Source organism: Pleurodeles waltl, chromosome 6 (genome assembly GCF_031143425.1).
Source record: "Pleurodeles waltl isolate 20211129_DDA chromosome 6, aPleWal1.hap1.20221129, whole genome shotgun sequence".
NCBI classification, from domain to species: Eukaryota; Metazoa; Chordata; class Amphibia; order Caudata; family Salamandridae; genus Pleurodeles; species Pleurodeles waltl.
Genome location: NC_090445.1, coordinates 11,210,195 through 11,491,821, shown reverse-complemented (window position 1 = coordinate 11,491,821; position 281,627 = coordinate 11,210,195). Strand labels below are relative to the sequence as shown.

The following is a 281,627-nucleotide window of genomic DNA, read 5'->3' as shown; positions in this document are numbered from 1 at the left end:
TTCCTTGGCATCAGGGCCCTTGGTACTAGAAGTACCAGTTACAAGGGACTTATCTGAATGCCAGGGTGTGCCAATTGTGGATACAATGGTACATTTTAGGTGAAAGAACACTGGTGCTGGGGCCTGGTTAGCAGGGTCCCAGCACACTTCTCAGTCAAGTCAGCATCAGTATCAGGCAAAAAGTGGGGGGTAACTGCAACAGGGAGCCATTTCTTTACACAAGCCCCCCCCAGCCCACAGGCCAGGAGACTCAGCCAACGCTGGAAGAGTCTTCCTAGTCTGTCAGGCGAGGAAGAGTAGAGGAAATGGCTGGTTTGTTGCAGGGCCTACTCTGCCTTACATCCTCCTGTTCAGGTCATTCCCTCTGGGGAACTGGCCCACTTCCACAGTGATAGGACCTAGTCTGAACTGCCTCTTGTCTGTGCTTTTTATGTCTTCACCCATTCTCTCTATTTTGAGGTCAGAGGTATCCACCTCTGCTAATCTTATCTTAGCCAGGGTCACCCCTAGCTTACCCAAAGAGGTTACCCAGAGCTGGAGTAACCCCACCATGACCAACAGGGTCAGGGGGCCTAACTTGTTATTTGGCATGGGGTCAGACCACCAGGCCAAGGATAGTGCAGCCATAAAGGCTAACACCCAGCAGAGGCCACTGACAGCTGTCAGTGCCCAGAACCACACCTTTAGCTCTTCACCTACAAGGGAAGGGGCTAAGTTACAGGCTTCTTTGGGTTCAGGGTGCCTGTCTGCTGTATTAGAGTGGGGGGTCACCACATCTTGTAGTAAACACCCTTCTTCCACTCTTTCTTCTGTTAGCTGAGGAGCCACCCACTCAGGCTTAACAGTTGCCTGACTAGCCAGGACTTCTTGTGGGTCAGGTTGGACTTTATCAGAGCCATTTTTGGAGTTCTCCCCTACTGGAGCAGAATCTCCTTGGCTTGCTGGAACCTTGGCTAAAGGTTGTCCACCTTTCCTACTCTGTTTCCTTTTCTTTTTCTTCTGGGGCCTACTTGCATTTACTGCAGAGGCAGGACTTCCAGAATCCTTGGGAGAGGACTGGCACTGGACCAGTTCCTCTCTTGGGCTCTGACTAACCTCTGGGTAGTCATTTCCAAGGAGACAATCAAGGGGGAGGTCTGTACTGACTACTACCCTTCTCCAGCTAAGAGTGCCACCCACTTCTATGGGCACTAAAGCCACAGGCCTCTTAGTGACCCTGTCTAGGCTAACTCTTACCCTGGCAGTCTCACCTGGGATGTACTGGTTTGAGAGCACCAGCCTGTCATGCACAATAGTGTGACTGGCACAAGTGTCTCTCAGGGCAGTGGTTGGGATTCCATTCACCAGTAGGTGGTGGAAGTGTCTACTTCCCTCTGGAATCTCCAACTCACCTGTTGGGCCCTGTTTCCAGTTGAAGGCTATGAAGACCTCCTCATCTGAGGAGTCATCTCCCATGGCTACACTGGTTACCCCTGGAATCTTGTTCTGGGGTTTGTTTTTGGGACAAGAAGTGTCCTTGGTGTGGTGCCCAGACTGTTTACAGTTGTGGCACCATGCCTTAGTGGCATCCCAGTTCTTACCCTGGTACCCACCTTTGTTTTGGGTTGTGTCTTGGGGCCCACCCACCTGTTCTGGTTTTTGGGGGCCTACAGAGGACTCTTTTTCTTTGTTTCTAGTGTCACCCACTTTCTCCTGGGGAGTTGTTGTAACCCCTTTCTTTTGGTCACCCCCAGTGGAAGTTTTGGTTACCCTAGTCTTGACCCAGTGGTCTGCCTTCTTTCCCAATTCTTGGGGAGAAATTGGACCTAGGTCTACCAGATACTGATGCAACTTTTCATTGAAGCAGTTACTTAAAATGTGTTCTTTCATAAACAAATTATAAAGCCCAACATAGTCACACACTTCATTTCCAGTTAACCAACCATCTAGTGTTTTTACTGAGTAGTCTACAAAATCAACCCAGGTCTGGCTCGAGGATTTTTGAGCCCCCCTGAATCTAATTCTATACTCCTCAGTGGAGAATCCAAAGCCCTCAATCAGGGTACCCTTCATGAGGTCATAAGATTCTGCATCTTTTCCAGAGAGTGTGAGGAGTCTATCCCTACACTTTCCAGTGAACATTTCCCAAAGGAGAGCACCCCAGTGAGATCTGTTTACTTTTCTGGTTACACAAGCCCTCTCAAAAGCTGTGAACCATTTGGTGATGTCATCACCATCTTCATATTTTGTTACAATCCCTTTGGGGATTTTTAGGATGTCAGGAGAATCTCTGACCCTATTTAAGTTGCTGCCACCATTGATGGGACCTAGGCCCATCTCTTTTCTTTCCCTTTCTATGGCTAGGAGCTGCTTTTCCAAAGCCAATCTTTTGGCCATCCTGGCTAACTGGATGTCCTCTTCACTGGGGTTATCCTCAGTGATTTCAGAGGTGTTGGTCTCTCCTGTGAGGGAACCAGCATCTCTGACTATTATTTTTGGAGTCAGGGTTTGAGGGACCCTGTTCTCCCTAGATAGGACTGGTAGGGGGGAATTGTCCTCCAAGTCACTATCCTCTTCCTCTGAGTTGCCACCCTCAGAGGGGTTGGCCTTTTCAAACTCTGCCAAAAGCTCCTGGAGCTGTATTTTGGTAGGTTTGGGGCCCATTGTTATTTTCTTTAGTTTACAGAGTGACCTTAGCTCTCTCATCTGTAGATGGAGGTAAGGTGTGGTGTCGAGTTCCACCACATTCACATCTGTGCTAGACATTTTGCTTCTAAAAGTTGGAATACTTTTTAAGAATCTATAACTGGTTCTAGAATCTAATTCAAACTTTTACAAACTTTTAAACTCTAAAAGAAATGCTAAACAGGATCTAACACAAGGCCCTAGCAGGTCTTTTAAGAATTTAGAAAACTTTTCAAATTGCAAAAATCAATTTCTAATGACAATTTTGGAATTTGTCGTGTGATCAAGTATTGGCTGAGTAGTCCAGCAAATGCAAAGTCTTGTACCCCACCGCTGATCCACCAATGTAGGAAGTTGGCTCTGTATGTGCTATTTCAAAGTAAGGAATAGCATGCACAGAGTCCAAGGGTTCCCCTTAGAGGTAAAATAGTGGTAAAAATAGATAATACTAATGCTCTATTTTGTGGTAGTGTGGTCGAGCAGTAGGCTTATCCAAGGAGTAGTGTTAAGCATTTGTTGTACATACACATAGACAATAAATGAGGTACACACACTCAGAGACAAATCCAGCCAATAGGTTTTTATATAGAAAAATATCTTTTCTTGGTTTATTTTAAGAACCACAGGTTCAAATTTAACATGTAATATCTTGTTCGAAAGGTATTGCAGGTAAGTACTTTAGGAACTTCAAATCATCAAAATTGCATGTATACTTTTCAAGTTATTGACAAATAGCTGTTTCAAAAGTGGACACTTAGTGCAATTTTCACAGTTCCTGGGGGAGGTAAGTTTTTGTTAGTTTTACCAGGTAAGTAGGACACTTACAGGGTTCAGTTCTTGGTCCAAGGTAGCCCACCGTTGGGGGTTCAGAGCAACCCCAAAGTCACCACACCAGCAGCTCAGGGCCGGTCAGGTGCAGAGTTCAAAGTGGTGCCCAAAACACATAGGCTAGAATGGAGAGACGGGGGTGCCCCGGTTCCGATCTGCTTGCAGGTAAGTACCCGCGTCTTCGGAGGGCAGACCAGAGGGGTTTTGTAGGGCACCGGGGGGGGACACAAGTTGACACAGAAATTTCACCCTCAGCAGCGCGGGGGCGGCCGGGTGCAGTGTAGAAACAAGCGTCGGGTTTGTAATGGAAGTCAATGGGAGATCTAGGGATCTCTTCAGCGCTGCAGGCAGGCAAGGGGGGGATTCCTCGGGGAAACCTCCACTTGGGCGAGGGAGAGGGACTCCTGGGGGTCACTCCTCCAGTGAAAGTCCGGTCCTTCAGGTCCTGGGGGCTGCGGGTGCAGGGTCTCTCCCAGGCGTCGGGACTTTAGGTTCAAAGAGTCGCGGTCAGGGGAAGCCTCGGGATTCCCTCTGCAGGCGGCGCTGTGGGGGCTCAGGGGGGACAGGTTTTGGTACTCACAGTATCAGAGTAGTCCTGGGGTCCCTCCTGAGGTGTTGGATCGCCACCAGCCGAGTCAGGGTCGCCGGGTGCAGTGTTGCAAGTCTCACGCTTCTTGCGGGGAGCTTGCAGGGATCTTTAAAGTTGCTGGAAACAAAGTTGCAGCTTTTCTTGGAGCAGGTCCGCTGTCCTCGGGAGTTTCTTGTCTTTTCGAAGCAGGGGCAGTCCTCAGAGGATGTCGAGGTCGCTGGTCCCTTCGGAAGGCGTCGCTGGAGCAGGATCTTTGGAAGGCAGGAGACAGGCCGGTGAGTTTCTGGAGCCAAGGCAGTTGTCGTCTTCTGGTCTTCCGCTGCAGGGGTTTTCAGCTGGGCAGTCCTTCTTCTTGTTGCAGGAATCTAATTTTCTAGGGTTCAGGGTAGCCCTTAAATACTAAATTTAAGGGCGTGTTTTAGGTCTGGGGGGTTAGTAGCCAATGGCTACTAGCCCTGAGGGTGGGTACACCCTCTTTGTGCCTCCTCCCAAGGGGAGGGGGTCACAATCCTAACCCTATTGGGGGAATCCTCCATCTGCAAGATGGAGGATTTCTAAAAGTTAGAGTCACTTCAGCTCAGGACACCTTAGGGGCTGTCCTGACTGGTCAGTGACTCCTCCTTGTTTTTCTCATTATCTTCTCCGGCCTTGCCGCCAAAAGTGGGGCCTGGCCGGAGGGGGCGGGCAACTCCACTAGCTGGAGTGTCCTGCTGGGTTGGCACAAAGGAGGTGAGCCTTTGAGGCTCACCGCCAGGTGTGACAATTCCTGCCTGGGGGAGGTGTTAGCATCTCCACCCAGTGCAGGCTTTGTTACTGGCCTCAGAGTGACAAAGGCACTCTCCCCATGGGGCCAGCAACATGTCTCGGTTTGTGGCAGGCTGCTAAAACTAGTCAGCCTACACAGATAGTCGGTTAAGTTTCAGGGGGCACCTCTAAGGTGCCCTCTGTGGTGTATTCTACAATAAAATGTACACTGGCATCAGTGTGCATTTATTGTGCTGAGAAGTTTGATACCAAACTTCCCAGTTTTCAGTGTAGCCTTTATGGTGCTGTGGAGTTCGTGTTTGACAGACTCCCAGACCATATACTCTTATGGCTACCCTGCACTTACAATGTCTAAGGTTTTGCTTAGACACTGTAGGGGCACAGTGCTCATGCACTGGTACCCTCACCTATGGTATAGTGCACCCTGCCTTAGGGCTGTAAGGCCTGCTAGAGGGGTGTCTTACCTATACTGCATAGGCAGTGAGAGGCTGGCATGGCACCCTGAGGGGAGTGCCATGTCGACTTACTCATTTTGTTCTCACCAGCACACACAGGCTTGTAAGCAGTGTGTCTGTGCTGAGTGAGGGGTCTCTAGGGTGGCATAATACATGCTACAGCCCTTAGAGACCTTCCTTGGCATCAGGGCCCTTGGTACTAGAAGTACCAGTTACAAGGGACTTATCTGAATGCCAGGGTGTGCCAATTGTGGATACAATGGTACATTTTAGGTGAAAGAACACTGGTGCTGGGGCCTGGTTAGCAGGGTCCCAGCACACTTCTCAGTCAAGTCAGCATCAGTATCAGGCAAAAAGTGGGGGGTAACTGCAACAGGGAGCCATTTCTTTACAAGGCTTTATCTAGCCCCAGATTCCTTTCCTCAGAATGTTCCGCAGGCATCAGACTGGATCCTGAAATTTTTAACAAGCAGTACCCCTGTGCACCAGTAGGTAGTGTCATTCAGCTCCGCATGGTATTGTCCATGCCAGAAAAGACATGCGTTGTGCCTACATAGGTGCCACCCCAGCGCGCTGAAATCAGTTTCTTTTCACAACTTTCCAAGACAAAAGCACAGAGACACAAGGAACACTGATAACTGGTGTGCAAAACTAGGGCCCTGAAAAGGGTTAATCCTTTACGTTATCTGTTTGCAGAGCAGGGAGGATGGGAGGGTCGGTAAGGAATCTGCAGCTAGACAGTCTACCAGATAAGGCGTTACTGAACATAAGTAACTTGTTCATCTGAGACTTCTAGCTGCAGATTCCTTACCTTAGAAGAGATACCTAATGTAGGAAAGTGTCCCTTTTGGCATGGTTTAACACACACACACGCCTTTTGCCTGATGTTAATGCTGACTTGACAGAGTGTGCTGGGATCCTGCTAACCAGGCCCCGGTACCAATGTTCTTTCTCTAAACTGTACCATTGTCTCCACAATTGGCATACCCCTGACACACAGCTATGTCCCTTGTAAAAGGGCTCTGTGACCAGGGAGAGTCCCTAAAGGCTGCAGCATGTATTGTGCCACCCTAGGGGACCTCTCACCAAACACATGCACACTGCCATTGCAGATTGTGTGTGCTGGGGAGGGGGGGGTGTAGGAAAGTACCATCTTGCCTGGCATGTTACCCCCATTTTTCACTGTATATATGTTGTTTTAGTTGTATGTGTCACTGGGACCCTGCTAGTCAGGGCCCCAGTGCTCATAAGTGTGCCTGAATGTGTTACCTGTGTTATGACTAACTGTCTCACTGAGGCTCTGCTAATCAGAACCTCAGTGGTTATGCTCTCTCATTTCTTTCAAATTGTCACTAACAGGCTAGTGACCAATTTTACCAATTTACATTGGCTTACTGGAACACCCTTATAATTCCCTAGTATATGGTACTGAGATATCCAGGGTATTGGGGTTCCAGGAGATCCCTATGGGCTGCAGCATTTCTTTTGCCACCCATAGGGAGCTCTGACAATTCATACACAGGCCTGCCACTGCAGCCTGAGTGAAATAACGTCCACGTTATTTCACAGCCATTTTACACTGCACTTAAGTAACTTATAAGTCACCTATATGTCTAACCTTTACCTGGTAAAGGTTGGGTGCTAAGTTACTTAGTGTGAGGGCACCCTGGCACTAGCCAAGGTGCCCCCACATTGTTCAGGGCCAATTCCCCGGACTTTGTGAGTGCAGGGACACCATTACACGCGTGCACTACATATAGGTCACTACCTATATGTAGCTTCACAATGGTAACTCCGAAGATGGCCATGTAATATGTCTATGATCATGGAATTGCCCCCTCTATGCCATCCTGGCATAGTTGGCACAATCCCATGATCCCAATGGTATGTAGCACAGACCCTGGTACTGCCAAACTGCCTTTCCCGGGGTTTCACTGCAGCTGCTGCTGCTGCCAACCCCTCAGACAGGCTTCTGCCCTCCTGGGGTCCAGCCAGGCCTGGCCCAGGATGGCAGAACAAAGGACTTCCTCTGAGAGAGGGTGTTACACCCTCTCCCGTTGGAAAATGGTGTGAAGGCAGGGGAGGAGTAGCCTCCCCCAGCCTCTGGAAATGCTTTCATGGGCACACATGGTGCCCATTTCTGCATAAGCCAGTCTACACCGGTTCAGGGACCCCTTAGCCCTGCTCTGGCGCGAAACTGGACAAAGGAAAGGGGAGTGACCACTCCCCTGACCTGTACCTCACCTGGGAGGTGCCCAGAGCTCCTCCAGTGTGCTCCAGACCTCTGCCATCTTGGAAACAGATGTGCTGCTGGCACACTGGACTGCTCTGAGTGGCCAGTGCCAGCAGGTGACGTCAGAGACTCCTTCTGATAGGCTCCTTCAGGTGTTGCTAGCCTATCTTCTTTCCTAAGTAGCCAAACCCTCTTTTCTGGCTATTTAGGGTCTCTGTCTTTGGGGATTCTGTAGATAACGAATGCAAGAGCTCATCCGAGTTCCTCTGCATCTCTCTCTTCACCTTCTGCCAAGGAATCGACTGCTGACCGCGCTGGAAGCCTGCAAAACTGCAACATAGTAGCAAAGACGACTACTGCAACTCTGTAAAGCTGATCCTGCCGCCTTCTCGACTGCTTTCCTGGTGGTGCATGCTGTGGGGGTAGTCTGCCTCCTCTCTGCACTAGAAGCTCCGAAGAAATCTCCTGTGGGTCGACGGAATCGTCCCCCTGCAACCGCAGGCACCAAAGAACTGCATCACCGGTACCTCTGGTCTCCTCTCAGCACGACGAGCGAGGTCCCTTGAATCCAGCAACTCTGTCCAAGTGACTCCCACAGTCCAGTGACTCTTCAGTCCAAGTTTGGTGGAGGTAAGTCCTTGCCTCCCCACGCCAGACTGCATTGCTGGGAACCGCGACTTTTGCAGCTACTCCGGCCTCCGTGCACTTCCGGCGGAAATCCTTTGTGCACAGTCCAGCCTGGGTCCACGGCACTCTAACCTGCATTGCACGACCTCCTAAGTTGTTCTCCAGCGACAGGAGGTCCCTCAAAGGCAGTGGGCTGCTATCCTATGGCTATCATTTAGTGGAAAGGGTAGGGATAGGCTCCTTACTGTGAAAGAAAGTGATGCCAATAATTTTACAGTGCTTAAGAATGCACTCCTGGATGGTTATGGCTTAACCACTGAACAATACAGGATAAAGTTCAGAGAGACCAAAAAGGAGTCTTCACAAGACTGGGTTGATTTCATTGACCATTCAGTGAAGGCCTTGGAGGGGTGGTTACATGGCAGTAAAGTTACTGATTATGACAGCCTGTATAACTTGATCCTGAGAGAGCATATTCTTAATAATTGTGTGTCTGATTTGTTGCACCAGTACTTGGTGGACTCTGATCTGACCTCTCCCCAAGAATTGGGAAAGAAGGCAGACAAATGGGTCAGAACAAGGGTGAACAGAAAAGTTCATACAGGGGGTGACAAAGATGGCAACAAGAAGAAGGATGGTAAGTCTTCTGACAAGGGTGGGGACAAATCTAAAAATGAGTCTTCATCAGGCCCACAAAAACACTCTGGTGGGGGTGGTGGGCCCAAATCCTCTTCAAATCAAAACAAAGAAAAGAAACCATGGTGCTATTTATGTAAAATAAAAGGCCATTGGACAACAGATCCCAGTTGTCCAAAGAAAAGCACCAAGCCTCCTACCACTACAACCCCTACTGCTACACCTAGTGTCCCTACTAATAGCAGTGGTGGTGGGAGCAAACCTACTAATAGCCAATCCAAGGGAGTAGCTGGGCTCACTTTTGGTAACTTAGTTGGGGTTGGTCTGATTAGGGAGACCACAGAGGCTGTGTTAGTCTCTGAGGGGGCTATTGATTTAGCCACCTTGGTTGCTTGTCCCCTTAACATGGATAAGTACAAGCAACTACCCCTAATAAATGGTGTTGAGGTTCAGGCCTACAGGGACACTGGTGCCAGTGTGACTATGGTCATAGAGAAACTGGTTCACCCTGAACAACACCTACTTGGTCACCAGTACCAAGTAACTGATGCTCACAACAACACACTTAGCCACCCCATGGCTGTTGTAAATCTCAACTGGGGGGGGGGGGGTTACTGGTCCAAAGAAAGTTGTGGTAGCCTCAGATTTACCTGTAGACTGTCTATTAGGAAATGATTTGGAGACATCAGCTTGGTCAGATGTGGAGTTGGAGGCCCATGCAGCAATGCTGGGCATCCCAGAGCATATTTTTGCTTTAACCAGGGCTCAGGCCAAAAAGCAAAAAGGACAGGGTGACTAGGATCCTGGAACAATGGACCAAGTGCTCCCTAAAGCTAGGGCTAGTAGAAGTAAAGCACTTCCTACTATCCCTCCCTCTACAGTGGATTCTACTTCTGAGGAAGAAGAATTTCCACCCTGTGCAGAACCTACACCAGAGGAGCTGGACGCAGACACTGCTGAGCTTTTGGGTGAAGGGGGGCCTGCCAGGGAGGAGCTGAGTGTGGCACAGCATACCTGTCCCACACTAGAGGGTCTAAGACAGCAAGCTGTCAAACAAGCTAATGGGGATGTCAGTGACTCTCACAGAGTTTACTGGGAGGACAACCTCTTGTACACTGAAGCAAGGGATCCTAAACCTGGAACTGTCAGGAGGTTAGTGATTCCTCAGGAGTACAGAAAGTTCCTCCTAACTCTAGCCCACGACATTCCCCTAGCTGGACATCTGGGACAAATGAAAACTTGGGACAGGCTTGTTCCCTTGTTTCATTGGCCTAGAATGTCTGAGGACACAAAATAATTTTGTAAGTCCTGTGAAACCTGTCAAGCCAGTGGCAAGACAGGTGGCACCCCAAAGGCACCCCTTATTCCACTGCCTGTGGTTGGGGTTCCCTTTGAAAGGGTAGGGGTTGACATAGTTGGCCCCCTTGACCCTCCTACTGCTTCAGGCAATAGGTTTATCTTGGTGGTAGTGGACCATGCCACAAGATATCCTGAAGCAATTCCTTTAAGGACCACTACAGCACCTGCAGTGGCAAAGGCCCTCCTGGGAATATTTTCCAGGGTGGGCTTCCCAAAGGAAGTAGTATCAGACAGGGGAAGCAATTTCATGAATGCTTACTTAAAGGCCATGTGGAAGGAGTGTGGTGTGACTTACAAGTTCACTACACCCTATCATCCACAAACAAATGGACTGGTGGAGAGATTTAACAAAACTCTCAAAGGTATGTTTATGGGACTCCCTGAAAAACTCAGGAGGAGATGGGATATCCTTTTACCATGCCTCCTTTTTGCCTACAGGGAGGTACCCCAGAAAGGAGTGGGCTTCAGCCCCTTTGAACTCCTCTTTGGACACCCTGTTAGGGGTCCACTAACACTTGTCAAGGAGGGTTGGGAACAACCTTTAAAAGCTCCAAAGCAAGATATTGTGGATTATGTACTTGGCCTCAGATCAAGGATGGCTGAGTATATGAAAAAGGCCAGTAAAAACCTTCAGGCCAGCCAAGAGCTCCAGAAGCAATGGCATGACCAGAAGGCTGTTTTGGTTCAATACCAACCAGGGCAGAAAGTGTGGGTCTTGGAGCCTGTGGCCCCAAGAGCACTCCAAGATAAATGGAGTGGACCCCACATAATTGTTGAAAAGAAGGGTGAAGTCACCTACTTAGTTGACTTAGGCACTGCCAGGAGTCCCCTTAGGGTGCTCCATGTCAATCGCCTGAAACTCTACTATGACAGGGCTGATCTCACCCTGCTCATGGCAACTGATGAGGGACAGGAAGAAGACAGTGATCCTCTACCTGATCTCTTCTCTTCCACAGAACAAGATGCTCTAGTGGAAGGTGTAGTTTTGGCTGATTGTCTTACTGCTGAGCAGAAAGACCATTGCATAAATCTCCTGGGTCAGTTTTCTGAACTCTTCTCTACTGTGCCAGGTACTACTTCTTGGTGTGAGCACACTATAGAAACTGGAGACAGCTTGCCTCTCAAAAGTAAGATCTATAGGCAGCCTGACCATGTCAGGGACTGCATAAAGCAAGAGGTGCAGAAAATGTTAGAACTGGGAGTGGTTGAGCACTCTGAAAGTCCATGGGCTTCTCCTGTGGTACTTGTACCAAAACCTCATTCCAAAGATGGAAAGAAAGAAATGCGGTTTTGTGTAGACTACAGAGGTCTCAACCAGGTAACCAAAACTGATGCTCACCCTATACCCAGGGCAGATGAGCTCATAGATACACTGGCATCTGCCAAGTATCTAAGCACTTTTGATTTGACTGCAGGGTATTGGCAGATCAAATTATCAGAAGATGCTAAACCTAAAACTGCATTTTCAACCATTGGAGGCCATTACCAATTCACAGTAATGCCTTTTGGATTGAAAAATGCACCTGCCACTTTTCAGAGGTTGGTGAACACAGTCCTGCAAGGGCTGGAAGCTTTTAGTGCAGCATATCTGGACGATATAGCTGTCTTTAGCTCCAGTTGGGATGATCACCTGGTCCACCTATGGAAAGTTTTAGAGGCCCTGCAAAAGGCTGGCCTCACTATCAAGGCTTCAAAGTGCCAGATAGGGCAGGGTAAGGTGGTTTATCTGGGACACCTTGTTGGTGGGGAACAGATTGCACCACTTCAGGGGAAAATCCAAACTATTATAGATTGGGTTCCCCCTACTACTCAGACTCAGGTGAGAGCCTTCCTAGGCCTCACTGGGTATTACAGGAGGTTCATTAAGAACTATGGCTCCATTGCAGCCCCTCTTAATGACCTCACATACAAGAAAATGCCTAAAAAGGTATTATGGACAGCAAACTGTCAGAAAGCTTTTGAGGAGCTGAAGCAGGCCATGTGCTCTGCACCTGTCCTGAAAAGCCCTTGTTACTCTAAAAAATTCTATGTTCAAACTGATGCATCTGAATTAGGAGTAGGGGCAGTCCTATCACAACTTAATTCTGAGGGCCAGGATCAACCTGTTGCTTTTATTAGTAGGAGGTTGACCCCTAGAGAAAAGCGTTGGTCTGCCATTGAGAGGGAGGCCTTTGCTGTGGTCTGGGCACTGAAGAAGTTGAGGCCATACTTGTTTGGCACTCACTTCATTGTTCAGACAGACCATAAACCTCTACTTTGGCTAAAACAAATGAAAGGTGAAAATCCTAAATTATTGAGGTGGTCCATATCCCTACAGGGAATGGACTATACAGTGGAACATAGACCTGGGACTAGCCACTCAAATGCAGATGGACTCTCCAGATATTTCCACTTAGACAATGAAGACTCATCAGGTCATGGCTAGTCTTATTGTCCTTCGTTTGGGGGGGGGGGTTTGTGTAGGAAAGTACCATCTTGCCTGGCATGTTACCCCCATTTTTCACTGTATATATGTTGTTTTAGTTGTATGTGTCACTGGGACCCTGCTGGTCAGGGCCCCAGTGCTCATAAGTGTGCCTGAATGTGTTACCTGTGTTATGACTAACTGTCTCACTGAGGCTCCTCTAATCAGAACCTCAGTGGTTATGCTCTCTCATTTCTTTCAAATTGTCACTAACAGGCTAGTGACCAATTTTACCAATTTACATTGGCTTACTGGAACACCCTTATAATTCCCTAGTATATGGTACTGAGGTACCCAGGGTATTGGGGTTCCAGGAGATCCCTATGGGCTGCAGCATTTCTTTTGCCACCCATAGGGAGCTCTGACAATTCTTACACAGGCCTGCCACTGCAGCCTGAGTGAAATAACGTGGACGTTATTTCACAGCCATTTTACACTGCACTTAAGTAACTTATAAGTCACCTATATGTCTAACCTTTACCTGGTAAAGGTTGGGTGCTAAGTTACTTAGTGTGAGGGCACCCTGGCACTAGCCAAGGTGCCCCCACATTGTTCAGGGCCAATTCCCCGGACTTTGTGAGTGCGGGGACACCATTACACGCGTGCACTACATATAGGTCACTACCTATATGTAGCTTCACAATGGTAACTCCGAATATGGCCATGTAATATGTCTATGATCATGGAATTGCCCCCTCTATGCCATCCTGGCATAGTTGGCACAATCCCATGATCCCAGTGGTCTGTAGCACAGACCCTGGTACTGCCAAACTGCCTTTCCTGGGGTTTCACTGCAGCTGCTGCTGCCAACCCCTCAGACAGGCTTCTGCCTTCCTGGGGTCCAGCCAGGCCTGGCCCAGGATGGCAGAACAAAGGACTTCCTTTGAGAGAGGGTGTTACACCCTCTCCCTTTGGAAAATGATGTGAAGGCAGGGGAGGAGTAGCCTCCCCCAGCCTCTGGAAATGCTTTCATGGGCACACATGGTGCCCATTTCTGCATAAGCCAGTCTACACCGGTTCAGGGACCCCTTAGCCCTGCTCTGGCGCGAAACTGGACAAAGGAAAGGGGAGTGACCACTCCCCTGACCTGTACCTCCCCTGGGAGGTGCCCAGAGCTCCTCCAGTGTGCTCCAGACCTCTGCCATCTTGGAAACAGATGTGCTGCTGGCACACTGGACTGCTCTGAGTGGCCAGTGCCAGTAGGTGACGTCAGAGACTCCTTCTGATAGGCTCCTTCAGGTGTTGCTAGCCTATCTTCTCTCCTAAGTAGCCAAACCCTCTTTTCTGGCTATTTAGGGTCTCTGTCTTTGGGGATTCTGTAGATAACGAATGCAAGAGCTCATCCGAGTTCCTCTGCATCTCTCTCTTCACCTTCTGACAAGGAATCGACTGCTGACCGCGCTGGAAGCCTGCAAAACTGAAACATAGTAGCAAAGACGACTACTGCAACTCTGTAACGCTGATCCTGCCGCCTTCTCGACTGCTTTCCTGGTGGTGCATGCTGTGGGGGTAGTCTGCCTCCTCTCTGCACTAGAAGCTCCGAAGAAATCTCCTGTGGGTTGACGGAATCGTCCCCCTGCAACCGCAGGCACCAAAGTACTGCATCACCGGTACCTTGGGTCTCCTCTCAGCACAACGAGCGAGGTCCCTTGAATCCAGCAACTCTGTTCAAGTGACTCCCACAGTCCAGTGACTCTTCAGTCCAAGTTTGGTGGAGGTAAGTCCTTGCCTCCCCACGCCAGACTGCATTGCTGGGAACCGTGACTTTTGCAGCTACTCCGTCCTCCGTGCACTTCCGGCGGAAATCCTTTGTGCACAGTCCAGCCTGGGTCCACGGCACTCTAACCTGCATTGCACGACCTCCTAAGTTGTTCTCCGGCGACGTGGGACTCCTTTGTGCGACTTCGGGTGAGCACCGTTTCACGCATCCTCGTAGTGCCTGTTTCTGGCACTTCTGCGGGTGCTGCCTGCTGCTGAGAGGGCTCCTTGTCTTGCTCGATGCCCCCTCTGTCCCCTGACGCAATTGGCGACATCCTGGTCGCTCCTGGGCCACAGCAGCATCCAAAAACACTAACCGCACGATTTGCAGCTAGCAAGGCTTGTTGGCGGTCTTTCGGCGGGAAAACACTTATGCACGACTCTCCACGGTGTGAGGGATCCGTCCTCCAAAGGGGAAGTCTCTAGCCCTTGTCGTTCCTGCAGAAACCTAAGCTTCTACTGTCCAGTAGCAGCTTCTTTGCACCCACAGCTGGCATTTCCTGGGCATCTGCCCATCTCCGACTTGCTTGTGACTTTTGGACTTGGTCCCCTTGTTCCACAGGTCCCCTCGACTGGAAATCCATCGTTGTTGCATTGTTGGTTTGTGTCTTTCCTGCAGAATTCCCCTATCACGACTTCTATGTCCTTTGGGGAACTTTAGTGCAATTTGCACTCACTTTTCAGGGTCTTGGGGTGGGCTATTTTTCTAACCCTTACTATTTTCTAATAGTCCCAGCGACCCTCTACAAGGTCACATAGGTTTGGGGTCCATTTGTGGTTCGCATTCCACTTTTGGAGTATATGGTTTGTGTTGCCCCTATCCCTATGTGTCCCCATTGCATCCTATTGTAACTATACATTGTTTGCACTGTTTTCTAATACTATTACTGCATATTTTGGTATTGTGTACATATATCTTGTGTATATTTGCTATCCTCATACTGAGGGTACTCACTGAGATACTTTTGGCATATTGTCATAAAAATAAAGTACCTTTATTTTTAGTATACTGTGTATTGTGTTTTCTTATGATATTGTGCATATGCCACTAGTGGTACTGTAGGAGCTTCACTCGTCTCCTAGTTCAGCCTAAGCTGCTCTGCTAAGCTACCATTATCTATCAGCCTAAGCTGCTAGACACCCTATACACTAATAAGGGATAACTGGGCCTGGTGCAAGGTGTAAGTACCCCTTGGTACTCACTACAAGCCAGTCCGTCCTCCTACAGGGGGGATAAAAAAAGGTAAAGTCAACATTGCCATGCCCACCAAACACTGCTTGTGGCATAGGTAAGTCACCCCTCTAGGAGGCCTTACAGCCATAAGGCAGGGTGCACTATACCACAGGTGAGGGTATAGCTGCATGAGCAATGTGCCCCTACAGTGTCTTAGTCCATTCTTATACATTGTAAGTGCAGTGTGGCCGTATTAAGTACATCGGCTAGGAGTTTGTCATTACGAACTCCACAGATCCATGATGGCTTCACTGGAGACTGGAAAGTTTGGTATCAAACTACTCAGCACAATAAACCCACACTGATGCCAGTTGGATTTATTGTACAGTGCACCCAGAACCAACCCTTCACTGCAAGGCTGACCAGTCTGTGCCTGCTTGCCACTAAAAGACAGGTCTCTGACCTCATGGGGTGAGAGCCTTTGTGCTCTCTGAGGCCAGAAACAAAGCCTGCTCTGGGTGGAGGTGCTTCACACTTCCCGCTGCAGGAACAGTAACACTTGCTGGTGAGCCTTAAAGGCTCAAGCCTCAAATTACAGTGTCCCAGGGCACTCCTGCTAGTGGAGATGCCCTCCCCTGGGCACAGCCCCACTTTCTTTTGGCGGCAAGTCTGGCTGGAAAATTTGTTAAAACCAGGAGGAGTGAACATTCCAGCTAGGACCACCCCTAAGGTGTCCAGAGCTGAAGTGACCCACTCTCTGCAGAATCCTCCATCTTGGTTTGGAGGACAGGGACCAGTAGGGTTAGGGGTGTTCCACCCTTCCCAAAGGGGCTGGGCACAGGAAGGGTGTAGCCACCCTTAGGGACAGCAGCCATTGGCTACTGCCCTCTGACCCCTGAAAGGAGAAGCTCTCCAAAGCCTGTGGTGCCCGCCAAAGGGGAAAACAGATGAACGCTGTTGCCTTAGGAGGAAATACCATCTCAGATATGATGCCTACAATGTCCACATTATTTTATAATTGCCCTCCAGTCACAGAAGCAGACAACTGAGCTGCAAATAGCTGACTTGGGCAGTAGATACACATGATATGCTGAAGAGCTGGACCCACGTCCAGAGCAGCCTTTTAGTCTGTACCAACATATTACTGGGTAGGTAGGCGATGGCCCCTGAAACCAAGGTCATTGTGACAAACCTCGCGACAGGCCCCCGATCCCTGCAGCGTCTTCCTTCCACACCCATTAGCTTGTGGGCTCCCTCTGTTCAGCCATATTTATGCCTCCCAAAATAATACGAGTTTCCAATTACTTTACTCTTGCCTCTGACCACGCCCTGACTGCTCCCACACTCTCAGACGATGTCACGGCCTTGACCAAGGAGGATTTTTTGTCCTCACTCCGCACTTTTAAAATGGAACTGCGAGAAGAACTAAAAGCAGATATAGCGGCCTTCCTTGACGCTTTTAAATCAGAATTCAATTCCTGCTTGATCTCTCTCGTGTCCAAGATGTTACTTCCCCCAACGGCCTCACGAGAGACCCATCCCCTACAACAGAAATACGTAAAACTATAAAGGAATTTTTAATCTTGAATAAACACAAAGACACGTCCTATGCTACAAACTGGGATGCCTTTAAGGTGATCCGGAGGGGGAAATGTATAGCACTGTTAACCACACTGACACCTCATAAAACTAAAGATAAACTACTAGAAGCTGAACTTTCCACTTCTGAAAAAGCCCATAGAGACCTCCACTATTCCCCTCAAACAACAGGTGACAGCTCTTAGGGGCAAACTAAAAAAAACAAACAAAAAAAAACACCTATGAACACGGTAAAAAAGTGGGCGCCTTTCTAGCACATCAATTAAGAACTAAGCAGGAGAAAGATTATGGGGGTCATTACGACCACGGCGGTCGGTACTATAGTGGAGGTATTACCGCTAACAGGCTGGCGTTACCTACCTCCAACACACAGACTGCCACAGCGGTATCGACCGCCGGGCTGGAGACTTCAGTCTCCAGCCCGGCGGCCGTCATTAGGCCACCCATGGCATTTTGACCCCGCCCACCGCCATGGTTTCCGTGGTTTCTCTATCGCCATGGAAACCATGGCAAAAGGCACTATCAGTGCCAGGGAGTTCCTTTCCTGGCACTGATAGGGGGTCTCCCCGGCCCCCTCCCCAGAGTCCTCCCACTCCTGACCCCCCCCACATATACACACATACACGCACATACATACACACATTCACCCATGCATGCATACTTTCATACACACTCACAAACATACATCCAGGCACACACGCAAGCACACAACACAACATGCACATACACACACACACACCCACTGATGCACACACGCATTACACACCCATGCATACAGTCACACACTCACACAACACACCCCTTACCTGTCGGAGAACCCAACTTACCTGCTTGCAGGGGGTCCTCCAGCAGGAGACGGGACGCGGCACTGCTGCCAGCAGTAGTGTCCGCCAACAAAACACCGCCAGGCCGTATCATGGAACATATGGGACATATTGTGGAAATCTAAGAACGCCCACCCTACTAATGCATACCTTAGCACTCCGACTGCCACTCCATTGAAAGCATGAGTGTAGGAAAGTACCCACTTTTAACTGTTGTCAGTGTGTTTTGACTGTGTTCACTGGGATCCTGCTAACCAGGACCCCAGTGACTGTGCTCTCTCCCTTTAAACTTGGTTGCCTGGACCACAAAGACTCCACATTTGGCATACTGGTGCCCCCTTATAATTTCCTAGTATATGGAACCCAGGGCATTGGGGCACCAGGGGTCCCCCGTGGGCTGCAGCATGTATTACGCCACCCATGGGGAGTCCATGCAAAGTGTATCTGCAGACCTGCCATTGCAGCCTGCGTGAAAGGGTGCATGCACCCTTTTTCACTACAGGTCACTGCACCAGGTCACTGTAAGTTGCCCCTATGGTAGGCCGCCTTAGCCCAGAGGACAGGGTGCAGGTACCTGTGTGTGAGGGCACCCCTGCATGAGCAAAGGTACCCCCATGAACTCCAGCTCCATCTTCCTTGCGAGGACTCAATTTTATGCGTCTTCTGAACATAGGTCACTACCTATGTTCAGCTACATAATGGTAACTCTGAACCTGGGCATGTTTGGTATCAAACATGTCGGAATCATACCCCAATACTGTTGCCAGAATTGGTTGTAGGATTCCATGCACTATGGGGGCTCCCTGGAGGACCCCCAGCATTGCTCCTACCAGCCTTCTGAGGTTTTCCAGGCAGCCCACTCTGCTGCCACCCCTCAGACAGGTTTCTGCCCTCCTGCTGCTTGACCAGCTCAAGCCCAGGAATGCAGAACAATAGATTTGCTTTGGGAGAGGGGGGGTGGGTAACACCCTCTCCCTATGGAAATAGATGTTACATGGCTTGGGAGGGCTAGCCTGCCCAAGCCACTGGTATGCTTCAAAGGGCACATTTGGTGCCCTCCTTGCATAAACCAGTTTGCACCGGTTCAGGGACCACTATTTCCTGCTATGGGGTAAAACTGGACAATGGAAATGGGAGTTACCACTCCCCTGTCCATCACAACCCCAGGGGTGGTGCCCATAGCTCCTCCACTTGGACTCCTCTGCACCGTCTACTTCAGCTTCTGGCCACTGGAACCGCAACTGGACTCCACAGGAATCTGCAGCTACAGCGATGACTCTGCAACATTGTTTCTCCGGCTTCGTCCAGCAACTGCAACATTTCCCCACCTGTGCATTCTAGGAGGGCAGCAAGCCGTTAGTCTGCACAAGAAGGACTCTCCCTTGGAGTGAAGGAGTCACTTCCCTGCATTCACAGGCACCAACTGCAACGACGACTGGCTGCGTGGATCTTCTCTCAACCTGAGCTGCGTGGACCCTGCATCACGGGTGGTGGTGGTCTGGAGTGGTCCCCTTAGTCCTGTCTGCCAGCTGTCCAACTTTGGTGAAGGTAAGCCCTTGCCTTCCCATGCAGGACAGTACCCCAGTGCACTGCTGCTCTTGCAGCTACCAAGGCTTGCTATCACCTCCACCAAGTGATCTTCAAGGTTCCGTGTAGCCCCAGCCCTCTTCCCTCTGACGCACAACCCTCTGCTTGCTTCTCCTGCAACGTTGGACCTCTCCTCAGGTGTGCTGTGTGGGCCTCTCTGCAACTCCTGGGCTCCTTGCCAGTGGGTCTTCTGTGGGGGCTGCCTCTTCTTTGGACTCTCTGCACTGCTGAGAGTCTCCTGGGAGTCCCCCCGTGGGTTGAGTGGTCCCCTGTGGCCTACATTGAGACTTTTGCCACATATAGTGGGACTGTTCAACAATCAGAACATAATCAACTGAACTTTTAGCCAACATCAAAGAGTCACCTGGCCACCCTATACCACCGAATGTGTTTTTTTGGGACTACGAGACCTCTCCACCTACAAACCCAAGGTCGCTCCATTATGTGGCTTTGCCTTGGATCGGCCAAGATGGCATTAGCTGCAATGTAGAAAAACCCTGAGGCGCCATCTATCATACATTGGTATGCACGACTCTGGCACGTCTTGCCCATGGAACATACGTCTGACACTCTAACGAACACTAGATTTAATTTTGAATACATTTAGGGACCTTTGGTTCAGTTCTTATCTCGCGGCCTCCCTCTTTTCTCATGTCCCACACGCACTAGTGCGCTATACCTCTTCCAGATTTGAACCCTGCCAGCCAATGGCCACACACTGCCATCGCTATGGCCCCCTGTGCGGCAAGATAATACCCCGTCTCCCACCATCCAGCTAACGCTAAAGCCCACCTACTTTCACATTGCACCCGATCTCTATGTTGTTTATTTAATGTTCAAGTTATTATCTCCTAATACTCTAGCTCGTAGATGACCACAGTAGTGATGGTTGAACAAATGATTATGGAGACAACACTGTGTACCTATTTGGACTGTGTTTTCTTTTCTCTCTCCACTTTTACTTTCGCTTTGTCATTCCTTTTCCTTTTTCACTTTTCTGATTTACTGCAATGGCTTTCAGGCCAAACCTTATTATTGCTGATGCTGTACCTTTAACTTGCCTCCAGTATACATTTTGGCCTTGCCGATAATGTGTTAAAAGAGCTTTTGTAGTAACCTCTGTGTTTGAAACATTTTTAAAAAAATGATTTGACAAAAAAAAAGATACTAGAGACAGGAGGACCAGCTTTTCCAGGTAGACGGTGGTAACTCTCTTCAATGTAGGCCAGTCTATCACTTTGCCTACCTTTACGCTCTGCCGGATTGCAAAAAAGAATACAAGAGTCCGGAGGACCAGCTTGTCTTGATAGAAGGTAAGGTATGGAGGATTTGCCTGTAACTCGACCTGCCTGGGAGAAAGGCCGTCTTGATGGTGAAAAGTCAGAGTGGGGATTTGTGGGGCGGCTCAAAGGGAGCACACATCAGGAATGTAAGAACCAGATTTAGGTCTCAATAGGGCATAATAAAAGGCGCTGGTGGGAACATATGCTGGAGACCATTCCGGAACTTCTTTACAATAAGGGATTTGAAAATGGTTGGCTGGTCTGGCAACTGAAGAAATGCCAGAAAGATAACCTTTTCATATGCCCAAAGCAGAGCCCTGCTGGGCCAAGGAAAGAATAAATAAAAGAACCTGGGAAAGGGGTACAGATAGAGGCTCAACATGTTCATCTGTACACGTGCCAAGAACTTGCTCCAACGGCAGGCGTACACAGTGTTGGTAGAGGTACACCTTGCTGCCAAAATAACTTTGTAGACTTCAGGCAGGTCGAAAGCTGTCACTGTCGCGACTCAATCTCCAAGCACGAACGCAAACTGTTTTCAGGTTCCAGTGCAGAAAACCGCCTATTGCTGCTACAGAAGAGCCTCCTGAAAAGGCTGCCTAACCGGAGGACCGGTGCTTATGCTCAACAGCTCGGGATACCAAACTTTCTGTGCCCAATCTGGAGCCACAAGAATGACTTAGGCCCAGTCATTCCTGATCTTCTTGAGAACTCTGGATAGGAGTGGTATTAGTGGAAAGGCGTACAAGAGGCCTGTAGCTCCACTTGAGACGCAAAGAGTCTCCAAGTGAGAGCTACCTTGGAAACTCCAGCACTCAAAACTGCTGACATTATCCATTCTCGGTGGTGGCAAACAGATGTAACCAAGGCTCTCCCCACTCTTAAAAGAGGCCTTACGCCACACCTCAGGCTGGAGATGCCATCTGTGATGATCTATGTATCGACAGAGTTTGTCCGCTTTGATGTTCAGATAGCCTGCAAGATGTTGAACTACAAGGGGTATGTTCTGGTGTTCCAGCCATGTCCAGAAGCACAGCACCTCTTGATAAAGGGTCTATGACCCCCACCTCACCCTGTTTGTTACAGTACCACATAGTGGTGGTGTTTGTGAACACCTGTATCTGCCTTCCCTTGACTGAAGGAAGAAAGGCTTTCAATGCCAAACGGATCACCTAAAGCTCCCACAGCTTGATGTGGAGCCCCGATTATGCTAGAGACCAGAGTCCTCCGATCTCCACCTCTCCCAGATGGCCACCCCATCCCAGGAATGCAGTATCTCTCACTACGGACAGCTCTGGTCGGGGAGGAGAGAGGGGTCTGCCACTGACCCAATTACGGTTCTTTAGCCACCACTGCAGGTCTTTCGCAGTTTCCTCCAAGATCTGGCTCATGTCAGGGAGATTCCCCTGACGCTCTGCCTACTGGAACTTCAGATCCCACTGCAGAACCTGCATATGCCATCAAGCATGCGTCACAAGCACAATGCAGGAGCCTATGAGGCCCAGCAGCTTCAGAGTCCGTATCACTGAAATCGAGGACAGAGGCCGAAGCATCAGTATCCTAGCCTGAAGATCGCTGACTCGCCGCTCGGTAGGATAGGCCCGAAATTGCACTGTATCCAGAACAGCGCCAATGAAAGGGAGCGTTTGAGAGGAAGTCAGGTTTGACTTTGGCTCATTGATAGTGAACCCCAGCGAGTGCAGGAGGTTTGCTATAGTCTAGTGGGAGGCAAATGCATGTGGCAAGCCCACCTTTAACAGCCAATCGTTCAGGTTGGGGAACACTGGGAAACCACTGCTATCACCTTGGTGGCCTCCTGGGGAAGGGGGTGTGGGGGAGGTTAAGCCGAAGGGGATGACGGCAAACAAACTGCTATTGGCTCATTGTGAATTGCAGCTAACGCCTATAGACAGGACGGACGGGGATGTAAAAATATGCATCCTGCAAGTCCAGCGCTACCATCCTGGGCCCAGGGCAGGCAGAACTGGAGCGAGCTTTAGCATTTTGATTTTTTCCTTCTTGAGAAACAGATTGAGAAGGCACAGGTCTAATATAGGACGGTGCACTGGCCTTCACCAGATCCTCATACCAGTTTTCCCGAGGGACACCTAAGGGTCTTTAATTATAAAAGAGTCCTCAAACCCCTCCCATTCATCACCCAATCCAGGCCTGTCATAAGAATAAGGCACTGGTTCTGACATGGGGAGGGTGTTTTCACCCAGTTGGTACCAGAACCGGCAGCAGAAGACGCTCATCTGGCTTTGTGTCAGAGTCAGGAATGAACATAGGGGCGGCAGCACCTGTGGCACCAGGGAAGGTTGTGGTTGCTCGACTAGTCACTGAATCCCGTGGGCCCGACTGGTGCCAAGGGCTGGCCTACAAGCAGAAAACCAGTAGGGGCTCCACCCCAACCCGTGGGGCCTGAGTGTGCTCCTGAGGAGTGGGGCCACCCAAAGATGAGGTGCATGACCTCTTAGAATTAACTGGTTGGGGGTTGCTGCAGCTCCCAAAAACTCTTAGAGGCGTGGGACAGCCCATTCTGCACCACAGAGCTAGGCGTTGAGTGCCAGTGGCCCCACTTCTTGTCCAAAGACTTGTGCGGTTAAGTTAATGACTTCTTTACTAATTTTTCTTGCAGGACTTACTAGATTTTCCCAGATGACTTTGAATGGGATGACGATCACCAGGAGAGGCTCTGCAAATGATCCCAGGAACTTCCTCGCGACTGATATCTGGAACGTTCTGGAGTCCATTGGCGTTGAGCAGCGAGGAGCTTAAAGGACTGCTTCTCAATTTTTTTTTCGATAGTCTGTAAAAGGTCAGTCAAAAATTGAGTGTGGATAGTTTTCTCTGGATCTGTGTTGACTGGCGCAGACAGAAAATAACTAATGTCAGCACGATGGGGCGGCGCCTTTATAGGCACCTCATACATCATTTCTGGCATCGACAAAGCAATGCAGAGCCAAACTACGCCACCTACTGGCACACAGGGGTACTCCTAGTCAAAGTTTCCAGATCCAGTCTGACACCTGGGGAAGATTCCAAGGTAAATAATCTGTGGCTAGAAGTCTCTCCCAGATGCAGCTGTTCAAGTGTAGAAATCCTACAACATGACGAGCAGTGAGCACAAAAGTAGTGTAGGAAAGTACCATCTTGCCTGGCATGTTACCCCCATATTTCACTATATATGTTGTTTTAGTTGTATGTGTCAGTGGGACCCTGCCAGCCAGGGCCCCAGTGCTCATAAGTGTGCCCTTTATGTGTTCCCTGTGTGATGACTAACTGTCTCACTGAGGCTCTGCTATCCAGAACCTCAGTGGTTATGCTCTCTCTGCTTTCCAAATGTGTCACTAACAGGCTAGTGACTATTTTTACCAATTCACTTTGGCATACTGGTACACCCATATAATTCCCTAGTATATGGTACTGAGGTACCCAGGGTATTGGGGTCCCAGGAGATCCCTATGGGCTGCAGCATTTCTATTGCCATCCATGGGGAGATCTGACAATTCTTACACAGGCCTGCCACTGCAGCCTGAGTGAAATAACGTCTATGTTATTTCACAGCCATTTACCACTGCACTTAAGTAACTTATAAGTCACCTATATGTCTAACCTTTACCTGGTAAAGGTTGGGTGCTAAGTTACTTAGTGTGTGGGCACCCTGGCACTAGCCAAGGTGCCCCCCACATCGTTCAGGGCAAATTCCCCGGACTTTGTGAGTGCGGGGACACCATTACACGCGTGCACTGTACATACGTCTCTACCTATGTACAGCGTCACAATGGTAACTCCGAACATGGCCATGTAACATGTCTAAGATCATGGAGACAATTCCATGATCCCCCGGGTCTCTAGCACAGAACCCGGGTACTGCCAAACTGCCTTTTCAGGGTTTGCACTGCAGCTGCTGCTGCTGCTGCCAACCCCTCAGACAGGTTTCTGCCCCCCTGGGATCCAGGCAGCCCTGGCCCAGGAAGGCAGAGCAAAGGATTTCCTCTGAGAGAGGGTGTGACACCCTCTCCCTTTGGAAATAGGTGTGAAGGCTGGGGAGGAGTAGCCTCCCCCAGCCTCTGGAAATGCTTTGATGGGCACAGATGCTGCCCATCTCTGCATAAGCCAGTCTACACTGGTTCAGGGATCCCCCAGCCCTGCTCTGGCGCGAAACTGGACAAAGGAAAGGGGAGTGACCACTGCCCTGACCTGCACCTCCCAGGGGAGGTGCCCAGAGCTCCTCCAGTGTGCTCCAGACCTCTGCCATCTTGGAAACAGAGGTGCTGCTGGCACACTGGACTGCTCTGAGTGGCCAGTGCCAGCAGGTGACGTCAGAGACTCCTCCTGATAGGCTCTTAACTGTGTTGCTAGCCTATCCTCCTTCCTAGGTAGCCAAACCTTCTTTTCTGGCTATTTAGGGCCTCTGCATCTCCCTCTTCACCTTCTGCCAAAGGATCGACTGCTGACTGCTCAGGACGCCTGCAAAACCGCAACAAAGTAGCAAAGACGACTACTAGCAACCTTGTATCGCTTCATCCTGCCGGCTTTCTCGATTGTTTCCAGGTGGTGCATGCTCTGGGGGTAGCCTGCCTCCTCTCTGCACCAGGAGCTCTGAAGAAATCTCCTGTGGGTCGACGGAATCTTCCCCCTGCAACCGCAGGCAACAAAAGACTGCATCACCGGTCCTCTGGGTCCCCTCTCAGCACGACGAGCGTGGTCCCTGGAACTCAGCAACTCTGTCAAAGTGACTCCCACAGTCCAGTGACTCCTCAGTCCAAGTTTGGCGGAGGTAAGTCCTTGCCTCCCCACGCTAGACTGCATTGCTGGGTACCGCGTGATTTGCAGCTGCTCCGGCTCCTGTGCACTCTTCCAGGATTTCCTTCATGCACAGCCAAGCCTGGGTCCCCGACACTCTAACCTGCAGTGCACAACCTTCTGAGTTGTCCTCCGGCGTCGTGGAACTCCCTTTTGTGACTTCGCGTGGACTCCGGTTCACTCTTCTTCTAAGTGCCTGTTCAGGTACGTCTGCGGGTGCTGCCTGCTTCTGTGAGGGCTCCCTGACTTGCTGGGCGCCCCCTCTGTCTCCTCATCCAAGTGGCGACATCAGCAGCAGCAACATCCAAAAACCCTAACCGCGACCCTTGCAGCTAGCAAGGCTTGTTTGCGGTCTTTCTGCGTGGGAATACCTCTGCAAGCTTCTTCACGATGTGGGACATCCATCCTCCAAAGGGGAAGTTCCTAGTCCTCTTCGTTCTTGCAGAACACCAAGCTTCTTCCAACAGGTGGCAGCTTCCTTGCACCCTCAGCTGGCATTTCTTGGGCTCCTGCCCACTCTCAACACTGTTGCGACTCTTGGACTTGGTCCCCTTGTCTTACAGGTACTCAGGTCCGTAAATCCACTGTTGTTGCATTGCTGGTGTTTGTTCTTCCTGCAGAATCCCCCTATCAAGACTTCTGTGTTCTCTGGGGGTAGTAGGTGCACTTTACACTTACCTTTCAGGGTCTTGGGGTGGGCTATTTTACTAACCCTCACTGTTTTCTTACAGTCCCAGCGACCCTCTACAAGCTCACATAGGTTTGGGGTCCATTCGTGGTTCGCATTCCACTTTTGGAGTATATGGTTTTTGATGCCCCTATCCCTATGTGCTCCTATTGCAACCTATTGTAATTTTACACTGCTTGCATTACTTTTCTTGCTATTGCTTGCATAATTTTGGTTTGTGTACATATATCTTGTGTATATAACTTATCCTCATACTGAGGGTACTCACTGAGATACTTTTGGCATATTGTCATAGAAATAAAGTACCTTTATTTTTAGTACTTCTGTGTATTGTGTTTTCTTATGATATTGTGCATATCACACCAGTGGTATAGTAGGAGCTTTACATGTCTCCTAGTTCAGCCTAAGCTGCTTTGCCATAGCTACCTTCTATCAGCCTAAGCTGCTAGAAACACCTCTTCTACACTAATAAGGGATAACCGGACCTGGCACAAGGTGTAAGTACCTCTGGTACCCACTACAAGCCAGGCCAGCCTCCTACATTGGTTGTGCAGCGGTGGAATAAGTACTTGTAACTACTTACCACTTTGTCATTGTGTACTTTTCATAAGAGAATAATATACAAAACAAGTTCAGTGTATGTACACCTAACCAAAACGTTTTGCTTTCTACTAAGTGCTGAAAAGTACTCTAAAACTTTTAAAAGTTTCCAAAAAGTTAGAAAAAGTATTTTTCTCTGTTCTTTAAAAAGTTCTGAAACTTTTTCTTTCTTCTCACTGTCTCTAAACCTTCTTTTATCATGTCTGCTGTAGAGTCTGCTCTTAAAATGGTCAATACTACCTATGACAATTTAAATTTCAAGAGCCTAAGGAGTCTCTGCTTAGATAGAGGTTTAGTGATAAGAAAGAACCCTACAAGAGAATTTCTATATAACATGCTCATTGTGAATGATGAGTCCCAAGCAGAATGAGAAGTTAATAGATGGCTCCCATTCTGACTCAGGGGAACTCCTTGAGGGAGGTGGCGAGGGTTCTGTTCCAAATCTGCCCCTTAGCAGGACACCTAGCAATGCTGGTAGTAATAGGAGCTCCCATCATAGTAGGGATGTTTTTATACCTGGAGGCCAGGTTGTTAGAGTCCAGTCAGTTAGGGACAGATCTCCATCTGTTGTTTCCAATTTATCCTCTATGTCCAAGCATTCCCAACCCACCCACCCTGAAGACAACATGTTAGAAAGGGAACTCAAAAAGTTGAGAGTGGAAGAGACCAGACTGAAGCTTAAACACCAACAGCTGGCTCTAGACAGGGAATCCCTAGAGAAGGAGAGACAGAGATTGGGGTTAGGCCCCCATGGTGGCAGTAATAGCAGTATTCCTGATAGTAATCCTGTTAGAGAGCATGATTCCAGGAATCTGCACAAGATAGTCCCCCCTTACAAGGAGGGGGATGACATTAACAAGTGGTTTGCTGCACTTGAGTGGGCCTGTATGGTACAGGGGGTCCCTCAAAGGCAGTGGGCTGCTATATTGTGGCTATCTTTCACTGGAAAGGGTAGGGATAGGCTCCTTACTGTTAGAGAAAGTGATGCTAACAATTTAGCAGTTTTGAAGGATGCACTCTTGGATGGATTTGGCTTAACCACTGAACAATACAGGATTACGTTCAGAGACACCAGAAAAGAGTCATCACAAGACTGGATAGACTTTGTTGACTGTTCAGTGAAGGCCTCGGAGGGGTGGTTACATGGCAGTAAAGTTTCTAACTATGAAAGCCTGTATAATCTTATTCTGAGGGAGCATATTCTGAATAACTGTGTGTCTGACTTGTTACACCAATATCTAGTGGTGTTTGTTCTTCCTGCAGAATCCCCCTATCACGACTTCTGTGTTCTCTGGGGGTAGTAGGTGCACTTTACACCTACCTTTCAGGGTCTTGGGGTGGGCTATTTTACTAACCCTCACTGTTTTCTTACAGTCCCAGCGACCCTCTACAAGCCCACATAGGTTTGGGGTCCATTCGTGGTTCGCATTCCAGTTTTGGAGTATATGGTTTGTGTTGCCCCTATACCTATGTGCTCCTATTGCAACCTATTGTAATTTTACACTGGTTGCATTACTTTTCTTGCTATTACTTGCATAATTTTGGTTTGTGTACATATATTTTGTGTATATAACTTATCCTCATACTGAGGGTACTCACTGAGATACTTTTGGCATATTGTCATAAAAATAAAGTACCTTTATTTTTAGTACTTCTGTGTATTGTGTTTTCTTATGATATTGTGCATATGACACCAGTGGTATAGTAGGAGCTTTACATGTCTCCTAGTTCAGCCTAAGCACCTTTGCCATAGCTACCTTCTATCAGCCTAAGCTGCTAGAAACACCTCTTCTACACTAATAAGGGATAACTGGACCTGGCACAAGGTTTAAGTACCTCTGGTACCCACTACAAGCCAGGCCAGCCTCCTACAAGTAGATAAACAGAATGACTGGGGAAGGCGCACTTTTGTCCTCCAGTGGTTTGCCTGAGATCCCCTCCTCACCATCAGGCACTTATGAAAGCTGAGCCTCTCACAGTCAAGAAATACTTTAAGGTAGACATGTAGCTTCTAATCGCCGTCTGGTATTTGAGGGTCAGGCTGGGGAGCAGAGCTCTAATATAGGCAGTTCCTCTTACTCCAGCGGCAGTCCTCTGCAGCAATTCACAGCAGCCGAGTCAAGCAGTTCTTCAAGCAAAATAAAAGGTGTGACTGTAAATGCAGATTCTCTGTATACTAGCTAGTGTTGGGCCCCAATGTTTTCAGTTTGTTTTACTTCAAAGAAAGTTCGAGCCACAAGACCCATTGTGACTCCATCCTTGCACCAAGACTCAGACTGCACCTCAAATTGATTTCTTCCATTATTGGGCTCTGATGTTTGAGTACCAGCTCTGCAACTGACACATACATCACCGGATACTTTAGCACCAGTCAATGGCTCTTCAAACTCAGCAACTGTTTTCTCAACACACCCCTACAAATACCTTTTTGATGCATCGCAACCAGAGACCGCCACCAGCAACTGCCATTCATGAATTTTGACAAACTTCTGGTTGTATTCTGAAGAATGATTCTTTTGGAGGGGGTGGTGTAGGCCAGTACCATCTTTCTTGGCATGTTACCCCCATCTTTACCTGTATGTCAGTATGTTTTTGCCCGTCTCACTGGGATCCTGCTGCTCAGGGCCCCGGTGCTCATAGTTTATGGCCTAATGTGTTTGTCTGTGTCACCGAGGTTCTGCTAACCAGAACCTCTGTGCTTATGCTCTCTCTGCTTTTAAATTTGTCGCTATAGGCTAGTGACTTAATTTACCAATTTCTATTGGCACACTGGATACCCCCCTGTCCCCTTATAACTCCTTAGTATATGGTACCTAGGTACCCAGGGCATTGGGGTTCCAGGAGATCCTTAAGGGCTGCAGCATTTCTTTTGCCACCCAAAAGGAGCTCAGACAAACCTTTTCACAGGACTGCCACTGCAGCCTGCGTGAAATAGTGCACACATTATTTCACATCCATTTTCACTGCACTTAAGTAACTTATAAGTCATCTATATGTCTAACCTTCATTTACTGAAGGTTAGGTGCAAAGTTACTAAGTTTGAGGGCACCCTTGCACTAGCAAATGTGCCCCCGCATAGTTCAGGGCCAATTCCCGGAACTTTGTGGGTGTGGGGACGCCATTACACGTGTGCCCTACATGTGTGCCCTACATATAGGTCAATACCTATATGTAGCTTCACAATGGTAACCCCGAATATGGCCATGTAAGGTGTCAAAGATCATGGAATTGTCCCCCCCATTCCAAACCTGGTATGGGGGAACCAATTCCATGCATCCTGGGGGCTCCACCATGGACCCCCAGTACTGCCAAACCAGCTCTCTGAGGCTTGCAATGCAGCTACAGCTGCTGCCACCTCACAGACAGGGTTCTGCCCTCCTGGGGTCTGAGCAGCTCAGTCCCAGGAAGTCAGAACAAAGCATTTCCTTTGGGAGCAGAGTGTTACACCCTCCCTTTGGAAATAGGTGTTACAGGCTGGGGAGGGGTAGCCGCCCCCAGCCTCTGGAAATGCTTTGAAGGGCACAGATGGCGCCCTCCTTGCATAAGCCAGTCTACACCGGTTCAGGGACCCCCAGTCCCTTCTCTGGCATGAAACTGGACAAAGGAAAGGGGAGTGACCACTCCCCTGTCCATCACCACCCCAGGAGTGGTGCCCAGAGGTCCTCCAGTGTGTCCCAGACCTCCACCATCTTGTTTTCCAAGGTGTGGGGTCACTCTGGAGGCCTCTGAGTGGCCAGTGGCAGCAGGTGACGTCAGAGACCCCTCCTGATAGGTCCATACCTGATAAGGTAGCCAATGCCCCCCTCAGGACTATTTAGGGTCTCTCCAGTGGGTTTCTCTTCAGATTCTACTTGCAAGTTTCCAGCAGGAATCCCCTGCAACTACTACTTCATCCTCTGACCTTGGTTCAACCGCAACCTGCTCCAAGAACCACTGTAACAGCAACAAAGTATCCAGAAGAGCTACTTTTCCTCTACAACTTCAGCTCAAGCCAGCAACTGCAACAGTTTCCACGGTGTGCACGCTTTGGGGACTCCCTGTCTTCACCCTGCACCAGAAGGACCGAAGAAATCTCCTGTGGAGTGACGGAGTCACTTCCCTGCTCTTGCGATGACCGGTTCTCTTGGACTCCTCTTCTAACGATGAGCGTGCTCCTTGGAACACAGGTTGTGGACCCCTTTGACAGACTGTCCTAAGGTCCTGCTGTCCCAATTTGGAGGAGGTAAGAGCTTGCCTTCCCAAAGTACGACAGTACCCCTGCGCATCGCGTCTTTTTCACCTCCAGAGGCCTCTGTGCACTATTTGCAAAATTCCTTTGTACACAGCCTGGCCCAGATCCCCAGCACTGTATCCTGCGATGCTCAACTCGCTGAGTTGACCTCCTGTGGCGTGGGACCTTCGTTTGTAGTGCTGCACCAACCGCATTTTGCACCTCCTTTGTCCCCATGTCCTGGGACTCCCGTGGGTGCTGTCTGGTTGACTGAGGGCTCTCTGAAGTGCTGAGAGCCCCCTCTTCTTCCTCACGCAGAGTTGAGGCCCCTAGGTCTCTCCTGGGTCCAGACAGCACCACTTTGATGCAAAATGCGACTTTGCTGGAACCAAGGCTTGTTGGACGAATCCAGCGCCAAAAATCACCTGCATCCAACTTCTCTTCCTGGGACATCCATTGCATCATGCAGGAACCCACTGACATCTTCCTTGGGTGCATTTCTGCAGTCTTCGTCCAACTGGGTACTCTTCTTTTGCACCCTCTTCTGGGTTGGCAGAGGCTCCTGTCCTTCCTGGAATTTCTTCCGACTTCTGGACTTGGTCTCCTTCCTTTGCAGGTCTTCAGGGCCAGGAATCCACTATTTGTTGCTTGCAGTCTTGCTTGGTTCTTGCAATAACTCTTATCACGACTTGTAGTGTGCCCTAAGGAAACTTGCAGTACTTTACTCCTACTTTCCCGGGCTGTGGTGTATTTTACTTACCTTTGCTGTATTTTTACTCTCCCAGCGATTCTCCACACTACACTTGTCTAGGGGGGAAATTCGTGATTCGCATTCCACTTTCTTGTTGTATGGTTTGTGTTGCCCCTAGACCTATTTTCTCCCTTTGTATTCTATAGCATTTACTATGGTTTGCATTGTCCTATGACTAATTACTTGTCTAATTTTGGTGTCTAGTGTATATATTGTGAATAATACTTACCTCCAGAAGAAGTATTGTCTCTAAGATATGTTTGGTACTGTGTCACCCAAATAAATACCTTTATTTTTGGTAACACTGAGTATTGTCTTTACTTGTGTATAAGTACTGTGTAACTATAAGTGGTATTGCATGAGCTTTGCATTTCTCCTAGTTCAGCCTAAGCAGCTCTGCTATAGCTACCTCTATCAGCCTAAGCTGCTAGAACACTACTACTTCACTAATAAGGGATAACTGGACCTGGTGTAAGTACCCAAGGTACCCACTACAAACCAGGCCAGCCTCCTACAGGTGGCATTGGTGTTTGTTCCAGTTGTGGCTTAACGGCAACTCCAAGTACACATAAACCAACATGGCATTTGTCTCACCAGGCTTAAGGCCACTTGTGATGCCTGCCTAGCATTTCAATGCAAGATGACCCTCTGGCACAGAAGAAAGAGGCTTTGGAAACACCACAAAGTGTAGCACCAACGTTCTCCTGAGACCCCCAACTTCTTCAGGGAGAACTTTTTGGCTCTGAGTATGACGCAGGCCCATATGGCATTTCAGATACACAGTGGGGTGAGAGCACAGAGGGGCTGTCTGAGGCCTCCAACATTGAGAAGGAAGAATCCAAGCCTTCCTGCCCTCGACCACTCCAAAAGCCCTTGGGACCCATGACTGGGTCGCTGCCACTTTTCTGAAGCACAAGGCCAGAGGCAGGAACCAAAGTTCCAGCATCTATCCAAAGACAAGGTTCCCAGCACCATCAGCAGTCCTTTGAGAACATTCAGCCAACCAAGACCTTTACAGGAGGTGGTTATGCAGGTGCGGAAGTTCAAACCTGGGTACCTCAATCTCAAAGCAGTAACTCTCCTCACATTTCTCTGATCACACACCTGTCATGGAAAAAGTGAAATGCAACCTATCCCATTACCTGATAAATGGGTGGTACAGCAGGGGTACTGCCTTGAGTTCCACACCAGGTCTCCAAACATCCCACCTCACTGCCACATAGTCGCAACGATCTCCAGGTGCTCAAAGAAGAAGTACAGGGGCTCTTTGCCAAAGGTGTCCACAAGATGATGTCCCCCACACCAGCAGAGCAAAGGAGTGTCCTCATTCTGCTCCCTAATACCCAAAAAGGACCGGTTTGTCTGGTCAATCCTATATCTCAGGCCACTCAACTAACACATCCTCTCGGATCACTTCCACACGACCACCCAACAACAGGACATCATGGTCTTGCTGGACTTAAATGATGCCAACTTCTACATCTCGGTCCATCTAGCCCACCACCAGTACCTCCGCCTACTATGAGTTCAATTTACTGATGGTGGAAATGCTTCTGGGCAAGTTTTTCTACAACTAGAGAACTAGCTGATCAAGGGCAGCTACAGACAACAATGCCTTTTATGGACTCAACAGCTGGATCCTTAATTCACAGGTTAGGAGTCACCATTAAAGCCCCAACTCCAGCCCTTCTTATGGTCGATATTTAATGCCGTTACCAGAAAAACGTACTTTGTTCAAGAGTGGGTGATGGCATTCGAGAAGCCTCTGCCTCTCTTTCAGACAGGATGTCCTCTTGCTATAAGGATGGTGTTGAGATTGTTGGGGGTGGTTGCTAAATACAGTGTTGCAGTTACACCCACCTTAAGAGTGCCTTCAAGGCAATGGTTCAAAGCAGAGGTTCTAGGCCCAGATTTACCGAATAGTCACACAGCGCAGGGCAGCAGCAAAAAATGCTGCGCTGTGTGAGAAGGAGAGAGCAGGAGAGCGCCAGATTTACAAAAATATGTCTCTCTCCTCCCCTCTTCCTCACAGGGGCTGATTTTGTTTGCCAAGCGCCCCCACACACACACCTTAGCGCCATAGTGCTAGGGTGTGTGCACAAGTCTGGCATAGGTTTAGTACTTGAAGGGCATCTTTCCAGTACAAAATACTATGCCTAGACACACTTTAAAACTTTTCCTACGTTGTATGTGTGCTGCACGACTGGGGGGTGAATGTTTGATTTGCTCTGCATTCCGTCCATCATCTGTTGTTTTTGCATTTGTTACCCCAAGTGGGAAGGGTATGCCCAGACATAGGTCCTGTGCTTGCTATGCCACCAGATTCAAGCTAGCCTGGCTGATGAAGAGTGATACCTTGAGGAACAGGGTCAAGACTGATTTGCATATGGCTGGGTCTGAACTGCAATGGCACAGCAAGCAAAAAAAACAAAAACGTATGGATTAAACCCAGTTCTGTGACTGGGGGTGAATGTTTGATTTGTTCTGCATTCCGTCCCTCATCAGTTGTTTTTGTTGTTGTGTTTTCACACTTTTCAGTGGCATTAATTTTTGGCGCTAAATCATGTCTACTAATGTTAGTAGCTAGGGTTTAGCATCAAAAAGCATGGGTGGCTGTGTGGGAACACCCATGTACCATCCATGTACAGGCAACACCCCCTTGGCGCTAAGCAACGCAAACCAGTGCTTTGCAGTGCCTTGCATTACTTTTGGGGTACTTTCCAGCGCAAAACAAGATTTGAGCTGGAAATAAATAGGTAAAAAAAGAATTTGTGTTGATTTGCGTCACTTCTGTGATGCAAACATTGCATAAAATCTTAGTACATATACCCCCTAGTGTTGGCAACAGTCAAGATTGTGTGTAATTTCCTTTTGTTGGAAGTCATCCTGTTACTTGGCAGACCTTTCCCTGACACTCTCCCACTGCTAAGTATTACCACTGATGCCTCACATACTGGGGAGCTCACTTCAACCACATGACAATTCAAAGTACCTGAACCTCACAACACAAAGGGTGTCACATCAACCACCTGGAGCTCTTGGCCTCTGAATTTTCTGTTAGTAAGACAGATCTGATGACCATGTACTACATCCAGAATGCCAACCTGAAGGACACCAGGAAACAGCCATGCTCATATCTAAGAATCCAACAGGACAGGAAAACAGTTGACCTAATCCAGGAGAACACACCTTACTGTGCTATTTTTTCCTCTGATGGTAGCCGGTCTCATAGCTTCTGAGAAGTGGCATGCTGAGGAAGCTGCCAATATAGCTCTGCCCCGGCAATGTTTTCAGACAATGGTGATGGATCCCCAGCTTTAGTATTAGGCATCTGTACCCCAGTGTCACCATTCATTCTTAGCATCCTTGCAGGAGATCTACGGTCAGAGGAGAGATGACCGCTGCAACCATACAACCTGCCGAGTAACACAGAAGGGCCAGACCGTACCACTCCCTCCTTGCCTTTGTTAAGTGAAAGTATCAGAAGGTTCCTGGAAATCAGGATAAAAGACTTTAATGACATGGACAGAAGAATCATGTGCCACAAGGAATTGTCAATGCCACACCCTTAATATGTTTCAAGAGTTTGCTAACCGTATGGTACTCAACGTTAGTGTGAGCTTCATCTTACAGGTAACCATTGACTTGGACTGGGGGAGAATTGGCTAATCCGGGTGTCAGAACCCCTTTCGAGGGTCATGGGCCAAGCAGGGGTTACTGGGCCCAAACATGGTTGTTGAGGCCTTTTACTCCTGATATCCTGGGGCCTATCCCACCGTGGATCCTGAGCCGCTGTGCTAAGTACCCCTTCAACGCTTGACCGTTAGGAAAGCGCAGTCCAAGCAGTCTAATAATCCCTCAGGGTCTTTCAGATGTAGGTGTGGGTATAAGGGCGCGAACACAGGCTCAGAACTCAAAATGCCCCAGCAGCAACAATAAATTATTGCCCAGCTAAATACTCATTTTTATGGAAAGGAAAAAAAAAAAAGACGTATTTTATTTTCTTCCACTACCAACAGAAAGGAAAAATACGACATTCACAAACAACTACAGAGTCCTTCCTGAGGTCGGGCCCTCGTGCTTCTTTAGCAATTCCCTGTCCCACGCCCTCCACACTCTAACAATAGTGGTTATTCCCCATTCCCTATTTGTAGGAAAGTGCCTCTTTTGACAGGCCCCCTCTCACTGTTTTACCTGGCCTTTTGTGTAATTTTGACTGAAAGTGCACTGGGTCCCTGCTGAACAGGTCCCCAGTGGCAGATCATTTTCCCTAAAATTGCAGTTGTTTTTCCCAATTAGCAAACCTTTAGTTGCCACTGTAAGTCCCTGATAAATGGTAACCCTGGTACCTAGGGCATGGGGTACTAAAGGAAGGCCCGAGGGCTGCAGCACAGGTTGTGCCATCCTCAGGGACACTCTCACCTAAGTGCACCCAGTATTGGCTTTGCAGACTGTGTGTCTTGGTGCAGACTCAAAATGAAAACACAAGGCACACAGCCTGTGTGCCCTGTCCCCTTACACTGCATGCAATATATGTAAGTCACCCCTCTGGCAGGCCTTCCAGCCCTAAAGGCAGGCTGCATTATATTACACGAGAGGGCATGTCTGCACGAGCAGCTATGCCCCTGCTATGTCTTTGTCGATTCTCAGACATAGTAAGTGAACAGTGAAGTCATTTTAAGTACATGTGCTGACACGAGTCTCCCGTCTACAAGATGGTTTCACTGACAATAGGGAAGTTTGATATCAAACATCTCATATTAATAAACCCTCACTGAATTCAGTGATGGATTTATTAATACATGCACTCTGAGGATACCTTAGAGGTCCCCCCTCCAAAACCTACCAACTCCTAGCATGGCACTGACTGGTCAAAACCAGTACAGCCACATTCGACAGAGTTCTGGCCCATGAGGTGACAGACAATGCTCTCAAGGGCTCAGAACAAAGGCATGCTCTGGGCAGAGGTGTGACCTCCTCTCCCAGGCAGGATCGACATACTTGGGCAGGAAGCTTCAATGGCCTTGCCGCCTTTGAAATCCGATCCAGGCCTCTCCAAGGAGGAGGCCAACCCTCATTTCCAGAACCCACTTTTGGTGGCAGGACTGACGGGAAAATTAAGTAAATTAGTAGGAATGCCCACTTCATGCCAGCCCCACCCTTAAGGTGGACAAACTGAAGTGGACGCTACTATTTAAATTCCTCCATCTTGCATGGAAGGAATCAGGCCAACTATGCCACTTCCCAAAGAAAGTGACCCTAAAGGTGATTAGCCCATTGCCTGCCCCCTGGCACTCTTTCTAACACCCTTAAATTCAGTATTTAGGTGGCACCCCTGGACCCTAGAACCAGAAGAGAAGACTAAAGACACCCACTGATGTTGCCCAAGCCCTACTGGCCTGTCTGCAGTCTTCAAAGAAACCTACAGCCATAAGACGTCCGTCCTGCAGTCCAGTGACCTCCCAAGCCTTGGGAGGACTGCCTGCCTTTGAAAAAGACCATGAACTCCTGTGGACAGCAAACTTGTCCAGAAGAAACCATCTTAAAAGAAGAGGAAGACTGCCTGAGGAACTGTGAAACCAGACACCATAAGTGACCACTGCACCTAACGCCTCTGGCCCAAGTCCAAGTGGACCACCCATCCAGTGAAGTTTTCCCGGCGCTTCTGACCAAGAGTCCACTGTTGGCTGACCCATGCCAGACTCCCCAGTGATGCCTGCAGCTGAAATCTGAGGGATTCCCCAGACAGCGACCTGCCTGGTGAGCGGATTCTGATGTCTAAAGACAGCCCTGCACCCAGAGCCCCTAGGCCTTGAGGAGCTGAACCAATGGTGTCCCCACGACCCTTGGCATCTCAGCTTACTTGGGCAGCTGCCGGTTGACCCCTCCTGGCCAGAGCCTGCAGCCCGCTTCTGGAAGCCATCTCCTCCACTGAAATACATTGAGCGCCTGACGCTATGTTGGCACTCTGCACTCAGCCGCCGCTGAGGGTGAGAGTTTGGTGCTGCCTTGTGGACCCCCATGTACCTACCTCAATGCCAGGAGATCGACCTCTGACCCCACTTTACCTACCTGTGAGTAGTGCTGTAGCAGATACCCCCATCTCCATTGGAAAGCATTGGCCTCCCAACACCATGTTGTCTATTGACTAACATTGGGCACTGACCTCAATTTGAACCTCTGCACCCAGCCGCCGCTGTGGGTGCACCTTGGATACCAACCTGAACCTTGCCCGGTGCTAGTCTAAACCTCTGAAGACTAGGAGTGTAAGTCGTGTACTTACCTGTGAAACAGCATCTTTGTTTCCCTCCATAGGTTAACATTGAAGACTCTTAAAATTGCACTGTGTCAATTTTTGAAACAGCAAAGTATTTTTAATTAGAAAACTGCTCACCTTGTAATGAAGGTCTTTGGTTCAAAGCATATATAAAAGCAACTGTTATTTTTCTAAATTGTTCTCAGATTTATTCTTTGAGTGTGTGTCTCAATTATTGCCTCTGTGAGCACAACAGATGCTTAACACAACTCCTTGATAAGCCTAGCTGCTCTCCCACTGTACCACAAAAAGTGCTCTAGACCCATCTATTTCTGCCTCTGCACATCTATGGGGATCCACTGGACTCTCTGCACAGTGTACTTCATTTTAGTGCACTATACTGAGAGCCAGCGTCCTACACTATTGGTAACATACATGGTATGCACCACTAGCAATCTGAGCCTCGAGTCCACTTTAACTCTAATTTAAAATCAGTAGTGTTCCAGTGCTATCCCACAAACAAGCAGCATGTTCCCCCAGAGCTGACATGCCTGAAATCAAATGTGAAGTATCTAGAGTTGGGCCCCCATCTGCAGGAGCTCAAAGCAGCAGAAGTCACATCTGTTGCGCATGGCTGCACTCAGTCGGAGCTGAGTCCTTCACTCACGGTCGCGCACCAGAGGTTCTCTGTAGCTCCTCATACTGGGTAAGTGTCTGGTACTTCTACCGATGGGGGTGGTCGCAATGATCCTGGTGTGGGTCCCCCACCAGGGTGATGGTACACAGGTGCTCCCACAGTGTCCTCACTTCGCCAGTGGAGGGTTGCAGAATAGGTCAAAGTTCCACATGGGGTCACCATATCGCACAGTACATGGGCACCCGCCCGATCGGCACTGTAAAGTCTTTGGCAGCAGTCTCTCCTGACATACAGGGTGGCGGGCCACTACCGCAGAAGGCTATGGCACTTACCCCACTGCAGTCATTTTCACAGAAGCCCCTCCAGGCATATAGGGTCGTTGACTCAGTTCTATGCTCGGGTAAGTTAAATATCCAATTAAGGGTATACCAATTTCATCATATTGAAAGAGGGAGCACAGGCACTTTACTGCTGGTCAGTATGGGTAAAGTGCACACAGTTTGATGACCAGCAGAAATAGGGTTCTGCAAAAAAGGCTAAGAAAAAACATCTCGGTGACCCTGCAGAAAGGGCAAATTTCCAACAGAAAGCAAGAACTGTGATCAAGGTTTATCATGATTGGTAAGCCATACAACAAATAAATCACAAGAACAGGGTTGCTTGTTGTGCAGATAGTATATTTTAACAAGCCACAAAGTGTCCTATTTTCATGACGCAATGGCTACCAGAGTGGTGTGAGATCCACGGACTACTGGACGTTCATCTATGAAATGATCATTTGCCATGATCTTGGAGACACTGGAAGTGGATGAAGGTGGCTGTAGAATCTGGAAATATTGGTCGTAATAGCGAAATCAATTTATAGAGTGAACTTTTACTCACAAAGGGAGTCATGGCACTAACTAGGCGAAGGCATCAAGACGAAAGAGACTAGGAAGTGCTAAAAAGAAAAAGCAGTTTGAGGAAAGAAAGATTATTTGATTCCAAACAAAAAGAAGAGTTGGTGCTTCTGTAGTGAATCCTAGTTTGTTTTAATGGGATACAGGAGTTAGCTTAGCCTCTGACTTGTAGACTCGTGCCCCCGCTACCTAGTGACTTTTAACCTACTTAGCTTGCTCTGTCTTAGCCCATTTAATTATTTAATTAATCTAAGATGGCTGCCTCGTTTATAGTTAGGCCACTTGTTATGTTTTGCATTATCAGTGCCACCACGCTAAGGCGTCAAGATCAAGCAATAAAGACAAACAGTATGTGTTCACACTTAGGGATTTTCCCTCTGGATACTTTCGAGGGATTGTTTATATTAATTGCCGTCCCAAGCATGTCTGTTATCTATTGTTTGGGAACACACCTACGTCAGGGGTCCTGGTAGATCTGTATAAATACATCACACTTTAGACAGATAAGCAGAGGGATTCCGACCAGAGGGCATCGCCCCCATCGCTGATATCGATGCTGCACGTCGTCTTGACGCTGACTCAGTCTTCGTGTCTCTACGGAGTCTGAGATAGAGACCTCATTCCAAGGTAACGAGGGTTGGGGGCTCCACTCATGGACATGGCATTGGCAGATTAGGTTTAACAAACCCAGCTCTCCTTTAGGTAGGAGGTTAGGCCTATCACATTAGGGTATTAGGGCATATTACATCTCCTATGTCTTTCTTATGCATTGCAAGATGGTGGGGGTCTTTGTAATAATGACTCGTCTTTACAATTCTGTTTCTCGCATAATTCATTATACTAATCATTGCAGCCCATGCAACATATCGCAAACTGCAGTTGTGTTAAATAAAAACTATTGAACCTTTACTGCATCTTTGTCATTGCCTGTGTTTGTATGAGACATGATATATCCGTGAGAAAGGGGTAATCTCCGTTTAACCACGACACTCCCTGAGATGTCTTATTTCCGAGTCCATGCATAAAGGCTGCCACAAATCACCTTTTACTATTGTGTTTCTGGTGAGGTGCTGCTAGTGAGCCGGTAAGGTTGGGACAACAGTTGCGACTTGTTGTAGGATAGGCATAGTCGCCTACAAACAAGTACTGTCATCCTTTAACCAGCAGTCTTGCCTAGAGCAAGAGTCCAAACTACAACAGTTCCAACTCCTTGAAGCAAGGAAGAAGGACTGACCTCCCATATGGGGCTTACAGTGGCTTGAATCATCGTCTGAGGGAGAAAATGGATTATCTCATTGTTCATGCTAAGTTTAAAAACAGTTGATACAAAGTTTTGTAACTGAGTAGAAAAGGACAGTCAAAGTAGACTCCAAGGTTTTTAGCAGAGTGAGTGGGGGCAGGCAGTGGACCAAACTCAAATGCCCACAATACTGAAGATTTCCTTATTTAGGGTTGATTGAGCTTCTTCCAGCAGGCCACTTTGATTTGAGTATCAGCGTAAGCCATGATGAACACTCCATACAAAGTGATGAGCTTCGCCAGAGGAGCCACAAACATTCATAAACAGCGTGGGGCTTCCTGTGGGGCTTATGAGGGTAACTGTAGCAACACAAAAGGATGATTGACAGAGTGCTGAACTTTTCAACCACTCACAGATCTGGGTTTAATCCATCGTTCTTTTGCTCACCATGTCACCCCAGTTTGGACCCAGCCACATGCAAATCAGTCTTGACCCTGTTCCTCATGGGAACAGTCCAGCCCGAACTGCCAAGCCAGGTACTCCCTGGACCAGAAACAAGCATCCTACGACAGGTTTCAGGCTATCACCCTTCATCAGCCAGGCTAGCTTGAATCCAGTGGCACAGTGAGCAAGGGACCCACGTCTGGGCATACCCTTCCCACTTAGGGCAACTTTAGCAACACAAAAAGGCTTATGAGGGTCCCAGGGAGTACCACATGTGAGAGGATGGAAAGAAGACTGATAAGCAGGAAGGTGAACAGCCTAACAGGGATCCTCTAGGATTGTTTACAACAATCGAAGAGCTTTGCCTTAAATTCTGCAAACCCGCAAGACTGATTAGAGTTGAGCAATTGACAGTACTGAACGCTGCCCAGGGTGGAAGTCCTGCCCATGTCTGCCATTATCCTAAAATCATTGACTACGAACAGTAGCGCAGACACAGACCTGTGAAAAGGTCTAACACCAGAGTGCATAGGAGCAAGCAGGCCACTGTCATCCAAAGAAAGAGGAAAATGGACATGTCTTCCAGAAGCTTAGCAGGAAGCGGTAAATAGGAAATAGACCGGAAACTGAATAAAGTACAGGATCTGCAAAATATTTAGATGTAGAGGAACTAGCATACCCTTGCTCCAAGAAGTGGATACTGTGGCCCCGGATAGCTAAGGACAGGAAGAACTGACCTAATTCAATTAACCATTTGGTGCAATATGTGCGGAGTGAAGGAATCCCAATAGAAAACAAAAATTTAATGAATTAAGCAATTTAATAGTAATATTTATCACTGGGGGAATATCAACACAAAAAACAAAAGTGCTTCACCAACAGCAGTTGGTAAGGAGGAGTTAAGAAATACAGACTGGAAAAAATAATCAGATACATGTGTACATAGCTCCAAGGACAGCCATGCTCTGCTGTATAGTGAGGTGAAAACAGGCCTAGCAGTATTAAACATGACCCTTACAGCAGTGGTTCCCAACCTGTGGTCAGGGGACCCCTGGGGGTCTGCAAAGCCTCTTCAGGGTGTCCGCAACTGCTTAGAAAATTGAATATTAACAGATTAGGTCCCCAGCTTTCAGTAATGACTCAGTGGAGGGGTCCACTGATTCCAATAATGATTCAGGGAGGGTCCCCGGAATCCAATAATGATTCTGTGGGGGTCCCCGAATTCCAGTAATGATAAAGTAGGGGTCCACAGAAGTCAAAAGGTTGAGAACCACTGCCTTATAGAATTAGAATAAATGGAAGTGTAGTAACTTGTACAAGCCTGGCGGTCAGCTTTCTGTAGTGTTTAATAGAGGCAATTTAGTTTGCATTGAGGTTCGTAGCATAGTTCACTTGCTACTGTCTTTTACAAACTGTATGCATGTCTTAAGGCTTGTAGATACATAAAAAATCCCTTTTCACATAAGACCATCGAAACCAAAGTTTAAACATTTCACAGGCTTTTCCTTCTGTGAGATTACTAGTGTCAGAACCCCTTTGAGATGGCCGAGGGACAAGCAAGAGCTACTGAGACCGAGGGGCCATTGCCCGGAATATCTGACCTAGCTAGCACCCTCACCTGTGACCCTCAGATGCTAGGAAGGGACCACTAGGACCACTGAGGCCGTTACCCCCACAACCAGCGGAGGAACACAGCAACAAGTCCAAAAGCTGCACCTCTTCACCGACAGAAACCGCGAAGAATGAGCTGCTGCACACAGGTAGTCGCTGTCTTTGACCGCCTCAGGATGCCAACCCCACGGAGGATGCGATACGAGACGCTTGTTGTGGAATCTGCGGGAGAGAAGCACCCAAGCTCCCAAACTCTACTGAAGGCCACAGCTGGGGTACGGTGGGCGCATGGCCTCAGGAGAAGGGCACAAGACGACCCTCAGCAGGGAATACTGCCCTGATCAATGCTGCGCTTGAGAGACTATATGTGAATCACCTTATTGGGGTTCACTAGGGGTATTTTGAGTTATGGGCCCTTGCAAACCTTACACCTTCATCCCCCTGAAGAGCCTTGGACTGCTCAACCCATGCTACCACTGAGAGTCAAGTGTTGAAGGGTTAGTGCTTGGCCCAGGTACTCAAGCCCATGGTACGTTGAGCTCCGGGACATCTGGAGTAAAAGGCCACAACCTCCACAGTTGGGTCCAGTAGCTTCTATTTGGCCAGTATCCCTCTGAAAGGGTTCCTGAAAATTGGTAAAAAGAGGTGGGATACTTAACCTTTAGGAGTACGTGGGTCTAAGCACTGGGGAGGCCAGTTCCAATTTACTCCAGGGACGAAAAAAAGTCATTTTTTTATTTGGGTAGATTCTGCACACATGAATGCTGGATAACACAGGGACAATAGCATCATATCTGTATATCAGATGAAGGAGCTGAAAGAGAGAGAGCAAGGTAATGGATTGCTCATGAGAAGCTTAGGATGGCAGCACGTGCAGCTGCACATGGGAGAGGCGTCTCAATCAATCACTCAGTGTTTGTTAGGCACAGCTACTCACCCCTGAGCGTCTCAAGGTGCTGAGGTGTGGGGGGCGTGGAGCGTCCATCAGTGCGGTGGTTCTTCAAATATCTTCTTCAACAACCATGTCTTCAGGTTTTTCGTGAAATTGAGGAGGGGTGTAGTCTGTCTGAGGTGGGGCGGTAGGGGGTTCCAGGCTGTGGTGGTGAGGTAGCAAAAAGAGCATCCCCCTGTTCTTGTTTTTCTGATGCGGGGTACTTTGGCGAGAGAAAGCTGGGCTGAGCGTAGGGTCTTGTGAGGTACGTTGAAGTTGAGTCTCCTATTCAGGTAGGCTGGGCCGGTGTTGTGGAGGGCTTTGTATGTGCGGATAAGAATCTTGAAGGTGATTCTTTTCTCTATGGGCAGCCAGTTGAGTGCGCGCAGGTTTCTGGAGATATGACAGTGTTGGGGTAGGTCGAGGACCAGTCTGGCGGCGATGTTCTGTATATTCTGTAGTTTCCAGGTGAGTTTCTTGTTGATTCTGGCGTAGAGCGCATTGGCGTAGTCCAGTCTTCTGGTAAGAGGGCATGTGTGACGGTGTTTCAGTGTTCGAGGGGGACCCATTTGAATGTCTTGCGTAGGATGCGTAAGGTGCGGAAGCAGGTGGAGGCCACTGAGTTGACTTGGGGGTCTATGTTGACTTTGGAGTCCAGGATGATTCAGATGTTGTGGGCTTGGATCGTGGGGGTGGGTGGGCTTCCGAGGGTGGATGGCCACCAGGAGTCATTCCACGTGTCAGGATGAGGGCCCATGATGAGTACTTAAGTTTTGTCTGCGTTGAGTTGTAGGCAGCTGCTTTTCATCCAGTTGGCGACTGCTACCATGCCTTCATGGAAGTTGTGTCTGGCTGTGTTGGGTTTGTGGGATAGGGAGAGGATGAGTTGGGTGTCGTCGGTGTAGGAGATGATGTTGAATCCGTAGTTTCGGACGATGGCGGCTAGTGGGGCCATGTAGATGTTAAACATCGTGGGGCTGAGGGAGGATCCCTGGGGAACTCCGCAGGTGATGTGTGTGGGGTCAGAGAGGAAGAGGGGGGTGGGAGGCTTACTTGTTCAGTTCTGCCGGAAACGAAAGATCAAATCCAGTCGAGGGCCTTGTCTCTGATGCCGGCCTTGTGAAGTCTGCATATCAGGGTGTGGTGGGAGACTGTGTCGAAGGCCGCCGAAAGGACGAGCATGATGAGGGCCGCAGTCTCTCCCTTGTCCAGCAGGGAGCAGATGTCATCCATTGTGGCTAGAAGGGCTGTTTTGGTGCTGTGTTTTTTTTCTGAAGCCAGATCGGGAGGCATTGAGGATGCTGTGGTCTTTGATGAAAGTGGCGAGTTGGCTGTTGATGGCTTTCTCAATGACTTTTGCTGGAAAGGGAACAGGGAGATGGGTGTAGGAAAGTACCATTTTGCCTGGCATGTTACCCCCATATTTCACTGTATATATGTTGTTTTAGTTGTATGTGTCACTGGGACCCTGCCAGCCAGGGCCCCAGTGCTCATAAGTGTGCCCTGTATGTGTTCCCTGTGTGATGACTAACTGTCTCACTGAGGCTCTACTAACCAGAACCTCAGTGGTTATGTTCTCTCTGCTTTCCAAATTGTCACTAACAGGCTAGTGACCAATTTCACCAATTCACATTGGCATACTGGAATACCCTTATAATTCCCTAGTATATGGTACTGAGGTACCCAGGGTATTGGGGTTCCAGGAGATCCCTATGGACTGCAGCATTTCTTTTGCCACCCATAGGGAGATCTGACAATTCTTACACAGGCCTGCCACTGCAGCCTGAGTGAAATAACGTCCACGTTATTTCACAGCCATTTACCACTGCACTTAAGTAACTTATAAGTCACCTATATGTCTAACCTTCACCTGGTGAAGGTTGGGTGCAAAGTTACTTAGTGTGAGGGCACCCTGGCACTAGCCAAGGTGCCCCCACATCATTCAGGGCAAATTCCCCGGACTTTGTGAGTGCGGGGACACCATTACACGCGTGCACTATACATAGGTCACTACCTATGTATAGCGTCACAATGGTAACTCCGAACATGGCCATGTAAGATGTCTAAGATCATGGAATTGTCACCCCAATGCCGTTCTGGTATTGGGCGGACAATCCCATGCATCCCCGGGTCTCTAGCATAGACCCCAGGTACTGCCCGTGGGGTCTGTGCAGCCCAGTCCCAGAAAGGCAGAACAAAGGATTTCCTCTGAGAGAGGGTGTTACAACCTCTCCCTTTGGAAATAGGTGTGAAAGGCCTGAAAGGAGTAGCCTCTCCTGGCCTCTGAAAATGCTTTGAAGGGCACAGATGGTGCCCTCCTTGCATAAGCCAGTCTACACCGGCTCAGGGATTCCCCCCAGCCCTGCTCTGGCGTGAAACTGGACAAAGGAAAGGGGAGTGACCACTCCCCTGTCCAGCACCTCCCCAGGGGAGGTGCCCAGAGCTCCTCCAGTGTGTCCCAGACCTCTGCCATCTTGAATGCAGAGGTGTGAGGGCACAATGGAGACCTCTGAGTGGCCAGTACCAGCAGGTGACATCAGAGACCCCTCCTAATAGGTGCTTGCCTCTCTCTGTAGCCAATCCTTCTCGGAGGGCTATTTAGGGTCTCTCCTGTGGGTTTCTCTTCGGTTAACGAATGCAAGAGCTCACCAGAGTTCCTCTGCATCTCCCTCTTAGACTTCTGCCAAGGATCGACCACTGACTGCTCCAGCACACCTGCAAAACTGCAACAAAGTAGCCAGAAGACTACCAGTGACATTGTAGTGCCTACTCCTGCTGACTTTCTCGACTGTTTAACTGGTGGTGCATGCTCTGAGGGCCGTCTGCCTTCACTCTGCACTGGAAGCCAAGAAGAAATCTCCTGTGGGTTGACGCAGTCTTCCCCCTGCTACCACAGGCACCAATTTTTGCTTCACTGGTCCTCTGGGTCCCCTCTCACAGGAGCTGGATTCAAGTGACCCCCACAATCCAGTGGTCCTTCTGTCCAAATTTGGTGGAGGTAAGTCCTTGCCTCCCCACGCCAGACAGTAATCCTGTGTACTGCGTGAACTGCAGCTGCTAGAGCTTCTGTGCACTCTTGCAAGGATTCCTTCGTGCACAGCATAGCCCAGGTCCCCAGCACTCCGTCCTGCATTGCTCAACTCGCTGAGTTGACCTCCGGCTTCGTGGGACCCTCTTTTGTGTTGCTGAGTCGACCGCTGTGCTCAGATTTCTTGAACACCTGTTCAAATGCTTCTGCGGGTGCTGCCTGCTTCTGCATGGGCTCCCTGTGTTGCTGGGTGCCCCCTCTGTCTCCTCATCCAAGTGGTGCCCTCCTGGTCCTTCCTGGGCCCGAGCAGCACCCTTTATCTTCAACCGCGACGCTTGCAGCTAGCAAGGCTTGTTTGCGGTCTTTCTGCGTGGAAACAACTCTGCATCCTCCAGCGCGCCGTGGGACATCTTCTGACCAAAGGAGAAGTTCCTGGCACCCTCTGTTGTTGCAGAATTTTTTGTCTTCTTCCACCCAGAGGCAGCCCTTTTGCACCTTCATCTGGGGTTTAGTGGGCTCCTGCCCCCCCCCAGACACTTGCGTGACTCTTGGACTTGGCCCCCTTCCTTTGCAGGTCCTCAGGTCCAGGAATCCATCTTCAGTGCTTTGCAGTCAGTTGTTGTTTTTGCAGAATCTCCTATCTCGACTTTACTATCTTTCTGGGGTAGTAGGGTAACTTTACTCCTACTTTTCAGGGTCTTGGGGTGGAGAATCTTGGACACCCTTGGTGTTTTCTTACACTCCCAGTGACCCACTACACTATGGCTGGGGTCTCTTCGTGATTCGCATTCCACTTTCAGAATATATGGTTTGTGTTGCCCTACGGCCTATGGCATCCTATTGTGTTCTATAGTGTTTGCACTATTTTTCTGTTTGCTTACCTGATTTTGGTTTGTGTGTATATTTTCTGTATTTTACTTACCTCCTATTGGAGTATATCCTCTGAGATACTTTTGGCATATTGTCACTAAAATAAAGTACCTTTATTTTGAGTAACTCCGAGTTTTGTGTTTCTTGTGATATAGTGCGATATAAGTGGTATAGCTGGAGCTTTGCTTGTCTCCTAGTTCAGCCTAAGCTGCTCTGCTATAGCTACCTCTATCAGCCTAAGATGTTAGAACACTTCTAATCTACTAATAAGAGATAACTGGACCTGGCACAGGGTGTAAGTATCACTAGGTACCAACTATAAGCCAGGCAAGCCTCCTACATTAGGCAATACATGTCAGATCTGACAGGGAAGGATCCAGAGACACTTGCAGTATTGGCTTACAAGTGTTTAGCCAACAGGGTTCACAAGGAGCAAAAGCAGCATGGTTCTAATCCAGAAGAAAACCAGAACTCTTCACAGACTGGTTCCAAGCCAGACAGCAAAGGCTGGGGTAATTTTGGAGGAATTTCCTGTTGTCACCGTGAAGTGAGCTAGAAACAATGCGAGCAGAGCTTGGTGAGTTCCAATTTCAAATGTTTATTTGAATAAAATAAACATAAAACAAATATCATCACCCCAGCGCGCATCTGTCGGCCCCCTGATGTCGCAGCATCCAAACCCTGCGTCCGACCGTTGCCCTAGAATCTCCGGTGTTTCTCGTTGCGTAATTAGCGCGAGGAACACCGAGAAACCAAGACACGGCCGCGTGTCAGCGTCTCCGCTGCGCGTGCGGCACAACGATCAGCTGATAACAGCTGACCAGCCCACGCAGCGAGAACGCTGCTAATACATTGTGCTTTTTACAAGCACTACAATTAGTTTTCCCTTTTAACAACAAAAAAAATAAAACAACAAAAACAAAAAAAACCTTATAAATATACCCCTAAAGGAAACAAACAAACGTTTGATAGCTATACATGCCATGTACTGAAACATTTATCTAAAAATTCAACTTAAACAAATCCCCTTCAACAATACCTTATAGGTACCCTGTGCACTCTATCACTTTTCCTGATAGGCACAAGATCCATGCCTGGATCTCCCCTCTTTGAACGGAAGTCCTTTGTTCCTCCGGATTTTTGTTCATTTAAGCATTCGTTCTCTTTCGAAGAATGATCACCTTTATCTTGAGGAGGCAACAAAACCCCCTTTGATTCCACCTTTACAACTTTACCCATGTTCCACCAGTTACGTCCATCAACACGCACAGCATTACCACATTCTTTGTCAACCTTCAATGGTTCAGAAAACTTAGGCCCGTATTTATACTTTTTTTAGCGCCGCATTTGCGCCGCTTTTTGACGCAAAACGGCGCAAACCTACAAAATACAATGGAATTTTGCAAGTTTGCGCCGTTTTTGCGTCAAAAAACGACGCAAATGCGGCGCAAAAAGAGTATAAATACGGGCCTTAGAGTCACCTTTCTTAACAAATACCGGCAATTTAACCCGCACCCAATCACCAACGGTGAACTGGACATTCTTCACACACTTTTTCTTATCATAATACATTTTCTGTCTCTGTTGAGCATTTTCCACATTTGAACGAATTTTTGAGTGTGTGTGTTCCTTACATGTAGCATGTACGAAAAATGTAGACAACCAAGCTGGCCTAAATAGAGTGGCCGGCTTTCTCCCTTTAAGTGCCTCAAACGGAGATACCCCTGTGTTAGTGTGAGGTGTTGTTCGGTAAAATCAGAGCATACTCTTTACAGCGGCATCAACTACACACCCATTAGCTAGCGCCCACTGAATACATTCACCAATCACTCTATTAAATCGTTCAACCAAACCATTTGTTTGCGGTTGATAGAGAGAACTTTTCAAATGTTAGATGGCACACTCATTCAAAAAACTTTCGAATTCACTGGATACAAACTGAACCCCGTTGTCAGACACAAGTTCCTTAGGAAACCCTTCCTCCAAAAATACATTTTTTTAAAACGTTACAACTGATGTGGAATCTGCGTGACTCACAAACTTCACATGAGGCCACTTGGAAAAGTAATCAATAAGAACATAAGCATACCGTAATTTAGGAGGAAGAGAATTAAACGGTCCCAGCAAATCGATCCCTAACTTCTCCCAGGGACCTGCCGGACATTCTATTGGCGTTAGCGGAGGAGTTGACGTTTTGAGAGTCTTATCACAAGATGTACAAATATGACATGATTTGACTAATGTTTCAATGTCTCTGTCCATTTGCGGCCACCAGTAGTATTCTCTCACCCTTTTTTTTTGTAAAAGTAGCACCCAAATGACCTTCATGTGCTTTTTGCATAATCCTGGACCCTATAACATCAGGAGGAACAATCTTATCATTTCTCAACAATACACCATCTTCAATAGACAATTCTTCAGACACCTTTGAAAAAGGTTGCTCACTCTGATTAAATTTTTTTTCATGTGGCCAACCTTCCTCAATGTATGTCAAAATTCTAGAAAGTACAGGATCACTTGAAGCCGCTTCTTTCCACTGCGTTTCGGTGAACGACCCAGTACGTTCCAAATCGATGACCGCAATGAAACAGTTTTCATCTTGACAGTCCATTTCCTCTTCACAGTCTTCAGAAATTGGATTCCTGGAGAGATAATCAGCTCTCACGTTCTTTCCCCCAGAAATGTGTACCACAGAAAAATCAAATTGTAACAGCCTGGCTGCAAATCTTGCAATTCTTGGTGTGCTGCTTTTAACATTGGTACCATTTAGAATAGAAACTAATGGCTTATGGTCTGTCTGGAGAAAAAAATGTCTTCCCCATAAATATGACTTAAATTTCTCTATACCCCACCAACATGCCAAGAATTATTTTTCAATTACAGAATAATGTACTTCATTAGGTCTGAGTACTCTTGACGCAAACCCAATGGTATGCTCCTGTTTCTCATTCATTTGCGTCAAGACAGCACCCAGACCAAATTTACTGGCATCCACTGTCAAATAACATTTCAAGTTGTGATCATAAGCTTGTAAAACTTTAGCACTACACAACCTCCGCTTAATCGTGCCAAAAGCTTCCATACACTCAGCATCCCACACAAACTCAGCATTAGTTTTGAGCAGATTAGAAATGGGTCTGACTAGCGTTGCAAAATTTTCAATAAATCTAGAATAGAACTCGCAAAGTCCCAAAAACGATACGACCCCACCTTTGTCCTGAGGAGCTGGTGCACTTACAATTGCATCCACCAGACCTGGTCTGGGATACACACCTTCAGCTGTGATGACATGACCGAGATACTCTACAGACGTTTGCAAAAACTGACATTTGTCTCTTTTCAACACCACACCAGCACCATCAAACTTACTCAAGACCTGTTTCAAAATTGCATCATGTTCATCTCGGTCATACGCATGTATCAACACATCATCCTGAAAAATACACACCTTGTCTATGCCTTTGAGAAGTGTAGACATTATCCTCTGAAATACATACGCCGCTGACGCCAACCCAAATGGCATACGGCAATATTGATATGTTCCCCACGGGGAAACAAAGGCCGTGAAGTGCTGAGAATCCTGTGTCAATTCAACTTGGTGATAAGCGGTAGCCAAATCACGTTTAGAAAATAATTTCGCTCCATTAATACCGGAGAGCATCTCATCAATCTTAGGCAAAGGATGGGAGTCTACCCAGATCTCTTTGTTAAGTGCCCTCAAATTGACACATACTCTCAAATCCCCATTTTTATCTTTGCGACCACCAATGTAGATAACCATAAGGAAGAATCAACGGGTTCAATAATTCCCTTTCTTCGTAAACTTTCTAATTCTTTTTCCAACTCATCTCTGACACTGAATGGCACACCTCTCAGCGTATGTTTAATAGGAATGGCCTTGTCCTTCACCTTAATCTTGTGTGTAAAGCCTTTTATCTTTCCTAACTCACCTGAGAAAACCCTAGGAAACTCATTCAACAAATTCTCAATATCATAGGAGTCTCTAATAGCTCTCACCTGTTCACACGTACCTGGGCGCAAAACCATTCCAAACAACCCTTGGTGAAACCATCCTAAAATGTTCAGTCCTTTCACTGCTACATAGACCTTCCCAAAAATGCGTTGACCCTTGAAAACCATGATGTCTTCAAAGAAACCTACTAAATCAATCTTCCTACCTTCATAAGAAATCGGAGTCCTATCTGGTGGATTCAACTTTCGTGTGCCCCAGTTTTGTTCAAAAAGCTCCTGAGTGATCTGGCACCCGAGTCAGCCAGTAACTTTAAATTTTTGTCTCCAACTTGAACAAAAATGTATGGATCAATACAGTGCTCGGGATTACCAGTTATTATGTCCTGGTCTCCCACAGCCAGAATCATCTCTTGCATTTCAGTCATCAATTCAGCCATCCTGTCATCATTATCATAACTGACCGCATTAACCTTAGTGATACTATTTTTGTTACTTTGACAAACCCTTGTGAAATGACCTATTTTGCCACATGATCTGCATTGAACAGTCTTTGCTGGACATGTTTTTCCTCCTTTTACATGTAATGTGTAGCCACATCTAAAACAAATATTAGTCTGCTTGAAAAAGCTACTGGATTTGGTCGCCTCGACTTTGTTGTGAGAAAACCCAGTAGTCTTGCGTCTGTTGTCAGACCTCTGAACTACATTCACCTGTTCAGCTTGCGCACATTGCAATTCTTGCGCAGATTTAATAGCAGTCTCGATGCTTTTTAGCAATCGTGATGGATTCCGACAAAGAAGGATCTCCCAAGGACAATAACTTTTGCTTTATAGCTTTATCAGAACAGTGACAAATGAATTGGTCACGTATTAACTGATCCGTAAATGTGTCAAAACGACACTCTGATGCAAGTTTCCTCAATGCAGAAATGTAGGTATTAACATCTTCTCCACTTTTTTGCTCTCTCCTAAAAAACTTATGTCTTGAAATAACTAAACTCGGTGGAGCATCAAATCTGTTGGCCAATTTCTTAAGAGCTTCATCAAATTCGTCGTGGTCCTCACCTTCATCCGCCTGAACGTCTGGTAAATGTTTAAACACTGACCTCCCCTCGAAACCTAAAGAATGGAGTAACAAGCTTTTTTTCCTTTCCGGTCTAAACCTTGACGCTCCAATAGCACCCATATACGTTTCAAATGCATCATACCATTGCTTCCATGGTATAGCTAGCTCACCAGGTGTTTCCAAGAAAGGTGGCAGAGGGTTGACCGACTGCATGACTGGAGAAAGAGACAACACAGACACAGGGACTATATAAAACCTAAATAAAATTGGTTTATAGCAGAAATGGAAGCTCCAGTACAACTTCTGCTTGATAAAAACACTAAGAAGGTGGAAAATCACTGCCGTTCAAAGATGGCCGCCACTCTTTTCATCCAAAATGGGCCTCCCTGTACCACCACGTCCTGAATGAAGGTTCATAGGAGGAAAACAAAAAAAAACCTCACTGTTATATGAGCAGTCCAGGTCATCAATGAGAAGAGCAATAATACTAGCACGAGTGGGCTACGCAATGTCTGCCTCGGGTGATTCAGTTTCACAGCTCGTCGCCAATTGAAGTGAGCTAGAAACAATGCGAGCTTGGTGAGTTCCAATTTCAAATGTTTATTTGAATAAAATAAACATAAAACGAATATCATCACCCCAGCGCGCAGCAGTCGGCACCCTGATGTCGCAGCATCCAAACCCTGCGTCCGACCGTTGCCCTAGAATCTCTGGTGTTCCTCGTTGCATAATTAGCACGAGGAACACCGACGAACCAAGACACGGCCGCGTTTCAGCGTCTCCGCTGCGCGTGCGGCACAACGATCAGCTGATAACAGCTGACCGGCCCACGCAGTGAGAACGCTGCTAATACATTGTGCTTTTTACAACTACACACCGGTTCATGAATTGCCCTTGGGCATTAGAAAAACCGAGGATAGTTTGCCACCTCTGGTCTACTGGCCAGGCATGTGCAAATTACAGAGATGTTCTGTAGAGCCAGTCTTTGCCCAGTGAGTCTTAAGTCAGGATGAAGGTCAAAGGCACTATCAGTACCTCTATTGGTTGTAGGTGTTCCTTTTGGGTGGGTGGGTGGCATAGACAATGTAGGTCATTTGACCCTCCCTCACAGGCAACAAATGCTGAGGCGAATCATGCCACCAGGTACCCTGAGGCAGTGACTCTGAGGAGCATGACTGCACGGTTGGTAGCAAGAGCTCTTCTGGGGATCTCTTCTAGGGTCAGATTTCCCAGTACAGTAATTTATGACAGGGGAACCAACTTTATTTCTTCATACATGAGAGGTGGGAGCAAGCTGGTGAGACATACCACTTCTTGTTGATGTACCACCCACAAACAGATGGTCTTAAGGAGAAACAAGAGGGAGAAAGAAAAGATAAAACCATGTATTAGTACCATTCTGAATACATATATCCAAGATGTCACCTAAGCCCAAGTGCGTGGGTCACACCATGCTAAAAGTATGCAGTGAGTGATAGTTGAAACTAGAAAGAGGACAGTGCTGTGGGGCAAAAACCTGCGTCGATAATAGGACAACCATGGAGGTGGCACATACTGATTGAGACTACATACAAATTGCCAAGGAGCCACTCACCGAAGGTATATGCAAAACCACAAGGGCACATGCAGAAAAGGAGCCTACTAAGAGTTTCACGAACTTTAGGGCCCCAAGCAGGGCAATGAAAAATGTAGTCATGCAATATTGTGGGCAGTCCGACCCCAGAGACCACAAACCTCAATAAATCAGGTGGGGGAGGTCAAAGAGCCGCAATGGAACCATCCAACATAAAACACTACGAGGCCTAAAAGCAGAAAAAGTAGACAATAAGGCATAGGCCTGTGTACGGGCCTCAGCAAATAGCCAAAAGTACCCAAGCGGACCTGTGTGAATAACCAGGGCACCAGAACCTACCATACGGTCAACTGAAGAAATTCCAAATTCCAAATTCCTGTAAACGCGCAGAGCGCGGACCATAGCCCGAGATACATGTAACACAAGTGGTGTGTCGCGAAGGGGCGCCATCCACGAGGAGCACGCTGGCCAAGAGAAACCAAGCCAACGCACTGTGCCGGGCAAGTGATATGGTTGCAAGGGCTGGCAAGAGTGAGGTGCAATCGCCAGAACCATGGATCCCGGCCCATGGAACCGTGGAGGCCATCTTCATGTAGACATGGGTAGGACCGTAAAATTACAGGAATAACCAGGTAAACGGACACGGGGAGCCGTCCATGGGAAGCACATGGGCAAAAGAATGCAGCCATGCCAAGTGTGCCTGGCACCTAATGAGTATATACAGTTTACGGTGCGAAGGGAAATAGTGCACATGCATAGAAAACGTAGAAAGAGAAAAACAAGGCGTTCATCTTAAAATAGAGAGTTAGAGAGAAAACCAACCAGGTGTCTTACTAACAAAACCAAAATAGAAAAAAAAAGAACAATTCCAGAAATAAGTGAAGGGGGAAAAGCCACGATTGGCAGGCAAAAATGTAACTAAATTGCAACCATGTTGAATGTAACTTGCACCTGATGCTTATAAACAATGAACGAAGGGAAATTGTGCATGTGCATGTGCATAAAAAACGTGAAGAAACGTGGTGGCCACCTTAAAATAGATAGGGAGAAAAACGATCCATGAACCCAGCCGGCCAACCAGGTGTCTTACTAGCATAACCAGAATAGAACAAAAGTACAAGTGAAGCGAAGGGGAAGAGAGATGATTAGCAGGCAAGAACGTATCTAGGGGACATAGTAATCATGAATATAACCAACATGTGACTCAGCCACAGAAAACATGTGCCACAGAATTACACAGAGTGAAAATAAATTCTGAAAGTCCCGAACGTAAATTTGACTATATTACATGGTCCAGTCCTCAATCCTATTCAGGCCAGTGTTAAAGCTGTTTGTGTGTATTATCCACATCCGTTCTTCTTTATTGAGTAGGGCGTTAATGTTGGCCCCTCTTGGAGGGGGCTTGACAACAGTGATGACTTCCCAACAGAGATCATTTTCACTCTGCTGCTTCTCCATGAAGTGGTCCACCCATGGAGCATTCAACACTTTACACTGAAGGCGACTCCTGTGCTGGCAAATCCGTATGCGTACCCATGTGTGGTTTGATCAATGTAAATCATATTGCATGGACAGGTAATGGCATAAATAACATTTTCAGTATTACAGTTTGAAAACTAATTCAACATCATTTTAATATTGTTAAACACAAACTCTTTTGTCTCAGTGGTAAACTGGCAAACACTGCAATTTCCACACCTGGACTGACCAACAACAGGGGAGTAGTGTTAAGCATTTGTTGTACATACACAGACAATAAATGAGGTACACACACTCAGAGACAAATCCAGCCAATAGGTTTTGTTATAGAAAAATATCTTTTCTTAGTTTATTTTAAGAACCACAGGTTCAAATTTAACATGTAATATCTTGTTTGAAAGGTATTGCAGGTAAGTACATTAGGAACTTTGAATCATTTCAATTGCATGTATACTTTTCAAGTTATTCACAAATAGCTGTTTTAAAAGTGGACACAGTGCAATTTTCACAGTTCCTGGGGGAGGTAAGTTTTTGTTAGTTTTACCAGGTAAGTAAGACACTTACAGGGTTCAGTTCTTGGTCCAAGGTAGCCCACCGTTGGGGGTTCAGAGCAACCCCAAAGTTACCACACCAGCAGCTCAGGGCCGGTCAGGTGCAGAGTTCAAAGTGGTGCCCAAAACGCATAGGCTATAATGGAGAGAAGGGGGTGCCCCGGTTCCGGTCTGCTTGCAGGTAAGTACCCGCGTCTTCGGAGGGCAGACCAGGGGGGTTTTGTAGGGCACCGGGGGGGACACAAGCCCACACAGAAATGTCACCCTCAGCGGCGTGGGGGCGGCCGGGTGCAGTGTTAGAACAAGCGTCGGGTTCGCAATGTAAGTCAATGAGAGATCAAGGGATCTCTTCAGCGCTGCAGGCAGGCAAGGGGGGGCTTCCTCGGGGAAACCTCCACTTGGGCAAGGGAGAGGGACTCCTGGGGGTCACTTCTGCAGTGAAAGTCCGGTCCTTCAGGTCCTGGGGGCTGCGGGTGCAGGGTCTTTTCCAGGCGTCGGGACTTAGGTTTCAGAGAGTCGCGGTCAGGGGAAGCCTCGGGATTCCCTCTGCAGGCGGCGCTGTGAGGGCTCAGGGGGGACAGGTTTTGGTACTCACAGTCGTAGAGTAGTCCGGGGGTCCTCCCTGAGGTGTTGGTTCTCCACCAGCCGAGTCGGGGTCGCCGGGTGCAGTGTTGCAAGTCTCACGCTTCTTGCGGGGAGTTGCAGGGTTCTTTAAAGCTGCTTCTTGAAACCAAGTTGCAGTCTTTTTGGAGCAGGTCCGCTGTCCTCGGGAGTTTCTTGTCGTCGTTGAAGCAGGGCAGTCCTCAGAGGATGCAGAGGTCGCTGGTCCCTTTGGAAGGCGTCGCTGGAGCAGAGTTCTTTGGAAGGCAGGAGACAGGCCGGTGAGTTTCTGGAGCCAAGGCAGTTGTTGTCTTCTGGTCTTCCTCTGCAGGGGTTTTCAGCTGGGCAGTCCTTCTTCTTGTTGTTGCAGGAATCTAATTTTCTAGGGTTCAGGGTAGCCCTTAAATACTAAATTTAAGGGCGTGTTTAGGTCTGGGGGGTTAGTAGCCAATGGCTACTAGCCCTGAGGGTGGGTACACCCTCTTTGTGCCTCCTCCCAAGGGGAGGGGGTCACAATCCTAACCCTATTGGGGGAATCCTCCATCTGCAAGATGGAGGATTTCTAAAAGTTAGAGTCACCTCAGCTCAGGACACCTTAGGGGCTGTCCTGACTGGCCAGTGACTCCTTGTTATTCTAATTATTTTCTCCGGCCTTGCCGCCAAAAGTGGGGGCCGGGCCGGAGGGGGCGGGCAACTCCACTAGCTGGAGTGTCCTGCGGTGCTGTGACAAAGGGGTGAGCCTTTGAGGCTCACCGCCAGGTGTTACAGCTCCTGCCTGGGGGAGGTGTTAGCATCTCCACCCAGTGCAGGCTTTGTTACTGGCCTCAGAGTGACAAAGGTACTCTCTCCATGGGGCCAGCAACATGTCTCTAGTGTGGCAGGCTGCTGGAACTAGTCAGCCTACACAGATAGTCAGTTAAGTTTCAGGGGGCACCTCTAAGGTGCCCTCTGGGGTGTATTTTGCAATAAAATGTACACTGGCATCAGTGTGCATTTATTGTGCTGAGAAGTTTGATACCAAACTTCCCAGTTTTCAGTGTAGCCATTATGGTGCTGTGGAGTTCGTGTTTGACAAACTCCCAGACCATATACTCTTATGGCTACCCTGCACTTACAATGTCTAAGGTTTTGTTTAGACACTGTAGGGGTACCATGCTCATGCATTGGTACCCTCACCTATGGTATAGTGCACCCTGCCTTAGGGCTGTAAGGCCTGCTAGAGGGGTGACTGACCTATACTTGCATAGGCAGTGAGAGGCTGGCATGGCACCCTGAGGGGAGTGCCATGTCGACTTACTCGTTTTGTTCTCACTAGCACACACAAGCTGGCAAGCAGTGTGTCTGTGCTGAGTGAGAGGTCTCCAGGGTGGCATAAGACATGCTGCAGCCCTTAGAGACCTTCCTTGGCATCAGGGCCCTTGGTACTAGGAGTACCAGTTACAAGGGACTTATCTGGATGCCAGGGTCTGCCAATTGTGGATACAAAAGTACAGGTTAGGGAAAGAACACTGGTGCTGGGGCCTGGTTAGCAGGCCTCAGCACACTTTCAATTGTAAACATAGCATCAGCAAAGGCAAAAAGTCAGGGGGCAACCATGCCAAGGAGGCATTTCCTTACACAACCCCCCCCCCAAACGAAAGAGGATGAGACTAACCTTTCCCAAGAGAGTCTTCATTTTCTAAGTGGAAGAACCTGGAAAGGCCATCTGCATTGGCATGGGCAGTCCCAGGTCTGTGTTCCACTATAAAGTCCATTCCCTGTAGGGAGATGGACCACCTCAACAGTTTAGGATTTTCACCTTTCATTTGCATCAGCCATTTGAGAGGTCTGTGGTCAGTTTGAACTAGGAAGTGAGTCCCAAAGAGGTATGGTCTCAGCTTCTTCAGGGACCAAACCACAGCAAAGGCCTCCCTCTCAATGGCACTCCAACGCTGCTCCCTGGGGAGTAACCTCCTGCTAATGAAAGCAACAGGCTGGTCAAGGCCATCATCATTTGTTTGGGACAAAACTGCCCCTATCCCATGTTCAGAGGCATCTGTCTGCACAATGAACTGCTTAGAATAATCTGGAGCTTTTAGAACTGGTGCTGAGCACTGCTTGTTTCAGGGTGTCAAAGGCCTGTTGGCATTCCACAGTCCAGTTCACTTTCTTGGGCATTTTCTTGGAGGTGAGTTCAGTGAGGGCTGTCACAATGGATCCATATCCCTTCACAAACCTCCTGTAATACCCAGTCAAGCCAAGGAATGCCCTGACTTGAGTCTGGGTTTTTGGAGCTACCCAGTCCAGAATAGTCTGGATCTTGGGTTGGAGTGGCTGAACTTGGCCTCCACCTACAAGGTGGCCCAAGTAAACCACAGTTCCCTGCCCTATCTGGCATTTGGATGCCTTGATAGAGAGGCCTGCAGTTTGCAGAGCCTTCAAAACCTTCTTCAGGTGGACCAGGTGATCCTGCCAGGTGGAGCTAAAGACAGCAATATCATCAAGATAAGCTGTGCTAAAGGACTCCAAGCCAGCAAGGACTTGATTCACCAACCTTTGGAAGGTGGCAGGGGCATTCTTTAAACCAAAGGGCATAACAGTAAACTGGTAATGCCCATCAGGTGTGGAGAATGCTGTTTTCTCTTTTGCTCCAGGTGCCATTTTTATTTGCCAGTACCCTGCTGTCAAGTCAAAGGTACTAAAGAATTTGGCAGCACCTAATTTATCTATGAGCTCATCAGCTCTAGGGATTGGATGAGCATCTGTCTTGGTGACAGAATTGAGCCCTCTGTAGTCCACACAAAACCTCATCTCTTTCTTTCCATCTTTGGTGTGAGGTTTGGGGACTAAGACCACTGGGCTAGCCCGGGGGCTGTCAGAGCGCTCAATTACTCCCAATTCCAGCATCTTGTGGACTTCCACCTTGATGCTTTCCTTAACATGGTCAGACTGTCTAAAGATTTTGTTTTTGACAGGCATGCTGTCTCCTGTGTCCACATCATGGGTACACAGGTGTGTCTGACCAGGGGTTAAGGAGAATAGTTCAGGAAACTGTTGTAGGACTCTCCTACAATCAGCTTGCTGTTGGCCAGAGAGGGTGTCTGAGTAGATCACTCCATCTACTGAGCCATCTTTTGGGTCTGATGACAGAAGATCAGGGAGAGGTTCACTCTCTGCCTCCTGATCCTCATCTGTTACCATCAACAGATTTACATCAGCCCTGTCGTGGAAGAGCTTAAGGCGGTTCACATGGATCACCCTCGTGGGGCTCCTGCTTGTGCCCAGGTCCACCAGGTAGGTGACCTGACTCTTCCTTTCTAGCACTGGGTAAGGGCCACTCCATTTGTCCTGGAGTGCCCTGGGAGCCACAGGCTCCAGAACCCAGACTTTCTGACCTGGTTGGAACTCAACCAGTGCAGCCTTTTGGTCATACCAAAACTTCTGGAGCTGTTGGCTGGCCTCAAGGTTTTTGGTTGCCTTTTCCATGTACTCTGCCATTCTAGAGCGAAGGCCAAGTACATAGTCCACTATGTCTTGTTTAGGCTCATGAAGAGGTCTCTCCCAGCCTTCTTTAACAAGAGCAAGTGGTCCCCTTACAGGGTGACCAAACAGAAGTTCAAAGGGTGAGAATCCTACTCCCTTCTGTGGCACCTCTCTGTAAGCAAAAAGCAGACATGGCAAGAGGACATCCCATCTCCTTTTGAGTTTTTCTGGGAGCCCCATGATCATGCCTTTTAATGTCTTGTTGAATCTCTCAACTAAGCCATTAGTTTGTGGATGGTATGGTGTAGTGAATTTGTAAGTCACTCCACACTCATTCCACATGTGTTTTAGGTATGCTGACATGAAGTTGGTACCTCTGTCAGACACCACCTCCTTAGGGAAACCCACTCTGGTAAAGATACCAATGAGGGCCTTGGCTACTGCAGGGGCAGTAGTCGACCTAAGGGGAATAGCTTCAGGATACCTAGTAGCATGATCCACTACTACTAGGATGTACATATTTCCTGAGGCCGTGGGAGGTTCCAGTGGACCAACTATGTCCACACCCACTCTTTCAAAGGGGACCCCCACCACTGGAAGTGGAATGAGGGGGGCCTTTGGGTGCCCACCTGTCTTACCACTGGATTGACAGGTGGGGCAGGAGAGGCAAAACTCCTTAACCTTCTGGGACATATTGGGCCAGTAGAAGTGGTTGACTAACCTCTCCCACGTCTTGGTTTGTCCCAAATGCCCAGCAAGGGGAATATCATGGGCTAAGGTCAGAATAAACTCTCTGAACGACTGAGGCACTACCACTCTCCTAGTGGTACCAGGTTTGGGGTCTCTGGCCTCAGTGTACAGGAGTCCATCTTCCCAATAGACCCTATGTGTTCCATTTTTCTTGCCCTTGGACTCTTCAGCAGCTTGCTGCCTAAGGCCTTCAAGAGAGGGACAGGTTTCTTGTCCCTTACACAGCTCCTCACTTGAGGGTCCCCCTGGGCCTAAGAGCTCAACCTGATAAGGTTCAAGCTCCAAAGGCTCAGTTCCCTAAGAGGGCAGAACTTCTTCCTGAGAAGAGAGGTTCCCTTTTTCTGACTGTGTTGCAGTTGGTTTCCCAACTGACTTTCCTTTTCTCTTGGTAGGCTGGGCCATTTTTCCAGACTCCAGCTCTACTTTTTCACCCTGTGCCTTGCATTGTGCTCTTGTTTTTACACACACCAGTTCAGGGATACCCAGCATGGCTGCATGGGTTTTTAGTTCTACCTCAGCCCATGCTGAGGACTCCAGGTCATTTCCAAGCAGACAGTCTACTGGGATGTTTGAGGAGACCACCACCTGTTTCAGGCCATTGACCCCTCCCCATTCTAAAGTTACCATTGCCATGGGATGTGCTTTAGTTTGATTGTCAGCATTGGTGACTGTATAAGTTTTTCCAGTCAGGTATTGGCCAGGGGAAACCAGTTTCTCTGTCACCATGGTGACACTGGCACCTGTATCCCTCAGGCCCTCTACACTTGTCCCATTAATAAAGAGCTGCTGCCTGTATTTTTGCATGTTAGGCGGCCAGGCAGCTAGTGTGGCTAAATCCACCCCACCCTCAGAGACTAGAGTAGCTTCAGTGTGGACCCTGATTTGCTCTGGGCACACTGTTGATCCCACTTGGAGACTAGCCATTCCAGTGTTACCTGGATTGGAGTTTGGAGTGGAACTTTTCTTGGGACAGGCCTTGTCTCCAGTTTGGTGTCCAGACTGACTACAGTTTCGACACCAGGCCTTTTTGGGATCAAAGTTTTTACCCTTGTACCCAGGATTGTTTTGTGAAGAGGCTCTGGGCCCACCCTCCTGTGCAGGTTTTTGGGGGCCTGTAGAAGACTCTTTACTATTTTTAGTTTTGGCTGTCTCACCACCTTTCCCCTGGGGAGGTTTTGTGACCCCTTTCTTTTGGTCACCCCCTGTGGAAGTTTTGGACACCCTAGTCTTGACCCAATGGTCCGCCTTCTTTCCCAATTCTTGGGGAGAAATTGGTCCTAGGTCTACCAGATGCTGATGCAGTTTATCATTGAAACAATTACTTAACAGGTGTTCTTTCACAAATAAATTGTACAGCCCATCATAATTACTTACACCACTGCCTTGAATCCAACCATCTAGTGTTTTTACTGAGTAGTCTACAAAGTCAACCCAGGTCTGGCTCGAGGATTTTTGAGCCCCCCTGAATCTAATCCTATACTCCTCAGTGGAGAATCCAAAGCCCTCAATCAGGGTACCCTTCATGAGGTCATAAGATTCTGCATCTTTTCCAGAGAGTGTGAGGAGTCTATCCCTACACTTTCCTGTGAACATTTCCCAAAGGAGAGCACCCCAGTGAGATCTGTTCACTTTTCTGGTTACACAAGCCCTCTCAAAAGCTGTGAACCATTTGGTGATGTCATCACCATCTTCATATTTAGTTACAATCCCTTTAGGGATTTTCAACATGTCAGGAGAATCTCTGACCCTATTTATGTTGCTGCCACCATTGATGGGTCCTAGGCCCATCTCTTGTCTTTCCCTCTCTATGGCTAGGATCTGTCTTTCCAAAGCCAATCTTTTGGCCATCCTGGCTAACTGGATGTCCTCTTCACTGGGGTTATCCTCAGTGATTTCAGAGTTGTTGGTCCCTCCTGTGAGGGAACCAGCATCTCTGACTATTATTTGTGGAGTCAGGGCTTGAGAAGCCCTGCTCTCCCTAAGTAGGACTGGAGGGGGGGAATTTCCCTCCAAGTCACTATCTTCATCCTCTGAGTTGCCACCCTCAGAGGGGTTGGCCTTTTCAAACTCTGCCAAAAGCTCCTGGAGCTGTATTTTGGTAGGTTTGGGGCCCATTGTTATTTTCTTTAGTTTACAGAGTGACCTTAGCTCTCTCATCTGTAGATGGAGGTAAGGTGTGGTGTCGAGTTCCACCACAGTCACATCTGTGCTAGACATTTTGCTTCTAAAAGTTGGAATACTTTTTAAGAATCTAAAACTGGTTCTAGAATCTAATTCAAACTTTTACAAACTTTTAAACTCTAAAAGAAATGCTAAACAGGATCTAACACAAGGCCCTAGCAGGTCTTTTAAGAATTTAGAAAACTTTTCAAATTGCAAAAATCTATTTCTAAAGACAATTTTGGAATTTGTCGTGTGATCAGGTATTGGCTGAGTAGTCCAGCAAATGCAAAGTCTTGTACCCCACCGCTGATCCACCAATGTAGGAAGTTGGCTCTGTATGTGCTATTTCAAAGTAAGGAATAGCATGCACAGAGTCCAAGGGTTCCCCTTAGAGGTAAAATAGTGGTAAAAAGAGATAATACTAATGCTCTATTTTGTGGTAGTGTGGTCGAGCAGTAGGCTTATCCAAGGAGTAGTGTTAAGCATTTGTTGTACATACACATAGACAATAAATGAGGTACACACACTCAGAGACAAATCCAGCCAATAGGTTTTGTTATAGAAAAATATCTTTTCTTAGTTTATTTTAAGAACCACAGGTTCAAATTTAACATGTAATATCTTGTTTGAAAGGTATTGCAGGTAAGTACATTAGGAACTTTGAATCATTTCAATTGCATGTATACTTTTCAAGTTATTCACAAATAGCTGTTTTAAAAGTGGACAGTGCAATTTTCACAGTTCCTGGGGGAGGTAAGTTTTTGTTAGTTTTACCAGGTAAGTAAGACACTTACAGGGTTCAGTTCTTTATCCAAGGTAGCCCACCGTTAGGGGTTCAGAGCAACCCCAAAGTTACCACACCAGCAGCTCAGGGCCGGTCAGGTGCAGAGTTCAAAGTGGTGCCCAAAACGCATAGGCTATAATGGAGAGAAGGGGGTGCCCCGGTTCCGGTCTGCTTGCAGCTAAGTACCCGCGTCTTCGGAGGGCAGACCAGGGGGGTTTTGTAGGGCACCGGGGGGGACACAAGCCCACACAGAAATTTCACCCTCAGCGGCGCGGGGGCGGCCGGGTGCAGTGTTAGAACAAGCGTCGGGTTCGCAATGTAAGTCAATGAGAGATCAAGGGATCTCTTCAGCGCTGCAGGCAGGCAAGGGGGGGCTTCCTCTGGGAAACCTCCACTTGGGCAAGGGAGAGGGACTCCTGGGGGTCACTTCTGCAGTGAAAGTCCGGTCCTTCAGGTCCTGGGGGCTGCGGGTGCAGGGTCTTTTCCAGGCGTCGGGACTTAGGTTTCAGAGAGTCGCGGTCAGGGGAAGCCTCGGGATTCCCTCTGCAGGCGGCGCTGTGGGGGCTCAGGGGGGACAGGTTTTGGTACTCACAGTCGTAGAGTAGTCCGGGGGTCCTCCCTGAGGTGTTGGTTCTCCACCAGCCGAGTCGGGGTCGCCGGGTGCAGTGTTGCAAGTCTCACGCTTCTTGCGGGGAGTTGCAGGGTTCTTTAAAGCTGCTTCTTGAAACCAAGTTGCAGTCTTTTTGGAGCAGGTCCGCTGTCCTCTGGAGTTTCTTGTCGTCGTCGAAGCAGGGCAGTCCTCAGAGGATGCAGAGGTCGCTGGTCCCTTTGGAAGGCGTCGCTGGAGCAGAGTTCTTTGGAAGGCAGGAGACAGGCCGGTGAGTTTCTGGAGCCAAGGCAGTTGTTGTCTTCTGGTCTTCCTCTGCAGGGGTTTTCAGCTGGGCAGTCCTTCTTCTTGTTGTTGCAGGAATCTAATTTTCTAGGGTTCAGGGTAGCCCTTAAATACTAAATTTAAGGGCGTGTTTAGGTCTGGGGGGTTAGTAGCCAATGGCTACTAGCCCTGAGGGTGGGTACACCCTCTTTGTGCCTCCTCCCAAGGGGAGGGGGTCACAATCCTAACCCTATTGGGGGAATCCTCCATCTGCAAGATGGAGGATTTCTAAAAGTTAGAGTCACCTCAGCTCAGGACACCTTAGGGGCTGTCCTGACTGGCCAGTGACTCCTCCTTGTTATTCTCATTATTTTCTCCGGCCTTGCCGCCAAAAGTGGGGGCCGGGCCGGAGGGGGCGGGCAACTCCACTAGCTGGAGTGTCCTGCGGTGCTGTGACAAAGGGGTGAGCCTTTGAGGCTCACCGCCAGGTGTTACAGCTCCTGCCTGGGGGAGGTGTTAGCATCTCCACCCCAGTGCAGGCTTTGTTACTGGCCTCAGAGTGACAAAGGCACTCTCCCCATGGGGCCAGCAACATGTCTCTAGTGTGGCAGGCTGCTGGAACTAGTCAGCCTACACAGATAGTCGGTTAAGTTTCAGGGGGCACCTCTAAGGTGCCCTCTGGGGTGTATTTTGCAATAAAATGTACACTGGCATCAGTGTGCATTTATTGTGCTGAGAAGTTTGATACCAAACTTCCCAGTTTTCAGTGTAGCCATTATGGTGCTGTGGAGTTCGTGTTTGACAAACTCCCAGACCATATACTCTTATGGCTACCCTGCACTTACAATGTCTAAGGTTTTGTTTAGACACTGTAGGGGTACCATGCTCATGCATTGGTACCCTCACCTATGGTATAGTGCACCCTGCCTTAGGGCTGTAAGGCCTGCTAGAGGGGTGACTGACCTATACTTGCATAGGCAGTGAGAGGCTGGCATGGCACCCTGAGGGGAGTGCCATGTCGACTTACTCGTTTTGTTCTCACTAGCACACACAAGCTGGCAAGCAGTGTGTCTGTGCTGAGTGAGAGGTCTCCAGGGTGGCATAAGACATGCTGCAGCCCTTAGAGACCTTCCTTGGCATCAGGGCCCTTGGTACTAGGAGTACCAGTTACAAGGGACTTATCTGGATGCCAGGGTCTGCCAATTGTGGATACAAAAGTACAGGTTAGGGAAAGAACACTGGTGCTGGGGCCTGGTTAGCAGGCCTCAGCACACTTTCAATTGTAAACATAGCATCAGCAAAGGCAAAAAGTCAGGGGGCAACCATGCCAAGGAGGCATTTCCTTACACTTCGTATTAAGATATAGAAACTCATTCTTAGACGAGAACCATTCTTGCAACCCCTTTTCCGTTACTACCGCAATCAATGTCTGGATCTCACTTGTGGGATCATAGACAAGATGTAAGTAGTGGTCTGTGTCTCAAAATTTCCATTTTAAATGAATCAATATCTTGAATTACAATGCCACCACACTTGTCAGCAGGTTTAATAATGATAAAATGGTCTGACCTCAATTTTTCTAGTGTATGCTTTTCATTGACCGGCAAATTGCAGGAAATAAATTTGTTATGTTCCAGAATGGCCAATTCTTGGAGAATTTCTCAAAAGTGTGTATTTCTGGTGGTAGGCGACTGACCGGAAGTGAGAAAGTAGAAGGGGGATGCAAGCTTGTGTTTGAAATACATAGTGCCCTGGGCTTTTCTGCAAAAACCAAAAACCAAAAAAATAACCCAAAGTTGAATCTTCCTGAAGAACCACAGTCCTTCGGTGTGGAGGTCAAGAAAATTGGTGCTTACAGTGGGGACAAAAGAGAGACCCTTACTCAATAATGAGACCTCATCCGATGAAAGTGTGGTGGTGGCAGCATCTCCGAGTTTGTGTTCAGTAGAATCACTAATGTGAACAGGCCTTTCTACCTGTTGCTGGAGTGGGTCCCAGTGGCCCCCTCATGTAAAGTTCTGTGGCCGTGAGCTTCACTCACCTTTGGCCTGCATGAATCGCTTGTAGTGCTGGACAGAATGTGATACTTGCCTCTGTGTGCCTGGGGATGGCAAATAACATGGAGGCTTGTGGGTTACATTTTGGAAGTCCAGGGCTTGGAGAGGCTGCAGAGGTGAGGACTGCAGCCCCCAGGAAAGGGGATTTATATTTCTGACAATCCTGAGGGCTGGGATGGGACACATACTGAAGTGAGAGGCACAGAGCATCCTCTGTGCACATCACAGGGCTCTTTGATTTAGGAATAGCTACTGGTCAGTGGAGCCTGGGCTCACTGTCGGGATGGTGGGGGTGAGAAGACTGGCACTCCCAGGAAGTGTTAACAGAGAGGAACGCTTCGTCCTTTGAACCTTTTTGAGGTATATTTCATGGGAGGATGGAAGTTAGGTGTGATCCATGGTAACTCATTTGGCCTGTGTTGTGGGTCACTCAGAATTGGAGCCAGCCTGTCCCTCTGACAGAGGTCAGTGCAGAGGAGAGAGCACTTCAGAGGAGATCAGACCCCAGCACGAATTTCAAGGCAAGACGCTAAATCACATGTGAGCAAATGGAAGGAGCAGACAGCTCAACACAAATTTCAAAGGCCAGAGACTAAATCACACATGTAAGGTAGAAGCATGAATCCCATACCTTGTTGAACACCACCAGCTCATCAGGAGAGGGAAGGTCGCCAAGAAATCTTGCAGCTAGAACAGGGACTGGGGACTGAGGTCTGCCAGTCTCCCATCTGGGTGAGGGGCCATCACCCAGAAGCCCAGAACAGGGGAGGGGGGGGTGGAAGGAGAGAGCCTGAAGGAGCAGGGCCCAGTGATGCCAGGTCAGGACTGCTAATGCAAGAGCGGTTTGCTCTTTTGCGAAAGTCTGTAACCTCCGTTGGGGCTGCCGTGAAGTTGTAGGCCATCGCCCTGTGTCACTTATCTCAATGGGGCCGTTGCCTATGCGCATGACCTCCATATGCCAGGCGTGGGACACTGGGCCTGCTGGGGGCATTGCCCATTGAGACAAACTGTTGAAACCGTCACAATTGCAACTGAGAATGAGGGCGGTCACCCATGCCAGTGAACACAGGATGCCAGGAGGGGACCACTAGGAATGTTGGGGTCATCGCCCCTCTCAGAGGAGTCCCTGCAGCCAGTGAAGGAACTCTAGAACAAGTCCAGAAAGTGCCCCGGTGCTTCAATGACTTAGCGGCAGAAGAAGGAGGAGGACCCGCCGCACATGGAAGTCGCTGTGCCTGGGACCACTTTAGGTCACCAACCGCGGAGAGGAAGCAATGCGTTCTGCTTATGCTGGAGCCCGGGGAAGAGAAGCACTCCTCGCTCCTGCACTCTCCTGAAGGCTGCGGTTGAGGTAAGGTGGGAGAGAGTGGCATGCCCTTGGTGAAAATTGTTCTAGCATTGCAGTTTACCACCTTGAGAGGTAAAAACCTTGAAGGTGAAAGCCAGACTTTGATGTGCATCGCTATTGCAGACAGCACCTGAGATCACCTTTCAAAATCTGCCCAGAACGCAGAGTATACCATGGAGGAAGGAGGGGAGGGGGGATGAGAGGGATAAGACATTACTTTTGAGACGACTTGGGTGGATTAGGGTGCTGTGTTTAGTGTGTATGCATTTTCATAATAAAGATCAGTATTGGACTGGACAATCGTCTTATTGGATTGGCCATGAATGTGGGTCTGCACATTGTTGTCAGAGGTCCCAACAATGTGCCCCATGGCAGAATCACATTCACAAGCACCAGGTGCCGCGCCTCAGCCACGGCTCCCTGCATCTAGACCTCAGTTGCAGTATTCGTCCCGAGACCCTTACAAGAGGAATGACACAGGAGACAAGACAACTGTAGCGCATGCTCAGCAGGTGGACCCTCTTTCCTATGTGCCATCCTCCTCAACCAGAATACTTCCCTATCTTACAAGGCCCCTATTCTTGCCACATTTGATTCAAGGAAGGCCACAGGCTGACCTGATTTCGGTCAAGAGCTCGCACCCCCACGTCCGCAGCACCACCCTGCTGTGCCCGTGTCCCGAACCCCGCCCACGCTGCTGCTAGCATGTTCGAGGCCCGTCTAGTGGGCTTCTGGTAAACTTCGCTGTACTCGTGTGCTTTGTGCCGTTTTCTTACTGGATTTGTGACTGTATTCTGCGCCTTGCTTATTCTGCCTTTTCTGCCCGTATTTGTGACTGTATTTTGCCACTGTATTTGTGACTGTATTCTACGCCTTGCTTAGTCTGCCTTTTCTGCCCCATTTGCCGTTTTCACTGTATTTGTGACTTTTTCCGTTTGCCGTTTTCACTGTATTTGTGACTTTATTCTGTGCCTTACTTTTTTGTGCCTTTTGCTCCGTTTTCTCCATATGTGCCTCTCCTACTGTTGTAACTGCTTTTTTCGCCCCTTGTGCGCTCCCCCCTGCCACTTTCCCCTGCCGCTGCCTCCCTGCGGCCCCGCCCCACTCGCGCCCCCATTCGCCGCTCCCTCCTGCCTCCCAGCTGCCCCTCCCTCCCGCCTCCCTTCTTAATGGCTGGCGCTGCGCGTCCGCGCCGCTGGCGCAGCAGAAGCAAGCCCGTCTGCGCCTGGACCACGCCCAGCGCCACCCCCCCGGTCCGCACGCCCCCCGCACCACCAGACGCCGCTACTCAGCCAACGAACTCATCGCCCTCAACCCCGGCTCCTCCACTACATGCTTCCAGGCCACACGAAGAACACCAAAGGACCCTTCTCCTGCCGCGCCTGCAACTTTACCTGCAACAGAACAAGGAAACCTACAACAACCAGCGCAAACCACCTCCACTGCATACTCCTCAACACACGCTCCACACGAAAGCACAGCATCGAGCTCTGGGACCTGCTCGACACCACCGCCCCAGACGTAGCCTTCCTGACCGAAACCTGGTGGAATGACTCCTCAGCACCTGACATCGCCATAGCCATCCAGGACGGCTACAAGATCACCAGAAGAGATCGCCCCAATGGAATCGGAGGAGGAATAGCCATCACCCACAAATCCACCCTCAAAATCCACACCCACACGGACGACACCCTCAAGACCGCCGAACACCTGCACTTCCAGATCCACACTGACCCCAACACCACACTCAGGGGAACACTCATCTACCGACCCCCAGGACCACGAGCACCCTTTAGCGACTCCATCGCCAACATCACAAGCACTCACGCCCTCGCCTCTACGGACTACATCCTCCTGGGAGACCTCAATTTCCACTTGGAGAACAACAACAACGCCAACACCACATCCCTGATCGACAACCTCTCCAACCTCGGCCTCAGACAACTGGTCAACACACCCACCCACATCGCCGGCCACACGCTCGATCCGATCTTCTCCGCAAGCAACCACGTCACCTTCAGCCACACCACCGAACTCCACTGGACCGACCACTACTGCGTCCACTTCACGTTCAAAAAGCACATCGAACATAACCGAACCCAACTACCACCTCACCGCCGCTGGAGCAAAGTCACCGAAGACCAACTGACCAGCACCCTCGCCTAGAACCCGCCCACCGACCCAGACACCGCCACCCTCAACATACGACAGTGGATCAACGACTGCGCCAACGCCCTCGCACCTCTCAAAAGGCCCACCGACAACCAAGGAAAGAAAAAAGCCGCCTGGTTCACGGACGAACTCATCACCTCCAAACGCACCTGCCAGAAACGAAAGAAAAAATGGCTCCTCGAACACACACCAGACAGCCCACAAGGTAGCCACCCGCAAGCACCACCAGCTAATCCGTCTCGCCAAACGTTCCCACTTCACAGAACGCCTGAACAACAACGCACACGACAGCAAAGAACTCTTCTGCATCGTGAAAGAGCTATCCAACCCCAGCGCCAAAGACATCCCACCCTCCCAAGAACTCTGCGACGCCCTGTCCACCTTCTTCTATCAGAAGATCGCCAACATCCACGACAGCCTCAACACCACGCCTCCGCCAGACCCCACCTCCGACAGCTCCACCTACACCAACCGCCTGACCGCCTGGACCCACGTAAACGACACGGAAACTTGCAAAATCATGAACTCCGTCCACTCAGTATCCCCTTCAGACCCATGCCCGACCACGTCTACAACAAAGCAGACTACCATCGCCCCCCAACTTCGAACGATCATCAACTTATCCTTCGAAACCGCAACCTTCCCGGAAAACTGGAAGCACGCCGAAATCCACGCCCTCCTCAAGAAACCCAAGGCAGACCCCCACGACCTAAAAAACTTCCGCCCGATCTCCCTCCTCCCCTTCCCAGCGAAGGTCATCGAGAAGATCGTCAACGCTCAGCTCACCCACCATCTCGAGGACAACTCCATCCTGGACCCCTCCCAGTCCGGTTTCAGACGCCACCACAGCACCAAGACTGCTCTCCTCGCCGCTACAGATATCAGACAACAAATGGACAATGGCGAAACATCAGCCCTCATCCTCCTGGACCTTTCCGCAGCCTTCGACACGGTTTGCCACCACACCCTACTTACACGCCTCCACGAAGCCGGAATACAAGAAAAAGCCCTCAACTGGATCGCCTCTTTCCTCTCCGGCAGAACCCAGAGAGTCCGACTCCCTCCCTTCCGCTCTGAAGCCACCAACATCATCTGCGGCGTACCCCAAGGCTCCTGCCTAATCCAGACGCTGTTCAACGTCTACATGGCCCCCCTTGCACAATTGGCCCGTCAGCACAACCTCAACATCCTCTCCTATGCAGATGACACCCAGCTCATCCTCTCCCTCACCAAAGACCCTCACACCGCCAAAGCCAACCTCCACGAGGGAATGAAGTCCATCGCCGAGTGGATGAGAAACAGCCGCCTGAAGTTGAACTCTGACAAGACGGAGGTCCACATCCTCGGACGCACCCCATCCGCCTGGGATGACTCCTGGTGGCCCAGCGCCCTGGGACCCCCTCCAACACCAACCAACCACACACGCAACCTGGGCTTCGTCCTCGACTCCGCCCTCACCATGTCCAAGCAGGTCAACGCAGTCTCCTCCTCCTGCTACAACACCCTCCGCACGCTCCGTAGAATCTACAAATGGATCCCGACGGAAACCAGGAAAACGGGGACCCAGGCCCTCGTCAGCAGTAGACTAGACTACGGCAACGCACTCTACACAGGCATCCCAGCAAGAGACATCCGACGCCTCCAACGCATCCAAAACGCCTCCTGTAGGAGGCTGGACTGGCTTGTAGTGAGTACCAAGGGGTACTTGCACCTTGCACCAGGCCCAGTTATCCCTTATTAGTGTATAGGGTGTCTAGCAGCTTAGGCTGATAGATAATGGTAGCTTAGCAGAGCAGCTTAGGCTGAACTAGGAGACGTGTGAAGCTACTACAGTACCACTTAGTGTCATATGCACAATATCATAAGAAAACACAATACACAGTTATACTAAAAATAAAGGTACTTTATTTTTATGACAATATGCCAAAGTATCTTAGAGTGTACCCTCAGTGGGAGGATAGGAAATATACACAAGATATATATACACAATAGCAAAAATATGCAGTATAGTCTTAGAAAACAGTGCAAACAATGTATAGTTACAATAGGATGCAATGGGGAAACATAGGGATAGGGGCAACACAAACCATATACTCCAAAAGTGGAATGCGAACCACGAATGGACCCCAAACCTATGTGACCTTGTAGAGGGTCGCTGGGACTATTAGAAAATAGTGAGAGTTAGAAAAATAACCCTCCCCAAGACCCTGAAAAGTGAGTGCAAAGTGCACTAAAGTTCCCCTAAGGACAAAAGAGTCGTGTTAGAGGAATAATGCAGGAAAGACACAAACCAGCAATGCAACAACTGTGGATTTCCAATCTAGGGTACCTGTGGAACAAGGGGACCAAGTCCAAAAGTCACAAGCAAGTCGGAGATGGGCAGATGCCCAGGAAATGCCAGCTGCGGGTGCAAAGAAGCTTCGACTGGACAGAAGAAGCTGAGGTTTCTGCAGGAACGAAAAGGGCTAGAGACTTCCCCTTTGGTGGACGGATCCCTCTCGCCTTGGAGAGTCGTGCAGAAGTGTTTTCCCGCCGAAAGGACGCCAACAAGCCTTGCTAGCCGCAAATCGTGCGTTTGGCGTTTTTGGACGCTGCTGGGGCCCAGGAGGGACCAGGAGGTCGCAAATTGGACCTGAAGAGAGAGGGGATGTCGAGCAAGACAAAGAGCCCTCACTGAAGCAGATAGCACCCGGAGAAGTGCCAGAAACAGGCACTACGAGGATGCGTGAAACGGTGCTCGCCGAAGTTGCACAAAGGAGTCCCACGTCGCCGGAGACCAACTTAGAAAGTCGTGCAATGCAGGTTAGAGTGCCGTGGACCCAGGCTTGGCTGTGCACAAAGGATTTCCGCCGGAAGTGCACAGGGGCCGGAGTAGCTGCAAAGTCGCGGTTCCCAGCAATGCAGCCCAGCGAGGTGAGGCAAGGACTTACCTCCACCAAACTTGGGCTGAAGAGTCACTGGACTGTGGGGGTCACTTGGACAGAGTCGCTGGATTCGAGGGACCTCGCTCGTCGTGCTGAGAGGAGACCCAAGGGACCGGTAATGCAGCTTTTTGGTGCCTGCGGTTGCAGGGGGAAGATTCCGTCGACCCACGGGAGATTTCTTCGGAGCTTCTGGTGCAGAGAGGAGGCAGGCTACCCCCACAGCATGCACAAGCAGGAAAACGGTCGAGAAGGCGGCAGGATCAGCGTTACAGAGTTGCAGTAGTCGTCTTTGCTACTATGTTGCAGGTTTGCAGGCTTCCAGCGCGGTCAGCAGTCGTTTCCTTATCAGAAGGTGAAGAGAGAGATGCAGAGGAACTCGGATGAGCTCTTGCATTCGTTATCTAAAGTTTCCCCAGAGACAGAGACCCTAAATAGCCAGAAAAGAGGGTTTGGCTACCTAGGAGAGAGGAAAGGCTACTAACACCTGAAGGAGCCTATCAGCAGGAGTCTCTGACGTCACCTGGTGGCACTGGCCACTCAGAGCAGTCCAGTGTGCCTGCAGCACCTCTGTTTCCAAGATGGCAGAGGTCTGGAGCACACTGGAGGAGCTCTGGACACCTCCCAGGAGAGGTGCAGGTCAGGGGAGTGGTCACTCCCCTTTCCTTTGTCCAGTTTCGCGCCAGAGCAGGGGCTAAGGGGTCCCTGAACCGGTATAGACTGGCTTATGCAGAATTGGGCACATCTGTGCCCAACAAAGCATTTCCAGAGGCTGGGGGAGGCTACTCCTCCCCTGCCTTCACACCATTTTCCAAAGGGAGAGGGTGTCACACCCTCTCTCAGAGGAAGTTCTTTGTTCTGCCATCCTGGGCCAGGCCTGGCTGGACCCCAGGAGGGCAGCTGCCTGTCTGAGGGGTTGGCAGCAGCAGCAGCTGCAGTGAAACCCCAGGAAGGGCAGTTTGGCAGTACCAGGGTCTGTGCTACAGACCACTGGGATCATGGGATTGTGCCAACTATGCCAGGATGGCATAGAGGGGGCAATTCCATGATCATAGACATGTTACATGGCCATATTCGGAGTTACCATTGTGAAGCTACATATAGGTAGTGACCTATATGTAGTGCACGTGTGTAATGGTGTCCCCGCACTCACAAAGTTCAGGGAATTGGCTCTGAACAATGTGGGGGCACCTTGGCTAGTGCCAGGGTGCCCTCACACTAAGTAACTTTGCACCTAACCTTTACCAGGTAAAGGTTAGACATATAGGTGACTTATAAGTTACTTAAGTGCAGTGTAAAATGGCTGTGAAATAACGTGGACGTTATTTCACTCAGGCTGCAGTGGCAGGCCTGTGTAAGATTTGTCAGAGCTCCCTATGGGTGGCAAAAGAAATGCTGCAGCCCATAGGGATCTCCTGGAACCCCAATACCCTGGGTACCTCAGTACCATATACTAGGGAATTATAAGGGTGTTCCAGTAAGCCAATGTAAATTGGTAAAAATGGTCACTAGCCTGTTAGTGACAATTTAGAAAGAAATGAGAGAGCATAACCACTGAGGTTCTGATTAGCAGAGCCTCAGTGAGACAGTTAGTCACTACACAGGTAACACATTCAGGCACACTTATGAGCACTGGGGCCCTGGGTTACCAGGGTCCCAGTGACACATACAACTAAAACAACATATATACAGTGAAAAATGGGGGTAACATGCCAGGCAAGATGGTACTTTCCTACACAACCCCCCCCCCCCCAAACGAAGGACAATAAGACTAGCCATTACCTGATGAGTCTTCATTGTCTAAGTGGAAATATCTGGAGAGTCCATCTGCATTGGAGTGGCTACTCCCAGGTCTATGTTCCACTGTATAGTCCATTCCCTGTAGGGATATGGACCACCTCAACAATTTAGGATTTTCACCTTTCATTTGTTTTAGCCAAAGTAGAGGTTTGTGGTCTGTCTGAACAATGAAGTGAGTGCCAAACAGGTATGGCCTCAACTTCTTCAGAGCCCAGACCACAGCAAAGGCCTCCCTCTCAATGGCAGACCAACGCTTTTCTCTAGGGGTCAACCTCCTACTAATAAAAGCAACAGGTTGATCCTGGCCCTCAGAATTAAGTTGTGACAGGACTGCCCCTACTCCTAATTCAGATGCATCAGTCTGGACATAGAATTTTTTAGAGTAACAAGGGCTTTTCAGGACCGGTGCAGAGCACATGGCCTGCTTCAGCTCCTCAAAAGCTTTCTGACAGCTTGCTGTCCATAATACCTTTTTAGGCATTTTCTTGGATGTGAGGTCATTAAGAGGGGCTGCAATGGAGCCATAGTTCTTAATGAACCTCCTGTAGTACCCAGTGAGGCCTAGGAAGGCTCTCACCTGAGTGAGTGGTAGGGGGAACCCAATCAATAATAGTTTGGATTTTCCCCTGAAGTGGTGCAATCTGTTCCCCACCAACAAGGTGTCCCAGATAAACCACCTTACCCTGCCCTATCTGGCACTTTGAAGCCTTGATAGTGAGGCCTGCCTTTTGCAGCGCCTCCAAAACTTTCCATAGGTGGACCAGGTGATCATCCCAGCTGGAGCTAAAGACAGCTATATCGTCCAAATATGCTGCACTGAAAGCTTCCAGCCCTTGCAGGACTGTGTTCACCAACCTCTGAAAAGTGGCAGGTGCATTTTTCAACCCAAAAGGCATTACAGTAAACTGGTAATGTCCTCCAATGGTAGAAAATGCAGTCTTAGGTTTAGCATCTTCTGACAATTTGATCTGCCAATACCCTGCAGTCAAATCAAAAGTGCTTAGATACTTGGCAGATGCCAGTGTATCTATAAGCTCATCTGCCCTGGGTATAGGGTGAGCATCAGTTTTGGTTACCAAGTTGAGACCTCTATAGTCTACACAAAACCGCATTTCTTTCTTTCCATCTTTAGAATTGGGTTTTGGTACCAGTACCACAGGAGAAGCCCATGGACTGTCAGAGTGCTCAACCACTCCTAGTTCCAACATTTTCTGAACTTCTTGCTTTATGCAGTCCCTGACATGGTCAGGCTGCCTATAGATCTTACTTTTGACAGGTAAACTGTCTCCAGTATCTATAGTGTGCTCACACCAAGAAGTGGTGCCTGGCACAGTAGAGAAGAGTTCTGAAAATTGTCCTAGGAGATTTATGCAATTATCTTTCTGCTCAGCAGTAAGACAATCAGCCAAAACTACACCTTCCACAAGAGCATCTTGTTCTGTGGAAGAGAAGAGATCAGGTAGAGGATCACTGTCTTCTTGCTGTCCCTCATCTGTTGCCATGAGCAGGGTGAGATCAGCCCTGTCATAGTAGGGTTTCAGGCGGTTGACATGGAGCACCCTAAGGGGACTCCTGGCAGTGCCTAAGTCCACCAAGTAGGTGACTTCACCCTTCTTTTCAACAATTGTGTGGGGTCCACTCCATTTATCTTGGAGTGCTCTTGGGGCCACAGGCTCCAAGACCCACACTTTCTGCCCTGGTTGGTACTGAACCAAAACAGCCTTCTGATCATGCCATTGCTTCTGGAGCTCTTGGCTGGCCTGAAGGTTTTTACTGGCCTTTTTCATGTACTCAGCCATCCTTGATCTGAGGCCAAGTACATAGTCCACAATATCCTGTTTAGGAGCTTTTAAAGGTTGTTCCCAACCCTCCTTTACAAGTGTGAGTGGACCCCTAACAGGGTGTCCAAAAAGAAGTTCAAAGGGGCTGAAGCCCACTCCTTTCTGGGGTACCTCCCTGTAGGCAAAAAGGAGGCATGGTAGGAGGATATCCCATCTCCTGCGGAGTTTTTCAGGGAGTCCCATAATCATGCCTTTGAGAGTTTTATTAAATCTCTCCACCAGTCCATTTGTTTGTGGATGATAGGGTGTTGTGAACTTGTACGTTACACCACACTCCTTCCACATGGCCTTTAAGTATGCAGACATGAAATTGCTTCCTCTGTCTGATACTACTTCCTTTGGGAAGCCCACCCTGGAAAATATTCCCAGGAGGGCCTTTGCCACTGCAGGTGCTGTAGTGGTCCTTAAAGGAATAGCTTCAGGATATCTTGTGGCATGGTCCACTACCACTAAGATAAACCTATTGCCTGAAGCAGTAGGAGGGTCAAGGGGGCCAACTATGTCAACCCCTACCCTTTCAAAGGGAACCCCAACCACAGGCAGTGGGATAAGGGGTGCCTTTGGAGTGCCACCTGTCTTGCCACTGGCTTGACAGGTTTCACAGGACTTGCAAAATTCTTTTGTGTCCTCAGACATCCTAGGCCAATGAAACAGGGGAACAAGCCTGTCCCAAGTTTTCATTTGTCCTAGATGCCCAGCTAAGGGAATGTCATTTGCCAGTGTTAGGAGGAACTTTCTGTACTCCTGAGGAATCACTAATCTCCTGGCAGCTCCAGGTTTAGGATCCCTATGCTCAGTGTACAAGAGGTTGTCCTCCCAGTAAACTCTGTGAGAGTCACTGACATCCCCATTAGCCTGTTTGACAGCTTGCTGTCTGAGACCCTCTAATGTGGGACAGGTTTGCTGTGCCACACTCAGCTCCTCTCTGGCAGGCCCCCTTCACCCAAAAGCTCAGCAGTGTCTGCTTCCAGCTCCTCTGGTGTAGGTTCTGCACAGGGAGGGAATTCTTCTTCCTCAGAAGTAGAATCCACTGTAGAGGGAGGGATAGTAGGAAGTGGTTTGCTTCTACTAGCCCTAGCTTTAGGGAGCACTTGGTCCATTGTTCCAGGATCCAAGCTTCCCTGTCCTTTTTGCTTTTTGGCCTGAGCCCTTGTCAAAGCAAAAATATGCCCTGGGATGCCCAGCATTGCTGCATGGGCCTCCAATTCCACATCTGACCAAGCTGATGTCTCCAAATCATTCCCTAATAGACAGTCTACAGGTAAATCTGAAGCTACCACAACTTTCTTTGGACCAGTTACCCCCCCCCAGTTGAGATTTACAACAGCCATGGGGTGGCTTTGTGTTATGTTGTGAGCATCGGTTACTTGGTACTGGTGTCCGAGTATGTGTTTATTCAGGGTGCACCAGTTTCTCAATCACCATTGTGACACTGGCACCTGTGTCCCTGTAGGCCTGGACCTCAACACCATTTATTAGGGTTAGTTGCTTGTACTTCTCCAAGTTATGGGGGCAAGCAACCAAAGTGGCTAAATCAATAGCCCCTTCAGAGACTAAAGTAGCCTCTGTGGTCTCCCTAATCAGACCAACCCCAACTAAATTACCAAAAGTGAGCCCAGCTACTCCCTTGGATTGGCTATTAGTAGGTTTGCTCCCACCACCACTGCTATTAGTAGGGACACTAGGTGTAGCAGTAGGGGTTGTAGTGGTAGGAGCTGTGGTGCCTTTCTTTGGACAACTGGGATCTGTTGTCCAATGGCCTTTTATTTTACATAAATAGCACCATGGTTTCTTTTCCTTGTTCTGATTAAAGGAGGATTTGGGCCCACCACCCCCACCAGAGTGTTTTTGTGGGCCTGATGAAGACTCATTTTTAGATTTGTCCCCACCCTTGTCTGAAGACTTACCATCCTTCTTTTTGTTGCCATCTTTGTCACCCCCTGTATGAACTTTTCTGTTCACTCTTGTTCTGACCCATTTGTCTGCCTTCTTTCCCAATTCTTGGGGAGAGGTCAGATCAGAGTCCACCAAGTACTGGTGCAACAAATCAGACACACAATTATTAAGAATATGCTCTCTCAGGATTAAGTTATACAGGCTGTCATAATCAGTAACTTTACTGCCATGTAACCACCCCTCCAAGGCCTTCACTGAATGGTCAATGAAATCAACCCAGTCTTGTGAAGACTCCTTTTTGGTCTCTCTGAACTTTATCCTGTACTGTTCAGTGGTTAAGCCATAACCATCCAGGAGTGCATTCTTAAGAACTTGGAAATTATTGGCATCATTTTCTTTCACAGTAAGGAGCCTATCCCTACCTTTTCCACTAAATGATAGCCATAGGATAGCAGCCCACTGCCTTTGAGGGACATCCTGTACAACACAGGCCCTCTCAAGTGCAGCAAACCACTTGTTAATGTCATCCCCCTCCTTATAAGGGGGAACTATCTTGTGCAGATTCCTGGAATCATGCTCTTTTGCAGGATGACTATGGGGAATACTGCTGCTGCCACCATGGGTATCTAAACCCAACTTCTGTCTTTCCTTCTCTAATTCAAAAGACTGTCTATCCAAATCCAGCTGTTGCTTTTTAAGCTTCAGTCTGGTTTGTTCCACCCTCAACTTATTGAGTTCCCTCTCTAACATTCTGTCATCAGGGTTGGTGGGAGGGACATTTCTAGAAACAGAGCTATGATGGGAATGAACAGAAGGAGACCTGTCCCTTACAGAAGCCAACTTAACAGCTTGGTTTACAGAAACATTACTACCAGTATGGTGAGAATAAATGCTTTTGCTATGATGTGAGACAACACTATTTCCTTGGTGTGGCTCATCATCATTACCATCTATGCTAGATTGTCTAGTAATGGGCAGGCTAGGAAGTTTCTTTCCTGAATCTTTTCCTGGGGGAGTCCCTGAATCAGATTGGGAACTATTAGGTACTTTTTCAACAGATGGGCCACCTCTGGCCTTATCCTGTTCTCTAAGCATGTTAATTAACAGTTCCAAGGCAGGATTCTTCCCTACACTCAAACCTCTCTCTATACAGAGACTCCTTGCTCTTTTCCAGCTAAGGTTGTCATATGCAAGTTTGGACAGATCAACACCTTGGCCTGTGCCAGACATTTTTTAGAGAGAGTTAAAGTGATAGAGAAAGAGACAAAAGTTTTCAGAACTTTTGGAAAGACAGAAAAAAACTTTTAAGAACTTTTTGAAAGTTTAGGAGTACTTTTCAGCACTTAGAAAAGAGTGAAAAGAGGAAATGCAAAACTTTTTGGCTATGTGTATATACACTGACCTTGTTTTGTATATTTTTCTCTTATGAAAAGTACAATGACAAGAGTGGTAAGTAGTCTCAAGCACTTATCCCACCACTGCACAACCAATGTAGGAGGCTGGACTGGCTTGTAGTGAGTACCAAGGGGTACTTGCACCTTGCACCAGGCCCAGTTATCCCTTATTAGTGTATAGGGTGTCTAGCAGCTTAGGCTGATAGATAATGGTAGCTTAGCAGAGCAGCTTAGGCTGAACTAGGAGACGTGTGAAGCTACTACAGTACCACTTAGTGTCATATGCACAATATCATAAGAAAACACAATACACAGTTATACTAAAAATAAAGGTACTTTATTTTTATGACAATATGCCAAAGTATCTTAGAGTGTACCCTCAGTGGGAGGATAGGAAATATACACAAGATATATATACACAATAGCAAAAATATGCAGTATAGTCTTAGAAAACAGTGCAAACAATGTATAGTTACAATAGGATGCAATGGGGAAACATAGGGATAGGGGCAACACAAACCATATACTCCAAAAGTGGAATGCGAACCACGAATGGACCCCAAACCTATGTGACCTTGTAGAGGGTCGCTGGGACTATTAGAAAATAGTGAGAGTTAGAAAAATAACCCTCCCCAAGACCCTGAAAAGTGAGTGCAAAGTGCACTAAAGTTCCCCTAAGGACAAAAGAGTTGTGTTAGAGGAATAATGCAGGAAAGACACAAACCAGCAATGCAACAACTGTGGATTTCCAATCTAGGGTACCTGTGGAACAAGGGGACCAAGTCCAAAAGTCACAAGCAAGTCGGAGATGGGCAGATGCCCAGGAAATGCCAGCTGCGGGTGCAAAGAAGCTTCGACTGGACAGAAGAAGCTGAGGTTTCTGCAGGAACAAAAAGGGCTAGAGACTTCCCCTTTGGTGGACGGATCCCTCTCGCCAACAAGCCTTGCTAGCCGCAAATCGTGCGTTTGGCGTTTTTGGACGCTGCTGGGGCCCAGGAGGGACCAGGAGGTCGCAAATTGGACCTGAAGAGAGAGGGGATGTCGAGCAAGACAAAGAGCCCTCACTGAAGCAGATAGCACCCGGACAAGTGCCAGAAACAGGCACTACGAGGATGCGTGAAACGGTGCTCGCCGAAGTTGCACAAAGGAGTCCCACGTCGCCGGAGACCAACTTAGAAAGTCGTGCAATGCAGGTTAGAGTGCCGTGGACCCAGGCTTGGCTGTGCACAAAGGATTTCCGCCGGAAGTGCACAGGGGCCGGAGTAGCTGCAAAGTCGCGGTTCCCAGCAATGCAGCCCAGCGAGGTGAGGCAAGGACTTACCTCCACCAAACTTGGGCTGAAGAGTCACTGGACTGTGGGGGTCACTTGGACAGAGTCGCTGGATTCGAGGGACCTCGCTCGTCGTGCTGAGAGGAGACCCAAGGGACCGGTAATGCAGCTTTTTGGTGCCTGCGGTTGCAGGGGGAAGATTCCGTCGACCCACGGGAGATTTCTTCGGAGCTTCTGGTGCAGAGAGGATGCAGGCTACCCCCACAGCATGCACAAGCAGGAAAACGGTCGAGAAGGCGGCAGGATCAGCGTTACAGAGTTGCAGTAGTCGTCTTTGCTACTATGTTGCAGGTTTGCAGGCTTCCAGCGCGGTCAGCAGTCGTTTCCTTATCAGAAGGTGAAGAGAGAGATGCAGAGGAACTCGGATGAGCTCTTGCATTCGTTATCTAAAGTTTCCCCAGAGACAGAGACCCTAAATAGCCAGAAAAGAGGGTTTGGCTACCTAGGAGAGAGGAAAGGCTACTAACACCTGAAGGAGCCTATCAGCAGGAGTCTCTGACGTCACCTGGTGGCACTGGCCACTCAGAGCAGTCCAGTGTGCCTGCAGCACCTCTGTTTCCAAGATGGCAGAGGTCTGGAGCACACTGGAGGAGCTCTGGACACCTCACAGGGGAGGTGCAGGTCAGGGGAGTGGTCACTCCCCTTTCCTTTGTCCAGTTTCGTGCCAGAGCAGGGGCTAAGGGGTCCCTGAACCGGTGTAGACTGGCTTATGCAGAATTGGGCACATCTGTGCCCAACAAAGCATTTCCAGAGGCTGGGGGAGGCTACTCCTCCCCTGCCTTCACACCATTTTCCAAAGGGAGAGGGTGTCACACCCTCTCTCAGAGGAAGTTCTTTGTTCTGCCATCCTGGGCCAGGCCTGGCTGGACCCCAGGAGGGCAGCTGCCTGTCTGAGGGGTTGGCAGCAGCAGCAGCTGCAGTGAAACCCCAGGAAGGGCAGTTTGGCAGTACCAGGGTCTGTGCTACAGACCACTGGGATCATGGGATTGTGCCAACTATGCCAGGATGGCATAGAGGGGGCAATTCCATGATCATAGACATGTTACATGGCCATATTCGGAGTTACCATTGTGAAGCTACATATAGGTAGTGACCTATATGTAGTGCACGCGTGTAATGGTGTCCCCGCACTCACAAAGTTCAGGGAATTGGCTCTGAACAATGTGGGGGCACCTTGGCTAGTGCCAGGGTGCCCTCACACTAAGTAACTTTGCACCTAACCTTTACCAGGTAAAGGTTAGACATATAGGTGACTTATAAGTTACTTAAGTGCAGTGTAAAATGGCTGTGAAATAACGTGGACGTTATTTCACTCAGGCTGCAGTGGCAGGCCTGTGTAAGATTTGTCAGAGCTCCCTATGGGTGGCAAAAGAAATGCTGCAGCCCATAGGGATCTCCTGGAACCCCAATACCCTGGGTACCTCAGTACCATATACTAGGGAATTATAAGGGTGTTCCAGTAAGCCAATGTAAATTGGTAAAAATGGTCACTAGCCTGTTAGTGACAATTTGGAAAGAAATGAGAGAGCATAACCACTGAGGTTCTGATTAGCAGAGCCTCAGTGAGACAGTTAGTCACTACACAGGTAACACATTCAGGCACACTTATGAGCACTGGGGCCCTGGGTTACCAGGGTCCCAGTGACACATACAACTAAAACAACATATATACAGTGAAAAATTGGGGTAACATGCCAGGCAAGATGGTACTTTCCTACACCTCTGCCCGACTTGTCCTCGACGTTCCCCGCCGATGCCACATCTCCCACCACCTGAAAGACCTCCACTGGCTCCCCGTGGACAAGAGCATCACCTTCAAGCTCCTCACCCACGCTCACAAGGCACTCCACAACGCCGGACCAGTCTACCTGAACAACAGACTCAACTTCTACGTCCCCTCCCGCCAACTCCGCTCCGCCAACCTCGCCCTTGCCATCGTCCCCCGCTTCCAACGCAAGACCTCTGGCGGCAGATCCTTCGCCTATCTCGCCGCCAAGACCTGGAACGCACTCCGACCCCCCTGATACAGACCCAGGACCTTCTCACCTTCAGGAGACTCCTCAGAATCCTGTTGATGAGTGTAGGAAACTCGGTTTTGGTTTCAGTAGTCCCCCCACTTTTTGATGCACCTTTGACTGAGGTGCATTGGCTTCCTGCTATCAAGGTCCACAGGCCAGTGTTCCTGCCCCAAATAATAAGACACCTGGTCACTTGATCCCCAAATAGCCAGGCCTTTAGCACCTCTGTAAGTCCTTAGTAAGTAGTACCTCTGGTACCCAGTGCATAGGTACTAAAGAGGGTCCCTAATAGCTGCAGCATAACTTGTGCTATTCTAAGGGACCCAGCACCAAATTCATGCAAACTGCCACTGCAGGCTGAGTGACAAGGTGATCTAAAAAGTGAAAACATGACATGACACTTGTGTGCCATGTCCCCTAACACTGCACATAATAGTTGTAAGTCACCCCAACAGCAGGCCTTACAGCCCTAGGGCAGGGTGCATTATATTACGTGCTATGTCTGTCGATTCTTAGACATAGTAAGTGATCAGGAAAGCCATTCTCAGTATATGTGCTGGGCACTGGTCAATACGAGCTGTCCAGCTACATGAAGGCTTCAATGAAACTAGGGATGTTTGGTATCAAATATCTCGTATATATCTCATATGAATATACCCTCACTGATTCCAGAGCTGGATTTATTAATACATGCATCCACAGAGCACCTTAGAGGTTCCCCCTGAAAACCAACTATTAGTGTGGTGACTTACTGGCTTCCAGTAGTCTGCCACCAACAGACACATTTCTGACTTCCAAGGGTGAGAGCCTCTGCTCTTGTGTGGTCAGGAACAAAGCCTGCTCTGGCAGAGGTGTTACAGACCCCCTCCCAAAAGGATGACCTGAAAATCTGCATTCAAAGCAGGGGGCTTCAAAGATCTGCGATGTGGCTGCCCTCAGAGGTGAGGTGTCAATCCCCCTGACCCAGGGCCTAGGTGGGAAAATGATCTTTGAGGGTGGCATGGTGCACTGCCAGGCTGGACACACCTCTAGGATGACCAGCCCAAATGAACACAAAATTAGGGATTCCACTATCTTGTGTGTGTAGAATTGGGAATTCTGGAACAGGGTGATATCCACTCCCAAAGTAAGTGGTCATTTAGAGGGCATGGTAACCCAGGGGTAGGTAGCCCATTGGCTACTACCTCTCTACCCCCAACACCTCTAAATTGAATATTTAGGGGACCCCCTGATACCAGAACTTCAGATTTTGATAGACACAAAAGGAGGAGTGGACAAAGAAGACTGCTGACCCGAGAAACCACAACTGACTTGGCGCCAACCCCGACAGCTTGCATGCTGCACCAAACTCTCGTGGAGCAACTGACTTGTCCTGCCGTTGTGCTATATCCAAGAAACCTGGAGAGCTTCACCAATCGCCAGAGGAATCTCTCTTGGAGCAGAGGAGCTGCTTCCCGGCATCTGCAGGCACTGCTTGTGAATTCCGGTATGCTGCCCAATTGGCCAACAAAGAAAGGACTGTTAGGAGCCTAGGAGGTCCGTCCCACCACTTCACCAAAGACCCGAGATGCTGACCCCACCTGGAGGCTTCCTACACCTATACATGGACTACTGGACCCCTTGCAGCAATCAAGGCTTGCTCGTTGTCCAACCCAGACCCTAACAGCACCAAAGCAGACCTACCATCAAGGGACATCAGGACCCAAAGGGCCATTCAGGAGAATTGCCCCACTGCCCTGTTTCCCCTCTGCATCAGGTCAACACAACCAGAGCCAGTCTCTGACCACTGCAACCGAACGCCTCAAAGCACCACTGCACCCGAGCCCCACAGCCCGAGTCCGAGGGAGTCAATGGTGCCCATGGAGTCCTGAGACCTTCTGGAGCTGAGCCCACTCTTGGGTTTGGTAAGACTGGACTCCCAGTCACTGCCTTCAGCTTCTTTCTGCAGGCCTCGTCTACCACTGGTGCCACCAGTGATAAACTTGACGCTTCAGGACACTTCGGCACTGGGTCGCCACAGCCCAGGGAGAGGTGGACCAAAGCTATCCCCATGTCCCTGGGCATCTAAAAAACTCTGCCCTCCCACCAGCACCCTCTCTCCTGCACCGCAGCAAACCTCTCCCCCCGGGGTTTGCCTGGACTGGCCCTGCAGTCCCTGCTTGCAGCATCTTTGTAACCGGACCGTTCCCCATTGAAGTGAATGGGACACCCGACGCTGTAACACACCTCTGCACCCGCACGCCCTACAGCCTCCCGAGGTGAACTGTTGGTGTGGCCTTGGACCCTGCCCCATTCTCACTAAGTCCTGCAGAACAGTTCCATAAGTCGATGTGAAGTGTCCGAATGCAGTACACATTTCTCACATAGGATAACATTACAGCATCCAAAAATTGTACGGTCAACTTTTGAAAACTGTGGAAAGTCATAAAACGAAAAGTACTCACCTGATTCCGATCTTGGTATCACAGTTTATATAAAAGTAAGTGTTATTTTTATAAACTGGTGTTTGATTTCTTTATTGAATGTCTTGCATGGTGGCTTTGTGTGTGCAATACATGCTTAGCACTGCCATCTAATATGCCGAACTGCTCGTCCACACTGCCACAAAAGAGAGCTTTTGGGGGGTCATTTATGCCTCGGTGATTCCTCTGGACTCTGTCTGGACTCCTTCCACAGTGTACCTCATTTTAGTCCACTATATAAAGAGGCAGCTTCCTACAATGAGCATCTACAAACATCGCCTGTCTCACACGGTTTAAGAAATGATGGGCAGTGATCATGAGTGGTTTTGAAAGTCAGTGCGTTTATTGTTTACAAAGAGATTTATTTACAAATGGACGACAAATCACATATAAAGCATTTAAATATAGTTTAACAATGACAGACAAAGTAGACTTAAAACAGACATTACAAAACCCTCACCTAAAGCTTTCTAGACCCCTTTCTGGAGCCTACACACGTGTTACATGTCCCTTGAGACTGGTAACATTTGTGTTTGTATGGCTTTCTCTGGAAAAAACACCTGAGGACAGAGTCTTTACTTTAGTTGCAATATAAAGAATACTTCATGTTCCGGATTCGGTGAGAGCCATCAGCGACTGAGGGCAGCGCCTGTACCCTAGATTAATATAAAACATTGTTCATGTTCTGAATTCGGTGAGAGCCATAAGTGTATGAACCCCACAGATGTATCAGAGCAGTGAGTGTCTCAACCAGAGACACATTAAGTGCTAGGAAAGGGGCTGTGGAATGTACAGCAAGGAGCCGGTGAAAACGCCACTCTCCAGAATCTGGGACTAAACTTCTCCTGGGCAGATGCCTTAAAGACATGACTGGTGTCCTATGAGCTCCCAAGTAATGACCGCCAATAGTAGATACGTTTTAGCTAGGAGCACTGTCTCGCCTCTTCCTCAATGATCTTCTGAGGCTTGACTAAGCTGGTCTCCTAAACCACTTGGTCACCAACCAATGCCCTGGCACCAGAGCAGATGGAAAAAGACGTGTGGTTCTGGCATTCTGAAGTTACCCCTGTAAACTATGCTATTTCCAACAGCAGCAAGAGCGGACATTCAAAATGGGTGTGAAGTTGGGCATTTCATACCAAGTACCTGGCACCGAATGCCAATGCACATCAAACTCCTGGTTGAACAAACAGCCTTCCCCACTCATAATAAACACAGCTGATCAGACACAAAGTCAAAGTCCTTGAACAGGTTCTGCTCCTCCGAGGTGAGGGGGCACAGATCGTTGGGAGGCGTGAGGATCGGCTTCTGCGCAGTGAACTCTTCATCGAAGTGACTGATGTCTGTGGCATGCTTCAGATGTGGCACAAGTGGAGGCTTCACTCTTCGGGCAAGCAAGGCGAGCCAGTCAATCTCCTACTCCAGGTGAAGAGCGGCACGCACCACATGGAAGAAAAAGCAGAAGTTACTCAAAGCAACCTGAACGCTCCTAGCCTACTATACACAGGTACGTTGAAAGAACCAGGCACTGCTCCATAGCTCTGCTAAGAGGACCAGGTCAGGGGACAAGGCGTGCGTTCCTCTCCTACGTCTGGCACCACAGGTGAGGAACACGGACCTGAGGCACGAAGCGGCTCCTGCGAGGAGGGACCTCACACTAGCATGAGCAGGGTGGGAAGCCATCTGTAACAGACAGCCAGGTTTGTGTGGAGAGGCACAGGGAAGGATATCTGCTTGGAGTAACAGATCCTAGGTATTCAGTGAGCAGTTCAGTGTAATGATAGCCATCACGCTCAGGGACCAAGTGATAAGGAAGGAGGTAGGAACCCTCACGTCGCCAGGGGACTGCACAAACGATGCGCAATGACTGGAAATGAAGTCTCCATCAGTGATAGAAAGTCATATCTGAGTAGAGATCCTCCCAAAGAGGAAGTATCTAGGAGAAAGCCAGAGAACGGGCTGGGCCTTCTGGGGTGGGTGACTGGAGGGGTGGTGAAAAGCAGGGGTGCCATGTTCATTGTCTGGTGATGATCTTACAATAAGCATTTGCAGTGATAGCGTCGATTGCCTTATCATATGAGTGGGGTGCACGCTATGATAGGGCAACGATTACATCCAGTGGCCATCGGATCGAGGGTGGTTAGGAGGCCCGGGACTCAGGCGCTGGGGGAAGAAACCAGGCTGGATTTGGGCACTAAATGATCCCTCTCTGCAGCAGCAACTTCTTGGTGTGGCAGCAACAGTACTTGGGGTCCAAAACACCAATCTATGCAACCAGCGTTAGGAGTAAATTGTCCTCTTCTAGGGAGCCCAAGGGCACCTGGGATAACCCCCTAGAGAAGCCAAGGATCCCCTTGCATCGATAACCAGCTGATCAGGGTACCCAGTAAGAGGTCAAAGTGCCCAGAGATCCGAGGATGAGCATGTACTCTAGGTGGAAGCATGGTACCCCCTGGATATCTCCAGCGGGACCTGGCTGGGTCCAGGCTATCTTGTTCCTAGGCTGCTCGCTTGTCTTGTACATTCTTTGTTATATTCTTCCGATGTGCCTGAGGAGCTCCACACGACCTACCATCACCTGTGTGGCATTGATGATTCAATATCAAGGTTGTTTGAAGCGGGGAGATTATGTCAAAATACAAAGTTTCTATCACCAACATACCGGATAAGTAACACTAAATCACTGAATGATAAAAGGTGCAATTAGCCACTACACCCCAAAGACTTACCAGGTACATGTATTATTGGGTGTAGTAGATGGGTGCCAGGAGTGAATTTAGGAAGGAACGGCACATTCCATTAACAGTGAGAAGTACACCAGTACAGCATCAAAACATTGCTTGTGCACTCAAGAAGCAGAATGGCACATTTTAAAGAGATGAACCTATGTATATGACATTTCTATAGCGTGAACGCAGTCAACAAGTGACAAAGCATTGAACAGGGTCAAGGACAAGCAGGTAATGTGGTGTCCTTGATTTCCTACGGATATTCTCCACCGTGTAAGAAACAAATGATCTCCACTTGAAGTGTTGACGTTTTAGAAGGCTGTGACCCGTTGACAACAGGGGGCTGAAGCAGATCTGGGCAGGAGCTAAGGGAATACACAGGGCCTTTACCTAGACAGGTTGACTTTCAGGAATGGACTAAACTCTGCATGTGACTTCATTGCAACAGCCGGGTACACACATGGTTGGGTGGGGTCGTGAGCTGCAGTTGTGTGTGTATTTGACCAGCAGCACTGTCTGAGGCCGATGGCAGACACCTCACAAGAAGGTTGGCTCTATTATGGAATGAAATGAGTGAAGTGTATGATTTATGCACTGTGCTTTAATGGTAGTTTGCGTTTATTGTGGCAGAATGTATGATTGCAATGGAAATGTGTATGTTGATTTGTATAGCGCACTTCTTGCTCGTGAGGGTATCCAGGCACTTTGGCAGGTGTGAGGTAATCGAAGAGCCAGGTCTTCAGCTTCTTGCAGAATTCAGGAAGTGAGGGGGGACGCTCTGATGCGTTACAGAAGGTTGTTCCATGTTTTGGGTGTGACATAGGAGAAACAGTGGCCTCTGCTATGCTTTTGCAACCGCGGAGTGTGTGCAAGTAAGACTGAGCGAAGGTGGTCGGTGAAAGTGTGTGCAGCTGTTCAGGTATTTTAGTCCTGTGTTGTGCAAGGCTTTGTATGTGTGCGTAAAAACTTTGAATTGGCTGCGCTTGTGAATAGGGAGCCAGTGAAGCTTTTTGAGTTGGGGTTTGATGTGGGTGCGGTGTGGTAGGTTGAGTATCCGTCGTGCTGCAGACTTCAGGATGATAGTAGGTTTGCTATGAGTACTCTGGGGTCGGGTTCATGTGTGGAGTTGTTGTAGATGTTAGCGATTTTGCTGTGAAAAAAGTTGGACAGATTGTCACAGAGCTGTTGGGAGGTAGTGATGCTGTTGATTGTGGCAGTGGGTGAGGTGAAATCCTTGACGATAGAGAAAATCTTCTTGCAGTTGTTGGAGATTCCTTCATTGCAGTCTACATGTGTTTTGTTTTCTTAGAGTCTCCTATTTGCTGGTGCGAATGTCTGACTGCAGCTTTGTAGGTGGTTCTGTCGGCAGGGTCACAATGGGGTCACGGCTGGCTCTCCATTTTCTTTCTAGTTGTTTTTTTTGTAGTGTTGTTTAGTGTCTCGGACGTTTTCGGTATACAAACTGGCCTGCTTGTGTGATCTACTATTCCTGTTGGGTTTGATGGGTGCAAGTGATCCAGTTGATGGAGCTGTTGATGTCCTTGTCGAGCTCGTCTGTGGGATTAGACTGATTCGTGCTGAAGATGCTGAGCCAGTCTGCTTCTCTGATTTTGTCCCAGCTGTGGCATGGAATTCTCATACTGCTTGTGGTGTTGACTTGAGGTGAGTTGATTTGAAAGTGGATAATGGAGTGGTTAGTTCGTGTGAGCAGTGTGGTGGAGTTAAATTTGTAGCTGGTGGTAAAAATGGGGTCCAGTGTGTGCCTTGCAGTTTGCATTGGTTCTAAGAAACTGTGTGAGTCCGATGTTGCTCAGACTTTTGAGGAGTGCTGTGGAGCAAGGGTCATTTCTGCCTTCTAGGTGGAAGTAGAGATCACCAAGAGGTAGGTAAGCTCTGGCGTCAGTGGTGACCGCGACGACGAAGTTGGTGATGAGGTCGGTGAAGATGCCTCATAGCCTGGGCGGTTGGTATGCAAGGGTTCGATTCAGGATGACATTTTCGGAGAATTGCAACTTGAAGTGCAGGTGTTCCATGATCGGTGTGTCTCCCTCTGTTGAGGTAGGGCATCTGATGGATTATTTAAAGATGATGGAGAGTCCTCCTTCTGGCGTGTGAGTTTGGTCCAGTTGAGGGATCTTGTAGCCTGCTGGGACGGCTGCAGAGATCTTGGTAGCTGATGTGAGGTTGAACCAGGTCTCTGTGATAAGGAGGATGCCTGGTGCATCACTGTTTAACAGGTCCCATATTTCGGTTGCATATTTGCTGAGTGCATATTGAGAAGCATCCACGCAAGTAGGTGTTGGCGAATGGGTTTGGTGTGGAGCATGGTAATGAGTAGGGGTGGTAGAGGCATTGTTGGTGTTTGCCTGGGATGTGTGAGTGGGTGGCAGCAAGAGAACCAGCAGTGGGTGCAGGTGAAGGCTTCTACAGTGGTGTGAAGTGCGGCAGCAGATGGTGGAACGTCGCCTGGTGTTGAGCGACCAAAGGAGGACTGCAAAGTAGCGCTTGGCGGTGAACAGACCAGGGGTTCTGGTCCTGGATGCGGTCCAGGCATACACATGCATGTTGCACCAACTGCGCGGTCGCACCAGTAGGCCCGGGGGGGGGGGGGGGGGTTGAAATGGGAGTGGCAGGTGATGTACAGGGGAAAGTGGGAAATACATTTTGGTGGGGGGGGGGGGGGGTTCCTGCAGGAAGTGCAAACAAGGCCTGGACAGGAAGTTAAGGGGGGTACAGGGGTGGGGCTGCTGGGCCTAGGCGCCTGCTCAACGGGGTTACACAGTGTTTGCCATTAAGTAGGTCTGGGTGGTGGGGTGGGAGAGGATCAGTCGGCGGGTTGGTCTTTGCAGGAATAAAAGGCGACAGGAGCAGGTAAGAAGCCTGGGAGGAGAGAGGCAGGAAATGTGTTGTAGGGGGGAGGGGAGAGGCTGCAGGGTGTGCAGCAGCGTCCTGAGTGGAGAAAGGGCGCACAAGCTGAACAAGAGCAGTGGCTCTGAAAAAAGTAGTGGATGCAAGGTAAAGGCTGAAGAGAGGCTCAGAAGCGAGATGGTAAAATCGGTGAAAAAAAGGCACAAAAGCAAGGCACAAAAAGTGAAGACAAGACGCTCAAAAGCAAGGCATAAAAATAAGTGAAAAGAGCAGAGGCTCAGAGCATAAGAAAGAGATGAGGCAGTCAGTAGCAGAAGAAATGCCAAAAAGCAAGAGCGAAAGGTATGTACCTTGTATCTGTCCAAATAGCGTTACACGAATGAAGAGCACTATTTTTTATTCAGTGCAACAAGCGGGCGGGGCCATACAATCAATCAGTTTTGATAACGCACAACTACTCACCCGTGAGGGTCCCAAGGCGCTGATACAAAGAACACTTATCACAAAGCAAAAGGCTTGTGAGAGGGACGGAATATAGTTGTCCAATCAACAAGAGATCACAGCTTGGTCCATAGTCACAATTCAGGCCTGGGAAAACAACTGGGAGGATCATATGATATTGAGACTCATGTGAACATCTCACCTTTAAAGTGGAGAGTGAAAGGTGATCCCTTGCTTTGTTACTGTGGAAGAACCCACCTGGTACTAAAGCAGGAACATGAGTTTCTAGAACATTTGTCACCAAGGCTATGGTTCCTGAGAAGGGTTTGTTCTCGATCAACGAACTCAAGATGGGATCGCAACAAAACCTTTAATGACAACAAAACCTGAATTAATTGTGTTCTTCTGTGCAGTCTCCACAAGACTAGAGGTTCAGATATTGTACAGTAAATTTAAAAATCACCTCAATTCCAAGTTCATCAGCAGAGTGCAGGGAAGGGGTGGCCTTTGCGCTGGTGTGGGGAAAAAAAGACTTCTGCTGTAGGATGCAAATCCAGTCGCCTTACAAGGAAAATGATATGTCAGTACCAGGCTCAGAAGGTTCAGCTAAAAGTCTGCAGTAATCAAGTAGTTTCTCTGCTGAGGTGTTGATAGTAGAACGGAGAGTAAAGGTGCAGATCAACATCTGCAATCAGTCGAGAAGTGGGGCTTTCTTTGTCAAGGTATGTCCAAACCCCTGCCCAACCCGATCCACACAACAAACATGTTAACATTTGTTTTTTTGTGACAAAGAGGATATTTTGAGCTGGACCAATTAATTGAAAGATAACGTGTGGACATTTCCCATGGATGACAGGTGGCTACTGTAAAAAAAATGCAGCTGGTTCTCATGATGGTTCGGACGCCGGTGGAGCTAATGAACTTCCATCGGGATAGAGGCAATGCGATCATATTTCTTCAGGCCCTGGATGAGACATGCTGCAGCATGTAGGTTACTTCTAAGTGGTGCCAGTGTGGAGCCTCGGAGGCCGTGGAGAAGGGCATTACCACCATCCGGACGTGAGAGTATGACGCTTTGAAAAGCAGTCTTGAACACGCTTTTGGGAGGGAACCGTTTTACTTTCTCTGGAAGAGAGAGTTTGTTCCAGGCTGTTTTTTGTTTTTTGATAATATGTTCCTTGAGAGTAGGGTGAATCCAAAGCTATCACAGAGCCAGGTTTGTACTGTTTCTTGTTTGTTGTTCTTGGCAAATAAAAATTCTACCCTTGTTGGTTAAGTTTCAGGAAGGCACTGGAGTTCCAGGTCTGGAGGATGACCAGACGTTGTTTGAGGTGTTGGATTTCTGAAGCAGAGCACACTTCCGAGTCTGGTGATCCGATCCAACAGAATTGGTGCCAGTTTCCTCGCTTCCCTGAAGTGACTAATTCCCACGCAAGGAGTAATATGCTGATCAGAAGTGGTCGACCCGGGGAAAACGGAGTGGGCTCGGAGAGACACAGGTCAGCTCCTTTGTGTCCGGTCTTGCACCTGGATTCAGCGTGCTCTGTGTATAGAATATGTGAAATGACTACGTTTTTTGCATCTCACATTTCAGTTCGCCAACAATATCCTTACATAGAATATACTTTGCAGCAAGCTCTGTATTTCGGACTCCCTGTGGGAAGTGGAAGCGCTCTAGCTTCCTAGAACTGAAACAAATTGTTAATTCTATTATTATAAATATAAGGGAATACTTGAACAAAATCACTTGTTTCTATAACTATCTTCAGAGTTTTGAAAATTTAAATATTTCCTCTAAATTAATCTTAATGTAAGAAGTTTATCAGCTGTAAGACAAAGAATATATATTAGTATTGAACCTTCTGGCCCTAGACCTCTGAATACAAATACTTCTCTGAATATTAAAGTCGTTGACATATCTAGGCGCTTCGTTTGTGTACGGATTTTGGCAACAGAACTTAGCCACAGTCGCTAAGGGCCTTATTTAGAGTCTGGCAGATGAAACAGTCTGTCAAAAAGTGACAGATAGTCCGTCTGAGGATTCCAGGTAACACAGACGATAATACACTTAAAATATTGGTGGGGGGGGGGGGTTGGTATGAGACTTGCTGCATCTTGTAGAATGCCCACAAACACTACCAGTGTGGAGTCTGGGAGACCATCGAGCGTGGCATCACCACCATCCAGAGGCCGGAGTACGAGGGTTTGAACAGCAGTTCGAAAGTTGCTTTCTGGAAGAAATACTTTTAGTTCTGATTTGCATATGGCTGGGTCTGAACTGGGGTGGCATGGTGAGCAAAAGAACGATGGATTAAACCCAGATCTGTGACTGGGGGTGAATGTTTGCATTGTCAGCACTCCGTCCATCATCCTTTTGTGTTACTAATGTTGCCCTAAGTGGGAAGGGTATGCCCAGGCGTGGGTCCCTTGCTCACTGTGGAACTGGAATCAAGCTACCCTGGCTGAAGAAGGGTGATACCCTGAAACCAGTCCCAGGATGCTTGTTTCCGGTCCCGTGAGGACCTGGCCTGGCAGTTCGGGCTGGACTGTTCCCATGAGGAACAGGGTCAAGACTGATTTGCATATGGCTGGGTCTGAACTGGGGTGGCATGGTGAGCAAAAGAACGATAGATTAAAACCAGATCTGTGACTGGGGGTGAGTGTTTGCATTGTCAGCACTCCGTCCGTGTTCCTGGGAGGTGAAGTTGGTGTCCAGAGTGAATCCAAGTGACTTGGCATCCAGAGAACATTTAGGGTTTGAAGCCGCCAAGGTCCATGCCGTTGAGCCATGATTGTACTGTATCTTGTGTGTTGTTCTTAACTACTATTTTATTGTTGAACGTACATGCGTTGGGATTTACTTAGTGCCCACCTGGCTGGGGGTTCCTGGAGAGCTATGCTTAAAGGAGGGGCTCGGGGTGCAATGATTCTAAATCATGTATGTTTGTAAGAAACAGGATGAGGGATTTCCTACCACCAGGCCAGTGACCAGGGGACTAGGAGGTTCCCAATGCTCGGTGAACACTGAACCCCTATCACACTTGGGGTGCTTCAGATTTCAATATAATCAGCCTCGGATAACAGAGGACACCCACTTTCCTTGCTCCTGAAGTGGCTGCCAATATTCACCTGGGACAACTCCTCACCTGTGCTCTAACCTTGGAGTGCATGTGAGCAGCTGGTTTTACATCTGACTCCAGGTCAGTCTGGGATGAGGACCGTGCAGCTAAGAAGAGCAGAAAGTTGCATTTCCTACCTTAAAGAAGGCGTGTCCTTTGATCTCCTCGGCATCTCCTTCCCCAGCCCCAAGCCTCCGCTTTGGGTCCTTCTGCAGGAGCTGGAAGACAGCAGAGAGGTAGAGGCCATAAGATGGGCCTTGTCGAAAGGCGAAGGCAAAACAGGTAAAACAGAAAAAGGACAACAGCAGAACAAGGAAGAGGGGCAACAATAATCCCTCAGGACTGATATATAAAAAGCAATGGCAAAATTACAGGCAGATTTAAGGACCTTATGGGAGAACCTCATGCAAGAAGCCAGAATGGTCTCACATTCCACACTATCCGCATGGAAAACAAATCACTGAAATTTATAGGAGAGCCCCCACATCACACCAGACCACTCTGCAGGTGCAAAGCACAGTAGTAACCCTAAAGGGACCCAAAACAAGTGACTGATTTAAAGCAGTCACACCAAGCCATGTAAAACTAAATGAGGACTCAAAAGAGTTAAGAGCCTCCTGAAAGGCCATTCATGAAAACTTTCCAGATGAGAAAGATTTGTACACAGTCAGACCTCCCAACGAACTGTGAAAATAACCAAATACTGCACTTTTACAGTCCAGAAACAAATTGTTGAAATACCCAGGTGCAAACAATTGTGAATAAACTCCCATAAATACACACTACACAGAATACGCAATAGACAGAACACTTTTGCATTTCACAGGAACTTTTGTCCCTGTGGGGAGCTCCATCCATGCCACCCGAATTCAAAAACCTCATCAGAAAAAATCCAAACCAATGTATATTTCATAATAGCACCTCTTTATGGCTTGGACCACACTAGGGCATCCAAACAGTCTTTTATAAGCTATAATTAAACACAACCTTACCAAACACCTCACACACTGGCAATTAAACATGAAAATTTTTAAAATAATGGAAAATCAAAAGGTCAGAGCTCTTAGTTTCTATTCTTGCAACACAAGTCAGAACCAAACCAATACAATTCCTCATTTTCTGAAAAGAGGAGACTGCAGCTTGTGTGTGTCTTCAACAGAACAGATATTTGATTTGCTTTGAAGAAATCTCAATAAAGACACATAAGCTGGAGCCCCAAGAAAAAATGGCCTCATAAGGCTGATGGCAGTGAGGAAAAAGCAGAGAGGAAGGGGTGGGGCAGTATGTAGTGTGTGAGTATGTGTCTGTGGTCCGAGGCACTGTGTAAAGCGTGAGTATGTGTCTGTGGTGTGGGCTAGTGTGTGAATATGTGTCTGTGGTGTGAGGCACCGTGTAAAGTGTGAATATGTGTCTGTGGTGTGAGGCACTGTGTAAAGTGTGAGTATGCGTCTGTGGTGTGGGCCTGTGTGTAGTGTGTGCGAGTATGCGTCTGTGGTGTGGGCCTGTGTGTAGTGTGTGCGAGTATGCGTCGGTGGTGTGGGCCAGTGTGTAGTGTGTGTGAGTATGCGTCTGTGGTGTGGGCTAGTGTGTGAATATGTGTCTGTGGTGTGAGGCACTGTGTAAAGTGTGAGTATGCGTCTGTGGTGTGGGCCTGTGTGTAGTGTGTGAATATGTGTCTGTGGTGTGAGGCACTGTGTAAAGTGTGAGTATGCGTCTGTGGTGTGGGCCTGTGTTTAGTGTGTGAATATGTGTCTGTGGTGTGAGGCACTGTGTAAAGTGTGAGTATGCGTCTGTGGTGTGGGCCTGTGTGTAGTGTGTGCGAGTATGCGTCTGTGGTGTGGGCCTGTGTGTAGTGTGTGAATATGTGTCTGTGGTGTGAGGCACTGTGTAAAGTGTGAGTATGCGTCTGTGGTGTGGGCCTGTGTGTAGTGTGTGCGAGTATGCGTCGGTGGTGTGGGCCTGTGTGTAGTGTGTGAATATGTGTCTGTGGTCCGAGGCACCGTGTAAAGTGTGAGTATGCGTCTGTGGTGTGGGCCTGTGTGTAGTGTGTGCGAGTATGCGTCTGTGGTGTGGGCCTGTGTGTAGTGTGTGAATATGTGTCTGTGGTGTGAGGCACTGTGTAAAGTGTGAGTATGCGTCTGTGGTGTGGGCCTGTGTGTAGTGTGTGAGTATGTGTCTGTGGTGTGAGGCACTGTGTAAAGTGTGAGTATGCGTCTGTGGTGTGGGCCTGTGTGTAGTGTGTGCGAGTATGCGTCGGTGGTGTGGGCCAGTGTGTAGTGTGCCAGTATGTGTCTCTGTTGTGAGGCACTGTGTAAAGTGTGTGTGTCTGTGGTGTGCGCACCACACCTCAAACTCTCACTCCATTAAAAGCACCCAACAATAGTCAACTCAGTACTTCTCGGACATCCTCAATCAACATGACTGACATCTAGCTCCCCAAAGACTGGGCTGTCCTCATCTCTCGTCCCATCCTTCAGCCATCATCCCGCCTCAGCTACAGCATCCTCCACGAGAGACAAACCCCAGAATTCCCACCATTCAAACATCTGTTTACGGATTTTGATACCTCATGGAGTGCTTCAGTGTTACTTCACAGCAATGTCAGGTCTCCTGCCCGAGAGGTGGACGATGAAGAGATTTGGTAGAGTACTGGAGAATTCTCCAACTTACATGGACCGGTTCCTTGGAAAACACAGGCTGAGGGGGGTGCGGAAGAGGTTGCGATCAGTCTTATTGGCTAGCGGCTGATTTCGAATCCTCCAGCCTCCATTGTGGAAACTGTACTGGAGTCCACATCTAACAGATCCCCCCACACAAGGGATCCCAGAGCCCTGTACAAGGGATTACATATTTTTTGGAAAAAGACATTTAATTGAAAATACATTTTGTAAACCTATCTGGCGGCTATGTTGACTGAATTTCACTTAATCCTGTTACTGGAAAAATAGCAAATCTGACCTTAAAAAGTAAGTTGCCCAAACATAGATGGCTCTGGTTAGCTTTTCTGAACAAAGGGAAAAAATAAAAGGAAAGAAATGAAGAAAACAGTCTGATAGGTTGCAGTTCGCTGAAGCTAAAATCTGATAGCGCCTTTAAGGCATCCACAGCTCCTGTATGCCATCATGCCTTGCACCAGCAGGTGCTTAAAGTCCTTTTTCTGGCTCTCGTGGAAGGATCATTCTGACTGGACATTCAGCATTGAACCTTTTCACCATCAGCAGGCATCTTTCACTGGCAGGAGTGTCATTTTCTAACTGAAAAACTGTCTTTTAAGGCGCTTCATGACAATATTTCATAACTATAAGTGTTGGAGGAAGAAGGCCACCCAGATGTAGTCCATTTTCTCTCATCACAAATGATTGAAGAATCTGAGATTTCTTAAAACTTGCCCAGAAGAACTTTCAAGGAACAGACTGGAAAGCAGAAAGACCTTAAGGAATCCAAAATGCAGAGGGCAGAGCAAGCAGGTAAGTTGTTGAAATAAAGGATCTTTGTTTTGAGAAGAGCTTTCTTCATTCAGCCTTCATCAACGCTCGCCCTCTACAGAAAACACTCAAAAGAAAGTACCTGTCACCTGAACTGATAAGACTCCTCATTCTATGGCTTGTGCTGTCAGGTAAGAGCAAGGAGAGGGCGAAGAGGAGAACAGAAGGAAAAACCGAAGGGGACAAGGCTAATAATTCTATATAATCACTTACAAAATACGGAAGATCAGATTACAAATTCAGGTATTAGCCACACTGCAGACCTGTAAGTACTAGGCAGCAGGACATGCAAACAACAATGTCCTGGAAAGAAACAGCACTAACTTAAGAACACAAAGTATTCTTGAAAGAGCTAGAAACTCTGTATAAAGTCAGAAGATGATGATGGAGGACAAAAAGGCGTTTAATGCATCTGTGTCTCACAAGTTTAACTACAAGAGCCTTGGGCAGAAAGTAAGCGTGAAGGAGCAGCTACGAGGGCCTTAGCCCGCTTGTCATAAGTGGCACAGGAACCAGCCAAAAGGAAGTTAAACGGGGTGAGGGTGCTGAACTGTGAACCGAGACAATACTGACATAAATGTACAAGTTACTTACCTTCGGTAATGATATATCTGGTAGAGACGAACGAGTTACTTACCTTTGGTAACGACTTTTCTGGTGGATACATTAGCTACCTGTGGATTCCTCACCTAATGAATACTCCCATGGCGCCAGCATTCGACGGAAATCTTCTTCCTAGCTTCTGCACGTCGATGAGGACGTCACTCTAGCCCGCGCGACGCCGTCTGACATCATACAGGCAATAAGAGGTGCTCGCCGACGTCAGTACCAACATTTTTTACGTGCATGAGAATAATAACCCAATGCAATGAAAGAGCAAGGCAACATCCCATAACATTGTAAATCACACAACATTGCAATAAAATGGCTGTAGATTTAATATAACTCTCCTTTTTTCTTTTCAAAATCAAACAAACAAATATATGCAAATCATGTATATACAAAAAGATATATACACATATATATATATATATATATATATATATACATATACACACACAAGTATCTGTAGGAAAGTACCATCTTGCCTGGCATGTTACCCCCATTTTTCACTGTATATATGTTGTTTTAGTTGTATGCGTCACTGGGACCCTGCCAGCCAGGGCCCCAGTGCTCATAAGTGTGACTGAATGTGTTACCTGTGTTATGACTAACTGTCTTCACTGAGGCTCTGCTAATCAGAACCTCAGTGGTTATGCTCTCTCATTTCTTTCAAATTGTCACTAACAGGCTAGTGACCAATTTTACCAATTTACATTGGCTTACTGGAACACCCTTATAATTCCCTAGTATATGGTACTGAGGTACCCAGGGTATTGGGGTTCCAGGAGATCCCTATGGGCTGCAGCATTTCTTTTGCCACCCATAGGGAGCTCTGACAATTCTTACACAGGCCTGCCACTGCAGCCTGAGTGAAATAACGTCCACGTTATTTCACAGCCATTTTACACTGCACTTAAGTAACTTATAAGTCACCTATATGTCTAACCTTTACCTGGTAAAGGTTGGGTGCTAAGTTACTTAGTGTGTGGGCACCCTGGCACTAGCCAAGGTGCCCCCACATTGTTCAGGGCCAATTCCCCGGACTTTGTGAGTGTGGGAACACCATTACACGCGTGCACTACATATAGGTCACTACCTATATGTGGCTTCACAATGGTAACTCCGAATATGGCCATGTAACATATCTATGATCATGGAATTGCCCCCTCTATACCATCCTGGCATAGTTGGCACAATCCCATGATCCCAGTGGTCTGTAGCACAGACCCTGGTACTGCCAAACTGCCTTTCCCGGGGTTTCACTGCAGCTGCTGCTGCTGCCAACCCCTCAGACAGGCTTCTGCCCTCCTGGGGTCCAGCCAGGCCTGGCCCAGGATGGCAGAACAAAGGACTTCCTCTGAGAGAGGGTGTTACACCCTCTCCCTTTGGAAAATGGTGTGAAGGCAGGGGAGGAGTAGCCTCCCCCAGCCTCTGGAAATGCTTTCATGGGCACACATGGTGCCCATTTCTGCATAAGCCAGTCTACACCGGTTCAGGGACCCCTTAGCCCTGCTCTGGCGTGAAACTGGACAAAGGAAAGGGGAGTGACCACTCCCCTGACCTGTACCTCCCCTGGGAGGTGCCCAGAGCTCCTCCAGTGTGCTCCAGACCTCTGCCATCTTGGAAACAGAGGTGCTGCTGGCACACTGGACTGCTCTGAGTGGCCAGTGCCATCAGGTGACGTCAGAGACTCCTCCTGATAGGCTCCTTCAGGTGTTGCTAGCCTATCCTCTCTCCTAGGTAGCCAAACCCTCTTTTCTGGCTATTTAGGGTCTCTGTCTCTTGGGATTCCTTAGATAACGGATGCAAGAGCTCATCCGAGTTCCTCTGCATCTCTCTCTTCACCTTCTGCCAAGGAATCGACTGCTGACCGCGCTGGAAGCCTGCAAAACTGCAACAAAGTAGCAAAGACGACTACTGCAACTCTGTAACGCTGATCCTGCCGCCTTCTCGACTGTTTTCCTGGTGGTGCGCGCTGTGGGGGTAGTCTACCTCCTCTCTGCACTAGAAGCTCCAAAGAAATCTCCTGTGGGTCGACGGAATCATCCCCCTGCAACCGCAGGCACGAAAGAACTGCATCACCGGTACCCTGGGTCTCCTCTCAGCATGACGAGCGAGGTCCCTTGAATCCAGCAACTCTGTCCAAGTGACTCCCACAGTCCAGTGACTCTTCAGTCCAAGTTTGGTGGAGGTAAGTCCTTGCCTCCCCAGGCCAGACTGCATTGCTGGGAACCGCTACTTTTGCAGCTACTCCGGCCTCCGTGCACTTCCGGCGGAAATCCTTTGTGCACAGTCCAGCCTGGGTCCACGGCACTCTAACCTGCATTGCACGACTTTCTAAGTTGTCCTCCGGCGACGTGGGACTCCTTTGTGCGACTTCGGGTGAGCACCGTTTCACGCATCCTCGTAGTGCCTGTTTCTGGCACTTCTGCGGGTGCTGCCTGCTTCTGAGAGGGCTCCTTGTCTTGCTCGACGCCCCCTCTGTCCCCAGACGCAATTGGTGACATCCTGGTCCCTCCTGGGCCACAGCAGCATCCAAAAACCCTAACCGCACGATTTGCAGCTAGCAAGGCTTGTTGGCGGTCTTTCTTCAGGAAAACACTTCTGCACGACTCTCCACGGCGTGGGGGATCCGTCCTCCAAAGGGGAAGTTCCTAGCCCTTGTCGTTCCTGCAGAATCTCCAGCTTCTACTGTCCAGTAGCAGCTTCTTTGCACCCACAGCTGGCATTTCCTGGGCATCTGCCCACCTCCGACTTGCTTGTGACTTTTGGACTTGGTCCCCTTGTTCCACAGGTACCCTCGACTGGAAAACCATCATTCTTGCATTGCTGATTTGTGTCTTTCCTGCAGAATTCCCCTATCACGACTTCTATGTCCTTTGGGGAACTTTAGTGCACTTTGCACTCACTTTTCAGGGTCTTGGGGTGGGCTATTTTTCTAACCCTTACTATTTTCTAATAGTCCCAGCGACCCTCTACAAGGTCACATAGGTTTGGGGTCCATTCGTGGTTCGCATTCCACTTTTGGAGTATATGGTTTGTGTTGCCCCTATCCCTATGTGTCTCCATTGCATCCTATTGTAACTATACATTGTTTGCACTGTTTTCTAATACTATTACTGCATATTTTGGTATTGTGTACATATATCTTGTGTATATTTGCTATCCTCATACTGAGGGTACTCACTGAGATACTTTGGCATATTGTCATAAAAATAAAGTACCTTTATTTTTAGTATATCTGTATATTGTGCATATGACACTAGCGGTACTGTAGGAGCTTCACTCGTCTCCTAGTTCAGCCTAAGCTGCTCTGCTAAGCTACCATTTTCTATCAGCCTATGCTGCTAGACACCCTATACACTAATAAGGGATAACTGGGCCTGGTGCAAGGTGCAAGTACCCCTTGGTACTCACTACAAGCCAGTCCAGCCTCCTACAGTATCCATATATACAAAATCTATTGCAGCCTTGAAGACCAAGAGGAGCGCACTCAAGGATTACTTGGTAAGACCAGAAAGGCAACGGGGAGGCGGTTGGGACCGTGAGGAATCCATAGGTAGCTAATGTATCCACCAGAAAAGTCGTTACCGAAGGTAAGTAACTCGTTCTTCTGATGGATATTCATTAGGTGAGGAATCCACAGGTAGTTGTAGAGTCCCAAAGCAGTACCACGCCCAGTGGTGAGTGCCGAAATGGTCAAACCAAGAAATGCTGCAGCACTGACCGTGCAAAATGGCCGTCCCTTCTGACCTCAGAGTCCAAACAGTAATGTTTCGCAAAAGTGTGAAGGGACGACCAAGTTGCGGCCTTGCAGATGTCGACCACAGGAACACCCCTAGCCAAGGCCGAAGTGGCCGACTTAGCTCTGGTGGAATGAGCTCTAATACCATCAGGAGGATCCTTCTTTGCCAAAGAGTAACAGATTTTAATGCAAAGAACAACCCACCTGGAGAGTGTTCTCTTGTGGACTGCCCTTCCTCTCCTCTTTCCCACGTATCCGATGAACAGCTGATCCTCCAGCCTGAAATCCTTCGTTCTATCAATGTAGGAGCTTAACGCCCTCTTTGGGTCCAAGCGATGTAGTCTCTCTTCCTCCTTAGAAGGATGAGGCGGAGGATAGAACGTGGACAAAGTGATTGTCTGGGCCAATTGAAAGGGTGAAACAACCTTCGGAAGGAAAGCAGCCTTGGTCCTCAACACCACCTTATCCCCATAAAAAGTTGTATAAGGGGGTTTTACCGATAAGGCCTGCAACTCACTCACTCTCCTTGCAGATGTTATGGCCACCAGGAAGACTATCTTAATAACTAAGTACCTTAAGGGGCAAGAATGCATAGGCTCAAAAGGGGACCCCATAAGGAAAGTCAGGACCAAGGACAAATCCCATTGAGGCATAACGAATGGTTTTGGAGGATATTTATTTAGAAGACCTTTCAAGAATCTGAGAACAATAGGGCATTTAAATAACGATGGTTGGTCTGGAAGACAAATGAAGGCTGTCAAAGCCGACAAATAACCCTTAATAGTAGCCACTGCACAACCTTTCTGCGCTAGAGGCAGAGCAAAAGACAAAACGTCCGACAGATGAGCATGTAAGGGATCAATCTGTCTCTCTCCACACCACATAACAAATTTAGACCACCTATTAGTGTAGATAGATTTAGTGGAGTGTCGCCTGGCCGCTAATATAACATCCACTACATCAGGCGGGAGAGAGAAGGAACTCAGGTTGCCCCGTTCAATCTCCAGGCATGTAGGTGTAGACTCTGGAGGTTGGGGTGTAAAACCTGCCCCTGCGACTGCGAGAGGAGGTCTGCCCTGAGAGGGAGAAGGAGCTGAGGGCACAGCGAGAGTTGGAGAAGGTCGGAGTACCACACCCTCCTTGGCCAATCCGGAGCTATTAAGATGACTTGGGCCCGGTCTTGGTGAATCTTCCTCAACACTCGAGGAATCAAGGGTATGGGGGGAAACGCGTAAAGCAACTGGTCGCACCAGGTTATCAGAAACGCGTCCCCCAATGCTCCCTGCACCGGATACTGGAGGCTGCAGAATAACGGACAATGCGCGTTCTCCAGAGTGGCAAACAGATCTATCAGAGGAAACCCCCACATCTGGAAGATTAAACAGACTTGATCTGGATGGAGACGCCACTCGTGGTCGGACGAGAATTGGCGACTGAGACTGTCCGCACGTACATTCAAGACCCCGGCCAGATGATTTGCTACCAAGCAAATCTGATGGTCCTTTGCCCAGGACCATAGTCGAAGAGCTTCTCTGCAGAGAAGGTACGACCCTACTCCTCCCTGTTTGTTTATGTACCATATCGTGGTAGTATTGTCCGTCAGGACCTGTACCGACTGACCACAAAGGGAAGGGAGGAAGGCCTTGAGAGCCAGACGTACAGCCCATAACTCTAACAGATTGATATGAAACATCTGTTCCTCTGGAGACCAAAGTCCTTTGATCTCCAGATCCCCCAGATGAGCTCCCCACCCTAGAGTGGAAGCATCCGCTATGACCGTGGCCACTGGTGGCGACTGCGCGAACGGCTTTCCTTGTGAAAGATTGTTGCTCGCAATCCACCACTTCAAGTCCACAGCAGCATCTCTGGAGATCTTGACCACACCTTCTAGCTCTCCCTTGTGTTGAGACCACTGCCTTCGGAGGCACCACTGAAGAGCCCTCATGTGCCAGCGAGCATGCGTGACCAACAGTATGCAGGAGGCAAACAGACCGAGCAGACGAAAGACCTTGAGGACTGGAACTACCGCTCCATTTCGAAACATTGGAACCAATTCCTGAATATCTTGAATCCGCTGAGGCGAAGGAAAGGCTCGATTCAATGTTGTATCCAGTACTGCCCCTATGAACAGGAGGCGCTGAGAGGGCTCCAGGTGAGATTTGGGCACGTTCACCGAAAAGCCCAGGTCGAACAACAACTGAGTTGTTGACTGCAGATGATGCGACACAAGCTCCGGAGACTTGGCTTTGATCAACCAGTCGTCCAAGTAAGGGAATACTGCTATCCCCTTCCTTCTGAGCTCTGCCGCAACCACCGACATCACCTTCGTGAAAACTCGAGGTGCTGAAGTAAGACCAAATGGGAGGACCGCAAACTGATAGTGCTGCGAACCCTACCACAAACCGGAGATACTTCCTGTGCGACTTGAGTATCGGGATATGAAAATAAGCGTCCTGCAAGTCGACAGACACCATCCAATCTTCTTTGTTCAACGCCAAAAGCACCTGTGCTAGGGTCAGCATCTTGAACTTTTCCTGTTTGAGGAACCAATTCAAGATCCTCAGATCCAGGATCGGTCTCAACCGACCATCCTTCTTGGGAATCAGGAAGTACCTTGAGTAACAACCTCGACCCCTTTCCTGCTCCGGGACCAACTCCACCGCGCCCTTTGAAAGGAGGACTTGAACCTCCTGTTCTAGCAACAGGAGATGTTCTTCTGAACAATAAGATGGGTGGGGCGGGCGACATGGGGGGCGGAAACTCCCGAAAGGGAAGGGTGTATCCTTTTCCCACAATACTGATAACCCAAGTGTCCGTTGTAATAGTCTCCCACTTGTGGAGAAAATGCCGTAACCTTCCCCCTACAGGAGAGGAGTGAGTGGGAAATGGTGGAAGCCTAAGGCTGCTTTCCCTGCTGCACCCCTCCAGAGGACGAGGAAGAGGCAGAGTGCTGTTGAGAGGCTCCTCTGGTGCGGGCCCTACCTCTCCCTCTAAATGATCTATAGGGGTGGGAAGAGGCGGGTTGCTGGAATCTCCCCCGAAAGGAAGAGAAGGAAGAGCCACGCCCAAATCCACGAAACCTCCTGAAAAACCTGGAAGAGGCAGAGGAAGAAGGAGCTTGCAGCCCTAACGATTTGGCTGTGGCCCTGCTCTCTTTAAATCGCTCCAAGGCCGAATCTGCCTTGGCTCCAAACAGTTTGTCCCCATCAAACGGGAGGTCCAATAGGGTCGACTGCACGTCCGCAGAAAACCCTGAATTACGGAGCCAGGCCTGTCTCCTTGCCACCACAGCCGTGCCCATCGCCCTAGCCACCGAGTCGGTCGTATCCAGCCCAGACTGGATAATCTGGGTTGCGGCAGCCTGGGCGTCCGAGACAACATCCAAGAGTCCCTGGGGAAGCTCCGTAAATGAAGATGAAATATCATCCATAAGAGCATGGATGTATCTCCCCAGAATGCAAGTTGCGTTGGTGGCTTTCAACGCCAAACTGCAAGATGAAATTATTTTCTTGGATTGTGCATCCAGCTTTTTGGAGTCCCTGTCTTCAGGTGCTCTCCGGCGTAGGGCGTCTAGAAAGAAAGCCAGGGTCAGATGGTGCAGCTCGATATCTCCTGGCCACAGCCCTATGAACCGCCGAGGAAGATACTGGCTTCTTCCACACCTCTAACACCGGATCAAGCAAAGCCTCATTAAACGGCAAGAGAGGCTCCGCTGCAGCAGAGGCCGGATGCAATACCTCCGTCAAATTCTGCTTCGCCTCTGCCACCGGCAAAGGCAGGTCCAGAAAGTTAGCTGCCTTCCTTATCACAGCGTGAAAGGTAGCAGCCTTCTCCGTATACTCCCCTGGAGATGAAAGGTCCCACTCAGGGGAAGTATCCAGCCCACTGGCCGTATCCAGACCATGCAATCCATCACCAGAATCCTCAGCCTCTCCTTCCACCAGGACTCGTTGGTACTCCTGCTCTTCCAAAAGACGGAGAGCACGCCTCCTCGAATGTAGTCTCTGCTCGATACGCGGAGTCGACATGGCCTCCGCCGAAGTCGAAGATCGGTGCCGATCTCCAGAAGTATCCGACGCCGCGTCCGGCGCCACAGGCAGCTTCGGTGCCGTTGAAGGAGCAGGACGAAGAGATCTTGGAGCCGATGGACCCACTGGAGTCACAGGAGGAAATCCTGACGTCGACGGGATGGAAATCTCCGGGGCCAATCCCTCTGAAGCCACCGGAGCGGCCACCGGCTCCGGCACCGAGCCCACATTTCCAAAAGGGAGAAAGGGCATAAAGGGTGCCGGCTGTAGAGGCGCAGGATCACCCAATGAAAAGGCCAAAGGCCACGAAGGACCAGCCGGAGCACCCCCTGGAGCCATCTGTTGAAAGATGGTAAACATCGCATTCAGGAATGCGGTACTATCGGCTCCAGGGGTGGGAAAAGCCGGATACTGGGGTGCCTGGATCGAAGGCGACCCCGACGCCGGCCTCGACGTCTGCGACGCCGGAGACAACACCAGAGGCTGCATCACCTCAATCACAGACGCCTGTCCAGGTGAAGTCGGTGACGCCGGAGAGGGCAACGGCGTCGATGGATGCGGCGTGACCGTGGGACTGACCTCCCAAGTTCTCCGACGCCGAGCCGAAGGCCACCTCGAACGAGTCTCCTTGCTGGAATGACGCTGTGAATCTCTACGGCGCCGGGAGTCTCGATGACGCCGATGAGACCTTGGCGAAGAAGGCTTTTATGATGTTTTTCCTTTCTCTTCGACTTCGCCATGAATAGTTTAGCCTCACGTTCTTTGAGGGCCTTCGGATTCATGTGCTGACATGAATCGCAAGTCGCGACGTCATGGTCGGAGCTCAAACACCATAGACAGTCGGAGTGAGGATCTGTAACGGACATCTTGCCCCCACACTCTCAACAGGGCTTGAAACCCGACTTCCTCTGAGACATTATTACCGCAGAGAAGAACTACGCAGCAGAAAATACACTGTAACTACGAAAGTAATAGTAGCTCCCTCGAAGATAACCGTTTCGAATGCACGGAAAAAAGGGAACTGACGTCGGCGAGGACCTCTTATTGCCTGTATGACATCAGACGGCGTCGCGCGGGCTAGAGTGACGTCCTCGTCGACGTGCAGAAGCTAGGAAGAAGATTTCCGTCGAATGCTGGCGCCATGGGAGTATTCATTAGGTGAGGAATCCACAGGTAGTTGTATCCATCAGAAATATTCTAGTTGCAGATTCCTTACCTTAGAATTTCCCCAAGGTGTCAGACTGTATCCAGAGATTTTTTCTGCGAGCAATAGTCAGTAGGTGGCGTTGGTTGACTCTGTGGGCGTTGTTGGCATCGTAGTTGCTGTGATGACATTGTGAGTAGTACATAGACGCCGCCTCAGCGCAGTGACGTCAGTTTCTTTTCACAACTTTCCACGCCAAAGCACAGAGCCGCGAAGAACACTGAGATTGGTACACCAGAGCTAAGGCCCTGAAAGGGGAATCCCTGACCCTAGAAATAAGTTCACAAGCGTGGAGGATGGGTGGGCCAGTAAGGAATCTGCAACTAGAATATGACTTCTAGTTGCAGATTCCTTACCTTAGAATAGATACCCAAGCAATGCCATCCTCAGAGGTAGGCTACTAACCAAGTGCGTGCTAACGCAGTGGAAGCAACAGTTGCTCTGGTGGAATGAGCACGCAAGCCCTCACGGGGTTGCTTCTTGGCCAAAGCGTAGCACATCTTGATGCAAAGAAATACCTATCGAGAGATGGTACGTTTTTGCACCACCTTCCCTTTCTTCGCACCCACATATTCAACAAAGAGTTGATTGTCCACCCGGAAATCTTTAGTACGCTCTTTTTGGGTCCAGACGGTGGAGTCTCTCCTCCTCATGAGAAGGATGTGGGTGTGTGTAAAAAGTAGGCAAGGTGATGGACTGGCCTACATGAAAAGTCGTAACGACCTTGGGAAGGAAGAAGCCTTAGTGCGCAACACCACTTTGTCAGGGTGCACAGACAAGTATGGGGGCTTTCAAGAAAGGGCCTGAAGCTTACTCACCCTGCGAGCAGAAGTGATGGCAACAAGAAAAACAGTCCTGAAAGTAAGGAGCCATAATGGACAATTGTGCATCGGCTCGAATGGAATACACATTAAGAAAGTAAGGACAAGATTGAGGTCCCACTGAGGCATGATAAATGGAGTGAGAGGAAACAAATGTGTGAGACCTTTAAGGAATCAATTGACAATAGGAGACTTAAAGAGTGAAGGCGGATCAGGTAACCTAAGAAAGGCCGAAATAGCCGATAAATATCCTTTAAGGGTGCCCAAAGCAGAGCACTGCTGGGCTACAGAAAGAATGAACAAAAGAACCTCAGAAAGTGGAGCAGAGAGGGGGGGTCAACAGATTTGTTGGTACACTATGCCACAAATGTATGACAAAGACAGGCGTATACCGTTTTGGTGGAGGGACGCCTGGCTGCCAAGATAACGTCACAGACTTCAGGTGGAAGGTCAAAAGCAGTAAACTGCCACCGCTCAAGCTCCATGCATGAAGGCGGAGATTAGACAGGTTCGGGTGGAGAACCGTCCCCTGCTGCAGTGACAGAAGAGCCTCCCGAAGAGGCAGTCTGAGTGAAGGATCCGTGGACATGCTCAATAGCTCAGGATACCATACTCTCTGTGCCCAGTCCGGAGCCACCAAGATAACTTGGGCCCGGTCGTTCCTGATCTTCTTGAGTCTCTGGGCAGAAGTGGTATAGGTGGAAAGGAATAAAGGAGGCCAGAGTTCTACTCAAGACAAAAAGCGTCTCCGAGCGAGTGCCACCTTGGAAACTCCAATGCGCAAAACAGCCGACATTGTGCATTCTCTGCAGAGGCGAACAGATCTAACCAAGGCTCTCCCCACTGCTGAAAGAGACCTTGCACCACCTACGATGGAGACGCCATTTGTGTTCGGCTATGCATCGATGGCTGAGTTTGTCTGCTCTGAGAGCCCGCCAGGTGTTGAACCACCAGGGTAATGTCCTGATGTTCCAGCCATGTCCAGAGGCGTAGTTGTTCCTGGCAAAGGGTCCAGGACCCTACTCTGCCCTGTTTGTTGCAGTACCACATAGCGGAACTGTTGCCAATGAACACTTACACTACTTTCCCTTTGAGCGAGGGAAGAAATGCTTTCAACGCAAGCCTGATCGCCTGGAGCTCCAAAAGATTGATATGGAGCCCAGACTCTGCCGGAGACCAGAGGCCTCTGATCTCCGCCTCTCCCATGTGGCCGTCCCATCTCAGAAGTGACGCATCTGTCACTATGGATTGATCTGGCTGGGGAAGGGAGAGGGATCTGCCGTGGACCCAATGCAGATTCGACAACCACCACTACAGGTCTTTCGCAGTCCCTTCTGATCTGGACCATGTCGGATAGATTTCCCTGATGCTGCACCCACTGGAACTTCAAGTCCCACTGCAGAGCCTGCATATGCCACCTGGCATGTGTCACTAGCAGGATGCATGAGGCCCAGCAGTCTCAGAGTCTGTCTCACCGAAACCCAAGAAAGAGGCTGAAAAATCGGAATCATAGCCTGAATATCTTGGACTCGCTTTTTGGGAGGATAGGCCCAAAATTGCACTGCGTCCAGAACAGCTCCTATGAAAGGGAGCGTCTGCGAGGTAGTCAGGTGTGACTTCGGCCCGTTTATAGTGAAACTCAGCAAGTGCAGGAGGTTTGCCATAGTCTGAAGGTGGGAGACGACTTTCTAGGTGAGCCTGCCTTCAACAGCCAGTCGTCGAGGTAGGGGGAAGACAAACCCCCAACTTGCGCAGATGAGCTGCGACCATCACCAACACTTTCATGAACACCCGAGAGGCGCTGGTAAGGCCAAAGGGGAGCACAGTAAATTGAAAGTGCTAGTGACCTACCATGAATCGTAGGTAACGTCTGTGGGCAGACAGGATGGGAATGTGGAAATAAGCATCCTGCAAGTCCAATGCTACCATCCAGACTCCTGGGTCCAAGGCAGACAGGACCTGAGTCAGGGTGAGCATTTTGAATTTCTCCTTCTTGAGGAAGAGATTGAGGTCCTGAAGTTCTAGGATAGGACGTAAGCCCTTGTCTTTTTTGGGCACCACAAAGTGGCGGGTATAACAACCACAACCTACTTCTGGCACAGGAACCTTCTCTACAGCAACCTTGGCCAAGAGAGTTGCAACTTCCTGGCAGAGAAGTGCCCAATGATCCTCTAGAATATGGCAGACTGATGTAGGCATGACTGGTGGGGCAGATTCGAAGGGGAGGGAGTAGCCCATTCGAGCGATCTGCAAAACCCACCAGTCCGTAATAATGTATTCCCAGTGGGGCAGGTGATGGCGAATCCTGCCGCCAACTGGACCGGAGTGAGGGGACGGACTAGGAGGGTTTGGAGGCTGCAGCGGGGGCAGGCATGGACTGGGCAGACCTCTGGATCCCTGTCCCACGTGGGATTAAGCGTCCCCGGCCATGCAGCGGCTGAACAGCATGTGTGGCATGGTGGCTGGGATAGGGACGCGACAGGTAGCCCTTTCCATAGCCAAAAAAAGGGGGGAAAGGAGGACTATGGGGGTAAGGGGCAGTGGAAAGGCCAAGGGACCGAGCCGTGGCCCGGGAGTCCTTGAACCTCTCCAAAGCTGAGTCCGCCTCGTCTCCAAAGAGATGGGAGCCATCAAAGGGCATGTCCATAAGAGTCTGTGATATCCCCCGCAAAACCAGATATATGCAACCAGGTGCGTTGCCTCAAGGCCACCGTCGTCGTAACCGATCTACCTAGAGAGTCGGTTGTGTCCAGCCCACATTTGATAGTGAACTTTGCTGCATCTCTCCCATCAGTGACAGCTTCGGAGACAATAGCACGGGCCTTTCTTTGGTATCTGTGGCAGAACCTGCACAACTGCATCCCACAGAAGGTGGGTATAGTGGCCCAAAAGGCATGCGGTGTTCGCGGACCGCAGCATGAGACTGGAGGAAGAAAACTTCTTCCCAAATTGTTCCAGCCTTTTTGATTCCCTATCTGGGAGTGCCGAAGGGAAGGCGCCCGAGGATGAGGATGCGTGGATGACAAGGCTCTCGGGCATGGGGTATTGGCCCAGGAATTTAGGGTCGTTCGGGGTGGGCCGATAGGGGCGTGCGATAGTCCTATTCACAGGACCCCCTGTGTTGGGTGTGGACCAAGTACCCAATACTACGTCGGTGAGGGCTTCATTGAATGGCAGAAGAGGCTCAGATGTAGAAGCCCCTGGCAGAAGCACCTCTGTCAGGAGATTTGACCTGACCTGAACAGTAGGCAGCTCAAGGTCGAGGACCTCAGCCGCCCTACTGTCCACCATAAAATAAATCGCTCCCTCCACCAAAGCCCCGGTAGGAGGAGACAGCATGCCAGTGTCTGGAGAAGTGTCCAGGCCACTGGCCTCACCCAACTCCTGTGCCCAGTCTAAATTCGGGTCATCCTGGTATTCATAAGGGTCCAGGGACCCCTCCAATCCTTCCTGAATTCGTACCCATAAGAAAAAGGGCCAGAATACGAACTGAGGTCAAAAGGACAGATCGAAGACGAGTCGTCAGGGAGGAGGATCGGGTCGACGTCGATGGTGGGCACCACAGACGTCGGAAGCGTCGACAATCAAACCAGCGCCGGGGAAGGTCTCAATGGTACGACCGGTGCCGTGCGGATCCAAGAGCGGATCCGGAGGGGACCTCGGTAGCCGGAGCCACGGAACCCAAAGGCCCCCTGAACTAACCCCTTGGGCCCGAAGGCACCGTTTTGAGGTCGGCCTGCCCAAAAATGAAGCACGTGGCCTCACAGAATTCTCTTAATTGGGCAAGGGTCGCTCCGGCTCCCAGAAACTCAGGGAGGCGCAGAGCAGACCCAGAAGCAGGCTCCAAAGACGGGGGCCTCGAGCGATAACGCTCCTCCCCCGTCGCATCAGCCAAGCGACAGGGTGAAGTCGAAGGGTGACAGGATCTCTTCGACTTCTTCTACTTACCATGTCCCGAAGACTTTGAAGAGGAAGAATGGTGGTGGCTCAGCGAGAGGTCTTGAAACCTTCCCCTCAAGCAAGACCGGGACCTACGCGTAGTTGAGTGCCGGGCCACCATAAGCTTGAGGGATGGCTCCCTGAAGGCCTTCGGGTGCATGGCACGGCACTCAGAGCACGACTTCGGGTCGTGTCACGCTCCAGGCACCACAAACAGACCCGATGTGGATCCGTCACTGACATCATGCGGTGACAGTCCTTGCATGGTTTGAAACCGGTCTTCGGGGACGGCCCTCAACGCACCAAAAAACTCAGCAAAAACTTGACAAGAGTTGAATTTGGTCAAAAAAACTACCAGGGTAGTTCTCCACATCAGCACGTGGCACGGAAAGAAAAGAACTGACGTCGCTGCGCTGAGGCGGCACCTATGTACTACTGCCGATATCATCACGGAGACTACGACGCCTGTGGAATCGACTGACGCCACCTACCAACGCGCAAGGGTATTGCTAGAAGAAATTTGTTTCCGGATCCAGTCTGACGCCTGGGGGAAAATTCTAAGGGAAGGAATCTGCAACTAGAAGTCTCTATCAGATGAAGAATGTAAGAGAAGTTGGACCCTAAGATGATAAAGAGCTGGGATGAAGCAGACTCCTCTCTCTCCGGACTTGAACAGCGAGGCTAGAGTTCATCATCATCACAGGCCACTCAATGGCTAACAATAGCGTAGACTAAGCCATGACGTTGGATGTCCCTGGAGATCAGTCAGCTGTCACATAAGACGCAGATAAATCCTTTGAGGCAATCTCTAAGACATGAATCCCCTGGCGCGGTACCGAAGGAGGAACTAGATGATAGTGGAATCATGATGCATGGCAGACAGTTGTTACGGGACAGTATTTCCTCAGGGCACAAACTGTTTTCCCCGGCCACCAGTGCTACAACACTCATTGCACAGCCACTCCCACTGGGCATTTAACTCTCAAGGAAGTGCACATTTTAGCAGTCAAATGCTGTATTGTCATATAGTATGACAACTGCAAGTAAATATAGCAGTTACAAAACTTTTTACACAGAAATCCAGAAAGTGCTAGCACCTTCTGGTACAGAGACAACTCCAAATGTTTTATAGGTTTTGACCACTAGGCACTCAACTTTTAAATGACACCAAGCCCGAAGGCCAATTTTATCCTGTAGTGGCGTGTCTGTGAACAATCTGCTACTTTACGGACTCTTGATATTCACTCTAGTGTTTGTGAGTGATCTCGATACAAAGTATCAGGATTACCAGTGCTGTTTGATTTCTGGTTTTATATGTTCAATGTCTCTGAATACAAACTTGACACCTTACTAGGTTGCAGCCAGAGTTACCAAAATTCCAGTTAAAAATGGTAAATCTTTCAGCCTAAAAAGCCAAAAAGCAGATAGTATGTGTTTAATCCAAATCCAAATGAATTGTGGTGTTTTTAAGGTATCAAGAATCTTAATATATAGGTTTAGGCGGATACCAGGGAATTGATAATGTGTAGTTGGGTCACAGTTCATTTGCAACCAGTTGCTTACCCAAATGCTTTCAGGAACTATTTCATAAAAAGGTGGACAAATGAGCACATTTCAAATCTCCACGACAGGGAAGACCGAACGCAGTAAAAAATATACTTCTACAAAACTCATGTTTAGCCATTGTACTAGGTCGTCTTCCATAGAGTTCGTTCACGAATGGGCCAAAAAGGCGCTGTGAGTTAAGAGTCCTGGAGACTAGATTGATGACTAAAGGTAGACTTGCAAAGTAGGACCTGCCTAAGTCCTCATTGTGGTGTGAATGCAGTAGGTGGCAGGCTGTCTCATTTAAAAGCAAGCCCAAATACTAGTATAGAAAGGGTACAGTTGTGATGTACTGATGTTCCCCAGCTCACTGAATATGGAAATATAGGAAATATTACCACACAGGTGGTCCACTGACCACCAAATAAAAAATATTAACATACTGGTATTCACCATCTTTCTAAATCACAGAACATTAATACTGCAGCATTCTCCGGATCTCTAAATTAGAGATTAGACAATGGAGTAGACTTGGGCTTATAATGGCCGGTATAAACCTTCTGCTCTAACATATCAATGCTTGTCTTCATTTTTCTCCCTTTATTTAGAACATTTTATCCGTAGAATGTCACAGGACATTTAGAGGACCTTTTCTTCCAGGCCTGGAACCTCACCGTATCAACCTCGCTGATGCGGGTCCACGCCTGAGGGCACTAGGAAACCTCAAAGCTTCTGTGCCCTGCAGGGAGACCAAAGAAGAGTCTGCACTGGCTGCTGAGGAAAAGAGCAAAGGCGTAGTGGAGACTGAGGTCTGATGGGACCAACTGCAGGAGCTACGGGGACCTTCAGCCCAGGCCCAAAGAAAAATACCCGAGCCCCACCACGTGCTCACCTGCAGTGTTCCTACCCCAACTCATCATCCTTCTCAGGGACTGGATAAAAGCCACATTGACTGACCATTGATCTTCGCTGAGTGCACTTACTCAACACTCTGCCAGGGCTCAAACTTACACCACCTCCTAGAGAAACACTTCATTGCTTGTTGACTCAACCACAGGAGAGTAAAGTATGCAAAGACTCCAAAAGCAGCACATGGGAGCAGTGAGAGTAAACTACGTAGCTACCCTGCTAGGAATCCTTCTCTTGAACCAAACTCACAGAACAGGCCTGTCAAGGCAACGTGTCATTCCCCTATAGACAGTGTAGAGGGGGGGCTACAGGACCCAACACCCATCGCCCCACTGGGCAGTCATTCAATCCTTTCTGGCCCCCCATTCCTGGTACCCAAAACATTTAAGAGGAGGGGCCTAAGATCTCTAGACTGTTCCAAGCAATATCATCAAATTATTTAACCTCTTGAAAATGTGTAACAGAAGGAAACGTGGGACTAGCAGAACTTAGTTTTTTTCCTTGGACACGGTCAGACTGAAGAGCTGTGACTGAGGAATGGCGGACCCGAGCAAGTCACTTCGTCTTTCGTTACCTAGTTGAGGGGCTTCCTGGCTGGGGGCATGTCACTTCATCCTTGGTTACCTAGTGTGAGAAAGTAGCCTCTTTCTAGCATGGTTACCCCCACTTTTGGCCTGTTTGTGAGTGTATGTAAGTGTGTTTTTACTGTGTCACTGGGATCCTGCTAGCCAGGACCCCAGTGCTCATAGTTTGTGGCCTAATGTATGTGTTGTCAGTAGTGCTGAGGCTCTGCTAACCAGAACCTCCGTGCTTATGCTCTCTCTGCTTTTAAATTTGTCACTATAGGCTAGTGACTTCATTTACCAATTCCAATCGGCACACTGGACCCCCCTTATAAGTCCCTAGTATATGGTACCTAGGTACCCAGGGCATTGGGGTTCCAGGCAATCCTTATGGGCTGCAGCAATTCTTTTGCCACCCATAAGAAGCTCAGACAAACCCTTCCACAGGTCTGCCATTGCAGCCTGCATGAAATAGTGCACACAATTTTTCACAGCCATTTTCACTGCACTTAAGTAACTTATAAGTCACCTATATGTCTAACCTTCATTTACTGAAGGTTAGGTGCAAAGTTACTAAGTGTGTGGGCACCCTTGCACTAGCAAAGGTGCCCCCACATAATTCAGGGGGACTTTGTGAGTGCGGAGATGGTATTAAAACACGTGCACAACATATAGGTCAATACCTATATGTAGCTTCACAATGGTAACTCCGAATATGGCCATGTAAGGTATCTAAGATCATGGAATTGTCCCCCCATTCCAGATCTGGTATTGGGGAGCCAATTGCATGCATCCTGGGGGCTCCACCATGGACCCTCAGTACTGCCGAACCAGCTCCCTGAGGCTTGCACTGCAGCTACAGCTGCTGCCACCTCACAGACAGGGTTCTAGTTGAGGGGCTTCCTGGCTGGCGGCAAGTCACTTCATCCTTGGTTACCTAGTTGAAGGGCTTCTTGGCTGGGGGCATGTCACTTCATCCTTGGTTACCTGGTTGAGGGGATTCTTGGCTGGGGCCATGTCACATCATCTTTGGTCACCCACATCGGGAGGTTTCTAGCTTTACCTTGCGGATGACTCCAATTGCCTCCAGAGATAGGCAGCGAGGGTATCGCACTTCCTCGTTGACGATGCTGTCAAACATTTCCTCTTCATCATCACCAGGGAAAGGAGACTGAAACAAGAAATAGTCTCATCAGCAAAACAACACAGACACCATGCAAGAATAGACGTGTCAACCCCAATAACAGGCGTCAACCTGCTTCAGGGTCTGTAGATCTTAATGGAAAAGAACTAGAGGAATATTATTGTTTTTGGGTTGTCACTCTGCCCCATGACACATTGCATTTAATAAATAAGAACTATTATAAATCCCTGTATACTCTGAGCAATATAATTCTGGATAGAGACTGGGTTAGAGCATCATTCCATACAGAAGCTAGGATAGAATGTCATTCTGTACAGACACTAAGTTGGAATATCAGTCTATCCCAGTTTTTCTACAGAATATCACTCTGTAGAAATTCTGGGATATAAATATCAATCTGTACAAACACTGGGATAAAGTATTCTGTGCAGACACTAAGACAGAATATCATTCAGTACAGGCAATGGAATAGAATTTAATTTCGGACAGACACTGAGATAGAATGTCCCTCTGTAGTGACACTGGAATAGAAAAGTATTCCACACAAGACCCCTGGATAGAACATCATCCTGTACAGACACTAGGGTGGAATATCATCCTATACAGACACCGGAATAAAATATTCTGTACAGACTCCATGTTAGAATATCACTCTGTAAAGGCACAGGATAGTACATCATTCTTTACATACTCCAGGATAGAATATCTATTCTGTACAGACACTGGAATAAAGCATCATTCTGTAAGATTCTGGGATAGAATATTCTGCTAAGACACAGAATAGCAAGTCATTCTTTACAGAATGATATTCTATCCAGGAGTCTGTAAAGAGACAAGGATAGCAAGTCATTCTTTACAGACTCCAGGATAGGATATCTATTCTATACAGACACTGAAATAAAATATCATTCAGTACAGACTCTGGGATAGAATATCTATTCTGTACAGATAGTGGAATAAAGTATCATTCTGTACAGACTCTGGGATAGGATATCATTCTGTAAAGACACAGGATAGCATATCATTCTTTACAGACTCCAGGACAGAATATCTATTCTGTACAGATAGTGGAATAAAGTATCATTCTGTACAGACTCTGGGATAGGATATCATTCTGTAAAGACATAGGATAGCATATCATTCTTTACAGACTCCAGGACAAAATATCTATTCTGCCCAGACACTGGAATAAAATATTCTGTACAGACTCCGGGATAGGATACCATTCTGTAAAGACACCGGAATAAAATATTCTTCACAAACTCCGGAACAGCATATAATTCTGTACAGACACTTGAATAGAATATCATTCTGTAGAGACACAGGGTGGAATATCATTCTGTACAGACACAGGGTGGAATATCATTCTGTACAGGCTCTGGGATAACATATCATTCTGTTGGCCTCCGAGATATAATATTTTGTACAGGCACTGGGATAGAATTTGATTCAAATTATTATTCTGTACAGACACCGGAATAAAATATCATTCTGTTGAGGCTCTGGGGTAGAATATCATTCTGTACAGTCTCTGGATAAAAAATCATTTGGTACAGGCACCAGGATAGAATACTGTTTATTTCAGATACTGGGTTGGAATATCATACTCTGGAAGAGAATATTCAGAGACTGGGCTGGAATAATATTCTATAGGATGAGAAACCCTCAAACCCAGATTCAGTAATATCAGTTTACAAGGATTTGATGAATTAGGAACATGACCTCCAGGAGTACGGTAACTCCTTGTGGTAACTACAGTAACCCCCCTCCAGGAGCTCCTACAGTCATAACCATGGGATGTCCAAGATCACCGGTGCAAACAGGGGGCGGGTGCACTGTCACTTTATGAAACCCATGCTCCCTCATACACACGAGTATTTATTCTCAGTCTATAAGTTGTCAGTCGGATCCAATGGGGCTAAAATGGCATCACTTGGAGCTCCAGTAGAATTCTAGAGCCACCTTCAGCAAAACAATCTCTACAGCAAATGCTCCTTAAGCTGAGGAAGAGGAGGACTTACAGGATATGTGGGTCCTCCTCACCCAAAGAAACAAACCTTCTGGAAGAAGGAATCACCAGCACTGAGACACCACAGACTCCCCACCAGCAAAGAGAACAGAACCCGCTGATCCACTGGTCTCTACGCTGAGCCTCCTACCAGCTGAGTTGCTGATTGATTTTATTATCAATCGCTTGAGAGCATAACCGCATTGGGCCTCCTTGTCAATCGCGCACCCCCTGGACATTCTTCTTGTAGATGGGGGTGACTGAAGGGATTAGGGCCTGAAATGCCACCTGTGGTGCACGAGGTGGAAGCAAAGGCAGCAGCATGCTGGACACCATGGGCTGTGCATCTCCAGGGGGCAGATGTGGCGCCCACTCGTGTGCCAAGCTATCCCTGGTCATTGCTGGCAAAGGCGACTGGGCACAGAAGGACAGGCACCCACGAGGGCTGTCTCAGAACATCAAGCACAGAGGCTCCTTCAGACAAGATGCTCAATCAGAATCCCAAGTCACAGGGGGATCTCCTTCGTTAGCCCAGTGGAAGACTGACAGCATCTGGACTGGACTGGACTGGACCTGGGTGCAAAAGCCATCAGTTACAGAACTCAGACACCACCACACTAAGGCGATGTGGATACTGAAAATCAGCCACTGGGGCCCTCAAATCTTCCCGTAAAGTCCTAAACTGCAAGGACGAAGCCCATCTTACAAGAGAGGACTAGGAATGAGAGACACAAATGGAAAAAAATGACCAAGAATCGCGCCAGGAATATGGGATTTGTGTGGGGAAGGGCAGGGAATGGGAGAGTGGCTGAAGCACAGATAAACCTGTCAACTAAGGAAAGGGAGATCTGCATTTACTTTTCTTCTCAAGTGCAGCTTGATGAACTAGGAGTGCGACTAGTGAGGAACTGCTGCCTCAACCCGCTCTAGGATTGTACGCACCCCTGCAGTCCACGCCTCCCAAATACACAACCTCGAGAAGATCCAGGGCACGACTCCATCACGAAGAAGAGATGTGAGGGCGCGCAGGATGCTGACTGAGGGCGCGCAGGATGCTGACTGAGGGCGCGCAGGATGCTGACTGAGGGCGCGCAGGATGCTGACTGAGGGCGCGCAGGATGCTGACTGAGGGCGCGCAGGAGTATGGGTGTGTGTGTGTGTGTGTGAACATGGAGGCAGTGACTACAGACTTTTTTATTAAGGAGCCAGTGCACTGGCTTCTGCATCAAGCAATGCTATTGGACATGCTGTGTGTAGCACTGAGGGGGCTGAGAGGTAAAGTTATCAGAACCCTCAATGCCAGGAGCCCTGAGATGTGTAAAACCTTCCTATGTGTAGAGAAGTGGAGTAGGGAACCCATCCTCAAGGCTGGATATCACATCCGGGCCCATGACTGTGGGGCTAACACTGAGCAAAATGACTCACTGCCACGGTATCATACAACAGATCATTCCACTCAAATGTCTTTCAGAAACAGCAAACCAAAACCAATAATGGATGTTTGCATTTAGCCAAATACACCAACAGCCTGCCCCAGACACAGCCTAAGGGTCCGCCACCCTGTTCCCAAGACATCCTAACAGCATCCTTACCCTTTCCACAGACACAGTTAAAAGGCATCCTCAGCTTGTCTCAGACACAGCATAAGGGTACCCCCAGGCCTCTCCCAGATAAAGTTTAATGGCACCGTCTATCTGTACCTGGCATAGCCTAAAGACAGACACTCTCAGCCCAGACACAGCCTAAGGGTACCACCAGGCCTCTCCCAGATAAAGTTTAATGGCACCGTCTACCTTTCCTGGCACAGCCTGAAGACAGACACACCCTCAGCCCAGACACAGTCTCAATGTTAGCTGATGGGCCCAGACAGACCCATATCAGTCAAAGGCAGTGGTCTTCAAACTTTTTAATGTCGGCCCCCCCCAGTGAAAAAAAAGAATCATCAGGCCCAACTCAGAATTATTTTTACAATTATTCTATTAAGTTGGCAATGTGTAAATATTTCTGGAATTATTTAAACATTGCAGTTAAGTTCTCTTACCTTTTAAAAAATGCATATACATGATTGCCAAAATGTAAAATTCTAGTCAGGCAGGCCTTACTAACATGTAAAAATATCCATAGTGTGATTATTGTAAGTGGGGGAGGGGGTTAGGCTTTGAAAAATATTTGGAGTTCTTTACCTTTTGGCACACACTCCCAGCCAGGATGACAAAACAGGTTACTGATGGGCCATTACAGAGCAGTTTACAGACGCTTATTTTTTCCCATGTAAAACCAAAACTGTTACCAGTATAATGCTTCTTTTGACCAGAGCCTGGCACCCCCCTGGGATCACTACGGGCCCCTTAGGGCGGCGCCCCCCAGTTTGAAGACCCATGGTCTAAGAGCACTGTCAGCCTGTTCTAGGCACAGCCTGAAGGTAGCGCCAAGCCTGTCTCACCTAAACAAAGGCACTGCCAGCCTGTCTCAGATGAGGCCTAAAGATTCACTAATCTGTCCTTGACACAGTTTGAAAGCAGCCATGTGGCACCAAACGTCTATCCGAGGTACAGCCTAAAGGCACGGCCAGCCTGTCCTACCTTCTCCCCAAAGTATCACAACCTGTTCGCGATACAGTCTGAATAGAGCCTACAGTCACTGCCAGCCTTATCAAATGTAGAGACCCAACCAGTCTGTCCCAGATGCAGCCCGAAGGCACTCCTAGTCTCTCCTGGAAAAGTCCCACTGCAGTTTAAATGCACAGACTGCCCATCCGGACACCGGTTTTAAACACAGCCAGTCTGTCTCAGATCCAGTCAAAAGGCACCACCAGCCTGGCCCAGATTCAAGCCTCAGTGCCACCTTAAAGGCCTCAGATTTGGAAAACGTGCAGTCTGAAGGACTTGGCGGATCCTCACCTCACCGACCATCATCTCGTAGATCAGCACACCCAGGCCCCACCAGTCCACAGCACGAGTGTAAGAGGTGTCCGTCAAGACTTCTGGAGCCAGGAATTCTGGGGTACCACAGAACGTGCTTGTATGATCCCCAAAACCCATTCCTGATGGAGAGAATTGCAGAATTAAAGACCTGAAGAATGGGGTGGAGGTCTCCCATGTCTTCCCCATGCATATGCAACCTTTACAGAGCCCATAACATCACCCAGCACTGTTCGTCCCACCCAACACGCATAGACAATTCATCCTTACAACACCCATCGCTGCCAGGCACGCTGGGTTCATCCCACAGGCTAAGGCCATCCATGCAAAGTCCGTAACAACCCCATTCTGCATGCAAAGACCACCCTTACACTGAACCCCAATTACCCACTCACCTCACCAAGACATCACCCTGAGCCTATCCGTCGCACGTACCTCACCGAGGCATCACCCTGAGGCTATCCGTCATGCGTACCTCACCGAGGCATCACCCTGAGCCTATCCGTTGCGCGTACCTCACAGAGGCATCACCCTGAGCCTATCCGTCGCGCGTACCTCACAGAGGCATCACCCTGAGCCTATCCGTTGCGCGTACCTCACAGAGGCATCAACCTGAGCCTATCCGTCGCGCGTACCTCACAGAGGCATCACCCTGAGCCTATCCATCCCACCCACCTCACCGAGGCATCACCCTGAGCCTATCCATCCCACCCACCCACCTCACCATCACCCTGAGCCTATCCATCCCACCCACTTCACTGAGGCATCACCCTGAGCATATCCATCCCACTCACCTCACCACCACCCTGAGCGTATCCATACTAACATCACCCTGAGCGTATCCATACTAACATCACCCTGAGCGTGTCCGTCCCACCCACCTCACCATCACCCTGAGCCTATTCGTCGTGCGTACCTCACCGAGGCATCACCCTGAGCCTATTCGTCGCGCGTACCTCACCGAGGCATCACCCTGAGCCGATTCGTCACCCGTACCTCACCGAGGCATCTCCCTGAGCCGATTCGTCGCCCGTACCTCACCGAGGCATCACCCTGAGCCGATTCGCCGCCGGTACCTCACCGAGGCATCACCCTGAGCCGATCTGTCGCACGTACCTCACCGAGGCATCACCCTGAGCGTATCCATTCCACCCACCTCACCGAGGTATCACCCTGAGCGTATCCATCCCACCTACCTCACCGAGGCATCAACCTGAGTGTAGCAATCCCACCCACCGCACCGAGGTATCACCCTGAGTGTAGCAATCCCACCCACCGCACCGAGGTATCACCCTGAGCGTATCCATCCCACCCACCTCACTGAGGCATCACCCTGAGCCTATCCATCCCACCCACTTCACTGAGGCACCACCCCGAGCGTATCCATCCCACCCACCTCACTGAGGCATCACCTTGATTGTATCCATCCCACCCACCTCACCGGGGCATCACCAGAGCATATCCATCCCACCCACCACACCGAGGTATCACCCTGAGTGTATCCATCCCACCCACCACACCGAGGTATCACCCTGAGTGTATCCATGCCACCCACCTCACCGAGGCATCACCCTGAGCGTATCCGTCCCACCCACCTCACCATCACCCTGAGCATATCCATACTCACATCACCCTGAGCGTATCCATCCCACCCACTTCACCGAAGCATCACCCCAAGCGTATCCGTCCCACCCACCTCACCATCCCCCTGAGTGTATCCATACTAACATCACCCTGAGCGTATCCATACTAACATCACCCTGAGCGTAGCCATACTAACATCACCCTGAGCGTAGCCATACTAACATCACCCTGAGCGTAGCCATACTAACATCACCCTGAGCGTATCCGTCGCGCCCACCTCACCGAGGCATCACCCTGAGCGTATCCATGCCACCCACCTCACCCTCAACCTGAGCGTATCCATACTAACATCACCCTGAGCGTATCCATACTAAAATCACCCTGAGCGTATCCATACTAAAATCACCCTGAGCGTATCCATACTAAAATCACCCTGAGCGTATCCATACTAAAATCACCCTGAGCGTATCCATACTAAAATCACCCTGAGCGTATCCATACTAAAATCACCCTGAGCGTATCCATACTAAAATCACCCTGAGCGTATCCATACTAACATCACCCTGAGCGTATCCATACTAACATCACCCTGAGCGTATCCATACTAACATCACCCTGAGCGTATCCATACTAACATCACCCTGAGCGTATCCATACTAACATCACCCTGAGCGTATCCATACTAACATCACCCTGAGCGTATCCATACTAACATCACCCTGAGCGTATCCATACTAACATCACCCTGAGCGTATCCATACTATAGTGTATCCATACTAACATCACCCTGAGCGTATCCATACTAACATCACCCTGAGCGTATCCATACTAACATCACCCTGAGCGTATCCGTACTAACATCACCCTGAGCGTATCCATACTAACATCACCCTGAGCGTATCCATACTAACATCACCCTGAGCGTATCCATACTAACATCACCCTGAGCGTATCCATACTAACATCACCCTGAGCGTATCCATACTAACATCACCCTGAGCGTATCCGTCCCACCCACCTCACTGAGGCATCACCCTGAGCCTATTCGTCGCGCGTACCTCACCGAGGCATCACCCTGAGCCGATCTGTTGCACGTACCTCACCGATGCATCACCCTGAGCGTATCCATTCCACCCACCTCACCATCACCCTGAGCGTATCCATCCCACCCACCTCACTGAGGCATCACCTTGAGTGTATCCATCCCACCCACCTCACCGGGGCATCATCTGAGTGTATCCATCCCACCCACCTCACCGGGGCATCCCACCTCACCGGGGCATCACCTGAGTGTATCCATCCCACCCACCTCACCGAGGTATCACCCTGAGCGTATCCATCCCACCCACCTCACTGAGGAATCACCTTGAGCGTATCCATCCCACCCACCTCACGAGGCATCACCCCGAGCATATCCATCCCACCCACCTCACCACCACCACCCTGAGCCTATCCATCCCACCCTCCTCACCGAAGCATCACCCTGAGCGTATCCGTCCCACCCACCTCTCCATCACCCTGAGTGTATCCATCCCACACACTGCACTGAGGCATCACCCTGAGTGTATCCATCTCACCCACCTCACCAAGGCATCACCCTGAGCGTATCCATCCCACCCACCTCACAGAGGCATCAACCTAAGCCTATCCATCTCACCCACCTCACCGAGGCATCACCCTGAGCCTATCCATCCCGCCCACCTCACTGAGGCATGACCCTGAGCCTATCCGTCGCGCCCACCTCACCAAGGCATCACCCTGAGTGTATCCATGCCACCCACCTCACCGAGGCATCACCCTGAGCGTATCCGTCCCACCCACCTCACCATCACCCTGAGCATATCCATACTCACATCACCCTGAGCGTATCCATCCCACCCACCTCACCGAGGCATCACGCTGAGGGTATCCATCCCACCCACCTCACCATCACCCTGAGCGTATCCATACTAACATCACCCTGAGCGTATCTGTCCCACCCACCTCACCGAGGCATCATCGTGAGTGTGTCCATCCCACCCACCTCACGGAGGCATCACCCTGAGCGTATCCATCCCACCCACGCACCGAGGCATCACCCTGAGCGTATCCATCCCACCCACCTCACAGAGGCATCACCCTGAGCCTATCTGTCCCACCCACCTCACCGAGGCATCATCGTGAGTGTGTCCATCCCACCCACCTCACGGAGGCATCACCCTGAGCGTATCCATCCCACCCACGCACCGAGGCATCACCCTGAGCGTATCCATCCCACCCACCTCACAGAGGCATCACCCTGAGCCTATCTGTCACACGCACCTCACCGAGGCATCACCCTGAGTGTATCTATCCCGCCCACCTCACCGAGGCATCACCCTGAGCGTATCCATCCCACCCACCGCACCGAGGCATCACCCAGCGGGTATCCATCCCACCCACCTCACCGAGGCATCACCCTGAGCGTATCAATCCCACCCACCGCACTGAGGCATCACCCTGAGCCTATCCATCTCACCCACCTCACCGAGGCATCACCCTGAGCGTATCCATCCCACCCACCTCACCGAGGCATCACCCTGAGCGTATCCATCCCACCCACCTCACCGAGGCATCACCCTGAGCCTATCCATCCCACCCACCTCACCATCACCCTGAGCGTATCCGTCACAAGCACCTTCTTTACAGAGCCCAAAATCTGCTATCTTCACAAAGCCATCTGCGTCCATGAGAAGATTGTCCATCTTGAGATCCCTAGGAGAGATGAGCCTGGTTAAAAACATGTCATTCCCAGTGGGACTGCGGTTCATGCACAGCTCAACAGCACTTCCCCTGAGAGTGGGGTGCATGGAGAAATCATCATACACACTAGGAGTGGGGTGCACAAAGAGCTCTTACCGGTCACACAGGGTGGTGTGCATACAGGGGTCTTCATCATTCACATGGAGAGTGGAAGCATGCAGACAGTTTCATCATTCACGCTGGGAATGTGCTACGTGCTCAGCCCTTGAACATTCATGATTGAGCACAGAATGCTGTGCAGATAGAGCTCCTGCCCCTTCACAGTGGGAGTGGAGTGCATGCAGAGCTCTTCGTTACTCACACTGCGAGCGGGGTAGCAAGCAGAGGAGCAGGTTACTTACCTTCCACAAAGCTCTCTATGGCTGATAACAGCAGATTTCTCACCTTTAGACTGTTCGCCAGGAGCAAGACTGGATCTGGAGGTTTTTCATAGTAGTATTACCCCACACTGCTTGGCAGTGCCGAGCGGCTCCACTGTGACTTTGTTCCATCCCAAAAGTAACAGAGCAAACCCAATACAAGAGCCACCCCAGCGTGCCGAAGTCGAAACCTTTGTGCAGATCCCTAATTTGGGACCTTTTAAGATGGTAAATAGAGGCCGCTCCACAGAAGGTGGAAGGGCAGTTAGAAATCTGTGGTTAGATGGAATATCCATAAGAGCTACCAAAGGTATATTGCTTGTTCTTCTGATGGATACTTCTAATAGCAGATTCCTCCATTTTAAAATAGATACCAAAGCAATACCTTCAAAGGTGGAGGATCTGTGGAGTGGGCCCAAAAGAAGAAGTTCTGCAGGACTGAACAGTCCGAATGCCCTTCCCGTCAGACCTGCCTGTCAAGGCAGTAATGCTCTGTGAATGTGCACTTATGTCATCACCATTATGGCCTGGAAGATGTCACAAACAGCCTCTCCGGATGCCAATCCAGTGGTGGCAGCCTTCGCCTTATGGAATGGGCCCTCAATCCCTGCAGAGGCTACTTAGCCAATCTGTACCAGATCCTCATGCTAAGGACTATCCAACTTGACAGAATCCTTTTCTACACCCCCTTACCTTTCTTTCCCCCCCCCAGAGCTCCACAAAAAGATGATTTTCCACCCAATGTCTACCCAATGGTCTTGGTTGGGGCCAATGTAAAAGCTTACAGCCCTTTTGCGGTCCAGCTTATCGAGACTCTCCTCCTTTTTTGCAGGGTGAGGTGGAGAAAAGAACATCTGTAAAGTAATGGATTTCCCAACCCGAAAAGGAGTTACAACATGTGGCAAAAGGTTGCCCTGGTCCTCAACACTAGTTTGTCCAGCAAAAATAGAGTGGTTGAACCAAGAGCGCCTGGAGCTCACTCATGCAACAAGCTGAAGTGGGGAAGACAGTTGTTAGAGTCAGACGTCGCAGAGAGCAACTGTCCATTGGCAAAGGGGGGTGCAGCACATGAGACATCAGGACAGGATCCAACTGTGGCTTCACAAACAGTGTGGGATGGAACTTGTGTGACCAACTCCTGATAAAGAACATTACAAAAATCAATTTAAATAAGTTTGGTTGCAAAAAGGCTGATAAAGAGCCTTTAAGAGTGCCCAATGCAATACCTTGTTGGGTGAGAGAGAAAAATAAAACATCTGACAGTGACTTTCAAAGGGTCTGTTCTGTAGACTAGCACTGGGTCACAAATTTGCCCCAACGCTGGATGATATCCATCTACACCCTGAGGTGGTAGATTGAATGTACTCACCTGCTGACGCTCCCTCTCCATGAACAGAGGCATAGATTAAGCAGGTTCGGGTGCAGAACCATGCCCTGCTGCTGCAACAGAAGATCCCCCTGAACTGTACCATGATCAGAGGACCGATGCTCAGGCCCAGAATGTCCAGGTGCCACACTCTGATGGCACAATATAGAGCCACTAGGATGACTCTGCCCAGTAGTTCCTGATCATCTTCAAACCTCTGGGCAGGATAGGCAGAAAGGCGTACAGAAGTCTTGTGCTCAACTCAACATGTCTACTAGAGAGGACATTCTAGGAAATTGGAACATCTAGAAGTTTTGACACTGTGGATTCTTGACAGTGGTGACAAGATCCAGCAGGGTTCTGCCCACTGCGCCACCTTGGGGTGCAACCATCATTCCTGATCCGCCAGGCATTGCTAGCTGAACTGGTCTGCCCTGGCATTGGAAGATTCCAGAAAGTGGTTCATGATCCGGAAAATGCCCTGTTGCTTCAGCCAGCCTGAGAAATGCAGGAAATCTTGGCACAGGACCCCACTCTACCCTGTTTGTTGCAGTATCACATGGTGGTATTGTCTATGAGAATCTGCACCAGCCTTAAACAGCAGAAAGGCATTCAATGCAAGGTGGATTGCCCGCAGCTCCAACAGATTTATGTGGAGCTGACTTTCCCCTGGAGACCAGAGCTCTCCAATCTCTTCTTCTCCCAGATAGCCTCCCCAACCCAGTAGTGATGCATCAGTCACCACCGTAAGCTCTGGGTGGTGAAGGGAGAACGGTCTCCCACTGGCCTGGCTGTGGTTGCACAGCCACCACTGCAAATCTTGTGCAGTCTCCTCTGAAAACTGTATGATATCCATCAGGTTCGCTGGGTGTGGATTCCACTGCAGATCTACATACTTGGCAAAGTAGACACGCAGGATGCGTGAGGCCAGCAGGCCAAGAAGTCTCAGAACTAATTTCACTGAAATCCAGGACTGAGGCAGAAACATCAGGGCCACAGTCTGGATGTCCTACTATGTGTGCAATGGAAGAAAGGCCCTGAACTGCACAGTGTCCAGCAAAGCTCCTATGAAACGAAGCTTCTGCGACGGAGTCCGGTGTGATTCCTCTTGTTGATCGAGAACCCAAACAATGTCACAAGCGTTGTTGCCTGGATTTGGTCTACGGCTGATTGTGTTTCAAGCATGCCTTAAAGAGCCAGTCGTTTGGGGGGGGGGGGGGGACATAGGTATCCACAACCTCCAGCGACCACCACCATCACCTTCGTGAACACGTGAGAGGCTCTGGTAAGGCCGAATGGTAGCACAGCTGACCTTGGACCACAAGTAATGTCTGTGGTACTGCAGGAAGAGCACATTAAAGTATGCGTTCTGCAAGTTCAAGTCTACCATCCACTCACCCGGATTCAGGGCAGACAGAACTTGGGCAAATGTTAGCATTTTTTATTTGTCCTTCCGCAGGAAGCCATTCAGCACTAGGGAATAGTGGGAGGAGCAGCCCACCCCTATTTCTGACGCTGACACTGTGTCAATGGCCTCTTTAGACAGAAGAGCCAGCACCTCTTGCAGTAAGATGAATAGATGCAACTCTGGAAGCCACTCTGATAGAGGCAGAAACTATGGTTTGTTGGAAACAAACACAAGGGTAGAGCTCTGCTGGATGAAATGGGGGACCCATCTGTAGGAGGCTGTCTCAGTTTATGGTGTACACCTACTGAGTGGCACCCTACACTGAGTCCAGGCAACCCTTAGTGATAGTGAATAGGTGTCCAGATAGCAGGAGCTCCCTAGGGGTAGCTGAGGCGAGCAGCTGAAGCTTATCCAGGAGGAATGCAAAGCACTTGCAATACCACAGTAGTCAGTCAGTAACTCACTCACGAGAAAGAACCACACAAGTGTTGCAAAAATAAAGGATACTTTATTACAGCACTACTACTAGACTAGCATTGGCATATCTCCCTTTGGAGATACCTACACACTATATATTCTCAAAATAACCACTAGAAATAGCATAAAATACACAGGGCCCTATGAGAGGGCCAAACCATATACTAAAAAAGTGGAATGTGAAATAGTGAACCCAACCAAGGTAAGTTTAGTAGTTAGCTAGGGGTTGCCAGCAGGTACCTAGGTACCATATACTAGGGACTTACATAGGCAGGTACCCAAGTACCATATACTAGGGACCTACATAGATGCACCGGTGTGCCAATTGTGGGTGTAGAAAGTTTACCAGCAACCAAATTTAGAGAAGAGAACAGACACTGGGGCCAGAATTAGCAGGATCCCAGTGAACTACAGTCTAAACACACTGACATCAGGCAAAAAGTGGGGGTAACGCCTGCTAGAAAGATGTCACTTTCCTACACCATTTCTCAGACATTCCTACACTGGGAGAAGGTTGCAGGCAAAGTAAATTTTTCAAACAGTAAGAGATCCATACTGGGCCCTTACATCGACACTGGGAGCCCTTTTCTATCACCATTTCACAACACTCACGACACACCCTTCCCACTGGAAACAGCTCTAGAAAACTAATGCATCTCTACTCCTAGAACATTTGGGAAACAGGGCTGGTTATGAAATAAAAGCTGTATGCTGTGCATGATAGAAATGGTTGACCCACGGGCACATTAAGCTGGCACTATAGTTCTTGCTCACTTTGGGCAGGGCAGGGTGTTATCCCTGAGGTCAGGAGATCATTCCTTCTAGTGCTGCTTCCATTGGCAGGTGCCTGGCATTAACATCCTGGAGAGGCATCAAGCAGACATGCAGAAGGAACAGACTTGTGCCCCAGCTGTTTCCAGTTCCCTCAAAACCCGAAACAGTACAAAGCATACGTGGATCCCTCACCTGTAAATAATGTCCTTTTCATGTAGAAACTGGAGACCAAGAACCACACACGCTGAGTAGAACCTGAGAACAACAAGGGAGATGACTGACCAACATGCAAAAAACAAGCAAACTCAGGCGGTGCCTCGAGGTCACCGCCTCCTAACATCCAGCATCTCACCGCACCACAAATTGTCTGAATCCTACACTCATTCACTTATCTTCTCCTTGCTGGTGGTGAACCATACCAGGTGGCAGCTTGTCTCTGACAATGCAGATCACCAGATCAGAGCATAGAGCCCCCCATCAGCATTATAAGCACGGAAACACAATTTCAGAAAGAAACCACATCCAGGCAAAATGCACTTAAGAACCCCAAAGGTGCAGAAATGCTAAGAGGTGCAAGGGCATAATTGCATGTTTAATACATCAAGATATACAATCTTACAGCTTTCCTTTCTCTGAGGTGCACAAAAGACAAGGACCACAATCTAAGCTCTGTGTCTCCCACGTCAAGAGCATCAAGAAGGAAGACCCACCAGAGAGCTCTCCTCCACCAGCACCATTCACATTCCTGGGTTCAGCTATGACCTGCTTCAATCTACTCAGCTTAGGACAGGGGTCTGTGAATCATAAAGGACTGACAATGTTGTTTATGGCACTTTTAGCTTCAATACAAAATCTGTGTTGTGCTTCTACAAATGCCCACAACCCATGGGGGCTCCTCATGTTGAAATCCGACATTCAGGAAATGCTATCCCGCCCAGGAAATGCTATCCCGCCCCAATACCCTACCCGCTCCGCACGTAAAAGGCACAAGTAATGATGCAAGGGGAACATCTCACCCAACAACGAAATGACACACACTGTCTACTGGTGTGAAGAGTGCTAAGCAACACACCTTTTGTGATGTGAAAACTGCTTTTGGAGTGAAGTGACCACCGTGGACAACAAATTTGACAAGGGCAAAGAACCCTTATCGTCAACACATTAACTGTTCATTCTTTAACTGATTGTGGCAGACCAACCAGACGGGATCCGATTAGTATAAGGCGGGTCTTGTTACCATTTATAATGAGCAAATTTCTATCTATTTCACCACAGCTTGGAGAAGGCTAGAATTACCAGTATTCATCTGAATACCAGCACAATGAGTGCAGTCAGCATGAGTTGTAATCCCTGCACCACACTCTTCAAAGACTGTGGAGGGGCTGGGTAGAGATTGTTTAAAAAATACTTGGAGCTACATAGAACTATGGGGGGGGGGGCATTAGGGGGACACCAGAGCTTTCTCTTGAGTGCAATACATGAACAAGACTGGCGCTGCAGAATCCAGTTGGTTAGATATTATCAAACTATCAAATAGTACCATTATTCACACTGGTAACCACTTGCTGGTGCTGGGATACGGTGCCATGGTCAAGTGTTGTAACCACTACACAAGTGAATTCACCAACCCCATAATGGATCAGTCCACAATATATCTGAAGCCTCACTCACTCGCTTTCAGTCTGGCCAATGACTGGTTCTAAGAACTAACCACTCACTCACGCCCCAACAATCAACACACAGATCTAGTCGAAGGCTTGCCCACAATGTATTGGGGGACTCACTATTTCCGTATCACAGGCTGAGGTTTTGAGCTCAAGTGTGTCTGCAGAAAGACTCTGGTCTGAAGAGACCTCCACACTCAGCTCATGGACCACCTGTACATCCAAGCATTCCTTCACTTAGTGCTTACACATTATGGAAACAAGAACTCCGCCATGCACGGCCAAACATCAGACCCTCCATCACCTGACAGACCGCTCTTGGAACACTCCGCTCCAAAGAGACATCGGCACTCTCAGGTCATAGACCACCTGTACATCCAAGGAATCCTTCACTCAAGACATCAGTGTGCACACTATGGAAGCAAGAACTCCGCTATGCACGCCCCAACATGAGACCCTCACTCACCTGGCAGACAGCTCCTGAACACCCAGCTCTGAAGAGACCTCAGCATTCTCAGGTCATGGACCACCTGTACATCCAAGGATTCCTTCATTCAAGACGTCAGTGCTTGCACACTATGGAAGCGAGAACTCCGCTATGCACGCCCCAACATGAGACCTTCTCTCACCTGGCAGACTGCTCTTGGAACACGTCCGAGTTGATGTGTATCAGTAGGTCACCTCCTGGAGTGTACTCCATCAGAAAGCAGGTGTGATTCGCGGTCTGGAAACAGCCAAATATGTGTACCAGGAAGGGGTGACGCGAGGCTGTGACCAACTCAAAGATACGCTTCTCGCACATCAGGCTGAGGAGGAAAAGAAAGTGTTTTAGAAAACGGTGGCACCTACAGGCTCACCCCACAGCTCAAACACCTGGAGCGAGCAGAGAAGAGGAACCAATCTGTGGACAGGAGTGCTTCAACGTAATGTGAATATCTTCCTTTTCAGAGTTTGGTACTTACCTTACTCATGGCCATGGGGATCGCTCGGTTTACCTGTGGAACACATCAATGTAGAGACAAGCTTCACTCAGAGACCCTCCTCAGAGACACCCTTTCTACACATTACATATGTAAAAGGCCTGTAAGGGGGTCTCGGAGTACAGGAACAGCTTGAGGAGCAGAAGTTCAAGCTTTCTTTAAACACCCCAAGTAGAGTACCGGAAGAAGCAGTGCAAGCTTCACCCACACATCAGGTGCAGTACTGGGAAACGCACTGAAAGTTTCAGACACAAAAGAGACCCACCAGGGGCACCAGATGGACAAGCTTCACCCACACACTAGCTGCAGTACTGGGAAAAGCACTGAAAGTTTCAGACACAACAAACGGGCATACGAGGGGCACCAGATGGACAAGCTTCACTAACACATCAGGTGCACTATTGGGAAACGCACTGAAAGTTTCAGACACAACAAACGGGCGCACGAGGGGCACCAGATGGACAAGCTTCACTAACACATCAGGTGCACTATTGGGAAACGCACTGAAAGTTTCAGACACAACAAACGGGCGCACGAGGGGCACCAGATGTACAAGCTTCACTAACACATCAGGTGCACTATTGGGAAACGCACTGAAAGTTTCAGACACAACAAACGGGCACACGAGGGGCACCAGATAGACAAGCTTCACTAACACATCAGGTGCACTATTGGGAAACGCACTGAAAGTTTCAGACACAACAAACGGGCACACGAGGGGCACCAGATGGACAAGCTTCACTAACACATCAGGTGCACTATTGGGAAACGCACTGAAAGTTTCAGACACAACAAACGGGCGCACGAGGGGCACCAGGTGGACAAGCTTCACTAACACATCAGGTGCACTATTGGGAAACGCACTGAAAGTTTCAGACACAACAAACGGGCGCACGAGGGGCACCAGATGGACAAGCTTCACTAACACATCAGGTGCACTATTGGGAAACGCACTGAAAGTTTCAGACACAACAAACGGGCGCACGAGGGGCACCAGATGGACAAGCTTCACTAACACATCAGGTGCACTATTGGGAAACGCACTGAAAGTTTCAGACACAACAAACGGGCGCACGAGGGGCACCAGATGGACAAGCTTCACTAACACATCAGGTGCACTATTGGGAAACGCACTGAAAGTTTCAGACACAACAAACGGGCGCACGAGGGGCACCAGATGGACAAGCTTCACTAACACATCAGGTGCACTATTGGGAAACGTACTGAAAGTTTCAGACACAACAAACGGGCACACGAGGGGCACCAGATGTACAAGCTTCACTAACACATCAGGTGCACTATTGGGAAACGCACTGAAAGTTTCAGACACAACAAACGGGCACACAAGGGGCACCAGATGGACAAGCTTCACTAACACATCAGGTGCACTATTGGGAAACGCACTGAAAGTTTCAGACACAACAAACGGGCATACAAGGGGCACCAGATGGGCAAGCTTCACTAACACATCAGGTACACTATTGGGAAAAGCACTTAAAGCTTCTGACACAATAAACGGGCACACGAGGGGCACCAGATGTACAAGCTTCCAATACACAGATCAGATACACTTCAGGGACTAGCAGCGTAAGCTTCCCTTGACCGTAGAGAACATGGACAGCAATAGTGCACACGTTTCTGCGAAGGCCCTGCGCTAGTGAGACACCACTAGATGAAAGATCCTTCCATGTCCCTACACTCTCTCCCTCAGTCATCTACCTCTACCACACTCAACATAGTGGGGGACACGTAGCCCAGACAACAGTATAAAAAAGGGAAGGATAAAGGCACAAGGTTGGACCTGAGGTTCTAGAACGAGCCGATTAACGAAAAGGCTACCTGAGCCTGATGAAGGGTATCTACATCCGCATTCTAGATTTCAAAGGTGCCGGCAGCGCCCGCTGAGATGATGACTCTTTGCAATGGCTTGGTATGGAAACTGGCGTGAGTGCATACAGTACTTGTCCACGGTCTACCACCAGGCGTCCACCTGTCATGAAACTTACCGTCATTGGTGGAGTGGACAAGGTGTGAAGCAGCGGGTCAGACATGAGTTTGCTGCAGCATGCTGACAATGAATGAGCCTCCCAACACTGCTGTCAAGGGCTGGGAAACTCATTCTACTCATCGAACTGGAAGTGAGTGATGGACGTCCCGAGGATGCCCAGGTTCACAAGTGCCGCTACGGTTTCCCTCAGAAGTAAAGGCTTTGGCCACTACTGACTCCGGGGCTGTTGGTGCCTCTTCCAACAAACGAATAGGACCATCCTTCCCCTGGAAGGTACTGAGCAGCAGAATGCCTTCAAGAGCCAAAGAAGGAAAAATTATTCACTCGTAAGAACGATTCTCCAGCAAAATGATCCAAACAGACTCATCAGAACCAAAGACCAATCCTTGGTCCCCAGCCTAGAAACAGGAAATATTTGGATCGCCTGCTTTTTGTAATTTTCACACATGGAAACTGAACAAAGGTATTAAACCAAAGCAGCATCTCAGGGTGATGGACACCAAAGGGAACTAGTTTAGTTTAATTCTGATATTTTCAGCCGCTGACACCTGGAAATCAGCAGACATCAAACAATGGTCACAAAAGGTGTGGATCGACTTCCAACGAGCAGCCGTGCAGATATCAGACAAACAAAACTTTTCTTAATAGCACTGCTTTTTCTTGTTACACACACTGGCTAAACTCTTCCGACCCCGCCTCTAAGATTCTGGGGTAAGGGATCATTATTATTTAATTTATTTCTAAGTCACACAATTGTCTAAAAGGCTTCCTGGTGCAAAAAACGTAATGGTCCATCTGAACTCCTTGTCAGCAGTTGTGTAGTAAACAACCAGGTTTTAATGGAGTTTTTAAACTGGCCAAGGTCTGTCGACTTTCACAGACACCATGCAAGCTTTTCCACAGAGACAAGAATGATGTACCCGACCCAAGAAAATCTTTATTCATGCTGTGCTAGAAAGTTGGAAGGGCTTCTTTGGAAACTCAGAACTAAAACTACTAACCAAAAAAATGACTACATTAACCACGGGTTGCGAAGTAGCTCGCTACTCACCATCAAGATGCTTCAACGCCTCATCAGGACTAGTATGTGCTGCATAAATGCAAGTACAACACATATATTCCTTGGTAAACTTTAACCTTACCGTTCTTCACTCCTGGTGACCCCGGTCTGACCAGCAGGTGAAGCTGGGCAGTTTGTGTTTGTAACAAATAGCTCAGTTAGTGACTTAAGTCAACTGAAAGTTAAATACATTTGTTAAGTATTTAAAATGTCTGTATGTATGTGTGAGGATGGATGGATGTGTGTGTGAATGGATGTACGCATGTATGTATGTGCGAGGATGCGGACACGTGTGCATGGGTTCCAGCTTAGATGTTGGTGATGAGAAATCTGGAATATATTGTGAACTTGACTGGAATTATTATTGTAATGCATAATGTTTCATTACATTATGTTGTTACACACTGGACAGGGTAGATGCAATAATAAAAAGACAAAAAAATATATATTTAAAGAGCTAGTGGCTTTAGAAACTACTGCCTGTGTGTCCAAAAAGTTTGATTTCTACATTCTGTATTTTTTAATCTCTTTAATTTACAAAAATATTTTATGTGCATTTGAGCTTTTTGTCATTAACTAAGTGTTTAAGTTGTACTTACACTTTGTACAGACTCATCACTTTCCTAAGATGAGCCTTCGCACTTGCTCCCAGGCCACCAATCGGACAAACACTTTTCTAATTTAAAGAATCAAACACCTTGCAGAACTTTTTTCCACTAAAGGTGGGGACCATTAGCCTGAACCGAAAGATGCCACAACAGGCCTCTTCCTCAAGCTCAATGAGGAAACAGGAACACACTTTCTCTAGATATCGCAGCCTGAAGGCCCAGCTTCCCACCTCTTACGGTGTCAGTAAGATCCAAAGCAAAGTATCTGAGCTGCGTTTATGGTCAATTTTCTGTATTAGTATTCTGAAACAAACAGTAAAATAAAAGTTTGAGTACAACTTTTACAGCCAACCACATTAAGGCCGGCTGATGACAACTATAAACAGCTTCCCATCCCTCCCTCATACTACCCCCACCCCGCAGACCCCCTAGATACTAGAGACAGGAAGCCGCTGACTCCCATTGGAGCTGCATTTAGAAGTAACAGATTGCATCCCAAGCTGAGATCTCCCAGGTAGTTGAACAAGCACATTTACAAAACGACTTCCCATTACGAAGGATCTGCAGGGAGACTGGTTTCTATCCCCATAAAGTACACCCAGAGGTCAGAGCTCACCTGTCCACCTCGTCCCGGGTGACCAGGTCTCGCTTCTTCAGAGCTTTGATGGCAAACAGCTTCTTTGTGGCCTTGTGTTCAGCCAAGATCACCTGAAAGGGAACAGCCAGAGGCAGTGAGGTCAGTGGCCACCAGCCTTGTATATCTAAAGCACCTCTCTGCCGCCAACATGCCAGGCTCCCCAAATCCACGTCATCTCAGCACCCGCCTCACCCTTCCAAACACTATAAAGGAGGACCTGAGCCCAGAGGGAACCGCGACTATTGTACCTGGGCTGAGTGCAGGATTCATTCTCTGTAGACTGGATTCTGTGGGCATTGTTGACTTTCTGTACCTAGCTTTATGACGGTTTTATAGCTGTGTATTGACCATTAGGACTTAACCAGATTAAAAAATAAACATAAAATAAACTTTCTTTGGAAGCAGAGCAATGGCCAGTCTGAAATATTTAAGGTCTATGTTGGGTTTACATTTTCCTTGCTTAATTAGTTGTTTTACTTTGTTTTTCTGCTCAAAATGGGGCATGGTCAACTCGTCCCGTAGCCCCCCCCTTCTTTTTTCATCTTGAATTGCTCGTGCATACGGGCCTCTCTGGTCCCTCAGTGTCCTCGGTCTGTTCAGGGGACACCCCACTCTCCACCCTCAGTGCCATGGCCCTCGCTTTCCCTTCGTCGTCCATCACCCTGGCTCCCAAGCCCCTCTAACCCTCGGGACCAGGCTTTGACAGATTCTCTTCACAGTGCCCGGTGCCCACTTCAGCTTAAGAGTGAGCACAGGGAGGGAGACAGGGAACCCTGCATGCTTTGGCTCCACATCATCTGAAATCTGCATTATTTTGAAATAAACATACTTTAAAAGGAAGTTACTGGTAGAACTTACCAGGAACTAAACAAGTTCCCAGGAGCTGCATGAAAATGCCCCTACCATTTAAATTTAGAAGTAAACATTTGGTTCAAAGTGGGTGGAGAGGCTTAGAACTTCAAGCAAAACTGGGTCAACAGTTTGAAGCCACCAAGGTGAGAAGTTTCAAGGTCACAGGAAGTCCATGCAGGTGCAGGGGCTTCTGGGGGTGTGCTGCAAGGGAGAGAGCCTCCCTTTCTCAGAGTCTAAGTCTGCTAAGGGCCTACTGGTGAGGTGCAGGGCCGTCTACGTACAGCAGTCCGGTAAGGGAGCAGGAGTTGTGGTGTCGGTAAAGTAGAGAGTTGCATGAGCTTATATCCGAGAACACTGCAGGGCTTACATTAGAGGATGCTACATGGAACTTGAGAAGCAGAATGTGATGAAGGGGAGAGATACTGACCACAATGGGTGCTGATCCCCTGGGTCCTTCATACCTATACCTTTTTGTTCCTGACGTTTATCAATAAATACAATTGAAAACGATATCATTAGCTGGACATCATCTCATCACAAATTGGCGACCTGCTGGGATCTGGATTGGTAATTTTTTGGACAAGTCTCTATAAAGCAAGTTACTGTGATGGCTTTGTTTGGGGGCCCAGGGATCTTGTGAATTGTACCCGTTGCATGAGGGTATAAAAAAAACAAAGAACAAAAAATAAACTCAACAGCGCGTATATTTCGCTACCAGTCGCTGCATATCAGCGTTTTAAGCAATATATCTGACTGACTGCGCCCAACGAGCCATTTTACGTTGGCATCAATTGAATGTAGCCGCGTGCGAGGAGCTCGAGCACAATCTAAGGTACTGCGCATGAAAGAGTGAGCTGCACTCAAGTATAGTATAAGGTACAGTGCGGGAAAGATGTAGTGGCGCTCGTGCACAATCTAAGGAACAGCATTGTGAAAGACTGATTGGCGCTCGTGCACAATCTAAGGTACCGTATGTGAGAGAGTGAGCGGCGCTCAATCACAATCTAAGGTACAGGACGTGAAAGTGAGCGGCGCTGAAGGACCATTTAAAGGTACAGCGCGTGAAAGAGTGAGCGGCGCTCAGACAATCTAAGGTACAGCGCGTGAAAGAGAGCAGCGCTCAAGCACAATCTAAGGTACAGCGCATGAAAGAGTGAGCAGTGCTCAAGCACTATCTAAGGTACAGTGTGTGAAAGAGTGAGCAGCGCACAAGAACAATCTAAGGTACAGTGCGTGAAAGACTGAGCAGCGCTCAAGCACAATCTACGGTACAGCGCATGAAAGAGTGAGCAGCGCTCAAGGGCAATCTAAGGTACAGTGCGTGAAAGACTGAGCAGCGCTCAAGCACAATCTACGGTACAGCGCATGAAAGAGTGAGCAGCGCTCAAGGGCAATCTAAGGTACAGTGCGTGAAAGAGTGAGCGGCGCTCAAGCACAATCTAAAGTACAGCGCGTCAAAGAGTGAGCGGCGCTTAAGGCCAATCTAATGTACAGCGCGTGAGTGACCAGCGCTCAAGGACAATCTAAGGAACAGGGAGTGAAAGAGTGAGCAGCGCTCAAGGATAATCTAAGCTACAGCACATGAAAGAATGAGCAGCGCTCGTGCAGAATCTAAGGTACAGCACGTGAGAGTGAGCAGCGCTCAAGGACAATCTAAGGAACAGTGTGTGAAAGAGTGAGCAGCACTCAAGGATAATTTAAGGTACAGCAGGAGAAAGAGTGAGCGGTGCTCAAGCACAATCTATGGTACAGCGCGTGAAAGAGTGAGCAGCGCTCAAGCACAATCCAAGGTACAGTGTGTGAAAGAGTGAGCCGCGCACAAGAACAATCTAAGGAACAGTGCGTGAAAGAGTGAGCAGCGCTCAAGGAAAATCTAAGGTACAGCACGTGAAAGAGTGAGCAGCACTCAAGGATAATTTAAGGTACAGCAGGTGAAAGAGTGAGCGGTGCTCAAGCACAATCTATGGTACAGCGAGTGAAAGAGTGAGCAGCGCTCAAGCACAATCTAAGGTACAGTGTGTGAAAGAGTGAGCAGCGCACAAAAACAATCTAAGGAACAGTGCGTGAAAGACTGAGCAGCGCTCAAGCACAATCTACGGTACAGCGCATGAAAGAGTGAGCAGCGCTCAAGGGCAATCTAAGGTACAGTGCGTGAAAGAGTGAGCAGCGCTCAAGCACAATCTAAGGTACAGCGTGTGAATGAGTGAGCAGCGCTCAAGCACAATCTAAGGTACAGCATGTGAAAGAGTGAGCAGCACTCAAGGATAATCTAAGGAACAGTGTGTGAAAGTGAGCAGCGCTCAAGGATAATCTAAGCTACAGCATGTGAAAGAATGAGCAGCGCTTGTGCACAATCTAAGGTACAGCACGTGAGTGAGCAGCGCTCAAGGACAATCTAAGGTACAGAGCGTGAAAGAATGAGCAGCGCTCAAGCACAATCTAAGGTACAGTGCATGAAAGAGTGAGCAGCGCTGAAGCACAATCTAAGGTACAGCGCATCAAAGAATGAGCAGCGCTCAAGCACAATCTAAGGTACAGCATGTGAAAGAGTGAGCAGCACTCAAGGATAATTTAAGGTACAGTGCGTGAAAGAGTGAGCAGCGCTCAAGCACAATCTAAGGTACAGCATGTGAAAGAGTGAGCAGTGCTCAAGCACAATCTAAGGTACAGCACGTCAGAGTGAGCAGCGCTCAAGGACAATCTAAGGAACAGTGTGTGAAAGAGTGAGCAGCGCTCAAGGACAATCTAAGGTACAGCACGTGAAAGAGTGAGCAGCACTCAAGGATAATCTAAGGTACATCGCATCAAAGAATGAGCAGCGCTCAAGCACAATCTAAAGTACAGCATGTGAAAGAGTGAGCAGCACTCAAGGATAATTTAAGGTACAGTGCGTGAAAGAGTGAGCAGCGCTCAAGCACAATCTAAGGTACAGCGCGCGTGAGAGTGAGTGGCGCTCAAGCACAATCTAAGGTACAGCGTATGAAAGAGTGAGCGGCGCTCAAGGACAATCTACGGTACAGCGCGTGAAAGAGTGAGCAGCGCTCAAGCACAATCTGGACCCTGTCAGTAGAACACTTTTCCTTCTGCTTCCATATCTTGCTCACACCGTCAGTGAAACAACTTTCCTCTGGCCTCCACCTCCTGCACATCTTGTGCCGACCCACACCCAACCAGTAAATAAATAAATACATCTCCAAACAGCTGTACACTTTTCTAAACACTGAATCTACAGAGGATGCCTCTGTAGGCTTTGTTGCTTTACCAAACTTTTATCTTAGGACAAGAATATTTTTTCACTTTGGAGAAAACGTATAATTTGTTTGGATCATATTTCTTTTTAATTAGCTTTCCACAACATGATTTTCAAATGATTAACACTGCATGATGGGGAGGTTACGTACCCCAACTATAGATTTCCATTTGTATCTTCAAAATACTCGTGCCCGACATACCCATGTGCACCCCCCCTAAAATCTATGCGGTTTGGTATCCTCCAGCTGCTGCATAAAGAACAGAGGTCGCTGTTGGGCCCAGGGCATAAGGTGGGCTTACCGTCCGCCAGCTTTAATGGGGTAGAGGAAATTTGTTACAATTCTGTCAGTGTTAAGATAAAAAGTTTTTGAAAGTGTACTTTATTTCAACGTTTTATGTTAATTCCGCTGAAGCTGCCTGATAATCCTACAAAAGACTGTATATCTGATGAACACACTCATGAAAGAAAACTAGGATCACAGGTAAGTAACTTTTCCTTCTGCATTGGCTGCCTCAGTAGTCCTAACGATCTGGACCAAATGCTGCCTATTCCACCTTCAGCCCTGGTCGCTTCCCACAATCGTGTCCGCCCCCAGCTTCCACTCTACTCTACTCTACTCTACTCACCCTGAGCCCTTGTCTCACACCACCTGCTGTAGCGCCCTGATTCCATGCAGTTCATTCCCAGCCCCTCAACTCACCTTTCCAAAGTGGCCTCGCCCAAGCACGGAGACACAGGAGAAATCTTCTAACCGCAGGCACTTGCTCCTGTGGATAGAACCAGCATCATCACCAAGGCAACAGACTCTTGACACAGGTGTCCACCAATGAAATGCACTCTTCCAGCCAGAAGAATTTATCCCTACCCAACATAAAGGGCACATAAACTACCCTTCTAAAACCTCAGTCTCGGCACTGGGAGCCCCTGTAGTCTCGTGCTAAACCATCAGTTTCCGCTCTGCTGGTTTTTGCTGCCTCACACTAAACCCTCGGTCCCTGGATTGGGGTGGGGGGTGTAGGAAGCTGGCCTGGTATGTGGTGGGGGGACCTAAGGTACTTACACCTTATACCAGGTCCAGGTATCCCCTCTTAGTGAAGTGTAGGCCGTGTCTAGAAGCCAGGCTCTCTAGAGGTAGCTGTGGATGAGCAGCCAAGGCTTATCTAGGAGACATGCAAAGCTCATGCATCCACTGTAGTCACACAGCACTTACACACATGAAGGAACCACACAGTGTTACAAAAATAAAGGCACTTTATTTTTGGAACCCAATACCAAAAAATACTAGAAGATCAACCCTCCAATAGGAGGTAAGTAACACCGTAGCCTTCAGCGACCAGGAAAGCAGGAGTAAATCACTTGAATTTCCCCCAAACCACCCAAAAGGAAGGAAAAAAACAGAAAAGAAGACACTCAGACAAGACTGCAAGAACTCAGCGGTGGATTCCTGGAGAAGACCTGTGGAGAGAGGGGACCAGGTCCAAAAGTCACAGCGGAGTCCAGGAGGAGTAGGAGCTACTACCCACCCAGCTGTACTTGCAGGAGTTGGTCAACAGTGAGGAAGAACTGGTCAGCACTGCAGCCCTGGAGCCGGAGAACGGTTCCCGATGGATAAAGATGTCCCACGCTGGAATGAAGATTGCAGACGGGTGTCAGTGCAGGAATTCCACCAACAAGCCTTGGCAAAGGCAAATTCACGGTTAGTGGAAAAGTGGTGCCAGCAAGGCCCAGTAGGACTCAACCGAAGAGGGGGAGTCACAGGACGGGGACACAAAAGTTGCAGAAGGAGCCACTACAGAAAGTGATCTCACGCCGCAGAAGAACCACGCATAGGGCTGTGCTTTGCAGGAAAGCGTTCTGGGGACTGGAGCTATACGTCGCCTGAAGATCCCTTGGAGGAGATACAGACAAGCCTTGGCAGCTGCAAGAGACGCGGTACTTAGGGGTACTGCCTTGCGTGAGAAGGCAAAGGCTTAAAAAGCGTGCTGGGGACTGGAGCTACACGTCGCCTGAAGATCCCTTGGAGGAGATACAAACAAGCCTTGGCAGCTGCAAGAGACGCGGTGCTTTGGGGTACTGTCCTGCGTGGGAGGGCAAAGGCTTACCAACAAAGTTGGACAGCCGGCCGAGAGGACCAAGAGGACTACTCTGGACCACCACCCGTGATGCAGCATCCATGCAGCTCAAGATGAGGGGAGATCCACATAGCCGGTCGTCATTGCAGCAGGTGCTTGAAGATGCAGGGGAGTGACTCCTTCACTGCAAAGGAGATTCCTTCTTTGTTCTAGTGCAGACTGAAGACATGCTGCCCTCAATGTACGCACATCCGGTGGAAATGTTGCAATTGCTTGCAGGAGCCCTGAAAACAATGTTGCAGAAGAATTCTTTTTTTTGGAGGCAGCTTGTCGGGTCCCAGAGGTTCCAGCTGCAGTTTTGGAGGCCAGAAGTCGAAGTGGAGGTTGCTGAGGAGTCCTGCTGGAATCTTGCAAGCCGAACCCGAGGACCCACTCAAGAGAGAGACCCAAAATAGCCCTGAAAGGGGGATTGGTCACCTAGACAGGTAAGCACCTATCAGGAGGGGGCTCTGATGTCATCTGCCTGGTCTGACCTCCAGATGCTCCCTGAGTTTGCTGCCAACCTTGGAAAGAAGATGGCAGAACCCAGGGGCCCTCTGGAGGAGCTCTGAGCACCACCCCCAGTGTGGTGATGACCAGGGGAGTGGTCACTCCCCTTTCCATTGTCCAGTTTCGCGCCAGAGCAGGAACTGGTAGACCCTGGACTGGTGGTGACTCGTTTATGCACGGAGGGCACCAAATGTGCCCTTCAAAGCATACCAGGGGCTTGGGAAGGCTACCACTCCCAAGCCAGTCACACCTATTTCCAAAGGGAGAGGGCGTTACCTCCATCTTCTAAAGGAAATCCTAAGTTGTGCCTTCCTGGGCTTGATCAGATCAAGCAGCAGGAGGGCAGAAATCTGTCTGAGGGGGTGGCAGCAGCTTGGGCTGCCTGGAAAACTCTGTAAGACTGGTGGTAGCAATGCTGGGGGTCCTCCAAGGAGCCCCCAGAGTGCATGGAATCATACTTCCAAAACTTGCAAAAGTACTAGGGTATGATTCCAACATGTTTGATACCAAACATGCCCAGGTTCGGAGTTACCATTATGTAGCTGGACATAGGTAGTGACCTATGTCCAGTACACGCATAAAATGGCGTCCCGCACTCACAAAGTCCAGGAAAATGGGCCTGGAGTTTGTGGGGGCACCTCTACTAGTGCAGGGGTGCCCTCACTTACAGGTACTTGCGCTCTGGGAAAGGAGGGCCTCCCATACGGGTGAGACTTACAGTGACCTGGTGCAGTGACTGTAGTGAAAACAGGTGCATGCACCCATTTTACACAGGCTGCAATGGCAGGCCTGCAGAGCCCTTTGCATGGGCTCCCTATGGGTGGCAGAATACCTGCTGCAGCCCATAGGGATCCCCTGGTACCCCAATGCCCAGGGTACCTAGGTACCATATACAAGGGACCTACATGGGGGCAGGGGCAGTATGCAAATTGGGGGAAGAAAAAGGTACAGTTACCAAGTTAGAAAGGAGAGAGCATAATCACTGGGGTCCTGGTTAGTACGATCCCATTGAATACAGTCAAACCCACTGACAACAGGCAGAAAATGGGGGTAACCATGCCAAGAAAGAGGGCACTTTCCTACAGGTGGGGGCCCAATTGTCTCACATTAAGCCTTCAATCGCAGTCCTACAGATCCCAGTTCTCTCATACTAAACACTCAGTCCCAGTCATGCATATCCCAGCTGTCTCACAGTGAGCCCTCAGTCTCAGCCCCGCAGGTCCCTGTTGTCTCACAGTGAGCCCTCAGTTCCAGCCCTGCAGGTCCCTGTTGTCTCACACTGAACCCTCAGTCCGAGCCCTGCAGGTCCTTGTTGTCTCACACTGAGCCCTCAGTCCCAGCCCTGCAGGTCCCTGTTGTCTCACACTGAGCCTCAGTCCCAACCCTGCAGGTCCATGTTGTCTCACACTAAACCCTCAGTCCGAGCCCTGCAGGTCCTTGTTGTCTCACACTAAACCCTCAGTCCGAGCCCTGCAGGTCCTTGTTGTCTCACACTGAGCCCTCAGTCCCAACCCTGCAGGTCCATGTTGTCTCACACTTCACCCTCAGTCCCAGCCCTGCAGGTCCCCGTTGTCTCACACGGAGCCCTGCAGGTCCCTGTTGTCTCACACTGAGCCCTCAGTCCCAACCCTGCAGGTCCCTGTTGTCTCACACGGAGCCCTGCAGGTCCCTGTTGTCTCACACTAACCCCTCAGTCCTAGCCCTGCAGGTCCCTGTTGTCTCACACTGAGCCCTCAGTCCCAACCCTGCAGGTCCCTGTTGTCTCACACGGAGCCCTGCAGGTCCCTGTTGTCTCACACTAACCCCTCAGTCCTAGCCCTGCAGGTCCCTGTTGTCTCACACTGTGCCCTCAGTCCCAGCCCTGCAGGTCCCTGTTGTCTCACACTTCGCCCTCAGTCCCAGCCCTGCAGGTCCCTGTTGTCTCACACGGAGCCCTGCAGGTCCCTGTTGTCTCACACTGAGCCCTCAGTCCCAGCCCTGCAGGTCCCGGTTGTCTCTCACTAATCCCTCAGTCCCAGCCCTGCAGGTCCCTGTTGTCTCACACTAACCCCTCAGTCCTAGCCCTGGAGGTCCCTGTTGTCTCACACTGAGCCTCAGTCCGAACCCTGCAGGTCCCTGTTGTCTCACACTGAGCCCTCAGTCCCAGACCTGCAGGTCCCTGTTGTCTCACACTGAGCCCTCAGTCCCAGCCCTGCAGGTCCCTGTTGTCTCACACGGAGCCCTGCAGGTCCCTGTTGTCTCACACTAACCCCTCAGTCCGAGCCCTGCAGGTCCCTGTTGTCTCACACTGAGCCCTCAGTCCCAGACCTGCAGGTCCCTGTTGTCTCACACTGAGCCCTCAGTCCCAGCCCTGCAGGTCCCTGTTGTCTCACACGGAGCCCTGCAGGTCCCTGTTGTCTCACACTAACCCCTCAGTCCGAGCCCTGCAGGTCCTTGTTGTCTCACACTGAGCCCTCAGTTCCAGCCCTGCAGGTCCCTGTTGTCTCACACTAAACCCTCAGTCCGAGCCCTGCAGGTCCTTGTTGTCTCACACTGTGCCCTCAGTCCCAGCCCTGCAGGTCCCTGTTGTCTCACACTAACCCCTTAGTCCCAGCCCTGCAGGTCCCTGTTGTCTCACACGGAGCCCTGCAGGTCCCTGTTGTCTCACACTGAGCCCTGCAGGTCCCTGTTGTCTCAGACTGAGCCCTGCAGGTCCCTGTTGTCTCACACTGTGCCCTCAGTCCCAGCCCTGCAGGTCCCTGTTGTCTCACACTTCGCCCTCAGTCCCAGCCCTGCAGGTCCCTGTTGTGGCACACTGAGCCCTCAGTCCCAGCCCTGCAGGTCCCTGTTGTCTCACACTTCGCCCTCAGTCCCAGCCCTGCAGGTCCCTGTTGTCTCACACTTCGCCCTCAGTCCCAGCCCTGCAGGTCCCTGTTGTCTCACACTAACCCCTTAGTCCCAGCCCTGCAGGTCCCTGTTGTCTCACACGGAGCCCTGCAGGTCCCTGTTGTCTCACACTAACCCCTCAGTCCTAGCCCTGCAGGTCCCTGTTGTCTCACACTGAGCCTCAGTCCGGGCCCTGCAAGTCCCTGTTGTCTCACACTGTGCCCTCAGTCCCAGCCCTGCAGGTCCCTGTTGTCTCACACTGAGCCCTGCAGGTCCCGGTTGTCTCTCACTAATCCCTCAGTCCCAGCCCTGCAGGTTCCTGTTGTCTCTCACTAATCCCTCAGTCCGAGCCCTGCAGGTCCCTGTTGTCTCACACTGAGCCCGGCAGGTCCCTGTTGTCTCACACTGAGCCCTCAGTCCCAGACCTGCAGGTCCCTGTTGTCTCACACTGTGCCCTCAGTCCCAGCCCTGCAGGTCCCTGTTGTGGCACACTGAGCCCTCAGTCCCAGGCCTGCAGGTTCCTGCTGTCACACACTGAGCCCTCAGTCCCAGCCCTGCAGGTCCCTGTTGTCTCACACTGAGCCCTGCAGGTCCCTGTTGTCTCACACTGAGCCCTGCAGGTCCCGGTTGTCTCTCACTAATCCCTCAGTCCGAGCCCTGCAGGTCCCTGTTGTCTCACACTGAGCCCTCAGTCCCAACCCTGCAGGTCCATGTTGTCTCACACTGAGCCCTGCAGGTCCCGGTTGTCTCACACTAACCCCTCAGTCCTAGCCCTGGAGGTCCCTGTTGTCTCACACTGAGCCTCAGTCCGAACCCTGCAGGTCCCTGTTGTCTCACACGGAGCCCTCAGTCCCAGCCCTGCAGGTCCCGGTTGTCTCACACTGAGCCCGGCAGGCCCCTGTTGTCTCACACTAACCCCTCAGTCCTAGCCCTGGAGGTCCCTGTTGTCTCACACTGAGCCTCAGTCCGAACCCTGCAGGTCCCTGTTGTCTCACACTGAGCCCTCAGTCCCAGACCTGCAGGTCCCTGTTGTCTCACACTGAGCCCTCAGTCCCAGGCCTGCAGGTCCATGTTGTCTCACACTGAGCCCTCAGTCCCAGCCCTGCAGGTTCCTGTTGTCTCACACTAACCCCTTAGTCCCAGCCCTGCAGGTCCCTGTTGTCTCACACTGAGCCCTCAGTCCCAGACCTGCAGGTCCCTGTTGTCTCACACTGAGCCCTCAGTCCCAGGCCTGCAGGTCCATGTTGCTCACACGGAGCCCTCAGTCCCAACCCTGCAGGTCCATGTTGTCTCACACTGAGCCCTGCAGGTCCCTGTTGTCTCACACTGAGCCTCAGTCCGAGCCCTGCAGGTCCCTGTTGCCTCACACGGAGCCCTGCAGGTCCCTGTTGTCTCACACTGAGCCCTCAGTCCCAGCCCTGCAGGTCCCTGTTGTCTCACACTTCGCCCTCAGTCCCAGCCCTGCAGGTCCCTGTTGTCTCACACTAACCCCTTAGTCCCAGCCCTGCAGGTCCCTGTTGTCTCACACGGAGCCCTGCAGGTCCCTGTTGTCTCACACTAACCCCTCAGTCCTAGCCCTGCAGGTCCCTGTTGTCTCACACTGAGCCTCAGTCCGAGCCCTGCAAGTCCCTGTTGTCTCACACTGTGCCCTCAGTCCCAGCCCTGCAGGTCCCTGTTGTCTCACACTGAGCCCTGCAGGTCCCGGTTGTCTCTCACTAATCCCTCAGTCCCAGCCCTGCAGGTTCCTGTTGTCTCTCACTAATCCCTCAGTCCGAGCCCTGCAGGTCCCTGTTGTCTCACACTGAGCCCGGCAGGTCCCTGTTGTCTCACACTGAGCCCTCAGTCCCAGACCTGCAGGTCCCTGTTGTCTCACACTGTGCCCTCAGTCCCAGCCCTGCAGGTCCCTGTTGTGGCACACTGAGCCCTCAGTCCCAGGCCTGCAGGTTCCTGCTGTCACACACTGAGCCCTCAGTCCCAGCCCTGCAGGTCCCTGTTGTCTCACACTGAGCCCTGCAGGTACCTGTTGTCTCACACTGAGCCCTGCAGGTCCCGGTTGTCTCTCACTAATCCCTCAGTCCGAGCCCTGCAGGTCCCTGTTGTCTCACACTGAGCCCTCAGTCCCAACCCTGCAGGTCCATGTTGTCTCACACTGAGCCCTGCAGGTCCCGGTTGTCTCACACTAACCCCTCAGTCCTAGCCCTGGAGGTCCCTGTTGTCTCACACTGAGCCTCAGTCCGAACCCTGCAGGTCCCTGTTGTCTCACACGGAGCCCTCAGTCCCAGCCCTGCAGGTCCCGGTTGTCTCACACTGAGCCCGGCAGGCCCCTGTTGTCTCACACTAACCCCTCAGTCCTAGCCCTGGAGGTCCCTGTTGTCTCACACTGAGCCTCAGTCCGAACCCTGCAGGTCCCCGTTGTCTCACACTGAGCCCTCAGTCCCAGACCTGCAGGTCCCTGTTGTCTCACACTGAGCCCTCAGTCCCAGGCCTGCAGGTCCATGTTGTCTCACACTGAGCCCTCAGTCCCAGCCCTGCAGGTTCCTGTTGTCTCACACTAACCCCTTAGTCCCAGCCCTGCAGGTCCCTGTTGTCTCACACTGAGCCCTCAGTCCCAGACCTGCAAGTCCCTGTTGTCTCACACTGAGCCCTCAGTCCCAGGCCTGCAGGTCCATGTTGTCTCACACGGAGCCCTCAGTCCCAACCCTGCAGGTCCATGTTGTCTCACACGGAGCCCTGCAGGTCCCTGTTGTCTCACACTGAGCCTCAGTCTGAGCCCTGCAGGTCCCTGTTGTCTCACACGGAGCCCTCAGTCCCAGCCCTGCAGGTCCCTGTTGTCTCACACTAAACCCTCAGTCCGAGCCCTGCAGGTCCTTGTTGTCTCACACTGAGCCCTCAGTCCCAGCCCTGCAGGTCCTTGTTGTCTCACACTGAGCCTCAGGCCGTAGCCATGCAGGTCCCTGTTGTCTCGCACTGAGCAGTCAGTCCCGGCCCTGCAGGTCCCTGTTGTCTCACACTGAGCCCTGCAGGTCCCTGTTGTCTCACACTGAGCCCTCAGTCCCAGCCCTGCAGGTCCCGGTTGTCTCACACGGAGCCCTCAGTCCCAGCCCTGCAGGTTCCGGTTGTCTCACACTAACCCCTCAGTCCTAGCCCTGCAGGTCCCTGTTGTCTCACACTGAGCCTCAGCCTGCAGCCATGCAGGTCCTTGTTGTCTCACACTGAGCCCTGCAGGTCCCTGTTGTCTCACACTGAGCCTCAGTCCGAGCCCTGCAGGTCCCTGTTGTCTCACACTAACCCCTCAGTCCCAGGCCTGCAGGTCCCTGTTGTCTCACACTGAGCCCTCAGTCCCAGCCCTGCAGGTTCCGGTTGTCTCACACTAACCCCTCAGTCCCAGGCCTGCAGGTCCCTGTTGTCTCACACGGAGCCCTCAGTCCCAGGCCTGCAGGTCCATGTTGTCTCACACGGAGCCCTGCAGGTCCCTGTTGTCTCACACTAAACCCTCAGTCCGAGCCCTGCAGGTCCCTGTTGTCTCACACTAACCCCTCAGTCCTAGCCCTGCAGGTCCCTGTTGTCTGACACTAACCCCTCAGTCCTAGCCCTGCAGGTCCCTGTTGTCTCACACTGAGCAGTCAGTCCCGGCCCTGCAGGTCCCTGTTGTCTCACACTAACCCCTCAGTCCTAGCCCTGGAGGTCCCTGTTGTCTCACACTGAGCCTCAGTCCGAACCCTGCAGGTCCCTGTTGTCTCACACTGAGCCCTCAGTCCCAGACCTGCAGGTCCCTGTTGTCTCACACTGAGCCCTCAGTCCCAGGCCTGCAGGTCCCTGTTGTCTCACACTGAGCAGTCAGTCCCGGCCCTGCAGGTCCCTGTTGTCTCACACTAACCCCTTAGTCCCAGCCCTGCAGGTCCCTGTTGTCTCACACTGAGCCCTCAGTCCCAGCCCTGCAGGTCCCTGTTGTCTCACACTAACCCCTCAGTCCCAGACCTGCAGGTCCCTGTTGTCTCACACTAACCCCTCAGTCCTAGCCCTGCAGGTCCCTGTTGTCTCACACTAACCCCTCAGTCCTAGCCCTGCAGGTCCCTGTTGTCTCACACTGAGCAGTCAGTCCCGGCCCTGCAGGTCCCTGTTGTCTCACACTGAGCCCTCAGTCCCAGCCCTGCAGGTCCCGGTTGTCTCACACGGAGCCCTGCAGGTCCTTGTTGTCTCACACTGAGCCTCAGGCCGTAGCCATGCAGGTCCCTGTTGTCTCACACTGAGCAGTCAGTCCCGGCCCTGCAGGTCCCTGTTGTCTCACACTGAGCCCTGCAGGTCCCTGTTGTCTCACACTGAGCCCTGCAGGTCCCTGTTGTCTCACACTGAGCCCTCAGTCCCAGCCCTGCAGGTCCCGGTTGTCTCACACGGAGCCCTCAGTCCCAGCCCTGCAGGTTCCGGTTGTCTCACACTAACCCCTCAGTCCCAGGCCTGCAGGTCCATGTTGTCTCACACGGAGCCCTCAGTCCCAGGCCTGCAGGTCCCTGTTGTCTCACACGGAGCCCTGCAGGTCCCTGTTGTCTCACACTAACCCCTCAGTCCTAGCCCTGCAGGTCCCTGCTGTCTCACACTGAGCCTCAGTCCGAGCCCTGCAGGTCCCTGTTGTCTCACACTGAGCCCTCAGTCCCAGCCCTGCAGGTCCCGGTTGTCTCACACGGAGCCCTCAGTCCCAGCCCTGCAGGTTCCGGTTGTCTCACACTAACCCCTCAGTCCCAGGCCTGCAGGTCCCTGTTGTCTCACACGGAGCCCTGCAGGTCCCTGTTGTCTCACACTAACCCCTCAGTCCTAGCCCTGCAGGTCCCTGCTGTCTCACACTGAGCCTCAGTCCGAGCCCTGCAGGTCCCTGTTGTCTCACACTGAGCCTCAGTCCGAGCCCTGCAGGTCCTTGTTGTCTCACACGGAGCCCTCAGTCCCAGCCCTGCAGGTTCCGGTTGTCTCACACTAACCCCTCAGTCCCAGCCCTGCAGGTCCCTGTTGTCTCACACTGAGCCTCAGCCTGCAGCCATGCAGGTCCTTGTTGTCTCACACTGAGCCCTGCAGGTCCCTGTTGTCTCACACTGAGCCTCAGTCCGAGCCCTGCAGGTCCCTGTTGTCTCACACTGAGCCCTCAGTCTCGGCCCTGCAGGTCCCTGTTGTCTCACACTGAGCCCTCAGTCCCAGCCCTGCAGGTCCCTGCTGTCTCACACTGAGCCCTCAGTTCCAGCCCTGCAGGTCCCTGTTGGGGCACACTGAGCCCTCAGTCCCAGCCCTGCAGGTCCCTGTTGTCGCACACTGAGTCCTCAGTCCCAGCTCTGCAGGTCCTTGTTGTCTCACACTGAGCCCTCAGTCATGCAGGCTCCTGTTGTCTCACACTGAGCCCTCAGTCCTGCAGGCTTCTGTTGTCTCACACCAGGCCCTCAGTCCTGCAGGCTCCTGTTGTCTCACACTAAGCCCTCAGTCCGAGCCCTGCAGGTCCCTGTTGTCTCACACTAAGCCCTCAGTCCCAGCCCTGCAGGTCCCTGTTGTCGCACACTGAGTCCTCAGTCCCAGCTCTGCAGGTCCTTGTTGTCTCACACTGAGCCCTCAGTCATGCAGGCTCCTGTTGTCTCACACCAGGCCCTCAGTCCTGCAGGCTCCTGCATGTTATATCTCAGTCTTGAATGCCCCTGGAGTCCACCACTCCTAATGATTCCTCGACTACAATTCCAGGTACTTGCCTGTGCTGGGCTGGCTTTTCCAAACCAATGGAGCTGGAAATCCCGTTCACCATAATATTGGGCCTCTTGGAGAGCTGAGAAACAATACAAATGCACAGACATGAATGAATGTCTTCACAAACAATGAAAACAAGAAGTTAGTTACCTGAAGGGAAGATCCCACAGGCCTTTCATCCTTTGAATCTTTCACCCACATTCCAAAGCTGGATGGATACCTCAGTAATATGTATTCTAGGTTTTTGTAAAGTTTAACCTGAAGAATCAGGGGCATTTTTGAAACCATTCCGGATGGACTGTTCCTTTCAATATTTGAGATGGACATTCTAAGCATGTCTCAAGTCTATTGGGGGTAACTTTTCCAGACCTCTATTTTTACATTTCAGATTGAGTGACGAGGTGACTGGTAATGTATAAATCCAAGAAACCAGCCCAGAGAGGTCTGTAGTGCTTTCACACAAGGATAATCTAATTATACTTCCTGACGGTGATGCCATAGTCAAGAAAGTATGTGATTACTGTCTGAACCGGAGACTAATTTGGTTTCATTACAAACTTTAGCATGAGTGTGACCTCTGTGCTCCACTTTAGGGGATGCCGTAAAGTCCTTTTACTCTTACGGGGAGATAAATATGTCAGCATGAGGGCGCACCACCATTTTGTTGTGTATTGTGCACTTATTTGGTCCCTTCCCTTCACTGCAGTGCTCAGGATGAAAGCTGGGCCACATTAACCACATTCATGAGCCATCCTTGCTGCATGTACAGCTGTAGAGTAGATTTTTTTTTTTTTTTTTTTTTTTACAGTTGACAATACAGAGTTGAATACCTGCCACCTTTCAACTATACCTGGTGTGGTTAGTATGTGTCACCACAGTGATCTTTTTACTAGCAGAGAGGGAAACTTCCTTTACTCCTGGTGAATGCTCTTCAGAGGGTTATTATAGGCAGAAACATGTTGACTCCACTAGTAGGTAGAATTATCCCCCACTTCACATTTATCCTGCCACTGGCAGATTCAATAAAATCTCTTTACTCCAACCAGTAGGTAGGTTTAACTTGTATCCACTGGTGAGCCCGCGCGACCCAGCTACATAATGGCTGCACAGAAAATAACGGTATAAAACACCTCATCTTAATAAATCCATACGGATGCCAATAGGTGGGAATTAGACAGTCGGGAGGTGTGTTGCACTTGCAGGTTGGACACACTCCTAGAGGAGAGCAGCCTGAAGAGAACACGAAATTAGGAATTCCACCATATTGTGTGTGCTGGGATTAGGAATTCTGGGACAGGGTAATGCCCACTCATCACAGGAAGTGGTCATCTAAGGTGTGTAGTGACCCCAAGGGTAAGTAGCCCTTTGGCTACTACCCTTCACTCCCCTTAATGCACCCCCATAGCACCAGGGAAGCAGATCAAGTCCGAGATCAAGTCAAGACTCGACTACTAGGAAACGAGGAAGACTGAAGATGGACCGAAGAGCGTGAGAACTGAAGACCTGTACCAAAGATTGGCACAAAACCCCACCATGCTGCTTGTGCTTTAACAATCACTGAACCAACTTCACAAAGAGCTGGACACCCTCCCCAAAACCCTTGGAGGGCTGTTCAGCACAACCACCAGAAAAGATCTTCCTTGGCGCAGAATAATTGCTTCCTTGCATCTGCAGGCAATATTTTTAAAGTCCAGGCTCCATTGGTCATCAGGCCCTCCGAGGCAACGAGGACCCAGGAGAAGCCTGTTTGGAGCCCCGGAGTGTGGGTTTACAGCTCAGCAGTCGTTCTGGTTTTCACTGGGTCGCCTGATTTGAACTACTACTTTTGCTTACCTTTGAATAAAAATCATATTCTTCTTTAACGCTAGGGCAGTGGCTGGTCATCGAGTTTGTGTTACTAGCGGTGTCCTGCGGTGTCTCAGTTTTCAAGCCCCACTACCTCTTGCAGTAACTCCAGTGGCTCAGCGTGGCCACTCCCAGTAAGTCAAGTGCTGGAAGTGAGTAACTGGGTAATCAAACTGGAGCGGGTTAGTGATGGTGCAGCTGGAAAATTAGCAGAAAAAACGGAACTGTCGCAGAATATCACCCTCTAACTAAGGACTGCCCCTGAACCTCAGGACAAGGCCTCAAACATCACCATACACCTCCAAACTCTGGGTGCAGGCTTGGGAGGTAGGGACCTCCAATACATTTTTCATGTCCATGTTCCACCTCCCAACATCTCTTAACAATACATGTTCTTACTGGTGAGTAAACAGGCGCGTCGTTGAAGCCTTCAGCATCAGGTTCGAGGTACAAACGTGGTGGCTTTCGAGGCGGCTTGATTTGCTGGTCATCGGTAAAAGTTAACTTCATAACAGCAAAGTCACTGTATGGAGAAAGAAAGAAAAAAAATATATATTTTACCAAACTGAACCCCAACCACAGCCAGCAGGGAGACAGTGTTCATAATCAATGGTGCAAACCAAATGTAAGACCCAGGGCAGGTGCTACAGATGTCTAACATGGAGCCTACGGAGGCACAATGATGAAACTGTACTGGCTGTGGGTCAGGGCAGACCTAAAGATGGAGTTAGGCGAAAAAACATACTGTAGGACGCTGGCTATCTATGCAGTGCACCAAAGTCTGGGGGTATCATGCAGGTAGTCCAGGCGACCCTTATTGGTTTATAGGGTTACAAGCGACAACCCCAAAAGCTCTATTTTGTGGCACTGTGGGCGAGCAGTTAGGCTTATCAGAGGGTAGTGCTGGGCATCTGTACTCAGAGGCAATAAATGAGACACACGCTCAAGAGAGAACTCAAGAACAGGTGTTAGAAAAATAGTTACTTTGTTTATATTATGTTTCAACACTAGAACACTTTTCCCAAAAAATAAATACTGATGCGCATTCAAGAAAACAGGCAATATACTTGAAGTGTCTCTAAAGCGAGAACGCAATTCTATGAGGAAAAACAAATACTGCATATGGGTTAGCAAGAGCGATCTACAGGACCAAAGTTCTAGAGCTAAGGTGAGTACAGGGCACTGCCTGAGGCTGCACCAACAGGTCACCTTAGGGGGGCTCTGGGGCATTTGGGTGCAGAAGTGTTGTACGGTGTCAGGTGCCCCGTTGGTTTCAATGGGAAATGGTCCTGGGGAAAAGAAGCTGCAGGTAGGCACGTGGGGGCCAGTCCGGCTGAACTAACCGGGGGGCTCAGGTCTTGCAATGCTCGGGGACGTGGGGACACATGTGGTCCTCTTCTCCTAAGTTCAGGTCAGTCAGGTGCAGAGGTGTCCTGAGACGTCGGGTTTTTGTCACCGGGGGAGGTCACAGTAGACAAGGAGGCTGCAAGTGGCATCGGGAAGTCCACTGTTGAGAAGCTCATGGGGGGCTTGTGTCTTGGAGGTCCTTGGGTCCATGCTGGCACCATTTGCTCACTTCAAGTCGGGCTAGGGGGGCACGGGTGCAGTGGTGGTTTCTGGTGTCAGGTTTTTGGTGGTCTGAAGTCCTCCAGGTTCTCCTTGGGTGTCTGAGGGGTGCAGGGAAGTCGCTCCACTACTCCACAGGAGATCCTGGGTGCTTCTTGAAGGGCCGGCAGTCCTCCCAGGCTTCTGGAGGCAGAGCAGCTGCACGAGTCGTCCTCTTTGGTGCAATTGTCGCGGACTGCAGGCAGAGTCTGGGTCAAGGCAGCTGCTGCTCCTACGTTCTTGCTTTTCACGGCTCTTGGGTCCAGGGACTCTGTCTTCTGACGTTGGAGAGCCACCTAAATACTCGCTTTAGGGTAGTAGCCAATGGACTACTTGCCCTTGGGTTGCCTACACACCCTATATGACCACTTCCTGTGGGGAGTTGGCATATTCTTATCCCAGAAGGTCTAGTTCCAACCAAAAACAAGATGGAGGAACCCTTCCTTGAGTGACTCCCTCTGGTACCCACCTTAGGAGTGTGGCTAGCTCAGAGGTGGTGCACGCCTACTGACTAGCTAGTTTTCCCACCTGTCCTGGTACCAAATGGAACTCGGGTGGGGGTGAGGCTACACCCATTTATGGGGAAGCCAGGGGTTGCATACCAAAGGCGGCAGGACGTTCCAAGCCCCTGGCTGTGGTATGCCGATCTGCTAGCCATCTTGTCGGAGTGGGTGGTAACACCCCTCTCCGGAGCAGGCTTTGTTTCTGATCTGAGAGTGTGCAGGCTCTCACCTACAGGGGGTCAGATATCCATCTGTATTGGGAGACTGTTCGAGACCAGACAGCTAACACACTCAGAGCCTAGTGGGGTTCACGGGTGCATGTCATAATAAATGGAAGGCTGGTAACAGCCTGCGTACATTGAGATGATGTGTTTGATACCGAACACCATAGGTTTCAGTGAAGCCATTATGTGACTGGGTCTCTTGCGATGACGAGATTGAAGATGGCTTCCCTGTTCACTTGCAATGCTCAGCAATAGTGCTGGGCATCACAGGGTCATATCTGCATGTGCAGATAGGACCACACAAGCATAGTGCACCCTGCCTTAGGGCTCCAAGGCCTGCTGTAGGGGTGACGTGCCTATATTTAGATGCAGTGGCTGGGGCGTGGCACAGAATGGGTGTGCCATGTCATGTTTTCACCTGGCTTGCTCTAGGACAAGCAGACTGCAATGGCAGCTGTGTGCAACTTGTTTTAGGTGGGTCCCAGAGGGTGGCAAAACTTGTGCTGCAGCCCTTAGGGACCCCCTCATCTACCCATGCCCTAGGTACCAGGGGTACCATTTACTAGGGACGTACACAGGAAGAGGAGTGTGCCAATTGAACACATGGTTTCCTGTTTTTAGGGAAACCGCACTGGCACTGGGGACCTGTTCCGCAGGAAGCCAGTGCACCTCAGTCGAAAAGCCTCAGTACCAGTGGCAAAAGGCCATGTTGGTTTTAACCTTGAAGCGTTTTTGAGATTTCTAGTGCCAAGTTTAACCCTTCCAGAGCGGCAAACACTTTCACCTTTAAAGAATGGGAAAGTGGGAACTGTGGGAATCTTCTAAGTCTTTGTGTCTGGAGATCAACAAATGACACCTAGTTATTCTATTTAAAAACCTGCCCCTGGCCCACTGCACCTTCAGAACAATCGCATCAAGCACAAAGGAATTGTTACGTATAAAGGAGCATGACCACGGCTGGGTCGAACCCTAGAAGAGATGTTCCAATAGTGTTGGGGGATATGTGAAGAGCTGGGGAGCAGGTTGACTGTATGGAGACAAATCAGCACATATAGGCATGCTGCAGATCAATAATACAGAACAACATAGAGATCACAGAGTCAGACTATGTATACATACGTTGGCTCTAGGTCCATAGGTTTTGATACTTGGTTCCACAGAAGAGGAGACGCACCCACTCAAACACCCAAGAGTAAACTGAGCACACGCAAGCTTTGAGAAGCCAGGGTACTACTGGCCAGTTCTGAAAGCGGGCAGCCCCCCCACGAAAAATGGACAGCATTGGCCCACAATTGGCAGAATATGTTTGAATGGAATTGGTCTCTCCACTTACACCCAAAGAGACGGCACACCAAGGCAAGTCGGGGGGGGGGAGCACCTACACCCTCCCCAAGGCTAGAGGACTGAATGCAGCTGAAGTACTGATGCTGTAGGTCTAGTAAAACTTTCATGTTTCTCTGTGTGTTTAATACATACTCGTGATATTATTCATACTCAGAATCTTTCCATATTTCCTTTGTCAATTACTATGTCCATTTGCTTTTGCATATTATTCCACTCCGTATCCCGTGTACACAATACTTAAAGTTGATGAAAAAAGTAAGAGCTGTTCCTGGCCCTTGCATGAATATTTGTTTCCCAGGACTTGCTCCGAAGAATGCAGAGAACCGATTCAATGATCATATACACATTGTCTCTTGAGGGCTGGAGGGGCTGGACAGTGGGACGGAGCGGTGCCAGGGATACCAGACTTCCGATACCTCTGCTGACTCCTGGAACACCCTTTGGCTCAGGGTTTATGGTCTATATTTTGTATGCCTTGCTGTTCTCTAGCATACACTTTATGGTACAAGACCCTTTAGACTGTTGCCCTTCAAAGAGAGACATTTTGCCTCTTTGGTTCCTATAAGTGTTTATGTTTGAGAATGTTTTAATCCATTTTCTGATTTTTATCATTTTTTTTTTTTCTTATTAGGTCTCCTTTCAACTTAAATAAACCCTTACGGAGGGAACGCACATGGTAGTCCCAGAGTTAATCATTCAAGTGTTCGTTAGTTATTACTAATTTGGTGTTCCTTTCAAGATCTTTTTCAAGACGGGAGCCATAGTCTAATGTCCGAATTCCTTTATTTGAAATCTTCATACAAAACAACTCAGCCTAGCCAACGCGTTTCGTCCCAGGCGGACTTCATCAGGGCTTCTATTACTTCACTGAATTCATTTGTTCCATTTCCTAAAAAATCATATATGTCCAGGGAATTAGTGTAATGCCTATAGGTGGGCGGCTTCTCGATGAGGGCATAACCCCCTGTATTTGTTGCCTCCTGACCCCTAAAAATGTATTCAGAAGAATTATATTCCCAGCAGCGGTGCTTTTATTTTAGCCGCAGGCCAAGTGCACATTGCGGGAAGCAGGCTTTCAGTTCATGAAATGGGGGGCACCATTATAGACAGCACAGGAAGACTGTCTGAAGATGTGCAAGTGTGCATGTCAGGAGGACTGGTGCCTTCCAACGACCAACCCAACGTGTCCACAGAAGGCCTCTCCCTCCACCACAACGTTAGTGGGCCGGGGATCATAGCCAGAGCCTCCCCGCTCCCCTGAGGAGCATTGACTTTGCCTACTCCACCCAATCCGGACGCTGCTCTTATGCTGTCTGCTGGTATAACCAGCAAGAGAGCAGCGTCTGGATTGGTTCAAGAGGCAAGATGGAATGGGAGGTCTGGTTTACAGAAGAACATGGCCAATCACAGTGTGGCTCTCTCATGAAGCCATGCAGTGATTGGTCATTTTCTTCCTGTAGGAGGCTGGACTGGCTTGTAGTGAGTACCTAGGGGTACTTGCACCTTGCACCAGGCCCAGTTATCCCTTATTAGTGTATAGGGTGTCTAGCAGCTTAGGCTGATAGATAATGGTAGCTTAGCAGAGCAGCTTAGGCTGAACTAGGAGACGTGTGAAGCTACTACAGTACCACTTAGTGTCATATGCACAATATCATAAGAAAACACAATACACAGTTATACTAAAAATAAAGGTACTTTATTTTTATGACAATATGCCAAAGTATCTCAGAGTGTACCCTCAGTGAGAGGATAGGAAATATACACAAGATATATATACACGATACCAGAAATATGCAGTATAGTCTTAGAAAACAGTGCAAACAATGTATAGTTACAATAGGATGCAATGGGGACACATAGGGATAGGGGCAACACAAACCATATACTCCAAAAGTGGAATGCGAACCACGAATGGACCCCAAACCTATGTGACCTTGTAGAGGGTCGCTGGGACTATTAGAAAATAGTGAGGGTTAGAAAAATAGCCCACCCCAAGACCCTGAAAAGTGAGTGCAAAGTGCACCAAAGTTCCCCAAAGGACAAAGAAGTCGTGATAGGGGAATAAGGCAGGAAAAACACAAACCAACAATGCAACAACGCTGGATTTCCAATCTGGGGTACCTGTGGAACAAGGGGACCAAGTCCAAAAGTCACAAGCAAGTCGGAGATGGGCAGATGCCCAGGAAATGCCAGCTGTGGGTGCAAAGAAGCTTCTACTGGACAGAAGAAGCTGCGGTTTCTGCAGGAACGCAAAGGGCTAGAGACTTCCCCTTTGGAGGACAGATCCCTCTCGCCTTGTAGAGCCGTGCAGAAGTGTTTTCCCGCCGAAATAACGCCAACAAGCCTTGCTAGCTGCAAATCATGCGGTTAGCGTTTTTGGACGCTGCTGTGGCCCAGGAGGGACCAGGAGGTCGCAAATTGGACCAGGAGGTAGAGGGGACGTCGAGCAAGACAAGGAGCCCTCTTAGCAGCAGGTAGCACCCGGAGAAGTGCCAGAAACAGGCACTACGAGGATGCGTGAAACGGTGCTCACCCAAAGTTACACAAACGAGTCCCACGTCGCCGGAGACCAACTTAGAAAGTCGTGCAATGCAGGTTAGAGTGCCGGGGACCCAGGCTTGGCTGTGCACGAAGGATTTCCGCTGGATGTGCACAGGGGCCGGAGTAGCTGCAAAAGTCGTGGTTCCCAGCAATGCAGTCTAGCGAGGTGAGGCAAGGACTTACCTCCACCAAACTTGGACTGAAGAGTCACTGGACTGTGGGAGTCACTTGGACAGAGTTGCTGGATTCGAGGGACCTCGCTCGTCGTGCTGAGAGGAGACCCAAGGGACCGGTAATGCAGCTTTTTGGTGCCTGCGGTTGCAGGGGGAAGATTCCGTCGACCCACGGGAGATTTCTTCTGAGCTTCTGGTGCAGAGAGGAGGCAGACTACCCCCACAGCATGCACCACCAGGAAAACAGTCGAGAAGGCAGCAGGATCAGCGTTACAGAGTTGCAGTAGTCGTCTTTGCTACTATGTTGCAGTTTTGCAGGCTTCCAGCGCGGTCAGCAGTCGATTCCTTGGCAGAAGGTGAAGAGAGAGATGCAGAGGAACTCGGATGAGCTCTTGCATTCGTTATCTAAGGAATCCCAAGAGACAGAGACCCTAAATAGCCAGAAAAGAGGGTTTGGCTACCTAGGAGAGAGGATAGGCTAGCAACACCTGAAGGAGCCTATCACAAGGAGTCTCTGACGTCACCTGGTGGCACTGGCCACTCAGAGCAGTCCAGTGTGCCAGCAGCACCTCTGTTTCCAAGATGGCAGAGGTCTGGAGCACACTGGAGGAGCTCTGGGCACCTCCCAGGGGAGGTACAGGTCAGGGGAGTGGTCACTCCCCTTTCCTTTGTCCAGTTTCGCGCCAGAGCAGGGCTAAGGGGTCCCCTGAACCGGTGTAGACTGGCTTATGCAGAATTGGGCACATCTGTGCCCAAGAAAACATTTCCAGAGGCTGGGGGAGGCTACTCCTCCCCTGCCTTCACACCATTTTCCAAAGGGAGAGGGTGTAACACCCTCTCTCAGAGGAAGTCCTTTGTTCTGCCATCCTGGGCCAGGCCTGGCTGGACCCCAGGAGGGCAGATGCCTGTCTGAGGGGTTGGCTGCAGCAGCAGCTGCAGTGAAACCCCGGGAAAGGCAGTTTGGCAGTACCAGGGTCTGTGCTACAGACCACTGGGATCATGGGATTGTGCCAACTATGCCAGGATGGTATAGAGGGGGCAATTCCATGATCATAGACATATTACATGGCCATATTCGGAGTTACCATTGTGAAGCTACATATAGGTAGCGACCTATATGTAGTGCACGCGTGTAATGGTGTCCCCGCACTCACAAAGTCCGGGGAATTGGCCCTGAACAATGTGGGCGCACCTTGGCTAGTGCCAGGGTGCCCACACACTAAGTAACTTAGCACCCAACCTTTACTAGGTAAAAGTTAGACATATAGGTGACTTATAAGTTACTTAAGTGCAGTGAAAAATGGCTGTGAAATAACGTGGACGTTATTTCACTCAGGCTGCAGTGGCAGGCATGTGTAAGATTTGTCAGAGCTCCCTATGGGTGGCAAAAGAAATGCTGCAGCCCATAGGGATCTCCTGGAACCCCAATACCCTGGGTACCTCAGTACCATATACTAGTGAATTATAAGGGTGTTCCAGTAAGCCAATGTAAATTGGTAAAAATGGTCACTAGCCTGTTAGTGACAATTTGGAAAGAAATGAGTGAGCATAACCACTGAGGTTCTGATTAGCAGAGCCTCAGTGAGACAGTTAGTCACTGCACAGGTAACACATTCAGGCACACTTATGAGCACTGGGGCCCTGCTGAACAGGGTCCCAGTGACACATACAACTAAAACAACATATATACAGTGAAAAATGGGGGTAACCTGCCAGGCAAGATGGTACTTTCCTACACTTCCCCTTGCTGCCAGTGGTTTACTGTTTCCGCCTCACCATGTCCAGCCCTGGGGTGAACAAAGATGACAGTGAGAGGTGCCACGTCTGAGACTAAGTAACTTATAATTTTAGAGCTCTCCACTGCACGTCATCTGGGCTTGACCGCAAGTGACACACAAAGTGACTTAAGTGCTGCCTATCACCTCTTTTCAATGATACTCTGTGCTGGAGTTATGTTGCAAATCCAATTAGCGATTAATGAAAACGAGTCCTGGCGCCCATTAGCTTTCAGGAGGGTCAATCAATCAATCAGAGCATTTGTAAAGCACACTACTCATCCATGAGGGTCTCAAGGCGCTGATTGGGGGGGTATAAACGGAGGCCTCGGTTTGGTTACAATGTCTCCTCTCCGTTTCTGGGGCCTTCGGTGCAGTTTGCCGCCTCTAAAGACCTCTGCTGCAGCCCTCGGGGGAGTCAGCTGGAGCTCCTCTTTGGTGCAGGAGTCGCAGCGCTATAAAGTGTCTGTGCGCTTTCATTCCTGCAGGGGGCGTTCGGTAGACTCTTACAGATGGACGGTGCATTATTTCCGCGGCTTTATTCACTCTCTGCTTAAATCTGCACAATAATAGATGTACAGGCTACAGTGGAGCTCTAAGCGTGTATTTAGAGAGTCAATAAGTGATTCACCATCCCAGAGCAACATGTCCTGGTGCAGGCAACACTTCCAGTAATGTAAATAAAAGGGATTAACGCCAGCGAGGTCTGCCTCGGACTACCCGGAGTCTCTGCAAAGAAGTGTCAGACGTTACTCCAAGATGCCCTCCTTGTCGACAGGTTGTTCTCAGGGTTCAACGCTGCATTATCGGGTTTCTTTTAATTCTATTATGCCCCCCCCCCCCCTAAGGCCCAAGAAGAACAGTCTTTTAGCCGATAAGGACTGAAAAACCAGGGGCCTCTAGTCACGCCAGTGTCACGCGAGCTTAACTATTTCAAGGTGAGCTGTGACTGAATCTTGCTAAAATGGAAGAGAACGCCACCAAGGCCCGGGACTGACTCTGTTGTCATTTGAATTCAAAATAAGCAAAATGCATCCAGGGCGGGGAGGTTCAAAATGTCGGTCCAAGGTACTAAGGGTAAAGACATTCCAAGACAGTTCTGTACAAGTTAATGGAAATGCAAATGAGGCAGGGTTTTTTGTTGTTCCCTAAAATATGCTTATTTCTTTCAATGTACCGTTACCAAATGTATTTATTGCGCCCATGTTACCGCTTTATTGAAAACTGAGCATTGTCGGAATGTGTACAGTGATGCGTGATTGATGTAACGTCCCGTGATCTGACTCCAGGCAGACCTCCGCCCTCTGCTGGTGCCCCGGGCCCTCTCCGGGGACAGGGGTTATTCATCACCGACGCATCAATGCCTGGGCACTTCATAGCAAGGAAATGTGTAATCGTGAGTGCCTGTTGCTTGCTCAAATTTCCTCCAAAATTCACCATTTCTTGGAGGGGAGAAGCCTGGTAAACCCTCATTTTATCCACCAGGCTTGCTCGCTTTTCTGGCTCTCATGCACAGCTGTGGCTGTGACTGATACCCCGGGCAAGTGCAGGACGAGACCTAGAACTCTGGGAGATGGACTAACGAGGAGCATCCCCATCACGTACTCTATATACGATACCAGCTCAACATTTCAACCCATAAGAATGGTCGACCACCCCCCCCCAGCTTACACAGAGCAGAAAAAGGAGTTATGAGACAACACTCCTATCACAGGCTGATAGAGGGGAACCCGTTGATCCCCCCCCCCCCCCCCCCCGTTTCCTCAGTGGACCGAGGATTCCGGGGACGGTACCAAGCGCAGAACTTTGAGAGACTTCGGACAGGTTAGTTCGTTTTAGTCGCAGGAAAGAACAGCTATAAAGGGGCCCACGCTGTGGTATGTGCCAACTTTGCCATCGAGTGCTCAGTCTATGCAGCCAGGTGGTGTATTGGGGGGTTTATCCGCGCCCCACAAGGAAAGGACACCTTGAAGCCGCGCTAAAGCCAAGCGCAGGTCTTTGCCTCGTTGAGAATGAAAAGGAAGTGTCAGGGGGTTGGGCAAGCCTAGTAGTGTGTATGCCGGGAGGCCTGCGATCCAAGCCCGCAAAGCCCACTCAGTATCATTCAGGACCTGGGCCCAGAAACGACTGAGTTCCGGATAGTGCCGTAGGAGGTGAAGGAGTGTCCCCGGCCCCCCCATCCCCGCCAGCGCTCTCTAGGGGTGGCTCGGGTCAGATACCAGCACGGTTTGTACAGGCTCTCCCTGCAGCACATGTAGTGAGAGGTGTTGGGTGTGATAAACATGTCGGCCCCTTGTGCATCTGTGGAAGTCCTACCCGTGAGAAGGTAGCCTCTTTCTAGCCTTGTTACCCCCACTTTTGGCCTGTTTGTGAGTGTATGTCAGGATGTTTGTCACTGTTTTCACTGTCTCACTGGGATCCTGATGGCTAGGCCCCAGTGCTCATGGTGAAAACACTATGTTTTCAGTATGTTTGTTATCTGTCACTGGGACCCTGCTGGTCAGGACCCCAGTGCTCATAAGGTTGTGGCCTATATGTATGTGTCTCTGGGACCCTGTCACACAGGGCCCCAGTGCTCATAGGTGTGCATGTATGTGTTCCCTGTGTGGTGCCTAACTGTCTCACTGAGGCTCTGCTAACCAGAACCTCAGTGGTTATGCTCTCTCATTTATTTAAAATTGTCACTAACAGGCTAGTGACCAATTTTACCAATTTACATTGGCTTACTGGAACACCCTTATAATTCCCTAGTATATGGTACTGAGGTACCCAGGGTATTGGGGTTCCAGGAGATCCCTATGGGCTGCAGCATTTCTTTTGCCACCCATAGGGAGCTCTGACAATTCTTACACAGGCCTGCCACTGCAGCCTGAGTGAAATAACGTCCACGTTATTTCACAGCCATTTTACACTGCACTTAAGTAACTTATAAGTCACCTATATGTCTAACCTTTACCTGGTAAAGGTTAGGTGCAAAGTTACTTAGTGTGTGGGCACCCTGGCACTAGCCAAGGTGCCCCCACATTGTTCAGAGCCAATTCGCTGAACTTTGGGAGTGCGGGGACACCATTACACGCGTGCACTACATATAGGTCACTACCTATATGTAGCTTCACAATGGTAACTCCGAATATGGCCATGTAACATGTCTATGATCATGGAATTGCCCCCTCTATGCCATCCTGGCATAGTTGGCACAATCCCATGATCCCAGTGGTCTGTAGCACAGACCCTGGTACTGCCAAACTGCCCTTCCTGGGGTTTCACTGCAACTGCAGCTGCTGCTGCTGCCAACCCCTCAGACAGGCAGCTGCCCTCCTGGGGTCCAGCCAGGCCTGGCCCAGGATGGCAGAACAAAGAACTTCCTCTGAGAGAGGGTGTGACACCCTCTCCCTTTGGAAAATGGTGTGAAGGCAGGGGAGGAGTAGCCTCCCCCAGCCTCTGGAAATGCTTTGTTGGGCACAGATGTGCCCAATTCTGCATAAGCCAGTCTACACCGGTTCAGGGACCCCTTAGCCCCTGCTCTGGCGCGAAACTGGACAAAGGAAAGGGGAGTGACCACTCCCCTGACCTGCACCGCCCCTGGGAGGTGTCCAGAGCTCCTCCAGTGTGCTCCAGACCTCTGCCATCTTGGAAACAGAGGTGCTGCTGGCACACTGGACTGCTCTGAGTGGCCAGTGCCACCAGGTGACGTCAGAGACTCCTGCTGATAGGCTCCTTCAGGTGTTAGTAGCCTTTCCTCTCTCCTAGGTAGCCAAACCCTCTTTTCTGGCTATTTAGGGTCTCTGTCTCTGGGGAAACTTTAGATAACGAATGCATGAGCTCAGCCGAGTTCCTCTGCATCTCTCTCTTCACCTTCTGATAAGGAAACCACCGCTGACCGCGCTGGAAGCCTGCAAACCTGCAACATAGTAGCAAAGACGACTACTGCAACTCTGTAACGCTGATCCTGCCGCCTTCTCGACTGTTTTCCTGCTTGTGCATGCTGTGGGGGTAGTCTGCCTCCTCTCTGCACCAGAAGCTCCGAAGAAATCTCCCGTGGGTCGACGGAATCTTCCCCCTGCAACCGCAGGCACCAAAAAGCTGCATTACCGGTCCCTTGGGTCTCCTCTCAGCACGACGAGCGAGGTCCCTCGAATCCAGCGACGCTGTCCAAGTGACCCCCACAGTCCAGTGACTCTTCAGCCCAAGTTTGGTGGAGGTAAGTCCTTGCCTCACCTCGCTGGGCTGCATTGCTGGGAACCGCGACTTTGCAGCTACTCCGGCCCCTGTGCACTTCCGGCGGAAATCCTTCGTGCACAGCCAAGCCTGGGTCCACGGCACTCTAACCTGCATTGCACGACTTTCTAAGTTGGTCTCCGGCGACGTGGGACTCCTTTGTGCAACTTCGGCGAGCACCATTTCACGCATCCTCGTAGTGCCTGTTTCTGGCACTTCTCCGGGTGCTACCTGCTTCAGTGAGGGCTCTTTGTCTTGCTCGACGTCCCCTCTCTCTGCAGGTCCAATTTGCGACCTCCTGGTCCCTCCTGGGCCCCAGCAGCGTCCAAAAACGCCAAACGCACGATTTGCGTGTAGCAAGGCTTGTTGGCGTCCTTCCGGCGGGAAAACACTTCTGCACGACTCTCCAAGGCGAGAGGGATCCGTCCACCAAAGGGGAAGTCTCTAGCCCTTTTCGTTCCTGCAGAAACCTCAGCTTCTTCTGTCCAGTCGAAGCTTCTTTGCACCCGCAGCTGGCATTTCCTGGGCATCTGCCCATCTCCGACTTGCTTGTGACTTTTGGACTTGGTCCCCTTGTTCCACAGGTACCCTAGATTGGAAATCCACAGTTGTTGCATTGCTGGTTTGTGTCTTTCCTGCATTATTCCTCTAACACGACTATTTTGTCCTTAGGGGAACTTTAGTGCACTTTGCACTCACTTTTCAGGGTCTTGGGGAGGGTTATTTTGCTAACTCTCACTATTTTCTAATAGTCCCAGCGACCCTCTACAAGGTCACATAGGTTTGGGGTCCATTCGTGGTTCGCATTCCACTTCTGGAGTATATGGTTTGTGTTGCCCCTATCCCTATGTTTCCCCATTGCATCCTATTGTAACTACACATTGTTTGCACTGTTTTCTAAGACTATACTGCATATTTTTGCTATTGTGTATATATATCTTGTGTATATTTCCTATCCTCTCACTGAGGGTACACTCTAAGATACTTTGGCATATTGTCATAAAAATAAAGTACCTTTATTTTTAGTATAACTGTGTATTGTGTTTTCTTATGATATTATGCATATGACACTAAGTGGTACTGTAGTAGCTTCACACGTCTCCTAGTTCAGCCTAAGCTGCTCTGCTAAGCTACCATTATCTATCAGCCTAAGCTGCTAGACACCCTATACACTAATAAGGGATAACTGGGCCTGGTGCAAGGTGCAAGTACCCCTTGGTACTCACTACAAGCCAGTCCAGCCTCCTACATTGGTTGTGCAGTGGTGGGATAAGTGCTTGAGACTACTTACCACTCTTGTCATTGTACTTTTCATAAGAGAAAAATATACAAAACAAGGTCAGTGTATATACACATAGCCAAAAAGTTTTTGCATTTCCTCTTTTCACTCTTTTCTAAGTGCTGAAAAGTACTTCTAAACTTTCAAAAAGTTCTTAAACGTTTAAAAAGTTTTTTCTGTCTTTCCAAAAAAGTTCTGAATTTTTTTTTCTCTTTTTCTGTCACTTTAACTCTCTCAAAAAAATGTCTGGCACAGGAAAAAATGTTGAACTGTCCAAACTTGCATATGATCACCTTAGCTGGAAAGGAGCAAGGAGTCTCTGCATAGAGAGAGGTTTGAGTGTAGGGAAGAATCCTTCCTTAGAACTGTTAATTAATATGCTTAGAGTACAGGATAAGGCCATGAGTGCCAAATCTGGTGAAAAAGTAGCTAATGGTTCTCAATCTGATCCAGGGACTCCCCCAGGAAAAGGTTCAGGAAAGAAACTTCTCAGCCTGCCCATTACTAGACAGTCTAGCATAGTTGGTACAGAGGTTGAATCACACCATACTGATGGTGTGCTCTCACATTATACTGGTAGCCAAGCTGTTAGGGTGCCCTCTGTAAGGGACAGGTCTCCTTCTGTTCATTCCCATCATACCTCTGTATCTAGAAATGTCCCTCCCACCCACCCTGATGACAGATTGTTAGAAAGGGAGCTCAATAGATTGAGAGTGGAACAAACCAGACTGAAGCTCAAGAAGCAACAGCTGGATTTGGATAGACAGTCTTTAGAATTAGAGAAGGAAAGACAGAAGTTGGGTTTAGATACCCATGGTGGCAGCAGCAGTATTCCCCATAGTCATCCTGCAAAAGAGCATGATTCCAGGAATCTGCACAAGATAGTTCCCCCTTATAAGGAGGGGGATGACATTAACAAGTGGTTTGCTGCACTTGAGAGGGCCTGTGCTGTACAGGATGTCCCTCAAAAGCAGTGGGCTGCTATCCTATGGCTATCATTTAGTGGAAAAGGTAGGGATAGGCTCCTTACTGTGAAAGAAAGTGATGCCAATAATTTTACAGTTCTTAAGAATGCACTCCTGGATGGTTATGGCTTAACCACTGAACAGTACAGGATAAAGTTCAGAGAGACCAAAAAGGAGTCTTCACAAGACTGGGTTGATTTCATTGACCATTCAGTGAAGGCCTTGGAGGGGTGGTTACATGGCAGTAAAGTTACTGATTATGAAAGCCTGTATAACACAATCCTGAGAGAGCATATACTTAATAATTGTGTGTCTGATTTGTTGCACCAGTACCTGGTAGACTCTGATCTGACCTCTCCCCAAGAATTGGGAAAGAAGGCAGACAAATGGGTCAGAACAAGGGTGAACAGAAAAGTTCATACAGGGGGGTGACAAGGATGGCAATAAGAAGAAAGATGGTGAAAAATCTCAAGATAAGCATGGGGATAAGGGTAAAACCAAAGATCCCACTTCAAATCTTAAACACTCTTCAGAGGGTGGGGATAAAACAAATTCTTCCTCTTCTTCCCAACCTGCACACATTAAAAAGCCTTGGTGCTTTGTGTGTAAAAATAGAGGCCATAGGCCAGGGGATAAGTCCTGTCCAGGTAAACCCCCTGAGCCTACCACCACTAATACATCAAGCTCTAGTGCCCCTAGCAGTAGTGGTACTAGTGGTGGGACTGCTGGCAACAGTCAAGCAAAGGGTGTAGTTGGGTTCACTTATGGGTCCATAGTGGAAACTGATGTAATCAGTCCCAAGACAGTTTCTGTCACACCTAGTGGCATTGGCCTTGCCACACTGGCTGCTTGTCCCCTTACAATGGATAAGTACAGGCAGACAGTTTCAATAAATGGTGTTGAGGCCTTGGCCTACAGGGACACAGGTGCCAGTTTCACTTTGGTGACTGAAAACCTAGTGCCTCCTGAACAACACATCATTGGACAACAGTATAAGATTATTGATGTCCATAACTCCACTAAGTTTCTTCCCTTAGCTATAATTCAGTTTAGTTGGGGTGGAGTTACTGGCCCTAAGCAGGTGGTGGTATCACCTAGCTTACCTGTAGACTGTCTCTTAGGTAATGACCTAGAGGCCTCAGGTTGGGCTGATGTAGAGTTTTATGCCCATGCAGCCATGCTGGGCATCCCTGAGGAATTGTTCCCTCTCATTTCAAGTGAAATGAAAAAGCATAGGAGAGAAGGCCTGGAAACTCAGGATCCCTCTCCAACAACAGGTAAAAAGGGTATCACAGTATCCCCTAACCACCCTACCATTCAGGATACCATTCCTGTGGTGGGAGAAACCTCTCCTGGGGTGGCACCTGTTCCAAGGGAATCATCAGCTGGCAAAGCTGGACTCCCTGAGGTGGAAGTACCTCTCTGTGGGATAACTAACATTGGTGAGAAAAACAGCACCATTTTAGTTAACATGGAGCATCCCTCCAACCCTCCCAGAGAAACTTTAGTGCAGAAACCCTGCACTACCTCACAACACTTAGGACAGCATCCCTGCCCTAGTGTGGAGCTCATAGGACAGCATCCCTGCCCTGCTTCAACTCAAGAGAAACAGCATCCCTGTTCTCTCTTCCAGCCAGATGGACAAAGTTTTTGCCCAGCTATGGCTTTTCTGAGACAGCATCCCTGTCTGGCATTTCCATCACTACAAATAGGTTCAGTGGACAATTCCCACTGCTCTAAACTAAAACTTACTGATAGAAACTCTGAAAATACATCTTCACATTGTTGCTTAGCTAAAAAACTTCAAACAGGGTGGTTTACATCCCCACAGGGAAGTAACCATATAGTGGATGATAAAGGGAGTAACCAGTCTATTGCAGAGCTACTCTCTACTTATCACCACTTAGACAATAAAGTCTCAACTGGCCAAGGTTAGCCTTATTGTCCTTCGTTTGGGGGGGGGTTGTGTGAGAAGGTAGCCTCTTTCTAGCCTTGTTACCCCCACTTTTGGCCTGTTTGTGAGTGTATCTCAGGATATTTGTCACTGTTTTCACTGTCTCACTGGGATCCTGATGGCTAGGCCCCAGTGCTCATGGTGAAAACACTATGTTTTCAGTATGTTTGTTATGTGTCACTGGGACCCTGCTGGTCAGGACCCCAGTGCTCATAAGGTTGTGGCCTATATGTATGTGTCACTGGGACCCTGTCACACAGGGCCCCAGTGCTCATAGGTGTGCATGTATGTGTTCCCTGTGTGGTGCCTAACTGTCTCACTGAGGCTCTGCTAACCAGAACCTCAGTGGTTATGCTCTCTCATTTATTTAAAATTGTCACTAACAGGCTAGTGACCAATTTTACCAATTTACATTGGCTTACTGGAACACCCTTATAATTCCCTAGTATATGGTACTGAGGTACCCAGGGTATTGGGGCTCCAGGAGATCCCTATGGGCTGCAGCATTTCTTTTGCCACCCATAGCGAGCTCTGACAATTCTTACACAGGCCTGCCACTGCAGCCTGAGTGAAATAACGTCCACGTTATTTCACAGCCATTTTACACTGCACTTAAGTAACTTATAAGTCACCTATATGTCTAACCTTTACCTGGTAAAGGTTAGGTGCAAAGTTACTTAGTGTGTGGGCACCCTGGCACTAGCCAAGGTGCCCCCACATTGTTCAGAGCCAATTCACTGAACTTTGTGAGTGCGGGGACACCATTACACGCGTGCACTACATATAGGTCACTACCTATATGTAGCTTCACCATGGTAACTCCGAATATGGCCATGTAACATGTCTATGATCATGGAATTGCCCCCTCTATGCCATCCTGGCATAGTTGGCACAATCCCATGATCCCAGTGGTCTGTAGCACAGACCCTGGTACTGCCAAACTGCCCTTCCTGGGGTTTCACTGCAGCTGCTGCTGCTGCCAACCCCTCAGACAGGCAGCTGTCCTCCTGGGGTCCAGCCAGGCCTGGCCCAGGATGGTAGAACAAAGAACTTCCTCTGAGAGAGGGTGTGACACCCTCTCCCTTTGGAAAATGGTGTGAAGGCAGGGGAGGAGTAGCCTCCCCCAGCCTCTGGAAATGCTTTGTTGGGCACAGATGTGCCCAATTCTGCATAAGCCAGTCTACACCGGTTCAGGGACCCCTTAGCCCCTGCTCTGGCGCGAAACTGGACAAAGGAAAGGGGAGTGACCACTCCCCTGACCTGCACCGCCCCTGGGAGGTGTCCAGAGCTCCTCCAGTGTGCTCCAGACATCTGCCATCTTGGAAACAGAGGTGCTGCTGGCACACTGGACTGCTCTGAGTGGCCAGTGCCACCAGGTGACGTCAGAGACTCCTGCTGATAGGCTCCTTCAGGTGTTAGTAGCCTTTCCTCTCTCCTAGGTAGCCAAACCCTCTTTTCTGGCTATTTAGGGTCTCTGTCTCTGGGGAAACTTTAGATAACGAATGCATGAGCTCAGCCGAGTTCCTCTGCATCTCTCTCTTCACCTTCTGATAAGGAAACCACCGCTGACCGCGCTGGAAGCCTGCAAACCTGCAACATAGTAGCAAAGACGACTACTGCAACTCTGTAACGCTGATCCTGCCGCCTTCTCGACTGTTTTCCTGCTTGTGCATGCTGTGGGGGTAGTCTGCCTCCTCTCTGCACCAGAAGCTCCAAAGAAATCTCCCGTGGGTCGACGGAATCTTCCCCCTGCAACCGCAGGCACCAAAAAGCTGCATTACCGGTCCCTTGGGTCTCCTCTCAGCACGACGAGCGAGGTCCCTCGAATCCAGCGACGCTGTCCAAGTGACCCCCACAGTCCAGTGACTCTTCAGCCCAAGTTTGGTGGAGGTAAGTCCTTGCCTCACCTCGCTGGGCTGCATTGCTGGGAACCGCGACTTTGCAGCTACTCCGGCCCCTGTGCACTTCCGGCGGAAATCCTTCGTGCACAGCCAAGCCTGGGTCCACGGCACTCTAACCTGCATTGCACGACTTTCTAAGTTGGTCTCCGGCGACGTGGGACTCCTTTGTGCAACTTCGGCGAGCACTGTTTCACGCATCCTCGTAGTGCCTGTTTCTGGCACTTCTCCGGGTGCTACCTGCTTCAGTGAGGGCTCTTTGTCTTGCTCGACGTCCCCTCTCTCTGCAGGTCCAATTTGCGACCTCCTGGTCCCTCCTGGGCCCCAGCAGCGTCCAAAAACGCCAAACGCACGATTTGCGTGTAGCAAGGCTTGTTGGCGTCCTTCCGGCGGGAAAACACTTCTGCACGACTCTCCAAGGCGAGAGGGATCCGTCCACCAAAGGGGAAGTCTCTAGCCCTTTTCGTTCCTGCAGAAACCTCAGCTTCTTCTGTCCAGTCGAAGCTTCTTTGCACCCGCAGCTGGCATTTCCTGGGCATCTGCCCATCTCCGACTTGCTTGTGACTTTTGGACTTGGTCCCCTTGTTCCACAGGTACCCTAGATTGGAAATCCACAGTTGTTGCATTGCTGGTTTGTGTCTTTCCTGCATTATTCCTCTAACACGACTATTTTGTCCTTAGGGGAACTTTAGTGCACTTTGCACTCACTTTTCAGGGTCTTGGGGAGGGTTATTTTGCTAACTCTCACTATTTTCTAATAGTCCCAGCGACCCTCTACAAGGTCACATAGGTTTGGGGTCCATTCGTGGTTCGCATTCCACTTCTGGAGTATATGGTTTGTGTTGCCCCTATCCCTACGTTTCCCCATTGCATCCTATTGTAACTATACATTGTTTGCACTGTTTTCTAAGACTATACTGCATATTTTTGCTATTGTGTATATATATCTTGTGTATATTTCCTATCCTCTCACTGAGGGTACACTCTAAGATACATTGGCATATTGTCATAAAAATAAAGTACCTTTATTTTTAGTAGAACTGTGTATTGTGTTTTCTTATGATATTGTGCATATGACACTAAGTGGTACTGTAGTAGCTTCACACGTCTCCTAGTTCAGCCTAAGCTGCTCTGCTAAGCTACCATTATCTATCAGCCTAAGCTGCTAGACACCCTATACACTAATAAGGGATAACTGGGCCTGGTGCAAGGTGCAAGTACCCCTTGGTACTCACTACAAGCCAGTCCAGCCTCCTACACTAGCCAGTCCAGCCTCCTACACTACCCAATCCCACCTCCCACTGCAGCTGCCCAGCAGGCCTAGGAGTGACTTCAGCCAGACCCAGCAAAGCGTAAAGTTCAGTGATGAGACATTTGTCATTAGACTTGTGAAGAAGCCACATTTCGAAGGGCATCAAATGCTTTTGGTCTCATCGAAGGGTGCAAAACCTACTGTCTGACCTCTAAATAAGAAAGACGGTCCGCCTCCTCCAGGCCATAGTCTTGTTTCAGGTGTTCCAATGGGACGATGCCCTGCTCATCGAACATGCATCCTGGCTTTTTACAACCCCCGGCTGCCACCGCAGGAAGCGTCTGGGTTGTAATCCTGGGGAGAAATCTGGACTCCCCAGAATAGGTGTCATCGGGGACAGAAAAGATGGAAGTTTAGCTTTGGTGGCTACGGCATCTCAGACTTTAAGGAATGATCACATGACCGTGGAGCAGTAGAGACCCCTGGCTCTGTCCTGGGATGGGAGTCAGGGCTTCCTTCAAATATGTGACCCACCACCCGCTGATCCATAAAAAAGACAATGTTTCTCCATAAGGGCTCTGCTCCACTCCAAGAGGCAGAGCTGGGAGGCCTGATAGTAACGCACCAATTAAGGGACCACAAGCCATCCCTCTCCCATAGTTTGGTAACTAAGGGGCCTGGAGAGACGGGGGCCCTTCACTCCCTAGAGAAATGTATTCATATCCAATTGCATATGTCTGAGGGCATGTTTTGGTGGGGTCAGTGGCAGTGCTTGAAAAAGGTAGCGGATACGTGGCAGAATGACCATACTGTAGTAACGGCGTCCACTCCACCCGGCCAGGAAAGTACCAGTCGCCCCCACTTAGAGATGTCCGTCCGGATCCCTGTGATTAGGGAGGCGTAATTAAGCGAAACAGTCTCCGCTACAGAGGATGCCAGTTGAATTGCCAAGTAAGAAACAGTGTCAGATGTCCAATCAAAAGGAAGTGTGGTCCGGAGTAGGGTTTCAGTGTGCGGTGCTACCATAAGATTCAAGATTTGAGATTTTTGCGTGTTGACCTTAAAGCCAGAAAGGAACCCGAAGTTCTGTGACTAAGGCCGGTAGAGAAACCAGAGGGCTCTCAACAGACGAGCACATTGTCCACATACATACTAACAAGATGACCCTCACCCCAAAACTGAACGCCCGTTATATCTTGACACATGTAGAGGTGTTGGGTGACTGGCTCCATATACAGAGCGAAAAGGAGTGGTGATGGGGACATCCCGGGTGTGTACCACGACGGGTAGGGAAAGGCTGGGCAAGGATACCATTAACCCACACTATGAAAAGCTCCAGTGTTTTAAAAAGATAGGGCCAGCTCACTCGGTCAAAAGACTTTTCCAAATCGAACATAAGGAGAAGAGTCTCCTTCTGTGAACTAGATGCCTTATCCAGAAGATGGAAAATGTGGCGTGTGTTATCTCCACATCTGCATGAGAGAATACAACTGTCTTGATCCGTTGCTATCAAGCCCGGTATGCAGGGGTTGAGACGACTGGCCAGAAAGCTTGTGCATAATTTGGCATCTACATTCAAGAGAGAAATAGGAGTTACAAAGCGAGGGGTCTTTTCCTGGCTTGGTGATGACCGACAAAGAGGCTTCAAGCATGGTATCCGTAATGGAGACTGAATCTGTGAAGAAATTAAATAATCGTGTAAGGAAGTGGGCAAACTCATGGCAGAAGGTTTTATAAAATAGTGCAGTAAAGCCGTTGGGACCAAGTGACTTCTGCAACTTTAGCAGTGCTCTGGCTGAAATCACTTCTGTACAGCTGATGGGTTTATCTAAGACGGCAGACTCTTGACAAGGGGGGTGCGGTTGTACGGGGTGGTCGGCAGCAGCCATTCGAGTAGGTATGTAGACGGATCAACAGGGGAGGAGTTATTGGCGGCACAGAGTGCACAGTAGAAGTGCCTAAACGCAGATGCTTTTTCCAAGTCTGAGTGAGTGTCTGCAGAAGGGGTAAGGCGTATCGTATGGACATTGTTGGCGTGAGCCGTAGCCTGGAGACGATGGGCAAGTAACCATGCACTACGGTTGCTGCAGAGGTAAAACTTAAGTTTGAGTTGGACAAGGACATATTCTGCCCTTATTTGAGATTTAAATACCTCAGTGCTTCAGCTTTTCACTTCTATGCCCTAAGGTCGTAAAGCTAACTCCATCACCGCACATTATCAGGCCCTGCTATCTGCAGCCGGACGATAATGTTGTAAAATAAACACAGTCTTCCCTTAACTTTAAAAGGAAAATGTGACCCTGTACTTATTTAAAAATGAACTCAAGGCAAGGATTTACTCTGAAGGTATCTTCGAGCTACGGGTAGCTTGCGATCGAGTGGTTGGAGACACCTGCTCTACAGCAAGTTCTCCCAACATCAGTGCAGGAGCAGCGGCCTCCTCATCGAGTACAGGTCAGTCCTCCCAATTCTAAGTGCAGGAGCAGCAGTTTCTTCATCATCCACTGCCTGGTCTTCCGAATCATCATTTCCATTCCAATAATCATAGTTTCCCTTATTGTAACACCCTTCATCATCTCAGGGGCTTCTCTTAGTTGACAGAATAGGTGATGGGGCTCAGCATTATCCTGAGATTAAGAGATTGGGAAACAGGCTCAACAAAGTATTTAGGAAGAGGGAAGGGGGTGGGCTGTAGGAGGCCCCGAGGCTAAACCTGGCAGTGGAGTAGATGATGTTTGCAGTTGTTGAGGCAGATGGACAGACAGCTTCAAGAGGAGGCTGAATCTTCAGCACCTTCTTGGTAGGTCCGTGAGGATCAGCACTGAACATTCTTGATGGGTTTGGATAATTCTCTTATGGGTTTGAATAATTTAAAAACTCGAATTCTTCTTTAGGAGTAAGAGTAGGCTGCTCTACCCACCTTCCTCTTCTCTTCCCTCTGTCCCTGGTCCTTACACTAGTCATGTCACTGCATCTGAGGAGTCTGGTGATAAAATGGAACTCTTCCATACAACTGATGGCCCAGGTGTTGCTATCGAAGAAGTAGCCACTGATCCAGTTATGTGGTCACTCTCCAGTTTCAGCGTACAGTGTATTAAAAAGTCACTCTTGTGGTCAACGAAGAAAGTCATGTAGGTGCTGTTGTCGAGGTAATAGATGAGGGGATGCTTAAGGTGGAATGCCACAACCCCAGAGGGTGACCGTAATAGATATAACACTTTCATTCAAGCAAACTCAAAGTCAGTGCAGGTTGGCCAGGGGGCCGGTTATCCAGTTACAGAAAGGTGATTGGATTATTTCAGTTTTCTATCCCCTTGGAAAGCTTACGCTGCTTGGGAAAAAAGAGAGCTTCCTTTTCTGTGAAAAAGGCTAATTCTTGGCTGAGTGTCGGGTCAAAAGGCCCAGTGCTTCAAGAAATGTTGTGCCACCCCTGCATGTTTAGGCTTTATGGGTGTTTATGCTGCAACATTGTATTCTTCACAGAGGTAAGAAATCCAACTTATGCAATATAAATGGTGAAAGTGTCCAAATATTAGGGGGGAAAAAATCTCAAACTTCGCCTGTTTGCATAATTCATTTCACCCTTATTGCAATTCAGGCCCTGGGGCTCCTCATAAGTGGAGGCACAGGCAGGCTACAGACAGGGCTGAGGTCCAAATATCTTTCTAATTTTTTGTTGATAAATCCTTTCATCGGAGGGTTTGAAATCCGACCCCTGTGGCTCTGGGACCCTTTTCCCACACCCCCAGATTTCTCATCAGTAGGGTCGCTCTCTTCATTTGTTGTATTGATAGTTGTAGCTCCAGCTGGTGATACTCAAACATTAAATCTAGCTTTGGAAAGTGTTTAGCCCATTAAAATCTTTCAAGATGTCATCAATTGTCAGGGATATGTGCAGTTTTCATCTAAAGGCTCTGAAGGGCATCCACAAGTCCACACACATTCTTATTTCTTCTGGGCATTATTTTTGGCTGCTACTACATTCAATGTAACCCGCGGAGTTGGTCACGTTACCCCCTTCTGTGATGTCGAGTTTCCTAGTGTTTCTCAGTCTCAACTTTCTTGCAAAGCAAACCTGGCCTTCTCCTATGTGGTACTGGACCTGACTGCATTGTTTTATCCACCTGCAGTCATTTTCTGCTCTAACTACCACTATTTCTGGGTATTTGGATGTTAGGGTATGTAGTGACTCTTTCTGCATTGCTTCCAATCTGTATCAGCTGCAGCTCCTCTGCTGATTTGCGGCTCTTCGCATTAGTAACTCTGGTTGTAAATGGCCAATGAACTGAGAATGGTGAGGGGCTTGCTTACTGCTTTTCTACCAGCAGGTGGCACGGTTGTCTCATTTATTTTCTTGTGTGCAGAATTGTATCCTGATTTCAGATGCTTCGTTTTAATTCCTGTGCTTCTAATTTTATAATAGTTTATTTTATTAATTCCTTGAGCACAGCCTGTAGTTAACAGTCCACCAGTTGTTTCAGAATGAGTTTTTTTATTTTACTAATGGTGTTCCATTCGGAGCTGGTCACTTTCTGCTGTTTGTTTCCTTTCTGTTGGCTGTCTCCCCTCCTCCCAGTCCTCTGGGCTAGTATTGTGATTTTTAGGTTGAAGCCTACCAGCAGCACAGCTGTCTGGTTTGTTGAAGACATCTTGGAGACATTCAGAAAGATAACCTGCGAATGCATTCTGCCCATTGCTTACCTTTGGCTTTGTGGTTTGTAACTCACATTTCCTTGCTTTCTATTTGCTGCCTCTGTATGTTTTAGCTGTTCAGCTTGAGTTCCTCCCTGCCCTTGCCCAAACCAGGTTTACTATATCTTTCCAGGATCCTACTTTCTGTAAACAGGCCTTTGAATTTTGTTCTTATTTTGTCATATTTGCTGTGCATTGGAACACAAAGGTCAGGCTGTTTCTTCCAAGGACGCTTGGTGTTTACTTTTCTTTCTGTGACTTCAAAGTGAGAGTGTCTATAGGAAAGCAAGAGGAATGCAGATTAGTCTCCCTATGGAGCCCTCTCGTGCCCCTCCTGTGCTCCAGTTTACGAGGCTGTAACATAACCCTTAAAACAAGCCTGCAGGGCGGAGGTGCACACACTTTCTGTAATAACAATTATTCATTTTGAGGGTCTTCTATCAATGCACTGTTGACTTTTGATTAATGTGACCCTCTAGTGAATGTCTAATGATCTCCCCTTTTACAGTCAGCGAGTCAGAGTACCAAACCCTTTTAATTATAACACGGATTGCCAAGCCAAAAGGAGTAGCCTACACAACTACACTTAATGAACAATAGTCTCAGTATGTGCAACACTTGCAGTAGCACCGTGCCATAAAAACCTAGACAACACAGATTACTGCTTTCCAGAAAACTACAAACAGGAGCCCGGAAAAACAACATTATTTACACTACAGCCTTAAACATTCTGCCTATGTCAAAACACAGATTTTATACTATTTGGTGGATGTGTGTGTTGTCAACATTGAATAGGTGAACATGTTCCACTGAAACAACAGCTTATCACAAGGACCTGCTTCAGCATTGCTAGTGTCTGGTGTGACACTAGCCACTTCACTATGCACCACTGCACTACACACCATTCCAGTCTAGGCCACTGCACTCTGCAACACTGCACTCTACGCTTTATGCCACTACTCTATGCTATTGCACTCTACTATGAAACAATTTAATTTACGCCACTGCACTTTGTGCCACTGCACTCTATGCCACACAGCTCCACTTTGTGCCACCCTACACCACTACTCTAAACCACCTCACTCTGTGCCAATGCATTCAACACTTTCCTCAAAACTAATGCACTCTACACCAGTCTATTCTACTCTGTGTACACTGAACTAAACACTACTCCACTCTGCGCCACTACATGCCACTCTAATCTAGTCTGCACCACTGCACTCCCCACCACTGCAAGCTATAGCACTCTACGCCACTGCACTCTATGCCACTCCGTTCTACTCTGCACCACTGTACTCTACACCAGTCTAATCTGCGCCACTGTTTTCTATGACACTACTCTGCAAGACTGCACTCTGCCACTGAACTAACACAACTGACCTCTGCACCACTGCACTCTACACCATTGCAGTCTACATCACTGCACTCTATGAAAATCTATTATACTCTGCACCACTGAACTCTGCACCGCTCTATGCCACTGCACTCTACCCTGCATCACTCAACTCTAGATCACTCTATTCCACTCTCTATCACTCCACGCCACTCTAATCTATTCTGCATCCATTCACTCTACCCATTCTACTCTACGTGCCTGCACTCTACCCTGCACCGCTCCACTCTGCTCTGCTCTACCCCGCTCTTCTCACGTGCACTCTGTGATTTTACTCAAAATGCACCCTACATCATGTACATCATGGACTCTACATCACTGCATTCTATGCCAATCTACTCTGCACCATTATACTTTACGTCACTTCACTCTACAAGACTATGATACTTCACTCTATCATGCTCTAATCCAATCTACTCAATTCTATGCTACTCCACAACACTACTATACGATGCTCTTCACAACTCCCTCTATACCAGTTTACTCCACTCTATTATACAACACTCTATGCCACTTCATGCCACCTTACTCCACTCTATCATACACTCTATGCCACTTTACTCCACTCTATTCTGCCCCACTTTATGTCAAGCCATTCTGTGCCACTCTGTGCCATTCTATGCCACTCTATTCTGTGCCATTTTATGTCACTACACCATGCCATTCTATTCTGTGCCACTCTACGCCACTCTATTCTGTGACACTCTATGCCACTATTCTGTGCCACCATGCGTCACTACTCCATGCCACTCTATTCTGTGCCACTCTACGTCACTCCACTCTATTCTGCGCCACTCTACGTCACTCCACTCTATGCCACTACTCTGTGCCACTCGACTCCACGCCATTCCACTACTCGTTTGAAATAATTGAATTTTAAATCTTCTATTTTATTTGGGGGCATTTTAAAATTGAACTGTCACTCTCCATACTGTGTCTGAGCACCGGAGCCCGTGTTCAGTTGGCTACCGGATGCTCAGTAGTCCTTGTTTTTCTCCTCTTCCTGTTTGTGCCATTTTGCGACCGCCATTTTGTTTGGGTTAACGGTCTAGTTTATTTTTACCTTTCTCCTCGATGCCGGCTCAGGCTGCCTCTTGTCATTATTTAAGGACAGAGGGGCGCCGGCCGCGCCGCTGGCGCGCCAAAGGCAAGCCCGTTTGCGCCCTGGAGCGTCCTGGGCCCGGAGATGCTGCCTTTCTCCCACCCCCTATGAGGTTAGTTTATTCCTCCTCAGAATTATTGGCATTCAGAAACAATGATCTCTGTGTTTCCCATCCTAATGAGTCACATCTCCCTCCCTGCCCCTCCTGCCCACGGTGTGGTTGGACCACTGTGCCCCTCACGTCCGCTAAAATTTCCTCCCCTTCGCTAGCCAGAATGATGCTACTTAATTGCCGGTCCCTTGCTGCTCATTCTTTATATATCCACAATCTTCTTGAAGCTCTCATACCTGACGTGCTGTTTCTTACCGAAACCTGGCTTGATGAGGATTCTGCCTCACTCATCTGCAGTTACTTGCCCACCAGGTACGCTATGATCCATCTAGATAGACCCACGGCCAGAGGTGGTGGAATAGCTACTATTTTCAAAACCACTATTAAATGCACTACTCAACCCCTGGATATTCCTGATTGTGAGAGCTTATTGTTCTCATTATGTTTGTCCTCCACTTTCACCTTTTCAGGTATTTTGCTTTATCGCCCTCCGGGACCTGTGCTACGTTTCCTAGATACTCTACCGGAGGTTGCAGCTAGCCACATTTGCAACCGTTCCAATTTCACTATTTTAGGAGACTTCAATATTCATCTTGATAACTTGGAATGCCCTTCGGTTAAACTATTGACGTCCTCTTTTGCTGCTCTCCAATTAACTCAGTATGTATCTGGCCCCACCCATCAGAAGGGTCATACATTAGATCTCATATTCAGCAATATTACCAACCTGCTGACGGCCTCTCCTTTGCCACTTCTTTGGACCGATCGCTTCCTTCTCTCGTTCACTTTTCCATATGATGCCACTCATGGCCTCCTCCCTAACACCACTTCTTCCGGTCGTTCCTGGTCAAAATTTGATCCTGTAGAGTGGCGCAAAACTCTTCTAGCCTCTGATTTAATTTATCACCCCTCTACCTCAGGAACTGCAGACTCCTTTTATAAATGGATCTCATCCTCTCTGGATGCTGTGTTACCCATTAGAACCAGAGTATCCCTCTTAACTCATAAACCCAAACCCTGGTTTTCCCCCCACCTGCTTGAACTCAAAAAGGACTGTAAAAGACTTGAGAGACTGTGGCGTAAAAGCTACAGTCCCTCCAGCAGAGAGGGACATACAAGCAATCCGTTAGAACTTACCACCATAACATTAAAATGGCCCAGTCTACTTTTTATGGTGGAAAAATAGAACGCTCGTTGCATCCCCAGAAAGAAATCTTTCAAATCTTTAAAGATCTCACTACCCCTTCTCGATCTACCCCGATGATGGAGGCCTCTGTGTCCTACAGTGATCGACTGGCATCCTTTTTTCAGGACAAAGTCATCAGCATTTACTCGGGTTTTCCTCCATATATGAATCACTCCCCCATTGATAATTCTACAAACTCCTTACCTATAGGAGCTTCCCTTATCTCCTTCCCTCCCCTCACTGAGGAGATGACCACCAATCTTTTGTCCAAAATTAAATCTGGCTCTCCCTTAGACCCCGCTCCTCCCTCTGCTCTCGTGCAGGTAGCAGATGTTATTGTCCCTCCTCTCACCAAAATTCTTAACAACTCACTTTCCTTGGGATCGGTTCCCCTGTCATTTAAACACGCTATTGTTAAACCCCTTTTGAAAAAACCCAAACTTGACCCTACTTTACTAGAAAACCTTAGACCTGTTGCTCTTCTTCATATTTCCGCGAAAATCCTTGAGAAACATGTCAACACTGAACTCACCAGTTATCTTGAAAGCAATGAACTTCTTCATCCTACACAAATGGGATTTAGAACCTTGCACAGCACCGAGTCAGCTCTTCTTACAGTAACTGAGTCAGCCCGCCAGCTCTTAGACCGAGGGTCGCATGTAGCTATCATACTGCTTGATTTAAGCGCAGCATTCGATACTGTTGACCACAATCTCCTCGGTTCAAGATTATCAGATATAGGAGTAGGAGGCTCTGCGCTCTCCTGGCTCTCCTCCTTCCTCAAAGATAGATCCTTTCAAGTTTTGGACCGTACTTGTTTTTCCGGTCTCTACCCGCTGGCATGCGGAGTTCCCCAGGGCTCATCTCTTAGCCCCACTCTTTTTAATATCTATCTGTCACCTTTAGCGAGAGTAATTGCCCCTTACAATTTGACTCTGGTGACCTACGCAGATGACACCCAGCTAGTGGTGTCTCTTTCCAGTTCCGGGGACTCTCCAGTGACTAACTTTTCTTGCTGCATGAGTGATATTGCCAATTGGATGACCAAGTCCAACGATGGGAAATCGGAAGTTCTGATCCTTGGTAACGGCCCCCTCGCTCTCCCTCTTCCATCTCTCTCAGATGCCTTTAAATCTCTTCCTCCTCCTAAACTCCAAGTTAATACTTTAGGTGTGATACTTGATCCCCGGCTTACCATGGATTCTCAAGCCAGTAAAATCTCTTCTACCTGTTTTGGCCTCTTGCGGATGTTTAGAAAGATCCTTACCCTTCTTCCTCCCACAGCCAGAAGAATCCTTATTGAATCCCTAATTCTCTCTCGCTTGGACTACGGAAACTCTCTGTTCCTTAGTTCCCCTCTCTATGTTTTAAAGAAGCTGCAAAGAGTACAAAATGCAGCGGCCAGACTTCTTACCCACTCTTCAAAATTCGCCTCCGCTAAACTGGCTATCTCCACCCTCCACTGGCTTCCTGTCAGAGAAAGGATCCAGTTCAAATCTCTCTGCATTGTTCATAGGGCCTTACAGGACAAAGGTCCCATCTCTCTGAGGAAACATTTTCCTGCACATCCCTTCCAGGAGCCTTCGCTCCTCTTCTCTTAGGTATGCACATGTCTCTCGCTTCAAGAGAGCCTGGGGTAATAACTCCTTCTCTACTAGAGCCTCCCACCTTTGGAACACCCTTCCTACGGAGCTCTGTTTGGAACCTTCCGAGCGCCTCTTTAGAAAAAAGCTTAAAACCTTTTTATTCTGTAACTAATACCGGCTCTCTCTCCTTCTTGTGTTTCGTTACTTTTAGCGCTGGGATGCCTCCGGGCCGCCATGCGCTTTACAAATTCTGAAAAACTAAACTAAAACTACTCCACTCTACGACAATCTACTTTGACTTATGGCACTCTACAACACTCTACTCCACAACACTGTGACACTCTACACCACTCAACTCTACTGCCTCCATGACACTGCACATCACTCCATGAGATTCCACTTCACTCTACTCCAAGCCACTCAACTCTACACCATTCTCTGGCACTCCATAACATGCCACTCTACTCCGCTTTATGCCACTCCAAGCCACTCTCCTTTACCCCACTTACTTTGAGCCACGCTGAACAGCAGCCACGCTGGAGTGCAGCACAGATAAAACAGATTGGTGAAGACGCCAGGTGCAGGATGCGCCAGGGGCACAACTAGAATTGAACCCCCAAGGGAAACGGGGTGATGGGGGGAGAGGGATTTCAAAGGGGTAACATGATGTGGGTCAAGCACTCCAAGCAATGTGGGCAGCGCTATCTTTGTAGCATATTGGACAAACCCAATCTGAATATATTTGAGAGAAGACAGAGCCCTCCACCAAACAGTTTTATTTTGAAAATAAAAAAGAAAATGTTCCCCTCACCGTGCAAGCCCTCTCCCATGGTGAGCGAAGCATTGAACAGTTTTCACTGCCCCTTACCGCCAGGGCTTTCCTTGCTGGGACAGGCCATGAAAACTAACTTGTAATTGCACATATCCAAATTAGGTGGGTGGAATTGCAGTAGAATTACACGTCTGCCTCGGACGGCCCTTACTCGGTTGGGCTTTCGGAGGGGTTTAATCATGGTGGCGACAGTAGTCTCTGCCATGATTGCACCTATGGCCCACCTTCATCTAAACCGCCTGGAGGACCATTATCTTGGTGGCACGTATACTCCATTGTAACGGAGTATACATGCAGTAAGAAATAAATCGGCACCCAAGGCTGATCTCACCTTCCACAAAGGCACCTGCAGCCTAAGGCCCATCTCTCTACACATTCCACCCCATAGCCTCAGCACACCCTTTCCCTTCTGCACAGGCCCCATAGTTGCAGATGGAATTGGACAGACATCCAGTAGGACGGTAGAAGCAGAGTGTCTGCGGGGGAGTTTGTAGACATACGTGCATGTTTAGTGTGTGCCTTGAGAGGTCTGTCCGTGTAAGTGCTGGGTGGCAATGAGTAGTGCAAGCGCATGTTTAGCGGTGTGAGTGGAACAAGTGAAGGGTGAGTGCTGTGCCTATGTGATAGCTGGGTGACCAGCGTGTCTATATGAGTGGAAGGTGAGCATAGGGCCTGTGTGAGGAGTGAGCTGTGTGAACGCAGGACAATGCATCACTAGAGAGTCTAAAAACCTCACTGTGACATTCATGGTGCAGTTTCAGGAGTGAGGAATGAGGGAGGGAAGGAAAAAGTCTTGTGGACAGAAGAATGCAGGATGTCACGGAGTACAGACACTCCCCGAGCTCTAACTGGAGCACCATGAAAAAACAAACGGTTGAGGGACAGAATGATTGATCTCATCTCAGTCACTCATTACATGGAGCCATGCCCCAGCTAGTTATTCACCAATATGCAAATCTCCCTCGGTTCCAATGGCCTTAACTGTCAGGCTAAGACCCTTCTACACAGAAACACAAGCATGCCCACAAGTGAGGTCCTAATCAGGTCTCATCAGTGCTGCATAATCTGGTCCCCCCTCCTGCATAATTCCAGGGGCTGTGAATATTTCTCCCACTGGGGCACCAACAGTCTTTCACAAGAGTGGGGACAGCAGAGGGCATAGGATGAAGGGAATACACTCAAAGGACTCGCTAACTTATGAATGGGCTTTTGAAAACTCGCAAAATACTTTCAAAGCATCAAAGGCATCATCCCATACCCATCTCAGCCCACAAGAGCGGAAGAACTGCATGTGTCCCCGAAGCTGCAGACTCCAGCGGCTTGGGGGTACTACAAACCCTTCAGCCCAATGGGCATGTGCACCTGGGTTGGGCTTAGACTGTTGCTCCACACACATCCTTCCCCAGTCAAAGAGCAAGTCTTCTCAAATGGAAGGCACTTGCTACTTGTTAATGAAGGCATATATATATATATATGTGAACAGTCTGATACATCACACGCTGCCCCCAGGCTTGAAATGGAGAAGGTCAGGCTGTGGCCAGCTGAGCTGCCAGGTCCTTACGGCTCCTGGATGGTTCACTACTTAGAAGGCACCTCTGCACAGGCCTCACCAAGATGGACCTTGCTCTCGGACCTCTTGGGAATCAGCCTGCTCCAGTCCATATCCTCCTCCTTCTAGAGCAGCTTGCAGCAGCAGGGTTTCTTCAGCCCTCATGCACTGCCTTGGACTTCACAGGGTATCCCCCAAAGTGTCTGAGTCATGGCAAACGTTGCTATACACTGGTGCTCGGAGTCTCCTAAAGAGCGATGGAAGTTGAACTGCTGGCCGGCTGCACATGTATCTGGAGGGAAACCCGAGGTCAATCTAAGTCGAAGCTTTTCTTCAAAATTGAAGACTTTCAATGTGGGCAGTTTGCATCTTTCCTGGGTTATCACGTTCATTGCTGGCTTTCGAGAGAGAAAGCTGGGATTTTCTGGGCAATCTATATGGAACAACCTTGACCAAGCATCGACCCGTCATCCAGATCCAGGTTGCAAGATAAAGCGCAGCACAACACAAAGGGGAATGGAGCTGAGAAACTGTCAAGCAGACGTGGTCAGGATACCGGAGTATAATCTCCCTCCTAACAGACATCTACAGGTTCCTTTCCGGAGTGAGGGAGGGAAAGAAGATGACTTGAGGACAGAAGTATGCAGGTTGTCACCAAGTACAGACGCTCCCCCAGCTCTAAATAGAAAACCATGATAAACTAACAGGTGGGGGATAGAATGGTTGAACTCATCTCATTCACTCACTACATGGAGCCATGCCCCAGCTGTGTTCTTAGCAATAAGCAAATCACCCTTGGTTCCACTGGCCTTAATTGTCAGGCTAGGACCCTTCTACACAGAAACACAAGCATGCCCACAAGTGAGGTCCTAACTGGGTCTCATCCATGAGGCACAGTCGGAGTCCTGTAGCACAGTGCGAACGCCAGCCCTGTGTGGGCACAGGCATGAAACCTACAGTGACTGATACAAACACAGCAAGCGATGGAAGGAATGCTTAAATTAAAGCTCAACGACTGGTGGTTACTGCACTTACCCGGAACATGAGATGCGTAATGTGCTAGCTCAGTACATGAGCGAAAAGGAAAACGTTTACTGGGAGGATGAGATCTTTATTGGATCAATTGAGTGCACGGCACCATAACATCAGATGTGTATCGTGCCAGTTCAGCACAGCGTAGAGAAGGGACACCTACCAGTAACAGAGTGAGCAGGACAGCACTTACCTGAAACACGAGGTGTACCCTGAGCCTGCTCAGTGCAGGTGAAGCGCCTGCTATGTACTGTGGATAGAGATACCTACGCACAACACTTCAGGCAATGGCTTTGCGAGGTGTGATCCATCAATGTTCACACTCACCTGTTGGAGTCCGCTACAGGACTAAGCAAGCTCTGGCCAGAGTGAACTACCAGGCCTTCCGAGTGGTTGGAGACAGGACCAGGTGGGCTTAGCGTCGTCATGGAGCCACAGGGAGGGAGGATATTCATCATCAAGCGTCCCCAGGTGGCAATATTAATGTTCATCTGTGCAGCGCGGAGAAAATCTTTTCCTAGGACATAAGGGGGTGAAAGACAAGTGAGTGGCAGCCACAAACCTCCCCACATGTGCCAGCACACAAACACACTTCCTTCAATGCCCCTCTGCCTCCTATCAAGTCTGTGTCAGTCGTGGGAGCAGATACTCCAGTTAATGGTGGACTCTGTCCACTCCTGAAATCAAGCGCCTAGAGATTGAGCTGTGTGACATTTGCTGTTGGCCAGTTTACTGTCCAATGCTTAATGCTCACTGCTTCCCACAGAGTTGCCTCTGCTTTCATACTCAGTATTTTTGCACACGTTGTTCTGCTGATTGGAATGTTCGCTTAGTTTTCTTAGTTACGTGAGAAGGAATGCACAAGGTCTACTGAAGCCTCTCTTTCACGCATTCGCTGTACCCCCAATCGTAGAACTAGAAACTATTCAGACACTTCACTTGTAATATGAAAATAAAACTTTTAATCTCACAGTCTTAAAACTCGTCTATGTCAGCATTACAGTTTGAAACTGGTAAACTAGCCCAAATCTACAAAATATCCATCCAGCCAGCCAGTTGCATAAAGCGGACCTCCTAGGTAGATAAATGCATCCCCAGAGCTTGTTATTCCATTATTAACTTGTAAATGACACCCCCAAACTAGAGTCTCTGCACAAACCTCTCAAGGAGGACAAAGAAAGGCAGTCTGAAGGATCTAAAGACTCAGCTAACACTATACACAATGGACCACCAGACTCCAAAAGACAGAGCAGGTAAGGGTTTTGAGGGCCTGGAAAGGGACGGCTGGAGCTACAGAAAAAGGGTGAATGTCAGCTGGGGCCTTCAGAGAAAGACCAGCAGCAAAGTAAGAAGAGACCTTCAAAGAAGGTAAAAAGGAAAGTAAGAGGCATTAGAAGATCATCAAAGGCAGCTGGGTCTTCAGGGGCCCGCCACTGGCAGCCGGGGGAATCAGGGGGAAATCAGGAGGCCCGCCACTGGCAGCCGGGGGAATCAGGGGGAAATCAGGAGGCCCGCCACTGGCAGCCGGGGGAATCAGGGGGAAATCAGGAGGCCCGCCACTGGCAGCCGGGGGGAATCAGGAGGCCCGCCACTGGCAGCCGGGGGGAATCAGGAGGCCCGCCACTGGCAGCCGGGGGGAATCAGGAGGCCCGCCACTGGCAGCCGGGGGGAATCAGGAGGCCCGCCACTGGCAGCCGGGGGGAATCAGGAGGCCCGCCACTGGCAGCCGGGGGGAATCAGGAGGCCCGCCACTGGCAGCCGGGGGGAATCAGGAGGCCCGCCACTGGCAGCCGGGGGGAATCAGGAGGCCCGCCACTGGCAGCCGGGGGGAATCAGGAGGCCCGCCACTGGCAGCCGGGGGAATCAGGAGGCCCGCCACTGGCAGCCGGGGGAATCAGGAGGCCCGCCACTGGCAGCCGGGGGAATCAGGAGGCCCGCCACTGGTAGAACAAAGGGATACCAAAAAGCAAACATGTCTTCCAAGTCTCCTGTTGGAAAAACTGTTGGTTCTGTACCACTATGCCAGTCAAACGCAGAGAGCAGCAGAGACCTTAAAAGGAACAAAATAAAACATGTTGGAGCCTTTAGGGTGTCATTAGGGTCCAGGGTCCTCCTTTACAGAGGCAAATGGAGTGAAGTTGCTCACGCGAGGTAATCAAGGCATGGAGCAGCGACACTTGGGCCAGTAAACATTTTGGGCTTACAGGGCTTTTGGTCATGTTGGGAGACGATACAAAATGTTCCTCCTTATGGTCTTATTCTCTGGGACAAGCAGGACATTTGAGTATCGCCTCCAGTGATTGATGATTTGTGTTGGACTCTTGCCTCTCTGCTCTCTTTTTTCTTTACTTTGGGGCTCTTTACCCCACAGTGTAGTCCGATTGTTGCTGCTACTGATGCTGGGCTCCTTAAGCAGAGAGTTCTTGTGTTTTACAGCTCAGATGCTCTATGAACTGTTCCAACAAAGACCATAAAAGCACCGAAAGAGGACAATATGAAATCAAAGCAGAAATACGAAAGCAAATATGTGCCCACACTGATGAAAGGAGCCACTCCGCTGCCTTTGTGAATGAGACATCCTCTAGGTAAAAAAGCTCTTCTAAGGGTGGGTCCCACAGCCGGAGGAATATAAATATCTACTTACGCACCCAAGGACAGTCTTGACTAGCTGTCTGCTCATTGACTAGTTACCAAACAATCTGGCTATGCAGAAGAACAAGGACACTAGGTGCACTGGAAGTCTTCTGAAACAAGAAGCTTGTGTAAACCTGGACAAAAGCCTCAGATGTGAAAGCATACTTTCACGAGTAGGGAAAAGGACGTGGTCCCTACAGAAATACTCGGATGAACCTTAGGGTCCCGGGGAGGAGGCTGAATGGCAGCACGCCCAGCTTTCAAAGCCAAGGACCACCACGCGGTTCACAGCACACAAACCCCCATACCCTGCTGTACACAGGTGTTGCCTACCTTTTTGTTTGGGGAATATGCGCTTCTGTCGCCTCAGCCTGGGTCGTTGATGGATGACGGGGTTACAGAATGTCACCTGTAGGATATGAGAGAGAATTTGTGGACAATGACCTTCTGTCTCCTTTTACTTACACACAACCCCCCACACCTCTTACACCTCCCAAGGTTCATTCAATTGCTGCCTTTTCTCTCACTTACCATAGCTTGTCACCTTTATCTCAAGCTACGTATCCAACTTCACCACTGTTCGCTACACTGCTAGTATCGTTTCCTCATGTCCTTGCTCACAGCCCCGTCTACCACCTTGATGAAACAACTAGCCCATCCTCTACCCTTTAGAAGGAGCACAGACACTCCTCAGCCGGTGCCTGAGATACATTAGGTGGGTAATCTGCAGAGGGCCTTCAAACACTGAAGGGTCTTTACCGTAAAGAGGGTATTAGGCAGGTGAAAAGGCTTCCAAGAATGAAGAGGTTTAAGCTTTTTCCTGAAAAGAAAGTAGGAAGCAATTACTTTCAGAACCAGGGAAGGCTTCTCCAGAGCACAAGCGCTATAACTGAGAATGATTTACAAATGGCTTCCTCTGGTCCTTCAGTCTCTCAACAGTCTTCAGGCCTCTTGATCACCTTCAAGCCCATCTCCTGGCAGTCACCCATCTCCCCTCTGTCAGTTTACAACCCTGACCTCTTCTCACAGACTCCAACACTGTCCTCGGAGCATCTGGCCTTTGATAGCCCTTTAACTTCTACCAACGTCCCTAACCTGACATGTCTTCCTAAGATGAACACCCCAGATATTTTCTCTGAGAAGGTGCTCTGCAGGTTCAGATGCAACCTGTGACCTCCTCGTTCTTCGTAATACGGGTTCTCCAGACTTTACCTCTGCATAGAGTGTCCCTTGGGGCTCCATGTTCAGGCACAGTCCATGCCTCTGGTTGTCTAGGAAGTCCTCCAGTCGTACAAACTTCAGACCACAGAGCTCCCTCCAGTCTCGCCAGTGAACAGCAATCTCCAGCTCTCTGGACTGCAAAGCAAACACAGCATGAAGGGGTCAACAGATGTCACACAGACAGAAACGCTTGTCATTCACAGAAACACGCAAACCAATATCTGCCCATCTCCTCTCACATAGTGCGGGGAGAAGAGGCTCCTTACCCGGTCCAGTTCAATGCTGAATTTTTGGTCCCAGACGTGACTGTTCGGTAGCCCCCAACTCGTCTGTCCAACTACTTTATTATCCACTTTGAGAACAACACGAACCTCCTCTGACGGAGAAGAAACACAGGGTCACAAGACAAGAGGACCAGGGTAGGAAACCACGGGTGACAAGTGCAGAATATCATGCTAATATTGCAATAACAAAACCATGCAGGAGAAATAGGGTTGGCAACACAGAAATTCACCTGAAAGTAAGGAAGTACAGAGGTGCAAATATATTAGGGACAGGAAGTCCACAGAGGAGAGCCTAGAACAACACAGGGAGACAAACAGAGAGGTTAACAGGGCAGTAAAAGGAAAACACATGAGAAGGGGGGGGGTAACATGAGAACAGAGTACCACCTGCAGGGGCAGGAAACAGGGCTTGCTTTCTTTACTCAGAGTAACTCCAGGGCGGTGCATTTCTGCCCCTTCCTCCACCCCCGGGGAAGGTCACTCATTTTATGAATGGGGCCAAAGGACAAGTCTCAGCACAGAAACAAGCACACCACAGAGATCAGCGTACAACGGCCGAGCCCGTTACACACCTGCTCTGCCAGCCATGTTGTTACCAGTCACCATACATATGTGTATCTGCAGTGATCCGTAGCATGACCGTGACAGGGCCAACACAGCTGTCCATTGCCCAGAGGATAGAAGTATGATGAGGGATAGTTAACAGGTCAGAGGGGAGAGGAGTGAAGGAGTTTGGAGTTTGAGGGGGACACCTTGGACGGTGCTGTGATGTAGTGGACTTTGACAAGGTGGGTGTTCACCTTATTCCTGAACTGGAGGATGTTTGGGCAGTTCTGATGGATACGGCATGGTAGTCCAGATACTGAGTGCATGGTTGGAGGCAGATACTGAACAGAGAAGGTGGCTGATAGGGCCTTTCTGACTGAGGGCTAAGAGTACCGATGCTATTATGAATATGTTTTCATACTCCTGTGGAGTACTTATGTCACCTCCATTCGCAGCCACGCAAAAAATCTTGAGTAAGAAAACTGTGAGGGACAGCGGAGAAGGAAGCTAGGCCCAGCAGAAATTACTGGACAGAAATGTTCTAACCAAACTGGAAATCAGCTTCAGAAATGATATTCAAGGTACAGCATGACGAAAATGTGTCAGGCAGCAAAGTCTGCACTGCAGAAGCCATTAAACGGGGCACTGGATGAAATACTACGGACGCGGCTTTGGCACCATCTGTACAAGGAGAGACTTCTAAAGGGAGCAGAACCCACCGAGCAACCAGCCGTCTGAGAAGAAACCGTGCAAGAGGCGCCGGAGGCTCTCAATGACTCTTCTCAAGGCTTAGAGGAATTGTGGGGAACAATTTGTTGGAAGAATGAACTCTCCTTGCATTTAATTTATGAACGGTCCTTCACCTTCCAAGGAGGAACCACCAGAGAAAGTGGGAAAGCAAATCCCAGATTGGTGTGGAAATTGGTGTGAAGATCTGGAACAGTATTTGACAAAATGAAGGAAATGTTCAAAAATCCATCGTCTCTTTATACATTGCCAGAGGGTTTCCTTGCCCAGCCGTGCCAACAGCTCACTAACCCTTCGGGAGGATAAACCCACTCAACAAAAGGTTGTCTGTTTAATCCTCACGGGTGATAAGCCGTGCTATATAAATCTACATTTCATTTCATTTAATGTCAGTGAAAGCATCTGTGAAGCTTTCTGGCAGGCAGAAACCTGCACTGTCCACCAGCCTTGCTCTACAACAAGAAACGATTAAGCGTATCTGTAGGCACCATTCGCCGTAGCTAAGGCTTGCATCAGTCAACTTGAATGAAGGAAGCGGATTAGGAACCAATCTTGGGCCAAAACCCGAGAAGTGATGTAAAGTGGGAAGGGTTACCCAGGAAGATGGCAAAAGGTAGCACCCCTGGCACTCAGTCCTCAGATCACCACTGGACTGGAAAGAAGACAGAAGTAAAGCTGCCTGCCGCACCCTGGACTCAGCAAAGAGAGGCTGTGCCAATGGCCGGACTGGACCTGCTCCACTGAGGAACCCTTCAAAGAGGACTATGCTTGTTGTGCCAATCATGGAAAATAGCTCCACTTGTGCCAGGAATGAAGAAGCGACTCCACGGGCTGGTTGACTAGCCTCCTGTTAAGCTTCGGGACCACCAAAAGCGAAGGAAACCTGCACCCTGCAGAGCCCAGCTGCCAGGAACGCCGGACCATAACTGGACCCTGAAGTGCCTGCGAGAGATCGAGTTCCGACATTCCCAAGGTGTCCTCAAGTCTGTGGGACCTAAAAATCGCAGTGAACTGTGGTCCCGGAACCAAAATATTTGCTTACCTATGAGCAACCGCTGACACTGCTGTAATCAGGACACCAGTGGCAACTGCACCTGTACTGGACTCCACTGGTGCATCCTGGGAGAGAGTCGTGTGGCTGGAGATGACACTTAATGCTTGTGGATACCAGGGTGGCCCAAGGGACACTCACCAGATCTCTGCAGCATACTCAGCACCCTGAGCATCCTGTATCCCAAGCATCAGGACCACAATAATGGAGAAAAACCACACTGAGGACCCCAAGACTGCTGAACCCGACAGGTAACTGTCTCCCTGGACCTTAAGTGTTCCCAGTGATCAGCTTCCAACCCGGTGTGGCCTGTTCAAGTGAGTAGAATTAGGCGGTATAGCCAGCTGGACAAAAACTGCTTCACTGCCTATGATTTATTGCATTTCCGAAAAGGGAACTACAGTGATTTACCCACCCTTCAAAATTCATATCTCCAATTTCCCTCAATAGATTTTTGTCATTTTGGTGTCTAAATAGAAGAATAGACCCTTTTGTTAAACTGGTGTTAGGTTTTTATTGTGTCCAGTTTCTTACTTGTTGACTGATGTGGTGCACCTACATGCTTTGCACGTGTTCCTTCGATCAAGCTTGACTGCTCAGTGCCACAGCAACCCAGAGCTGAGCTCAGGGTTTTATTAAAGAAACCCAAGTGGACCTGATAAAGGTTGTGACGTTATCACTTGGCGAGTATCTCACACCCACACCCCATAAACATTCACTTGCCTACACCAATTGATCTCTTCCCGTGTCTTTTTGGATTCCATTACAATTCCACAGCAATTCTTCTATTGTAGCATCTGAGCTCCCTTCGAACCATGTGTCTTCAAGGCCAGTGTGGAAAACACGTTCCATAATTGCTTCGTGAGCGTTCAATATTTTGGTCCCAAGTGGGTATTGATAACACCAATTTTAATCCACATATACATTTTAGTGTGGGGTTTCGGGTAGCAAGTGATCGACCTAGTTTGACTTTCATGTAGCTCACCTCCCGGGGCCGCGAGCCTGGACCACTCTGGTTTAATAACCGGGATAGTCTGTTGGGTGATTCCAGTTGGAGACGTGGCTAATGTAATCTTCGTTCAACTTAGTTCTTTGTTTTTGCTCAGGCACCACTTTTTATGAGTTGAGGCTGGTTTCAGGTCATCCATTTAAAGTAGTTTGTGTCGGTTCTAACTTTTATCCTAAGGATAATTGCGCTTGGGTGTTTAGGGACTGGAGATGGTATCAGTTCGGCTATATACGAGTTTTTTTTTGTTTTTTGGGCTGACTGTCTTCTCACTACTTCTGATTTTGAAGGTCCAAGTGGCCCACCAACCTTAGGTGGTTTATTATATTGTTTGGGCTGTTGAGGAAGTGAATGATATACACTCTGCGTGGATGAATTTTTGTTGTTCATCGGATGGTGAAAGTTCTGCTGTGGTTCGTCTTTGAACATCATTGACTATAGCACTCAGCTGGATGGCTGTGCATGGTTAGTTTTTAGGAACTCTGAACCTGTGTTCTTCCATTTCTGTTCTTCTAGTCTTTACATAGACTTATAGCTGAATGTTGTTGGTTGTTCTGACGACTTGGGGTTCTCTTGTAAGCTTTCAATCTCTTGCCTGAGAACAATAACAATGCCATTTTTCCAGCCAGTTATTGTGTATTCATTTTTTTTAAAGATGTGTCCTAATTCAAATTTATGTGCACAGTGGATTCTCTATGTATCAATGGCTTCCACATAGGCATGCGGACCCCACTGAAAAGTTCATACTCAGTGGGAAATCTGGGTATTCTCAGCAGCCTTTGGTGTCCTCAGTTTATCACATTGGTTCACTGTCAGTCAGTTAATGGTGCGAGAGATAATGAAAGAAGCAGCTATGTATCGGTTTGAATATGCGTGGCCCGTCTCCTGCTTAGTTTCCCATGAACCAAGTCTTCAAAGGTAAGAACTCAACTGATCCCTTATTGCAAATTTGCCATATAAATAGTTCACAACTAGTAAACCTACAAAGAAACTTCCAACCAAGTCCTAGCAATAGTTATCAGGGAGTGGTGCCCTTGAGTACCATCTGAGATGTCACAGTGACACCAATGGTGACTCGATATGCAATATAACTCGAGGAGACTGGGATAATTTTCTACCTGCGCACATCAGTCCTACCCTCTGCGCTGATGCATATAGCTCCTTGAAGTCAAAAAGTGAACTTGAGCAGCAGGCTAACAGTGTCAGCTTGCAATGAGAAACAGCAGCAGTTATAGTCAGGCCAACTGGCCACTCTGATTAAAAGTTGAAGGAACTGAGCCTTCAGCAAGTGCATCTTCACACAGGTACCTACGAGTCCAATCTAAACCAGTATCCATAACACGTGCAGCCTCTCTGGTCCCACGGTGAGGACAGACACCCCTCAGACAACCAGTGACTATTCCTCGGTGGGTAGGTGCAGGTGGACGGCCCATCTCCATTGAGATGTTTCACAAGCGCCCTTCCTGCCCCCGTCCAGGTTTGTGCGTCTCTTCACTCAAGCCACAGGCCGTCCCGTCTTGATCTCACGAAGATAAACACGAAGGAGTCTTCCTGCTCCTTGGCGTTAGATGTGAGTTTAGAACCAGAGAAACAGAGACTGGCTTACAAAGGCTGATACAGGGAGAGGAAGAGGCGAAAATGGCGCCGGAGAACATGGAGGAAAGAGGAAGAGTTCACTTTTTTGAGCTATCAGCATCCGTACACAGCTGCCTACAAGTCCTGGGTTAAATACCTGCATAAAAGCTGTAATTACGAACCCTCTTGTACCCCAGCGCTTTTATATGCATCTTTCCAAAGGAGGAAAAAAGTAAGAGGGCCCAGGTCATCAATGTCGGAGTTCACTGATTTTTGGCAGAGCCAGTTGGCCATCTCCTTGATTTGCTTGAAACAGCCTACACCCTCTCACTGTTAATGAGCAGTCGCCAGCTCGCAATCATGTCATCACCCATCTGAAAACCAGTAGGACTGCTTTCAGGGATCCCTACTGTGCAACTAGGGAGCAACACAAAAATCAACAAGCACAAATGGATACACATTCTCTTAGAAGCTTGAAATTAGGACCAAGATAGCACATGACTACTGTGCCAAAGACTTTCAACATTATAAGAGATATTGCACTCTAACTGTAGGCCGTCTCTAACAGTTTAGTTCGGGGTGTGAGTGGGTGAAACTTTCGGGTCACGTCCAGTGAGAATGTCCACCTGAAAATGCTGGCTAAGACCAGATGTCCCTGGTAGAGGTCCCTGAAGGTTTCAATTTAACTTACTGCACTGCTCGTCTGGCCGCACGGGGCGCCCCGAAGTATTCTGGGAATGGAGGCTCAAAACTGCCCGAGCCTTGACAGATGATCTGGATTCCATTGGGCTGCCTTGCGTCGAAGCGGAGCAGTTCACCCGCGAGCGGCCTGGTACGTTCTCCAGGAGGTCCTGGCAGCCCAAGATTCTCACCATCAAAGTACCTGCAGAATTGAAAGGAACCAGAGACAGAATGAGCCCACCATGGATGGAGCAGGATAAATCGATGCATGCAGGAGTCCTAGCGCAGAGCACGAGACCGAGTGAGCTCAACGTGGATGGAGGAAGATAAAGCAATGTATGCAGGAGGCGTAGCACAGAGCATGAGACCGAGTGAGCCTACCACAGATGGAGGAGGATAAAGCAATGCATGCAGGAGTCCTAGCGTAGAGCATGAGACCGAATGAATCTACAATGGATGGAGGACGATAAAGCAATGCATGCAGGAGTCCTAGCACAGGGCATGAGACTGAGTGAGCCCACCGTGGATGGAGGATGATAAAGCAAGGCATGCAGGAGTCCTAGTGTAGAGCATGAGACCGAATGAGCCCACCATGGATGGAGGAGGATAAAGCAATGCATGCAGGAGTCCTAGCGCAGAGCAGGAGACCGAATGAGCCCACCATGGATGGAGGAGCATAAAGCAATACATGCAGGAGTCCTAGCGCAGAGCATGAGACCGAATGAGCCCACCATGGATGGAGAAGGATAAAGCAATGCATGCAGGAGTCCTAGCGCAGAGCATGAGACCGAATGAGCCCACCAGGGATGGAGGAGGATAAAGCAATGCATGCAGGAGTCCTAGCGTCGAGCACAAGACCGAATGAGCCCACCACAGTTGGAGGAGGATAAAGCAATGCATGCAGGAGTCCTAGCGCAGAGCATGAGACCGAATGAGCCCACCATGGATGGAGGACGATGAAGCAATGCATGCAGGAGTCCTAGCACAGAGCATGAGACCGAATGAGCCCACCACAGATGGAGGAGGATAAAGCAATGCATGCAGGAGTCCTAGCGCAGAGCATGAGACCGAATGAGCCCACCATGGATGGAGGACGATAAAGCAATGCATGCAGGAGTCCTAGCGCAGAGCATGAGACCGAATGAGCCCACCATGGATGGAGGACGATGAAGCAATGCATGCAGGAGTCCTAGCACAGAGCATGAGACTGAGTGAACCCACCGTGGATGGAAGATGATAAAGCAATGCATGCAGGAGTCCTAGCGCAGAGCATGAGACCGAATGAACCTACAATGGATGGAGGACGATAAAGCAATGCATGCAGGATTCCTAGCACCGAGCATGAGACCGAATGAGCCTACAATGGATGGAGGATACACCAATGACTCAGAGTGAGATTCACTGCACTGGAAGATTTGACATATGCAGAGACAACACACGCACAGGTGAGAAACTACCGCTACAAAAAGACTACAGCTATGCAGAGAAACACTGGCAAGAATCACATGTCAAACAGAAGATAATCCTCTTCAAATCCAGATTCTTGTGAAACTGTTCATTTCTAGCTGAACCATCTTTGTACATCCAGAGTTGAACTTGCTTTCTACAGTAGGTTTTCTGACAGTTGTAACAGTTCTTTTATAATCAGCTGACAAGTAGTTCGTATTGACCCTCTGAATTCTATCTTCTCTCTCAAGGCTTCCATTTAAGTAACATTTAATTTTGTGCACAGTAGGAGGTGCAACTTGCAGCTACTAACACACATGCAGACAGAGAAAAAGAAGTGTCTAATGTGAAGCTCGATACAACATGAAAACTTGTAGTGGCCAGTGGGGGAGATAAAATATCATCTAAAAATGCAAAACGAAAGCCTTAATAACAACAGAGAGGCATGGGGCTCAACGTGAAACAGTTAGGTGCCTCCTATTTGAAATCCTTTTTTAGGAGTGCACCGAGACCATTGGAAAATTGGTTCCAAAGCCATACCAAAGAAAGGCCTTACCATCTATGGTGTATTGTGTAGAGACACTGCACTGACACCAAATACCACACCAAAGCCATAAAAGACACTGTCGCAGACAGGGACATGCAGATGCCCTTGACGTAAATAGAAAGTGCCCTGGAGTCTTGGTACCTGTGAGGGCTGCTGCCTTGATGAGCATGGTCAAGGGCTGGCACAGGTACGGACTACTGCCAAGTCCCACCACGCAGGAGGTGGCCTGGGATAGCTCCTCCTTAATGATGGCTCGCTTCGGGTGGTCCAGGGGAAGCATTTCAAGCCAGCGTTCCAGGGCAAGTCGCAGGAGATCCATCTTCTGAGAGGATTCATGCAGCCGAGACTGAGCCTAAAAGGGAAGGAGAAATATGTTGGGGTAACTCATGTCGACAATCTGACTGCCCCCGAATGTCTGAGCAAGTCGGACTGTCTTGGGGTACATTACCCCCGTCAAATGCTAACTGGGCCACCCATGCAGATCACAGTTCATAATCCCAGTCCAAAGATTACACATGGGAGTTACAGGTTAACACCTCAACAAGTGAGAGAGGGTCTGCTGGGAGTTTTCATCCATCACCCATTGACTGAGTGCAAATTTCCATCTGCACCATGGCAAGAGGGTACCCCACACATACTTAGGATGCAGTGAGACTCAGAAGTAAACATCAGCCCTGGTCTATGATGCCACATACATAATGGTTAACCCACCACTGCTGAGGACTATTTGGGAATACAGAAGAACAAAGCCAGACACCAAGGCCCCGAGGCAGGGGTAGCCATACCTTAGACTCACCGCAGATGGTACTGCGAGAAGGGCAGCACAATGAGACCACCCTGGTGCAGCTGGCAGCCACCCGCAGGCAGCTGCCCAGGAGTAATGGATACAATGAAAGGACATGGGCCATGGGAAGTGCTGAGTTCACCACTCTAGAGCCCGCTCGTGCTGAGCCACTAAATACGGTTCTAAGGGCCATATGTAGGAACACTTTTTCCCATAGACACAGAATGGGTGAAAACCTTTGCTACATCTGGCCGTAAATCTGTTTTGTCCGTGTGAGGATAAGGGGTGGTGTGAGCTGCAGTAGTTCAATACACACGAACAACCACAGTGACTCTAGAAATGGTTATCATCAGTCCCACTTCCTCCCGAAGAGGATGCATGAAATCTGACCTTAATATTACACATATCGGGTAAGGACTTTATGACGAAGCATGCCGCACACCTGGGTGGTTGAGTCAATTAAAAAAAAAACAACCACAAAAAACAAGGACTCTTTCCATCTCTGGGAAGAGAATGGGTTTCTCTCAAGCCTCCAGTGCAGTGGTTCTAAACCTGTTCACTTCTGTGAACCCCACTTCATCCTTACTGGAACCTGTGGTCCTCCACTGCATCTTTATTGGAATTCAGGGACCCCCCCCCCCAATGCGTCATTACTGGAAGCCGGGGACATGGGGTTATACGATGTTAATTATTTGATCAGCAAAACAATACACAACAAATACGGAAAGAACCATCCATCAAACACAGACACCAATAGCACGTTTTATGCAAACAAATAAAATAAAAAAATAAAAATTTTAATAGGATGAATAGAGCTTTTCTAAATTTAATTTGTTTGATGCACCTGCACCTCTCCCACAAATCGACCTTGTGGCACTAATTTCATTTTTAGGCTCCAGTTTCAAAATCCTTGACATTTATAGGACGTGTTAAAATGTTCAATTCTACATTTAGCCACTTTATTTATATACACTTTATTAATCTTTTAACACTAGTTTTCTACGCATTCACGGAACCCCCCGAGGAGGCTTTGGGGAGCCCCAGGGTCCCCGGACCACTGGTTGGGAACCGCTGCTCTAGCGCAAGTCTCTTTTTTGTTTTTTAGGATCATCTTCTACAACCATCAGCACTTAACAGAATAACAAACCCATCCCACGTAAACAGGGTGAGGAGACGGCACCACATCATCAACCAAAAGATTCCTCACAGGATCCTGCCCTGCGGGCACCCATCCCCAAGCCCGAATCAAGGAAAGTAGGGTCTTGCAAACGCTGGGGCAGATCTTTAAGTTTTGGATTCCCACACCTCAGAGATAGGCACACTTCTTCGAAGAGACACTGTGCCAGTTTCATCCATAGTACAGCGGGATTCAGGCCCGCTAGGCATAGGTGTGTGTACCAGCGGGCAGCACAGTGAGATACTGGAAACTATCCACCTGAGAATAGAATGCTTCGTAGTGGCTAGGCCGGCTCTAACAGGACTATAATTTACAAATAAATGGTCAGATTAGCCAATATCTTGAGATCTGTCCAAACAGAATTTCGACACTCTTTGCATTAAGAGTGTGATCAGCTCTTTTCGACTGGGATGAAGGACTCTGAAAGAAAGTTGACAAAGAAATAGCCTAATTCGCATTAAAATCTGAAGCCACTTTAGGTAGAAATCTGGATGAGTTTTAATTAGATCACTCTATTCTTATTGAACAGGGTGTGTGGTTCCGGACTGCATAAAGCCTGAATATCGCAGACCCTACAAGCTGAGATTATAGATACTAGAAAAGCTCTTTCTGGTAAATACTGTACCTAACCGCACATTCCTCACCTTCTGAAAATTCGTAGGCATCATGCTGGATCCTGAAACTTGTCGGCAGTACTTCTGCAGCTCCATACCAACATCTTTCCGATCCGGAAGGGACGTGTGGAGTCCAACAGCAGATTGGTTCTGAGGAGTGTGAAGATCTCTAGACTGGGGACGTTTTCAGATGGGAAAGAGTCCATTTCACACAACAGGGAATGGGAGGGACGCTGAGGAACCTGTCGTTAGACTGAGGATCCATCAGAAAGAGCATCACCAAAGATAAGCATTTTTACTTCTGATGGATACTTAAAACCACAGATTTCTCATAGTTTGAATAGATACAAAAGCAGTAATCTCCCCTTCCCCCAGGTGGTGGGTCAGTGAACTGGCTCAGACTAAAAATCCTTGCAGGTCTGAGCGCGCAAAGTGTCCATCTTGACAGTCCCGACGCTCCAGATAGGACAGCTTTGTGAAAGTGTGCAGACTATTCAGAACACTGCGGCGCGCCTTATACTGAATCTTCCTCAGTCCTCTTCTGCCAGTAGCAGCTTGAAATTGCTACATTGGTTACCTATTAAGAGAATTACATTCAAATCCCTCTGCCTAACTCATAAAGCTATACAGTCAGAGGGCTGCGAATGCTTGAACTCCACCCTTCGACAGTACCAACCTACCAGAAACCTGAGATCCTCTTCCAAACACTTGATTTCGGTGCCCGCTGTAATAGGGCTAGATGGGGAGGGGGATCGAGCTTTTACCGTGGAAGCCGCAAGGGTATGGAATGCTCTACCCATTGCGCTTCGTCAAACAGCTACCCACACTATTTTCAGAAAGAAACTTAAAACTTGGCTTTTCTCTCAATAGGCGTGTTATTCTTCCTGTAGGGAGCCTACTGATTTTCCGTTGACTTGCCCAGTTTAGCACTTCAATGCGTCTTGTCGGAACGTGCTTTATACATAAATCAATACAATACAAAGTATGGACTGACGCCCATGTACCAGCCTGACAAGTATCCAGAACAGGCCCTCCGTGTACAACTGCAGTAGAGCAGCCCTGGCTCTGCTGGAATAAGACCTAAAGTGTTCTGGACATCTGCTTCTACGCTAGTGCATCGCAGATTTTGATGCAAAGGACAATCCTGTGTGAAATGGTCCTTTTCTGCACTGCTTTGCTTTGCCTTTCTTCACCCCAGCTGATCCAATAAAGAGCTGATCGTCCGCACAATGTTCCTTGGTACAATGAATGTAGAAACTTAGGGCTCTCTTAGGATCCAGCCAACAGAGTCTCTCCTCAGAGGGCTGAGGTGGAGCGGAGAATGCCAGGAGGTCAATTGTTTGCATGACATGAACAGGAGTGATCCTTTTGGAAGTTAAAAAAAGCTTCTGGCCTTAGCACTAGCCTGTCTGGAAACAATGTTATATGGCAGGTTGATGGACGGCTTCCAGGACACTCACACGTCATGTTGATGTTATGGTGATATGGAAAATTGCCTTTAGAGTGAGGAGCATCAACGGGCTGCTGTGCAAGGGCTCAAAAGAACATTACAAACGTGAGGACTAAGTTCAGGTCGCACGGAGGCAAGATGATAGGTGTAGGTGAGAGCAAGTGCTGCCAAGCTTTCAAAAACACATCACAGCAGGTGATTTAAATAACCACGGCTGATCCGGCAACTGTCAAAAAGCTAAAAGGGCAGACAAAACCCTTAACTGTGCCCAAAGCAAGTCCTTGGTGGGCTTGAGAAAACACAAAGAGCAACACTTTCCGACAGCAACACTTTCCGACAGCAACACTTTCCGACAGCAACACCTTCCGACAGCAACACCTTCCGACAGCAACACCTTCCGACAGCAACACCTTCCGACAGCAACACCTTCCGACAGCAACACCTTCCGACAGCAACACCTTCCGACAGCAACACCTTCCGATAGCTTGGCCTGCAGCAAGGCAATCTGCTGAGTGCTGCACCAAACCAAAAGCAGGCCCATAGTGACTTCATGGAGGGAGACCAGGCTTCCAAGATGATGACTACTTCAGGAGGAAGGTTGAATGCAGTAAACTGTTGCTGCTCAATCTCCAAGCATAAAGATGACAACTGCACAGACCAGGGTACAGGACCCTGCCCTGCTGGTGTGAGACAAAAGGTCCTACCGAAGTGGCAGCCTGACTGGAGGACAGATGCTCATGATTTGCAAGTACCAAACTCTCCTGGCCCAATCCAATACCCTTAAGATGACTTGGGCACAGTTGTTCCTGATCTTCTTCAGAACGTGGGGCAGAAGAAGTAGCGGCGGAAAGGCATACAAGAGTCCAGAGCCCAACCCTAGGCAGAATGCACCTCCGAGAGCTCAGTCCTGGGAACTCCAGCACACAAAATCATTGACATTGTGAGTTCTTGACGAAGGTGAAGAGATCGAGCCCGGGTTTTTCCCATTCACAAAAGATACCTTAGATCAACTCCGGGTATTACTACCATTAGTGATCCACCAAGTTAGTCTGCACTGGCATTTAAAGACCCAGCCAGGTGGTGCACCACCAGTAAAATCTCCTGATGATCCAGCCACTTCTAGGGATGTTGCCTCTTGACTGAGTTCACTACCCGCCCTGAACTGCTGGTTGCAGTACCACACGATGGTGATCTTGTCCATGAGCATCTGTACCAGCTTCCCTTTCATGGTGTGACAGCAAGGCCTTCAATGCCAAGTGAATCACCCACAACTCTGGCTAACTGGTCTGAAGGCAGGACTCTACTGAAGACCAGAGGGCTCTGATCCCCATCTCTCCCAGATGACCCTCCTAGCCTGGAATTAATGCATCTGTTACTACTGTCAGTTCTGGATGGGGTAAGGAGAGGGGTCTAATGATGACCCAATCAAGTTCCAGAAACCAGCACTGTAGGCTTTTTGCAGAAGTCACCAAAATCTGGACCCGATAGGAAATATCCCCCTGGTGCAGTGCTCACTGGGATTTCAGATCCCACTACAGAGTCTACGTATGCACCTGGCGTGCTTCACAAGTCAGGATACAGAAGGCCCTAGTCCCAGCCACCTCAATGCTATCCTCAGGTGAGATAAAGGACTGAGGATGAAACATCAGGTTCAGAGCTTGAATGTCCTGGACTCTTCGCTTCAGGGGAAGGTATGAAACTGTACTGTGTCCGGAATAGCTTTGATGAACAGGAGTATCATCCAAAGAGACAGGTGTGACTTCGACATGTTTAGAGTGAACCTCAATGATGTTAGGACTGCCAGCCTGCCACTAACAGACATGTTTCTGACCCCATGGGGTGAGTGCCTTTGTGCTCTCTGTGGCCAGAAACAAAGCCTGCTCTGGGTGGAGGTGCTTCACACCTCCTCCCTGCAGGAACTGAAACACCTGGCTCAAGCCTCGGGTTATAGTGCCCCAGGGCACTCCAGCTAGTGGAGACACCCACCCCCACGGACAAAGCCCCACTTTTGGCAGGAAACTTAGAAAAAACAAGGAGGAGTGACCACTTCAGCTGGGACCACCCCTAAGATGTCCAGAGCTGAAGTGACCTCCCTCCCTGCAGAATCCTCCATCTTGATTTGGAGGACAGGGACCAAAAGGGTTAGTAATGTGCCCCCTCCCCAAAGGGATTGGGCACAGGAAGGGTGTAGCCACCCTCAGGGACAGTAGCCATTGGATACTGCCCTCTGACCCCTCTAAAGCCCCTAAATCTTGTATTTAAGGGCTTCCTGGAACCCAGCTCACCAGATTCCTGGCGACCTGACAAGAAAGAAGGACTGCTTAGCTGAACCCCCAGTGGAGAAGAAGGAAGACAACTGATTTGGCCCAGCCCTACCGGCATGTCTCCTGCTTCACAGAACCTGCACAAGCACAGCGCCGCATCCAGCGGGACCAGTGACCTCTGCCAAGCTCCAGAAGACTGCCCTGCACCCAAAAGGACCAAGAACGTCCGTGGACAGCTGCCCTGTCTAAAGAAGAAATGACAACTAAGGACTCCAACCCCCCCTCCGAATGCGTGAATCCAGACCACTCTGCACCCGACGCCCCCACGGCCTGTGTCCGGGTGGCCCAACCAGCTAGAGAGGATCCCCAGACGGTTCTGAGCAAGTGCCCACCCTGGGTTGACCTCTCCACCTCCCCATGACGACGCCTGCAGAGAGAATCCCGAGGGCCCCCACTGACTGCGAGATCTCTGGATGAAAATATCCGACAGCCAAAGACCCTCAGCACCCAGGCTTTAGAGAACCCGACCTCTGTTGCAGCAACGTTCAGCAGGCGGCCCTCCTCGCTGTCCAGCCTGTGGTCTGCCAGAAACGACCTCCTGGAACTCACCTGCAGCATCTGAGTGACCTCTGGGGTCCCCTCATAGAGAAATATTGGAGACCTGACGCTTTGTTTGCACCCTGCGCCTGGCCGCCCCAGTGCCGCTTAGGGTGCATGTTTGGTGCCTACTTGTGGCCCCGAAGTGCTCCTCTAACCACCCAGGCCTGCCCTCCGAAGACGCGGGTGCTTACCTGCCTGCGGATCTGATTACGAGTGCCCCCTGTCTTCATAGGAGCCCACGGTAAATTTGCTTCACTTTTGACCTCTGCACCCGGCTGGCCCCGCGTGGCTGGTGTTGGGTGTTTGGGGTTAACTTGAACTCCCAGCAGTGGACTTCCTAACCCCCGGAGACTGCGAGTCAAGTACTTACCTGTAAATTGAACTAACATTTATTCCCCCAGGAACTGTTTCTGAAAATTGCTCTGTGTCCATTTTTAAAAATAGATTATTGCAAATATTTCAAAAACTGTATAACTTATCGATTTCAAACAAACTACTGTTGATACATGTGTGATATACGAATCTATTGAAGTACTTACCTGCAACTTGAATCTTGTAGTTCTAGAAATAAATTAGGAAAATATATTTTTGCTATATAAAGTAGTTAGTAATTGAGTGTGTGCTTCTTCTATTGTCTGTGTGTGTACAACAAATGCTTTGCACTACCCTCTGATAAGCCTAACTGCTCGACCACACTACCACAAAGAGATCATTAGTATTATCTACTTTAACCTCTGTTAAGCCTCTGGGGAACCCCTGGACTCTGTGCACACTATATCTCATTTTGATATAGTATATACAGAGCCAGCTTCCTACAGCCTCCAAACAGATTGTCAGTGTGGTGGAAATAATTGAGTAAGTCTAAAAAGAAAAGCAAGAAGTCCAAGCAGAACTCGAGCCCTTCCTGCCACTCAAACTCCTGAGGAGGCACATGGATGGAAATTAGCCTCTCAGTCTTGCTTCCTCACCTGATCTCCTTCATAGCTGATTCAGAGTATCGTCGTGATGCAACCTGAATTTCTGGGCCCATCAGTATCATTGTAGCAGATAGAATAATTCTGTGGAGCCGTGTTGTGTAGGTTTTGCTGTGTATGTTTTTTGTACCAGCTCCTTTTGACGCAACTTTGGGCCCCAAGGAACGGGAACTCTGCAGGAGGCACATCTTCAGCGCCAGTAGCGTAGGTCTTGTCTGCTATTGACCCTGGAGACTGGAGGGTAGCGTTGGACCTGCAGGATGCTTATCTCCACATCCCCCTCTTGCAGTCTGAGAGACGCTATCTGCATTTCATGACGAAGCAAGAGCTTTTTCAGGTGTCAGTGCTCCTGTAGGAAGTTGGCTCTGTATATACTATTTCAAAGTAAGAGATAGTGTGCACAGAGTCCAAGGGTTCCCCTTAAAGATAAGATAGTGGCAAAAGTAGATAATTCTAATGCTGTATTTTGTGGTAGCCTGGTCGAGCAGTAGGCTTATCAGAGGGTAGTGTTAAGCATTTGTTGTACACACACAGGCAATAAATGAGAACACACACAAAGACAATTCAAGGCCAATAGGTTTTTATATAGAAAGATATCTTTTCCTAATTTATTTTTAAAACCACAAGATTCAAATTTTAGGTAAGTACATAAATTGCAAGGTACTTCACACAGATAAATATAGAACTTTGATTTAAAACAGTAGTATACACAGTTTTGGTTAAAATGGCAAATAGCTATTTTAAAAGTGGACACTGCAAAAATCAACAGTTCCTGGGGGAGGTAAGTAATCGTTAGTTTCTCAGGTAAGTAAAACACTTACACAGTTAGTCTCCAGGGCGTTCAGAGGCAACCCCAAAGCCACAGCACCAGCAACACAGGGCTGGTCAGGTGCATAGGTCAAAGGAGGGCCCAAAACACAGAGGCGCCTATGGAGAACAGGGGTTCTCGGGTTCCAGTCTGCTAGCAGGTAAGTACCTGCGTCCTCTGGGAGCAGACCAGTAGGGTTTGGGGGGGGGGGGGGGGAAACAGGGGGGGGGGGGGGGAGACACAAGCACACAAAACACACCCTTAGCGGCACAGGGGCGGCCGTGTGCACTGTGCAAAGTAGGTGTCTGGTTTTGTATTGAAAACAATGGAGGGACCCAGGGGTCACTCTGGCGATGCAGGCAGGGCACAGGGGGGCCTGCACTGGTAGGTGGTTCCTCTCGGTCCTGGGGGCTGCGGGTGCAGTGCTTGGTCCAGGTGTCAGGTTCCTATGTTACTAGTCAGGGGGAGCCTCTGGATCTTCTCTGCAGGCGTCACTGTGGGGGTGCAGGGAGGTTGACTCGGGCTGTCCACATCGTTGGGGTCATCTCACGACACCTTGGGGGCAGTCCTGGCTGGTGGGTGACGACTCCTTGTTTTCCTCATTATCTCCTCCGGACTTGCCACCAAAAGTGGGGGCTGTGTCCGGAGGGGCGGGCATCTCCAGTAGCTGTGATGCCCTGGGGCGCTTTAACAACAGGCATGAGCCTTTGAGGCTCACCTCCAGGTGTTACAGTTCCTGCAGGGGGAGGTGAGAAGTACCTCCACCCAGTGCAGGCTTTGTTCCTGGCCACCGAGTGACAAAGGCACTCACCCCATGTGGCCAGAAACAAACTGGTACCTTTTACAAGGGACTTATCTGTGTGCCAATTGTGGAGACAATGGTACAGTTTTAGGAAAAGAATACTGGTGCTGAGGCCTGGTTAGCAGAATCCCAGCAAACTTTCAGTCAAGTCAGCATCAATATCAGGCAAAATAGTGTATGCCATGGGGGTAACCTCAACAAGGGCCAGTTTCCAACAGAACTTATTGTGTGTGTGTGGGGGGGGGGGGGGGCGGGGGCAGTATTATGTAACTCCAAGATAAGGCATTATGCTTTAGGCGAATGCCGTAACCCACTTGAATTTCTGCTGAAAAAGCTTGACATAATTTTATTTACTTGAGAATCGAAAGCTAAATCCTTATCTAAATTAACCCTGAGGTTCTATATCACTGATTACAGAGTCAGAAAGGCTCCCAAGCTCATTGTGCTACTAACAATCTTACCAGATAGCCTAATTCTGGCCAAAGATTAAGATTCGGTCTGGTCTGAGTTAAGTTTCAAAGCATTATTAAGCATCCACTTATCTGTAGTGGCAAGAAAATCCTTAAATCGTAAACTACTTAGCCTCTAATACCCACCCAACCTAAAAATAAGTTGGGCCCCGTCCATGTAAATTGCAAAACTGTATCCAAGACACCTTATCTGCTCTGCTAGCAGTATAATATACAAATGGAAAGTGGTCAGACATAACAAAGGCCCCTTTGGAACTCCATTTTTGATTGGAAGTAATTCAAACATATATGAACTGATTTTGACTCTTTGCACGCAGCCCTGAAGATAGGATTTTAACCAATCTGGGGTCTGCCCTCCAACATCCCTCTCAAGGAGCCTACGTAGACTGCATTGATGACAGCTGAGACATCCAGCAATATCACAGCTGCATTACCACCTTGACCAGTATGGATCCAATATCATCCACCAATGTTACAAGAAGAGATTCAGTGCTGTGCATAACTTTGAATCCAAATTGGGCAGCAACCAGAATGTTATTGGTTTGATGATAGGTGAGGAGAGAGGCTTTTACATATTTTTCTAACAGCCCAGTCGGCATCAGCAGCAAGGATACTGGTTGGTAATTAGCAGGGATAGCTGGGTATGATGCAGATTTCTTCAAAAGTAGGGGAAATAACTGTCTTCTTCTAACTTAAATGGACGACTGCAAAATTTAAAGAGATATTAAAAGCTGCATCAGATTGGTTTAAGGATAGTACACCTAGATGTAGAAGTTGTGCAGGGCAAGGGTCCCCATGAGATCCGGACTTCACCAAATGCAATAAATACTGCACAACATTCAACTCAAAATCAAAAATTCTTCTGTCTCTGCGCGATTAGAGCTTGTAACATGGCCTAAGCTCAAGTTGGCCTCTACCTGTGGTAAAGCACGATAGGGCCCACTTAGTGCCTCCATTTTAAAATGAACATTTTAACTTCGCATTTCTTTTCTGTTGGTGACCTTTAACATGGCTTTTCACTCATAATGCATAGAGAAATCACTGTATGTGCAACATGTTTCTTGTAAGCGTTGATGCCATCCTGTCTGTACACTTTGTCCAAGGCTAAGCAGACAGAACGCGATGCCCCGAGTATTTTGATTGTCCATGGAGACAGCTCTGCATTTGCAGACATAGCATCGAGCCTGCACCTCCACCACTGTGACACGAACGGTGTTGGTAGCCACACTCCGCACTGGAGCACTTTTATAGGATTATCCTGCAACTCGACACACCATGTCCGAGATGCAGTTAGCTGATTCTGACCTCTATCCTGCACAGGACAATAGCCTGCACTACACCAGATCAGCTACCTGGCTTCCTTTAACAGCTTACCCAGGGTATTGGGGGGGGGGGGGGCAGCGCTGTAATGTTATTTGAGAATTGACCAGTGATGTTGTGTCACACCACTTTGCACCTGGCTAAGCTGCCTATTGTCACTTTAGTGGTCACCAGTTATAGACTCCATTTTGTATTCAGCCTAGACTCCATTTTGTATTCAGCCTAGACTCCATTTTGTATTCAGCCTAGACTCCATTTTGTATTCAGCCTAGACTCCATTTTGTATTCAGCCTAGACTCCATTTTGTATTCAGCCTAGACTCCATTTTGTATTCAGCCTAGACTCCATTTTGTATTCAGCTTAGCTTCACCGCCACGTTAAAGTATTTTTCTGTGCAAACATGTTATGCAATGTGTTTTTCTTCTCATAGAAAAGCTAGGGCTGGTGCACGACATGTAGGAGGTGAGCAGTTAGTACGATAAGGCCGTAACAAGCTAGTGTTTATCATAGGCAAGAGAACAGTTTGACTTTGGGAGGCGTGCCTTGGGACGATGGCCTGCTCCCAACGCATTCCTTTCAAGGTTTACCTACCCAGCATTTTTTTATATTTCCATCTGAGAGGGAGGGCCTTCTACAAGGTTCTCTCGTGGTTGTTTAAGATATAAAAAGATGGCCCTGCTCAGTGGCAATGAATTTCGAGACCTCGGTCACGATTGGACATTTTTCCCATGAGAGTGAGGATCTCTTTCTCACAGTTGAACAGGGGTAGTCTTCTTGCTGGCATGAGAAAGATGAAGCATTTGGCAGGCCCTATGGTGATGATTTTTTATTAATTATTTGCTTTGCATATGAATATATGTCTATATGGTCTCACGTTGTTGTTGCACATTTTGAAAGTACACTTTTTACTATTCAAACCTTCCTTCACGAACCTTGCAAAAAGCTATAATAAATGTCTTCTTCAGATTAGGAAGTGCATTCCAGAGAATCTTTTCAACTCCTTTCAGTGTGTATATATTGGCTCAGTCGAAAGTAAAGCAAAACAGGGGGGTGCTGGGGGGGTTGTTGGGCTGTCCTATTTGATCTGGCAAAGAGTACTCCCACTATGCTCTTGATAGTGTAGAAAGTAGCAGATAGGAGTGTAGCAAAACAATAATGCAGGGATGTGGAATGCCTATCGCCCAACGTCCGGGACATAGTGTTTGGTGTCAAGGGCAACAAGTTTATTTTGTCTATGGTACAAGAAGGCCCAACCCCCTGCATCACAAATCCTTTGGTTGCCAGTTTACAAAGAAGGGAACTGTCTGCAGTGGAGGTAATATTTGTGTCCATAGGTAATGGTGTTCGAACTTGTATTAATTGTTCATCAATGAAAAGCCTTCATTATAAGGGTGAGTCCTGTAAATAAACGTTTTAAGGTTACACTGCACTACTGACAACGGTTCCAGTAAACAAATTTAAGTGTACACACGTTTGAAAAGTTAACAATATGAGGCTAAGTATAATGCTCCCAGAATGCTCTCTGATTATATGCAAATGTTTGCAGAAGCTTGTAAGCAAGCGTGATGATTCTTTGCTTTCAAAATAAAATGTTCAGAAAAAAAACTGCAAGTAGGAAAAAAAAACGCTTCGCTCCAATGACATTTTAGGTGCTATTTCTTTGAAGCGTTATTTAGTAAAAATGTGTTGATGCATGCTAGTATTTCAAAAAAATATTTCTAATAGAAAATCAGTGTAACAATTTTTAACAAGATTTTGGGAAGCATGAAAATAAACAAGCACTTGCAAAGCCAACCGATCTGTCATTTTTGTGAGTCTTTTGGTTGCGTCCATGCGTGGCTTTTGTAACACTTTATTGTTGTGGGAGATGCCAGGCCCTCACAGTTGTAACAAACACTGGCAAATAGAAAGAAAAAGGTTTGTGGTTTCAAAAATCACACATTTCCACCAGTGGTGTAACAAAGGCCCCGGAGCCCCCCTCCCGGGGGCCCCCTCAGCACAGCACTTGTCCTGAGTGAGTCTGGTAAGTGGGGTCCTCCATATTCTTTGCAGGGGGTCCCTTCAATTTCATTACCTCAGTGATTTCCTAAGTAGTTCCGGGCACTGAACAAATCTACTTTGTGTGCCAATATGCTCCTTGTGGAAGAGCAGAATGGGATCGCTCACAGTAAAGCCAGAAGATAGAAATAGAAGTTTAATAAAAACAACAAGTCTTTGTTAATGTCAGACCTAATTAGGGACCCAATTCTTAAAGAAAGTCACAAAAGTGCACCCATAGTATAGGTCTTTGAATTTGTGACTTTCATGAATTCACAAGAACTTACAGAGGTAGACCAGGAAATCTTTCTCCTAGAAAATATTTGTGAACTGTATTTAAGCACAAGCAAATATGCATGTGTAGATTTGCTCATGTGAAAATCTATTGAGTGTTTACAAGTCCACTTTCCCTCCAACCACTTTTTTCCCCAACCCTGGAAGTACTTCTACTTCTGCCATTGTCAGGAGAAATGTCCAACCTATCTTATTATAGGAAAGGATTAGAGAGGAGCTGGTCAAAATCCTTAGAACATGCACGTTAGTAGGTTTGCAGACTCAAGGGCATTTTCAGCCCCAGAACTATTGCTTACTGCTTCCTCCAGCCCCAATATGTAGATCTGTGTAAAGGTGGCAAAATAAGGAAATTGCTATAGTAGGGATTGAAATTGCAAGTATTCAAACCTTACTATAGTAATAGTCCGGGCATAAACAGAGAGGCTATTATCAGAGCTCTTACATGAAGAGATTGCTTTCATAATTTGTTGTCGCACGACATGGCACCAAAGGGAGAAGTAGATTGTTTTTACAGGCCAAGTAGATTTAAGAAGCAACCTGCGAATGGACAAGTAGAAATTGTATTAATTTCCACACCCCTGATAATGTTACCATGGTTGAACTGTATCTTTTTTGCCATTTTCATGATGATGGTTACCATGCTTTTTCTTGTTTGCCTAATTGCAGCTCATGATTTTAATGCAAGAATAAGATTGTTGCAATAAATGTCCTAAATACATTTCTGCATCTTTCTTGTGTCTCTTCTTGGGTACACAGTGACAATGAAAGGGTAGGTCTGGTTCCATGTTTGAGGTTGCAAAGACCATCTGGTACCCTGGAGTGTTTAGCGGCTCAGAGGGAGCATTTCGCGCTGACTAGGAATCGTGCCAACATTTCCTGATGGTATGCATGGACTGAGTCCCTGTATGCTGGAATTTAAGCTGACCAGATACACAGTCCTCCTTGCTTGTAGGAATCGTGTAGCATACCTTAATAGGACTGAACGTGTCACAGATCTTAGTAATTTTCTGGGAAAAGGATTTCTATGGTTAGATTCCATACAAAATCATGCACACAATAGTGTACATGAGACCAGCGTAAGATATACTGAATGTGGGGACTTCTGGGGTGTGACACTGGTAACCACATGTTCAAGACACACTAAAGGGGATTGGGTGTGGTAAGGCATGGAATAACAACTACAATAAACCTTGGCAAGATGCACCAGTGCAGGAAGGCTACAGACATAAAATAATACTAAGAAGCATTGTACACTGCTTGTTATCAGCAAAGTTACATATCAGTGAAGGTGAACTATGGGTCCACAGCATCTTTGGACGATATTTCCCCAAGGCTGCAGTGTATTTAGTCTGTAAGGATTAGACTGTCTGCATTGCCAGTATGTGCCCATAACTCAGAACAGAACTGTCATGAGAAGAACCAAGGAAACTAACTGCAAGATGGGTGGAAAGTAAACATCTGTGCATTTTGTTGTCATGTACGAAAACACGTGCTGCACAGCTAAAGCTACTGCCCTTGTTCAAGACCCACAGCATTACATTCCACGGGACACCACAGCATTAGGTTGCACGCCTGACTCAGCAGCCATTTATGAGTCTCCTTCATCTGATAAACGGTCTGCATAGTGGCTAAGGAGGGCATCAACAGCGGTGCCGCTATAACTGAGCTTTTAGTTTGATTATATTAACACTAGACCACTGCAAGGCTGATAGCATTCTTAGCTGAGACTGCATTACTGGTTATATTCTTTGAAAGGTTTGACTCTAGGTATAGCGATACATTTTTATTTGACATTATGATGCATGACGGACTGCTGCAGGCTAGGATCTTTGCGACAGAGCGTGCGCCTAGAGATGCTGGGAAGATAGCGATGCCAGTATTGATCCACTAGCTCTTACCTCAGCCAGAACCTTTCGATCCTGCAACTTCCAACCTCCAAGCAGCTTCACCACGTTCTTGGCCCCCTCGGAGACAGCAGACTCAACCCGCAGATGATGGCGTAGCTCCTCGAGACGCAGTTCCAGGGCACTGAAGGAGGATTCCATTCTGACTGAGAAGGGAGGAGACAATACCAGTTACATGGGGCAAACAGCTTCAAGGTCACAACACAGGAACATGGACTAGCAGCCCAGGAAGACATTCTTCACAGTCCCTGTGGTGACAGATCTAAGAGGCCCCTTGAGCCTCAGAGGCACCAAGGATTAGAAGAAGGTAACTCGGAGGTTCACAATCACTAATCTGGAAGGACAGATCTCACTGACTTTACCATATCTTGCTACATAAAAACACACTTTTAATGAAAAAACCTGGGTTTAACTACTGGAAGCAACACTCAAAGTAGCAGAATGTTCCCTTTGTCAGTTAGGTAACAAAACAATGTTATAGAAAAACAAAGAGAATTCATAAACTGGTTTAGCAGCAATAGAAAAATGTAACACACAATGATTAAAGCAGTCAAAATCAGATTAAGGGAACCAAGGTTTTTGAATTTTTAAAGAAGTTTTACGCAGAGAGCACCAAGAAGACACAAGGTATCAATAAAAGTCAATGTCTGTAGGAGACTGAGACCTAGGTGTAAATTGAGGGATACAATGAATCGGGGGTCAGCAGGTCACAGCAGTCAAGCATTTGACTTGGGGTCAATCAGAGTTCGGCAGAGTGACCCAGGGAAACCCGTGGTTCACCCACTCTACTTAGAGCCCAACGAAAGAGCTGGTTTTCCAATGGCAGAGAGTAGGCCGACTTCACTGTAGGGAATCTCAGTCCTAGTATCACATCTGTAGGAAAGTCACTCTTTTTGGCACGGATACCCCCACCTTTGGCCTGAAATCAGTGTGCTTTGACTGTTTTCACTGGGACCCTGCTAACCAGGACCCCAGTGATTGTGTTCTCTCCCTCTGAATGTGGCTGCCTATGGCGCTATACACCCCACAATTGGCATACTGGGTTCCCCATGGGCTGCAGCGTGTTTTGTGCCACCAATGGGAGCCCATGCTAAATGTCTCTGCAAGCCTGCTGTTGAAGCCTGTGTGAAAAGGTGCATGCAGCCTTTAACCACAGTTCACTGCACCAGGTCACTGTAAATCACCTCTATGGTAGGCTCTTCTAGCCCAGAGGGCAGGGTGCAGGTCCCTATGTGTGAAGGCACCCCTGCATGAGCAGAGGTGCCCCTACAAATTCCAGTTCCTTTGCACTGGACTTCGTAAGTGCGGAGTAGCGATGTTCCCTGTGTACTGGACACAGGTCACTACCTAAGTCCAGCTACACAATGGTAACTCAAAACCTGGGCATGTTTGGTATCAAACATGTCGGAAGCATACTCCAATACTGTTGCCAGTATTGGTTGTATGATTCAATGCACTCTGGGGGCTCCTTAGAGGACCCCCAATATTGCTCCTACCAGTTTTCTGGGGTTTTCCAAGAAGACCTGCATCGCTGCCACCCCACCGACAGGTTTCTGCCCTCCTGCTGCTTGACCAGCTCAGACAGGGGAAAGCAGAACACAGAATTTCATGTGGGAGAGGTAGGCAACAACCTCTCCCTTGGAAATGTGGAGGGGTAGCCTTCTTAAGCCACCGGTTTGCTTTGCCCTCCTTGTATGAACCGGTTTGCACCAGTCCAGGAACCCCCGGCCCTTTTGCGAAACTGGACAGAGGAAAGGGGAGTGACCACTGCCCAGTCCATCACCAACCCAGGAGTGCTGCCCAGAGCTCCTCCAGATGGCCACTCGATTCTGCCATCTTGAAACCAAGATGTGCAGAGGCCCCCTGGGAGCACCCGAGCAGCCAGGTTCTGGCAGGTGACGGCACAGCCCCCTCCTGATAGGTGGTCACCTTATTAGGTGACCAAACCCCCTTTTAGGGCTATTTAGGGACTCCCTTGAGGATGGATTCCCAGATTCGACGTGCAAGATTCCAGCAGGAATCCTCTGCATTATTTACTTCATCTTCCGGCCACAGGAACCGCAAGTGGATTCATCACGAACCAACAAAGCTGCAACTCCGGCGACGACTTCACTTTGCAACATTGTTTCTTGGGCTCTGTAGGAAGTTGGCTCTGTATGTGCTATTTCAAAGTAAGGAATAGCATGCACAGAGTCCAAGGGTTCCCCTTAGAGGTAAAATAGTGGTAAAAATAGATAATACTAATGCTCTATTTTGTGGTAGTGTGGTCGAGCAGTAGGCTTATCCAAGGAGTAGTGTTAAGCATTTGTTGTACATACACATAGACAATAAATGAGGTACACACACTCAGAGACAAATCCAGCCAATAGGTTTTTGTTATAGAAAAATATCTTTTCTTAGTTTATTTTAAGAACCACAGGTTCAAATTTAACATGTAATATCTTATTCGAAAGATATTGCAGGTAAGTACTTTAGGAACTTCAAATCATCAAAATTGCATGTATACTTTTCAAGTTATTCACAAATAGCTGTTTTAAAAGTGGACACAGTGCAATTTTCACAGTTCCTAGGGGAGGTAAGTATTTGTTAGGTTAACCAGGTAAGTAAGACACTTACAGGGCTTAGTTCTTGGTCCAAGGTAGCCCACCGTTGGGGGTTCAGAGCAACCCCAAAGTCACCACACCAGCAGCTCAGGGCCGGTCAGGTGCAGAGTTCAAAGTGGTGCCCAAAACACATAGGCTAGAATGGAGAGAAGGGGGTGCCCCGGTTCCGGTCTGCTTGCAGGTAAGTACCCGCGTCTTCGGAGGGCAGACCAGGGGGGTTTTGTAGGGCACCGGGGGGGACACAAGTTCACACAGAAATTTCACCCTCAGCAGCGCGGGGGCGGCCGGGTGCAGTGTAGGAACAGGCGTCGGGTTCGCAATGTTAGTCTATGAGAGATCTCGGGATCTCTTCAGCGCTGCAGGCAGGCAAGGGGGGGATTCCTCGGGGAAACCTCCACTTGGGTAAGGGAGAGGGACTCCTGGGGGTCACTTCTCCAGTGAAAGTCCGGTCCTTTGGGTCCTGGGGGCTGCGGATGCAGGGTCTCTCCCAGGCGTCGGGACTTTAGGTTCAAGGAGTCGCGGTCAGGGGAAGCCTCGGGATTCCCTCTGCAGGCGGCGCTGTGGGGGCTCAGGGGGGACAGGTTTTGGTACTCACAGTATTAGAGTAGTCCTGGGGTCCCTCCTGAGGTGTCGGATCTCCACCAGCCGAGTCGGGGTCGCCGGGTGCAGTGTTGCAAGTCTCACGCTTCTTGCGGGGAGCTTGCAGGGTTCTTTAAAGCTGCTGGAAACAAAGTTGCAGCTTTTCTTGGAGCAGGTCCGCTGTCCTCGGGAGTTTCTTGTCTTTTCGAAGCAGGGGCAGTCCTCAGAGGATGTCGAGGTCGCTGGTCCCTTTGGAAGGCGTCGCTGGAGCAGGATCTTTGGAAGGCAGGAGACAGGCCGGTGAGTTTCTGGAGCCAAGGCAGTTGTCGTCTTCTGGTCTTCCGCTGCAGGGGTTTTCAGCTGGGCAGTCCTTCTTCTCGTAGTTGCAGGAATCTAATTTTCTAGGGTTCAGGGTAGCCCTTAAATACTAAATTTAAGGGCGTGTTTAGGTCTGGGGGGTTAGTAGCCAATGGCTACTAGCCCTGAGGGTGGGTACACCCTCTTTGTGCCTCCTCCCAAGGGGAGGGGGTCACAATCCTAACCCTATTGGGGGAATCCTCCACCTGCAAGATGGAGGATTTCTAAAAGTTAGAGTCACCTCAGCTCAGGACACCTTAGGGGCTGTCCTGACTGGCCAGTGACTCCTCCTTGTTATTCTCATTATTTTCTCCGGCCTTGCCGCCAAAAGTGGGGCCTGGCCGGAGGGGGCGGGCAACTCCACTAGCTGGAGTGTCCTGCTGGGTTGGCACAAAGGAGGTGAGCCTTTGAGGCTCACCGCCAGGTGTGACAATTCCTGCCTGGGAGAGGTGTTAGCATCTCCACCCAGTGCAGGCTTTGTTACTGGCCTCAGAGTGACAAAGGCACTCTCCCCATGGGGCCAGCAACATGTCTCGGTTTGTGGCAGGCTGCTAAAACTAGTCAGCCTACACAGATAGTCGGTTAAGTTTCAGGGGGCACCTCTAAGGTGCCCTCTGTGGTGTATTTTACAATAAAATGTACACTGGCATCAGTGTGCATTTATTGTGCTGAGAAGTTTGATACCAAACTTCCCAGTTTTCAGTGTAGCCATTATGGTGCTGTGGAGTTCGTGTTTGACAGACTCCCAGACCATATACTCTTATGGCTACCCTGCACTTACAATGTCTAAGGTTTTATTTAGACACTGTAGGGGTACCATGCTCATGCACTGGTACCCTCACCTATGGTATAGTGCACCCTGCCTTAGGGCTGTAAGGCCTGCTAGAGGGGTGTCTTACCTATACTGCATAGGCAGTGAGAGGCTGGCATGGCACCCTGAGGGGAGTGCCATGTCGACTTACTCGTTTTGTCCTCACTAGCACACACAAGCTGGCAAGCAGTCTGTCTGTGCTGAGTGAGAGGTCTCCAGGGTGGCATAAGACATGCTGCAGCCCTTAGAGACCTTCCTTGGCATCAGGGCCCTTGGTACTAGAAGTACCAGTTACAAGGGACTTATCTGGATGCCAGGGTCTGCCAATTGTGGATACAAAAGTACAGGTTAGGGAAAGAACACTGGTGCTGGGGCCTGGTTAGCAGGCCTCAGCACACTTTCAATTGTAAACATAGCATCAGCAAAGGCAAAAAGTCAGGGGGCAACCATGCCAAGGAGGCATTTCCTTACACAACCCCCCCCCAAACGAAAGAGGATGAGACTAACCTTTCCCAAGAGAGTCTTCATTTTCTAAGTGGAAGAACCTGGAAAGGCCATCTGCATTGGCATGGGCAGTCCCAGGTCTGTGTTCCACTATAAAGTCCATTCCCTGTAGGGAGATGGACCACCTCAACAGTTTAGGATTTTCACCTTTCATTTGCATCAGCCATTTGAGAGGTCTGTGGTCAGTTTGAACTAGGAAGTGAGTCCCAAAGAGGTATGGTCTCAGCTTCTTCAGGGACCAAACCACAGCAAAGGCCTCCCTCTCAATGGCACTCCAACGCTGCTCCCTGGGGAGTAACCTCCTGCTAATGAAAGCAACAGGCTGGTCAAGGCCATCATCATTTGTTTGGGACAAAACTGCCCCTATCCCATGTTCAGAGGCATCAGTCTGCACAATGAACTGCTTAGAATAATCTGGAGCTTTTAGAACTGGTGCTGAGCACATTGCCTGTTTCAGGGTGTCAAAGGCCTGTTGGCATTCCACAGTCCAGTTTACTTTCTTGGGCATTTTCTTGGAGGTGAGTTCAGTGAGGGCTGTCACAATGGATCCATATCCCTTCACAAACCTCCTGTAATACCCAGTCAAGCCAAGGAATGCCCTGACTTGAGTCTGGGTTTTTGGAGCTACCCAGTCCAGAATAGTCTGGATCTTGGGTTGGAGTGGCTGAACTTGGCCTCCACCTACAAGGTGTCCCAAGTAAACCACAGTTCCCTGCCCTATCTGGCATTTGGATGCCTTGATAGAGAGGCCTGCAGATTGCAGAGCCTTCAAAACCTTCCTCAGGTGGACCAGGTGATCCTGCCAGGTGGAGCTAAAGACAGCAATATCATCAAGATAAGCTGTGCTAAAGGACTCCAAGCCAGCAAGGACTTGATTCACCAACCTTTGGAAGGTGGCAGGGGCATTCTTTAAACCAAAGGGCATAACAGTAAACTGATAATGCCCATCAGGTGTGGAGAATGCTGTCTTTTCTTTTGCTCCAGGTGCCATTTTTATTTGCCAGTACCCTGCTGTCAAGTCAAAGGTACTTAGAAATTTGGCAGCACCTAATTTATCAATGAGCTCATCAGCTCTTGGAATTGGATGGGCATCTGTCTTGGTGACAGAATTGAGCCCTCTGTAGTCCACACAAAACCTCATCTCTTTCTTTCCATCTTTGGTGTGAGGTTTGGGGACTAGGACCACTGGGCTAGCCCAGGGGCTGTCAGAGCGCTCAATTACTCCCAATTCCAGCATCTTGTGGACTTCCACCTTGATGCTTTCCTTAACATGGTCAGACTGTCTAAAGATTTTGTTCTTGACAGGCATGCTGTCTCCTGTGTCCACATCATGGGTACACAGGTGTGTCTGACCAGGGGTTAAGGAGAAGAGTTCAGGAAACTGCTGTAGGACTCTCCTACAATCAGCTTGCTGTTGGCCAGAGAGGGTGTCTGAGTAGATCACTCCATCTACTGTACCATCTTTTGGGTCTGATGACAGAAGATCAGGGAGAGGTTCACTCTCTGCCTCCTGATCCTCATCTGTTACCATCAACAGATTGACATCAGCCCTGTCGTGGAAGAGCTTAAGGCGGTTTACATGGATCACCCTCTTGGGGCTCCTGCTTGTGCCCAGGTCCACCAAGTAGGTGACCTGACTCTTCCTCTCTAGTACTGGGTAAGGGCCACTCCATTTGTCCTGGAGTGCCCTGGGAGCCACAGGCTCCAGAACCCAGACTTTCTGCCCTGGTTGGAACTCAACCAGTGCAGCCTTTTGGTCATACCAAAACTTCTGGAGCTGTTGGCTGGCCTCAAGGTTTTTGGTTGCCTTTTCCATGTACTCTGCCATCCTAGAGCGAAGGCCAAGTACATAGTCCACTATGTCTTGTTTTGGCTCATGGAGAGGTCTCTCCCAGCCTTCTTTAACAAGAGCAAGTGGTCCCCTTACAGGATGACCAAACAGAAGTTCAAAGGGTGAGAATCCTACTCCCTTCTGTGGCACCTCTCTGTAAGCGAAAAGCAGGCATGGCAAGAGGACATCCCATCTCCTTTTGAGTTTTTCTGGGAGCCCCATGATCATGCCCTTTAATGTCTTGTTGAATCTCTCAACTAAGCCATTAGTTTGTGGATGGTATGGTGTAGTGAATTTATAAGTCACCCCACACTCATTCCACATGTGCTTTAGGTATGCTGACATGAAGTTGGTACCTCTGTCAGACACCACCTCCTTAGGGAAACCCACTCTGGTAAAGATACCAATGAGGGCCTTGGCTACTGCAGGGGCAGTAGTCGACCTAAGGGGGATAGCTTCAGGATACCTGGTAGCATGATCCACTACTACCAGGATATACATATTTCCTGAGGCTGTGGGAGGTTCTAGTGGACCAACTATGTCCGCACCCACTCTTTCAAAGGGAACCCCCACCACTGGAAGTGGAATGAGGGGGGCCTTTGGATGCCCACCTGTCTTACCACTGGCTTGACAGGTGGGGCAGGAGAGGCAAAACTCCTTAACCATGTTGGACATATTGGGCCAGTAGAAGTGGTTGACTAACCTCTCCCACGTCTTGGTTTGTCCCAAATGTCCAGCAAGGGGAATGTCATGGGCCAATGTTAGGATGAACTCTCTGAACAGCTGAGGCACTACCACTCTCCTAGTGGCACCAGGTTTGGGGTCTCTGGCCTCAGTGTACAGGAGTCCATCTTCCCAATAGACCCTATGCGTTCCATTTTTCTTGCCTTTGGACTCTTCAGCAGCTTGCTGCCTAAGGCCTTCAAGAGAGGGACAGGTTTCTTGTCCCTTACACAGCTCCTCCCTTGAGGGTCCCCCTGGGCCTAAGAGCTCAACCTGATAAGGTTCAAGCTCCAAAGGCTCAGTTCCCTCAGAGGGCAGAACTTCTTCCTGAGAAGAGAGGTTCCCTTTCTTTTGCTGTGTTGCAGTTGGTTTCCCAACTGACTTTCCTGTTCTCTTGGTAGGCTGGGCCATTTTTCCAGACTCCAGCTCTACTTTTTCACCCTGTGCCTTGCATTGTGCTCTTGTTTTCACACACACCAGTTCAGGGATACCCAGCATTGCTGCATGGGTTTTTAGTTCTACCTCAGCCCATGCTGAGGACTCCAGGTCATTTCCAAGCAGACAGTCCACTGGGATATTTGAGGAGACCACCACCTGTTTCAGGCCATTGACCCCTCCCCATTCTAAAGTAACCATTGCCATGGGATGTACTTTTCTCTGATTGTCAGCGTTGGTGACTGTGTAAGTTTTTCCAGTCAGGTATTGGCCAGGGGAAACCAGTTTCTCTGTCACCATGGTGACACTGGCACCTGTATCCCTCAGGCCCTCTATTCTAGTCCCATTAATTAAGAGTTGCTGTCTGTATTTTTGCATGTTAGGCGGCCAGACAGCTAGTGTGGCTAAATCCACCCCACCCTCAGAAACTAGAGTAGCTTCAGTGTGGACCCTGATTTGCTCTGGGCACACTGTTGATCCCACTTGGAGACTAGCCATACCAGTGTTACCTGGATGGGAGTTTGGAGTGGAACCTTTCTTGGGACAGGCCTTGTCTCCAGTTTGGTGTCCATGCTGTTTACAGCTATGACACCAGGCCTTTTTGGGATCAAAGTTTTTACCCTTGTACCCATTGTTTTGTGAAGAGGCTCTGGGCCCACCCTCCTGTGCAGGTTTTTGGGGGCCTGTAGAAGACTCTTTACTATTTTTAGTTTTGGTTGTCTCATCACCCTTCCCCTGGGGAGTCTTTGTGACCCCTTTCTTTTGGTCACCCCCTGTTGAAGTCTTGGACACCCTTGTCTTGACCCAATGGTCCGCCTTCTTTCCCAATTCTTGGGGAGAAATTGGTCCTAGGTCTACCAGATGCTGATGCAGTTTATCATTGAAACAATTACTTAACAGGTGTTCTTTCACAAATAAATTGTACAGCCCATCATAATTACTTACACCACTGCCTTGAATCCAACCATCTAGTGTTTTCACTGAGTAGTCAACAAAGTCAACCCAGGTCTGGCTCGAGGATTTTTGAGCCCCCCTGAACCTAATCCTGTACTCCTCAGTGGAGAATCCAAAGCCCTCAATCAGGGTACCCTTCATGAGGTCATAAGATTCTGCATCTTGTCCAGAGAGTGTGAGGAGTCTATCCCTACACTTTCCTGTGAACATTTCCCAAAGGAGAGCACCCCAGTGAGATCTGTTCACTTTTCTGGTTACACAAGCCCTCTCAAAAGCTGTGAACCATTTGGTGATGTCATCACCATCTTCATATTTAGTTACAATCCCTTTAGGGATTTTCAACATGTCAGGAGAATCTCTGACCCTATTTATGTTGCTGCCACCATTGATGGGTCCTAGGCCCATCTCTTGTCTTTCCCTCTCTATGGCTAGGATCTGTCTTTCCAAAGCCAATCTTTTGGCCATCCTGGCTAACTGGATGTCCTCTTCACTGGGGCTATCCTCAGTGATTTCAGAGGTGTTGGTCTCTCCTGTGAGGGAACCAGCATCTCTGACTATTATTTTTGGAGTCAGGGTTTGAGGGACCCTGTTCTCCCTAGATAGGACTGGTAGGGGGGAATTGTCCTCCAAGTCACTATCCTCTTCCTCTGAGTTGCCACCCTCAGAGGGGTTGGCCTTTTCAAACTCTGCCAAAAGCTCCTGGAGCTGTATTTTGGTAGGTTTGGGGCCCATTGTTATTTTCTTTATTTTACAGAGTGACCTTAGCTCCCTCATCTTAAGATGGAGGTAAGGTGTGGTGTCGAGTTCCACCACAGTCACATCTGTGCTAGACATTTTGCTTCTAAAAGTTGGAATACTTTTTAAGAATCTACAACTGGTTCTAGAATCTAATTCAAACTTTTACAAACTTTTAAACTCTAAAAGAAATGCTAAACAGGATCTAACACAAGGCCCTAGCAGGTCTTTTAAGAATTTAGAAAACTTTTCAAATTGCAAAAATCAATTTCTAATGACAATTTTGGAATTTGTCGTGTGATCAGGTATTGGCTGAGTAGTCCAGCAAATGCAAAGTCTTGTACCCCACCGCTGATCCACCAATGTAGGAAGTTGGCTCTGTATGTGCTATTTCAAAGTAAGGAATAGCATGCACAGAGTCCAAGGGTTCCCCTTAGAGGTAAAATAGTGGTAAAAATAGATAATACTAATGCTCTATTTTGTGGTAGTGTGGTCGAGCAGTAGGCTTATCCAAGGAGTAGTGTTAAGCATTTGTTGTACATACACATAGACAATAAATGAGGTACACACACTCAGAGACAAATCCAGCCAATAGGTTTTTGTTATAGAAAAATATCTTTTCTTAGTTTATTTTAAGAACCACAGGTTCAAATTTAACATGTAATATCTTATTCGAAAGATATTGCAGGTAAGTACTTTAGGAACTTCAAATCATCAAAATTGCATGTATACTTTTCAAGTTATTCACAAATAGCTGTTTTAAAAGTGGACACTTAGTGCAATTTTCACAGTTCCTAGGGGAGGTAAGTATTTGTTAGGTTAACCAGGTAAGTAAGACACTTACAGGGCTTAGTTCTTGGTCCAAGGTAGCCCACCGTTGGGGGTTCAGAGCAACCCCAAAGTCACCACACCAGCAGCTCAGGGCCGGTCAGGTGCAGAGTTCAAAGTGGTGCCCAAAACACATAGGCTAGAATGGAGAGAAGGGGGTGCCCCGGTTCCGGTCTGCTTGCAGGTAAGTACCCGCGTCTTCGGAGGGCAGACCAGGGGGGTTTTGTAGGGCACCGGGGGGGACACAAGTCCACACAGAAATTTCACCCTCAGCAGCGCGGGGGCGGCCGGGTGCAGTGTAGGAACAGGCGTTGGGTTCGCAATGTTAGTCTATGAGAGATCTCGGGATCTCTTCAGCGCTGCAGGCAGGCAAGGGGGGGATTCCTCGGGGAAACCTCCACTTGGGTAAGGGAGAGGGACTCCTGGGGGTCACTTCTCCAGTGAAAGTCCGGTCCTTTGGGTCCTGGGGGCTGCGGATGCAGGGTCTCTCCCAGGCGTCGGGACTTTAGGTTCAAGGAGTCGCGGTCAGGGGAAGCCTCGGGATTCCCTCTGCAGGCGGCGCTGTGGGGGCTCAGGGGGGACAGGTTTTGGTACTCACAGTATTAGAGTAGTCCTGGGGTCCCTCCTGAGGTGTCGGATCTCCACCAGCCGAGTCGGGGTCGCCGGGTGCAGTGTTGCAAGTCTCACGCTTCTTGCGGGGAGCTTGCAGGGTTCTTTAAAGCTGCTGGAAACAAAGTTGCAGCTTTTCTTGGAGCAGGTCCGCTGTCCTCGGGAGTTTCTTGTCTTTTCGAAGCAGGGGCAGTCCTCAGAGGATGTCGAGGTCGCTGGTCCCTTTGGAAGGCGTCGCTGGAGCAGGATCTTTGGAAGGCAGGAGACAGGCCGGTGAGTTTCTGGAGCCAAGGCAGTTGTCGTCTTCTGGTCTTCCGCTGCAGGGGTTTTCAGCTGGGCAGTCCTTCTTCTCGTAGTTGCAGGAATCTAATTTTCTAGGGTTCAGGGTAGCCCTTAAATACTAAATTTAAGGGCGTGTTTAGGTCTGGGGGGTTAGTAGCCAATGGCTACTAGCCCTGAGGGTGGGTACACCCTCTTTGTGCCTCCTCCCAAGGGGAGGGGGTCACAATCCTAACCCTATTGGGGGAATCCTCCACCTGCAAGATGGAGGATTTCTAAAAGTTAGAGTCACCTCAGCTCAGGACACCTTAGGGGCTGTCCTGACTGGCCAGTGACTCCTCCTTGTTATTCTCATTATTTTCTCCGGCCTTGCCGCCAAAAGTGGGGCCTGGCCGGAGGGGGCGGGCAACTCCACTAGCTGGAGTGTCCTGCTGGGTTGGCACAAAGGAGGTGAGCCTTTGAGGCTCACCGCCAGGTGTGACAATTCCTGCCTGGGAGAGGTGTTAGCATCTCCACCCAGTGCAGGCTTTGTTACTGGCCTCAGAGTGACAAAGGCACTCTCCCCATGGGGCCAGCAACATGTCTCGGTTTGTGGCAGGCTGCTAAAACTAGTCAGCCTACACAGATAGTCGGTTAAGTTTCAGGGGGCACCTCTAAGGTGCCCTCTGTGGTGTATTTTACAATAAAATGTACACTGGCATCAGTGTGCATTTATTGTGCTGAGAAGTTTGATACCAAACTTCCCAGTTTTCAGTGTAGCCATTATGGTGCTGTGGAGTTCGTGTTTGACAGACTCCCAGACCATATACTCTTATGGCTACCCTGCACTTACAATGTCTAAGGTTTTATTTAGACACTGTAGGGGTACCATGCTCATGCACTGGTACCCTCACCTATGGTATAGTGCACCCTGCCTTAGGGCTGTAAGGCCTGCTAGAGGGGTGTCTTACCTATACTGCATAGGCAGTGAGAGGCTGGCATGGCACCCTGAGGGGAGTGCCATGTCGACTTACTCGTTTTGTCCTCACTAGCACACACAAGCTGGCAAGCAGTCTGTCTGTGCTGAGTGAGAGGTCTCCAGGGTGGCATAAGACATGCTGCAGCCCTTAGAGACCTTCCTTGGCATCAGGGCCCTTGGTACTAGAAGTACCAGTTACAAGGGACTTATCTGGATGCCAGGGTCTGCCAATTGTGGATACAAAAGTACAGGTTAGGGAAAGAACACTGGTGCTGGGGCCTGGTTAGCAGGCCTCAGCACACTTTCAATTGTAAACATAGCATCAGCAAAGGCAAAAAGTCAGGGGGCAACCATGCCAAGGAGGCATTTCCTTACAGGCTCCTTCCAGCAACTGCAACATTTCCTCAGCTGTGCATCCTCTGAGGTCGACAAGACTTCAGCCTGCCCCAAGAAGCAAGAAGGAATCTCCCTTGAAGTGTAGAAGTCACTCCCTTGCATCCGCAGGCACCAACTGCAATGACAACCAGCTACGTGGATCTGCTCTCCCCTGGAACTGCTTGGATCCTGCATCACACGTGGTGGTCTGGAGTGGTCCCCTTGGTTCTCGCTGCCTGCTGTCCAACTTGGGAGATGGTAAACCCTTGCCTCTCCTTGCAGGCGGTACCCCTGTGCACCACGACTCTTGCAGCTACCAAGGCTTGTTTGCTCCTGTTCCAAGGGATCTTCAGGCTCCGTGTAGCCCTGGCCTCTAGCACTCCATCCTGCCAAGCAGTCTCCTCGCTGCTGCTCCACCGACGTGGAACTCTTCAAGTGTGCTGACTGGGCCTCACTGTGACTTACTGTGCCTGCTGCCAGTGAGCTGCCTGTGGGGGCTGCGGCTGCTTCTGCTGACTCTCCCAACTGCATAGGGTCACCTCGGACTCCCCTCCAAGGGTAGAGTCCCCTAGGGCATTGCTGATCTTCTTCAGCCTTGCAACTCTTCTTTTGCTCCTCTTGCATTTGCCAAGGCTTAATGGTGGTTCTCCTACACCACTGACCATCTGCGACACAGTGACCGTCATAGGACACCATCTGCACCACTCCAAGGACTCCTCTTTGGCTCCTGGAATTCACAGCTGGTCATCTTCTTTCCCCGTTGACCTGGTTCTTCATCCACACAAGGGTGGGTAGTGGCTCCTGCCCCCACTGGACACTCCATCGTGCACTGGACACTGTCCCCTTCTTTTGCAGGTCCTCTTCTTTCAAAATCCATCATTGGTTTCTTCTAGTCTGGTGCGGTTCTTGCACAATCCATTTTCTAAGTTCTCTTGCCAGTCTTTGGGAAGACCAGGTACCTACCTCTGCTCTCCTCGCCGCTGGGGTTCACTCAGGTACTCACCTCTTGGGGTTCCTAGTTCTTCCAACTCCTCTCTAACAACTCCATATTCTTTGGGTTGGGGACTTCACCTCGCATTCCCCTCTCTTAGTATACGGTTTGACCCTCCCCTAGGGACCTCACTATTTTCACTAAGTATTGCCAATGCTTGTTGTTTCTATGCAAACTGCTGAATGCTATTGTGTATATGTAGGAAGTTGGCTCTGTAAGTACTATTTCAAAGTAAGAAATAGCATGCACAGAGTCCAAGGGTTCCCCTTAGAGGTAAGATAGTGGCAAAAAGAGATAATTCCAATGCTCTATTTTGTGGTAGTGTGGTCGAGCAGTAGGCTTATCAGAGGGTAGTGTTAAGCATTTGTTGTACACACACAGGCAATAAATGAGGAACACACACAAAGACAATTCCAGGCCAATAGGTTTTTGTATAGAAAAATATATTTTCTTAGTTTATTTTAAGAACCACAGGTTCAAGATTTACAGGTAATACTTCAAATGAAAGGTATTTCACTTAGGTACTTTAGGAACTTTGAATTAGCAAAATAGCATATACAGTTTTCACACAAATGGCAATAAGCTATTTTAAAACTAGACAGTGCAATTTTCAACAGTTCCTGGAGGAGGTAAGTGTTTGTTAGTTTTGCAGGTAAGTAAACTACCTACAGGGTTCAAAGTTGGGTCCAAGGTAGCCCACCGTTGGGGGTTCAGAACAACCCCAAAGTTACCACACCAGCAGCTCAGGGCCGGTCAAGTGCAGAGGTCAAAGTGGTGGCCAAAACACATAGGCTTCAATGGAGAAGGGGGTACCCCGGTTTCCAGTCTGCCAGCAGGTAAGTACCCGCGTTTTCGGAGGGCAGACCAGGGGGGTTTTGTAGGGCACCGGGGGGGGGGGGGGGAGACACAAGTCAGCACAAAAAGTACACCCTCAGCGGCACGGGGGCGGCCAGGTGCAGAGTGCAAACAGGCGTTGGGTTTGCAATAGGATTCAATGGGAGACCCAGGGGTCTCTTCAGCGAAGCAGGCAGGCAAGGGGGGGGGGGCTCGTCGGGGCAGCCACCACCTGGGCACGGGAGATGGCCACCTGGGGGTCGCTTCTGCACTGGAGTTCGGATCCTTCAGGTCCTGGGGGCTGCGGGTGTAGTGTCTTTACCAGGCGTCGGGTTCTTTAAAGCAGGCAGTCGCGGTCAGGGGGAGCCTCTGGATTCCCTCTGCAGGCGTCGCTGGGGGGGTGGTGTGGCTCAGGGAGGTCAACTCTGGCTACTCACAGGGTCGTAGTCGCCGGGGAGTCCTCCCTGTAGTGTTGGTTCTCCGCAGGTCGAGCCGGGGGCGTCGGATGCAGAGTGCAAAGTCTCACGCTTCCGGCGGGAAACGTGTGTTCTTCAAAAGTTGCTTCTTTGTTGCAAAGAGGTTTCTTCTTTGGAGCAGAGCCGCTGTCCTCGGGAGTTCTTGGTCCTTTTAGATGCAGGGTAGTCCTCTGAAGCTTCAGAGGTCGCTGGACCCTGTGGAACGTGTCGCTGTTGCAGTTTTTCTTGAAGTGGGGAGACAGGCCGGTAGAGCTGGGGCCAAAGCAGTTGGTGTGACTGTCTTCTCTGCAGGGCTTTCAGGTCAACAGTCCTTCTTCGTCTTAGGTTGCAGGAATGTATCTTGCTAGGTTCTGGGAGCCCCTAAATACTCAATTTAGGGGTGTGTTTAGGTCTGGGGGTTAGTAGCCAATGGCTACTAGCCCTGAGGGTGACCTACACCCTCTTTGTGCCTCCTCCCTGAGGGGAGGGGGCACATCCCTAATCCTGTACAGGGATAAACAGCACTTGCTGCGCCTACAGAGGTGAAAGACTTTATTACTTTCGGAATGGGCTACGAATTCGACTGCATTTACCATGATGCATTGGGGTTGGACTTTGTTGCTGGAGTGTAGGCAGTGTGCTCCCTTTCTTTGTAATTTTGTCTTTGGACGGCTCCCTTGAGCCACGGCTGACGAGCCTTGGGAGGCACCTGTGCGTCATGAGAGGTACATAAACCTGAGAAAACATTTGGCGGCATTTCAAGCAAGCCCCTATACCATGCTGCTCCCTGCTGATGATGGGCTAAACCCAGAAACACGTGTACAGGGATAAACAGCACTTGCTGCGCCTACAGAGGTGAAAGACTTTATTACTTTCGGAATGGACTACGAATTCGACTGCATTTACCATGATGCATTGGGGTTGGACTTTGTTGCTGGAGTGTAGGCAGTGTGCTCCCTTTCTTTGTAATTTTGTCTTTGGACGGCTCCCTTGAGCCACGGCTGACGAGCCTTGGGAGGCACCTGTGCGTCATGAGAGGTACATAAACCTGAGAAAACATTTGGCGGCATTTCAAGCAAGCCCCTATACCATGCTGCTCCCTGCTGATGATGGGCTAAACCCAGAAACACGTGTACAGGGATAAACAGCACTTGCTGCGCCTACAGAGGTGAAAGACTTTATTACTTTCGGAATGGACTACGAATTCGACTGCATTTACCATGATGCATTGGGGTTGGACTTTGTTGCTGGAGTGTAGGCAGTGTGCTCCCTTTCTTTGTAATTTTGTCTTTGGACGGCTCCCTTGAGCCACGGCTGACGAGCCTTGGGAGGCACCTGTGCGTCATGAGAGGTACATAAACCTGAGAAAACATTTGGCGGCATTTCAAGCAAGCCCCTATACCATGCTGCTCCCTGCTGATGATGGGCTAAACCCAGAAACACGTGTACAGGGATAAACAGCACTTGCTGCGCCTACAGAGGTGAAAGACTTTATTACTTTCGGAATGGACTACGAATTCGACTGCATTTACCATGATGCATTGGGGTTGGACTTTGTTGCTGGAGTGTAGGCAATGTGCTCCCTTTCTTTGTAATTTTGTCTTTGGACGGCTCCCTTGAGCCACGGCTGACGAGCCTTGGGAGGCACCTGTGCGTCATGAGAGGTACATAAACCTGAGAAAACATTTGGCGGCATTTCAAGCAAGCCCCTATACCATGCTGCTCCCTGCTGATGATGGGCTAAACCCAGAAACACGTGTACAGGGATAAACAGCACTTGCTGCGCCTACAGAGGTGAAAGACTATTACTTTCGGAATGGACTACGAATTCGACTGCATTTACCATGATGCATTGGGGTTGGACTTTGTTGCTGGAGTGTAGGCAGTGTGCTCCCTTTCTTTGTAATTTTGTCTTTGGACAGCTCCCTTGAGCCACGGCTGACGAGCCTTGGGAGGCACCTGTGCGTCATGAGAGGTACATAAACCTGAGAAAACATTTGGCGGCATTTCAAGCAAGCCCCTATATCATGCTGCTCCCTGCTGATGATGGGCTAAACCCAGAAACACGTGTACAGGGATAAACAGCACTTGCTGCGCCTACAGAGGTGAAAGACTTTATTACTTTCGGAATGGACTACGAATTCGACTGCATTTACCATGATGCATTGGGGTTGGACTTTGTTGCTGGAGTGTAGGCAGTGTGCTCCCTTTCTTTGTAATTTTGTCTTTGGACGGCTCCCTTGAGCCACGGCTGACGAGCCTTGGGAGGCACCTGTGCGTCATGAGAGGTACATAAACCTGAGAAAACATTTGGCGGCATTTCAAGCAAGCCCCTATACCATGCTGCTCCCTGCTGATGATGGGCTAAACCCAGAAACACGTGTACAGGGATAAACAGCACTTGCTGCGCCTACAGAGGTGAAAGACTTTATTACTTTCGGAATGGACTACGAATTCGACTGCATTTACCATGATGCATTGGGGTTGGACTTTGTTGCTGGAGTGTAGGCAGTGTGCTCCCTTTCTTTGTAATTTTGTCTTTGGACGGCTCCCTTGAGCCACGGCTGACGAGCCTTGGGAGGCACCTGTGCGTCATGAGAGGTACATAAACCTGAGAAAACATTTGGCGGCATTTCAAGCAAGCCCCTATACCATGCTGCTCCCTGCTGATGATGGGCTAAACCCAGAAACACGTGTACAGGGATAAACAGCACTTGCTGCGCCTACAGAGGTGAAAGACTTTATTACTTTCGGAATGGACTACGAATTCGACTGCATTTACCATGATGCATTGGGGTTGGACTTTGTTGCTGGAGTGTAGGCAGTGTGCTCCCTTTCTTTGTAATTTTGTCTTTGGACGGCTCCCTTGAGCCACGGCTGACGAGCCTTGGGAGGCACCTGTGCGTCATGAGAGGTACATAAACCTGAGAAAACATTTGGCGGCATTTCAAGCAAGCCCCTATACCATGCTGCTCCCTGCTGATGATGGGCTAAACCCAGAAACACGTGTACAGGGATAAACAGCACTTGCTGCGCCTACAGAGGTGAAAGACTTTATTACTTTCGGAATGGACTACGAATTCGACTGCATTTACCATGATGCATTGGGGTTGGACTTTGTTGCTGGAGTGTAGGCAGTGTGCTCCCTTTCTTTGTAATTTTGTCTTTGGACGGCTCCCTTGAGCCACGGCTGACGAGCCTTGGGAGGCACCTGTGCGTCATGAGAGGTACATAAACCTGAGAAAACATTTGGCGGCATTTCAAGCAAGCCCCTATACCATGCTGCTCCCTGCTGATGATGGGCTAAACCCAGAAACACGTGTACAGGGATAAACAGCACTTGCTGCGCCTACAGAGGTGAAAGACTTTATTACTTTCGGAATGGACTACGAATTCGACTGCATTTACCATGATGCATTGGGGTTGGACTTTGTTGCTGGAGTGTAGGCAGTGTGCTCCCTTTCTTTGTAATTTTGTCTTTGGACGGCTCCCTTGAGCCACGGCTGACGAGCCTTGGGAGGCACCTGTGCGTCATGAGAGGTACATAAACCTGAGAAAACATTTGGCGGCATTTCAAGCAAGCCCCTATACCATGCTGCTCCCTGCTGATGATGGGCTAAACCCAGAAACACGTGTACAGGGATAAACAGCACTTGCTGCGCCTACAGAGGTGAAAGACTTTATTACTTTCGGAATGGACTACCAATTCGACTGCATTTACCATGATGCATTGGGGTTGGACTTTGTTGCTGGAGTGTAGGCAGTGTGCTCCCTTTCTTTGTAATTTTGTCTTTGGACGGCTCCCTTGAGCCACGGCTGACGAGCCTTGGGAGGCACCTGTGCGTCATGAGAGGTACATAAACCTGAGAAAACATTTGGCGGCATTTCAAGCAAGCCCCTATACCATGCTGCTCCCTGCTGATGATGGGCTAAACCCAGAAACACGTGTACAGGGATAAACAGCACTTGCTGCGCCTACAGAGGTGAAAGACTTTATTACTTTCGGAATGGACTACGAATTCGACTGCATTTACCATGATGCATTGGGGTTGGACTTTGTTGCTGGAGTGTAGGCAGTGTGCTCCCTTTCTTTGTAATAACATCCCTAATCCTATTGGGGGATTCTTAAAAGTCAGAGTCACCTCAGCTCAGGACACCTTAGGGGCTGTCCTGACTGGCCAGTGACGACTCCTCGTTTTTCTCATTATCTTCTCCGGCCTTGCCGCCAAAAGTGGGGCCGTAGCCGGAGGGGGCGGGCAACTCCACTAGCTGGAGTGCCCTGGGGTGCTGTAACAAAGGGGGTGAGCCTTTGAGGCTCACCGCCAGGTGTTACAGTTCCTGCAGGGGGAGGGGAGAATCACCTCTACCCAGTACAGGCTTTGTTACTAACCACAGAGTGACAAAGGCACTCTCCCCATGTGGCCAGCAACATGTCTGGTGTGTGGCAGGCTGCTAAAACTGGTCCCCCCACACTGGAAGTCAAGTATGGTTTCAGGGGGCATCTCTAAAATGTCCTCTGGGGTGTATTTCACAATAAAATGTACACTGGCATCAGTGTGCATTTATGGTGCTGAGAAGTTTGATACCAAACTTCCCAGTTTTCAGTGTAGCCATTATGGTGCTGGGGAGTTCGTGTATGACAGACTCCCAGACCATATACTCTTATGGCTACCCTGCACTTACAATGTCTAAGGGTTTGCTTAGACACTGTAGGGGCATAGTGCTCATACACCTATACCCTCACCTGTGGTATAGTGCACCCTGCCTTAGGGCTGTAAGGCCTGCTAGAGGGGTGACTTATCTATGCCATAGGCAGTGTGAGGTTGGCATGGCACCGTGAGGGGAGTGCCATGTCGACTTAGTCATTTTCTCTCCCCCAGCACACACAAGCTGGCAAGCAGTGTGTCTGTGCTGAGTGAGGGGTCTCCAGGGTGGCATAAGACATGCTGCAGCCCTTAGAGACCTTCCCTGGCATCAGGGCCCTTGGTACCAGGGGTACCAGTTACAAGGGACTTACCTGGATACCAGGGTGTGCCAATTGTGGAAACAAAGGTACAGGTTAGGGAAAGAACACTGGTGCTGGGGCCTGGATAGCAGGCCTCAGCACACTTTCAAATCATAACTTGGCATCAGCAAAGGCAAAAAGTCAGGGGGTAACCATGCCAAGGAGGCATTTCCTTACAGTATATAATTAGTGTGTACTTACCTTCAGTTGGGAAAACTGCCTGTACGTATTCTAGTGTTGTGTTAGGATAATAAAGTACCTTTATTTTTGTAACACTGTTTGATTCTTGCATGTGTGTAAGTGCTGTGTGACTACAGTGATATTGCATAAGCTTTGCATGCCTCCTAGATAAGTCTTGGCTGCTCATCCACAGCTGCCTCTAGAGAGCCTGGCTTCCTAGACACGGACTACACTTCACTAATAGGGGATACCTGGACCTGGTATATATGATGATAACACTATAGGTGCTCACCACACGCCATGCCAGCTTCCTACTCCATCTGTAAAAGAGCTTCCAGGTCAGAGTGACTGGAGTCTGCCCCATGTACGGCCTCTCTGCCTGTTGTCCAGCCTGGGAGACGGTAAGCCCTTGCCTCTCCATGCAGGATGGTACCCCTGTGCACTGGAGTCTGCCCCAGGTACGGCAGGATGACCAACACTTACTTTTCCTGCCGCAGACAAGGGCAGGTCAAATGTCAAATCAAAGTTTATGAAGAGCAGCTACTCACCTATAAGGGTCTCAAGGTGCTGAGGTGGTTTGTCCTCTGAGCTTCGGTTTAACAGCCAGGATTTAAGGTCCTTCCTGAACTGATGCAGCGATGGTGACTGTGCCGGGGCAAGGTATTCCAGATCTTTGCTGCAAGGAGAATGAAGGATCTTCCACCAGTCAAGGTCTTTCGTATGCGTGGCTAGTGCTTGTTGAGTGGAACGGAGAGGTCTGGGGGGGTGGGTGAGTGGAAGGTGAAGCGTTGGTTGAGGTAGGCGGGTCTTACGTCACGGAGGGCCTTCAATAGCAAGCTAGTTAAGGTCTCTTAGGTGATTGGAGATGTGTTCCTAGTGAGGAATGTCCAGGATGAGTCTTGCGGAGGAGTTTTGGATGTGCTGTGGGTCACTGGTCTGCAGCAGTCCTTTGGGATCCATTTGCAGATCTTCCGGAGCAGTTGGAGAGTGTGAAAACAGGAGGATGTGACTAAATTGACTTGGTGGGTCATGGTGAGCGATGAGTCGAGGATGAAACCGAGGTTGCCTGGGTGGTTATGGGTGGGGGGTGGGGGAGGCAGGGGGATGCTGAGGGTTGATGGCCACCAGGAGTAATTCTGGGCTGATGTGGAGGGTCCCAGGATGAGGATCTCAGTCTTATCAGAGTTTAGTTTGAGACAGCTATCCTTCATCGAGGCGGCGATGGGTTCCATCCCATTTTGGAAATTCTTCTAGGCAGTAGTGGGGTTTCGGTCAGAGATGATCAGCTGGGTGTCATCAGTGTAGGAGACTGTGTTCAGCCCGTGGCTCCTGTGAGCAGGGCCATGTAGATGTTGAAGAGTGTGGGTCACAGGGAGGAGCCCTGTGGGCCTCCACATCTGATCTCTGACAGGTAAGGTGGGAGTCTGACTCTCTGGGTTTTGCCAGACAAGAAGGAACATATCCATTGTAGGGTCTTTCCGCGGATGCCGGCTACGTGGAGTCTGAAGCAGAGGGTGAGGTGTGAAACCAAGTCGAAGTCGGCGGATAGGTCAGTAGGATTAGCACTGCTCCTTTGCCGCAGTCGAGGAGCAAGCGGATATCATCTGTGGTGGCGAGGAGGGCGGTCTCCATGCTGTGGTTGCTCCTGAAACCTGATTGGGTGTAGAATGCCCCACACCCAGGGAAGGTTGAACAGTCACTTAGTATCTGCGCTACTGATTTAAAAATAAAAAAATTATAGAGGTCACAAATGCAGCCTTCAGCGCACATTACCAGTGTAATCTCCTGCTGTTAATAGAGCCTACAATGTGCATTTACAGTGGCACCTTTGGCCACGGAGGCCACAAAATATACTGCTTGTGGAGCTAGTGAGAGTATTGAGATGAACTTTCTGTGCCCACAACTTACGAGCCCCCGCTAAAGATTACCTATGGACCCCACTGGCCACCAAGGAGGTTGATGGTGCACCTTACCTGCAGTGTCCCTCGGCTCCTCCTGCACACAAGTGATGAAGTCCCCTACACCTCCTGGCCACTGAGGAGGTTGATGGTGCACCTTACCTGTGGTGTCCCTCTGCTCCTCCTGCACACAAGTGATGAAGTCTCCTACACCTGCTGGCCACTGAGGAGGTTGATGGTGCACCTTACCTGCAGTATCTCCCAGCTCCTCTTGCACACCTGCAGACTGAGTCACTTTCACGATCTGCATACGAATCAGCTCCATCTTTGTCTTGCTGTCGTGGAGCATCTGCTGAGCCGTGCTCAAGAGTTTACGATCCTGACAATCAGAAAATATTATAACAGATGGGCCAGTTCGACGAAGAGAAGGCGATACCCCAATAACCAAACTGAATGCTGAACTAGTTGGAGCCAACAACTAAAGTGAGAGTCAGACCTGTAGAGGACTTTAGCTCCCGCCCTCCCAGTACTGACAGTGAGAGGCGGTGCAACTCGGCGCTAACCCTGTGTTATCTGCTCAGGCCCGGGTGTGGGACACAAAATCCTATATGGGGGCCTGTGGTTCAAGCATTACATCTGTGTTGAGGAACAAGGATAAACGCACCCCCTTGAAATCAGTGCAAGCTCACTTTTCATCGCATCTGTGGGGGAATTAGCCAGCAAGTTCTCTCTTGGGGGCAGTGAGGCAATGATGGGACTTATGGCAGCAGGAAGCACAAGATCTGAGTGACCTCAGAGGTGCAAACAGGAATGAACTGGGGGATGTGGGAATGCAAGATGGTAGCAGGTGGTAGGGGAGGGAATAACCTGACACAGTGACCCTTCCAAGCCTACAGCGACTAGTTCCAAAGGGACAGAGGTTTTTATTATATGTTTTTCAAATGTTTCCCCCACTCTAGAATTACACAGCACAGATATGGGAAAGTGGAAAGGAGAATGTGATCATTTGTGCATGCAGAAACCAGAAAAATTAACAGAGATTTTTATAGACCGAGAAGGAGACGGGGAGTTTATTTTTCACTCAGGGAGTTTGTGAGCTCACAAAGAGTGGATCAGCTCAAATTATCTTTAGAGTGAATGATACGTTACTGAGGGCAGGTGGCCAAGTCTCTTAAAGAACTTTTGGCAAACTAGAGATAGAGAGATTGGACGGTCACTCGGTAATACATTCTTAAATTCCTTTTCCTCCAATTCTGCACCTGACTTAAATGGCCATCATTCTGTTCTGTGTATTGCCTTTTAACTAACACTAATTATGTATTCATAAATTGATTGAATGTCTAATTTAAAATAAATATTTATGGGTTTTACATGCTTTAAAGATGATCTGGCCATGGTGCTTAAATGTTAGGGAATCTGGCCTTCTACTCTTGGTCCTGGTGTGAACAGGGACTGGAACCGTCTTGTTTTCTCACTATGGAATGAAGGAGCCTACAGCATCATTAACGTGTCGCTAAAGGGCAGGGAACTCGAACGACTGCCACAGAAATGTCCTTAATTTTGGGCTTCTCCATCTTTCAATAGTGGTTATATAGGTATTGCTGGTTAAAATAAGCAAAGCTTTTTATGATCATTCCGCCCGGCTTTATACGAGGTGGCCATTGTAGTCTTGGAGGTCAATGGGAAATGACCGGGCTCATTAATAGTGTGGTCATATGCAGCATCCAGGCTTTGATGGATACTCTGCCCAGATCTCCCAGATATTTCGTAGTGGGCTCTTAACTCCAGTGCTAGGATATCAGTCTGGTGACAGCCCGCTTTGTAAATGTTATCTATAAATAAAATATCACACAAGCAGCAGGAGAGGAAGAGAAACCCTCCATGAAGGGACGCAATGGGCTGGTTCCCCTACCTTTGACGTTCCATTCGAGTACATCTGGATCATGTTCTCTGCACCCTGCTTCACCTTCATCTCGATGTGAAGTTGCTTCTTTAAAGCTCTGATCCTCCCTTTCACTGGGTTTGGGTTCTCCTCCCAAAGATGGGGGTCTGGAGACAGAGAATCACCTGGACAAGAGAAAAATCAAAATATTTAGAGCCCCTGTCGAGGCCCCATCTGTCAGATGGGTGTTGTACCCCATACCTTCTCTGCAGGCCTCATCTCCCCGCACCCTGCACTCTCCACCACAAGGTATGAACTGATCCCCCCCTTGCACTCTCCACCCCCAGGTATGAACTGATCCCCCCCTGTACTCTCCACCCCAAGGTATGAACTGATCCCCCCTGCACTCTCCACCCCAAGGTATGAACTGATCCCCCTTGTACTTCTCCACCCCAAGGTATGAACTGATCCCCCCCCTGCACTCTCCACCCCAAGGTATGAACTGATCCCCCCCCTGCACTCTCCACCCCAAGGTATGAACTGATCCCCCCTGCACTCTCCACCCCAAGGTATGAACTGATCCCCCCCCCTGCACTCCCCACCCCAAGGTATGAACTGATCCCCCCTGTACTTCTCCACCCCAAGGTATAAATTCATCCCCCTGTACTCTCCTTCCCAAGGTATGAACGGATTCTTGTATTCAGTTTATCTTCTGCAGGCTTCTTCTCCCCACCTCTTTTTCTCTCCTTCCCAAGGTATGACCTGATTCTTGCACTCTGCATCTCCTCTGCAGATTTCATCTCCCTGCACCTTGTACTCTCCTCCTCAAGGTATCAACTAATTCTTCTACCCAGTTTCTTCTCTACAGGGTCTATCTCCCCAACCCTTGTACTCTCCGCCCCAAGATACAAACTGATTGCTATAGTCCATATCTTCTCTGCAGATTGTCTATCCACCCCCTGTACTCTCCTCCCCAAGGTATCAACCGGTTTGTGTGCCCAGTTTCGCCTATGCAGACCTCATCTCCCACCCCATGTATTCTCCTCCCCAAGGTATGAATCAGGCTTCATCTCCCTGTCCGCTGTACTCTCCTCCCCAAGGTATGAATCAGGTTCCATCTCCCTGTCCACTGTACTCTCCTCCCCAAGGTATGACTTCAGCCTCCCGCTTTTTGTACTCCCCACCGCCACATCAGTAGCATCTCCCCGTCCACTGCAGCCTCCTCCCCAGGATGTACCTGGAGCCCACTGCTTCTAGCACTCACTACTCCCTGTGCTTTCATGGTTCCCTTTCTGTTCTACTCTCCTGCTTACCGGTCCTCTCCTCCATCACGACGAGGCGCGCATTGAGCTCCTGCAGCTCCCAGTGCAGCCGCTGCAGCTTGCGATTGCAGCACTTCAGCTGCACCTCCACATTGCTGAGGCTCTTCTTGTCGGTGGTCGCCTTCCGCAGGTTCTCGGCGCCTTCCTTGATCTTCAGCTCCTTCTGGATCTCCCTCCGGAGGTGGTCCTTGGCGTCCTCCAGTCGGTGCTGGAAAAGCGGATCGAGGAGGTCTGCTCCACTGCACAGCTCCTGGAGTAGCATGCTCTGAGGAGCAAGAGCAGGTGAGTGTTTAACAAAGGACTCATCCGCCTGCGAGACAATCGCACCACTGCTCTACCGGTGGTGCACCACCTGCCCAAAGGCCTCCCAGTCACCCCCCATTCAGCGTTTGTCTGCTCACACATTCCGCCTCGTTGGGGTGCAGGACCCTTCGCAATCATACAAAATCCATGTATCCCCATGCATGGGGTCGCAGACAGCAGTGCCTGCCAGTCAAACACTACAGCTACCACCCAAAGCGGACATTTTTAACATCAACTCTCTCGCAATTGTATCCAGATTTTCACACCATCCTCCACTGCACGTTTACAGCGTTTTCAATGAATTAAATCAAATACATCTTCTGAGTGGAGACCAAGAAAGAAACGAATGAAAATAATGAAGGCAGGGACAGCAGGTGAACACACTGCATTCAAAAGAGAACCTGAACTGAACATTCAAAAAGGAACCAGACAACTTAAGTTAAGATGAAGTATGAATGTGGGAAGGAAGAGAATAAAAGGGGAATGTCAGAAATCTGAATAACGTAGAGTAGGGCTGCGGTATTTTTAGGGAGATCAGCAGAAAGAGAAAAAACAACCACCAAGATAGGAGTTTGTAGCAATGTTTCCAAGTAGAACAAACTAAAATGGGATTAAAATTTCCAGAAATTACATAAGTGGAAATAACACATTGCTGACAGTGGAGATCTGGTGAAGAAAGTTGGGTGAAGAATCAAACAGAGCAAATGTTGGAAACGGAAATGGAACAAGACTGCAGAGATGGAGTAAAGTACATAGAAGGATGGAGAGGGGTATGTGGGGAACCAAGAGAAAAACAGTTTCTTTGGACTGGGGTTAAAGAAACGTAAAGACACACAGACCTCCAAAGCCAAAAGACAAGCTGAAACTTCAGATTAAAGTGAGATGGAAGAGAGCATGAAGACAATTTGAGAGTCATCCACATGCAATCAGGGTCTACCCCAAAAGAAGGTATAACCGTGAGCAAGGGGAGAGTGGAGCAAACTATCCAGAACTGAGCCCAGATGAACTACAAATTGAAGAGTAGATGACACAAACATAGATTGCTTACAAGGTACCAGGATCGTTACAAACAGTTAGCCAGAACACCAACTAATCCCAAGAAAAATCCAGCCAATGAAGAGAGATACTTCCAAAGAACTGAGTGATTCACCATGTTTAAAGCAGCTGAGAGATCGAGAAAAAATAACAGAAGAAAGCTTCTGCTTGTTAGGATGTGCAGGATGAATTGAGCAGTTTAAGTGGAGAAACCAGGACAGAGATGCAAGTGAACCCGAGAAAAGTTACAGCCAAAATGAACAAAGGATATCAGTTGTGAAAAGGCAATAATGTTTTTTTGGTAAACAGATTTTATTACATATTTTCAGGCAACAATATAGGGTTCAATTCAACTTGACATGGTAGACGGAGCCAAGCGGATCATGAGTGGTAACAGCAATGGACTTTGAGAAAAAACATCACCTTCCCAAAGTCTAGATCCTGCGTTCTCCCCGGCCCTGGTCAGAAGATCAGCCACCTCTGGGTCTTAGAGTGATGGTGTAAAGTTCCTAGCTATCACTGAGGCTTCGTCTAAATGAAGGAGTAAGATGCTCGATTATCCCCCCCAGGGCAGAGTACTTCTAACAGTTTCATAAGGCTACACCCGGAGCCGTGCTTCAGAGCAGTGTGGCTGCAGTTCATCCAAGGGAGGCCGCCTGTGATTGGGAATCAGGGTTCTTCAGGCTATCTACTATTCCTCCTCACACTTGTGTCACTTCCATGTAACCTATCCCCCTCCATGCTTCTCTCAGGAGTAAGATGCCTTCATAGTCTGTCTGTCTCTCCAGCTCTCTACGCCATCTTGGGGTGGTCCGGCCCTTAGGATTCTTCCAGTGTCTTGTGATCTCATGTTTGCCCAGTCCTAAGTCTTGGAATTTACTAACCACTTTGGTTTTCAATGGATGGGGAACCAGTGTGAGAGGCAGTGGTCCGGTGTGGTAGGCACTTCCTTCTCCAACAATGTTGACAGCACATTAGTAACTTCGACCCAATAGGACACCAGGCGAGGGCAATCCCACAGCATGTAAATGTAGGAGGCTGGCCTGGTTTGTGGTGGGTACCAAAGGTACTTACACTTATACCAGGTCTAGGTATCCCCTCTTAGTGAAGTGTTGGCAGTGTCTAGAAGCCAGGCTCTCTAGAGGTATCTGTGGATGAGCAGCCAAGGCCTAACTAGGAGACATGCAAAGCTCATGCAATACCACTGTAGTCACACAGTACTCACACACATTAAAGAAAATACTCAGTGTTACAAAATAAGGTACTTTATTTTGGTGACACAAATGCCAAAAATACCTTAGAGACTATACTCCCTTAGGAGGTAAGTAATATACACTAGAATGCAGTAATAGATGTACAAACAATTAGAAAACAGTGCAAATAGTGAAAATCACAATAGATAGCAATGGGCCTTGGGGGACACAAACCATATACAAAAATAGTGGAATGCAAAAGTCGGTTTCCCGCCTAGGCAAGTATAGTGTGTAGAGGGGTGCTGGGAGTGTAAGAAAACACCACAGGTAAGTAACAGAACCCACCCCAGAGCCCAGGAAAGCAGGAGTAAATCATAGTAACTTTCCTAGAACACACAAGAACATGTGATGGAAGATTAAATATAAATGTAAATTAGCACTTGTATAGCGCACTACTCACCCGTTAGGGTCTCAAGGCGCTGTACTCATACCGCTATGGAACCCCTCCTGGCTTTTCCCTGTGAGGCGCCCACTCCTGAGCACCCCCAGGGTGAAGCCAGGCATCCAAGCGCTGTTGGGGCCGTTGTGGAGATTAAGCAAGCTATTGCCCAGAGTTGCAGAGTGGGACCCATGAATTAGATTAGGCACTGAGGCGAGAATTATCTGGTCAAGGGGAATTGAGCCCAAGACCTGCCGAAGCTGGACTTGAACCCTGGTCTTGAGCCAGATCTCTGCTTCAGGGTCTGCCGCTCTAACCATTGAGCCAAGATTATGCAAGAACCAGAAGAGACTGCAAGACATCAACAATGGATTCCTGGACCTGAAGACCCTTGGAAGAAGGGGACCCAGTCCTAGAAGCAATGAAGAGTACAGGGAAAACAGGAGCCCCTGCTAACCCGGATGACGGTGCAAAAGAAGAACCACCAGTGAAGAAGAACAGCCAGTTCTACACCCAAGAAGATGGATGCGGGTTCCAGGTTAGTGCAAATGATGTTCCACACCAGATGGATGATTGTAGTCTGGTTTGTGTTGCTGGATTCGCCAACAAGACTTGTCACACGCAAAGCTCGCGGATGGAGGAAAATAGCACTGCTGTAGGAGGCTGGCCTGGCTTATAGTGGGTACCTTGTGAAACTTACACCTTGTGCCAGGTCCAGTTATCCCTTATTAGTAGAATAGAGGTGTTTCTAGCAGCTTAGGCTGATAGAAGGTAGCTATGGCAAAGCAGCTTAGGCTGAACTAGGAGACATGCAAAGCTCCTACTATACCACTTATATCACTTAGCACTATATCATAAGAAACAATACTCAGAGTTACTAAAAATAAACGTACTTTATTTTAGTGACAATATGCCAAAAGTATCTCAGAGAATACCCTCACTCAGGGGGTAAGTAATATACACAAGTTCTATGTACACAAACCAAAACAGGTAAGTACCAGTAGGAAAAGTAGTGCAAACAATGTAGAAACACAACAGGATGCAATAGGTAAACATAGGTCTAGGGGCAACACAAACCATATACTCCAAAAGTGGAATGCAAATCACGAATGGACCCCAGGCCTATGGGAGATTGTAGAGGGTCGCTGGGACTGTGAGAAAACAGTAAGGGTGTGCAAAATACCCAGCCCCAAGATCCTGAAAAGTAGGAGTAAAGTTACCCTACTACCCCAGAAAGACACAATAGTCGTGATAGGGGATTCTGCAAGAACCACAAGCACCAGCAAAACACTGACAACGGATTCCTGGACCTGAGGACCTGTAAAGGAAGGGAACCAAGTCCAAGAGTCATGAAAGTGTCCAGGGGGGGGCAAGTGCCCACTAAACCCCAGATGAAGGTGCAAAAGGGCTGCCTCCGGATAGAAGAAGCCAAAGATTCTGCAACAACGAAAAGGGCTAGGAACTTCTCCTTTGGATGGAAGATGTCCCACGGCGTGCATGGCGTTGCAGAAGTGTTTCCAGGCAGAAATACTGCAAACAAGCCTTGCTAGCTGCAAGAGTCGCAGTTGAGGATTTTGGGTGCTGCTGGGGACTACGAAGGACCAGGATGTGGCCCTTTGGAGGAGGAGACAGAGGGGGCGCTCAGCAACTTGGAGAGTCCCCACAGAAGCAGGCTGCACCCGCAGAAGTACCGGAACAGGCACTTAGAAGATCTGTGAACTCAGAGTCACAATGGAGGGTCCCACGACGTCGGAGTCCAACTCAGCGAGTTGGGCAATGCAGGACGGAGTGCTGGGGACCCAGGCTAGGCTGTGCACAAAGGAATCCTTGGATAAGTGCACAGAAGCCAGAGCAGCTGCAAATCACGCAGTACACAGGTTTGTTGTCTGGCTTGGAGGCAAGGACTTACCCCCACCAAATTTGGACAGAAGGGCCCACTGGACTGTGGGAGACACTTGGACCCAGCTCCTGTGTTCCAGGGACCACACTCGTCAGGATGAGAGGGGACCCAGAGGACCGGTGATGCAGTCTTTTGGTGCCTGCGTTGGCAGGGGGAAAATTCTGTCGCCCCACAGGAGATTTCTTCTTGGCTTCCAGTGCAGGGTGAAGGCAGACAGCCCTCAGAGCATGCACCACCAGGAAACAGTCGAGAAAGCCGGCAGGATGAGGTGCTACAATGTTGCTGGTAGTCGTCTTGCTACTTTGTTGCGGTTTTGCAGGCATCCTGGAGCAATCAGCGGTCGATCCTTGGCAGAAGTCGAAGAGGGAAGTGCAGAGGAACTCTGGTGAGCTCTTGCATTCGTTATCTGAGGAATAGCCCAGAGGAGAGACCCTAAATAGCCAGAAAAGGAGGTTTGGCTACTAAGAAAGGAGGCTTGGCTACTGAAAGAGGTAAGCACCTATCAGGAGGGGTCTCTGACGTCTCCTGCTGGCACTGGCCACTCAGAGCAGTCCATTGTGCCCCAACACCTCTGAATCCAAGAAGGCAGAGGTCTGGGACACACTGGAGGAGCTCTGGGCACCTCCCCTGGGAGGTACTGGTCAGGGGAGTGGTCACTCCCCTTTCCTTTGTCCAGTTTCGCGCCAGAGCAGGGCTGGGGGATCCCTGAACCGGTGTAGACTGGCTTTTGCAGAGATGGGCACCATCTGTGCCCATCAAAGCATTTCCAGAGGCTGGGGGAGGCTACTCCTCCCCAGCCCTTCACACCTATTTCCAAAGGGAGGCTGAGCATCGCAGGAAGGAGTGCTGGGGGCCGGAGCTGCACGGCACACAAAGAACTTCGTGGAAGGATGCCAACAACCCTTGGCAACTGCAAAACACGTGGTGCACGGGGGTACAGTCTTGCGTTGAAGGCAAGCTCTTACCACCACTTCAGTCCACCACCTGTGTTGCTGATCCATGCACTTCTTCAGGCGAGGGGACCAAAGCCACCAGTCGTCGCTGCAGAAGAGTGCCTGCTGAAGCAGGGAAGTGACTCCTTCACTTGAAGGGAGAGCCCTTCGTTCGTCTGGTGCAGGCTGAAGCCAGGCAGTCCTCGGAGGATGCACAACCTGGAAATAGTTGCAGTTGGTGGCAGGAGCTGAAGATACAATGTTGCAGAAGTCGTCTTTGCTTTTTTGTTGCAGTTTGTAGAGTTCTTGGAGGGTCCAGATGCACTTTCGTCGGTAGAAGGTGAAGTAAAGGATGCAGAGGATTCCTGCTGGAGTCTTGCAATCCGAATCGGAAGAAACACCCAGAGGAGAGACCCTAAATAGCTCTGTAAAGGGGATTGGTCAGCTACACAGGGGACCTCAGGGGAGGGCTCGGACATCACCTGCTGGCATTGGCCACTCAGATGCTCCCAGCAGAGTGCCCCACCACCTTAGAATCCAAGATGGCAAAACCCAGGGACACTCTGGGCACCACCCTTATGGTGGTGATGGACCGGGGAGTAGTCACTCCCCTTTCCTTTGTCCAGTTTCGCGCCAGAACAGGAACTGGGGGGTCCCTTAACCGGTGTAGACTGGATTATGCAAGGAGGGCACCATCTGTGCCTTTGAAAGCATCTCCAGAGGCTCTGGGAGGCTACCACTCCCATGCCTCTAACACCTATTTCCAAAGGGAGAGGGTGTAACAACCCTCTCCCAAAGGAAATCCTTTGTTCTGCCTTCCTGGGCTCGAGCTGCTTGAGCAACAGGAGGGCAGAAACCTGTCTGTGAGGTGGCAGCAGCTGGGGCTGCCTGGAAAACCTCAGAAGGCTGGTATGGCAGTACTGGAGGTCCACTGTGGAGCCCCCAGAGTGCATGGAATTATACAACCAATGTTAGAATCAGCATTGGGGTATAATTACAAGATGTTAGACGCCTTACATGGCCATATTCAGAGTTACCAATGTGAAGCTGGACATAGGTATTGACCTATGTTCAGCACACGCGTAAATTGGCATCCTCCCACTCACGAAGTCCAGAAAAGTGGTCCTGGACGACGTGGGGGCACCTCTGCTAGTGCAGGGGTGACCTCACACACAGGTGCTTTGCAACTAGCCTTCAGGGTTGGAAGGCCTGGAATATGGGTGAAGTGTAAGTGACCTGGTGCAGTATAAATGGCAGTGAACGGGTGCATGCACCATTTCACACAAGCTGCAATGGCAGTCCTGTAGAAGCTTTGCATGGGCTCCCTATGGGTGGCAAAAGTAATGCTGCAGCCCATAGGGATCCCCTGGCACCCCAATGCCCTGGGTACCTAGGTACCATATACTAGGGACTTATAAGGGGGCACCAGAATGCCAATTATGAGTGGAATACTGTATTAGGAGAATCCAACAACCAAATTTAAGGGTGGAGAGAGCATAAGCACTGGGGTCCTGGTTCCAGTGACACAGTCAAACACACTGACAAACAGGCCAAAAATGGGGGTAACCATGCTAGAAAGAGGCTACTTTCTCACAGTAAATAAAATTGGTACCCTCCCCTCTACAACAAGGACCGGTGGCATCTGTTGCCCCAAAGTATTGCTTAATTTTCCCAGGGGTCAGGTATGCTGTATATAAAAATGGATACGTTTAAATCTCGCATTCCGGGATACCTTGGGGGTATGCTCTAATATGGCCTCCCATGATCTGGAATTGGGCCCCCAGGTTCACCTCCCAGCAGGATCGAAGTGTCTCCAGTGGCTGAAGAGCATAGTTCTATATAACAGCAGCAATGATCTATTTTAGGTTCTGTGTTTCCCGCCTTCAAATGTTTAAGGACAGCGACCAATACCAACCCATGAAAGAAGAAACTACCCTGAGGCAAATCAAATTCCCCCTGGAATTCTGTAAACTGGAGTAGCGTGGAGTCGCGGTACAGATCTCCCACCCTGGTAACAGCCACCAAAGTCTGTAATCCCGCCAGGGTCCCACTATGTGGAAGCTGAAATAGGGTTTTTATGGGCAGGTACGGAGAGTACGGGATCCTAGTGCCCGTGTTACGCAGGCCACGGTCCCAACATTTCCAAATGTTCTTAAATTCCCCTGTGTCCAAGAAGCGTTTTGATTTAGGCCTCATATGTGGGGACCAAGAGTCCTACAGTGCCCCCCAGTGACTGTCTACGATACACCCACTGGGTGAACCACTGTAGCTGGGCCACTAAGTAAGAGGATTCCAAATCTGGGACCACCAGTCCTCCCTGGGAAGCTGGACGTTGGAGTGTGGATAGGGCTACTGGTCGGCGCCCTGTGCTCCATATAAATGCAGTTACCATAGTATTAGGATGAGCAAAAAAGGATCAGGGAAGCCAAAGCGGGAGCATCCCAAAGAAGTATAAAAAACAGGGCAAAACCACCATCTTAAGGAGGGCCACTCTACCTTAATATGGAACTGCAAGATTCCAACCACCAGGCCATAATTCCCATCATATATGTCCACCGGAGAATGATACATTTTCACTCCTAGGTACAGGAGACATTGGGGTTCCCAAGTGAAATCCACCAGCTGGTCAGGGGGCACTGCAGTTCCCCATGTAAGAAAAAGTCTTGTTTTGTGCCAATTGACCTGCAGCCCAGAGATGGTGCCCAAAGCCTCCAGGAGCGCCCTAGTACCCGCTAGATCTGCCCCCAAGGAACAGAGGGAGATCATCAGCATATAATGCAGTCCAGTGCATGGTCCTGTCCACTCGAAGGCCATCATAGTGGAACCGCAAATGGGCCAGCATTGCAAGAGGTTCTACAGCAGTAGCAAATGTGAGAGTGGGCACTAATGCCCCCCGCCCGATTGTGACATTTTGGGTTAGAAGGGAAGTCAGCTGCGATGATAGACGCTCCGAAAATGCACTGTGGTTGAGGTTAGGGCCATAGACGTTAATGAACGTGACATCTTTCCCATTTAGTCTACCTGCGACCGCTACATACCTGCCCTCTGGGTCCACTACAGATTCCGCATGCTGAAAGGGAAGCCGAGATCAGATTTTTTATCTGGGCACCCCTAGCAAAGGCAGAGTAAGTTGTATGATAGACTTGCCCTCTCCAGCGCTGCTGAAGGGCTAAACGCTCTTTCACCATCAAGTGTTTTTCCTACAAAAATGCTATATTGATCCCCATCTAAGGAGATAAGCAAATAGCTTCTATTGTTTAGTCATAGTATGAATGCCTCTGACATTTCAAGATACATTTTATAATCAGTTGTGTACACCACAGCTGTCAGTGTGTAATTGTGTGAGAAGCACCACAATCTGGGGGCCAATTAAATCCTTGAGGTAAGACAACGGAACTGGCATAGCTAATAATTTCTCACCAGGGGGCAAAAGGATACTGGCGTGGTCTCAGTCTTATAGGTCGTGGTCAGAGTCTGACCTCTATCCTCCCTCTCTAGAAGCTCAGTGTTTCTTCTTGGCCTGCAGAAAAGCAGTGCGCTAGACCTCCTTCAGGAAATCGGGAATATCATTACTTAGGTGTTCCCAATGCGTTAGGGTTTCTTCTGTCTGGCCTGTCTCAGTAAATGGTCATGACCTTTAAAGTAGAGTGAGCGTGCCACCAAAAGCTGGGGGGGGCTCCTGGCGGGAAGGGTCTTGATGGCACTAAAGCAAAGAAGGAGGAGAGGCCCTCAGGGGCTACCGAGGTATGGAGCCAGTTTTTTTTTTTTTTTTTTTTTTAAGTACTTCACCATGTCCAATCCCTCGGCTCTCTCTGATAACCCAACAATTTGAATATTGTTGCGGTGTGTCCTGTTTTCAGAATCCTCTGCTCTGTTTTCCGGTACTTTGAGTCGAGTTTCCATGGCGATAAGACGGCCACTGGTGGCGGTGACCTTAGGGGATATGTAAGAGATCACCCTCTCAGCTGTTGTGACCCATTTATTCACCTATGATTGTCTCGTAAGAAGCTATGGTTGGTGCCTGATGTGTCAATTTTCATTTCTATAGCCTCGCGAGATGCTTTAATTGCTTCCATGCTATCTTGAAAGGTAGGTGTTGCTTGCAGGGTCTGGAGTTGTGGCGAGTCTCATCCCTGAGCTGAACCGAGTCCAAGTCTGTTTTCGGGAGAATACCTGATTCTGTGTCTCGCTTTCGCACACTCTTTCCCTTGGTAAGCCACCTCACAGCCCAGGCCAAGGGGTGGACAATCACCGACAGCTGCTGCCTCCGGTGGTCAAAGCAACCCAAAATGATATGTAGACAGGCAGTCCACAGCCGCAAGTGGGAAATCTCGAGTCTGGTTCAATCTCAGCCCTAAGGGTGCATTTTCCTCACTCAATAACCAATAAGGAGAAAAGAAAGGTTGCTCCGCAGTACAGCTGTGTGCGTCGCCACCACTGCGATTGAGGGCTGGAGCACCGGGGCATTCTCTGCGGACGTGGGGACATCCTGCATCAGTAAAACTCCAATTGTCACTGTCCAGGCTGAGGTTGGGGCAATGCCTAAATATGGACTCCCTAAATCTCAGGTGTTGAGAGCACACCACGGTCCAGGCAGGCACCCTAAGGCCCCTCCAACATGAGATTGCCACACTACAGACCAGCTGTTCCCACAAGGATAGCTCTGACACTGCCCACCTCTGCTGCCCAGAGCTCCTTATGAATTACACCTCCGGCCACCGTGGGCACGGGCAATGGCAAGGTGTGCTCGCTGATCCATTTAGTTCCCCACAGCTCCAGTACCATGCTTTCCGCAGTGTTTCTTCTTGGTGGGCTCCCTGATGCCTATCACGGCCCGCAGGCGGACTGCTTCCCTGAAGTCCTGCTCTGAAGTTGCCTCCAGGGGACCCTTCAGAGACAGCACAAGGCGCCCGTCAGCGCCACCAGGCATGGGGCCCCTGGTTTGCTATGTGATTAATAAGGGGGGGGGGCGGGGCGTAAGGAGCAAAAGGCCCCAGCAGCGTCCTCACTGGCCGCCCACTGCGGTCCAATATCCAGATGTTCCACACCAGAAGGCTCCTACCGCCCCCTAACCCCAAACACAGTTCACCTCCCCGCCTCCTCCTCACCTCTTATGCCAATCTGAGGTGTCCAATAGTGCCACACTCCAGTCTCCTTGGGAGGGGAAGGCCCAGGCCACTGAGCGCCCCCACCCACACAACTCTCTCTGGGTACTTGAGATGTGCAGCCTACGTTGCCACCACAGAGCACCCAGGCAATGGCAGGCCCAATCCTGGCCATACTTCCTGCTGGCTTAGTCCTCACTACAAAGCGCCCATCTGTGGCAGGTAAGTGCGTCTGCCGGCCAGCTCATGAGCACCAAGGGGGCAGGTCCCCCCCTACACCGGCAGGCAGATCATGACAGTTTCCATCCAGGCACGACCAGAGAAAGCAAAGTCTCAGGGCCTCCAACCCGCGTCCAGCTGCAGGAATCCGATTAGGGACGTTGCTGCCCTAGTGCATCCCCACCGTCTCCTCGAGCTGCCGTGCCCTCGCTGTCAGCATTACCCGTTGAGCAGGAACCAGCGTGGATCACCCCCCCACCCCCAGATCAGAGGAAGCGCCGCACTTCCACCGCCATCTTGTGCGTTCACCTCAGGTCCTCAAACTGCGCACCAGTTTGAACCCACTCAAGGATCGCTGTGTGCTCTCGGGTGAACGGGAATTCCGCTCCAAGTTTTATTTTATGACAACCTGACCAGAATGGGGTCTGATGGGATCCGGCATTCTGGAGATCTCAGAGCTCCATCGTATGCCATTTGCAGCAAGCCACACTCCCCCCGCAAAGGCAAAGTTCAAGAAGCAGTGAAATAGGACAAAAATTAGAAAGACCAGAGGATTCAAGTGAGAGCTACTGTGTGCGCTTCCAACCGGCATGAGATGAATATTTCATGGGCCAATTTAAAGTTGTGTCTGTAGCAGAGACTAAAGATATTCTTCTATCAGAGGTCAAACAATGTGGGGCTTGGCAAGCAGAGCTGGTACCAAGCATGGCCAGGTCAGAGCAAGCATGGAATTAAAGATCCAAATACAACCTGAGGATTATCAGTGTGTGGCACAGAGGCACAGCCAGTACCAAGCATGGCCAGCCCTGAGCAAGCATGGAATTAAAGAATCAAAGACAACACGAGGATTATCAGTGTGCAGCACACAGGCAGAGCTCGTACCAAGCATGGCCATCCCTGAGCAAGCATGGAATTAAAGAATTGACACGAGGATTATCAGCGTGAGGCATACAGGCAGAGCCGGTTCCAAGCAAAGCCTCCTTCAGAATGCAATGGAATCCACTGCCCAATAGAACGTGTCCCTCTGAAGTGCTGGGAATAGACTGAGAAGAACCACCTCTTTAGTAAAACCTTCAGAAGAGATTGATGTTTGTGTTTTTAAATCTATATGACAAGACAAATATGGTTATGAATGCAAAAGCCATCTCACAGGCTCTATAGCTGGGGACATAGCAAAACGGCTTTGAAGAAGCTTCAGTGAAGGAGGTAAAAGACCCATGTCATGCCCCCATCACCTGCAGAAGCCCCCAGCCATGCCCCCATCACCTGCAGAGGCCCCCAGCCATGCCCCCCCATCACCTGCAGAGGCCCCCAGCCATGCCCCCCCATCACCTGCAGAGGCCCCCAGCCATGCCCCCCCATCACCTGCAGAGGCCCCCAGCCATGCCCCCCCATCACCTGCAGAGGCCCCCAGCCATGCCCCCCCATCACCTGCAGAGGCCCCCAGTCATGCCCCTCCCTCACCTGCAGAGGCCCCCAGCCATGCCCCCCATCACCTGCAGAGGCCCCCAGTCATGCCCCCCATCACCTGCAGAGGCCCCCAGTCATGCCCCTCCCTCACCTGCAGAGCCCCCCAGCCATGCCCCTCCCTCACCTGCAGAGGCCCCCAGCCATGCCCCCCCATCACCTGCAGAGGCCCCCAGTCATGCCCCTCCCTCACCTGCAGAGGCCCCCAGCCATGCCCCCATCACCTGCAGAGGCCCCCAGTCATGCCCCTCCCTCACCTGCAGAGGCCCCCAGCCATGCCCCCATCACCTGCAGAGGCCCCCAGTCATGCCCCTCCCTCACCTGCAAAGGCCCCCAGTCATGCCCCTCCCTCACCTGCAAAGGCCCCCAGTCATGCCCCTCCCTCACCTGCAGAGGCCCCCAGCCATGCCCCCCCATCACCTGCAGAGGCCCCCAGTCATGCCCCTCCCTCACCTGCAGAGGCCCCCAGCCATGCCCCCCCATCACCTGCAGAGGCCCCCAGTCATGCCCCTCCCTCACCTGCAGAGGCCCCCAGCCATGCCCCCCCATCACCTGCAGAGCCCCCCAGCCATGCCCCCCCCTCACCTGCAGAGCCCCCAGCCATGCCCCCCCATCACCTGCAGAGGCCCCCAGTCATGCCCCTCCCTCACCTGCAGAGGCCCGCAGTCATGCCCCCCCCATCACCTGCAGAGCCCCCCAGCCATGCCCCCCCCTCACCTGCAGAGCCCCCAGCCATGCCCCCCCATCACCTGCAGAGGCCCGCAGTCATGCCCCCCCATCACCTGCAGAGCCCCCCAGCCATGCCCCCCCATCACCTGCAGAGGCCCCCAGCCATGCCCCCCCCTCACCTGCAGAGCCCCCAGCCATGCCCCCCCCTCACCTGCAGAGGCCCCCAGCATTGCCCCCCCCACTCCTCACCTCCAGCTGCCCCCCGGCCATGGCCCCCCCTCACTGCTCCGGCTCCTTCCACTTCCGGAAACTTTTCAAAACTTCGAACTTCCCGGGAAGAGAAACTGACGCATAAAAACAAGCACAAGCGCCGGTGAAAAGAAGGGCCGCGCCGGGAAAACTGGCCCGAAACTGGCCCCGCCCACAAGGACGAGCGCCGGCTGCACACGTGGCGCAGGCCTCGCTGCTGAGGGCTCCCACTCTCCAGAGGAGGACCCTCTGGCTTCTCTCTACGAGCCCTCAGCAGCACACTGGAGAGACAATGGGGGCTCCAAGAGCAGAAAAGCTTTAGAAGGGCTTGTGTGGGATTCCATCACGCACAGCTGGCAGGTTTCCCAGGGCCATGCCTGATGTGCTGCTCCAGTCCAGGTTTTTCCTTTGAATTCTGGGACCTGTAGTTCTGTTTTATAGTGGACTAACAAAACTACAAGTCCCAGAATGAACCCTGCCTGGAACAGCACATCATGCATGGACCTGGGAAACTGGCCAGGGCTGTCCGTGCCTTATGTGTGCCACTTTAAACGGTCCTTTATCACAACCTCAGAGACACAGGTGTGTCTATGTAATAGAGGTAATTCCAGAAATGACACAGCTGTTAACTATTAAAGATTGGGAAGGCAGAGCACCTCAGTCAGGTATAGTGATGGACACCGAGTGATGGGTCTCAGGCTAGGGGACAGAGTGGCAAACTCCAGATGTCACTCAATCAATCAGGATTTGTAGAGCGGGACTAAACGCCCAGCAGGGTATCCAGGCGCTTGCAGGTCCTGGAGACTCATTTGAACAGCCGGGTCTTGAGGATCCTTCAGAATTTGGTACGGTGATGGTCTGGAGTTGCATGAGGATACTGCACAAAAAATGGGGTGGGGGAGAACAGGGAGAAAGCAGTGAAAACAAGAGAAAAGCACAGAGCAGGCACACAAAAAACAGGGGGAAAAGCAGAGAGAAATCAGTGAAAACAAGGGGAAAGCAAGAAGGCACAAAAAGAACGGGGAAAAGCAAGGAGGAGGCAGGAGCAAGAGCGATGCAGCTGCACGGGTAGAGCTGGGCCTGGGACCTGTAAGTGCAGAGGATAAGAAACAGAAGTCATGTGATGTTTCTAGGCACTCTATGTTGCTTCGAGTGACAGAGGCCTGCTTAGGGAGGTATGGCTGACTCTACTAAAGTTGGGAAAGGAATGTCCCCTACATGATGTACAGTCGTCTCCCCTGCGTGCCCGAACAACATGATTATCACAGTTGTTTTTATTTTGTGATCATGCCACAAACTAATCCTATGAGTGCACATGGATCTAGGATCAGTCCTTGACTATGCTAGGTTGGACCATTCCTGAACAGGGAGAGGCGCACCAAGCACACCCTCATAAGTACTGTCCCTGTCATTGCTTTCAAGCGTGGAGTACTGTTGTGGCAGCATAGCAAGTTAAGTGAGCTGTAGGACTGGCTTTTTTACCGATGAGTTGTGAATGTGTGTCCACCCGCCCAGTCACCTAAAGGTCTGCTGCTCACGATTAATGCGGAATCCCAAACATAACCTTAGTGCACTGGGTGTGTACATGTGTGCTAGAAGCAGCAGTGTGCCATGCAGGAGTGTTGCAAGCCTGACGGCTCCATTGTGGAAGCCCACAGTCTGATCTCGAGCATGTGATGGGAGATAGGCTGCTTTTTTCCAGGAAGCATGCATGTGTTGCTGGCATCTCTTAGAAGGCAGGGGAGCACCAGACACTAGATGAGGAAAGAGGAGATAGACTTTCTTTAGAAGTGCCAGGGCCCTTCCTAACAAAGTGGTTTGTTAATGACCATGATTACAGCTGCCATGTTTTGGATGGCAGGGGGTACAGGGTGAGGCAGGCAGTGTCTGTCTACAGGGAAAGGAGTCCTTTAAAGGGGCACAGATTATTGCTTTTCTTCCTGATCTCTCTGAGTGAGGATCATAAATAGGAGGGTGCAACCTGCTCTCACCTCTTTTTATTTTTGTGGTGAGTACGCCACCCGGAGACTGTGCTGCTGAGCGGAGCATCCTTGCAGACAGAGGCCATGCCTTTCAAAGGGTACCCCAACCACTGGAAGTGGCAATAAGGGATCCTTTAAGTGCCCACCTGCTTTGCCACTGGCAGGTGGGTCAGGACTGACAAAACGTCCTCACTTTTTGGGACATTCCTGGCCACTAACAGTGGTTAACTAACATACTCCAAGTCTTGTTTTGTCCCAGATGCCCTGCTTGGGGGGTGTCATGGGCTAGAGTGAGGAGGAATTCTCTGACCTTCTGGGACACTACCACCTTCCTGGTTGCACCAGGCTTGAGGTCTCTGGCTCAGTGTACAGGAGCCCATCCTCCCAATAGACCCTGTGGGTACTATTGACTTTCCCTAACTCTTCATGTGCAGCTTGCTGCCTCGAGCGTTCGAGAGTGGGGCAGGTCCTCTGCCCCTGACACAGATCTTCCCTGGCGGGTCCCCCTGGGCCTAATAACTCTGGGTGGAAAGGCCCAAGCTCTTCAGCCTCAGTTCCCTCCAAGGTGGGTGTCTTCTCCTCCTCAGAAGAGGGGTCCTTTTTTGGGATCTGTTTTGTAGCTAGTCCCCTGGCCTTCTTGCCTTTTCTCTCAGGAGGCTGGTCCAATATTTCAGGATCCAACCCTCCTTTTTCTTTCTGAAGTTTGCTCTGTGCCCTTGTCTTGACACATGCCCACTCAGGGATCCCTAGCATTGCTGCATGGGGCTTCAGTTATACTTCAACCCAGGGGGAATGCTCCAGGTCATTTCCAAGCAGGCAATCTACAGGGGTGGATGAGGACACAACCACTTCTTTTTGCCCTACTACTCCCCCCCCAATTAAAGGTTACCGTAGTCATGGGATGGAACTTTGTCTCATTGTCAGCATTGGTGACAGGATAAGACTTCCCTACCAGGAACTGATTGTAGGAGGCTGGACTGGCTTGTAGTGAGTACCTAGGGGTACTTGCACCTTGCACCAGGCCCAGTTATCCCTTATTAGTGTATAGGGTGTCTAGCAGCATAGGCTGATAGATAATGGTAGCTTAGCAGAGCAGCTTAGGCTGAACTAGGAGACGTGTGAAGCTACTACAGTACCACTTAGTGTCATATGCACAATATCATAAGAAAACACAATACACAGTTATACTAAAAATGAAGGTACTTTATTTTTATGACAATATGCCAAAGTATCTCAGAGTGTACCCTCAGTGAGAGGATAGGAAATATACACAAGATATATATACACAATAGCAAAAATATGCAGTATAGTCTTAGAAAACAGTGCAAACAATGTATAGTTACAATAGGATGCAATGGGGACACATAGGGATAGGGGCAACACAAACCATATACTCCAAAAGTGGAATGCGAACCACAAATGGACCCCAAACCTATGTGACCTTGTAGAGGGTCGCTGGGACTATTAGAAAATAGTGAGAGTTAGAAAAATAACCCTCCCCAAGACCCTGAAAAGTGAGTGCAAAGTGTACTAAAGTTCCCCTAAGGACAAAGAAGTCGTGTTAGAGGAATAATGCAGGAAAGACACAAACCAACAATGCAACAACGATGGATGTCCAATCTAGGGTACCTGTGGAACAAGGGGACCAAGTCCAAAAGTCACAAGCAAGTCGGAGATGGGCATATGCCCAGGAAATGCCAGCTGTGGGTGCAAAGAAGCTTCTACTGGACAGAAGAAGCTGGGGTTTCTGCAAGAACGAAAAGGGCTAGAGACTTCCCCTTTGGTGGACGGATCCCTCTCGCTGTGGAGAGTCGTGCAGAAGTGTTTTCCCGCCGAAAGAACGCCAACAAGCCTTGCTAGCTGCAAATCATGCGGTTAGCGTTTTTGGATGCTGCTGTGGCCCAGGAGGGACCAGGAGATCGCAAATTGGACCAGGAGGTAGAGGGGACGTCGAGCAAGACAAGGAGCCCTCTTAGCAGCAGGTAGCACCCAGAGAAGTGCCAAAAACAGGCACTACGAGGATGCATGAAACGGTGCTCACCCGAAGTTACACAAAGGAGTCCCACGTCGCCGGAGACCAACTTAGAAAGTCGTGCAATGCAGGTTAGAGTGCCGTGGACCCAGGCTTGGCTGTGCACAAAGGATTTCCGCCGGAAGTGCACAGGGGCCGGAGTAGCTGCAAAAGTCGCGGTTCCCAGCAATGCAGCCTGGCGTGGGGAGGCAAGGACTTACCTCCACCAAACTTGGACTGAGGAGTCACTGGACTGTGGGAGTCACTTGGACAGAGTTGCTGGATTCGAGGGACCTCGCTCGTCGTGCTGAGAGGAGACCCAAGGGACCGGTAATGCAGCTTTTTGGTGCCTGCGGTTGCAGGGGGAAGATTCCGTCGACCCACGGGAGATTTCTTCGGAGCTTCTAGTGCAGAGAGGAGGCAGACTACCCCCACAGCATGCACCACCAGGAAAACAGTCGAGAAGGCGGCAGGATCAGCGTTACAGAGTTGCAGTAGTCGTCTTAGCTACTATGTTGCAGTTTTGCAGGCTTCCAGCGCGGTCAGCAGTCGATTCCTTGGCAGAAGGTGAAGAGAGAGATGCAGAGGAACTCGGATGAGCTCTTGCATTCGTTATCTAAAGTTTCCCCAGAGACAGAGACCCTAAATAGCCAGAAAAGAGGGTTTGGCTACCTAGGAGAGAGGATAGGCTAACAACACCTGAAGGAGCCTATCAGAAGGAGTCTCTGACGTCACCTGGTGGCACTGGCCACTCAGAGCAGTCCAGTGTGCCAGCAGCACTTCTGTTTCCAAGATGGCAGAGGTCTGGAGCACACTGGAGGAGCTCTGGGCACCTCCCAGGGGAGGTGCAGGTCAGGGGAGTGGTCACTCCCCTTTCCTTTGTCCAGTTTCGCGCCAGAGCAGGGCTAAGGGGTCCCCTGAACCGGTGTAGACTGGCTTATGCAGAATTGGGCACATCTGTGCCCAAGAAAGCATTTCCAGAGGCTGGGGGAGGCTACTCCTCCCCTGCCTTCACACCATTTTCCAACACCCTCTCTCAGAGGAAGTTCTTTGTTCTGCCATCCTGGGCCAGGCCTGGCTGGACCCCAGGAGGGCAGATGCCTGTCTGAGGGGTTGGCAGCAGCAGCAGCTGCAGTGAAACCCCAGGAAAGGCAGTTTGGCAGTACCAGGGTCTGTGCTACAGACCACTGGGATCATGGGATTGTGCCAACTATGCCAGGATGGCATAGAGGGGGCAATTCCATGATCATAGACATGTTACATGGCCATATTTGGAGTTACCATGATGAAGCTACATATAGGTAGTGACCTATATGTAGTGCACGCGTGTAATGGTGTCCCCGCACTCACAAAGTCCGGGGAATTGGCCCTGAACAATGTGGGGGCACCTTGGCTAGTGCCAGGGTGCCCTCACACTAAGTAACTCTGCACCTAACCTTTACCAGGTAAAGGTTAGACATATAGGTGACTTATAAGTTACTTAAGTGCAGTGTAAAATGGCTGTGAAATAACGTGGACGTTATTTCACTCAGGCTGCAGTGGCAGGCCTGTGTAAGAATTGTCAGAGCTCCCTATGGGTGGCAAAAGAAATGCTGCAGCCCATAGGGATCTCCTGGAACCCCAATACCCTGGGTACCTCAGTACCATATACTAGGGAATTATAAGGGTGTTCCAGTAAGCCAATGTAAATTGGTAAAATTGGTCACTAGCCTGTTAGTGACAATTTGAAAGAAATGAGAGAGCATAACCACTGAGGTTCTGGTTAGCAGAGCCTCAGTGAGACAGTTAGGCACTACACAGGGAAAACATACATATAGGCCACAAACTTATGAGCACTGGGGTCCTGACTAGCAGGGTCCCAGTGACACATAACAAACATACTGAAAACATAGGGTTTTCACTATGAGCACTGGGCCCTGGCTAGCAGGATCCCAGTGAGACAGTGAAAATACCCTGACATACACTCACAAACAGGCCAAAAGTGGGGGTAACAAGGCTAGAAAGAGGCTACTTTCTCACACAACCCCCCCCCAAACGAAGGACAATAAGGCTAACCTTGGCCAGTTGAGACTTTATTGTCTAAGTGGTGATAAGTAGAGAGTAGCTCTGCAATAGACTGGTTACTCCCTTTATCATCCACTATATGGTTACTTCCCTGTGGGGATGTAAACCACCCTGTTTGAAGTTTTTTTAGCTTAGCAACAATGTGAAGATGTATTTTCAGAGTTTCTATCAGTAAGTTTTAGTTTAGAGCAGTGGGAATTGTCCACTGAACCTATTTGTAGTGATGGAAATGCCAGACAGGGATGCTGTCTCAGAAAAGCCATAGCTGGGCAAAAACTTTGTCCATATGGCTGGAAGAGAGAACAGGGATGCTGTTTCTCTTGAGTTGGAGCAGGGCAGGGATGCTGTCCTATGAGCTCCACACTAGGGCAGGGATGCTGTCCTAAGTGTTGTGAGGCAGTGCAGGGTTTCTGCACTAAAGTTTCTCTGGGAGGGTTGGAGGGATGCTCCATGTTAACTAAAATGGTGCTCTTTTTCTCACCAATGTTAGTTATCCCACAGAGAGGTACTTCTACCTCAGGGAGTCCAGCTTTGCCAGCTGATGATTCCCTTGGAACAGGTGCCACCCCAGGAGAGGTTTCTCCCACCACAGGAATGGTATCATGAATGGTAGGGTGGTTAGGGGATACTGTGATACCCTTTTTACCTGTTGATGGAGAGGGATCCTGAGTTTTCAGGCCTTCTCTCCTTTGCTTTTTCATTTCAGTAGAAATGAGAGGGAACAATTCCTCAGGGATGCCCAGCATGGCTGCATGGGCATAAAAATCTACATCAGCCCAACCTGAGGCCTCTAGGTCATTACCTAAGAGACAGTCTACAGGTAAGCTAGGTGATACCACCACCTGCTTAGGGCCAGTAACTCCACCCCAACTAAACTGAATTATAGCTAAGGGAAGAAACTTAGTGGAGTTATGGACATCAATAATCTTATACTGTTGTCCAATGATGTGTTGATCAGGGTGCACTAGGTTTTCAGTCACCAAAGTGATACTGGCACCTGTGTCCCTGTAGGCCAAGGCCTCAACACCATTTATTGTAACTGTCTGCCTGTACTTATCCATTGTAAGGGGACAAGCAGCCAGTGTGGCAAGGCCAATGCCACTAGGTGTGACAGAAACTGTCTTGGGACTGACTACCCCAGTTTCTACTATGGACCCATAAGTGAACCCAACTACACCCTTAACTTGACTGTTGCCAGCAGTCCCACCACTAGTACCACTACTGCTAGGGGCACTAGAGCTTGATGTATTAGTGGTGGTAGGCTCAGGGGGTTTACCTGGACAGGACTTATCCCCTGGCCTATGGCCTCTGTTTTTACACACAAAGCACCAAGGCTTTTTAAATTGTGTAGGTTGAGAAGAAGAGGAAGAATTTGTTTTATCCCCACCCCCTGAAGAGTGTTTAAGATTTGAAGTGGGATCTTTGGTTTTACCCTTATCCCCATGCTTATCTTGAGATTTTTCACCATCTTTCTTCTTGTTGTTCTCTTTGTCACCCCCTGTATGAACTTTTCTGTTCACCCTTGTTCTGACCCATTTGTCTGCCTTCTTTCCCAATTCTTGGGGAGAGGTCAGATCAGAGTCCACCAAGTACTGGTGCAACAAATCAGACACACAATTATTAAGAATATGCTCTCTCAGGATCAAGTTATACAGGCTGTCATAATCAGTAACTTTACTGCCATGTAACCACCCCTCCAAGGCCTTCACTGAATGGTCAATGAAATCAACCCAGTCTTGTGAAGACTCCTTTTTGGTCTCTCTGAACTTTATCCTGTACTGTTCAGTGGTTAAGCCATAACCATCCAGGAGTGCATTCTTAAGAACTGTAAAATTATTGGCATCACTTTCTTTCACAGTAAGGAGCCTATCCCTACTTTTTCCACTAAATGATAGCCATAGGATAGCAGCCCACTGCCTTTGAGGGACATCCTGTACAACACAGGCCCTCTCAAGTGCAGCAAACCACTTGTTAATGCCATCCCCCTCCTTATAAGGGGGAACTATCTTATGCAGATTCCTGGAATGATGCTCTTTTGCAGGATGACTATGGGGAATACTACTGCTGCCACCATGGGTTTCTAAACCCAGTTTCTGTCTCTCCTTCTCTACTTCTAAAGTCTGTCTATCCAAATCCAGCTGTTGCTTCTTGAGCTTCAGTCTGGTTTGTTCCACTCTCAATCTATTGAGCTCCCTTTCTAACAATCTGTCATCAGGGTGGGTGGGAGGGACATGCCTTGAAACAGAAGTATGGTGAGAATGGACAGAAGGAGACCTGTCCCTTACAGAGGGCACCCTAACAGCTTGGCTAACAGAAACATCAGTACCACTGTGGTGTGAATAAATGCTTTTGCTATGATGTGAGACAACACTATTTGTATGGTGTGGCTCTCCATCATTACCAACTATGCTAGACTGTCTAGTAATGGGCAGGCTAGGGAGTTTCTTTCCTGAATCTTTTCCTGGGGGAGTCCCTGGATCAGATTGGGAACCATTAGCTACTTTTTCAACAGATGGGGCACTTTTAGCCTTATCTTGTTCTCTAAGCATGTTAAGTAACAATTCCAAGGAAGGATTCTTCCCTACACTCAAACCTCTCTCTATGCAGAGACTCCTTGCTCCTTTCCAGCTAAGGTGATCATATGCAAGTTTGGACAGATCAACATTTTGGCCTGTGCCAGACATTTTTTTGAGAGAGTTAAGTGATAGAAAAAGAGAAAAAAGTTTTCAGAACTTTTAGAAAGACAGAAAAAAAACTTTAAAAACTTTTTAGAACTTTTTAGAAAGTTTAGAAGTACTTTTCAGCACTTAGAAAAGAGTGAAAAGAGGAAATGCAAAACATTTTGGTTATGTGTATATACACTGAACTTGTTTTGTATATTTTGCTCTTATGAAAAGTACAATGACAAGAGTGGTAAGTAGTCTCAAAGCACTTATCCCACCGCTGCACAACCAATGTAGGAGGCTGGACTGGCTTGTAGTGAGTAACTAGGGGTACTTGCACCTTGCACCAGGCCCAGTTATCCCTTATTAGTGTATAGGGTGTCTAGCAGCATAGGCTGATAGATAATGGTAGCTTAGCAGAGCAGCTTAGGCTGAACTAGGAGACGTGTGAAGCTACTACAGTACCACTTAGTGTCATATGCACAATATCATAAGAAAACACAATACACAGTTATACTAAAAATAAAGGTACTTTATTTTTATGACAATATGTCAAAGTATCTCAGAGTGTACCCTCAGTGAGAGGATAGGAAATATACACAAGATATATATACACAATAGCAAAAATATGCAGTATAGTCTTAGAAAACAGTGCAAACAATGTATAGATACAATAGGATGCAATGGGGACACATAGGGATAGGGGCAACACAAACCATATACTCCAAAAGTGGAATGCGAACCACGAATGGACCCCAAACCTATGTGACCTTGTAGAGGGTCGCTGGGACTATTAGAAAATAGTGAGAGTTAGAAAAATAACCCTCCCCAAGACCCTGAAAAGTGAGTGCAAAGTGCACTAAAGTTCCCCTAAGGACAAAGAAGTCGTGTTAGAGGAATAATGCAGGAAAGACACAAACCAACAATGCAACAACGATGGATTTCCAATCTAGGGTACCTGTGGAACAAGGGGACCAAGTCCAAAAGTCACAAGCAAGTCGGAGATGGGCATATGCCCAGGAAATGCCAGCGGTGGGTGCAAAGAAGCTTCTACTGGACAGAAGAAGCTGGGGTTTCTGCAAGAACGAAAAGGGCTAGAGACTTCCCCTTTGGTGGACGGATCTCTCTTGCCGTGGAGAGTTGTGCAGAAGTGTTTTCCCGCCAAAAGAACGCCAACAAGCCTTGCTAGCTGCAAATCGTACAGTTAGCGTTTTTGGATGCTGCTGTGGCCCAGGAGGGACCAGGAGGTCGCAAATTGGACCAGGAGGTAGAGGGGACGTCGAGCAAGACAAGGAGCCCTCTTAGCAGCAGGTAGCACCCGGAGAAGTGCCAGAAACAGGCGCTACAAGGATGCGTGAAACGGTGCTCACCCGAAGTTACACAAAGGAGTCCCACGTCGCCGGAGACCAACTTAGAAAGTCGTGCAATGCAGGTTAGAGTGCCGTGGACCCAGGCTTGGCTGTGCACCAAGGATTTCCGCCGGAAGTGCACAGGGGCCGGAGTAGCTGCAAAAGTCGTGGTTCCCAGCAATGCAGTCTGGCGTGTTCGAGGGACCTCGCTCGTCGTGCTGAGAGGAGACCCAAGGCACCGGTAATGCAGCTTTTTGGTGCCTGCGGTTGCAGGGGGAAGATTCCGTCGACCCACAGGAGATTTCTTTGGAGCTTCTAGTGCAGAGAGGAGGCAGACTACCCCCACAGCATGCACCACCAGGAAAACAGTCGAGAAGGCGGCAGGATCAGCGTTACAGAGTTGCAGTAGTCGTCTTAGCTACTATGTTGCAGTTTTGCAGGCTTCCAGCGCGGTCAGCAGTCAATTCCTTGGCAGAAGGTGAAGAGAGAGATGCAGAGGAACTCAGATGAGCTCTTGCATTCGTTATCTAAAGTTTCCCCAGAGACAGAGACCCTAAACAGCCAGAAAAGAGGGTTTGGCTACCTAGGAGAGAGGATAGGCTAGCAACACCTGAAGGAGCCTATCAGAAGGAGTCTCTGACGTCACTTGGTGGCACTGGCCACTCAGAGCAGACCAGTGTGTCAGCAGCACCTCTGTTTCCAAGATGGCAGAGGTCTGGAGCACACTGGAGGAGCTCTGGGCACCTCCCAGGGGAGGTGCAGGTCAGGGGAGTGGTCACTCCCCTTTCCTTTGTCCAGTTTCGCGCCAGAGCAGGGCTAAGGGGTCCCCTGAACCGGTGTAGACTGGCTTATGCAGAATTGGGCACATCTGTGCCCAAGAAAGCATTTCCAGAGGCTGGGGGAGGCTACTCCTCCCCTGCCTTCACACCATTTTCCAAAGGGAGAGGGTGTAACACCCTCTCTCAGAGGAAGTTCTTTGTTCTGCCATCCTGGGCCAGGCCTGGCTGGACCCCAGGAGGGCAGATGCCTGTCTGAGGGGTTGGCAGCAGCAGCAGCTGCAGTGAAACCCCAGGAAAGGCAGTTTGGCAGTACCAGGGTCTGTGCTACAGACCACTGGGATCATGGGATTGTGCCAACTATGCCAGGATGGCATAGAGGGGGCAATTCCATGATCATAGACATGTTACATGGCCATATTCGGAGTTACCATGGTGAAGCTACATATAGGTAGTGACCTATATGTAGTGCACGCGTGTAATGGTGTCCCCGCACTCACAAAGTCCGGGGAATTGGCCCTGAACAATGTGGGGGCACCTTGGCTAGTGCCAGGGTGCCCTCACACTAAGTAACTCTGCACCTAACCTTTACCAGGTAAAGGTTAGACATATAGGTGACTTATAAGTTACTTAAGTGCAGTGTAAAATGGCTGTGAAATAACGTGGACGTTATTTCACTCAGGCTGCAGTGGCAGGCCTGTGTAAGAATTGTCAGAGCTCCCTATGGGTGGCAAAAGAAATGCTGCAGCCCATAGGGATCTCCTGGAACCCCAATACCCTGGGTACCTCAGTACCATATACTAGGGAATTATAAGGGTGTTCCAGTAAGCCAATGTAAATTGGTAAAATTGGTCACTAGCCTGTTAGTGACAATTTGAAAGAAATGAGAGAGCATAACCACTGAGGTTCTGGTTAGCAGAGCCTCAGTGAGACAGTTTGGCACTACACAGGGAACACATACATATAGGCCACAAACTTATGAGCACTGGGGTCCTGACTAGCAGGGTCCCAGTGACACATAACAAACATACTGAAAACATAGGGTTTTCACTATGAGCACTGGGCCCTGGCTAGCAGGATCCCAGTGAGACAGTGAAAATACCCTGTAAGGAAATGCCTCCTTGGCATGGTTGCCCCCTGACTTTTTGCCTTTGCTGATGCTATGTTTACAATTGAAAGTGTGCTGAGGCCTGCTAACCAGGCCCCAGCACCAGTGTTCTTTCCCTAACCTGTACTTTTGTATCCACAATTGGCAGACCCTGGCATCCAGATAAGTCCCTTGTAACTGGTACTTCTAGTACCAAGGGCCCTGATGCCAAGGAAGGTCTCTAAGGGCTGCAGCATGTCTTATGCCACCCTGGAGACCTCTCACTCAGCACAGACACACTGCTTGCCAGCTTGTGTGTGCTAGTGAGGACAAAACGAGTAAGTCGACATGGCACTCCCCTCAGGGTGCCATGCCAGCCTCTCACTGCCTATGCAGTATAGGTAAGACACCCCTCTAGCAGGCCTTACAGCCCTAAGGCAGGGTGCACTATACCATAGGTGAGGGTACCAGTGCATGAGCATGGTACCCCTACAGTGTCTAAACAAAACCTTAGACATTGTAAGTGCAGGGTAGCCATAAGAGTATATGGTCGGGGAGTCTGTCAAACACGAACTCCACAGCACCATAATGGCTACACTGAAAACTGGGAAGTTTGGTATCAAACTTCTCAGCACAATAAATGCACACTGATGCCAGTGTACATTTTATTGTAAAATACACCACAGAGGGCACCTTAGAGGTGCCCCCTGAAACTTAACCAACTATCTGTGTAGGCTGACTGGTTCCAGCAGCCTGCCACACTAGAGACATGTTGCTGGCCCCATGGGGAGAGTGCCTTTGTCACTCTGAGGCCAGTAACAAAGCCTGCACTGGGTGGAGATGCTAACACCTCCCCCAGGCAGGAATTGTCACACCTGGCGGTGAGCCTCAAAGGCTCACCTCCTTTGTGCCAACCCAGCAGGACACTCCAGCTAGTGGAGTTGCCCGCCCCCTCCGGCCAGGCCCCACTTTTGGCGGCAAGGCCGGAGAAAATAATGAGAAAAACAAGGAGGAGTCACTGGCCAGTCAGGACAGCCCCTAAGGTGTCCTGAGCTGAAGTGACTCTAACTTTTAGAAATCCTCCATCTTGCAGATGGAGGATTCCCCCAATAGGGTTAGGATTGTGACCCCCTCCCCTTGGGAGGAGGCACAAAGAGGGTGTACCCACCCTCAGGGCTAGTAGCCATTGGCTACTAACCCCCCAGACCTAAACACGCCCTTAAATTTAGTATTTAAGGGCTACCCAGAACCCTAGAAAATTAGATTCCTGCAACTACAAGAAGAAGGACTGCCCAGCTGAAAACCCCTGCAGCGGAAGACCAGAAGACGACAACTGCCTTGGCTCCAGAAACTCACCGGCCTGTCTCCTGCCTTCCAAAGATCCTGCTCCAGCGACGCCTTCCAAAGGGACCAGCGACCTCGACATCCTCTGAGGACTGCCCCTGCTTCGAAAAGACAAGAAACTCCCGAGGACAGCGGACCTGCTCCAAGAAAAGCTGCAACTTTGTTTCCAGCAGCTTTAAAGAACCCTGCAAGCTCCTCGCAAGAAGCGTGAGACTTGCAACACTGCACCCGGCGACCCCGACTCGGCTGGTGGAGATCCGACACCTCAGGCGGGACCCCAGGACTACTCTGATACTGTGAGTACCAAAACCTGTCCCCCCTGAGCCCCCACAGCGCCGCCTGCAGAGGGAATCCCGAGGCTTCCCCTGACCGCGACTCTTTGAACCTAAAGTCCCGACGCCTGGGAGAGACCCTGCACCCGCAGCCCCCAGGACCTGAAGGACCGGACTTTCACTGGAGAAGTGACCCCCAGGAGTCCCTCTCCCTTGCCCAAGTGGAGGTTTCCCCGAGGAATCCCCCCCTTGCCTGCCTGCAGCGCTGAAGAGATCCCGAGATCTCTCATAGACTAACATTGCGAACCCGACGCTTGTTTCTACACTGCACCCGGCCGCCCCCGCGCCGCTGAGGGTGAAATTTCTGTGTGGGCTTGTGTCCCCCCCGGTGCCCTACAAAACCCCCCTGGTCTGCCCTCCGAAGACGCGGGTACTTACCTGCAAGCAGACCGGAACCGGGGCACCCCCTTCTCTCCATTCTAGCCTATGTGTTTTGGGCACCACTTTGAACTCTGCACCTGACCGGCCCTGAGCTGCTGGTGTGGTGACTTTGGGGTTGCACTGAACCCCCAACGGTGGGCTACCTTGGACCAAGAACTAAGCCCTGTAAGTGTCTTACTTACCTGGTTAAGCTAACAAATACTTACCTCCCCTAGGAACTGTGAAAATTGCACTAAGTGTCCACTTTTAAAACAGCTATTTGTGAATAACTTGAAAAGTATACATGCAATTTTGATGATTTGAAGTTCCTAAAGTACTTACCTGCAATACCTTTCGAATGAGATATTACATGTAGAATTTGAACCTGTGGTTCGTAAAATAAACTAAGAAAAGATATTTTTCTATATAAAAACCTATTGGCTGGATTTGTCTCTGAGTGTGTGTACCTCATTTATTGTCTATGTGTATGTACAACAAATGCTTAACACTACTCCTTGGATAAGCCTACTGCTCGACCACACTACCACAAAATAGAGCATTAGTATTATCTCTTTTTACCACTATTTTACCTCTAAGGGGAACCCTTGGACTCTGTGCATGCTATTCCTTACTTTGAAATAGCACATACAGAGCCAACTTCCTACATTGGTGGATCAGCGGTGGGGTACAAGACTTTGCATTTGCTGGACTACTCAGCCAATACCTGATCACACGACAAATTCCAAAATTGTCATTAGAAATTGATTTTTGCAATTTGAAAAGTTTTCTAAATTCTTAAAAGACCTGCTAGGACCTTGTGTTAGATCCTGTTTAGCATTTCTTTTAGAGTTTAAAAGTTTGTAAAAGTTTGAATTAGATTCTAGAACCAGTTGTAGATTCTTAAAAAGTATTCCAACTTTTAGAAGCAAAATGTCTAGCACAGATGTGACTGTGGTGGAACTCGACACCACACCTTACCTCCATCTTAAGATGAGGGAGCTAAGGTCACTCTGTAAAATAAAGAAAATAACAATGGGCCCCAAACCTACCAAAATACAGCTCCAGGAGCTTTTGGCAGAGTTTGAAAAGGCCAACCCCTCTGAGGGTGGCAACTCAGAGGAAGAGGATAGTGACTTGGAGGACAATTCCCCCCTACCAGTCCTATCTAGGGAGAACAGGGTCCCTCAAACCCTGACTCCTAAAATAATAGTCAGAGATGCTGGTTCCCTCACAGGAGAGACCAACACCTCTGAAATCACTGAGGATAGCCCCAGTGAAGAGGACATCCAGTTAGCCAGGATGGCCAAAAGATTGGCTTTGGAAAGACAGATCCTAGCCATAGAGAGGGAAAGACAAGAGATGGGCCTAGGACCCATCAATGGTGGCAGCAACATAAATAGGGTCAGAGATTCTCCTGACATGTTGAAAATCCCTAAAGGGATTGTAACTAAATATGAAGATGGTGATGACATCACCAAATGGTTCACAGCTTTTGAGAGGGCTTGTGTAACCAGAAAAGTGAACAGATCTCACTGGGGTGCTCTCCTTTGGGAAATGTTCACAGGAAAGTGTAGGGATAGACTCCTCACACTCTCTGGACAAGATGCAGAATCTTATGACCTCATGAAGGGTACCCTGATTGAGGGCTTTGGATTCTCCACTGAGGAGTATAGGATTAGATTCAGGGGGGCTCAAAAATCCTCGAGCCAGACCTGGGTTGACTTTGTAGACTACTCAGTGAAAACACTAGATGGTTGGATTCAAGGCAGTGGTGTAAGTAATTATGATGGGCTGTACAATTTATTTGTGAAAGAACACCTGTTAAGTAATTGTTTCAATGATAAACTGCATCAGCATCTGGTAGACCTAGGACCAATTTCTCCCCAAGAATTGGGAAAGAAGGCGGACCATTGGGTCAAGACAAGGGTGTCCAAGACTTCAACAGGGGGTGACCAAAAGAAAGGGGTCACAAAGACTCCCCAGGGGAAGGGTGATGAGACAACCAAAACTAAAAATAGTAAAGAGTCTTCTACAGGCCCCCAAAAACCTGCACAGGAGGGTGGGCCCAGAGCCTCTTCACAAAACAATGGGTACAAGGGTAAAAACTTTGATCCCAAAAAGGCCTGGTGTCATAGCTGTAAACAGCATGGACACCAAACTGGAGACAAGGCCTGTCCCAAGAAAGGTTCCACTCCAAACTCCCATCCAGGTAACACTGGTATGGCTAGTCTCCAAGTGGGATCAACAGTGTGCCCAGAGCAAATCAGGGTCCACACTGAAGCTACTCTAGTTTCTGAGGGTGGGGTGGATTTAGCCACACTAGCTGTCTGGCCGCCTAACATGCAAAAATACAGACAGCAACTCTTAATTAATGGGACTAGAATAGAGGGCCTGAGGGATACAGGTGCCAGTGTCACCATGGTGACAGAGAAACTGGTTTCCCCTGGCCAATACCTGACTGGAAAAACTTACACAGTCACCAACGCTGACAATCAGAGAAAAGTACATCCCATGGCAATGGTTACTTTAGAATGGGGAGGGGTCAATGGCCTGAAACAGGTGGTGGTCTCCTCAAATATCCCAGTGGACTGTCTGCTTGGAAATGACCTGGAGTCCTCAGCATGGGCTGAGGTAGAACTAAAAACCCATGCAGCAATGCTGGGTATCCCTGAACTGGTGTGTGTAAAAACAAGAGCACAATGCAAGGCACAGGGTGAAAAAGTAGAGCTGGAGTCTGGAAAAATGGCCCAGCCTACCAAGAGAACAGGAAAGTCAGTTGGGAAGCCAACTGCAACACAGCAAAAGAAAGGGAACCTCTCTTCTCAGGAAGAAGTTCTGCCCTCTGAGGGAACTGAGCCTTTGGAGCTTGAACCTTATCAGGTTGAGCTCTTAGGCCCAGGGGGACCCTCAAGGGAGGAGCTGTGTAAGGGACAAGAAACCTGTCCCTCTCTTGAAGGCCTTAGGCAGCAAGCTGCTGAAGAGTCCAAAGGCAAGAAAAATGGAACGCATAGGGTCTATTGGGAAGATGGACTCCTGTACACTGAGGCCAGAGACCCCAAACCTGGTGCCACTAGGAGAGTGGTAGTGCCTCAGCTGTTCAGGAAGTTCATCCTAACATTGGCCCATGACATTCCCCTTGCTGGACATTTGGGACAAACCAAGACGTGGGAGAGGTTAGTCAACCACTTCTACTGGCCCAATATGTCCAACATGGTTAAGGAGTTTTGCCTCTCCTGCCCCACCTGTCAAGCCAGTGGTAAGACAGGTGGGCATCCAAAGGCCCCCCTCATTCCACTTCCAGTGGTGGGGGTGCCCTTTGAAAGAGTGGGTGTGGACATAGTTGGTCCACTAGAACCTCCCACAGCCTCAGGAAATATGTATATCCTGGTAGTAGTGGATCATGCTACCAGGTATCCTGAAGCTATTCCCCTTAGGTCGACTACTGCCCCTGCAGTAGCCAAGGCCCTCATTGGTATCTTTACCAGAGTGGGTTTCCCTAAGGAGGTGGTGTCTGACAGAGGTACCAACTTCATGTCAGCATACCTAAAGCACATGTGGAATGAGTGTGGAGTGACTTATAAATTCACTACACCATACCATCCACAAACTAATGGCTTGGTTGAGAGATTCAACAAGACATTAAAAGGCATGATCATGGGGCTCCCAGAAAAACTCAAAAGGAGATGGGATGTCCTCTTGCCATGTCTGCTTTTCGCTTACAGAGAGGTGCCACAGAAGGGAGTAGGATTCTCACCCTTTGAACTTCTGTTTGGTCATCCTGTAAGGGGACCACTTGCCCTTGTTAAAGAAGGCTGGGAGAGACCTCTCCATGAGCCTAAACAGGACATAGTGGACTATGTACTTGGCCTTCGCTCTAGAATGGCAGAGTACATGGAAAAGGCAACCAAAAACCTTGAGGCCAGCCAACAGCTCCAGAAGTTTTGGTATGACCAAAAGGCTGCACTGGTTGAGTTCCAACCAGGGCAGAAAGTCTGGGTTCTGGAGCCTGTGGCTCCCAGGGCACTCCAGGACAAATGGAGTGGCCCTTACCCAGTACTAGAAAGGAAGAGTCAGGTCACCTACCTGGTGGACCTGGGCACAAGCAGGAGCCCCAAGAGGGTGATCCATGTAAACCGCCTTAAGCTCTTCCACGACAGGGCTGATGTCAATCTGTTGATGGTAACAGATGAGGATCAGGAGGCAGAGAGTGAACCTCTCCCTGATCTTCTGTCATCAGACCCAAAAGATGGCACAGTAGATGGAGTGATCTACTCAGACACCCTCTCTGGCCAACAGCAAGCTGATTGTAGGAGAGTCCTACAACAGTTTCCTGAACTCTTCTCCTTAACCCCTGGTCAGACACACCTGTGTACCCATGATGTGGACACAGGAGACAGCATGCCTGTCAAGAACAAAATCTTTAGACAATCTGACCATGTTAAAGAAAGCATCAAGGTGGAAGTCCACAAGATGCTGGAATTGGGAGTAATTGAGCGCTCTGACAGCCCCTGGGCTAGCCCAGTGGTCTTAGTCCCCAAACCTCACACCAAAGATGGAAAGAAAGAGATGAGGTTTTGTGTGGACTACAGAGGGCTCAATTCTGTCACCAAGACAGATGCTCATCCAATTCCAAGAGCTGATGAGCTCATAGACAAATTAGGTGCTGCCAAATTCTTAAGTACCTTTGACTTGACAGCAGGGTACTGGCAAATAAAAATGGCACCTGGAGCAAAAGAGAAAACAGCATTCTCCACACCTGATGGGCATTATCAGTTTACTGTTATGCCCTTTGGGTTAAAGAATGCCCCTGCCACCTTCCAAAGGTTGGTGAATCAAGTCCTTGCTGGCTTGGAGTCCTTTAGCACAGCTTATCTTGATGATATTGCTGTCTTTAGCTCCACCTGGCAGGATCACCTGGTCCACCTGAAGAAGGTTTTGAAGGCTCTGCAATCTGCAGGCCTCTCTATCAAGGCATCCAAATGCCAGATAGGGCAGGGAACTGTGGTTTACTTGGGCCACCTTGTAGGTGGAGGCCAAGTTCAGCCACTCCAACCCAAGATCCAGACTATTCTGGACTGGGTAGCTCCAAAAACCCAGACTCAAGTCAGGGCATTCCTTGGCTTGACTGGGTATTACAGGAGGTTTGTGAAGGGATATGGATCCATTGTGACAGCCCTCACTGAACTCACCTCCAAGAAAATGCCCAAGAAAGTAAACTGGACTGTGGAATGCCAACAGGCCTTTGACACCCTGAAACAGGCAATGTGCTCAGCACCAGTTCTCAAAGCTCCAGATTATTCTAAGCAGTTCATTGTGCAGACTGATGCCTCTGAACATGGGATAGGGGCAGTTTTGTCCCAAACAAATGATGATGGCCTTGACCAGCCTGTTGCTTTCATTAGCAGGAGGTTACTCCCCAGGGAGCAGCGTTGGAGTGCCATTGAGAGGGAGGCCTTTGCTGTGGTTTGGTCCCTGAAGAAGCTGAGACCATACCTCTTTGGGACTCACTTCCTAGTTCAAACTGACCACAGACCTCTCAAATGGCTGATGCAAATGAAAGGTGAAAATCCTAAACTGTTGAGGTGGTCCATCTCCCTACAGGGAATGGACTTTATAGTGGAACACAGACCTGGGACTGCCCATGCCAATGCAGATGGCCTTTCCAGGTTCTTCCACTTAGAAAATGAAGACTCTCTTGGGAAAGGTTAGTCTCATCCTCTTTCGTTTGGGGGGGGGTTGTGTAAGGAAATGCCTCCTTGGCATGGTTGCCCCCTGACTTTTTGCCTTTGCTGATGCTATGTTTACAATTGAAAGTGTGCTGAGGCCTGCTAACCAGGCCCCAGCACCAGTGTTCTTTCCCTAACCTGTACTTTTGTATCCACAATTGGCAGACCCTGGCATCCAGATAAGTCCCTTGTAACTGGTACTTCTAGTACCAAGGGCCCTGATGCCAAGGAAGGTCTCTAAGGGCTGCAGCATGTCTTATGCCACCCTGGAGACCTCTCACTCAGCACAGACACACTGCTTGCCAGCTTGTGTGTGCTAGTGAGGACAAAACGAGTAAGTCGACATGGCACTCCCCTCAGGGTGCCATGCCAGCCTCTCACTGCCTATGCAGTATAGGTAAGACACCCCTCTAGCAGGCCTTACAGCCCTAAGGCAGGGTGCACTATACCATAGGTGAGGGTACCAGTGCATGAGCATGGTACCCCTACAGTGTCTAAACAAAACCTTAGACATTGTAAGTGCAGGGTAGCCATAAGAGTATATGGTCGGGGAGTCTGTCAAACACGAACTCCACAGCACCATAATGGCTACACTGAAAACTGGGAAGTTTGGTATCAAACTTCTCAGCACAATAAATGCACACTGATGCCAGTGTACATTTTATTGTAAAATACACCACAGAGGGCACCTTAGAGGTGCCCCCTGAAACTTAACCAACTATCTGTGTAGGCTGACTGGTTCCAGCAGCCTGCCACACTAGAGACATGTTGCTGGCCCCATGGGGAGAGTGCCTTTGTCACTCTGAGGCCAGTAACAAAGCCTGCACTGGGTGGAGATGCTAACACCTCCCCCAGGCAGGAATTGTCACACCTGGCGGTGAGCCTCAAAGGCTCACCTCCTTTGTGCCAACCCAGCAGGACACTCCAGCTAGTGGAGTTGCCCGCCCCCTCCGGCCAGGCCCCACTTTTGGCGGCAAGGCCGGAGAAAATAATGAGAAAAACAAGGAGGAGTCACTGGCCAGTCAGGACAGCCCCTAAGGTGTCCTGAGCTGAAGTGACTCTAACTTTTAGAAATCCTCCATCTTGCAGATGGAGGATTCCCCCAATAGGGTTAGGATTGTGACCCCCTCCCCTTGGGAGGAGGCACAAAGAGGGTGTACCCACCCTCAGGGCTAGTAGCCATTGGCTACTAACCCCCCAGACCTAAACACGCCCTTAAATTTAGTATTTAAGGGCTACCCAGAACCCTAGAAAATTAGATTCCTGCAACTACAAGAAGAAGGACTGCCCAGCTGAAAACCCCTGCAGCGGAAGACCAGAAGACGACAACTGCCTTGGCTCCAGAAACTCACCGGCCTGTCTCCTGCCTTCCAAAGATCCTGCTCCAGCGACGCCTTCCAAAGGGACCAGCGACCTCGACATCCTCTGAGGACTGCCCCTGCTTCGAAAAGACAAGAAACTCCCGAGGACAGCGGACCTGCTCCAAGAAAAGCTGCAACTTTGTTTCCAGCAGCTTTAAAGAACCCTGCAAGCTCCTCGCAAGAAGCGTGAGACTTGCAACACTGCACCCGGCGACCCCGACTCGGCTGGTGGAGATCCGACACCTCAGGCGGGACCCCAGGACTACTCTGATACTGTGAGTACCAAAACCTGTCCCCCCTGAGCCCCCACAGCGCCGCCTGCAGAGGGAATCCCGAGGCTTCCCCTGACCGCGACTCTTTGAACCTAAAGTCCCGACGCCTGGGAGAGACCCTGCACCCGCAGCCCCCAGGACCTGAAGGACCGGACTTTCACTGGAGAAGTGACCCCCAGGAGTCCCTCTCCCTTGCCCAAGTGGAGGTTTCCCCGAGGAATCCCCCCCTTGCCTGCCTGCAGCGCTGAAGAGATCCCGAGATCTCTCATAGACTAACATTGCGAACCCGACGCTTGTTTCTACACTGCACCCGGCCGCCCCCGCGCCGCTGAGGGTGAAATTTCTGTGTGGGCTTGTGTCCCCCCCGGTGCCCTACAAAACCCCCCTGGTCTGCCCTCCGAAGACGCGGGTACTTACCTGCAAGCAGACCGGAACCGGGGCACCCCCTTCTCTCCATTCTAGCCTATGTGTTTTGGGCACCACTTTGAACTCTGCACCTGACCGGCCCTGAGCTGCTGGTGTGGTGACTTTGGGGTTGCACTGAACCCCCAACGGTGGGCTACCTTGGACCAAGAACTAAGCCCTGTAAGTGTCTTACTTACCTGGTTAAGCTAACAAATACTTACCTCCCCTAGGAACTGTGAAAATTGCACTAAGTGTCCACTTTTAAAACAGCTATTTGTGAATAACTTGAAAAGTATACATGCAATTTTGATGATTTGAAGTTCCTAAAGTACTTACCTGCAATACCTTTCGAATGAGATATTACATGTAGAATTTGAACCTGTGGTTCGTAAAATAAACTAAGAAAAGATATTTTTCTATATAAAAACCTATTGGCTGGATTTGTCTCTGAGTGTGTGTACCTCATTTATTGTCTATGTGTATGTACAACAAATGCTTAACACTACTCCTTGGATAAGCCTACTGCTCGACCACACTACCACAAAATAGAGCATTAGTATTATCTCTTTTTACCACTATTTTACCTCTAAGGGGAACCCTTGGACTCTGTGCATGCTATTCCTTACTTTGAAATAGCACATACAGAGCCAACTTCCTACATTGGTGGATCAGCGGTGGGGTACAAGACTTTGCATTTGCTGGACTACTCAGCCAATACCTGATCACACGACAAATTCCAAAATTGTCATTAGAAATTGATTTTTGCAATTTGAAAAGTTTTCTAAATTCTTAAAAGACCTGCTAGGACCTTGTGTTAGATCCTGTTTAGCATTTCTTTTAGAGTTTAAAAGTTTGTAAAAGTTTGAATTAGATTCTAGAACCAGTTGTAGATTCTTAAAAAGTATTCCAACTTTTAGAAGCAAAATGTCTAGCACAGATGTGACTGTGGTGGAACTCGACACCACACCTTACCTCCATCTTAAGATGAGGGAGCTAAGGTCACTCTGTAAAATAAAGAAAATAACAATGGGCCCCAAACCTACCAAAATACAGCTCCAGGAGCTTTTGGCAGAGTTTGAAAAGGCCAACCCCTCTGAGGGTGGCAACTCAGAGGAAGAGGATAGTGACTTGGAGGACAATTCCCCCCTACCAGTCCTATCTAGGGAGAACAGGGTCCCTCAAACCCTGACTCCTAAAATAATAGTCAGAGATGCTGGTTCCCTCACAGGAGAGACCAACACCTCTGAAATCACTGAGGATAGCCCCAGTGAAGAGGACATCCAGTTAGCCAGGATGGCCAAAAGATTGGCTTTGGAAAGACAGATCCTAGCCATAGAGAGGGAAAGACAAGAGATGGGCCTAGGACCCATCAATGGTGGCAGCAACATAAATAGGGTCAGAGATTCTCCTGACATGTTGAAAATCCCTAAAGGGATTGTAACTAAATATGAAGATGGTGATGACATCACCAAATGGTTCACAGCTTTTGAGAGGGCTTGTGTAACCAGAAAAGTGAACAGATCTCACTGGGGTGCTCTCCTTTGGGAAATGTTCACAGGAAAGTGTAGGGATAGACTCCTCACACTCTCTGGACAAGATGCAGAATCTTATGACCTCATGAAGGGTACCCTGATTGAGGGCTTTGGATTCTCCACTGAGGAGTATAGGATTAGATTCAGGGGGGCTCAAAAATCCTCGAGCCAGACCTGGGTTGACTTTGTAGACTACTCAGTGAAAACACTAGATGGTTGGATTCAAGGCAGTGGTGTAAGTAATTATGATGGGCTGTACAATTTATTTGTGAAAGAACACCTGTTAAGTAATTGTTTCAATGATAAACTGCATCAGCATCTGGTAGACCTAGGACCAATTTCTCCCCAAGAATTGGGAAAGAAGGCGGACCATTGGGTCAAGACAAGGGTGTCCAAGACTTCAACAGGGGGTGACCAAAAGAAAGGGGTCACAAAGACTCCCCAGGGGAAGGGTGATGAGACAACCAAAACTAAAAATAGTAAAGAGTCTTCTACAGGCCCCCAAAAACCTGCACAGGAGGGTGGGCCCAGAGCCTCTTCACAAAACAATGGGTACAAGGGTAAAAACTTTGATCCCAAAAAGGCCTGGTGTCATAGCTGTAAACAGCATGGACACCAAACTGGAGACAAGGCCTGTCCCAAGAAAGGTTCCACTCCAAACTCCCATCCAGGTAACACTGGTATGGCTAGTCTCCAAGTGGGATCAACAGTGTGCCCAGAGCAAATCAGGGTCCACACTGAAGCTACTCTAGTTTCTGAGGGTGGGGTGGATTTAGCCACACTAGCTGTCTGGCCGCCTAACATGCAAAAATACAGACAGCAACTCTTAATTAATGGGACTAGAATAGAGGGCCTGAGGGATACAGGTGCCAGTGTCACCATGGTGACAGAGAAACTGGTTTCCCCTGGCCAATACCTGACTGGAAAAACTTACACAGTCACCAACGCTGACAATCAGAGAAAAGTACATCCCATGGCAATGGTTACTTTAGAATGGGGAGGGGTCAATGGCCTGAAACAGGTGGTGGTCTCCTCAAATATCCCAGTGGACTGTCTGCTTGGAAATGACCTGGAGTCCTCAGCATGGGCTGAGGTAGAACTAAAAACCCATGCAGCAATGCTGGGTATCCCTGAACTGGTGTGTGTAAAAACAAGAGCACAATGCAAGGCACAGGGTGAAAAAGTAGAGCTGGAGTCTGGAAAAATGGCCCAGCCTACCAAGAGAACAGGAAAGTCAGTTGGGAAGCCAACTGCAACACAGCAAAAGAAAGGGAACCTCTCTTCTCAGGAAGAAGTTCTGCCCTCTGAGGGAACTGAGCCTTTGGAGCTTGAACCTTATCAGGTTGAGCTCTTAGGCCCAGGGGGACCCTCAAGGGAGGAGCTGTGTAAGGGACAAGAAACCTGTCCCTCTCTTGAAGGCCTTAGGCAGCAAGCTGCTGAAGAGTCCAAAGGCAAGAAAAATGGAACGCATAGGGTCTATTGGGAAGATGGACTCCTGTACACTGAGGCCAGAGACCCCAAACCTGGTGCCACTAGGAGAGTGGTAGTGCCTCAGCTGTTCAGGAAGTTCATCCTAACATTGGCCCATGACATTCCCCTTGCTGGACATTTGGGACAAACCAAGACGTGGGAGAGGTTAGTCAACCACTTCTACTGGCCCAATATGTCCAACATGGTTAAGGAGTTTTGCCTCTCCTGCCCCACCTGTCAAGCCAGTGGTAAGACAGGTGGGCATCCAAAGGCCCCCCTCATTCCACTTCCAGTGGTGGGGGTGCCCTTTGAAAGAGTGGGTGTGGACATAGTTGGTCCACTAGAACCTCCCACAGCCTCAGGAAATATGTATATCCTGGTAGTAGTGGATCATGCTACCAGGTATCCTGAAGCTATTCCCCTTAGGTCGACTACTGCCCCTGCAGTAGCCAAGGCCCTCATTGGTATCTTTACCAGAGTGGGTTTCCCTAAGGAGGTGGTGTCTGACAGAGGTACCAACTTCATGTCAGCATACCTAAAGCACATGTGGAATGAGTGTGGAGTGACTTATAAATTCACTACACCATACCATCCACAAACTAATGGCTTGGTTGAGAGATTCAACAAGACATTAAAAGGCATGATCATGGGGCTCCCAGAAAAACTCAAAAGGAGATGGGATGTCCTCTTGCCATGTCTGCTTTTCGCTTACAGAGAGGTGCCACAGAAGGGAGTAGGATTCTCACCCTTTGAACTTCTGTTTGGTCATCCTGTAAGGGGACCACTTGCCCTTGTTAAAGAAGGCTGGGAGAGACCTCTCCATGAGCCTAAACAGGACATAGTGGACTATGTACTTGGCCTTCGCTCTAGAATGGCAGAGTACATGGAAAAGGCAACCAAAAACCTTGAGGCCAGCCAACAGCTCCAGAAGTTTTGGTATGACCAAAAGGCTGCACTGGTTGAGTTCCAACCAGGGCAGAAAGTCTGGGTTCTGGAGCCTGTGGCTCCCAGGGCACTCCAGGACAAATGGAGTGGCCCTTACCCAGTACTAGAAAGGAAGAGTCAGGTCACCTACCTGGTGGACCTGGGCACAAGCAGGAGCCCCAAGAGGGTGATCCATGTAAACCGCCTTAAGCTCTTCCACGACAGGGCTGATGTCAATCTGTTGATGGTAACAGATGAGGATCAGGAGGCAGAGAGTGAACCTCTCCCTGATCTTCTGTCATCAGACCCAAAAGATGGCACAGTAGATGGAGTGATCTACTCAGACACCCTCTCTGGCCAACAGCAAGCTGATTGTAGGAGAGTCCTACAACAGTTTCCTGAACTCTTCTCCTTAACCCCTGGTCAGACACACCTGTGTACCCATGATGTGGACACAGGAGACAGCATGCCTGTCAAGAACAAAATCTTTAGACAATCTGACCATGTTAAAGAAAGCATCAAGGTGGAAGTCCACAAGATGCTGGAATTGGGAGTAATTGAGCGCTCTGACAGCCCCTGGGCTAGCCCAGTGGTCTTAGTCCCCAAACCTCACACCAAAGATGGAAAGAAAGAGATGAGGTTTTGTGTGGACTACAGAGGGCTCAATTCTGTCACCAAGACAGATGCTCATCCAATTCCAAGAGCTGATGAGCTCATAGACAAATTAGGTGCTGCCAAATTCTTAAGTACCTTTGACTTGACAGCAGGGTACTGGCAAATAAAAATGGCACCTGGAGCAAAAGAGAAAACAGCATTCTCCACACCTGATGGGCATTATCAGTTTACTGTTATGCCCTTTGGGTTAAAGAATGCCCCTGCCACCTTCCAAAGGTTGGTGAATCAAGTCCTTGCTGGCTTGGAGTCCTTTAGCACAGCTTATCTTGATGATATTGCTGTCTTTAGCTCCACCTGGCAGGATCACCTGGTCCACCTGAAGAAGGTTTTGAAGGCTCTGCAATCTGCAGGCCTCTCTATCAAGGCATCCAAATGCCAGATAGGGCAGGGAACTGTGGTTTACTTGGGCCACCTTGTAGGTGGAGGCCAAGTTCAGCCACTCCAACCCAAGATCCAGACTATTCTGGACTGGGTAGCTCCAAAAACCCAGACTCAAGTCAGGGCATTCCTTGGCTTGACTGGGTATTACAGGAGGTTTGTGAAGGGATATGGATCCATTGTGACAGCCCTCACTGAACTCACCTCCAAGAAAATGCCCAAGAAAGTAAACTGGACTGTGGAATGCCAACAGGCCTTTGACACCCTGAAACAGGCAATGTGCTCAGCACCAGTTCTCAAAGCTCCAGATTATTCTAAGCAGTTCATTGTGCAGACTGATGCCTCTGAACATGGGATAGGGGCAGTTTTGTCCCAAACAAATGATGATGGCCTTGACCAGCCTGTTGCTTTCATTAGCAGGAGGTTACTCCCCAGGGAGCAGCGTTGGAGTGCCATTGAGAGGGAGGCCTTTGCTGTGGTTTGGTCCCTGAAGAAGCTGAGACCATACCTCTTTGGGACTCACTTCCTAGTTCAAACTGACCACAGACC

The 281,627-nt window shown here is 49.2% G+C and overlaps 1 protein-coding gene across 1 annotated transcript; it reads right to left on the bottom strand.

Moving 5' to 3' along the window:
• Positions 1-86,649: 86,649 nt before the first annotated feature.
• On the bottom strand, positions 86,650-254,463 carry PKN3 (protein kinase N3). The gene is made up of 22 exons (XM_069237013.1): positions 254,368-254,463; positions 240,848-241,121; positions 239,565-239,719; positions 237,902-238,031; positions 215,703-215,854; positions 200,352-200,562; positions 198,228-198,419; positions 192,594-192,703; positions 192,319-192,462; positions 191,440-191,515; positions 188,800-188,989; positions 155,657-155,780; positions 153,418-153,491; positions 142,912-142,978; positions 138,086-138,177; positions 133,443-133,619; positions 131,342-131,404; positions 126,641-126,717; positions 122,380-122,522; positions 117,391-117,498; positions 95,623-95,703; positions 86,650-87,744 (listed from the first exon to the last, which is right to left on the bottom strand). Exons 1-22 carry the CDS (start codon positions 254,386-254,388, stop codon positions 87,532-87,534), a joined length of 2,874 nt encoding a protein of 957 aa, XP_069093114.1. The 5' UTR covers positions 254,389-254,463; the 3' UTR covers positions 86,650-87,531.
• Positions 254,464-281,627: the final 27,164 nt, after the last annotated feature.

Coding starts and splice junctions, on each gene's coding strand:
- PKN3 (XM_069237013.1), bottom strand. CDS start 254,388: ATGGCCGGGGGGCAGCTGGAG. Junction 215,855..237,901: donor GGAGCTGGGAGATACTGCAG/GTAAGGTGCACC, acceptor CTCCCTTCTCAG/TCAGAATGGAATCCTCCTTC. Junction 155,781..188,799: donor CCTGTAGCGGACTCCAACAG/GTGAGTGTGAAC, acceptor TTCTCCATACAG/TGACTTTGCTGTTATGAAGT.